Source organism: Xyrauchen texanus, chromosome 29, assembly GCF_025860055.1.
Source record: "Xyrauchen texanus isolate HMW12.3.18 chromosome 29, RBS_HiC_50CHRs, whole genome shotgun sequence".
Taxonomy (NCBI): Eukaryota; Metazoa; Chordata; class Actinopteri; order Cypriniformes; family Catostomidae; genus Xyrauchen; species Xyrauchen texanus.
In genome coordinates, this window is record NC_068304.1 from 12,971,335 (window position 1) to 13,259,692 (window position 288,358).

Consider the following 288,358-nt stretch of genomic DNA (forward strand, 5'->3'; position numbering starts at 1 on the left):
TCAATTACAATAGATTCCTCCTACGGAGGAATCTAATAATAATAATAATAATAATAATAATAATAATAAAACCGACAAATACAATAGATTCCTCCTTACGGAGGAATCTAATAATAATAATAATAAAACCATCAATTACAATAGATTCCTCCTATGGAGGAATCTAATAATAATAATAATAAACCATCAATTACAATAGATTCCTCCTACGGAGGAATCTAATAAAACCAACAAATACAATAGATTCCTCCTTACGGAGGAATCTAATAATAATAATAATAAAACCGATCAAATACAATAGATTCCTCCTTACGGAGGAATCTAATAATAATAATAATAATAATAATAATAATAATAATAATAATAAAACCGATCAAATACAATAGATTCCTCCTTACGGAGGAATCTAATAATAATAATAATAATAATAATAATAAACCGATCAAATACAATAGATTCCCTCCTTACGGAGGAATCTAATAATAATAATAATAATAATAATAAAACCATCAATTACAATAGATTCCCTCCTACGGAGGAATCTAATAATAATAATAATAATAATAATAATAATAATAATAAAACCATCAATTACAATAGATTCCCTCCTACGGAGGAATCTAAAAAGAATAATTCACGTTTTGGGTAGGCCTATGACTGGGGGCACTATATGTTGTAAAACAACACATCCAAGTATCTTCAAGTATTGTTTACCACAGAACTTCCATTATAAAAATCCATTAATAAATCGCTCTCAGCATATTGTCGATGTTTTCTTATCTATACATTATGGGTGTGTCTGTCTCTAAACAACCTTCCATTTCTGTGAGTGACTCTGGCAGCTAGCCTACATACTATGGAGTTAATTTTGTGCCATAATTAAACAAACAAATGCAGCATTTTGCAAACAAACTCAATCTGCTTTGCAAAGGAAAAACCGACTCGCAAACAAACGCGATCTGCTTTGCAAAGGAAAACTCGACTCGCAAACAAACAGAAAGCAATGTGCAAATACAAAGGTCAATTTGAGTGAAAATGAGCAGAGGAGTAACAAATATGTATAGTGTTTTACAAATATAAATAAACGAGCCAAGATCATATTTTACAAATAAATACAAACCATCCTACAAATTGCTTGTAACCTTTAAACAAATACCAAACCTATTGCATACAAATGCATACCTGTCTGTTACGACTGTGCAGATGGCTTTTTATGAGATCCCTCGGCTCGATTTTCTCACAAATGCATCCAGGCAGATTTTCTCACAAATGCATCCAGGCAGATTTTCTCACAAATGCGTCCAGGCAGATTTTCTCACAAATGCAGTAGATCCTCTTCCAAAACAGTAGATGGCGCTATGCGATTAATTTAGAGTTAGTCTCCCGGTATGGAAGCATATGGGTAGCAATATTCAATTTGACATTTAATATGCAAAATGACAATGCATTCTGTATTTAAATTTACATTTTACATTACCATTCTAGCAACGTTTGGTGCAAAATGAAAATGAAAATGAAATTACATAATTTACATTTGCCATTTCATACACTCGTTTTAATATGCATTATTGAAACGCTTTATAAGTTGCAAAATTAAAATGAAAATGTATTACAGAACTGATTAGATATGTGTAACATGTTCAAGCAAAAACTGTGGCAAAATGATCATTCAAATGTTATTTTTCTTAATTGCATTTACACTCACAGTCAAGACACTTGCGATTGCTTTTTCATTAAATGTCTCACTAATGAATGTAGCAAAATTCAATGTGCACATTGAAAATGCATTCGAGCCGATCACGCCCCTGCCCCGCCCTCTCCCGCCCTGTCAATCACTGCATCAAGACTGGGCTCGGCAACAGGTAAACATAACATGTTATGGCTATGTTACGTGTTTTGAGTTCACAGTCTATGGTTTTGAGGTGTTGGAAAAATGGCGGCGGCAGAGCTAATACGAGCGTTAAATTCACTAGCAGATGAAGTGGAGCGTGAACAGAGAAACGGTAGTATTTCCGAAGATTATTACGAGTATGTAGGTGATAGAACCAGTACGTTGTTGGAACGTCTGGGAGAATTTTCTGCCTTATGGCTTTGACCTCTTAAAGGTGGTGGAAGAACAATTGTATTCGGAGAGGCCAGGGGAGTGGGGAGACCAGCAGCTTTTAACTTTTAACCCATACATAAGATACCCCTCTATGGCCTCGCCAGGGATCTCCACGGCTGCTGGTCTCCCCACTCCCCTCCGAATACAATTGTTCTTCCACCACCTTTAAGAGGTCAAAGCCATAAGGCAGAAAATTCTCCCAGACGTTCCAACAACGTACTGGTTCTATCACATACATACTCATAATAATCTTCGGAAATACTACCGTTTCTCTGTTCACGCTCCACTTCATCTGCTAGTGAATTTAACGCCAGATAGCTCTGCCGCCATTTTTCCAACACCTCAAAACCATAGACTGTAAACTCAAAACACGTAACATAGCCATAACATGTTATGTTTACCTGTTGCCGAGCCCAGTCTTGATGCAGTGATTGACAGGGCGGAGAGGGCGGGCAGGGGCGTGATCGGCTCGAATGCATTTTCAATGTGCACATTGAATTTTGCTACATTCATTGCGGGACATTTAATGAAAAAGCAATCGCAAGTGTCTTGACTGTGAGTGTAAATGCAATTAAGAAAAATAACATTTGAATGATCATTTTGCCACAGTTTTTGCTTGAACATGTTACACATATCTAATCATTTCTGTAATACATTTTCATTTTAATTTTGCAACTTATAAAGCGTTTCAATAATGCATATTAAAACGAGTGTATGAAATGGCAAATGTAAATTATGTAATTTCATTTTCATTTTCATTTTGCACCAAACGTTGCTAGAATGGTAATGTAAAATTTAAATACAGAATGCATTGTCATTTTGCATATTAAATGTCAAATTGAATATTGCTACCCATATGCTTCCATACCGGGAGACTAACTCTAAATTAATCGCATAGCGCCATCTACTGCATTTGTGAGAAAATCTGCCTGGACGCATTTGTGAGAAAATCTGCCTGGATGCATTTGTGAGAAAATCTGCCTGGACGCATTTGTGAGAAAATCTGCCTGGATGCATTTGTGAGAAAATCGAGCCGAGGGATCTCATAAAAAGCCATCTGCACAGTCGTAACAGACAGGTATGCATTTGTATGCAATAGGTTTGGTATTTGTTTAAAGGTTACAAGCAATTTGTAGGATGGTTTGTATTTATTTGTAAAATATGATCTTGGCTCGTTTATTTACATTTGTAAAACACTATACATATTTGTTACTCCTCTGCTCATTTTCACTCAAATTGACCTTTGTATTTGCACATTGCTTTCTGTTTGTTTGCGAGTCGAGTTTTCCTTTGCAAAGCAGATTGAGTTTGTTTGCAAAATGCTGCATTTGTTTGTTTAATTATGGCACAAAATTAACTCCATAGGGGTAGTCGTTAACCGTCAGCTCGCGGCGGGATTATATAAAGTCAGAAGTGTTTTGAACGGCGAGATTAAAAAAAATTATGCTTTGCATAAAGAAATGAAACGTAAACCTATATTTAGTAATATTAAGATTTTTTATTTATTTTTTTTGCATTGCGGTTAAGCACATTTCCGGCAAAAATCTCTCATTACTCTGCCACGAACTGAAAAAAATCCCGTGTTCGTGTCAGGTTTTGTGTGAAGAAATTTGAACACTACAAACAAACCCTGACATATGTGACATCAAGTAGACCACGTCTTTAAGCCATGAAATCTTTCATGTGCACCTGCAGAGGACCTTCAGCGCACCGCGGTGGAAACCGCTGTGATAAACAACTGTGTAGGAATAACAATGTCCTCTAGAGAGCGTCATAGGCACACTAATAAATCATTGTACTCCGTTCTCTTCAAGTAGTTCCAGTTCCAGTATAAAGCAACGACTTCTTCAAGCACAAATTGGTTGGTTGCATTACAGACGAACATCGCCCCAAAAATAAGTAATACTAAAAACATTCGAATAAAACAAACCACCGTCAAAACGAAAAATGATTGAGTCATTAATATGCAACAACACAACTTCACGGCTACTTATGTAATTGAGATGCATCGTCCCCAGAACCAAGAGCTGAAATAAAACCAGAGTAATATTTTTAAAACTCGTCCTGTAGAGGGAGCGCAGTGGTAAATCGACAGGAGGGGCTATCTCACATCGGCCGACAGTTGTTTCTATAGGACAGAGAGGAGGAAAAAGCAACAGTATTCATAGGGAGTACAGTGTAGACCGACCTGTAGTCGCTTTAAACTGGAAAGAAATCGCAGAGGACCATCTATTATACATATATAATCATACCATTAGATAGATTTGTATTGAATACGTCCGCAAGGATACTCAATAATTGGGTTATTAACCCTGACAAGAAGAAAGCGCGCAGTGGTTGCGGGTGGACAGGAGCGCACAGCGGTGGAAGCGGGAAGCGCGCCCGGCTGTGGGGCTGATGCACGCGGCCTGTCGCTCAGCAGCGGCCCGCTATGGCGGAGACCAAGATCATCTATCACCTCGACGAGCAGGAGACTCCCTACCTCATCAAACTGCCCATCCCCGCGGAAAGCGTCACTCTTGCCGACTTCAAAAATGTCCTCAATAAACCCAACTACAAATTTTTCTTCAAATCTATGGACGATGATTTCGGGTAAGGCACAATATTAATGTTAACACAGAAAACCCTCTTTGTATTTGTATCGTCCGTTGTTCCTGTCAGTGAGTACCGTTACCTCAGACCGACCACTTTTAACGGCTTTATTTGGGTAACGTCATTTCGTTTGTTTTATGGCTACTCGCAAATGCCTCATCGGTTTCTCTCACACTGCCTCAGAAAACCAACTCAACTGTGTGTATTAATAGTGTTTCATGCTATTTTAAACGCTGTATGAATAAACAGGCAATACACGGTAGTTTGTAGCACATACACGCGTCTATTGTACACTCGGTGCCCATTCACACTGACATGATGTAGAAGACGTGGTCTTCTACATCATGTCAGTGTGAATGGGAGGAGGCTTTATTATGTGCTTTGACGTTCAAAGTCTGAGATTTGTTTTTCTTTAAAAGGAAGAGTCTTTTAGTGACAGACCAGGTGTGAACCACTGAGTTATAATTAGAGAATACAGTATTATTAAAATACAACATATTTAATGTTTATATAATGAAATACAATAGCATTAACAATGTGTAATTACAAGTCCTTGCTACTCATTCTTATTACTCAGCACTTGTTCATGTAATGACACTGTAACATGAACACTGTGATGTAAAATGTGATCGAAGAAGCATCTGCTGGGTTTAGGCATTCAGTAGTTGGGAATATGTCTTCTTTTAGGATTCCCACAGTCACAGAAAATTTAAGGACATTTACAAATTGTGATTTCCAGGTCTGGATAAGTAATGAAAATGACTAAAATCTTATTTTTTAAAGCTAGATATATAGTACTGTGCAAAAGTTGTAGGCACTTGTGAAAAATTATGCATTGTGAGAATATCTTCAAAAATAATGCCATAATGTCATTTATCACTCAATGTCATACAAAGTCCAGTAAACATAGAAAAGCTAAATATATTTGGTGTGACCACCTTTGCCTTTAAAACAGCACCAATTCTCCTAGTTACACCTGGACACAGTTTTTCTTGGTTGTTGGCAGATTGGATGTTTCAAACTATTGGATAATTCGCCACAGTTCTTCAATCTATTTCAGCTGTCTCAATTGATTCTGTCTCTTCATGTCTTCTCAGACTGACTCGATGTTCAGTGGGGGGCTTTATGGGGACATGACATCTGCTGCAGGACTCCCTGTTCTTCTATTCTAATCTTTTATATTTGCAAAAGTAATGTTTGGGAGTCTAAAATGTATTTTTCCTATTGACATACTAAAGCTGAAAATATAAATAACCATCTTAAGACAAATGTTTTTGTGAATAATCTTATGTGCCAAAGACTTTTGCACAGTACTGTATATTTTTTTTTTATAGTCCAGCTATAAAATATTTTGTTAGCTAGAATTTGTTCTTATATTAAAGGATTTCAAAAAAATATGTAAATAATGAAAATTCATTGAGAGAGAGAAAATAACCTTTCTGGTGTAAATGCTTTTATTGCCTCTGATGCAACCAAAAAATAATTAATTCATTCCTATATATCTCGCCTAACTCAAGACCAGTTATTTTTAACATGGTGCTGTTTCAATGCTACTGTGTTTATAAAAGTAGCTGGCTGCGTATTTAGATGGAGACATTTAAAATCACTTAGATTTGGGTACTAACCCCAATAATGCAGCAGTAGTATGTCCGAATCCTCATAAAAGAGTATGAGAGAAATACCCAGATGACCTGCTATTTCCGTGAGATTCTGAAGTGCAGATCAACTGGACACAATTCTATCCCATGTCTCCTCAGGAGCTGAGAAGACGTCACGGTCAAAACGGTAGATTTAAAAAACTACGGAGAACTGTGAGTCAGAATGCTCTTTTCAACTGTAAGTGATAGATACCAAGAAAGTTCTTCCATGTGCGATTATGTCCGCGGTTGTTGTTCTAATGTCATATATTTGTGTCACGAATCAATGCCCACATCCCCGTATGAAGTTTGTCCGGAGGCTATTCCTACTTCTCGCATGCATACCTAAAATAACGTACTGTTTTACTGGCTGAGAACTGCATCCTTTGTTAAATACAGTGCAGTATGACACTACGTGGTCTTGGATGCATAGATGGTCTCTGTTGTTTATGTGGGATAAAGTGAACTTTAGTGCTTTAATGCACAACCCAAATAAAGCGTCTGAGGTCTGGAATGCTGACTTGGAAACAGTGGATCACTCAGGAATCATGCTCGGCGATCCTCAGAGCAGATTTCCACAGTCACTGTGTCACCCACAAAGAACAGTGTCATGTTGCTAAATTCAAGTCCATGTGATCTGCTTTTTGTTTGCTTTTGTTGGCATGCTTGAGAGTTCTCCTTTAGAAGCCAAGCTACACAAACCTCCTCACACACCCACATACAGGACCCTCCTAATCATTTATTTAAATCCACGTTGCTTGTTTGTGTCAATGTACTATCCAAACCAGCTCGTCAAGGTGAATAGCCAGCCATTGTTCCTTGCCCTTGGCATAATCATTTCCAGACTTTCCTCCACCAGGGCATGATACAAAACAATCCTGCTTGTTTCATGCCTGTTACTGCGTGCGATTCCAAATCAAAGCATTGGCTGACTTCATCTCAGTGACCTGGAACAACAGGCAAACTAAGTGAAGCAAGATTAATGACAGTGATATTGATACCATCTAATCTGACAGTAATAAGTTGTTGTTAAAGCTTCTACATTACAACATGTGTGATCAGGATGTACCTAAATAATTGCCAAGTATGACTTGTTTCATTTTAGATTCTAAAAATCAGCTTATGAATTTATATATATATATTCAAGACTTCATAATTATTGATGGAATTCAGGATTTGTAAAATTTAAAAAACCTAAAATGTGACCAAAATGTTGGAAAAACTGATTATGAGAAAACATTTGTAAAATTAAGATTTTCCCCTATATAAATAATGGCATTAACTGAGAGATTATTATTGAAATATACCCATCGGAATCAAATCAAAATCAGAATTGATTTGAATCGCATTAAGAGCCTGTGAATCAGAATTCAATCTGGAAATCTGTATCAATACAAAGCCATTATGCATTACATAACCAACAAATTAATTTAAAAGATTTTCCGTGCGCAATCAAATTCCGCATTAGCTCAACTAATGACTGTTGTACTTGCAATACAAAACACTTGTTTACAAGTTCTGAAAAGAGTCGCACATGATCTGAAAGTGACAAGTGCCTCAAAATGACGTGGTTGCTTCAGCAATTTAGTTCTTATCTCACATTTGCTCTTTATGACACTATCTGTTAGGTTTAGGTGTAAGATTTAAGGTAGGAAGGTGGGATTTGTTCTTGTTTGGGAGAAAATGTTAAACACTTTTAGACACTCAGTGAACATTTCACCTCGGAATTGCCGTTGTATGTGTAAGAACCCACGTAATATAATTTTGTAAACATCACACAGTCAAGTAATTTTCATGAGATCAGGCTCGCCAAGAACAGTCAATTAAAATGTACAGGAACACCTTCAAAAAGTATGCTATTAAAAAGTACCTTTTTAATAGCGAGAAGACTGGGGTGTTGAGCTCTTCGTTTTAAAGCCATTGTTTGTGAAATTGCTGCATGGGGACAGGTGTCTGAGTTTCAATTGCTTTTATAGCTTATGCTGTAAAAAAGCAGATTTATTTGATTGAGTTTGAGTAAATGACATGCTGTATGTTTTTATCAGAGAGTCTGATTTCTTCCTTAATGTTGTTTTTATGTCTGTGAGTTCGGAATACACTAATGGCAGATGTAGTAAGAGTAGTATTGGGTAGTATGCCATTCTGAAATCAGCCTCTCTCTCAGAGACACACACACACGCCCATGGCTTCATGCTTCACTGAAAGTTGCAATTTATGAACACAGAATGCCAGCAGTAAACTTGATCCTTTCAAGCTACTATTTAACCCTCCATATAAACACACGCACACGCACACACACACACACACATATGCATACACAGACAACAACACACTCTCTCCAGTGCTGGATCTGTGTGACTTACATCATGTGTGACTTCATCTAGTGGCAGGAATGTGTCATGATGACGGGGCTTACCTCACATTGCATTACTTTTTGATGAAGTTAATCTCACTGCAGTCGTTACTTCACCAGTTCAATTAATTAATGTTCTATAAGAAACTGGCATTGGTGGGAAGATCTTGTCAAGTACAAAAAGGGCTAATAGGTTTTCCTCTAGGTAGATTTAGTGTTGGAATACATTGAGTGTGAAGTGGTTATACATTGCTACTGTTTGTGCACTGTGTTTGTGTCAGCTTCTCTCTTGGGTCTCTCTCATAACAGCTGCAGGGCCAGTAAGGTCATTAGCATCATGATTATCATTATAGTACACATGCACGCACGCATGCTCACACACACGCTACACACACACACACACACACACACACACACACACACACACACACACACACACATGCATGCACACAGTAATTTCACAACTAGATGCAGGATCCTGCCACTGAAAAGCTGGACACTGGTGAAACACTATGTTAGAAATGGAGATACACAGGGTATTGAGTTCATTATACGGCATTCATCAAATAATTAGTTGCAGCTATTTTCTGTTTGTATCTATTATCAGGGTGAATTATTATTTGAAAAGCAAATCTTTTTGAAAAGAAAATAAAGAGTTTGTTTGTGTACACACTTAAGCTAAATTCGGTTGTCAGTTCACCTTTTAGTGCTTAAACCTGTGACAACCACATTTTAAGAAATTCCATGTAGTGATTACGAAACCAAACTGAACAGCTACTGTAGTTGTTAATGATGTGATCAATAGTGTGTGAGAGATGTTTCCATCTTCTCCTGGTGTAAATCAATTAAACAGATGTATGTGTCTTCATTCACATATTCCTGTCTCTCTGCACTGTACTTCCTCTCACCAGCCATGCAGTCTCGGGGTAACCCATACATTTCAGCCCAGAGAAAGCACGTGCACTGTTAAACCACAGCCACTTAGATGTGCAGTTCATAAACAAAATATTCTGTCAACGGCAGCTTACTAAACATTGTCAGATGATAATACGTCTCAGGTGGATAATCGTTTTGCTAAAAAGTAGCGAGCACAAAACGGGTTAAGCTGGTGGCATTCATGGTGATCACTTGTCCATCATCACAATTGCAGGAGTCAGTCCTGTATTCCACACATACATGGAATAAAAATGTAGGGGATTCATTCCCGCATTTAAATGCGGTTGTCTCTCCCGAAATTTGTAGTGTTCACGTGGCCATATTGGAGCTCAGAGCTCCACCCAGACATTTATGGAAACTAAGCTGCAAAACGGGTGATTCAGTCATTGTCATGATGTCACATATTTTTTATGTCTCAGCACCTATTCAGAATTCACCAACTAAGTCCACCTTGATAAACAACAATGTGAACGCTGGTCCACAGAAATCAGCCAATCATAGAAATGTGCTTCATGTGCACGATTTGGAAACGAAAACCGGTTCTTATTCAGAAACAGTTCAGTAAAAAAACAACAACAAAAAAACCACCAGAACCGGCTGATTTTCATGACTTTAGGTTCCTATAACGGTTCTCAAATGTGCATTCTTCCATTGATGTGGATGCAACTTAGAGCTAAAAATCCTCTGGCAGTGTTTTCTGCAATACCACTCTCAGCATTTGTGGTGGACAGATTGTGCGTGTGACGTAGAGATAATGTGAGTGAAATTAAGCGCATGGTTTGTAATTTAAACACAGTATTTAATCACTTTTAATATAGAAGTTTGAGATTTTCATTATACAGTATGTCTTGAAAGAAGTGTGTGTGAGAGAGAGAGAGAGAGAGAGAGAGAGAGAGAGAGAGAAAGAGTGCTCTTAGAGTTGCCGGTCTGGCAAACCTGAGCAGCAGAGAGCTATTTTACTAACAGGCTGACTTGTTCTCTCTGATGGAAGTGATGCTTCTTTAAAGGAGACTGACCTACTTTCCCGGCTTTATTTTCCTGTCTTGTCCTCTCTCTGGTGCGTGTGAAGGAGTATGGTTCTTTAAGTGTGTTGGACGGTATTAGCATATTGTACATGCCTGTGATTTCCAGTTTATTACCATTGCGTGTGTGTGTTTTGGGTCTCTGTGGATCTCTTTGCATCTCTGGCTTATTGTCTGGTGGTCTCAGGCTTTGGCCTAACTCTGTCTCTCAAGAATGAAGATGGGGGGACCATTTGCAGACTGAGAGTGCTCACATCCCTCCCTTTTCACTCTCATCCACTGCCCTTTTCTCCTCTCTCTCCTCCTACATCCCTCTTGCTGTGGGAGCGAAGGCTTGTTTTCTGGACTAAATTTAATCAACTTGGGCTGTGAAAACGGAAGATCTCTTCATTAGAGATGATGAGCTCTGCTTACAAATCAATGGTTCCTGTCTGCACACATGAGCCATCTACACACACTGCACCAAATACACTAGGCTAGCTTGAAAAAGTGTTTGTGTGTATATATATATATATATATATATATATATATATATATATATTTTTTTGTGTGTGTGTGTAGAAGTATTTTTGTTTTGTGGCTGAAGTGCATGGAAAATAGATGGAGAGAAGATATTGTAACAAATGAAGGTGATGTTTGGTTGAAAAGGTTGGAAACCCCCTTGAAAAATTCTTACATTTAATGTCAGTTTATGTAATCGATCATGTTAGGCAGCTGCATTTGTCACCAGAGGTTTTTTGAATGTCATGTGTGGGAGGAGAGCAGAAAAAGAGTGCTGATCTGTAAAATATTAAATTGTCTCATCATTTGATTAGAGGCTGCTGAGGCCAGTAAATCCAATAAGAATTGAATTTCTCATTTTCAAAAATGTCTTCCACAAAAGTACTAAAAGAATTGTTAATGGAAGGGTTAAGGAACCAGAATCATTAGCCCTTCATTCCTTACAATTCCCATCCCTACTTTCATACATTGAAATTACAGGTGGGAATCTTCACTGACCTCACGATTTGATGAAGCGTAACTATTCAATCACAAAACGATTCTCGATGCATTGTGATGCATCTTGTACTCCAAATTTGTATTAATTTTATTAATCCAATTTTTTCTCTTCCAGCTTTTTATGTAACAGCTGTTTTCAAAAATCAGATCGAGTCACATTACATAAAAACACTATTAAATTAACTGATTATGTATATTGTTGTATATTTGAAGCATTGTTCATTATTTTTATTTAATAGAATTAAATTATTAATTTAGAATGAATTGATCACTAGCCTATAACTATAACCACAACAAAAGTTTGCTGGTCCAGGATGGCTACATGAGACACATTATCAGCAGGTATCTGAGTGCATATGTCAGCTTCTCCTTTCACACTACAGGTCATAGTAGAGTGACACAAATAGCAGGGATACTGCTTAAAAAAAAATTAATCAAGCATCTTGTATGCGCACTGTTCTGACGAGCGATAGACCGGCAATGAGTAACAATCAAAGAAATAAAGTGCGCAAGAGGAGAGAAAAGCATTGAAAAACAGAAGACAAAACAAAATAATTACTTGAAAATAAAAACATCACCCACATCTCCCGAACAACTGTCTCATCATTATTTTCAGCAGTTCTTCCCCTTTCTGTTCAAATCAATGCAATAACGGTGCAAGACTTCATGTTGTTTGTTGACGTGTTATTGCGAATAAACTCTCCCATTGCTATGTGTACAAAAGTGCCACTGTGCTGCTGCAGTTTAAATTAAACTCTTGAAATATAATTGAAATTAATACACTTAAGAAATGCAAGTATTGGCATTTTCCTCTTAAAATATTCTTAGTTCACTATATTTTAATTAATTTAGTAATGTTTAGTTTGAATTTGTGAATTGTTTAATTACTGTTAATGAAATATTTTTAGTAATAACTTGAATAAAATCTATATTTTGTTTACATATTTGAGTTCATTAAAACTTCACGTTGTGGATCATGGGATATTTCAGTCCTTTGGACATATTTTGTTATTTTAAATTAAATCACGACATGTTGCGAAAACATTGTAGCCTACATAACATTCAGTTTCTCTGGTGTTGGTGAGATGTCAGCTGAATATGCTTTCCCGGCGATCAATGACGTCATTGTTGGCTGGGATGAAAAAAAGGAGACCAGCAGATCAAAAGTGCTTGCTGTCATGTTGTACTTTTACACACTATCACAGGGTATGCAGAAAACATTGTTTATTTATAGAGAAATGCTCCTACGCTGATTTCATTGTGCCTCCTTCATCTTCTATCTGTGCTGTTCTCCTTCTGTCATGCGCACAAGACATGACATTCAGCGCAAGCTACACAGGCCCCCATGAACACTGCATTTTTTGGATGATGTGTCAAGTTAAAAGTAGTGGAAACTTTGAACATCACATCTCAAGATTTCGGTATTCTGTTGTGCTTTACCAACTTGTTGTGGTTCCTCCTCTGTGAGCGGTTCTCATTCTGTGGCTGTGCTACTTGTGAGGTTTGTTGTAGTATGCTGCCACCTATTGACGCGGCTCGGAAAACGGATGTCCTTCAAACTTGAATTGCTCGTAAGGCAGGAAAATCTGTACTTTTATTATGGAATTTATGTACAAGTCAGGGGGCATGATTAATTATGCAAATAATTTTTTTTGCGTTCATGTAAATATAAATCGCTGAAAATCCTCCCCGTACGTTATTGCTTTCAAATCTTATTTGTGCACGAGCATATTCAAACTTGGAGCATATCATATCAGTGACAACGATCTCATAACCAAACATGATGCACCAAGTCTGAATATGCAGAAGCATGAATGAGATTTTTCGATGGAAGTGGAATACAGCACACAATTTGTATGGACTACTTTTATGGGTTGTTTTACCTTTAACTTTTGTCCCTGGTGACAATATGCACACACTGTGTGGAAAGAGCAGCATCAAGACACTCTTAAAATGTCTCCTTTTGTGTTGCACTGATGAAAGAAATTCTCTTTTTTAGGTGAACTATTCCTTCAATTGAAAATATAACTCAGCTTTGAGCAGGAACATTTCAGAAGAGGCTGCTTCAGGAGATGTTGGACCTCATGCTGCCAAAGGAATGAAGAGAGCAGAGGAGAAGAACAGAATGAGAAAAGGAGGTGTAGAGCTGCTCTCCAAGCCTCTTATGTCACCATTCCTGCTGAGTTTTTATTGAATAGCCCAAGTAGGATTAGAGTCTGCACTCTAGAACAATGTGAAATCTGCTCACTAAAAGCAACAAAGTGCTCAGATTGGAATTCACAGCAAGCTGACAATCATTGTGCTTATACCAGACTCTAATCCGAGTCCTTCGTTTACATACTGTGGGATATAATCCGTTAATCATGCAAAAACACTCAGGCAAATAAAGACTTACACATACTGTATGTGTGGGCGGGTTTGGGTGGTTTTACAAGGTTTTTTAGGTTACAAACTGGTAATTACAAGGTATTATGCTATAAATATGGTTTATGAGGACAAATCAAATCGCTTAAAAACATACTAAACAAATTATTATTTTTTTTTTAAATTTACAAAGTTTTTTGTGAGGGTTAGGTTTAGGGGTAGGGGATAGAATCTAAAGTTCGTAAAGTATAAAAATGTCTACAAAGAGTCCTCATAAGGATAGCCGCACCAACATGTGTGTGTGTGTGTGTGTGTGTGTGTGTGTGTGTGTGTGTGTGTGTGTATATGTGCGTGTGGGACAATTGAGCTGTTCTCAGTTGGGCAGAACAATATGTTTTTGGAAAAATTGGACAAAAGTATTTAGATCATGACATTCACCCAACAGTTTGAGTTCAAAAACTCAACAATGTTACTTTCATCGTGTATGATATATATTATAGCACAACATGAATTGCACATAGGCACACACACACACATACACAAACATTGGAACACATGACAGAAACAGAATGAGATGGATGTTGGGCCTGAGAGGCTCTGACTCATCACTTGAACAGATGTGAATTCAGCAGATACAATACCTGCTGAATGATTTCATAAGATCCGCTTCATCTGACAGGAAAAGAGAGAGAGAAAGGATGTTTGACTCTGAATATATAAAGCTCTGAATATGGATGTAAAGAAGTTAAGCAGCAGATTAATTTGATTTTTACATTGAAATGAAAGAAGTGGTTCAGTGAATGGTGTTAGACTCATGTGCACTGATTAATAGCCCATTTGCCTTTAATTCACTGGAAAGTTCAGGGAGACATGACAGTAGAGGGAGAGTGAGATGGAGTGGGAATTGGGCACAGAAAAGACTCGATCTTCCATGCCCACCAGAATATGCACTACCCACTGTCACAGGAAAGGACAGTCTGGCAGACACGTGTAGTGACCAGCCACAGTCTAATCACAATATTTTTTTTATCTCATGTTTTTAAATGAATGTGTTTTTAACAAAATTCTTGAATATTTTTCAATGCTTTGATGGCATGAATCTCAAAAACTTTAGCAAAATCCAGCAACAAGTTCTTCCCTTAAGTGCTCATTGTAGCAGCCTGGGAACTTGTAAACACAACTTCCACCATCGGGCTGAACAGTTCTCGTTGTTGAACTGTGCTGTTCCGTACCGATCTGGGCTTGTTGGCATGGGTACGGTTTCTTTTTGTACTGTGGTGGATGCACACTTGCTCAGTCAGAATGTACTAATTGTGAGTCGCCACATCACTACAGGTGCTCCACCAGAACGGTTCTCTGTCCAGAGTATGGTTTACTAACCATGCTGTCATATCTGGGCCTGGAGCTTGTAAATATATATATTATTTAGTAAAATATCTATTAGTAAATGTTAGTTAGTAATTATTAAAATTTAATTGCAGTGGGATTGAGGTGTACCATTACTTTAGATATCATTTGAAATCAAGTTTTTTAATCACTTTCCATAAAATAAGTGTATCATGATATACTGTGTATCATAATTGACCAAAATACATTTTTGGTGACATTACTTAGCCCCATTGTGCAGTATGCATCAGATGTTCTGTGAGTGGTCTGTGGGCATGCCATCAAATGCAAAGATCTATGTGAAATTAAACATAGCATCATAGACCAAAATAAAGCATTCACATTGTGTACTGTTTTTTTAAACATAGATGCGTACAGGAAACAATGAGCATATCATCTTGTGTGCATTATTTCTGCTACTCTTAAGCGCAGCCTCACAGTTCTGTCACCACTGTAGTGATCACCACTGCCTTGGTGTTTGGTATGAGAGGTGTGATTAAAAATAGTTGAGTGGTTTTGATTTATATTGCATGAATCCAGTTATGATCGCTCAATAGATTTGTATTATTAATAGATCACATGGTCTATTTCTGAAAACCTCACATGCTTCCCCAGCCAGCTGTCTTCCTCCCTCTTCCTCTTTGACAAAGGTTTCCATGGTGACAGGAGTCAGTCAGGGTCAGCACCTTTTTATAAAGCAGCTGAGAAGGAGGAGGAGCTAGGGGGCATGTGCAATTAATTTTATTTTATGAGGGTCTAATTTAGCCTGTGTGTGGGGGACTATTGTAAACTAAGCTGATCTTTGTGGCGTACTTATTTAGTGGTATTCGCCAAAGCAAGTATCACTCAGGGTAATCTGGGCCCCCTGACTGTATATTGCTCGTGGCCCCTTTCTTATTAAATATATACAGTTTATAATTTGTTGTGGGGCTCCCTGTACCTTTGGGCCCCTAGAATCTTTACCACCTTTCACCCCTTTGCTACGGCCCTGCATCACTATTACTATTGCTCATTCTTTGGGCAAGGGATTTGAACACATCACTCGCAGAACCAGCTTGTGTTTCCACTGACTTGAAAGTTAAATGATGACATAACTGACTATTTTGCTACTTAACAAGCATATTCATGTACGATTCTCACTTCTAGTTTTGGTACCATATAGGCCTATTTACATCCAAAGAAATGTAATTTAGTTGGTTTATGCCATTGTAAGCTTTGATGCAGTGATTTGAAGTTATGTAAGTATTTGTGCTTTGTAAGTTTAAGTAATTTATTACAATTATTAATTGAAGTAATTACATGATAAGTAGATTAATTAATCAAATTAAAGGTATTTACATCAAAGATGTAAATTCTCTCATCATTTACTCACACTCATGATATCCCAGGTGTGTATGACTTTCTGTCTTCAGCAGAACACAAATAAAGAAAAATATCTCAGCTCAGTAGGTCCTTAAAATGCAAGTGGATGGTGATCAGACCTTTAAATCTCCAAAAATCTCAGACAGCATAAACGGCATCCATACAACTCCAGTGGATAAATTAATGTCTTCTAAAGTGATTTGATTGTTTTTGGTGTGAAAAAGATCAATATTTATGTACTTATTTAAAATGGCAAAAAAAATCACGGCTTGTATAGCTAATGAGCATTCTTGAGTTGATTGACAGGTGATGTCTGTATCTAAAAGGTGACTGGCTCTTTTACCTGTAAGGTGGGACTTCCTTTCTACATCCGTTGACAGTTGTGCGCTAGAGCTCCTTGGTTGGGCATTGCAATTTCTCCCATTCATTTTAATAGAAGTGTCCCGTCTCTGCAAAAATGTATATGGGCGAGAGCAGGGCTGCATTGACTGCCTCCTGCTGACTGTGAAATTCAAAAACAAAAGGGTGGTTCTAGAAGGTAGAAGGCTAATGTGAATTCCTCAGCGCTCCTGCACGAGATGCTGAATAAACCTAAAAAAATGTCTTTGCAATAATAACAAGGTGCTGTTTGGTTTACAGTGTATTCATTACACCCTCTTGTGGACTTAGGACATTTTAAATTTATATATTTGAAATAAGCATTCTTTCTTGAGAATCGTGATCTTTATTCTAAGCAAAAAAATCATGATTCTCAATTTATCCAGAATCGTGCAGCTCTAGTAAGGATTAAAATTCATAGCAATCAATTCACATGTGATATATGTAAATAAAATCATTTTATTTCAGACATTAAGGGAGAATAATTTGGCTGGAGAATTTTTGCATTGCAACAAAAATAGGAACAGGCTATCTGTCATCTGAAAGTGTGAATATGCACCTCTTTTGACAGGCTAGTAAGCAACATTTATAGCAGCCACCTAGAACACCTCAGCAAGAGCATAACAATGCCCTTGCAACCAAATACAACATCCTAGCATCATGGCGGTAAGTTTTGCATGGGCAAGCACCACTCACTCTTTAAAAAATAAATCTAGTTTCTTTAGGCATTCCTGCTTTAACGTTGATATCAAACAAAAGTCCATGTAATTGGTTTAACTGATCATGCAAAATCAATTTAAAGAGGTTATGTGCAAGAATGGACTACAGTGAATTCTTTATAGTCAGAGTGAAAGTCACTTTTAAACTCCAAAAACCCTCACTAATGGCAATGTTTTTGAATGGCCGTTTGTCCAGAAACCATGTACGTGCCCTTACTTAGTTGAAACGTCTCTCATCTCTTTGTGTCTCTACAGGGTGGTGAAGGAAGAAATATCTGATGACAACGCCAAACTACCATGTTTCAATGGACGTGTCGTGTCATGGGTTAGTGAGCATTCACACACACACAAACACATATATCTACAGACTCTCCTGCTACAGAATGTGACAGTCCCCTCTGTCACAGTGTTGGTGGTGAAGGTTTGATTAGTTTGGTGTGAATCTCTGAACACAGGGGAGGGGAGCTCCGGGATCAGTCAGTTGTGCGTGAGTCTGCGTTTGTATGTGTTAAATTGACCGCAAATGTTTAGTGATTAGCACACATCTGCCCCTTTTCTGTCCAAGAGACACTGGATATAATATTTGAAAGTATATATTTGTGTTGGGGCTAGGGCTGGGTGATTGGACAAAGTAATCGGCTAACGTCGATATTAGCAGGTAGGCTAATTTTGCTCATCTACCCGCCACTATGGCGGGCGATCTACAAGATGTCTCGGAGTGACACACGACAAGCAATGCTGTTAGCCAAATCATACGTGCTTGAAGAAACACACTTTATTATATTTTGAGGAGCAGATGACTGAAAAGCCGCCGATGCGTGTGTCTCGCTGTTGTGTTCAGAGTCATGCAGTGCAAGCATGTCTCTTGAAACACGGACATGTAAATAGTTCTCATTCTTTCTTGATTTATGTTGTCTGAAAACTGTTTGCAAGAATAGTGTCAAATGCTGCAAATGACCTCAGACCATCTCAAGAGGGGCACAAAGTTAAGTTCGCTTTATTTCCACGAAGCAGTTCGTGCTTAACATACCTTGTGAATGCAATTCTGCAGGTTCACTATATATATATATATATATATATATATATATATATATATATATATATATATATATATATATATTGACAGGGCGAGTATTTCACTCGCATTTGCCCCTAAAATAGATATGTGCGAACCAGAAAAATTATTTATGAGCACAGTGTGCAATTAAAGATTACAATATAATCTTATATATAGGTATAGGCTATAAGTTAACGTTCAGACATCACATTTTATTTTAAGCGAAAAAGAGACAAGGAGAAAGAGGAATCCGCCGAGGGGGATTCGCAAGGTTCAACTAATGAAGTCTCTTCACAAGTTTTACCTGAGACGGCTAACGTTAGGGATGCTGAGAACAACGTTAGTGAAGCTACTGTGACCCCAGCTGTCACTTCAACGTCCACTGTAGCCGGTGAAGGGAGAACATATAGATTCAAAGCGAATTAGCTCAAAATGTTCCCATGGCTAGAGTTCGAAAACAACGTCATGTTCTGCAAATATTGTAGAGGGCAGAAACAGGTGGGCAACTCGTTCTTCGTGTCAGGAAACCTGCATCTGAAATAGTGATGGTCATTTGCGAACGAGTCGGCTCATGTATGTGAACGTTGGGAGCCGGCTCGCATATCAGAATCTATTTATAAAAATATATATATAAAAAATAAAAATTATAGTAATATACGTAGGCCTAAATGCTAAAGCACACATATTCGTTCTAACTGTCTGCTCAGACTAAAAGCCTCACATGTTTTTCCTGTCAATCAGACACGCAGTGTCAACCAATGAACCAAAGATGTAGTTATACTTCAAATGCACATGTGAAATAGCATCCTTTTTTGTTTTGTTTTTTTCAATTTGTGGGATGCTGCAGTTTTGCAAATTGTTATTTATTTTTCTATGATATGGTGCAATATTCTATTATCAGTACCGCCACTACCTACATATATATACTACGCAGTTTGCATAGGGCACCAACTCACAAGGGGGGCACCATCTTACCCTAGGATGGCACCAGAATGTCCACCAGCTGCCCGAAAGCAGTTGCGGAACACAGACGATCGCTTCATGCTCATATCACGTTTAGGGTGTAGGGCATCAGTTTGGCCAGCAGTGGCCCTGTCTATTATGCTGTTCAGACTGTATTCATTTTGAATGGTTAGGTTTATATCTACTTTGTTTATATACAATAAAAAGTTAGACTTTAAATGCAAATATTTAATAGCATTCTTTTTCATAACAAATCATGAAGGATAAGGTAGAGTATAATTTCATTTAATTAAAATTGTTTTAACACCAATTATAGTCAAACTATCGCAAACTGTTTGACTTGAAAAATAAATAAATATGTGTATATATATATATTTTTTTTTGTTATTATTATTTTTTTTTTAAAGAGCCATTTGGGGGCCAAAAGAGCCGGCTCTTTTTGGTGAGCTGAGCCAAATGAGCCGGAATGCCCATCGCTTATCTGAAAAGAGGTAGCGTAGCGAAACATAACATCTCACGTAACATATCCAGTGCAGAGATCTGAACCTGTTGAGACAGGAGAAACTATCAGACATGGTGTCAGCAGCCTTGAGGAGGCAAGTGCTGCAGTCTGAGGAAGAGAAGAGGAGGCAGCAGAAAATAAAGATAAACATAGCATACTTCATTGTGAAAGAAGAAGAACCTTTCATCAAATTTGGGCCACCACAAAAACGGAGTTTACATTAATCCCACATACGACAATGATGTAAGATGTGCGGAGATGATCGGTCAAATTGCTGACATAATGAGAGATCGCTGGCTGACCTCTAATTATGACAGACGGTCAACATACAAAAGCAGCTGGACAACTGATATGGTAAATGTGTGATTTGGTTGGTATGTGCTGTTTCACAGATGTGTGTCCCTTAGTACACGCACACACACTCATACACGCAGTATAATTATGTATGTAATAAATTGTTTGTTAATAAACTTTGTATTACATTTTTCACTGTGCTCCTAAATTTCTTTGTGTGCTCCAACATTTTTTCATTTAGGAGCGTTTGTACTCCTTTGAAAAAAAGTTAGCGTAGAGCCCTGATTGATATGTATTCATTCATATGATTTATTCTGCCATTATTGTGACACAATCTAGGTGGCGCTCTTTTGTAATTTATGCCATGAAGCAACTTCAGTAAAAGTATGTAGTGGCCTTGACCTGCGTTATTGTTAAGAATATATAGATATTCTTTCATAGACCCAACAAATTGGTGATGAGGTGGTTTTATTTACGTTATCTTCATTGCGGAAAGAGAGTAGATGAACGTAAAACAAGTGTACTTTTGATAGACTACGAACGCTGAATACAGCAACCAAGCAGTGGATGAATCGAGGCAAACAGCCAAAAGAATGGAGGCTTTCGGGTATATTGATGCTTTTGATGAGAACGTAGAGCAATGGATAACGTATATTGAACAGTTTGATCACTTCACATATGCAGATGATATTGCAGAAGAAAAGTGAGTGTCAGTGCTGTTAAGTGTGATGGGAACTGGAGGCCTGGGTAGCTTAGTGAGGAAAGACACTGACTACCACCCCTGGAGTAGCAAGTTCAAATCCAGGATGTGCTGAGTGACTCCAGCCAGGTCACCTAAGCAACCAAATTGGCTCGGTTGCTAGGGAGGTTAGAGTCACATGGTGTAACCTCCTCGTGGTCACTATAATATGGATCTCGCTCTCGGTGAGTTGTGCGTGAAGCCTCCACGCATGCTATGTCTCTGCGGTAACTTGCTCAACAAGCCATATGATAAGATGCACGGATTGATGTCTCAGATGTGGGGGCAACTGAGATTTGACCACCCGGATTGAGAGGAGTCACTGCGCCACCACGAGAACCTAGAGCGCATTGGGAATTGGGCATTCCAAATTGGGGAGAAAACGTGAAAAAATAAAAAAGAAAGATTGAATTAACATTTTTCTCTGAAACCCCTCATAATAGCGGAGAGATTCTGTTTTCACCAAGAGGAGGGGTAGACTGTTGGACAATACGTGGCTGTTTTATAACAACTTTCTGAACACTGTAACTTTGGTACCCATCTGGAGGATGCCCTACGAGATCGGTTCGTCTGTGGACTTAACAATGAGGTGACATTGAAACTGGTTTCAAAGAGGCTGCTCTTAACTTTCACAAAGTGATAATGATCCAAGATGGCGGCGCGGTAACATGCAGCGGCCACTTTGGAACCAAAATGGTGCTATTTTTGTTACTTAGCCCGACTTTTACTCGTGGAACAACCAAGCTGCATGATGATCTGCAGGAGAAGCTACACGACCTTGGCTTGCTGCGGAGACCAGTCCTCCAGTCCTCTGCATCGCCTGATGCTGGTGGCCAGGGGAGAGGACATCGTAAGCGGTGTGCGGGGAAGCAGAAGTGCGGCAAGAGGCGGGGTTCCAGGCCACGGAGTTTAGAGACTGCAGCGTCTTTGTTTTCACGGAGACGTGGCTCAGTGACAGTGTTCCGGATGCCATTCAGCTAGACGGGCTTGCCTCGTTTTGTGCCAACAGAAATGCAGCTCTGTGCGGTAAGACTCACGGTGGTGGCTTGTGTATTTACATCAACACTGAATGGTGCAAGAACTCTATGCTAGTCTCTAGCTACTGCTCATCGCTGGTGGATCTTGTGACTGTTAGATGCAGAACTTTTTATTTACCACGTGAATTCACGACTGTCATTATAACTGGAGTTTACATTCCCCCCAGCTCTAATGCTAAGGAAGCGCTCTGGGAACTGTATGGGGCTATTAGCGAACTGCAGAACGCTCACCGTGACGGACTGTTCATTGTCCCAGGCGCGTACCGGACGGAGCCCCGCCCCCACATCAGCAACGCAGACCGCTCGTCAGGTGCACAAAACCGCTTCAGAATCAGGTGAAAACCTGGCCAGCAGGAGCTATCTCTGCTCTTCATCACTGTTTTGATTGTACTGACTAGCACATGTTCAGGGAGGCTGCAACATATGGCGACTTTACCAACTTGGAGGAATACACAGCATCAGTGATCTGCTGCACTTGCTGATGTAACTTTCTCCAAGACCATCACCACACGCCCCAACTATTAGCCATGGATGACTGCGGAGGTGCGTGCGCTGCTAAGGACCTGAGACTCCGCCTTCAGAGCAGGCGACAAGGCGTCCCCAAGAACAGCGAGGAAATCCACAGTCACTTCCAGGACAGCGTCAACATGCGTTGCATGTGGCAGGGCATCCAAGCCATCACCAACTACAGAACAACATCAGTTGCCAGTGACAAAGATGCCTCCCTTGAGATGCGCTGAACAACTTCTAAGCTCAGTTTGAGGCACAGAACAACATGGTGGCAAGGAAGACCACCCCTCCTCCCAACGACCAGGTGCTCTGTCTTACCACGGCTGATGTGAGGAAAACTCTATGTAGAGTCAACCCACCAAAGGCCGTATGGGGTGGGCTCTGTGATATCATGTTTAACCTGGTGGCGAGGAAAAGCCAATTGCTTTCGCGTCCAGGGCGCTTAGCAAAGAGGAACAACATTATGTTCAGATTGAGCGCTAGGTGCTGAGTATAATTTTTCCTTCGATAATTATATGGCAGAAGGTTTACCCTACTTACCGACAATCAACCCTGCTATTTTCAGCCCAGACAAAAGTGTCCCACCAATGGCAGCAGCCAGAATGCAGTGCTGGGCTCTGGTGTTAGCTGCCCATGACTATGTCATTGAGTGTAAGGAAGCCGCTCTTCATGCCAGTGCCAATGGACTGTCACAGTTACAACAACCATTACATCACAAAGAGAGAATGGACACAGTGGATGTGTTCTATGCTGCCCTGGTAGCCACTCAGCACTTCAGCAGTGCAGAAATAAGACGTGATTTATTTACTGACCCAATCTTGTCTACTGTGTCGGACATGGTTTCAACAGGAATATTCTCAAATATTAAAGATATTTGTAAAATGTTATCACCATTTGTGACACGCCTCAGTGAGCTCACTGTCATTCAAGGATGTATTATTATTGGGCAGTTGTGTCATCATACCTCCCAAACTCTGTTTCTGTGTGTTAGCTGACTTGCATGTGGGACGTCCAGGATTGGTAAGAATAAAAAATCTGGCCTGTAGCTACGTCTGGTGGCCAGGTATCGATGGTCAGATTCAGCTTCAGCCAAAGTCATGCCAGTCTTGCCAGCATATCCAAAATGCCCCATTTCCTGCACTACTTCACCCATGGATATGGCCAGCTTAACCTTTGGAAAGGATACATGTCGACTTTGCTGGTCCCTTTGAAGGCCATATGTATTTGATTGTGGTAGATGCACACACCAAATTGCCTGAAGTCTCTATCATGGACAATACTACCACTGGCAAAACCATTCAGGTCTTTGTCAGTGACAATTGCCCACAATTATGCGCTGATGAGTTCTCACTCGTTCTGAAGGGAAATGGGGTGCAAAATGTTTGGTCTGCATCCTACCACTATGTATTTACTAAATACTATGTATTTAGCAGCTTTTCAACTGTTTTCTCTCAAACAAGGAAAGGGGACCATCAAGCAATATACTGATCAGTTCTGCGGTCTCAATTGGGGAGATATTGAACTCAAGGACTGCTAACGGTTCTGACTTCATGAGCCTGTGAAATCCTGTCTGGCAGAAGACAGATGTGAGCTTTCCTTGGTGGACTTCATTGACTATGCTTTGAAGCTCACATTCTCCCTCTACACTGTAGCAGTAATCCCATGACGCTACCAACACCCATGCTTGCCACGGTCAATGAGCCAGCGTCCACGCCTGCCACGGTCAACAATCAAGCGTCCACACCTGCCACGGTCAACGCGCAAGCTCCCACACCTGCCACGGTCAAAAAGCAAACACCCACTCCTGCCATGGTCAACAAGCAAGCACTCACGCCTGCTACGGTCAACGAGCAAGCGCCCACGCCTACCACGGTCAACGAGCAAACACCCACACCTGCCACGGTCAACGAGCAAACACCCACGCCTGCCATGGTCAACGAGCCAGCGCCCACGCCTGCCCCGGTCATCAGGCCAGTTCCTAAAGCCTTTGTCGTCCCAGAGCTAGCGCCTGAAACCTCAACCATCCCAGAGCCAGTGCCTGAAGCCTCGACCGTCCCTGAGCCAGCACCTGAAGCCTCGACTGTCCCAGAGCCAGCGCATGAAGCCTCAACCATCCCAGAGCCAGAACCTGAAGTCACAATTCTCCCAGAACCAGCGCCTGAAGCCTTGGCTGCCCGGAAGAGGAGGTGGAGGATAGCCCCTGCTTGCCAGTCACTGCAAGCGCTCCCAACCACGGAGGTCGTTTCCCCATTGCTGCCAGCGCTCATGGCCACAGAAGCTGTTTTCCCACCGCTGCCAGTGACCACGGCCATGGAGGCCATTCCCCAGTCGCTGCCAGGACTCCAGGCCACGGAAGTTGTTTCCCCATTGCTGCCAGCGCTCATGGCTACAGAAGCCATTCCTCTGTCATTGATAGTGCTCACAGACATGGAGGCCATTCCCCTGTCACTGCCAGTGCTCACGGCCACAGAGGTCATTTTAGAGGCTGTCGACTAGCCTGTTCAGTTCCCTGAGGCTGTCGACGAGTTTGTCCAGTTTCCTGAGGCTGTCGACGAGCCTGTACAATTTCCTGTGGCTGTCGACAAGCCTGTCCAGTTTCCTTGTCCTGTCCAGTTGCCAGCACCTGTCAGACACAAACCACCAGACTGTTGCTCAGTTCAGTAACCAGCACCTGTCAGACACCAGTCTCCAGTCTGTTCAGTGCCCAGCGACCACCCACTTCCAGTATGACCCCTGTCCAGCGGTCGCTATCCTTTTTGTTTTGTTTTTATGTGTTAAGGAGCATCAGGAGCCCCTCCTTAGATGGGGGGGGGGGGCTCTGTAACACTTGGGACATTTTCCCTAGTGGCCACTAGATGTTGCTTGGAGGACTAAGATATTTTAGTTTTGGATTTTGGTTCTGTATCGGTTCTCTGTGTTCCCCATGATTAATCCCAGCTGTGTCTTGATACCCTTGTTAAGTCTTGTGTATATAATGCCCTCATGTTAGCTTTGTGTAAGTTCTTTTCCTTCATGTATATAACAGTTTGTTCTGTGGTCGTGTTTTTAATTTTTTATGATTATGGCCAGTTTTTATTAAAAAGCTTGCACATAGATCCTCCTTTTCTCGCCTCGTTCCTGCAAATGTTACAATAATTTGAAGCTAAATTCACTTGTAAGTAACACACTCTCACATTCCCCATTACTTTTATTCCATGGACAATCAGATGTATCTGATGTGTCTATGCAGGAATATACATCATCTCCCTCTGATTCACTCTTCTTACTCACACACACACACACACACACACACACACACACACACACCCTACTCTGATCAGCCAAGAAACACATAAAAACTGTTCCTTCACTTGGATTCAAGCTTACACACACAGAGAATGGATACATTTCCGGATTCCCAACTCTCAAATCCCCCATTCCACTGAGAAACACAAGGTGTGCTCTTTATCGCTGCTTTACTCCCTGCCATTTTCAGATGTGCTTTTCCAACGTGCTGGCCAGGAGAGGCAGAAACCTGGGGCTCTGGAAATATGTATGTCCTCTTACTGACCCCGTTTCAGAGTCACACCAGCAACTTTCCCATGCTGCACTGAGCCTGTGGAAGCTTTTAGATAGGGAAGAACTTTACTCTGCATGTCAAGAACTTGTTGGCGTTGAAACACAAATGCACAAATAACATAATGGTACAAATAACAATTAACTGAAAATGAGTTGCTTTATATAACAAAACAGATGTCATGTTCCACTATTTTTATAAATGTACCTATTTCTATTTTTACTCGTCTAACAAAATAATTCCGAATATTACAAGCCTATGAACAAAACTGAAGTGTCCAATACGCTCAACATTGACATTAAGCTTAAGTTAGATGTCCAAATATCAGTTGTAAAACTGATTGCTGCTTCGGGATCGGCTTGTAACAGGCTGCTTGTGTGACATGACACAAGATTTAACAACTCGGGGAACGCAACGTCGGGAAAGTACCACCTACTCTTTATTGTGTATTTTGGGCTGAGGAAATTTATCCGATTTCTGAAGCCTCTGTCCTCCACTATGGAGAACAGCTGGTCATCCAGAGCCACAAATTCCATAATGTTACGTTCCCGTGTTGTCTGCCCCGTGTTTTCTGTTTCACTCATCACTGATCACGCTCCATGTCACGTTGTCCTTGTTGTCCGCCCCGTGTTTCACTGTCCCTGTATAAACTACACTTCCCTTCATTCCCGATCCTCTTCACTGCCGCCTCTGTGTTATTTTGTCATTATCGTGTCTGTTTATTTAAACCCCGCTGTTTTCCCTTTCCTTTGTCGATCGTTGAATGTTGATATTTTGTTCATGTTCGCTCGAGGATCCCTTTTCGTTGTGGATGTTTTTGCCCCTCTATGTTCTCCCGTGTTTTAGTTTCCTTTTCCCATTCTGGACCCCTTTATTTTGTTCCTGTGTTTGTATAGTTATTATTTGTTTGTTAATAAAAGCCGCGATTGGATCCGCACCTCCCGTCTGCCTTCTCCTCCTTCCCACACACTCATAACACATAATTTTCCTCGTAATTGCTTTGGTCTTTTCGCTGCTCATACCAAGGAAAGATAGGAGATGCTCCTGACTTGTGGCTGGCTTTGAGCTCTGACTAGCTTTAGCCTCTTCCCCATTTTTAGCTTCTTCAAACTGGGCATGTTCAGCTGGGTGAGGGTGTTTTAAGTGTGCAATTAGGTTTGTTGTTCTGAACGTTATCGTGGTGTTTATCACACGGTTTACTTTAGCCTTACAATTATTACAAATTGCAAACTCTGTGTCTTCTTCACTCACAGTGAAGAACTTCCACGCCAACGACATTTTTACATGTTGGACAAAACGGACCGGCTCATAATCGGAAAGACGTGAAGCTGACCTGCCAGTCACCGGTTTGGGCCGAGCATGCGGAAAATCGGCTGATTCCGGTCCCTGGACGGTTGATCCGTGCATCTCTAGTGTTTATATTGTAGTATGTTGTCGATAATTATAAGAGTGTATATTTTTTCTTATGTGTTCGTGTGAGCAGCTGGGAGCAAAAATATTTTAATATCCCAAAAAGTCTGAAAAATATGCCACATCAAATGTGTCCAAAGTCAAATGTGTTGTGAGTGTCATTTCTTGTTGACCTTAACGAAAGAAGCATACACCTGCACGCACACTCTTACACAAGCTGAGACAAAGACTCAAAGGCACATTTTTAATACATTGGCTTTCCCCTGTATAATTTGTAACTAAATGCACATGTAAGTATCACACTATCTCATTCCCCATTACTTTTATTCCATAGACAATCAGATGTATAAAGTTGCTGTGTCTATGCAGGAAAACACATCACCTCCTTCTGATTCACACTTTCACTCTCGCCGGCCAGGAGAGTCAGAAACCTGGGGCTTGTCCTCTTACTGCCCCCATTTCAGATTCACACCAGCAACTTTCCCATGCAGCACTGAGTCTGTGGAAGCTTTTAGGTAGGGAAGGACTTGGCTCTGCCTGTCAAGAACTTGCTGGCGTTGAAACACAAATGCAAGGATCCCAAAGGGCCTAGTGGTCAAGACATTACTGCACCTTTTCAGCTGTCTCTATTAATGTATCAAGACTAAATATACATTAATTATACAGTGATGTACAATTCAGTTGAATTCAGAAGTTTAAATAAAAAATTTTAAACATTCCACAGATTTAATATTAGCAAACTATTGTTTTGGCAATTTGTTTAGGACATCGATTTTGTGCATGACATAAGTCATTTTTCCAACAATTGTTTACAGACAGATCGTTTCACTTTTACATTTATGCATTTGGCAGACGCTTTTATCCAAAGCGACTTACAGTGCACTTATTACAGGGACAATCACCCCGGAGCAACTTGGAGTTAAGTGCCTTGCTCAAGGACACAATGGTTTATCAGTTATGTGCTTTAGCCCACTACGCCACCACCACTCACAATTATCTATATCTCAATTCCACTGGGTCAGAAGTTTACTTTCACTAATTTAACTGTGCCTTTAAGCAGCTTGTAAAATTCCAGAAAATTATGTCAAGCCTTTAGACAATTAGGTAATGAGCTTCTGACAGGCTAATTGGCATCAATTGGAGGTGAACCGTCAAACTCAGTGGCTCTTTGCTTGACATCATTGGAAAATCAAACACCATGGGACAGCCATCATACCGCTCAGGAAGGATATGCATTCTGTCTCCTAGAGATGAACGTTGTTTGACCAAAAACTGCAAATCAATTCCAGAACAACAGCAAATGACCTTGTGAAGATGCTAGAGGAAACAGGTAGACAAGTATCTATATCAACAATAAAAAAAAGTCTATATTGACTATACCTGAAAGGCTGCTCAGCAAGGAAGAAGCCACTGCTCCAAAAGCACCATAAAATGCCAGACTTGCTGGGGACAAAGATCTTACAGATATCTCCAGATATCCTCTGGTCTGATGAAACAAAAATCGAACTGTTTGGCCAAAAATGACCATCGTTATGTTTGGAAGAAAAAGGGTGAGGCTTGCAAGTGGAAAAACACCAACCCAAGCATGAAGCATGGGGGTGGCAGCATCATGTTGTGGAGGTGTTTTGCTGCAGGAGGGACTGGTGCACTTTACAAAATAGATGGCATCATGAGGAAGGAAAATTATGTGGATGTATTGAAGCAACATTTCAAGACATCAGCTAGGAAGTTAAAGCTCGGTCACAAATGGGTCTCCCAAATGGAGAATGACCCCAAGCATACCTCCAGATTTGTGGCAAAAGTACAACAAAGTCAAGGTATTGGAGTGTCCATCACAAAGCCCTGACTTCAATCCGATTTGTGGGCAGCGTGTGCGAGCAAGGACACCTTCAAATCTGAATCAGTTACACCAGTTCTGTCTGGAGGAATGGGCCAAAATTCCAGCAACTTATTGTGAGAAGCTTGTGGAAGTCTACCCAAAAACTTAGCTTGTGGAAGGCTACCCAAGTACAAACAATTTAAAGGCAATGCAACCAAATGCTAACAAAGTGTATGTAAAATTCTGACCCACTGGGAATGTGATGAAAGAAATAAAAGCTGAAATAAATCATTCTCTCTACTATTATTCAGACATTTCACATTCTTTAAATAAAGTAGTGATCCTAACTAACGTAAGACAGGGAATGTTTTCTACGATTAAATGTCAGGAATTGTGAAAAACTTGAGTTTAAATGTATTTGACTAAGGTGTATGTAAACTTCTGACTTCAGCTGTACATATCTTTCTGTTAAAATCTCTGTCACAATATGGGCCTTGATTGCATTTTTATCTGTGCCCTCAGAGAACTGCAACTGCAACCTTTTCCACCCTGGCTCTGATTGCATTATCTAAGTGAAGTCACACGGTGTATGAAAAACAGTCCTTAAATATCGTGTCCATAATGAGAAGATTGAATCAGACAGATTTGGGTTGATGTTGGGACTGAAATACAGCACATTGTTGCCAGTGTCGCAGGACGTATCAGCATTGTCAATACTGTTTGTCCAGCAGATATCTAGATACTCTCTTTAAAAAAAAACTAATGATCATTACTATTGAGTTCTTTGCATTCTGATTCATTTGTTTAATTAAGCTATTACACACACCCTGTATGCTCAGGCTTGTGTTTTTTTAAAGATAGATGAAACAAAGTGGAAAGTAGACTTGTACCTTGTTCGGTTTTGTTGTAAAATTGTACAGGGTTCAGTATATGTTCAGCTCTATCGACAAATGTCTTTGGCATTCTGTTGATTACCACAGTGCTTTTGACTTGTTCCTCAGGTTGTAACAACTAACCAAAAATCCTGTTTACTGTACTACACTTACAATGGAAATCCATGGGACAAGGCATTGCACCAAGATAAACCTGTCCAAGATGCATTTGATAATTCAAATGCACGCTTAGTATAACATAGGGCTGGACGACAGGATGATGTAATCGGACATATATCCTGATGTCAATTGCATCACTTATTGACAGATGATGATCGACAACATCTGGAAATGACAAAATTATAGAGCTGGGAAGTACAGGGTATGAAATGAGCACCCCCCAAAAGCGGGTATATCATGCACATGGCAGGCAATTTTGCTCATCTACCCACAACTGTGACAATCAAATCTTAAGGGGTCTAAGAAAGACTCATGACAAGAAATGCTGTTAGACACAAAGACACGTTGAAGAAACACTTTAAAAAAAGAAAGAAAAAACCATTGATGCACGTTTCTACTGTGCTTTTTGTTTAGAGGCGTGCAGCGTGAGCGTTTTTTGTGGAACACACTCATGTAAAGAGTTCTCACTCTTTCTTTTCCTTTAAGTCGTCTGAAAACTGTTGGCAAGAATAGTGTCTTCTGTGAGAATGCTGCAAATGACCTCAGACCATCTTGGGAGGGGCTCGAAATTTAGCTCATTTTATTGCCACAGAGCAGTTGCGGGTTCACTTAATTTATAGCCTGTGTGAATAAATCATAAAATAATACAAAAACATTGATTTGATATATATTTCAATAATAATAATTGTTATCATTATTATTATGTTCACATTTGTAATTGTCTTTAGATTTGAATTTGTATTAGTAATTTTCCACTCGTTGTATACAGATACTTGTGTGATGGAAAATGGAAGGGCGGTTACGGTATAGGTGTTTTAACCAAAAATACATGCTTCTTTTTCAATAAAGTTGCTTTAACCTAGAAAACCCCTTAAAATTGTATGCTTATTCCATTAGTTCTCTGTCTCTCTCTCTCTGTTTTTGTACAGCTGGTGTCTGCAGACGGCTCTCATGGTTCTGACGGAGGCTCTGTATGCGCAGAAACTCAAGCCGAGCTGCTGCCCCCTCTGGAGAGGACAGGAGGCATCGGAGACTCCAGACCCCCTTCCTTCCAGTTAGTAACCCAACAGCTGTCCCTTACTGTCTGTGTGTTTTAAAATAAAAACTGGTATATTGTATTTTTATTGCACATTTCAACAGATTCAGATATGGCATTCAAAAAATTACTTCAATCAATAGAAATAGCAAGATTAATACGTTAGTCTATGTGATTCCAAACATAGTCCCCCTACAACTGTCTTCCATTGTTTGAACAAACCTGTAGTCCAGAGCGATGTTTTGAAAGCACCACAGTGTTAACTGTTAACTCATCAACATGACAACCTACAAATAGCTTACTTATTGTTGGTACTAGCCTACACATTGGGAAATGGGATAGGAGAAAGTATTTTACAATAAACAAAATCACACTTGTCATATTTATATAGCAAGGACATGGTTATGCTGGATATCCACTGTGATCTTGTTAGGTATAGAGCCAGTGGAGATGGTTAGAGACAGGAAGAGCTCAGTGTTGATTTGCACTCATTACCCTTCAGTCTCAATGGCACAAGTTTCCTTTAACATGAACTAATCAGAGCCCTTACACAGAGAGGGCTAGGATATCAATACCTTTAATGATACCGGCTTGAGTACAGGGTGTGTGTTAAGAAGAACTGTGCAAGATCGCTTAGTGTGTGTGTGTGTGTGTGTGTCACAATTATTCACCGTTCTGATCCAAGGACTCTTATTTTGATATAGTTTTTGTCCTCTGTCTTCAGTTTTCCCCAACTACATTTCCCATAGTGCACTGCCTGTATCACTGCCATCTGTTCCCAATCCTCCTCACCTGTTCTCCATTCCCTCATCTGCACCCGTTTGTATAAATAACCTCCTGTTTTGTTAATTCCTTGTCAGTTCATAAAGTTGTATTTAGTTGATTTTGAAATGTTGTGTTGTGTTGTGTTGTGTTGTGTTGCGTTGTTCCTCTCCAGCGTTTGTTCCACTCCAGCGTATTTCCTTGTTCGACTCATTGTAAGATATTAGTTCCACTCCAGCATCTACTATTAAAAGATTGGAAGTTACTCCTCTCTTCCACTCCACTAACCAAACGTTACAACCAATAGACCTCATTACTTGAAAATCTAATCAACCCTACCCATCATAAAAAGACATGCTCATTGATTTAGATCGATATTTTACCTACAAAGGCATTGATTGCTTTAAGTGCCCATTTTAATGGGAATGTGGAAGTGGTTAAGAGGGAGACAGACAGAAACCACTTAATTGGGGGAAGTCAAGCATTGTTATTATTAGGGCTGCACAATTCATTGAATTAAAATCGATATAGCATTATGGCGTTGTGTGATTTTTAAACTGCAAAAGCCTGTGATTTAATAATAAAAAATAGTTGGGACATGCAATGTGTGCTTCAATGAGAATATTTTTCCCACATGTTTGTGGGATTATTGTTTAGTGGGTCTCTTTATCTGCATGTGACTACATGTGTGTTCATAGTTGTTTGTGCTGCTGGTGTTTCCTGTCTGTGTGTGTGCTTCCTGTTCTGTCTGTTGGGCAGTGTGACTACCCTCTGTGTGAGTGTGTTTGTGTGAGCAGGTTAATTATTAAAATCATTGGAAATTAGGCCAAAAATGCCTAGGAAAAATACAGCTGCAATCTATGAGCTCCCTCTGCTGGTCAGTCCCGGATCAAGTGGACAAGAATCCTTCTCTCACCTACAGATGCAAATATAGAATACATTGTACTTTGCTCCCAGCACAGGGTCAGGATCAACTGAAATGTATGTTGCCTTGAAGTTAATTCAATCATCATGAGATGAGTGCATATGAATGGCACCATCATTTTTTAATTACTGGTGGGAAAATGGTGGCATTGGTCAAAATAACTGCATAAAAGTTGTAATTGTGAATTTTGACTGAACAATATATGATGATGATTAGGAATAGCGATAAAGCTTGCCAGAAAATATTGCTCATTTAGCCAGTTCATATCCCACCTAATTATAAAATCAGGGAATTAAAATGTTCCAAGGAACGAAAAGACGTAAAGCGAACAAAACCAAAACGGGAATGAAGTCCCTTTCAGTTCCCTTTCAACTTTCATTTCTTTGCTTTAATGCACGTTGCGGAGGTAGCCTTTGACACAACGAAGACCTTTTAGACAACTATATATAATTACTATGTGTACATGCACGGTGAATCCAGATACAATGGAAAAAAATCAAGGCAAAATGTTTATTAATCAGTTGTTTCCAAGTCTTCACTGAATTATTGATAGGTGTGATGCATTAATACTGTACATCATTTATGCTGCAAGTTCTGACTGAGAAGCAGTTCTGTAATTAAAAGAAATCATTGCGAGTAAATCATTATTTTGAACTGGTTCAAAAGACAGATTTGATTACAAATTGGACATCCCATATTGTCAGATTTGTGTGACGACTATCAGCCAGCTGTGTGTTGTGCATGTCAGTTTGTGTGTACAAATGGATTTTATTTCTAAACATGTTGATTTTTGCTTTCCTCTGAATACCTGTCCTTTTCTTCAACCTCTTGTCTTTCTCTGTCCAGTGCGAATGCCGCTGGGAGTCAGGATGACCTGGGCAATGACACAGAGCCTGAGGTGGGTACATCACTGCGGAGAGATCGAGACAGAGAGAAGGAGAGAGACAGAGAGAGGCCTCGGAGAAAAGACACACATAACCATGGTGAATTTGCCTAAAAGCCAGCTCAATAGCTATTTGATCTGTATTCTTGATCTATAGATAAAGGAGACAGAGAGAAGGCATATACTCACACAGTTACAGAGAAAAGTTTGTGAACCTTTGGATTTTGCCATGGATTTCAGAATTTTAATCCGATTTGAGATGTTTTAGCAGGACCTTAAGAGATCACCAGACTCCTAACAATATAGCTTTACTGAATCAGTTTTAAAAAGGGGAATGGTGCTAAATCTCTGCTAACCATTGTGAACAGTGATCCAATTATAGTGCAGGAAACGTTTGGTGGTTATTGCTGCCAAAGGAAGGTAAACCAGTTAAAGGTATAGTTCACCCAAAAATGAAAATTCTCTCATTATTTACTCACCCTCGTGTTATTCCAGGTGTGTATGACTTTCTTTTTTCATCAGAACACATTTGAAGAAAAATAGAAAAATATCTTAACTCAGTAGGTCCTTAAAATTCAAGTGAATGGAGATTTCTCTTTTGAAGCTCCAAAAATCACATCATACACGTCTTCCATACGACACCAGCTAGTAAATTAATGTCTTCTAAAGTGACACGATTGCTTTTGGTGTAAAAAGATACATAATTAAGTACTGTTTTAACTCTAAATCATGCTTCCAGTCATGAGTAGTATGCACATATGACATATTAGCATTGGCATTTGAAACACACGAGAACTGAGACAAGTGTGTCACAGCTGGAAGAGCAGCACTGTTTACAAGTGAGAAGGAGAAATGCTGTACAGTCTCTAGGTTGGTTTTGGTTTAGATATGTATTGACCTGTTTCTTTACTCACAATGCTGCCTTTGTGTGCTTATCTTAGATGTCTCAACCAAGTGGAGAATGTGAGATTATGTCGGTATTATGGCAACACAAATATGAGAGGCCGCTTGAACTTCACCCTCTTGTGAAGCTTACATTCTCATTGGATTATAGTTATATTTACATGTATTCATTTGGCAGACACTTTTATACAAAGCAACTTACAAAAGAGGAAAACATAAGCGAATCATCTTAAGGAGACAGTGGTACGAAAAGTGCCATATTACACATTTTCACTAGCATCAGAATAGTATTCATAACAGATTAAAAAGTACTTAAATATTGATATTTTTTTCACACCAAAAGTCTTCGCTTTAGAAGACATTTATGCTGACTGTCTGAGATTTTTGGATCTTCAGAAGATAAATCGTCATTCACTTACATTTTAAGGACATACTGAGCCAAGATATAGACACCTGGTATATCATGAGGGTGAGTAAATAATGAGAGAATTTTCATTTTTGGGTGAACAATCCAAGGGTTCATTTCATTTATTTCAACCTGCACTATACATTTTTGCATGGTGTTTTCAATAAACATAAATAATTGCCATTGTGTTATTTGTGTAAGCACACTGTGTTGGTCTATTATTAAGACTTAAAGTTGACATACATTTTTATGACCAATTTATGCAGAAATCCATGGTAAAATCTTAAAGTTCATATATTTTTTCCTGCAACTGGATACCTGTGCATCTGGACACATCAGGCCTGTTTATCTGGGCTTAAGTTTGATCTCTATGTTTGTTGCAGGAGGGAGGTTGAATGGTCACTCTCGGCCAGAGCACAGACCAAAGATTGCTGGCTATGAGAGCTCGTCCACCTTGATGAGCAGTGAGCTGGACACCACCAGCTTCTTTGACTCAGAGGAGGATGACACCACTAGCAGGTGAGGCTGAGGATGAAAGTCTATGGAATATAGGATCATAGTATAGCTGGTCTCATAGAAACACGTTACTATAAAGACATTTTTGCGACGTGGTTTTCACATGGCATATTGCGCCAGTATCCTGGTGAAATGACCACTAGAGGCGCTAAAACAATTCTAAACTTTTGTGTCCTTTCACTCAAATGAGGAGTAAAATGGCAGGTTATCAGTTCATAAGCACTTACTTTTTACCTTGTTTCTTACACAATGCCTCTAATGACATCTGAACACTTACTTTTGTTCAGAATACTATTCTATTTTCATTGATTAAAAATACTGGAATTTACCTTGGGATCTGGTAGGGGTGTGACGCTATGCTCTGACAGCTATTCGTGAAATCTGAAATTTGGTCAAGATTCATGGTTAAACTGTTTTATGGAAAAATAAAACATTTTATGGAGATACAAAAGCAGTATTAAACTAGTATATTGTAATCGGGGAAGAAGGCAACAACATTAAACTTACTTTGGTCAGACAGATGCAAACCGTTTTAAATAATGACACAGAAAGACAAACTTGGCCGCATCCATCCATCCATATTATCCTTCCATCTAATCTTATGTAGGTTTAAGAGAGTCTTAAAAACAGTCTGTTCAGTCCTAAGGGTGAAAAATGATCAAGTAAAACTAAATTGTTTTTGGTGGAGGAAACCTTGACTAATATTATAAGTGGACTGAAAAAAAATGTAATACTAGAAAAAATGTAGAATATGACCCTTTAAACACACTCGCTCTCACATATTGACAAAAATCTTCTCCCCATGGAGATGACTTTAAGCACACTCAAATCACATGCTCTGGAAAGTCAACACAATGCATGGTTTTCCCTTGTCTGATGAACTGCTACAGTACTACGGATGATTGGCTGTCATGCATCACATGACTGTCAGGACCAATCAGAGCTTAGAGGGCTGTAATGTGTACACAAAAGGCACTTTCTAGGCTTAATATGATGTTTTAAGGTTGCTACAGTACATCATCTGTGATGTCACTATAGGTTGAGCAGCTCTACGGAGCAGAGCACGTCGTCACTTCTCATGAGACGCCATCGCCGCCGCAGACGGAAACCCAAAGCACCCAGGATGGAGAGGGTGAGAGTCCTGTGACTGCTACATATCCACTGTCTATCACTGTCTCTTTAAGTGTGTCCTCATCTGTCTCTCTTTTTCTTTTCCTTTCTCTGGAATTCTTTAGTCATCATCGTTCAGCAGCATAACTGACTCCACCATGTCACTGAACATCATAACTGTCACATTAAACATGGGTGAGTATGTGCACATGTATATCTGTGTGTCTGCTTTTTGTGCCACTCTTTTACAGACAACGCAAAACAGCATTTGTAACAAATGTAACTCTGTAATGTGGCATATTTCCAGGAATTTTCAACAGGACATAATGTTAGACAGGATGTGATTTAATTCATTGGGATTTGATTGGATCTTGAAAAGTGAAATTAGTTAGGCTGATATGATCATTACTGCAAAAGAAACCCAAAAGAATGATCAGACTTTAATCACCCGGAAGAGGTTAAATTTGGGATTTTTACTGCATGACTACACATTGTGTTTAGTTTATATATGAATCATTGGTTTTTGATTAATCTTTTAAGCGAATGAATGAATTCACATTCACTTCCATTTTTTCAGTAATGAACGACTATGGCCCTGTCCCAAATGGCACCCATCACCCATGCGGTCCAGACTTGGTGATATAAGCGAGTGCTGACCAATGGTGCGCTAGTCAACAAGTCCATGAGGGTGCATGAGTTATAAAAGTGTGCATTTGGGACAGACTTCAAAACTTCAGTCAGATAACGGCATTTTCTTACATGATGTTTTTCATAAACATGCAGTTTTAAAAATTGATATTTAAAAAATCATGACTTTGATAAAGGAACACATTTGAACTCTTGTATATTTGTTTTTTATTATTGAAGAATTCCAAGCAACACACTGACAATAAAATATTAGAGAATTTAATTAAAAACCTAAAATTTTTAAAATTGCACATACAACAACAACAAAACCCCATCTTTTTACATGTTTAGAGAACAAATAAACTTGGATGGTTACTGGCAGGTGCTTAAAACAGTCTAATGTAAAGGAGAACACACGTCTCATACACCACAAAAGATTGCAGAAATCATTATAAAATACACAGCCACACTTCTGCAGGTATAAATATCACTGTTAGACTGAATGTTGCTATATTAATAAATATAGCTATTACAAGCTACAGCTATGTACAGGAATGTATACCCTCATGTTTTAATGTTATAGAGACTAAATAATGAAACAACAATAACAAAGGTTTAGTTTTAGGTTACTTACTTTTATGAACGTAAAACTTCCACATGAAAAACTGGTCAATAAAAACTGAATAGGAGTTATTACATATCTCTGGAAAACTGAATAAAACAAAGTTTTGAACCAGTTCTTCACATCAGACTAAAACGTGATACACTATACACAAGAAAAGCAAGTGATCAGCTGTTGACAATCAGTAAAAAAGGATTATTACAATTAATATTTAATCCGCAATTGAGGTTGCATCGTCTGCCATGATTTTTTTCTCCAGTCCGCTGTGGTTGGTCGAGAGTATTAGCACTAAGGACTGTTGGGTAGTAGTCCGCTGTGGTGTTTGCTCTGATGCGGGCTTAGCTGAAGGGCGCAGTGAGGGGAAAAGGGGGCACTCGTGAGCACCCTTTGGATTGCATAAAAAAAATATGGCCACATTATGCTGTAATATTCTAATAAAAAAAAAGTACTTCAGAGAGATTTGTGATAATTAATTATATGAAACTTTATGAAAGCTACGCTGCTTCTTTGGAATAATGTGCACTGATGAGTCATGCTAAAGATGACCACAGACTTCAAGTACAAAAAAACTAGGATCAATTCTGATTTTGTGTTGTGTTTGAAGTTTTACAGCACTCTCACACAACAGTAAATTTATGCTCTCTTTTGTCTTACCATGTGCACTCTGGACTTCTTTCCATTCTGTACCTCTCTCTGTCTCTTTTTCTATAGAGAAGTATAATTTTCTGGGCATTAGTATAGTGGGGCAGAGTAATGAGAGGGGTGATGGAGGGATCTATATTGGCTCCATCATGAAGGGCGGGGCAGTGGCTGCTGATGGACGCATTGAACCTGGAGACATGCTACTGCAGGTCAGTATTTGTCTTTGCTTTTTGAATAATAATAAGACTAAGATTTTAGGTCCTGAGCTATTGTTTGTCATGTGTTGCTTTTGTGTTGTAGGTGAACGATATAAACTTTGAGAACATGACTAATGATGATGCTGTGAGGGTGCTGCGAGAAATCGTCCATAAACCCGGGTAAGAGAAGGACGCTGTGATGTCCTGGTCAGACATTGTTTTAACTTTAAGTGGACTTGGGCAGTTTTGTGTCAGTACTGATTTGTGTGTTTATGTTTACAGCCTTATCACACTGACTGTGGCAAAATGTTGGGATCCAAACCCCCGTAGCTGTTTCACCCTCCCACGGAGTAAGTGTACACTGGGATATTTTTAGAATTAATAGAAACTGGAATAGAACTAGGATATGTCGCCAAGTTGAAAGTCAAGATGAAGTGTCATTCGCAACCTATTTCACTTCCATTCTGTGAAACAGGGTATTCAGTGAAGAAAATAATGTTGGTGGGGACATTAGTTAATCCATCAGGAATTGAAATTAATGTGAAAAGTGGGCATTCCAAAGTGTACAGTCACTTTTTGAGTACCTCATCCTGAAATGGTAGCCAAAAAGGAAAGCAGTTTCAGAGCTGAAGCAAGTTATTACATTTTGATTAAATATTATGAAGACAGTTCTTTGGAATAACTTATAGGGACAATACATAGGGACTATGCACCTGTAAATCAGACACAAAAAGACCAGGAACATTGTCTTAAAGGGAAAATGATCTCATCAGATAGTCACCCTCATGCGGTCTCAATCTCAGATTACTTTCTTTCCTCTGCGAAACACAAACGATACACAAAAATATATTTTGAAGGAACTATGATGTTTTTGTCCATACAATGTAAGTCAATGGGTTAAAAAAATAGCAGCATAAAAGATTTTTAGTGAATAAGGACTTACATTTTTTCTGTTTCTCACTCAAACCAATCGTATTGCTTCAGAAGACATGGATCAAACCACTTAAGTTGTCTGGGCTGCCTTTATGTCCTTTTTGGTGCTTGAAAGTTTTTGACCTCATTGATCCCAATAAAGAAAGTTATATTAGTTTGAGAGGAAATAAGGGTGAGTAAATAATTAGAGTGTGAACTATCAGGTGTAAACACTGATAATATCAGTGAACTATCACTTTTAGAAGTAAATAGGGTTCATTTTTATTTAAAATTGGCAAAGAGAAAAACAGTTTGCATATTTAAGCAATATGCCATAAAAGCCATGAGTTAAAGTGATTTTATCACAGTTAATGGGAATAACCATGGTAGAATCATTGTTACACATGCCCTCTGTGGATAAAAGTACAAATAAAAAATACTGTCACTTTGTTAACGGACACCAATGTTCAATAAATTAGATTTATTATTATACAAAATTGGAATAAACATTTGTTCCACTAGGTTATATACTGTAGCTCTATTTATAGTTATACAGATTGAACTAACTGTAGGTGATACAGAAATTGAGATTGCTGCCTCAGCAATACAGAATTCATCTTATAAGCAGTCACAGTTGTGAATAAATCAACTAATTTACAATGGTTTTAAATGTGCTTTAAGACAGATCTGTTTAATAAACATATTTTAATAATGTTTTGCAGTATGCTTATTTAACTGTTTTTGTCCTGTTTGGTAGCAATTAAAGTGATACGACATCCCCTTACTATTTACTCCTCCCTCATTTATGCAGGTGAGCCAATCCGTCCTATAGACCCTGCTGCCTGGGTGTCTCACACTGCTGCGATGACTGGGACGTTCCCAGTGTACGGTATGAGCCCTTCCATGAGCACAATCACCTCCACCAGCTCCTCTATCACAAGCTCCATTCCAGAGATCGAACGTAAGTGTTTTACCCACCAGTCCTTCCCATAATCCATCTCTGCTGTGCCCGCTGTCTTCCTGTAACCTGAGGATGACTTCATCTGCCAATCCACTGCTTTTTTCATAATAGCCCTTAACAATGAGTGTGTTTAGGGGAAGTAATCACAAAGATTCATTATTAATCCTTTAACCACAAGACTTGATATTAATAAGATAAACAAAAATGTTTATAGTGTATTAGATTGATTTGTCCTTATCTACCAAAGTAGTGTTTGCAAAGCTAGATACTCATCCGTGATTGGCTGCTAATGTCTATAATACCTTAATGTTTAGCAACACATTTATCCACATCTGCGGACTGCTCTGCACACTCACAGTCTGCATTACTTTGCAGGGTTCAACGAATTCCATCTGTCCATTCATAGTGACATGGCAACAGTAGCCAAAGCATTGGCATCGGCAGAGTCAGGACTGGAGGTGCGAGACAGAATGTGGCTAAAGATCACCATCCCCAACGCCTTCATAGGTAAAACAGCACCCTCACTCTCTGAAGAGTTAGGCTTCTGACTAAAATACATGCCTGCTGAAAAGACATTGCTGGTCACCAGTATATATTGTTGTTTAAATGTTGGTCAACAAAGCGGGATGCTGGTGTGTTCCAACTAGGAGTTCCTTGGTTAACCAGCAATACCAGTAAAACTAAAACCCAAATTGCGTGAGGAAAATCCCCCTCACACCATCTCTTAAAAAGTTATGCTGGTGAACAGTATAACTATGCTGGTCCACCAGAGAAACCAGCATAAACCTGTCAAGATCAGTATGGAATTTGCAAGCTAGTTAAGTTAGTCTTTTAAGTACAGTTACTTCAGAGTCACTGGCTTTTAAAATAAAACATTAAGAAATCAGACTACTTTTTAGTAGGGCTATCTATCGATTAACATTTGTATTAAAATTAATTACATGATGTGCCGTTTCATTAATCACAATTAATTGCATATATCAATATTTACAAGACCGCTGCCAAATAAAGATAATTTAGTATATAATAAATAGAAAAATTATTAATATACTGTATAATTAAGTATTTTGATTCATATCATTTAAATACATTACATTATACGCATATATACAGTAGTGACAATAGAGAAGTAAAGCAGTTTCTACAAAACAAAAAGTAGCTTAAAAGTCAAAATATTGTTTGTTATAGTTCCACGTTATAACATAACCCTATTATTGCCCTTCTTGTATCTGAGCTATTTTAAATTGTTAGTCTAAGTGCTGTGTTCCATTCAAAGTCAGATGTGGGATATTCTTACTTCCAACAGCCCTAGAGATGTGTTCTTGCAACCCAATTGATAAACAAGGCTGCCATGCTAGCATTTGTGCTACAGGTATACAATTATCAAAAGAGAGTATAATCAAAGTCTTTTTAGCAAGTCAGTTCACTCGGTGGCCTCTTTGGAACGCTCATGGGCAGCTATTTTCCTATGTAAACAAGTGGCATGCCAGTGCAGCTCCAATCTACTTGATGGGGAAAGACCGAAATCTCCAAGATGGTTGGTCAAGATTACGATCAAAGAAAATATTTCAAATCAGCCCTAAAATCTGACTACAATGGTATTATAAATTGTGCTTCCTTATCTCAGCTTATGCTAAAAAGTGTATTTTTCCTGTATAGCTAATGAGCATGCGTGTTCTCGAGTTGATTGACAGGCAATGTCTGTCTCTAAAAGGTGATTGGTTCTTTTACCTGAAGACGGGACTTCTTTTCTACATCCGTTGACTGTTGGGCATTCCAATTTCTCCCATTCAGTTTAATAGAAGGTACCCGTCTCTACTAAATAGTCTCTGGTATAATATACCATGTCTTATACACCTGTTTCTGCAGAGGTTTGTTAAACAAATGCCGACATGTTTGTGTGATGTCACGCACCTGCATCTCGGTGAAGTTGAAAATTTCCGCATGAGTTTCCCAGTTGGAATTCCGACTTCAAGTGAGGTTCCATTTGCACATTTCCTAGTATGAAGTTGGAATTTCCAACTTACCGAGTTGAATGGAACACAGCATTAGTACTCCGTCAGCATTAGTACTCATTGTTGTATTGCTCCAAAGCCATGTGACCTTCTTTCCTGTTGAACACAAAAGCAGATGTTAGGTAGAATGACATCCTCAGTCACCATTTCCTTTCATTGTGTGAAAAAGAAGATGCAATGAAAGTGAATGGTGAACATTTTGCCTAATATCACCTTTTGTGCTCCACGGAAAAAGAAGGTTAAATGCGCTAAATAGAAGGTTTGTCGCATTTGTGACCATATCACTTGCAGTCAGTAGCACTGACAAAGGTAAAACATTTGTAATTCTCTTCAGGTTCAGATGTAGTGGATTGGCTCTATCATCACGTCGAGGGCTTCACTGACCGGCGGGAAGCACGTAAATATGCCAGCAACCTGTTAAAAGCAGGCTACATCCGCCACACAGTCAACAAAATCACCTTCTCCGAACAGTGCTATTACATCTTTGGTGATCTCTGCGGTAGTGAGTTTCTCATCTTTTATGTTTTAATTTCTCCCCTCATTTCCACTCTTTCTCATAGAAGCATCAATTATTTACTCATTTGGAGTAAACTCTTTTTCCCTTTTGTTTTTGCCTTTGTCTCAGATATGGCCAATCTCACTTTGCATGACCATGACGGTTCTAGTGGGGCGTCTGACCAGGACACTCTCGCTCCGTTGCCCCTCTCTGGGGCAGCTCCCTGGCCACTACCATTCCCTTATCAGTATCCCATACCTCATCCATACAATCCCTACCCTGCGCATGATCCCACCTACAGCTTCGCTGCAGGGGGAGGCAGTGCTGGCAGCCCGCACAGCGAAGGTGAGACTGTTTGACTCTTTAGCCGTGTTTACACCTGATTTTTATATCTGATATTTGTCTCAGGTGATCAAATCACAAGATGTTTGCCATTTTCATCTGGTACTAATATGCATATTATTTACATTTTACTTTTATTCACATGGCTTGGGTGATCAGATCACATATGTTTTGGACACAGTTTACATGTGTTTAGCACTGTACCCACTTGTGATCGGTTGACTCGTATCAGATGATAATGCCATGTGTAAACGGGGTTATCTATCAAAATTGTTTGGGATGAATTTAGGGGGACAGTGAATAGGAGAGTTCCTTTTAGGGATTTGCTGATAAAATCATATAATAATGTATTGTGACAATGTAACTCACAAATATTTTATTAGATTTGTGTATTCATATGTCCATTATTTCAATTATAAAGAAGCAGTTCTCCTAAATAAGCGCAAATTCTGAGCTTTAAACCTCTTAAGAATTTTGTGCGGTGTCAATCGATATTCTGTTATGACATTGTGATGTTTTGCGATCAGTTTTGGGTAAGTTACTCAAAAAAGAAATACCATTATTCGCCGGTGGCTCATAAGATCCAGGAAGCGGTAGTAAAAGTGATTCCTTCTGCCTTCTTAAGCTGCATGTGCACAATAGTCTTTGTCTCTTCGTACATATTTCACAACACAACGTTAGTAAAGTGTGAGCGGCAGGGTCACTTACACTCCGGTTTTATTTCCTCTAACATGTTTAAAAAAAGGGACTCTCCACCACGTTAAGCGGCTGCATTTTTCTAACTATATACTTAGATATCCAATTTGTTAGCTTCTTAGCCTGTGGCGAATCAATTGATAATTTGATCCTTGGGTTCAAAGCTTTTGCAATCGTAGGTTGTACCTGCCTTTCGCTGCACATCCCTGCCATTCGCGATGATATCTGTTCATATGGGATATTAGATTGGTTGTGTTCCTGAAGTATGGCAATTCTGCATGTTTTGCACACTTTTTTTTAATTTATCCAGGTATATGCCAGCTCCATCAACCCAGAATCCAAAATGACAATAACTTAATATTAAGTACATTAAATGTTATATCACCCCCTTGTGGTTTCCCAAAATAATACGCCGGACTACATTAAACAGAAGTCTAATTGACAGTGAATTGGAAACCAAACAAACTAGGCTTCCAATTTAAAGGTCGCTAATGTTAATATATCGATGCCTCAAAAACCTATTGAGAAATGAATGTCGAAGCAATAAATTATGTAACAATATTTTATGACAATTCTTTTGGAAACACTAACGGTGACACACAGTTTTGAGACACAGTTTCACTTTTCCTTTCTCTTGTTATATTCACAGGAAGCCGTAGCAGTGGCTCAAATCGCAGTGGTAGCAAAAACGGCAAAAACGCAGCAGCTGGAACACAGGAGTCTGGAGGAAAATCCGGAGGCAGTGGTAGTGAGTCAGAGAAAAGAGAGAAGACTCCCAGTGAGTGTTCTGCAACGCCCCCTAGTGAACACAGTGTACATAGCTCACATACTATTCGTAGCATGCACAGTGTCTACTCTCACAGCCAGGTCTGTGAACCTCATGGCCTCCCTCCCCAGCCACAGATGCCCATAACAGCAGTACCAGGATCACCTCCTGGCCAAGACCTGTCATCTGTGCCCCCCGAACTCACTGCCTCGCGCCAGTCTTTCCGCATGGCTATGGGAAACCCCAGTGAGTTCTTTGTTGATGTCATGTGATGTGCTTCGGGTGACCCAGAGGGAACAGCACGCTCAAGTCACTGTGAAATGAATAAAGAAAGATGAGAGCAAAACTAATATAAAATTATCTAAAAGGTTAAATACATTTTAGTTGGGATGGTAATGGAGCAGGGTGAGTGTCCCTCCTGTTGTCCCACCTGTGTCCTGTGGCTTGTACTTTCTTCAGTGAAGAAGACTGGAAGAGATGGAAAGCTCATGTATCCCATGATGCTCTTTGAGACTAGAGGTGACTCTATGGGATGCCGTGTTGAAGTCAGTTGAAGATTTCTGTTTTTTTGTGTACTTTTTACGTACTTTACCTGCATTTTTATATTTCGTCCTCTTGACTTTTTTCTTAAACTCAAGCTAATCTATCAAAGACTAAAATAAGAGAAGATAACAAAGCAGCACAAGGTAAAGAAGTGACGTTATATTCTTGTGACTCACCTTTTGCATTTTAAATGATGAACCTAAATCATTTATAATGATAAAAAAGGACAAACACTATCAAAAGATCGAATCATAGACAATTATTTTATATTTATGTCATTTGTTTGAATATTTCTGCTAATAATCGTGGATAGTCAGAGAGAGAGAGAGAGTTTTAAGTTTACAGACAAGTCTGCCTTGACCTTTGGGTTAAAATGAATTATTGCGCGTGATGCATGGTATTTAAAATAAAGACAACATGAAATTGTATTTCCAATGCTTTTAAATTCTGTAATATGACATTGTTTTATAAAACAGAATATTAAACAGGATATAATGTACTGTATGCAGGGACATGATTATATGCATTGAGATTTGATTGGATTGTGAAAAGTTGGTTATTAATATTGGTTATTAAAGGGATAATTCACACAAAAATGAAAATTCTCTCATCATTTTCTCACCCTCATGCCATCCCAGATGTGTCTGACTGTCTTCTCAGCAGAACAAAAATGAAGAATTTTTGGAAGAATATTTCAGCTCTGTTGGTCCATACAATGCAAGTGAATGGGTGGCAACATTTTTGAAGCTCCAAAAAGCACATAAAGGCGTCATAAAAATAATCCATACTCTGGTGGATTAATTAATGTCTTCTGAAGCAAAACGCTAAGTGTGTGTGTTAAGAAAAATATCCATGTTTAAAACTTTTTTACTAAACATTTTCGCTTCCAGCCAGCTTGAGGTTTGTACGTTGACGAGGGTGGAATTCAAACTGTCTCTCGCATGATGTAAGCCTGTAAGCCTCCTCTGCATAGACATTCATTCGTAGATATCTTATTAGCAGCTGTTCCTATGGACCACAATACTGTTTCCACACAAAAGCAGTTTATGCAGAGGTCTGAGCTAGTGTTGTCACGGTACCAAAATTTCAGTAGTCGCTACCAATACCAGTGAAATTTCACTACTCGATACCATTTTCGGTACCAAAGCAAAACACAAAAACAGGTTACTGAACAAAACTCTTTTATTAACAAAGTCTACAAAACATTAGTAGCAGAAATAAAAACAGAAATATGCCATTGAGCAACACTTTAATTTAAATATATTATTTTTGAATTATAACAAAACTGAACAATGTATGCTTAAAGTATTTTTGAACACTTATATAAGATTTGCTTCAACTTTTGCAACTTTTAATTTAAATTTTTACCAAGTACTAAAAAAAAACTAAATAAACAAGCATAAAATAGAATGAATAAAAACAATTTCCAAACTAATGTGCAAAGTGATCTCGTATTAATAAAGCTGCATATTGCCATGTTTCTTCACAATAAGAAATGCACAGTGACCTATATTATGATTAAATAAGTCGCGAGCAATCACGTGCTGCACTCGCACTTCATCATTACAGTTTAATGGGATTTCATGTTAAGTTAAATGAGATCAGACGACTATTAGACAAAGAATTTCTTGACAATTTTTAATTTGAATAATGTCGACTAAACGTTTCAGCCCTAATGCAAATGATAATATGCTTTTAAACTCACCTGCTTTATTTGCTTGAATAAATCCAGGCGTCTGTCTTTCAGGTGCTTTATTAAGTTTGATGTGTTACTATTACTCTAAAATGACTTTGCCTTTCAGCTTACATCACCTTCCCCTTTTATTTCCCTCTAACCTGCTGTCATATAGAAACAATTTTGTTACGATCCAATCATTTCACTTGAAATATTTCACATTACGGATTGATTGTTGTGTTTACTTTAAAGAGCAGGTTTGTGTTGGGAGATATGATAAACCTCAGAGCCAGCATCACTGAAGAGGTTTGAAATGGATCTTTAACATTTTAAAATTCAAAAATGATCCAGTACACACAGTGAACCTGATGCAGTACAATGTCTTTGAGAGCAGATCTCGTCACTCTCTCACTCTGCCCTGAACAACACAGTATCAATATGTTCGTGTTATTTCATCATTAACTATCAGCAATCTGAATACTGTACTTTGCAGTCTGTTTCTTCGTTTCTCTGCAAACCTTACCTTATTTTCTCAGATGCTTTTATGGCGTTTTTAATTATTGGAAAAAGATCAGATGGTTAAATTTAATACATGTTTTTTGACAAAACAAAACAAATGATTTTATTTATAAATATAGTTTACTGCCTAAAATTGGGTCTTTGAATATTTCTGGTTTTGCATTTTAAAGCATTTCCATGAGAAAAAGAAAATCACTTTTCTGCAATTATGAAGAAAAACAAGGCCTTCTCTTTCACACAACATCAAGAAATGCAGCCTATTTTTAAAACACATGGTTCCTGCTTAGGATTTAATAGTAAATATAATAATTTCAGTTTTTTTACCAGAAATATACTGGCACTGCCTTTACAATGCCCACCTTAAAAACAGCTGGTTTAGGTCTATTATGAAGTCAATTCAAGTGTGTGTGTGTGATTCTCACGAAATCCAGATTTAGAAGGTGTCCAGCATCAGAATCTTTAAAATGCCCTTAAAGCCAATTTTCTTTTTGCACATATAAGATTAAGGTCTGAACTTACTATAACCATTATTTTTAGAAGATTAAAAAAAATATTTCCTATATAATTATTTAAATTTTTTAGATGACGTCCATAAAAAATTGTCATTACCGCAACATGACATTACATTAAATATATGGTTAAAAATGTGTATTTTTGGCTAATGTTAAAGTAGACTCTTATTACGCATGCTCAAAGCTATGTAAAACTCTGGAGAGATTACTTTTTCATATTTATTATTTTTTGAATTTCCTTATTTTCTCTTATTACCGAAACATACGTGATGATTTAAAATTTATTTTATTTAATTGTTTTACTAAAAGATAACATACACATTTGTTATGTAGCAGAGCTTAAATAAGTAGTGTTGTGTAATATGTATATACATTTTAAAACAAAATATGATTATCTAATTATTACTTAATTTGTAAAAAAGATACATGTTCCGGTAATGAAAATGCCATTTCGGAAATGAGATTTAGCTCACACATTCACTGTTGACAAAGGGGTTTGATGCCTAACCCTATTTTACATATTTAAAACGCATTCAATTTTTTAAAGAATATTTATTTCATAAACAGAGTTTCATTTTCTCATTTATCGTAATCATCACAGTACCATGCCTTGTGTTAACAAGTGTTGTGTATACAAGTTACAATCTTATGCTCATAAAGAATCATGTCATGTAGCCTACACTGTAGTACTAACAAATATACAACCATTAGTATAAATATTATCATTCTAGTATAACATATAATCATGTGTTCATGAGAACTTTTTCAATGTAACATATCATCATGTGGTCCTGAGAAACATTTCAATGTAACAGCATCATGCGCTCTTGTAAAAAGATTTTAGTTGAGCTAAAACACTTTGGTCCTGACATTCAACCACACAACCTTTTTCTGAGAATAATTTCATGTGAAGAACTTGAATAGCAGCAACTCGATTTATGAGTTGGTCAAACAAAAACAAACAACTGGAACGACTGCTTTGTACCAATAACGTTTTCCCCCAACTGTAACTCATTTATGAGTGTTTTTGTACCAAATTTGCAAATAATTTGTGTCTAGTTCCTGTCTGTTATTTTGTTCATTTGCAAAGGAATTTTCTGCCTCACTTAATGAAGATGCTGGGGTTAGATCTAGAAGTGCTTGCTCTTGCTTTTATTTTCTGTAATATTTTGCAGAATTTTGCTTCCATTTTATTTTTTTTCTCTCATGCTGTCTACTTGTGAGGTCCTGAGTAGTCTTCATTTGACCATTTTCTTTACGTTACCGATACCTGGAAAAATAAAAATGAACGAAAGGTGAAAAGCACGGACATAAATACAAACTTTGGGCTATGATCAAAATTGCACACAATTGTTCATTTAGGAATGGTAGGTGTGTGTGTGTTTGTGTGTGCATGGGTATGTGAGTGTAAGCATGCGCACACACATGGGCATGCATGTCTGTGTGTGATGTATGTGAAAGAGAGTGTGTGTGTATGTACAATATAGTGTATACTGTACAATTATGTCAGCCTTCACGTATGCATGTCAGCATCAATGTGTATGTACATGAGTGTGTGTGTGTGTGTGTGTGTGTGTGTGTCTACGCACACACATGGGCATGTCTGTATGTGATGTGTGTGAAAGAGAGTGTGTATGTATACAATATATACTGTACAATTATGTCAGCCTTCACGTTTTCGTGTGTGTGTGTGTGTGTGTGTGTGTGTGTGTATGCACATGCAGGTCTGTGTGTGTACTTATATTTCTGTGCACGTGCGTGTGTCTGTGTGAGAGTGAGTGCAAGTGCTGGTCAAAACAGTGAATCCAAGTTATATTTTTTCCCTATTATCACCCTGTCCCCTGACCTCTCTCTCTCCTTTCTTCTGTACTCCTCAAGTAACACTGGATTGCTGTATATATTTTACCCTATGCTTTGCCAGCCTGTCTTTTGCTGATGCCCTTTTCTTTTCAACTGATGCTTTCCTGTAACAAAATACACAATAGTTATCTTGAATGTAACATTTCATGAAAAAGACATTGAAATACATTGTTTCACAGTAAAAAATATTAAATAATATTACATTTATAGTAGGTGGCCTATACTGCATTCATACTGCTTTTTGTGGAAGCACTTCATAAAAATGAAAAATGAGTGACCCCTGCTGGGGGGGTTGTAATAGCTATTTTGTTAACGCAATCTGTTCAAGAAGTGTTTAAGGCAAATATCAAGTTATATTGAAATGAGCAAGAGTTATAGTGCATGTCCCTCCTTCATAAGTCTGTTTCTCATTACCGAAACATTGAGTATCTCCACCGCAACAGGCCTTCAATTGTTGCGGTGAATGATAATGGTGTTGCGGAGGATGAGCGACCTTAAACTTTCTTGCTAACTGTGGAACCTAAATGAGGGTTAGCTAAACTTTCCCTCTCTTTTTAGATTTAGTCCATAATGGGTTATATAGTAATCCAAAAATTAAAACGGCAACATTTTTTAAAACTTCACAAACTCATGTTTCAGTAATGAGAACTAAGAAGTTGTTTAGGTACTATGACAAACAAAATTGTAACTTTTATTTGGAGAGAAAAAATAAGAACTGCTTACCTGGTAGCCATCTTGAGTGTCACAGTCAATTATGTCCCTTCCAACAAAATTTCTTGAAAATGTTAGTTCCTTGAGGACTTAAACAATGATTGAAAATTGTTGCGGAGGATGAGAAAATTGGTCTTGGACACATTTATATTCCTAATTATTGTCACTACATTTACCAATGATCACCAAATACCACATGTTTCTTTACTGTAAATGTTTATAGTAGGCTATAACGTGCACTGAAGCTTTTTATTTTTTATATTTTTTAATTATAAATATTTCCATCTCAAAGAACACAAATCCAGTCATGGACACGTTGTGGTAATGAAACATTTCCCCTTAAATGTGGAAAAAAAAAAATTTGGGGTATTTATGCTGTCATTTGAAATCATGTGCAAAATAGTACATGAAGAGATGTTTATAACTGTATCCTTCATATTTTGATAGCATTTACTTTTATCATCAAAATGTTTCATGACACCTCTAATATCTAATTTCGCGAGAATCACCCGTGTGTGTGTGTGTGTGTGTGAGAGAGAGAGAGAGAGAGAGAGAGAGAGAGAGAGAGAGAGAGAGAGCGAATGAGCGAGCGGGCGACATCTTGGATTCATGAGTGAACGATGACCGCAGCCTGAAAAACGGTTCAAACCTGAAACACTCGATAACCCTGAGTTCCTGTCAGAACTGAACACATCTGTCTCTGTTGAATCAGTCCGGTCCAGAGAGGGACACACGGAGACAAACATTCACACACACAGAGGTGAGTGAAATCAATCTTTCAGTCGTGACAGAAACGAGTGGGCTGATTAGTTAGCATAATCAGCTAACAAGCCGGACGCGGGCTGTAGTGTAAAACATTCACGAATGGAAATCTTTAAAACAAATAACATGGATGCTTTTGGATCTGTTAATTAAAGCCAACGTCGTTAAATGCTTTGAACATCGTGACATTGGTCCGTTTGAATGGAAAGAGACGTTGAGTTGCGGCGGCATACATTTACATTGAATAGATCCGTTAATTCAGACTGATATTTGAAATAAAATATAAGTGAGTTTTCATTAATGTATGATAGGAAATGGAGTTTGAACTGCATGTATTTATGTTTATAAGGGTCTTGTTTTGTGTGATTTCGAGTAGAGACAGTGGACTGGTCTGAGTCTCCATCCGCAGACATGATGGAGGCTGCAGATTAAACATTTAAAAAATAAGACAAAACAGTAAATATTAATAAAATGGATAACATTGCTATTGCTATGTAATCTGTTTACTCTGTATATGAGCGAATATGATGAACGCTGCACTGCCAGAGGTATCAAATTATAATACAAATTATTCATAATATTCACATTAAGAGTAATAAATACTGGAACTGTTGTGTCCCAGAGAAAATCCCAACCTATGGAATAAATAAAACCACTGGATGAAATTCAGAATATGGTGTACTGTCACGTGGGTTGTGATATTGCGTAATAGAAAAGCAGTGTAGAATGCTTATTGATGTTTATTTCACTCATAAATCAGTGTGGCGGTTACACCATGCAGTGCATTCCGCTTCATTTCACAGTGTTTGGAATTACACTAGCTGTTTATTTGATTCTGTCATTTGTCCTCTTGGCTCAGAAGTCCTCCAGACAGAGCTGAGTGGATGAATCAGGGACTGGGTTATATTATTTTTATTATGTTTATATTCCTGATTCATTACCAGGCCCTCCTTTTGTTAAAAAAAGAAAAATAAATTCAGATTACAGTGTGGCACTACAATGGAAGTGAATGGGGACAATTTTTGAAGAAATTTGAAGCTTATAATTTTATGAAAGCACTTACATTTAAGTCTTCTGTAGAAACGTATGTGTTATTTGAGCTGTAAAGTTGTATCCATCGTTTACATTTTTTATTTTACATCATTTTTTAGGGTTTATTATCGTTATGGCAAAAAAGTTAGAACTCGATTTTATCACACTAAATCATATTAACATATTTTTTAGGCCTACGTCTTGTGGCTTTCTTTTGAAACAGTGAGTATTTTAACATTTACAGATTGGCCCTCATTCACTTTAATACAGTTCAATTTGAAATAATTTTTTGTGGTAATCAACATGATGCCACAAATTTTATCAATTGAGCTTAACTTGCATTGAACCCAGAATATCCCTTTAAGCATTAAACTGATCAAATATGATATACTCTTGCATTCAGTAGTTATGTGTTGTCACTAGCATATATAACATGCAAAACACAAACATGCAGAAATGTAATATAAAGGCCCAGGGTTCACAAGAGTCAAGGTCATCAGAGCTATATGAAGTGGATTGGGGTCTTGGAGCTTTAAAGTGATAGCTCACGCTTCTGAAAAATTCTGTCATTATTTATGCTCCATATTGATTGCTTTATTCATGCACCAAAAGGGAATTGGATGGGGGTTGTTGAGCTCCAAAAATCACAATAAATTAGTTCATACAAGTCTTCTTAAGCATTATATAGACTATTTCAAGCATGTAAACCATAACAAAGGTATTAGAACGCAACTATTCCTGAAGCACTTCCGGTATCATTAACTGATATTGTTTTTTTAATTTAAACATCATCATAAATTAAACCGTTTTACTCTCCATAATCGTATAGCAATATAGCCTTCATGGGCTGTCTTAAGTAATTAAACGTTTTACCCAAGTAAGCCTGTTTTAAAGCCTTTCTCTCATGAAACTAGCAGTCTTTATCCAGCACTCTCTGTCAGAAGCTCATTGCTCAAAAATGTGCCTTACTGCATCCGCTGACTGACAGCTTGTCTCTATCCTCTACATTTGGTTTTTCAGCATGGATTGTAATCACTGAACGAGATCACCACTATGATTGGAGGACTCTTCATCTACAACCACAAGGGCGAGGTGCTGATCTCCCGTGTCTACCGTGATGACATCGGGTAAGTGGGTCAGATGTGTGGGACTGAAGAGAGTGATGAGGTTGTGTTTCAGGTGTGTAGAGCTGAAATGAAGATGGCTAGGGATTGGTTCAACAGCAAGTAGTTCTAGATTTGCAGTCATAAGCAACAATGTCCAAATTATGAACAAATTGCCTTTAACAAGTTCTTAATGATCTCTTTGAACTGATTCACAAAGCTGAACTGAATCACTCAATTGTATCACTCAACTGTAAAGGAGATTAAGCGAGCTGTCCAAATGAACTGATTCGCTAAAATCAATCAGACTTCTCACTGTTGTACACGCACATCATCCATTTTCATCCGTTTCATTTCAAAGTTTCATTCTTAATCTTTAGCAGGGATTAAAAAGGGGAGAGAAATCAAATAAGGATGAGTTAAAGAACATAACCTTTGTTTGTATGTGACTTTGGATGCAAGAAAGTTGAGTGAAATGTCAGTTCTGGAAAATCCAGGTATCCTTTAAAACCACAGAGACTGTTCAGAGAAGGGTTGCTATGGATACAGTGGCTCTGTGCATCCATACCAGCTCGGATTGTGTGTGAGTGTGATCATGCACACATGCCTTGTAGTATGAGATAGAGAGATTATTAGATTAAGTCATAGTGTGTGTGCATGTCGAGTGTTCCTGGAGGAAAGGGACATCCTGAAGAGAGTAAGGCTGAAATAATGGGTAATATAGCGTAATAACGGATAGCAGAAATGAAGAGTGATGATGGTTATTTTGTAAACCTGGTTATACAAGCTTGTCATTTGAAACTCCAGTGTCGGTTCGCTAAACAGTATGAGGCCAGAACTGGGACACAATGTTATTGTCTTATCATACAAGTGATGAATCTACAGTACCAGCATTTATGTCATTCTTTTCCCAACTCTTTTCAAATGTAAATTACATGCTTGCATCTCTTGCAATAAAATTTGATAGTGCTGTTGGAATATTCAGCCATTTGCTATGTAGCAGATACTTGTTTTATTTTTTTTTTATCCAAGTTGATTTACGTCACAGATAATACAGGGACTGTTACACTCGAACAATCTGGGTTTTTAAAAAACTTCTGCATTTGGGTTACCAGACAAGTAATGTGATTTACAGAGTTTTGTTTCATTTTCTGCGTTGATTGTCAACGAAATCTGTTGGATTCTGTGAGATGGATTTACCGTAATTTGGGAAAATATGTTAAACAGAGCTGAGCGTACTAAACTACTATTGGTTGAGGAAATAATAATCAAACAAGCCAAAATATTTCATAAATGAAGGCGCAAGTTCGAAGGAAAGTGTAGAAGAGTAAATTACAGACATTTACATTCTACAATGTATTTGTGGGATTCTGCGAGTTCAGGTTCTGAGGCAGTACTGACCGTGACCAAAGGAAGCACCTTACTTTTCTGAATTATGTTGCATTTTTCTTTATCTGACTTAGTCCAAAGTGACTTGTATAACATTGATGTTCTCCAACACTGCACAACAAAATATTCATAAAACCAGATGAAAACCATAAAGATGGTAATCGCTGTTTTAAGGAGCCTATTCGGAGTAGTTTGCCTATGCCACCATTTTAATATTGTGCTAATAGACCCTAGACCGCTGTCAAACACAACTCCTCACATCCCCACAAAATCATGTTGTATTGCATCCCTAGGAAAAACACTCAGTTAGTGATCTGGACAATTATTGTATAGCAAATAAGGTTGAGAATTCCAAAAATATTCTTGATTGAGCATCATATTGTTTCACTCACAGATTAAATATTGAGTTTATTTATGTAAATATTGCATGTGTTATGAACCGATGTGGCCTATTTGTAGTGTTTTTTTGTTGTTTTTATTTTTAATGTTTATGAAAAATGGTTACACAGATCTTGAGAGAATGTTCATGGAGCGTGTCTTGACATGCTGAGCAGCAGAAAGGAAGTCCCTGTCTTCTAGATCCTATTGCCTGACACAAGCAACCTCTGTCAGGCTGTCAGTGCAACTTAAACAACAAATGTGTCTTTTTCTTTCTCAAAAATCAGTTTTGACCAGGTGTGACTGATTTAGCTGATTCTGTCACTAATTCCATCCTGATGGTCTTTCTGCAGGAGGAATGCGGTGGATGCATTCCGTGTGAACGTGATTCATGCACGGCAGCAGGTACGCTCACCTGTCAACAACATCGCCCGCACCAGCTTCTTCCACATCAAACGCTCCAACATCTGGCTGGCTGCCGTCACCAAGCAGAATGTCAATGCCGCCATGGTGTTTGAGTTTCTCTACAAGATGTGTGACGTCATGGCTGCGTATTTTGGCAAGATCAGTGAGGAGAACATCAAGAACAACTTTGTTTTGATCTACGAGCTTCTGGACGGTACAGTGATGCCTTTCTCTGTTTATTCTGAAAAATAACAAAACTTTATTACGACTGTAATGAGATATTTACACTTCTGCTTGTTGTACTGCAGATGAGTGTTTTCATTTTTGTTTCCCAGTTCCAGCTCTGAATTCTCCCACATCTGTTGTGCTGTTGTTTTTTTAGGTTTTGATTTTTATGACTGGTCGATGAGAAAATCAAAACTTAAAGAAAATACTGCACAGACAGCCAGATGTCTCCATCAGCAGAGATGGATTACACTGGTTTCAATTTGTAACATTGTAACAAAAACTATGTTGAATCCTTTGTGAGGCCTGATTTAAAGACCCCATTTAATAGTTTGACAAGCAATTTTCTAAACAGGAAATTTAAACATGAAAGTTGGGTGCGACATACCCACCTTTAAATAGCCTTTATGTAACATCACTGCCCGACAGAACCTCACATGATAGCTGTATCATGCACAAAAGCAATGAATAAATCTAAAAGACACCAGCAAACCATGATTTTAGCTATAGCTAGTTGGAGGCAGATTGTATTTAAAATTTAGGGGGAGGGAATGTTGTCATTCTAGAAAGCATTTTATGAAACAAAAATGTAGGGATGGGATGATATTTTACATTTCGAAATTTCGCAAACCAAAAAAATGCAGAACCATATTGAGGCAAAAGTTGTGTAAATCTGTAAATGCTGCCTGTTGCTTTATTTTTCACTGTTTAGACCAAACATGGGCAATAAACGGCCCGCGGCTCATTTATCGTAAAAGCGTTTTTTTTTTATTTATTTATTTATTTATTTTTTTTTCATTGGATATTTCAGTTAACTTGCATTGGGACCTGATGCAGCTCCACATGCGTTTAACATGCTCAGGGTTGCCAGATAAGAGAGCCCCCGTTTTGAGATTTATATTTACGCAAATTGGAAATATTCTGCCTAATGTTATACTTAGTTTGTGCAATCTGGCAACCATGTACGCGAATGCGCTATTTCTATCTGGCTTACCCCTTTGACCAAATTTAGCGATCTGTAATGCAATATTCTGCTCAAGGAAAAGTGTGATGTTTGGTGCTACTTTGCAGGTAAACCTTCTCAGTGATTAAATTAAATATAAATGTAGATCTCGGCATCATTGACATGCGAGCAAAAGCAAGCCAGAGATGAATATGTATAGGTATTTTTTATTTGTGCAATTTAGAAATGTTGAAGTCCCTCTGAAGCACCTGTATGTTAAACTAACTCTTGCAGTAATTATTTATCATAGTCATGCAGCCTGTGTTATTCAGTTGTGTGCTGAAAGTCAAACCATAGAGGAGACCCACATCATGACCCTTTTAGCATTTAAACGGGTAATGTTTTAGAAAATAAATAAGTAAACTTGCACGCTTTGCCCAAACATTAAAAGTTATATACATTTCAATTTAAAAATGTTTTCATTAAAACAGACCCCTGATGTAGAGATTGTTAAATTGAATAATAAATGAACAGGGAAGTAGAGATGGTTAAATACATTTATAAGCTCAGCCTTTATTTAGTTGTTTAATGCCTGATAGAAAAGTATCTATCTTTGTAGAGCAATATAATACTTTAGGCAGTTGCAGAATAGTCCAATTAGTCACAGATACACTTCAGAAAATTGAGTACACAAATTTTTCTGGGCTTAAAAGATACAAAACCAAATCAATGTAGAACATTGTATCTCAAAAGTAATCATTGTGCCCCCCCCCCATGCACTACTTAAAGCCGGTGTGGCCCCTTTACCAAAATAGTTGCCCACCCCTGGTTTAGACCATACAACAGTCGCAATCTCCATCTTGAGTGCAATAGTAGCTGTACTTCACCAAACGCGTTTCCATTATTTGAAAATGGCTGCAGACAGCAGCAACACGCCCGAAACAGAGAATGAGATTGCTTCGTCTACGCTGAAATCACCTGTGTGGCAGCACTTTGGTTTACCTGTAAAGTACGAAAACAAAACCTGGTAGTTGACAAGATGCAAACTATCTGTAAGTTATGTCAAGCCATAAAATTGTACACCACTGCATGTAATAGAGTATATATATTTTGGGGATGTTCCTTTTAGTTATATTGCTTGCACTGCACCTGTTCGGCCTGAATGTAGCTAACTATTCTTGAAGGTTTTATTGTTTGTGATCTTTTGTAATGTATATGAGAAACTGTACACCGATAACACTGCATCATAAACATCATGAATGTTGTGTATGTGTGTGTGTAGATGACAAAGCTGTGAAGCCTGCAGCTAATGCAGACTATATTTTAAAATAATAAAATCACAGCCTTTTGCGGTTTAATACACACATTAAGCCATATAGTGAACTACTAATCCTGAAGTGAGAAGCAGTCGTCAAAAACATACAAACTAAAAGTGCTTCTTTCGGTTTTCCGCCATATATATATATATATATAATTAAACTTCAAAAAAAGGATTTCAAAAAGAAAAACTGAAAACACGGAATTTGTGGAAAAATTAAACTTATTTTATAGAGTCCAACTCTTATTATTTGAACTTATAATTTGCATTTGCTTAACTTTTTTATATATTAAAAAAAACTAATATGTAATATGTTGTTATTTTAAACCGGATCATAAATGGAACCGAATCATAAGATAACCATATCGTCCCATCCCTACACAAATGTCTGTACCCCTGTGTGTAGAAGATGAGTCATCAGTTTTGTTTCTGCTCCATTTTCACAAATGACAAAGACTGTAAATATATATGCATATCTTATAAAAGTTTGTCATATTTTGGAGTGCACAAGAATATACAGTCGATAACCTCAAAGCTTAAAGGACTTTTTATTTAAAGCAGCGCTCTGTCCCTTTACTATAGAGATACTGGATTTTGGATACCCCCAGAACTCTGAGACTGGAGCCTTGAAGACCTTCATAACTCAACAGGGAGTTAAGAGCCAGGTAGCATATGGTTCTTTTTTAACCTGTCTTAATATTAAATATACAATATAAATTCTTTATGAAGAAGGATTAAGTTAATGTACATATAACTTGTTTTGAGTTGAAGTGTATAGTGTATGGATCAGTTTTTTTGAAAGCATATGGAACCTGAAATGTTTGTTGAAATATTTCTCGCACTTTCATCTTCACATCACCCCTCATCATGTGCCTGATGACCCTGTAACTCACTGCATCCAGCATCATGTAAGCACAGTTATCTTTCACTTTTTATATATTGAAGATGTATTCACAAAGCTTTGCATGAAAATGCGTCATGTGTAGTAAACAAAATATCTGGTTTCGGCTTGCTTTTTGACTCCGCTAACAATCGAATTCTTCTCAGACGAAAGAGGAGCAGTCTCAGATAACCAGTCAGGTCACTGGACAGATCGGCTGGAGACGTGAGGGCGTCAAATATCGGCGCAATGAAATCTACCTGGACGTACTGGAAAGTGTGAACTTGCTGATGTCACCACAAGGTGTGTGTTTCTGCCCTCTACTGGCCAAGTACTGTGATACATTTCATATATGGATCAGAGTTTTAGTATTTCATAGGGATTTTTAACAGTCCCACACATGACTCATCCCTCGTGTATATGTTTTTGCAGGTCAGGTGTTGAGTGCTCATGTCTCGGGGAGGGTGGTGATGAAGAGCTACCTGAGTGGAATGCCAGAGTGCAAGTTTGGCATGAATGACAAGATCGTTATCGACAAGCAGGGAAAAGGTGGCACTACCGATGACACGGGCAAGAGGTTAGTTAGCCGACACTCACAGAAGGAAATTTCAGGGCCATTTTATGGTTAAGCTATAGAATGTGATGAAGGTACATTGTTTTTGCTTATTGTTAGAATTTTTTTGAACAATTGTCATTTAGCTGATGCTTTTTATCCAAAGTGATTTAAAGGACACTTATTACAGACTCAGTCTCCCATGAGTAACCTGGGGTTAAGTGTGCTCCTCAAAGATACAATTGTGAAAGTTCATATATTTTTTCATGGATGTGTATGACTTTCTTTCCTCTTCAGAACACAAAAAAGATTTTTAGAAGAATATCTCAGTTCTGTAGGTCCTCACAATGCAACTGAATGGTGATCAGAATTTTTTAGCTCCAAAAAACACATAAAGGAAACATAAAAGTAATCCATAAGAATCCACTATCTTCAGAAGCAATATAACAGATGTGGGGGAGAAAAAGAACAATATTTAAGTCTAAACCTCCCCTTTAACTTCAAGTTACCCCAAACTTTGAAGGGCAGTGTATACTAATAACCAGATAATATATATATATATATATATATATATTTTTTTTTACTAAGACATGTATTTGGGTGATTGGACAATGCCCATGTTCCTGGATGAAATATGTCCGAGAATGTATTCGTCCTGCTCACCTGCCTTTTAAAGACATCCGAAAAGTACGTTCTCCAGTACATACTCTGTACGCAGATTTGTACGCCGCTATGTTATTCACAGGCAGTCTCACCTGGGGTTTGAGTTAATTCTCACTGATGCTTAGTGTAAAAATATATTGTGAGAGTCCTTTTTTGGTGGTAAGTATTTGTATCTTTGCAGAGGAATATTTAATCCTGAGGTGCCATTGGTTTAGTCCTTTTTATTTTCCATTTTTGTCTGTTGATTGGTGTGCCTCTCTCCTCTCTTTCCGCTGGACTTCAGTGAGTTGGGGGGCAGGTAAATCTCACTGCTGACCTCACCTGGTCTGTCACCTTCACTCTGTCTTGTCTTAGCCATGTGTCAGCTGTCTTTGTGTCATACCATCAAATGTCTCAAAGACATTTTTTTTGTGACAAACTTTGCATGGGATAACTGTCACTCCCTCCTCTTTTGTGAAGTGTGAGCTTTCAAATGAGGCATTTAGCAACTCTAGATTTGTCTAATCTCATATCGAGAGTCTTTCCCCTGTCTCATTTTACTGAAGAGATCTTTATCTGAATGAATTTATAACCACTTTCATTATAGTCTGTTGAAAAAATTTTGTGGCCCCTCAAATGCCTACCCCCTTGGCTCTGACCCCAACCACATAACCTGGTATCAATTTTCCCCTAAACAAAAAGTAGTGGTTTTGTTGTGGTCACAGTGTTAGAAGCTAGCATCCCTTCCAACATAATGGCAATATAGCATATACATAGACATATTGTTGTGCATTTTGGGTAATCCGGGTGGGCGGTATGACCAAAATCTTAAGTCAAAGTAATGGTATATTTCACAGTATCATTATTTTTGCTAGTAATGCAACAAGAAAATTGTCTATTTATAAGTCCCTCTCCATTCACTGGTTTAACCCCTAAAACGAATCTTTGTTAATCAAAATGACATATTTAAAAGTTGTTTTTTGTTCATGAAAATAATCCCTTCATACCTTAAATTGGCTTAGATATAACTACACTTTTGCCTAATTTCGTATCTATTAATATGCACATTAGCCCCCGCCTCCATCTCCACTCACCCCTTCACCGCTCGCCTGCAGCACAGGCTCGCTGTTTTCCCAGGATAAATTGATGGAACGAAGTTGGGCTTCAATATAAGTTTAGTTCTATTAAAGGTAAAATTTTCAAAACAGTTCTCTGGAAAATGACTACTGCAAACCTGAGTTTTCTCTGGAAGTTTTCTGGGACATTATGATTTTTCCAAATAAACTGCAACAATTTATTTAGGATTTTCAGATCCTTTGGTAATACATAAAGGCTCAACATTTGTCGTTTCACATCTTTGCATCCGAAAATAGAACATGTCTTGCAAAATACCGATACGTAGCTACACCTGGCTTCTGACACCCCTTGCTTTGCCATAGCGCATGCTAATGATATGGAAAGCCCCACCCCGCAAGTTGACGGGATTGGCTCCTTAGGTTTGTGACGTATGAAACCCTGGCTGTCTGAATCCGTGTTTTTGAAAAATGCTCAGCCATGGCGCTGATTTCATTCATGGTATATCTTCTAGCTTATGAAAAAAAAACACCACACTAACTAACCATCACTAACTGACAGTGAAATGATCAAGGGGGAACTCGTGTGGTGAAACGATCATCGTTGCCCCAGCTAAACTAACAACTCTCCCACCACCGAATCCTAGTACACAGGCCCTTATACAACACCCTGTATTTTCACAGCACTCCACGTTTCTTTGTTGCTTACATGTGTAAATCTAGTATAAGATGTAAAAAGTTGATGTATTTCTATTGATGCACTCTAAATACCGTCATACTACTCATTTCTATTGATGCACTCTAAATACCGTCATACTACTCATTTCTATTGATGCACTCTATATACCGTCATACCTCCCAGCCCTGATGGGTAGTGTGTGTGTGTGTGTGTGTGTGTGTGTGTGTGTGTGGTGTCTGTACTTATGCTTCATCATAGCATTCTCTTCTCTGTGTCCACTGCAGCAGTGGGAAACAGTCCATCGCGATCGATGACTGCACGTTCCACCAGTGTGTCCGTCTCAGCAAGTTTGACTCTGAGCGCAGTATTAGCTTCATTCCTCCCGATGGAGAATACGAGCTCATGAGGTAAGTCAAAAAGGATGTGTGTTTGTGTCTTTTTCACACAGCACACTAACAAAAGTCTTGGTGTGTCCTTTCCTCAGGTACCGCACCACTAAAGACATCATCCTTCCCTTCCGCGTCATTCCATTGGTCCGAGAGGTTGGTCGAACCAAGTTGGAGGTAAAGGTGGTGATAAAGTCCAACTTCAAGCCCTCACTGCTGGCACAGAAGATAGAGGTGAGCCAGACAATTGAATAACATACATCAGGGTATAAAAATTTCAGAAGGACATGTCATACTAGAGATCAATAATATTTACCGATATTTACATTTCCACGAAAGCAGTTGCGGTTATTTAATAAAGGGTTTACTGATAAAGTTTGACACATTAATTAAAAATTTAAGTTAGGGGGTTAACTGGTCAAATTAATTATTTGTAGATTGTGCGCAATATACGTTTTGTAAAGCAGTTCACCTTCAGAGGTTAGTGATGAATGAATGTCCCTAAAAGCAGAAGTTAAACGATAATTATAAATAAGTTATGCACATCGGTTATCAGACACTTAAACACAAAAATAATCAGTATTGCTCATTAAAAACAATATTGGTCTATCTCTGCAGATAAATGTTTAAGTATTAAACTTTTGTGCGTAATTTATCCCACTTTGTGTTACGGACATGAATGATACCCCAAATCGAGTGGCTTATTGATGAGAGGTGTCCTGTAAATTTAAGCAATTAAACTGATTTTCAACCTAGCATCGTAATGGTGATTTTTGCATCATCAAGCACCACTCACATTTTCTTCAGGCAATGTAAACATTATATTTGTTCATATTTCAGTGAAAGTAAATTGTGTATTTTTCTGCAGGTGCGCATTCCTACTCCACTCAACACCAGTGGGGTTCAGGTCATCTGCATGAAGGGGAAAGCCAAGTACAAGGCTAGCGAGAACGCCATAGTTTGGAAGTACGGCTTGCTTTTACTTTCAAGATTATTTTCATTTGCAATTTCTTTTGTTTTGGCCCAGAGCCGATTACGAGGTATTTGTTTAAATATCTTGAAATAAGTTATCAGATTAAAGTTATCACTACTTGTCAAGGTAAACTGGAATTGGGCTATTCTCCTCATCCTCAAAACCACTCTTCATTTTCAGCCTTCTTGTTATAGAGTAAGGATCAAATACAAACAAACTGCTGTCTTGTTTTCCTGTTGTGCTTGTGTGCACACTACATGACTGATTGCAGACTGGGTGGATCAACTACATGACCATTTGTCCCAGACTGAGGTCCTCTGTACACCTGGTATTAAAATGCGTTTTGGGTGATCTGATCACAAATGTACAAGCGAGACACATCACTGTTACTCCTGCTCGTCTCTTTTGACCACTTGTGTTCGGATTTCGAGAAGTGAGTGTCTGATTTCATGAGAACATACATTAATCATTATGTCTGTGTATTATTGAATGATGATAAAGCTCAAAAAAATAAAAGAGAAAGCACTAAAACAAATGGCGCATAGCTTCTCATAATTCTAGGCAAACATTATTTTTAGAGCAGAATTCTGAGTTGATATCAGACACATTAAAGAATTTCGTAAAGTTCTTGTTTATGCATTCGCTTTCTAAACGTTTTCAGAATGGTTATTTCCCTTTAAATCTGCACGTAACCAGCAAAGTTTAAACTCTTGTTTTATTAGGTAGCTGCTGCACTACAAGCCCAATGTCTGAATGTGTTTTAAGTGAACAAGTCTCAAAACAATTTGGACCTAGTGACCGCTGTTTTTAGGATTGTCATGTTTCAAACAGATTGGCCAAAACGCATCTTTTATGATAACGAAGTTAATTTAAAAACTTGCACACTTTATTCCTGATAACATGTCAACAGACATGAAAGAACTGCTCGTGCTCATTTTTGCTCTTGCACCATATGCATAGCATTTTTTTTTTTAAATGGCTGAAATTATAAAGAAAGTGGATAGAGAGATAAATGGTAAATGGTCTGCACTTTTATAGCGCCTCTTTAACCTTAACGGCTTTACACTGTGACACATTCACCCATTCATACACCAATGGCGGTAGAGCTGCCATGCAAGGCGCTAGCCTGCCATTGGGAGCAACTTGGGGTTCAGTGTCTTGCCCAAGGACACTTTGGCATGTGGAGTCGTGTGGGCCGGGATCCTGCGATTAGTGGCCAACCCGCTCTACCAACTGAGCAACACCCAGTCTTTCTCAACACTGTGGTGGAATTTTGGTCCACTATTTTTTGCAGAACTGATTAAGTTCAGCCACTGCCCATTTAATGTCCTGCCACAGCATCTCAATCGGTTTCAAGTCAGGACTTTGACTAGGCCACTCCAAAACTTTAATTTAGCTTATTTGAGCCATTCAGTGGTGGACTTACTCTTATGCTTTGGATCAGTGTCTTCCTGCATAATACAGCTTCAACTTCAAGATGTAATGGGGTGCCTGTTTTCCAAACAGTTCCTCTTTTGACTCATCAGTCCACAGAACATTCTCCCAAAGGTTTGAGGATCATCTAGGTGTGTTTTGGCAAAATTCAGATGAGCCTTAATGTTCTTCTGTGTTACCAGTGGGTTTTTGCCTTGCCACTTTTCCATGGATGGAATTTTTGGCCAATGTTTTTCTGTTAATGGAGTCGTGACCTTAATTGATGCAAGAGAGGCCTGCGGTTCCTTGGATGTTGTCTTTGGCTTTTTTGTGACTTCCCAGATGAGTCATCACTGTGCTCTTGGAGGAATTTTGGAAGGTCGGCCACTTCTGGGAAGGTTCGCTACTGTGCCAAGTTTTGTACATTTGGAGATAGTGACTCTCACTGTGATTCCTTAGAGTCCCAGATCTTTTGAAATAGCTTTGTAACCCTTCCCAGACTGATGTATTTCAATCACCTTTTTCCTCAACATTTCTGTAATTTCTTTAGACCTTGGCATAGTGTGTTACTGGGTGAGACCTTTTAGACAACTTCATGCTGCTGAAAAAGTTCTTATTTAGGTGTTGATTTGATGGAATTGTATTGGAAAACTTTTTTGCTTCAATAACTTATATTATCATTTAAAAAGTGTATTTTGAGTTTACTCAGATTGCCTTTGTTTCATGTAAGATTTTGTTTGAATTTAATCAATTTATTATGAGATTGCCATGAGATCCGAGACTTCACAATACAGACCAGTCGCCAACTCAAAACATTAAAGGAGATGAGCTTGAGTCCTGTAGTGTACATTAGGCTTTTAAGGACATATGCATCTATACAGGGTTCCCACAATCATGGAAAACCTATATTTTTCAGGAATTTTAAAATTGTAATTTCCGCGTTAACTCTCTCAACAAGCCACGTGATAAGATGCGTGAATTGATGGTCTCAGACGTGGAGGCAACTGAGATTTGTCCTCCACCACCCAGATTGAGGCAAGTCACTACGCCACCATGAGGACTTGGAGTGCATTGGGAACTGGGCATTCCAAATCGGGGAGGAAAAACAAAAAACATGGTTGGCAGTGATTAGACGATGCTGGCCATTACTTTAAATCAGAATTAATTAGGTTAATTTCTGTCCCCCAGCACTGGCTTTCACACAGAGAGGGAACATTGAGATTTTGTTTCCAAAGTACAAAAAACACTGTAACATGGAAGACAAATAATTTTTATTTAAGATTTTTTATTTGTGCTTTTCCCAATACACATTGATCCAAAGCAGCTTTATAGACAATCAGCTGTAATGACTGTAACATCTCAAATGAACGATTTGATAAAGACTTTCTATAGATTGGTGTTGTTTTGTTTGTTTGTTTTTTTTGTCCAACTTAGTATTGCTGTCCACATATGAGGACATACATTATTTTTTTTCTCCATTGTTTGTTAGGGGCTACTAGTTACAATTCAAAAAGGGAATTGGAAAATGCACAAAGCGGTCACGGGAGGATTTCCCCCCTTTTTTATTACTCTGAATAAAGGCTCAGAAAGCTGAATCCTTCATTGAACCACACTCAAATCTTTGGATTTATTTATTTCATCTTTTCAGAAGCATTTGTGCTGTAAAATGTATTAGTTAAAACTGTTAATTCCAAGGATTGGTGCCAGACATATAAATGTAAATACTTATCCAGTAATCTCGAAATACTGGAAGTACATTTAAATTCATTGGTCAAAAGGTGTGGGAACTGCTTATAGATATTCATGTCTAAATAAGATTTTGCTTTCAGAATGGCGTGACGTGCAGTCTTTAAATGGAACTGATTTTTGTTGATGTTTTGTTTTTTCTTCGGTAGGATCAAGCGAATGGCTGGTATGAAGGAGTCACAGATAAGCGCTGAGATCGAGCTGCTTCCCACTAATGACAAAAAGAAGTGGGCTCGTCCACCCATCTCCATGAACTTTGAGGTCAGACCCTCAACCCCTTTTCACACAGTCGTTTTTATTTTATTTAGTTTTTACAAACATCAGATACTGTTGATCTACAACAGCATGTTCTCCAAAACTTGCCCAATATTTTTTTTTTACTTCTGTTAAGTGGAATGTTTAGTAGGTATGTTACTAATAGTTTTATTGTGAGATTTTGTCATTAGATACATGATTTTGTTTATCCAGTCTATGCAGACTTCTATTTAATGAATTAATAATTTATTCTCTCTTCCTATCCAGGTACCCTTTGCTCCGTCAGGGCTGAAAGTGCGATACCTGAAGGTCTTTGAGTCAAAGCTGAACTACAGCGACCATGATGTCATCAAATGGGTGCGTTACATCGGCCGCAGCGGCATTTATGAGACGCGCTGCTAACAGCATCCCCTTCTCACGGAGAAAGTGGGAGAAACCGAGACAAATAGACGGAGGACGAGTTGAAAGTTATTCATTGTCTCACTCTCCTTTCCCTACCTCAACTTTTTAAACGAGGCTCTGTTCACACTGAAAATATCAACAAAGGGAAACAACAAGAGAATATCCTAAATTTCACAAATCAGTGTTGAAGCAAAATAGTCCCTCGGATAAAAACAAATAAAAAGTTTATCTGCAGTAGTACAAAAGTTATAAAAGATGTTTATTCTCATGAACTCCACCCTCCCTCTAGAAATTCTTCCCATGATGTAAACCCCTATTCATTTCTCTACTCAAATTCTTCCACTACATGCATTCCAGACTCCCAGTCCCCATTGAATCCCAGCTATTGTGGGGCTCCGGCAACTTTCCATCTCATAATTAGGGCTGAACCTGTGTTCCTGCTCACAGATGGTGTCAAGGTGGCCATTTCCCGATCCCATAGTTAGTCAGACTTGTTCCTATTTGCTTATGTGATCTCTAGTGTACCAAGAAACATTGTAACCTAACCTTTCATAATTCATTTTTATAGTGGTCCTTCCTAAAATTATTCGTTTTGTGTTGTCCACATCCTTTATTCTCAGTGAACTGGTGTAAATGTTAAGCCTTTTGCCCCACAATGTTTTGTAGCGTAAACAATGTCCATCCAAAAACATCTCTTGTATGTATAGGTTTTGAATTCTCTGCTTTCCATTTATATTTTGCCTTGGTGTAAAAGAGTTTCACAGTGTAACCAAAATAAAGTGTGAGGATACTTGAATTAAAGCAACAAAACATAATAATGCTAAAGTGAATCTATCTGTATGCATATACTCTACTATACACACTGTAAGTTGGTGTAAAAAAGGTAATAAAATCACAAATTTGATTTAGAGGAGTTTCAGCATTCTGCTGTTTTCATAGAGTGGAATCTTATATGGTGTGTGTGTGTGCGTGCGTGCGAAAGAACAAAGCCTCTGAATCAGAGGTCCCCAACATCTCTCTGGAATTAACGTTTGTGGCTTAACCTCCTTTTCATGGTCCCTTTAATTATCATTATCATTACCACTTTGTTTACTTGACAAATATTTTGGTTTTTATTTTTAGTGGGGCACCAATCGGGAAATTTGAGGCCAATACCGATCTCCGATATTATTATTTTTATTTAATTTTTTTTTAACACCGAGATCGGACGATACAAATATTGATTTATTTTTTAAAGTGCAACTTTGCCACACTTTTGCAAGTTATTTTGTGCTGTTATGTTTTTGCCCACAGTAAAATAAAAACATTATTTAACAACATTACTGTAGTTAACATAAACTAAGGACCTTAATGTTAGTTACTAAATTTTAAAATCAAAAGTTGTATTAGTTAATGCACATTAATTCACTATGAACTAACAATGAACAATTGTTTTTTTTTATTAACTAACATTGATTAATAAATGCTGTAAAAAAAAAATATATATTGTTCATTGTTTGTTTATGATACCTAATGTATTAATTAATGTTAAAGAAATTAAACCTTTTTAATAAGTGTTACCAAAACTACTATAATTGTGAATTGTTAACATATATTTGCATTGAAACGGTGATGAATAGTTCTGTTGTCAGTATTAAAAGGTCATTGTGACATACTGGTAAGCAGTAAAAACCATGAAAGCATCACACAGCAGAGATATGTTCAAAAATAAGAACAATATACACATTACAAGCTCTAAAAGTGCTCTAGTGAGAAATAATTAATATCAATGATTTGCTTTCTGTCTTTGGCATCTTATTGTAACACAAATGACAAATTATTATGCAAATGCATGAAGGCTATTGAAGTTTAAACCGTTACATCTGTTATTAGTGGTATTGTGACTAACATTAATCTGATTTAAATTGGGATCCTCACAGAATAGCGCTGAGATGAGTGATTGATGACATATTGAGAGCATGCATAACATCGGATTGACAACATTTATTAGAGGAGCAGTGTTTATGTGTGATTCATGCATGCATGCTGCAAAAAAGATCAGCCCTGATTCTAGGCACGATCTGCCGATCACAGACTTAAGAGGAATATCGGACGATTTAAGTGGTTGATCGATCGGTGCACCCCTAGTTTTTTTAAATGCACCGAGTCAGTCCTCGTGTCAGCAAAATATCTCCCTGCATGTCAACATTTCTTCTTAGACAAGTTTGTTGAGAAGTGTTGCCAGACCTGTTCTGTGAGACCCCTTAAAGGTGCACTCAGTCATTTTTTCCTCATTTAAAAAGTTTTACTTCTAAAGAAATGAATAGTAATATTGAAACGTATGTATAAAATAATGACCACTCGTGAGATGAAGAGTTCAGTCATATTAGTAACCTTATAAAAGCTCTTTTATTCTACATGGGGCAGGGGGCTGCCATTTTAGAATCACATGTCCAGCTGAATAGTATTTGCTTAATCTCAGTAACTGTCCTGTTTTTGGACACTTTCATTCATGGATTAAATTAATCCAGGCATACTGCACATAGTGAATTTCTACAGTGACATTTGTTACTGAAAATTACTTTGTTTGAATGATGCGGAATCCACACCACTAGGTGTCAATGTAAGCCATTTCCACATACGTCCAAAAATTACTGAGTGTTGCTTTAACTAAACGTTTTGAATATTTGCTTAATTGAACACCGGAATCTACTCATCAGAGACTCACAAAAATTTAAATATTTGGGATTAATTATAAAATGTTCATAAGAAGGTATCTTGCTATAAATATTGATGCAGCTAAGGGAGACTTCCAAAATATGTGTACTGTTGCAGGAGCTTCGAGGAACAGGGTTAGGAAATGCTTTTCTTGGAACAACTTATAGGAATGTTCCGGGTTCCATATTAAATCAACAGCATTTGTATGATTACCACAAAAAACATTTATTTCAGCTCGCCTCTTGATTATTAAAAAAAAAGCAAAAATCACAGGTACAGTGAGGCACTTGAATGGGCCTTTAAAATACACATCAAAAGTATAGCCTTGGTGTGTTAAAATAGTTTGCAGCATTGCATCGTCATGGTAACAGTTGTAATATTGGATATATCTTCACAATGAAGCTTAGTAAGCGATTGTATCACTTTAAAATCATGTTTGACACATTTTGACACTTTTTTTAATATATTTATAGTTTGGCCTCATTCAATTCCATTTGAAGTGATTTACTGTTACCGCAGTGTTTTTTTAAAAAACATTTTTAGAGAAGTTATTTTACAAGCGAGAAGTGAGTTACAGTTATTTTGTGGTAATCAACATAATACCACAAATGCTGTTGATTCAGTTTCACTTGTGTTGGTCTTTGCTGATTTCTTTTGATTTTCCCATGATGACAAGCAAAGGGGCACTGAGTTTGAAGGTAGGCCTTAATACATGCACAGGTACACCTCCAATTCAGTACACCACCTATCAGAAGCTAATTGTCTAAAGGTTTGACATAATTTTCTGGAATTTTCCAAGCTGGCAAATTAAAGGCACAGTTAACTGTGTGTAAACTTCTGACCAACTGGAATTGTGATATAGTCAATTAACTGTGAAACAATCTGTATGTAAACCATTATTAGAAAAATTACTTGTGTCATGCACAAAGTAGATGTCCTAAACGACTTGCCAAAACTATAGTTTGCTAATATTAAATCTATTGAGTGGTTAAAACATTAGTTTTAATGACATGTACACTTATGACTAACAACTGTATCTCAATATTTTTAAGCCTATTGACGCTATTTGATATATATTTTGATAATTATGTATTTGTTCTAAAATAGAGGTACGTTCTATGAAAATGTCCTTAAAACAAGCTATAGATGCATACTGCTCTTACTATTTTTCCAGTATAGTGTGTATAGGCCTACTGTGCACATTGTGCAACTTTTCTCTAAGCAAAGAATACTTGGGTGCCTTGCTGCATTTGCCAAAATGTTCAGTTTACAACAGAGCATATTTAGAAGGATAACCATGTACAATGCAAGTCAAATATAGAAAGCCAACGTAGATAAACAAATATGGCAACAAAAACAAGCAGCAACACTTTACATTAGTTCCATTTGTTAAGTGTTTATTAAGGGTTAATGTATGACTAATAAGCCATTTATAAATGCATTATAAATAATTGATATGTGGATATAAAAATATGAATAAAAAGGGTGACTTTCATGCAATACCTAGTGAGCATGCAATATGTGAAATACGATGATAAATAGATAGCATTTTAACTTGCATGTTATAAATGCTTTATAAAAGCTCTTTTTCATACATTAATCAAAAACTTAAAATGACCTAATTATTGATTTATGTCACACTGCACCAAAAAAAAATAAAATAAATAAAACAGACTAGTGAGATTAATTGGAGGGATTATGTAATTTTGCTTCAGTCTGCATTGTATTTATATTCATTACTGTTATGTTTTGAGTCACTTGTGTTGTCACTTTCCATGTCACATTAATGTCAAAAGAATGGTGCTACTCGTGGTGTCCTAACTGACCATGTCCTAGTTACCTAAAGTCCTCTGCAAAAACACTTTTCAGGTCTTAATGCTCATATACAGCATATTTCATATAATAAAGCCTGATGACCATTAAACCATTCTGAACTTTATGGAAAGGTTTCTAATGTTGGCAATTCCTTCATAAATGGTTGTGTGTCCACTTTATGTTAAGATATATTTTCATAGGTTATTAATGTTGATTAAGTGTTTTTAAAGCTGAAATGTGTAATTTCTGAGGCACTATTGCCACCGAGGAGAATTGCATTTTTTTGTTTTTGAAAACTTTGTTTTTAAAACAGCTTTCTGAATACGCACATTGGTCCCGCCCAAACTCACGCCATTTGTGGAGTAATGTTGTTGGGTGGGGTCTATGCGAGTCGCTCAAAACAAACACGGCGATTTATAGACATACCTGTCAACACTCCCGTTTTTCCCGGGTGTCTCCCGTATTTCACACCCATCTCCCACCCCCTCCCGTTTTGGTTTCTCTCGGGAAACTCTCGTAATTTGTATGGCCCAAACCTTGTTATATGATAATAATAATCATATCAATATATTATTCAAAGATTGTTTAGTTGCCAGATCTTGTATAAAACGCATCATACTCACCCAGTCGACACTTCATACAAATTTCAACCCATCTGTGACCTCAACTTGGCAACCTACAACTCAGTTGCGCTGTTCATATCTGCGCAGGTTGTAGACGCGGGAAGTTGAATCAAACATCACTGGTAGATGGAAGGTGGTGCTCAGGCGAAAATATACATGTAAATTTAACAACAGCTTGACGGAAGAATTTAATTGCCACGCCTTTTGCAAAGTGTGTCGCACTGATTTTAATATCGGACACGGTGGGAAAAATTACGTTAATGACGTCCCAAATGTTGACAGGTATGTTTATAGAGTGCCACTGAGACGTAGTGTTTATATTTTTCGAGAAAACATGAATGTTGCTGCATATTTAGCTGAAATTGAAGAAATAGAAGTCACCTTTTTATGCATTTCGTTATTACCACATATTATTTATTTATTTATGATGCACTTGTAAATAAAGTATTAGCCATCAATGAACCCCTTAACAAAGGAAACATTATTGTAAAGTGTTACTAAAACAATTGACGTATTAACATGTGATCGTAGAAGGGAAACGTAAACTGGAAACATTTATTTTTGCTTCTGAGCAACTATAATTGTTTTGTGTAGGTACTTGGAAAAAATTCCCTCCCTCCAAGATCAAGGATTTACACACCGGGGAAAAAAACCAACTTAATCTGAATCTGTCTTGTTTTTTGTTTAATTTTTTAAACAAACAATTGTAGAGGTTTTTTATGCTTATAAATAGTAAAAGAAAATACACTTCTGTTTGTAGTGCATTAGGAAACTAGGAAGAAATGTTAAGTATGAGGGAAAGGAGAAAAAGGTTAAATGCAAAATTTATCGTTTTACTGACTATGATGAAGATATTTTGATATGTCAAAAATCTTCAGAAGATTTTGCCCCCATATCAAGTTATTTGTTTAGTATTAGACTGACTTCCGGGTTTTGCTGAAAAAGAATATTCATGTATCGTGAAGTTGCATGCCAGTCACCATGCAACCAACAAACATCTCATTAGTAACCACCAAAAACATTCCAACCAACCAAAGCATGTATAAATCTCACCCACCGAAAAAATATCTAGTATGGTGATGTATGCATGTGCTGTATCTGATAAACCTGAATAACATGGAGCAAATCTGCTGAAGCTAGTACATACTTGCATCAAAAGACCTGCAGCTGTCATTATTGCTGAATGGGTGCTCTAAAAAAATACTAATATTAGTCTTTAGTTTTTGCTATTTCCAACAGTCCCATAATAAAATATTTTATTTTTATTTTAAAAGAGTTTTACTTTGAACTTGAACTTTTACAAATCACAGCAAACTATATTTCTATGTATGATTTGTATTTGTGGGGGAGGTCTGATGGTTGGAAGGCTGTGTTGCAGTATCATTTCAACCCTACAAACATTTGTTCCAACTTTTGTTGAAACATTATAGTGGGTTGGAAGAGGTTTTGAGCTGTTTTCCTGCGGCAGGGATGGGCAGGGGGTGTTTGTGTGGGAAGTCACTCATTAGTGTGAGTATTTAGGCTGATGTCATGGCCAATCATTAAGTGGGTGCAGGAGCCAGAGGACCTACTGATGGATCGATGGCCAATTAAACTCTCATCTCTCAGGGCCCCTGAAAGAGAATCTCCTGTCCTGCGATTCTTTTTCTCCTCTGTCTTTCCACCTCCCGCTCCCTTTCTTTTTCACTCTTTCCCAGAGTAAGTGACAGGGAAGGGTCAAGCAGCCCCCTGTTCCGCAGTCATCTGGAGCGCAGCCAAAGCTTGGGCCTCCAGCCAAATTCAAAACGACTCGCAAAAGATATGGGGCTGCCTTTTAGGTGCCCTTCACCAAATCCACATTTCTCTCAGAATTCCATATCTTGAAGCAAGGAGGTAACCGTAATGTAAAAATTAGAGAATCTGGAAAACCTATAATGGCTGACCACTAATCTGAGTACACAGGGGAACATGTCCCCCTCGATGTCTATGGTGGTTAGAGCTCTTTTATTTTTTTTATTATGGTGTTTTTATTCTGGTGATGTCACTGCAATTTTAATGATATTGTCTGAAAACCAACTTTCAACCTGTCTTCTGAGTTCAAAACAATAGTTTGGAGAGTTTACAGCAATATGGCTACATGAATACGATACATATGATCAAGTTAATTTACGGTTGCCAAACAACATAGCAACTCTTCACATTAATATAGAACATCCAGTCAGAGGCCTGTGTTTATGGTCAATTAAACGCAGCTCATCTAATTAAAGGAATTACATGTTTTAAATATTAGATTAGCAAGTTTTGTGGAATGAACCTCAATAGGACTTGATGGGTGACCAGTCATTGTTCAGTGCACAAACTTAACTTTTTAATATTCTTACCCCGCATTGAGATGTATACAAAAAAGCTGTCATGCATTTTGAATGTAAAGCCAAACAGCACAGAACAGCCTGTACTGTACAGTAAAGTACATTAACCCTGGAGGTCAAGGCAAAAATCCATCATTAGTTACTGACTTCCTCTCAACACATGACTGACTTCAAAATGATCTGTGAGTTAAAGTAAAGCAATGTGAAGAACCCCAGGCTGTTTCTGAACCCTTCAAAGGTCAACTAAACTAATGAGGTTAGAGCTAGAGACTGAGGGCCATTTGTCCATGAATGCCATGTGAAATGCCAGAATTCGCAATTGCCAAATTTTCACCTCATTCTACACAATGGATTTTTAATGAGCATAGCTTATGCATGCATAATTTGTGGCCTTTCAGAATGCTGCTGTCAGCTCCCTTGGTTAAAGGTGACTTGGGAGTCGAGTATGATATCATTGATATGATAGCAAACAGTAAGAATGAGGACAAAATAAGGGCTTTTTTTGTTTGTTAAGGAATATGGTGAGCTGAGTCTTCAGTTGCCATACTTTCTGTTCTGTACCTTTGCCCAGGATGCTCCATGTGAGAAACACACATTTGTTGTGACATCACTTAGGTAAAAGGGGTGTGGTTTAGTGTGGGTGAAACAAATTCAGGTTAGCATATTCCCCCATTGATTTCTATTAGGAAAATGAAGAAAAAAATCCTATAGATTTGCTTAATTTGAACGATTTGTCTGCACTTATAGTAAACCCAGAACTGATTCTATTTCACAAATTTCTTTCATAAAGATGCTGACAAAAAGACCGCAATGGATATAAGCAATTATACAACAGTTGGTTCAGGTCCTTGAATCTGACTGTAAGAGATGCATTCCAAGAGTGATGATATACAGTTCAACAGCACTGGGACGCTTAATTGTATCACTCCACTTTCTGTGTTTGTGGCTTTCCATGTAGTGGTGGGGATTTTGATTTGTTCATTTTTATTTTATTTACTGATTCATTCAGTGACCATTTCTGGATGTTGCATATTTACACCAGTAGGTGGCGACAAATGAGCGTCTTTTATGTTATGAGTGAGTCATTCAATCATTGACTCAACTGCCAAAATGCCAAAAATAGTATGCCAATGGCGTACTATGTCTGAATCCACAGTATTCATAAAAGAGTAAGTGAGAAATACCCGGATGAAACTAAACACCACTGGTTCAAAACAGAGTATTGAGATCAGTGCAGGGAGCAAGTTGTGCTCTTCTTTCTGAAATATTTCTGCTGGTGGAGAATAAATGCACAAAATGTTTTGTCTGCAACGTAAATTATTCAAAATGTTTTACTTGTTTGTTGCTTAAAGATGCACTCAGTAACTTGTGTAATCTTGGATTTACAGTGACACCTAGTGGTGTGGATGCAGCATCATTCAAAATCAACAGATTTCATTTACAGATTTCATTGTAAAAATTCACTATTCACAGTCAGCTATGATTAATTTAATCCAGGAGTGTAAGTGTCCAATAACAACACGTTACTGGGATTAAGTGAGCAGTGTTCAGCTGGTTGTGTGATTCTAAAATGGCATGAGGTGCCCCTGCCCCATGTAGAATAAAACAGCTTTTATAAGGTTACAGATATGCCTAGAGTCCTCATGATTTTATACATATGTTTCAAAATGACAATTCATTTCTTTAGGAGTAAAACTTTTGCACCTTTAATGCTTAATTTAAGGACAAGATGAAATGTGAAATCACTCATCTGAACACTTTAATGTTTCAACTGACTTTATTACACGATTATGTAGCAAAAGTCATTAAGCTGCAGTTTTTAAAAAGTGGAAAAACAGCAACTTTTAGGCATAATTTTCCGTCCAAAAATATAACTATTGATAATTACTGAAATCCATTGCTACCTGAAATACCTGTAAAATCAGGTAAGTGTGTTTTCTGTCATTTGTTGACAGTTTTGCGTGCGTGTTGTCACGGAGAAATCCCCAAGAAGCAATTGCGCGAACTATTCCTGCTATTTCGGACAACCACTCTGTTATTCTGAGAGGAAATACATCGACTGCTTGTATGGAGATTGAAGGGACTCCAGGGGAGGAGAGGAGGAGGTTACACATCAGATTGAAGCGGGGAGGCGCTTTTATACTCCTGCAGGATCCTTTCTGCGCCCCGGAGAGAATTAAAGTTCAGGCGAAGAAACAGAAGTGTAGTAAAGAAAGTGCACTGCACGTGTTAAACATGTTTACCAGAAGCGTTTGATCGTGGAGAAAAAGCCTTTTGCACAGAGACACGCTTGTCCAGCAAGAGTGCGCACAGATTTGGATGGATTTAGTCCAGTGGAAATACTTGAATTATCAAAAATGGATGACCAAATATGACTGAAGCACAGACACAAAGTGGAAGATAATCTGTCAAAGAAATAGTAAAAGTGAGGAAAGTTTCCATCTCAGGGCTTGCATGATTTAAAGATGCGCTGGATTTGTTCCTGTGTGCTGTTGCTGATGGTTTTGGAGAATGCTGTGCCTGTGGCCATGCCTGCGTGGAGTAAACACAAGGTAAGGAGATAATATAATGCCCCAGCTCACCTTAGTAATGTAAAGTATTCAATGTTTGAAAATGTAATCGTCACAAATGAAAGTAAGCAGCAGGTGGATAGACGAGCAGTGTCCTGACTTCTACACTTCATCTAAAACTAATTTAAAGCACATTTGTCTAATTCTTGCATTATTACAATGCATAGGCTAATTATACAAAGTGTATGACCATTTGATGATGTAAGAAACAAAATAGAATTTTTGTCCTTTTAAAATGACATTTGTCACACTGCATAACTATTTAAATGAACTGCATATGTGTTTGTTAATGGTTACCACAAAAAAAGAAGGAAAGAAAAAAAAATAAGAAATAACGACCATTTACAGCACCTCAAATATGAACCTAAAACATTAAAAGTCCCTGTCAACTACACATTAACACACTTCAAGACATTCTGTAGTGGATCTTATACATTTTCATCTGGTAAAAAGTTGTAAAAGCTTTGCAAATAGCAAAAGGAGGAGGAAAAAAAATGTTGAAGGTCAATGGGAGGGGGAGAGGGTGGTCTAGGCGGATCTGTTCACATGTGGGTGACAGATATTCCAAACCTTTTGCAGCATGGGAAGCTGATATGATGAGATGAGACCAGGTAGAACCAGCACTGAACTGAACAGCTGATTTGCTTTGGGCTATGAGCAGTTCATCCATTTATCACCATGCATCTGTCTGATACCATCTTTTGCCTAAACTTGTGTTGCTCAATATTGCTTCTGAGTGGAGATGTACTATGTATGTACCAAGCTGCAAAGTTTAATCTGAAACCAAACACCTTCATTTCGTTGACAGGATCTTTGGTTTCACTTGAAAATTGCTGGCAGGTTAAGTCAGGGTTGGTGCAACATTCTGCAGGAAGGTATGCAGAGAATGTGCAGAACTGAGCCCCTCTGAAATATGACTTACATTAGTCATGTGGATCAGAACCACAATTTGCCAGTTTACACTTAGCCTACAGGGAATCTGACTTGGTGATTTACCCCAGGAACACCGTAAACATGTCACATCTAGTACACAATAGTTTACAATATATAAACAGTATGTACAAAATGCAATACAAAATATGATATTCCATTTTCAGCAGAAAAATAAATGCAAAGGAAAAGCGTATCTATGCGTATCACACTTTCCACATTTGTTTTTCTTTATTTCATTCAGGTGGCTACTATTCAGTTGCATAAACCATGTGTGCAGACACCTCCAACTGTGCACATGCGATCACATGGAGGTCGGGGCCGGTCCAAGCGCTATGCCATCAACCCACTGGGCAACAAGTGGGAGCATTTCAACATCACCTACAAGTGAGAGAGATAGGAGATCACCAGGAAAGGAACACCATTTACTCACTATATCAACATAAATAGGAGAAAAAATTAATTTGATGACATAAGAAAAACTGTAGTTGACTTGGAGTGAATGGTCAAAAAATTGTCTTTCATTTGAAGATCATGATTGTTTTAGACATTCTGAAGTAAATATAGGTGAAGGAACTACAGATTGAATCCAGGAATGTTGGGTCATTGCCAAACACAGATTTAGAGCTTTTGTAAATGTGCATTTGAATTGTTAGCAGACATAGAGACTCTTTGAAAGTGTAATTCGCCATTCCTTTTTGTCTAGTGATAATTTACGTTCCTTTCTTAAAGGATCACAAAGTTCCCAAACACGCTAAATAAAGAGGATACACGCAAAGCTATCAGTATCGCCTTCACAAAGTGGAGTGATGTTTCTCCTCTGACTTTCACTGAAATCACCAACCCCAACAAAAGTGCTGACATCACAATAGGTAAGTCTGCAGGAACAGAGCCAAGACATCAAGCATATGAACTTGGTAGAGAATGCCATTCAGCTGAATCTCCCATTTTTGTGAAAGGCTAATCAGCTTTCCTTTTGGAGTTAGGCTTCTACACATACAATCATACAGATTGTTGGTGGTCTCCACTGCACCCATGTTTTGATGGTTTGAATGGTGAGTTGGCCCACGCCTTCCTTCCCCCACGTGGGGAGATCCATTTCGACAACCATGAATTCTGGATTCTGGGCAAATCTCGCTTCAGCTGGAAGCAAGGTACTGACCTACTACATTTATTGAAAATGGGTGGATGTGCTGGTCAGGAAGTGGATAAGAATATCAATCTAGGGGGCCTGTATAGCTCAGCGAGTATTGACACTGACTATCACCCCTGGAGTCACGAGTTTGAATCCAGGGTGTGCTGAGTGAATCCAGCCAGGTCTTCTAAGCAACCAAATTAGCCTGGTTGCTAGGGAGGGTAGAGTCACGGTCGCGATTAGTGATTCTCGCTCTCAAAATTTGTGTGTGAATCGCAGAGAATAGCATGAGCCTCCACAGTGTTACTTAAATGTTATGCAAGCGTGACGATTTCATGCACAGGCGGAAATTAGTTTTTTCTCAAATTAAAGTAAAAATAAAATAAAATTATACATGGCATTGTACATTGTGGCAATGATCCATGCAAAGTTCAACATAATTTTTGGCGTCTTCACCAGTAATCCCTTTCTGGATAATGGTTTCGAAAACCAAATATCAGTTTGGTGACTTTTGTGAAGCTTGGTCTGAAGATGATTTGCACCAATTTTGGTGAATATTGGACTAATGGTGTAGGAGTAGTAGTAGTAATAAAACAGTATGTCAATCCATTCAATATGGCAGGCTTTTGTTATTTTAAAATGTATTAAAGCATTACATAAAATTGGTTTGCAATATTAAAAGCATGTAAAAGTTTTACTGCCATGCTTTCAAGCTTATCGAACCCAAATTTGGTGGAATTTGGAAATATATATTTTTTCTTACATGATTCAAGATGGCAGAAAATCTAGTTGGGTGCATTTAGACTTTGGACTGTTGGTTCATTATTATACTGGTTTATCATTCTACTTTAGCTCATCCATTCTCCAGTTTGGTGTCCTATTGTTCTTGTCCTGTAAAGGTATATGGCTGAATGACCTGGTTCAGGTAGCTGCTCATGAAATTGGACATACCTTAGGACTCTGGCATTCACGGGACCCCAATGCTCTAATGCACCCTAATGCAACCTACACAGGTCAGCGAAATATTGCCCAAGATGATATCTGGGGCATCCAGCGCCTCTACGGTAAGCTAAAAACAGCTGCAGAAATATAAGTGCAGCAAGTGGTCGGTTTCTTATGTTTTTTTGCTCAGAAAACCATCATGTTCAACATCTCTCCACCATTTAAGCTTGTTGCTCTCATCTGTGCATGCATTTGTGTATCAGGGTGCATGGACAAAAAACGTGTATGTGATCCCTGGGCACAGTTGGGCTTTTGTGAGAGGAGGCGGAGCTTCATGAAGAAAAACTGCCCGCAGCGCTGCGACCTGTGCTACGGTGAGACACTGAAACTATTGAAAAGATCACACTCCTACATCTTCTGCCAGCATTACACTCCCATACCAACATTCTTTCACTTGTTCACAATATTCTTTTTTCATTGGAAATCCATTAGAATAAAAATGGACTTTACATGGGCTATTTTAGAACAGGAAAATATTTTTACACAATGAATGCGTTTACATGCACAGTCTTACACCAATTGTACTTAATAAACCAACAAAGTGTTTGGTCATGTAAATGCTTTAAGGTTTTCTTTTATTGGTGTATGTCATAAAGGGTTTAAGCAAAAGTAGATTTTTTGCAAATTACCCCAATTTCGCTCTGCATGTTTACACCTTTAGTCATGTTCTTACTGGCTTATCCAATGTGCGCAAGAGTTGTGCGCATTACGCTTTATCTGATGATTTCAAGTCACTTGTAAATGTGAGTTTCTTGTCGAATTTTTGGAATACGCTGATTTTTTATAGTCATTAGCATATTGGTGTGCATGTAAACACACTCATTTGGCCTTATTCACGTGAAACGTTTATTAACAATCTGCGTAAATGCTTACATAAATGTTATTGCTGCATCAGGTCAGAGTTTCTTTATTATAATAAGAGCAATTTGTTTTGATTTATCAATGCAACGCTTATGTCTGGTGTAGACATGGTGTATCAAACAAGTACATACTGTATGTTTGTGTACAACACACAGACATTTTAATGTCCTTTGCACCTCAGAGCCTCTGGATACTGTGTCCACCCCGACCCCTCCACCTGAAAATGTGAAGATCAAAATTGTGCCAAGAGGAAAAGTTGTGGGCTTCCGCTGTGGGACAAAAAATTCCCTAGTGCCTCCAAAAGTCAGGTAGAGCATTCTTTACTCCTAACACATAGATCAAGGAATGCATTAAGAGAATATGCAGTGTGTTATTTCTCCACCACTAGTGGCAACAAAGTGATTTGCAAAAAGTGTTCAAACATGTAGACTTGCCCTAAACTCAAACCATTGGCTGAGACAGCATTGCTATGTTAGGGCACTGAAACAAATGAATTGCAATTTATTTTGGTGCCAGAAATGTTACACTGCACCTCTATGATCAGAGCTTGTCTTAACCTGTCTATTACACATCAAGAGCACTGTTCTGTATGTCATTTTAACCATCGTGTCTTATTTAGCTGGTATAAGGACGGCGAGCAGCTACTGACATCCATTCCTGGCTATATTGTTATTAAAGATCGGGATCTGCGGCTCGTGGCCAATGAATTCAATGAAGGGACGTACACCTGTCGCATCCATCGCCGCGGTAACATAGTTTCTGCTAACTCCTGGGCCATCCGCTTGAAGCCAGAGCTGTCCTCCAACAACAGCTGATGAAGAGAGGATGGATTTATTGACCACTTGCTCTATCTCCAGGGCTTGATACCACTCTGACCACCACTGCAGTGAACCCATCTCTGATCAGTGATCAACTCCAGACTCTCTTAAAGAACAACCTGCAATGGTTTGTTTACAGGCAGATGTGCTTCTGTGAATCTCAGATAAGACAATGTGAATCTCTTGAAAACACATACAGATCACCATTGGGATTCTTTCAAGGTTCACACAGGCATGAATAATGAGTAAATACAGTCTCGTTGAATCTTAATGTAGTGATTTCCAGCCCAGGAAAAGTCATGGATTAATAATACAATTAATACATTTCTATAATGGTAAACATTTTCTAGTTAAGCTCTCTAAAATCTTAAATATTTAATAGACTAGTAATCACAAACTACTAAAAAAGTTATAGATAAATCATGACTATTCAGTGGTTCTTTGCATTGTAACCCCCCACCACCAATTTAATGCTGAAGAATTTGAGTTTTCAAATAATTGATGAATAAAATAATTCCCATTATTCTGAATGATTATACTCATTAAAGGAATAGTTCCCCCAAAAATGAAAATTCTCTTATAATTTACTAACCCTCATGCCGTCCCAGATGTGTATGACTGTCTATCTTCTGCTGAACACAAATGAAGATTTTTACAAGAAAATTTCAGCTCTGTAGGTCCATGCAATGCAAGTGAATGGTGGACAGAACTTTGAAGGTCTTAAAGGCAGCACATAAATTCGAGTGGTTAAATCCATGTCTTCAGAAGTGATATGATAAGTGTGGTGAGAAACAGTTGGCAATTTGCATCACCTAAAACAAAAGATTTATAGTAATATAGGACTTACTAGATCTGTTTCTCAACCACACGTATATTGCTTTTGAAGACGGATTTAACCACTAGAGTCCTATGGATTCATTTTATGCTGGCCAGAGTGGATAATTGGGGGAAATCGGGTGAATTCCCGGTGGGCCGGTTAAAAATTGGGCTGGCAGGTGTGCTTGTTTATTAATTAACTTTCATCATGTGTCACATAACAGTTGCAGACTGTCCGTTATTTTATTCAGTTTTTGTTCGTTCTGATATTTAAGGGATCAGAATTGCGTTCCGTATTATAGTGAATGCAATCTGTACTGTATTTTATCATCTCACACTCAAACAAATAAGAGTGTGAGCTGTGAGAGACCAAACACTCGCTGTTGCGCCATCACGGACACTTCACTGAACAAACTGCGCAGATTGCCTTCAGTACTGTATCATGTACAAAAAGCCTCTCAAACCGACAGTAACCATATTGCCATTGTCCATAACATTTACATTCAAAGGAAATTAAAAAAAAAAATGTCCACAATTATTATTGTTGCTAAATGGCACTTTTCTTAAATAGCATGTACATATTTAAAGACAATCACACAACCTTCATTGTTTCCTAAATATTTCATCAGATCTGTTGCTATGCTAATTATCTAAAATACAAAGTAGTGACAATTTGAATTGTGAGTCTGTACATCTTGAAATATTTATGTACAGTTAGTTCTTTAGTGTTATCATTTGCTAAGGTAGACTTAAAAATGAACTTGACTTTAAAGGGAAAGTTCACCCAATCATCAAGTTCACCTCATAATTATTCTCACTCTCATGCCATCCCAGATGTGTAACTTACTTTCTTCAACGGAACACAAATTAAGATTATTAGAAGAATATCACAGCCCTGTAGGTCCATAAAAGGCAAGTGAATGGTGGCTTGAACTTTGAAGCTCCAAAAAAGAACATAAAGGCAGCAAAAAAATATTCCATACGACTCCAGTGGTCTTCAAAGGCAATGTGGTAGTTATGGGTGAGAAACAAATTAATTTTTAAAATCTAAAAATTCTTCTCCCTGCCCAGTAGGTGGCAATATGCATGAAGAATGTAAATCACCAAAAATAACTCTTAAGTGGAGATATATAGTAAAAAAAGGACTTAAATGTTGATCTGCTTCCCATTCACTAGCATTGAAAGGATCAACAGAGTGAAAATATTTTTCTAACAATTTTTGTTTGTGTTCTGCAGAATTAAGTCATACACATCTGGGATGGCATGAGGGTGAGTAAAATTAGAAAAGGGTTTCATTTTTGGGGTGAATATTAATCCCACTTCGGCCCCGCTTTTGTGTTGCCTTTATGTGATTTTTGGATCTTAGTCACCATTCACTTACATTGTGAAGACCTACTGAACTACTGCCTCCAACAGTATAAACAGGGCTACTGGCTGTTTTAGCTGTTAGTTGTTATTCCCCAAAAATTGTATATTATTGGACATTAAAGGTGCTGTAATACATGCAGTAGTGATTGTCTTGTGGTCCCAGTGAAAACACAATGAACATAACACAAGAGAAATAGAGTGTATATCAAGTTATTTTACTCTCATTGGCCATAAATGGTTCAGTGAATGTTTGTTGTGATTGATGCCACTGGCGTTACTGGCAAAATGATCTTTTGATTCACAGTGATAATCTAAAACAAGATGTCCCCTTATAATGTGTCTGACAAAGAGTTTTTTCAGACACCACAAAAGCTGGTACACACATAATCCAACTGTAGTCTTTCTGTTTTATGTAAACAAACACAAGTCCTAGTACCCTTTTGTGTTAATGCTGTCCCCCGCTGGGATTCAGTAATGTAAACATTCAGCAGGCAAAACTTTTCCAAAAAGTCTGGGACCCATGCCACAGAATAGCACAGGGTGTAAATGCCAGGTCTAGTAAAAAGAGGCAGACACAGCTACTGCCAGGCCACCAAATTATTACTTCACATTAGAATCCGGGATGAGTTAGTGTCCATTTGAGGGAAAACGGCTAACAAAGTTCAGAATAAACATAAAACAATCAAAGACATGGAATGTGATCCACACAAATTATGACTGAAAACTAAAACCAGACACTATTTAACTGAGAAAAGAAGAAACATTCCACATCTATAAAAGAAAGTGAATGGATGGAGGACAACCAAGTCCTGGGATCCCTCCCCCATCCTGGAATTAGTCCCAAATTTGGCCCCTCTTCAAGTATGAAAAGATTTAGACAGTGAATGCAGATTAAAGTTAGTTTTATGCATAATTGAGAATGGAGATGTACTAGCAGATGCTGAAATGGCATAATGCAAAAAGGTTTAAGCCCTAAAAATGCATAATTATGCAAGGTCCAAGCCTAACACATGATTTATTCAAGGAATAGGCCAACAATATGTCACCTTTTGGTTTAGTGGTGTGTGGCAAATCTCTCTGGAGGGAGAGGGAGGTGTGTGGTAGAGATGTGGGACCAAAATCTTTAGAAAGGCTTGTATGAATTTGGTCACTATTGTGTTAAGGCCAGTTAAATACATTAAATACAAAGATAAACCTTACGCTGAAAATGCTGCTGTGAAAACAGCCATGAACCTCCTTTATTTTTATTCTCGGCTATTCATAATTACTTTTAAAAAAATCCAAACCGTTTGAGAGCAGGATTCAGTCAGCAGAGTTAAAGGAATAGTTCTGCCGAAAATGAAAATTCTCTCATCATTTACTCACTCACCCTCATATCATCCCAGATGTGTATGTCTTTCATCTGCTGAACACAAAGATTTTTAGAAGAATATTTCAGCTCTGTAGGTCCATACAATGCAAGTGAATGGTGACCAGAACTTTGAATCTCCAAAAAGCACATAAAGGCAGCATAAAATAATCCATAAGTCTCCAGCAGTTAAATCTATATCCTCAGAGGCAATTTGATATGCATGTGTGAAACAGATCAACATTTTAGTCCTTTTTTACTACAAATTCTCCTCCCTGCCCAGTAGGTGGCGATATGCATGAAGAATGTGAAAGTGGAGCTTTATAGTAAAAAATTACTTAAATATTGATCCGATTCTCACACACACCTATCATATCACTTCTAAAGAAATGGATTTAATCACTGGAGTCATATGGATTACTTTTATGCTACTTTATATGCTTTTTGAATCTTCAAAGTTCTGGTCACCATTCACTTGCATTTTATGGACCTGCAGAGCTGAAATACTCTTATAAAATCTTTGTTTGTGTTCTGCGAAGAAAGTCATACACAGCGTGAGTAAATGATGAGAGAATTTTCATTTTTGGGAGAACTACTCCTTTAAAGAATATAAAACATGATTAATGTGAAAAACAGTTGCTTGTGAGCAGGAAAAGGATGTCTCCTATTCATCCTCGTCCTTACTGAAGTGTGCGCTGCTGTGGTGAACAGGTGGAAAAGACAATGAAGAGGTTTTGGTGAAGAAGGGAAGACGGAAGGTGGGGGAAGGAGAGCGCTCCTCGCGTACAGGACTGCTGCTGGGGCTTTGTCTGGGACTGATGGCTTGTAACATCCGTCCTCTTCCTTCTTTCAGCATGTGCTTCTGTTAAGACAGGTAATAAATTATATTAAATCATGCATAGGGAAATAAGTGTATGAATGATTGTATCTGTTCAAACGTCATGTTTGCTAGCGTTCTGCTGCAGATGCCTTATATTTGGAAGTGAAAAAGTGGCAGACAGTTCTGGGAGGTTCTGCTTTGGATCCGGTATTTTAGAATGACCAGTTGAAACATCAATTAATCTCAAAGATGTTCTGACTCACCAGTGCCCCGTCCGGACCAAACATCTCCAGAAAGTTCCCGATGAACTCTCGTGACTTCTCCTCCCATTTCAGAATGAGGTCGATGCCCTTCTCCTCTACCTTCTGCACAAACTCTTTACTCTTCTCCTCCACGTCCCGCACTTTCTGCTTGACCTTATCTACATGCTCCTGCAGGTGGTACTTCTTCTCCTGGGAGGAAGAGGGCGCCAGAGTCACGGAGCTTAGCTGAGGTCCACAGAGCAGATCAATGAACTCGAACACTTTACTTCAAATATATTCCATTTCTTTACCCTCAATTATTAATCAAACTAAAATTATTAGTTTGACTGTCCTCCTAATAGGACTGCGGGCTTCCAGAAAGTCTTGTTAAAACATTTTTCACACACACTCATGAAAATTCCCACCAGTGTCATCTGTACCACACCTCAAATTTTGAATGGTGTTACAAAAGAATACTGGAAATGACATTTTTAAATGTTAAAAAAAAAAAAAAAAATGCTCTATTGGGTTGAGATCTGGTGACTGTGGGGGCCATTTTAGTACAGTGAACTCATTGTCATGTTCAAGAACCAATTTGAAATGATTCGAGCTTTGTGACATGGTGCATTATCCTGCTGGAAGTAGCCATCAGAGGATGGGTACATGGTGGCCATAAAGGGATGGACATGGTCAGAAACAATGCTCAGGTAGGCCGTGGCATTTAAACGATGCCCAATTGGCACTAAGGGGCCTAAAGTGTGCCAAGAAAACATCCATTACACCATTACACCACCACCACCAGCCTGCACAGTGGTAACAAGGCATGATGGATCCATGTTCTCATTCTGTTTACGCCAAATTCTGACTCTACCATCTGAATGTCTCAACAGAAATCGAGACTCATCAGACCAGGCAACATTTTTCCAGTCTTCAACTGTCCAATTGTGGTGAGCGCTTGCAAATTGTAGCCTCTTTTTCCTATTTGTAGTGCAGATGAGTGGTACCCGGTGGGGTCTTCTGCTGTTGTAGCCCATCCGCCTCAAGGTTGTGCGTGTTGTGGCTTCACAAATGCTTTGCTGCATACCTCGGTTGTAACGAGAGGTTATTTCAGGCAAAGTTGCTCTTCTATCAGCTTGAATCAGTCGGCCCATTCTCCTCTGACCTCTAGCATCAACAAGGCATTTTCGCCCACAGGACTGCCGCATACTGGATGTTTTTCCTTTTCACACCATTCTTTGTAAACCCTAGAAATGGTTGTGCGTGAAAATCCCAGTAACTGAGCAGATTGTGAAATACTCAGACCGGCCCGTCTGGCACCAACAACCATGCCACGCTCAAAATTGCTTAAATCACCTTTCTTTCCCATTCTGACATTCAGTTTGGAGTTCAGGAGATTGTCTTGACCAGGACCACACCCCTAAATGCATTGAAGCAACTGCCATGTGATTGGTTGATTAGATAATTGCATTAATGAGAAATTGAACAGGTGTTCCTAATAATCCTTTAGGTCAGTGTATATACATACACTCACACAGTACAGTGCAAAAGTCTTTGGCACATAATAAGTTTCACAAAACATTTGTCTTAAGATGGTTATTTATATTTGTAAGAGCCATTATGCTCACTTAATGTCTATTGTAGTTTCACTGGTGAACACTGGGTGGAGTATGGGTTTCATTTGGTATAAAGGTAGCCAATGAGTAAGAGACACCATGTGTAATGAATGAGGGAAGCAAACAATTTTTGACCGTGTCAAGAACAAGAGAGGACATGCTAACTGGTGATGGCAATCTGTTTGAGCAGCCGAGCTGAAACCCAATAAAGAATGTAAATGCAGTACTGGACTGAAGTGCGTTTGTTTTGGAGCCACGCATCAGATATCCCTACAAACACCTCTGAGTGACAAGAAGGTTAATGGTCGCTACAATATTTTCAACTTTAGTGTGTCAATAGGAAATATAAAATGTTAGACTCCCAAATATTACTTCTGCAAATAGAAGAACAGGGAGCCCTGCAACAGATGTCATGTCCCTCACTGAACATCATGTCAGTCTGAGAATACATGAAGAGAAAGAATCAATTGAGACTGTTGCGAATTCTCCAAGAAGCTTTGAACATCCAATCTGCCAACAACCAAGAAAAACTGTGTCCAGGTGTAACTAGGAGAATTGGTGGTGTTTTAAAGGCAAAGGTGGTCACACAGAATATTGATGTAGCTTTTTATGTTTACTGGACTTTGTATGAAATTAATTGATAATTGAAAACTATTTATGGCATTTTTATTTAAGATATCCTCACGATGCATCATTTTTCACAAGTGCCTGAAACTTTTGCACAGTACTGTGTGTGTGTGTGTGTGTGTATATATATATATATATAAATAAATTTAAATAAAAAGACTCCTTTGTTTTCCTAAGGCTAATTTCATAGCTTACATTTTATGTATCCTAAATATAAAAAATTCAATAATATTTTCACTCTTTTTGCATAATTTGGAAAAATTACAGCTAGATTGGTAATGACTCCCAATTAAAATGTCTCAAGATATTAAGATATTTACCTTGATTTTTGTTTTCTTCAGACATATTGTCTCATATTTCATCTTAAACATGCTCTTCACATTGGTCAACAAGTACAATAACATTTGAAAAAAACGTATTAGGGGCCAAATTGTTTGTTGTTGTGGAAATGACGACTGGGAAAGTCATAATAAAGAAATACTGAAAGTCTGGGACAAGGCTAAAACTTAAATTAAAACTTTAATTTGTACATAAAACACATTTGAGAAATACCAAAAATAAATTACGATGGCCTGGTGAAAAGTTTCCAAGTCAGTTTTAATATGACCTTCATTTAACAAAAAACACAAAAATTGAAATCTGTTCGTTTTAATAAAAATCAACCTCCAGGGCATGAAACTGCCCAAAGTTTAAGAAATACCCTTATAGAAGTATTAATATATATATATAAAAATAGTGGTAACATTAAGTTTCCATATGTTAACATTAGTAAATGCATTAGGTACCTTGAACTAACAATGGACAATACTGTATACACTCACCGAACACTTTATTAGGAACATTATGGGTCCTAATAATGTGCCCGACATAGTCTTCTGCTCTTTAAGCCCCTTCACCTGCAGGTTTGATGTGTTTTGCATTCAGAGTGGTTATCTGAGTTACCGCGCAGCCTTTCTGTCAGCCCCAAACAGTCTGGCCATTCTCCGTTGACCTCTCTCATCAACAAGGTATTTCGTCCACAAAACTGCTGCTTATTGTTTTTCGCACCATTCTCTTTACATTCTAGAGTTGTGTGTGAAAATCCCAAGAGATCAGCAGTTACAGAAATATTCAAACCAGCCCATCTGTCACCAACAATCATACCATGGTCCAAATCACTGAGATCACATTTCCCCCCTATTCTGATGGTTGATGTGAACATCTGAATGATTTTATGCATTGCACTGCTGCCACATGATTGGCTGATTAGATAATCACATGAATAAATAGGTGTACAGGTGTTCCTAATAAAATGCTCAGCGAGTGTATTTTTTACAGCATTTATTAATCTTAAAGTTAGTTTATAAAAATACAAATTGTTCATTGTTAGTTCATGTAAGTTCATAATGCATTAGCTAATGTTAAAAGGCACAACGTTTGTTTTGGAGTATGTTGAAATTAACAATTACAAAGTTCTGTAAAAGTATTGCTCATTGTTAGTTCATGTTAACTATTGCAGTTAACTAATGTTTACTAATGGAACCTTATAGTAAAGGTGTTACCAAAATAGTCCTAGATGGAAAGTGCAGTTAAAACATGGGTGTAGTACACTCACATTAATGAAGCTGACATTCAGCTCTTTGGCAGTGTAGCCTCTCTGCAGGTTTCGTCTCACATAAACGTCATAGTCACGCACGATGCGTGTGATTATGTCAGATGTGGAGATGCCCTCTGTTCTCTCAGTTGGCGCAAACATGCCTTGGGAGAAAAAAAAAAAAAAGAAAGGAGAGTCAAACATCAAACTGAATAGCAAATCTTGTACTTCTACCACAGGTCTGTTCCTTTGATAGAAATATAAAAATTTATTTTTTGACATGTGTGTAATTGTACGATGCACATGTTGTGCTAATACCAACCTGCCTCCTTTATATGTTTGTAAACATCATCACTTCCTGCTGAGAAGTATGGGATGTCGTCATGGGCGACAAAGTCTATCTGTGAAGGTCATCATATTTGGATATATTTATTTAAACGTTTTCCTATTTCAGTGAGATTAGAATTATATAAAATGATTATATACTTTGAATAGATGGAAATGCACTTTAAATTAAATGCATTTAAAATTCATGATATTTTTTTTTACCACTATAAAATATAATGTTGTTTGGACACTCACTCTGTGCTTGGCCAGAAATTCAGGTGTCAGTGTCCACGGAGCGTTCCTGACCACCTCATCAACATAACGACAGTGACTCACTGCATCGTAACGTTCGTCCTCGTTCATTACAGTGAAGCCCTTAAATTTATGTGTCAAATCATCACTGCATACTGGAAAAACAAGGATGGGAAAGAAAATGTCCATTTAAAACTATTTATAGGAATTGTTCACACAAAAATATTCAAAAAGAAAGATAATAAAATCAACAAAAATGATAGATTATTCTGATATACTAGTATTTATACATATTATTTAAATAATACCATTATTTACTATTTTCTAATACATAATAAATAACTGATTTCCAATATTATTACTGTAAAATTTTTTTTGTTAAAATAATTACTGAATTAAAGGGATAGTTCATCCAAAAATGAAAATTCTCTCATAATTTACTCACACTCATGCCATCCAAAATGTGTATGACTTTCTTCCTTCTGCGAAACAAAATAAAGATTTTTAGAAGAAAATCTCAGCTCTGTAGGTCCATACAATGCAAGTGAATGGTGACCAAAACTTTAAAGCTCCAAAAACACATAGAGTATGCATAAAAGTAATCCATAAGACTCCAGTGTTGTAATCCATGTCTTCAGAAGTGGCCCAATTAGTTTTGGGTGTGAACAGACCAAAATGGAACTTATTTTTCACTACAAATCTTTACATCAGCAGTCTCTTTGGATCATGATTTTTGTAATTGAGCTTGAAATCATGATCCTGCCTAAAGACCAAAATCATGCCTCACCCAAAATCTATTGGATTGCTTCAGAAGACGTTGATAAAAGTCTGTAGTCGTTTTGATTACTCTTATGCTGCCTTTATGTGCTTTTCAGACCTTCAAAGTTCTGGTCACCATTCACTTACATTGTATGGACCTACAGAGCTGAAATACTCTTATAAAAACCTTTAGTTGCGTTCTGCAGAAGAAAGAAAGTCACACACATATGGTATGGCATGAGGGTGAGTAAATGATAAAGAGAATTATTTTTTTTATTTTTTTTTAAATTCTATTCTCCAAAGTAGAAGTTTTCAATCTTGCTAAATAGGCTGCAGCTCAGTAGGCAAACTCACCACCTACGATAAGATGTGTGTTGGGGAAAAGGCACTTGGCCTGCATCAAAGCACGAGCGTGTCCTGAATGGAACATGTCAAAAATCCCATCTGCATAGACACGCACTGGACGGACCTCTAAAAAGACATGGGGAGTTACAGTTGAAGTCAGAAGTTTAATTACAATGTATTATTTTTTGTAATATTACATTGCCATTGAATTGTTTAACTTGGGTCAAATATTATAAGTAGCCTTCCACAAGCTTCTCCCAATAAGTTGCTGGAATTTTGGCCCATTCCTCCAGACAGAACTGGTGTAACGGAGTCAGGTTTGTAGGCCTCCTTGCTCGCACACACTTTTTCAGTTCTGCCCACAAAATTTATATCGGATTGAGTTTAGGGCTTTATAATGGTCACTCCAATCCCTTGACTTTGTTGTCTTCCAGATTTGTGGCAAAATGGCTTGAGGAATGCTTGGGGTCATTCTCCATTTGGGAGACCCATTTGAGACTGAGCTTTAACTTCCTGGCTGATGTCTTGAGATGTTGCTTTAAAATATCCACATAATTTTCCTTCCTCATGATGCAATCTATTTTGTGAAGTGCACCAGTCCCTCCTGCAGTAAAGCACCCCCACAAAATGATGCTACCACCCCCATGCTTTCGGCTTGCAAGCCTCACCCTTTTTTCTCCAATCAAAAGGATGGTCATTATGGCCAAACAGTAACATCTTTGTTTCATCAGAAAAGAGCACATTTCTCCAAAAAGTAAATCTTTGTCCCCATGTGCACTTGCAAACTGTAGGCTGGCTTTTTTATGGTGGTTTTGGAGCAGTGGCTTACTCCTTGCTGTGAGCAGCCTTTCAGGTTATGTCAATATAAGACTCGTTTTACTGTGGATATAGATACTTGTCTACCTGATTCCTCCAGCATCTTCACAAGGTCCTTTGCTGTTGTTCTGGGATTGATTTGCACTTTTCGCACCAAACTACGTTCATCTCTAGGAGACAGAATGTGTCTCCTTCCTGAGTGGTATGATGGCTGTGCAGTCCCATGGTGTTTATACTTCTGTACTATTGTTTATACAAATGAATGTGGTACCTTCATGCATTTGGAAATTGCTCCCAAGAATGAAGCAGACTTGTGGATGTCCTCAGTTTTTTTTTCTGAGCTCTTGGTTGATTTCTTTTAATTTTCCAATGATGTCAAGCAAAAAGGCACAGAGTTTGAAATTAGGCCTTAAAATACATCCACAGATACACCTCCAATTGACTAATTAGCCAATCAGAAGCTAAATTAGGCTTGACACCATTTTCTGGAATTTTCCAAGCTGCTTAAAAGGCACAGTTAACTTTCTGTATGTAAACTTCTGACCCACTGGAATTGTGATATAGTCAAATAAAAGTGAAACAATCTGTATGTAAACCATTGTTGGAAAAATGTCTTGTGTCATGCACAAAGTAGATGTCCTAAATGACTTGCCAAAACTATAGTTTGCTAATATGAAATATGAAAATATATTAAATAAAACATATTTTAATGACTGGCTTCAACTGTATATACAGATTATGCTGGTGCTACTTCTTTGTTGAGTGTAAGTGAACTTCAAACAAGACTGTGTGAAAAGAGGATAAATGTAGAGAACGGAGGCATTCAGACACCTGGAGTTCCACGCTGAGCCTCTTCCATGCTAACGCGAACATATGGTGTTTTTGCAGCCTCCACCTCATCAGTGAATGGTGCGGGATCTCTCAGTCCCTATAACCACAAACACAGACCTCAAGATCACACTTTTTTTTGACGTAACACGAGACGGCAGACAACTTCATATCATTTACCAAAGTCCTTTGTGGAATTTTGCGGACGCACTCTCCATCTTTTCTCTGTCCATTCAACTCCTCTCTCTTCCTCTTCCTGCTGAGGCCCGAACTGTGCACCTCCATCCCTGCATGACGAATATATTATCCAAACTTAGCTTTAAAAAAAGCTGCTAGAAACAAGTGAAGCATGACAGCGTTTAGAAATTAATTTCAACTTCAGTTTGTAAACCCATGCAAAAATCATGTATGAGGTAATGCTCTTAAAATTGAACTCTATGAGGCAAGGGATTCCAGAGGAGTTAATAGCAAAAATACAGTATACAGATCATATTTTTGTTGAAGTACTTTAATTCTTCCATACAAATATGTTATTTGAGCTGTAAAATTGTCTAAGACGTCCTTTAAGCAGCGGGACTACAGTTTTAGACTAAATAACCTCTATTTATGTATATTAGTATTAGTTTTTGTATAATAACAGGAAATGTACTGACCCTGACCTGACAGTTTCTCTTTTAAACACGACTTTATTTATCATGGGTTGAAGTGAACACACACAGGAGTTTATGATCACTGCCGGTGTCTGAACAGTCCAGTCCATCCAAATGAGTGTTATTTGAGCTGTAAAATGCCTCAAACATACTTTTGGCAGCAGGACTACCGTTTAGAGGAATTAACTTCTATTTATGCATTAAAGGAATAGTTCACCCAAAAATGAAATGTCTCATATCATTTACTCACCCTCATGCCATCCCAGATGTGTATGAATTTCTTTCTACTGTAGAACACAAAGATTTTTTGAAAAATATTTCACCTCTGTAGGTCCATACAATGCAAGTGAATGGTGACCAAAGCTTTGAAAGTCCAAAAAGCACCACAAATTAAAAAAGTAATCCATAAAACTCCAGTAGTTTAATCCATGTCTTCATAAGTGATATGATAGGCTTGGGTGAGAAACAGATAAATATTTAATTAATTTTTTACTATAAATATCCCCTTTCGACCAGCTTCCAGCTTCTATGTGTGTTCACGATAGGACCGAGTTCTTCTTATTTTGCTTTTTATTTTTTTTGGGCAATTTGCATTCTTGGTGTTTGTTGCAAAATACAGGGTAGGGAGGAGAAATAAAAAAGAAGGGAGGGATAAAATAAATGAAAATAATAAATAAATCATATTTGCACAACAGCCCTGTAGGTGGTGATTTGCACGAAGAATATGAATTGCCAAAAAACAGAAGAACTCTGTCCTCTCATGGACCCTTTTGACTATGATAAAGTGTTTCCACATTATTTAGCAGCGTAGATCTGGCAAACTTTTTTATATTTGCAATTTTTGAATCATTTTGTGTAAATTTATAACATTACACTTTGTATTATATAACCCAAGTTATATAACATAAACAGATGCAATGAGGTTTCTAATACAGCTGTTGAGAGAGTGACAATAAATTTGCCAGCTTCTCACTTTTGAATGCAGTAATTGTGGAAGTATTGTGGAAATGTAATTATGGTGGTTTTCTTTTGCTGTTGGAGCAAATGGGTAAGTGAGAATTATATTTGGCATGGTCTCGCATTCAATGCTATCGATCTTTACCCTGCAATCGTTTAGCCTACTTCTGATTCCAAAACCCCAAAAAAGGGTCCATAGGAGGGCTAGTCAAAAGTGGAGATTAATAGTAAAAAAGGACTTAAATATTGAGCTGTTTCTCACCCACACCTATCATATCACTTCTGAAGATATGGAATAAACCACTGAAGTCTTATGGATTACTTTATGTACTTTTAGGAGTTTCAAAATTCTTTCCACCATTCACTTGTATGTTATGGACCTACAGGGATTAAATATTCTTCTAAAAATCTTTGTTCGTGTTCTGCAGATGTCAGTCAGTCACATCTGGCATGGCCTGCAGTTGAGTAAATGAAGAGAGAATTTGAATTTTTGCGTGAACTAATCCTTTAACATTTCGCTGTGTGAACGGTCACGTTCTGGTATCCTTGCGTGAATCGTCGAACGTTGCCGCGCTCTTCGGCTTAAAACATGGTTATAGCAGGAGCTGAAATATTGGAAATAACTTTGCACAGTAAGTGCAATTAGTAAGAGATTTTATTACACTGATATCAAGTTCACGAGTTTAATGTTTAATTATAGTGTATAATTTGAAAACTGTGTGTATTTAACGTTTAGGATATTCCAATGAATGGTGCTCCCATAGACCACCGTTGTATGCATTTTACTCGTCACGAGTAAACGATTCGAGAATGGGTCGAAATTATTTAGTCACAGATGTTGTCGACAGAGATTGACTTGTACTGAACTCCAAACTTGGGGTACTCGAGTTTAGACTCAGTCTCGAATCTAAGTCACGAGTCCAGTTTTAATATACTTGGACTTGTCCCGGACTCGGATGCATTTTTACTCTGACTTGACACAAACTCAAGCCTTTGGATTTTTTTTCCAAGTCCAGCCGATTCCATTACATTTGAGATGCAATGAAATATACAAAATAAAATAAAATAAAATAAAATGACAAAACTGATATTAATGAACACATCTCTGTCTGCATGCAGCTGTATTAGCCATTGAAGTCATAGACATAGCCAGAGTTGTTTCACAGTGTTTAAGCAAACATGCACACACACATACACACGTGCACAGGCACACTCATCAGTCAACCAATACACTTCAATGTTACTACAGAGACTACATCGACTATAGAGGTGGCTGGCATGACAAAAACATAAAGACGGGTATGTATCCAATGTAATAGAAACTAAACAAGGCATTTTCACACGGCACGGGACCTGACAACCGGTAAAATTGCATTTGTGCAGCCATGACGGTGCTCTCATTGCGGTTTCATCGTGGTTAAAAACTTAAAATCTTAATTGAGTCAAGTCACCCACATCATGTCTCTCACAGTTTACTAAAAACAGCATATAGAATAAAAATACATTAAAATAGTATTAATATTGGATATTAAGGCGTAATGTATCACACATGAAGGCTTCTGTAGTCTCTTGTGGTCCACACCGTGATGTCAGCTTGAACTGGTCCATAATAGCTTGATGAATTAACTGTGTAACTTTTTAAATAATCGGGAAAAAGAGTTATTGCTAAAGCAGACAGCAACTCTAAACAGATAAACAGCACCTATTTATTATTGATTGAATATTTTCAAAGCATTGATGAGCTGCTTAAAATACATTCTTTTACAGCATTTGTCCACCATTCACAACATTCAATCACGCACAATAAAATATTAGGATATTTTGGGAAGTGAAATATTTTGATTATAGACTATAAAATAACTGTATTATCCGATGAAAGAGTTTGTGTATGAAGCTTCATGTTACGAGATTAAGTTAGTTGGTTATGACGTTTTACTTGACATTTTTATTGTAAACCACCGGGTAACTTATGTCTTTTTTTAGCCTGCATCTCTGACACTTTTGGCGCAAATATTAGCATTGGGATTTTCCAGTGTTTTTTGGATGTAGCATTTGCGGTCAAATCGTGAGACGTGACTTAGGAGTAGAAATAAAAACTAAATACAAATTTTAACCATAATAACGTTGGTTGTAATGACTAACACAGCTTTCACTTTCTTTAGTTTATGCTTGAGAGGAGGAAAAAGAAACAAATAATTGAAATGTCAACAGAATGCAATAAGAATTGTGTTGAAGGACAGTTTTGTCTTCACACACTTAAAGCATTTACTTTCATTCTGAAACCACTATGAAGTCTGTTCTACAGGATACCAATCATAAAATGTGCATTTGCAACAGAGGTGTTTTTGTTACATTTATATTGACAAACTTTTTTTCTTAGTTGTGCAGTTTAAAATAAGCTTAAAATATTGATGTTGGTTACAATTTTAACATCACCGTTAAGATGTCAAAAGCCCGCCACGCTGACCCACATTTAAAATCAATGTCGTATATTGTATGATGATGATGATGATGATGATGTAGGACAGCCAGATATATGGCACAGTTTCAAACAGAGAAGAGGGGCAACAAAGAGAGAAAAAACAATCGCTGTTTTCATTTCCCAATTTCTTTCTTTTCAATTGTTCACGATTTATTTGAGTGTTCTACAAAAGTAACAGTAAGCTAAACAAAAGCTAAACCCCATAAACATCATCAACTATAGACCTCAAACCTCTCTTACCTCCTCTCTCTTTTGGGTCATGTTAAAAGCAACCATTAGATAGCATAATCATGATATATTCAATAACTAAATACATAGCACAGACTATAAACTAACATATAAATTAATACAAATAAGTTAACACAATTTTACTGGAACACGAGTAGGCCTTATCGACTGCATGAAAATGAGCATTTCCTCCATGCAAAGGAGAACAAACGGAGCTAACATCACGCAATACATTTAGATGCTTCCTTTCAGTAACATACAGAATTTAAATGAGTATAATAACAGGAAATGTACTGACCCTGACCAGACAGTTTCTCCTTTAAACACGACTTTATTCTTTATCATGGGTTGAAGTGAACACACACGGGTGTTTGTGATCACTGCCGGTGTCTGAACAGCCCATTTCTGTTTTCAAAGAGTTTAGAGTCCATATGCTGCAGTTATGACAGCTCTCCATTCATAAGACTTCATCATCACAGCTCAGGAACAACACGCTTCCTTCCGCTCAGAAGACTCACTTCCTCTTTTAAATACCGACATCTAGCGATCACTGACAGCAATTACCAGACCCTTCTCAAAATGGAGTGTAGTCGAAAGTCACAATGTAAGGAAGATAAGGGTAAACCAGAGCCATATAGAGAGAGTTGCAACAACTCCATTGACTCCAATGGAACGTTTTTTTTTACAGCAATGGCGGCTCGTGGAGCCTCTCAATAGTTCCCGGAAGTAGCAGCAAACACCGTAGAGATGCATCAGAACAAACCGTTTGCGACGCACTTTTAAAAGGTGAGACGTTTAAAGAATATTATTATCTTATTCTGTATATTATCAGTACATCTAAATAAAAATAACTTGTAAATTAAAACCTTATAGTTGAGTATTACTCATTAAATTAGGAGATAAGGGATGTTATCGGATAACTAACAGATTAGGCAAGGATTGGAACTGGATAAAGTTAGTAACGAACACCCTATTAATTGTAAAATCTTTGCAAATACCTCACACATTTTTTTTGTTGTTGTAATTTTTATTTATATTTAGATTGCTCCTGCTGACTTGAGCCAACAATTTTTTTCTCCTCTCCATGTCAGTGGGGAAGCCATACATTCGCACACCTTTCTCTGAGCAGCACAGCAAACCATGGTGAAGACTATGCAACGACAACATGAAAGAAAGGACACATACAAAATACTTGGCATGCTATTTAATTTATTAGAAATGTATTCATGAATTGCTGTAAATAGTTATTGCATTTATTTGAATAAAAATACAAAAAAAGTAATATCGTAATGTATTATCCATCCATCCATCCATCCATCCATCGTCAACCGCTTATCCTGTGTACAGGGTCGCGGGGGTAATATATTATTACAATTTAAAATAACTGTTTTCTATTTTAATGTATTTTAAAATGTGATTTACTCCTGTGATGCCAAGCTGAATTTTCAGCCTCATTACTTTTGAACGGCAGTTTATATACGAGTATGTTTAAGTTGTTTTAAATCTGAATATATTGTGTATATGAATAAGTATTGTAAGAATTATACATTAGATATATAATATTTATAATACATAAATATTTGGGGGTTGTTTTGCAGAGACGGACTTATCTTCAAATGGAACCATTTATTTTTAAGTATTACGGCTGTATCTTAATGGCATCTTTTTATTAAAGGTGGGGTATGTGATTTTCTTTTTTGACCATTTTTTCAAAATAACTTGAAATCCTATTCCTAACCCACTTACTGGCTGTAAATTAGAAGCACTGAAATGAAAATTAAGCAATTTAATCATCTGTGGAACGGGCAGGACTCGAAAAACTCCAGCCGATCATTTTCAAGACCATCTAGAATCGTTGGACAGAAAATGTGTCAATCAAACGGTCGTACCGTGCCCCCCCTCCCCCCACCATCCTGGCGCGCGTGTCCCGTTCGTCATCAGCTGCTTTCAGATGGAGCGGCATTTACTACACAGAGCTGTAGTTCATCACTGACAAGCTGGGCAATTTACCCTTCATTATCACGGCCCAGCTTGTTAGTGAACTACGGCTCTGTGTAGTATACGCCGCTCCATCTGAAAGCAGCTGATGGCGATTTACTAATCAATGAATGCACTTTATGTTATGTGCTTTACTGACGAGATGCGCATAACAATCTCATCTGATAACGTTATATCGGTCAGCCCTATATTTAGCCATAAACTTCGGTGACAACCAGGACGTCCAATATATTTTTATATATTTTATATTTATACAGTATATATTTACATTTCAAAAACATCAATTTTCTAACAATACTAATGATTTATGTGACTGTTGAATGTTAATAATATCTGGTGCAACTTAACGCTGAATGTTGTGCCATGTTGACGGTCTTAGCAGGTAAATGGTGACGTCATGCAGAAACTCCAACCTATGCTAGCCTGGCTCGCTCTCGCGCATCTGAGTTTTCGCTCGTGCATGATTGCGCGTCCATGTTTTTCGAATGGGTGGAGTCAGGGCCAGCGTTGGAGGAGAGAAGGTAGGACCTTATGAGTTGTGTATTTTCAAAATCTGCCGGCCGTTTTGCAAATCACATACCCCACCTTTAATGAAGGCCAGTATCACTGATATTTTATTTAGTATACTAAATTTTAGGGTTATAAAATAGTCCGCAATGCATAAATTATAAATTAAATTCGATTAATCCTTATTAAAGCTACAAGCGTTCTTTAGTCAAAGAGTAGTTAGTAGTTTTCTCTGTTCCCTTTGTTCTTTGGTTAACTTTACTGACAGACAGAATTAGTGGCTACTGTCACTTTAAGATCTACAGCTGGTGACAGGATCTCACGCGTCTCATTCTCTCACTACTCTTTACTTCCATTTAAGATTTTATTTAACTCATTTAAAGTTAATAATGATTGATTCTTGTGAGGATACTCGACAAAACGGACATTTTGGCATAAATGTGTGTGTTATTGTTCGTTCAAGCGCGAAAGAGAATTCGATACTGGTTCGCGACTTTTTGTGCCTCGTGTGTGTGTGTGTGTGTGTGTGTGTGTGTAGGAGGACATTTACTGAAGTGCGTTCTCTTTTGTCTTGTCGCACATTAATGGTTTAAAGCATTTGGTGGACAAACTAATAACTAATAAGAGCTAAAGAATGACAAAGAACGGATGCAGCGTTAATTGTGTTAAATATTTTAAAACATTAAAGCTGGACAAAAAAAAAAGAAATCGCATACGTTAACGTTGACAGCACTAAAGGTGCGTACACACTGCAACGTTACTTGTCATACATTGCTGACAGAAAATAAAGCGGTTTAAAGTGGACTCGTTTTCATGGTAGGCCTACACATAATGTTTTTTTTAGTAAGCTACACAGAATGTTCTACATTAAATATTTAACTAACAGTCTGAATTTACCTAGCAGCAGTGTATGTTAATGTTAGCTCAGTCAACGTAAGGCTAACATCAAAAGGTGTAGACAGAAAATATGATTATGCTGACCTGAGCTAATTTACGAAATCAACCAACTCGCATCTCCTTTCTTTTCATCCATGATGACATTAAGTCACTTAATGTTGTTTCTGGAGTTCTGCGCTCCATGCTTTCACCGACGACGCTAACGTGAGGTATGGATCTCAATCACACTGTTGCCAGGACCCGCCCTGCTCTGCTTCTGATAGGCTTGTGACGTTAGTTAGAGCTGCGCTCCTCTCATATGATTGGTACGTGAAATCAATTGACTCGAAAATATTAAACCGCATTCAAGTTCCCAGTTTCAAATGCAGCCGCGCGGTATGCGCGCTCATAATGGAAGCGGCGCACTCGTTTTTTCCAAGCGCGTCCGCGCCGAAAGTGCGTCCGACTGTAATTTGCAGCCTGATTAATAAATTTTGCCTGCGCCGGAGGCCGGACCTGCCCTCAAGCCGGAAATCCGGCCCCCGGCCGGAATACTTTAAGCCCTGCTCCAGTTGTTTAATCCATGTATTCTGAAGAGATATGATAGATGTGGGTGAGAAACAGATAAATATTTATGTTCTTTTTTTCTTTTACAGTGTCACCACCTTTGACCAGCCCCATCTAGAAGGTGGTGATATGCATGCAAAATGTGAATCTCCAAAAAAAACAAAAGAAGTGTGGAAGTGAAAGTGGAGATTTATAGTAAAAAATGACTTAAATATTGATATGTTTCATGCATGGATTAAACTACTAGAATCGTATGGTTTACTTTTATGATGCATTTGTGTTTTTTGAAGCTTCAAAGTTTTGGCTACCATTCATTTGCATTATAAGGACCAGCAGAGCTGAAATATTCTTCTAATAATATTTAATTTGTGTTCAGCAAAAGAGTCATACACATCTGGGATGGCATGAGGGAGAAAATGAGAGAATAAAAATTTTTGGGGGGTGAATTACCCTTTTAAAGTCTTCCTGAGGACACAAGGGTGCTAATAACAGAATGGATTAAAAAACAGACATTTTACATATCACAATCTGTATTTAACAAGGATTTAATTGTACAGAGTCAGTCAGGATCTGATACAGAATTCATTCATTCACTGTTTCCATGTGTATTGGCGTCACCTTATTGTTGTGAGAATGACAGCTGTTTCATCATGCACAGCAGTACCATTACAGGGACAATGCTATTCATGCAACTTCAATTGCCCAGGTTCCAATATTCTGATATTCAAAAAAGCATTTTTGTCTGGACAGAAGCATCCTTAGTTTTCACTTTAATTAAAAGGAGATGAGATTATTAAAAACAAAATTGTAAAACTAGTGTAAGAAACCTAAAAACAACAGTTTATCTTTCTAGCTAACATTAGCTAAACATTCTCTTACAGCACGAAAGCATGATTTACCATTCTGTGTGAGTTTTCAAATGTCTAATGAAGTTCGATGTGTGCTAGCGTCTTTGATGTTCATCCCACATGTTTTACATACAGCATTCCATTAATTGCCATTATTTTGAAGGTTTTTGAAACCGCATGTTATGATGAAGGACGGTTATTTGATGCCATCGTGTTGAAGTGAAGATCTCAATGAATGAACGAATCGCTCCATTGAATCGGTTCATTTGAATCAGTCGAGTTTGAGTGAGGCTTAATTTGGAATCGCATACTAGCATACTATACTCATAGCCTACTATATCTACTAAATAAACCTATCTCAGAAATAGCCAGAGTAGTATGACAGTATGTAATTTTGAACTCAGCCTAAGCCTCTACGAATCACAGGCACCATGAGAAAGAACCGATCTGTGGGAATAAGTGAGACCGGGTCATAAAATGCTTATGGGAGTTTAAGTTGTTTACAGGCCAGATGCGAGTTAAGTAAACCTGGATATTAAGTAAATGGTAGCTAATACTTGAAGAAGAAATAAGAAAAGGAAACAAATGTATTTCTTGAAAATGGACAGCAAGCAAGCCTCTGACAGGTGTGCAACACTGTAGTGCATCCAGCTTCCCTTTGGATTAATTGATTGCTTCTCGAATGAAATGACTAGAAGATCATCACAAGATAAGTCTTGGCTATATAGTTATTTTTTGTTGTTCATTTATATAACAGCACTTATCCAATGAGTGATTAACAGAGCTATTCATCTTTAGATGCGTGCCATCAGATGCATGATACATGGTATTCACTGACTTGTTGTTAACATGGTGTGTTGTTTTTCTCTCTAATATCGTTCTACCTGTGCTTGGATTTTAATTTATCAGGGGCTTCAAAGTATGTATAGTAGGTATCTGAGTCAGTCGTATTAATTTTTTTTTGCGACTTAAGTGCGACTCAAGTCCATGTCGCAGACTTCAGTTTCCATCTCTGGTGTGTTACTTAAAGAGAGCAAACATAATGTACATATGCATACCTACATACAAACAAAGTCTTAATTCATGTCTTTTTATTTTTTCAGATCATTTTATTCACACATATAAACATATAATTATTTTATAATAATTTTTCATATTGTTGTTTGTCAAATTCCTTAATTTTATGTTGTGTGCTATATTGTCTCACAAGTTAGAGATAAAGAGTTTCAATTTAAAGGTCTTCAATGTTATGGCGCCACACCATGACACTGTTGAAGGTAAGTCTCTCGGTAAGCACGACCTGATCATCAGGTTCCGGAGAGGTGCCAGGAGGTTGAACCCTCCAAGGCCGTGACTCTTTCCCCTATGGGACCTCTCTGTAGTCCTTTTAGTTCTAGCCCCTATAGTCAGTCGAGTTAAAGGCCATCTCATTGAAGACCACCCTCCTGACCGTGCTGACATCCATCACGAGGGTCGGGGACCTGCAAGTGTTCTCTGTCAGCGAAGAGTGCCTAGAATTCGGTCCGGAAGACTCTCATGTGATCCTGAGATCCCGACCGGGCTATATGCCCAAGGTTCTCACAACCCCTTTTAGGGATCTGGTGGTGAGCCTGCAAGCACTGCTCCCAAAGGAGGCAGACCCAGCCTTATCGTTGCTGTGTCTGGTGCATACTTTGCACATCTACTTGGATCGTACGCAGAGCTTTAGATGCTCTGAGCAGCTCTTTGTGTGCTTCAGCGGACAGCAGAAAGGGAACGCTGTCTCCAAACAGAGGCTTGCCCACTGGATCGTGGACGCCATCGCTCTGGCTTACCGGAGCCATGCCGTGCCCGATCCCTTGCTGGTTCGAGCACACTCCACAAGGAGTGTGGCATCCTCGTGAGCACTGGCCAATGGCACCTCTCTAGTAGACATCTGTAGGGCAGCGGGCTGGGCAACACCCAATACCTTTGCGAGATTTTACAATCTCCGGGTTAAGCCTGTTTCTCCCTGTGTTCTTTCAGGTAAGAACTGGTAAGATTTATTACGTGGGGCAGCTGGCCTGGTGTACCGCTTGTGTATAGCGCCTTTTCCCTCAACAAGGTGAAGCTGTGCGCTCCTCTCTCCCATGCATTGTTCATGATCTGTGAACCCTTGATGTCCTTCCTCCTAGCCCCCTGGCTCACGAATTCAGCTGAGCAATTCGTAGTCAGACCCAGTACGTGTGCTAACGTGCCCTGTACACGGGGTAAGTGCTCCACAGGTCTAAGTTACCCCGGTAACCTCCTGCGATGTATCTTCTGCTGTACGGTCTCCCTTTCGGTAGACCCGCGTCTTCCTTGGCAGAGCCCTCTCTGCCCCGGTCACTGCGTTTGTAGATGTCCTCCCCTTCGAAGGGCAGGACCTTCCACCAGGCCTCTTCCATGTGCGGCCTCTGGCCCATATGACACATTTGCCACTTTTTACACTCCCCTTCAGGGCAGGGTGTGGTCTCCGCTGGGTCTTTTCCCCCTGAAAGAATGGGAAGGGAAAAGAACGCCTTCCCTGGCGCATATTATGAGCATTTAAAGGACCAGCCGAATGTAATATTCTGTGGAGAGAAAAACTTAAGGTGAAAATGCAGAGGCTGGCGCGGCCTGCTCCCATACTAGATACGGCAGTCTGTCAGTGAGTGACAGAAGGGGAGGGTCTCAGTTACTGTCGTAATCTCCGTCCCCTGATGGAGGGAACGAGACATTGTGTCCCTCTTGCCACAGGCTGTACTACACCGCTGTAATGGCCGGGACCTTGTCTCGGCTCCTCAGTGGAAAACCTGAATGAATCCGCATTCCAGCTCCCTTTTATGCCCATATGTCAGGGGTATAAAAGGAGTGGTATGCACATTTTACTCCCCAATTCTCATTGGCCTTTACTCAAAGATCTGAAGGTGTCTGGGGCTCTCAGGATCAACCCCTAGTGTCACTACATTGACACAATGTCTCGTTCCCTCCATCAGGGAACGGAGGTTATGACAGTAAACAAGACGTTTGCCTGTGTACATTACATGTCTGGTGGTGCATCAGTGGCTCTTTGAGTTTGAATTTGATTTTTGACAAATAGCCATTGCAGACTCATAGGCTATGTTATGATATATTATACTGTAGGCCCAGTCCACAATAATGCAGCCATTTTCTGATGATTTAAACAAGATTAGGAGATGGACAAATATTTTGTGATTGGGAGATGCTGAAATATGTTACAACATACTGTGTATTTTCTTTTTGCCATTTACAGTTTTTTTTTTATAAATTTTTAGTTTCAATCAGTCATTCTACATACATATGACTCATGAATATCTTATGTTATCAGTATTGGATGTCAGCTTTTCCAAACAAAAACTCCCCAAAATGGACGAAAAACAAAACCAATCAATACAAAAACAAAACAAAACACACACACAAACAAAACAGAAAGACAGTCATTTACAGCACTTAAGACATTGTACAGAAGCACATGTATTATGTCGATCATTGCTCCTGTCATAAACTTTTAATGCACTGAGCCCTTAATGTACAGGAAGAAATTATCCCAGACTTGCTAATTTCCCTTTTGTATTGTTCTAGATATCGAGTATTCAAAGGAAGCTGTTTCAGTCATAAATTTAACCCATTTAGTGAGTTCTGAATTTTTTGTGATCTTTTGTCTTACTACAATAATGAAGCCTGTCATTATTAATCCGTAATGTCCTTTGTTGACAGCCTGTGGTAGAAGTGTTTTATGACCAAGAACACATAACTGAGGGGAGTGTGGTAAGGTTTGTTATATTTGTTAAATCAAAGTTTTGCCAGCACTTCCTTCCAAAAGGGAAAAATCCTGGGGCATTCCCTTATATTGCATGTAAGGTGATACTGTGTCTTTTCACCATCTTGAGCACTTCTAGAAATGTTTGTGCTTGATGGCCTAATGCTTTCAAAGGTGTAAAACAGTTACAGCCTCTGATAGCTTGTTACTACCGCCAACCAATAGCTGGTAGTCCCTATGCTAAAATATCTTAATTTTCTAATAAAAAGAAGAAAAAAAGGATTAGAGTGAGCACTCAAATATTTGGCTGTGTCAAATAATGTGTCCGCATTCGTCCTCCACCACCCGGATTTAGGTGAGTCACTATGCCACCACGAGGACCTAGAGCGCATTGGGAATTGGTCATTCCAAAAAAAGGAAGGCAGATATCATGATAAACCACCAAACCTCAGAACAAAATCTAAATGAGACTAAATTAGACAAAAGCTAAATAGATAGAATACTATTAATTTAGTGTGGAGTAGTTGAAAAATCACATTGTGCTTTCAATTGATATATTGAATTAAATCTATCTTGGATTAAATTTGAACTGCATGCTATTACAACTAAAGTTACTGAATTGCTGTGATATGAAGAAGGGATGTAAGATGCGATGAAGCATGTTAAAACAATACTTTATTCAAAACAATGAAACAATGTTTGCACATCATAAATGTGTGTTTCAAAAAGTCCATCAACAGTTAAGAAAGCAGCAGGTATAAATGTGTGTTTGTGAGTGTGTACAGGTGTATGAATCAGAAATCAGATGTTACATAAATGAATGCATCGTTTTGTAGTAATACTGCATGGCAACCTGTTCCAGACCCTCAAACACCAATCCTCTGCTCACAATAGCACTGTGTAATGGGGCAGTAATTTAGTGCAAAAGAAAAGTTGCATACATTTTGTACTTGAGAGTGTATATGTTATTTCTGTTCACCACATTGGATAATTTTACTGCATACTCTCTGCCTCAGTATACGTTTTTGTATTGCATAAAAATAGGATATTTTTGTACCAAAAATTAGACTTCAAGACAAAACCAAGGGAGTCAAAGGAAAGGAAATCCAGACACAGACACAGAAAGCTCTTTATACAATGCTTGAGATTGTATAGAGAAATAAGAGCTGACAGTATATTTCAAAATGTTGGCAGAAAATGAAACATTAAAAAAGCCTTAGCTTGATGCTCAGTTCATGTTAAAAGAAAATGAACTTGAAGAGAGAAAAGACTAACAGATTCTCTTAATGAGGACCATTGCTTTTAACATTATTTAGCCTTTTTACAAGAACAAACAGACATTAAAGGGTTAGTTCAACCAAAAGTAAAAATTCTCATCCAACTTTTTTACTATCCTTCATCTGTTGAACTCAAATGAAGATTTTTTAGAAGAATTTCTCATCTTTTCTGTTCCATACAATGCAAATGAATGGGTGCCAAAATTGTGATGCTCCAAAAAGCACATAAAGGCATAATAAAAGTAATCTATACAACTTTTTTTAATCCATATCTTTTGGAGTGATATGATAGGTGTGGGTGAAAAACAGATAAAAAGTCCTTTTTTGCTAGAAATTCTCCTTCCTGCACAGTAGAAGGCGATATGCAAGAAGAATGTGAATCACAAATACACAAGAAGAGGAATGTGAAAGTTAAAGTTGAGATTGACTGAGCAGGGAGGAGAATTTATAGTTAAAAAATTACTTAAATATTGATCTGTTTCTCACCTACACTTATCATATTACTTCTGAAGACATAAACCACTGAGGTCTTATGGATTACTTTCATGCTGACTTATGTATGGACCTACAGAGCTGAAATTTTCTTCTAAAAATTTGTGTTCAGCAAAAGAAAGAAAGTCATACACATCTGGGATGGCATAAAGGTCAGACAATGAATTTTTGGTGAACTATCCCTTTAAGGACTACAGCTGACAGACTTTAATATATAGACAATGAGGCACAAACATGATACCTGAAACTTTAACACTGACATTTTTTACAACCCTGTACATGTATGTTTATGCTACTTAAAAAGGGTCATGCGTTCAGTACAACTGTGTTTTGTAAATTTGTATGCAAATTGATAAAAACAACAAACAATTTGATATGTGCAATTGTTTTTAGAGCTGTTTTAAAGCATGTCACTTTTTTCTTATGATACACATTGGATTTTTGCTAGCTATGGGCTTTCTATGCTATTACCTGCTGAACAACACAATTCAAAGACCTGTATACAATGATGGAAAACAAAATGAAATATTAAACCCAATTTTATCCAGTCAGAGAAGACAATCACATTATAACATCTACATAGCATTCAGTTGGCTTCTCACAAATGGAACTTACATTAACAGGGTGAGATAAATCAAATACCAGCATCCATTCAGCCTTCAGTGCAATCATCAGTGCTTGGAAACAATATTAAGTGAAACATGATATGCTGGTTAAACTGAAACAAATAAAAACACAAGTGTTTTACAAATAAATCAGTTCTGTGCTTGGAAGACTTTTGAGTGTAAATAAAAAAAACCTTGTTCAGAATAGCTGATTGACATGACACGGGTAAAGCACTACATGCATTGACACAAACACACACACGTGTACAAACAATATACACAACCAAACAAATTTGGTACTTTGGACTGTCCTTGAAATTAACTACATTTAATGCAAAATATAATACTGATGATTGATATTTTCCTCCAAATTAGAAAACCAACATATAATGAAGCTAACAAACCCTAGAAACCAGATCTGAGAATACAAAATCACTGCAAGTGAGTCGCTTCTCTTTATTTGGGACAGACCTTTGTGTCTCCTTTCAAATACCTTGTAGGCATGCTCAGATATGTCATGTGCGGCGTTCAAACTTGTTGTGGTCTACAAAGTGGCAAGACGAGAATCAAAAATTGCAATTCATTAACAGTATAAAAGAGCAAATCAACTTACAAAATTAACAGACGAAACATGCTCTTTAGAAAAAAGACCAACCTTGAGAAAGATTTTGGCATATTTCCATTCTTTACAGCGTGGGATTGTATAGAACTGATATTGAGATGTACAATATACAAAGAGAAACAGGTACACGCTCCTATGGGTCATCTTTTTCACACACATTAGAAAATAATCTTCATGAGCTACTTTAACATCTTTCTCTTTTATACTCCATTTGCCTCTCTTAATGGCTCTTTGTCCCAAATGGAGCTCCTGAATTATCCTATTCCTCAGTAGCCACTAGAGGGCGCTCCGACACGTGGCATTTCCATAGCAGAGACCAGAGCACCTCAGTACTGACTGAATCCATTCTCAGCTGGACAGTAAGACATTAAGGGAGTTCACAGTGACGCCTTTGTTTCCTGATCCCGTCAGAGCACTGACCCACGGTCCTGGTTTTGTGAAGTCCCGATTCCTGTCTCACTTGCAACACAACGCAAACTCAGAGGGTGATCAGGTGATGTGGAGTGCCTCATTTCTTCTTGCCCGTTTTTTTCTCAGGCTTATCACCCTTGTCTGAGCGCACTGATCCTCTGTCGGCTCTGTCCGATCTTTCACCTCTCTCCGACCCTCCTGCCCTGCTGCCATCCCTGCGCGTTCCCTCGTCAGTTGATGAGGTAGTTGGATGTGTCTGCCCCCGTTTGGCAATCTCTTCATGCTCATTTATACTGGTGGTTATACTCATGATCCAGCTCTTCAAATCATCCTGCAAGCCAAACAGACATTGGAGACTCAGGTCAGGTCCCTGGAATTGGCTGATTTCGTTAGTTATTATGAGAACATTAAAACTAACTGGGATAAAAGCGTCTCACCTCATCTTTAGCATGGAACAGAAACTCACTTCCATCTTTAGTTCTGAAATTATAAAGTTAAAAGAATTGTATGAAATGAGAACTGTACTAACCAGTAGGAATGCCGTGTGCATGTCAAAATTTGTGTGCTGATACCATATCAGAATATTTAGGGAACACTTTACAATAAGGTTCCATTTGTTACCATTAATTAACAACATTAGTTAACATGAACTAACAATAAACAATACTTTTAAAGCATTTGTTAATCTTAGTTAATATTCATTACAGCATATACTAATACATTTTTTTAAATCAAAAGAACAAATGAACTAACAATGAACAATTGTATTTATTATTAAAGGAATAGTTCACCCAAAAATGAAAATTGTCTCATCATTTACTCACCCCGATGTCATCCCAGATGTGTATGACTATCTTTCTTCAGCAGAACACAAATTAAGATTTTTAGAAGATAGAGTTCTGTCAGTTCCTTATAATGCAAGTGAATGTGTGCCATTCTAAAAGTCACATTTAGACAGTCACACATCTGGGATGGCATCAGGGTAAGTGAATAATGAGAGAATTTTCATTTTTGGGTGAACTATTCCATTAACATTAGCACATTAATAAACGCTGTAAAAAATATATTGTTCATTGTTCATGATACCTAATGCATTAACCCTAATCTTCTGTTGGGATGTTTTTGACCCCTTATGAAATTTCCTTCTATAAAAAATATGGTTCCCTTCATCTCAGTGGGATGATGTTTGGTAACTTTTCCTACATTTATTGTCTATACACACACAAAAACGGTGTTCGTGTCAAACTTGACCCTTTATTGGAAATGATGATGGTGAGATGATAGAACCATGCATTTTTAAAAGAAATTGTCAAATAAAATATATAAATCTGCCACAATGCAGAACACACACACAGAAATGAAAGGGTGATACTACAACACACCTACAATGCATAATGCACATGCTCTCACACACACACACACACACACACACACACACACACACACACACACACACACACACATGTTGTGTTTCCATGTTTTATGGGGACTTTCCATAGACATAATGGTTTTTATACTGTACAAACTTTATATTCTATCCCCTAAACCTAACCCTACCCCTAAACCTAACCCTCACAGAAAACGTTCTGCATTTTTACATTTTCAAAAAACATAATTTAGTATGATTTATAAGCTGTTTTCCTCATGGGGACTGACAAAATGTCCCCACAAGGTCAAAAATTTCGGGTTTTACTATCCTTATGGGGACATTTGGTCCCCACACAGTGATAAATACACGCTCACACACACACACACACACACACACACACAAACAGAAATGACAGGGTGAGATATTACACATCCACATTGACAACACACAGAGAAATTAAAGGGTGATACATTACACATTCACAATGAAGAACACACACTTTATTGCTGTTGGTTTTATTGACATTTTTATTAAATTATTCTACTGATTGTTTCAAATAAATTATAGGTAACTAAATTCTAATGTGTTATAACTGCAAAGTAATCTGCCCCCAATGCATAACAATATGTCCCTGAATAAAATTGTTACTATTAGTGTAAAATTCAATTTATAATTTTCTTATTTTATATAAAAATTAATGGTGCTGTTTAGTAATTTGGAAAGAAAAAAAATTATTATAATAATAATAGTTAACTTTAAAGTATTGAAGTTAGTGATATGACATTTGTTAAAAACGATTTGATAATTTTGGTACAAATTACACTCTTAAAGAGAGTGGGGGTCAAAAATGAACAGAATACAAGGTTTAACTAATGTTAATGAATAGAACTTTATTGTAAAGTGTTACCAATATTTATAACAACATCTGCCAATACCGATAGTTTGGTGGTTCTGCTTTTTTTTACGCTACCTTGTTTCAAACTTGAAAAAAATCATAATAACTTTATTCTATGTGTCTACATATTCTCATGTTTCAGAGTAAATGATCTCAGCTATAAACTAAACACTGAAACAAAAAGCATATTATTAACTTGCATTTACATTATTAACTCACAGTAACTGAATTCTGAATAGCCTCCTCTCAGGGTCACATTAAAGGTGCACTCAGTAATTATCCTCATTAAAAAAGTTCAACTCCTGAAGACATTAATTATAATTTTGCAATATATGTAGGAAATCATGACCACTCACATTAAAGTGACACCAGTCATATCAGTAAATGTATAAAAGCTTATTTATTCTACACAGAGAGGGTCCCCTCATGGGGGCTGTCATGTTAGGATCACATGACCAGCCGAATACTACTCGCTTAATCTCAGTAACCGCCCTTTTATTGGACACTTTCACCCAGGGATTTAATTAATCATGGCTGACTGTGAATACTACATTTCTACAATGGCATCTGAAACTGAAAACTATTGACATTAAATGATGCTGCATCCAAGCCGCTAGGTGTCAGTGTAAGTCCAAGATGACACAAAGACAAACATTACTGAGTGCACCTTTAAATTGACATGATTTTTTCATTTTCTGCATGTTCTTAACTCACAATAACTGAATTCTGAATGATGAAGCTTTTCCCATTTTAGCTGTAACAAACTCGTCATATTCCTTGCCATGTTTAGCTTTAAAGCGAGTAATTAAATTACCATAGTTGCTAAAAGTTTTAACGGTAGTTCCACCTCATGAAATTCTAGCTTTGCAAAGTTTACAAATGGCAACCATACAGTCATTTTTACCCAATTCATAGTAATTCCTCACAAGAGAAATTTTCATTCACAAACAGCAAGATGTGTAGGCTAACTGTCCGACTCGTTTTCTTGCCCTCTTTTGATTTAAAGTAAATAATCTGCTTTGGCTAATCATCTGATGTCCGATAGTACAGATAATTGCTGTTATCGGCCTAATCATCGGTAAATCACTTACAGTGCATATAAAAAGTCTACACACCCCTGTTAAAATGCCAGGTTCTTGTGATGTAAAAGAATGAGACAAAGATAAATCATGTCAGAACTTTTTCGACCTTTAATGTGACCTATAATGTGAACAATTCAATTGAAAAACAAAATGAAATCTTTGAGGAAAAAAAACTCACAATAACCTGGTTGCATAAGTGTGCACACCCTTAAACTAATACTATGTTGCCTGGTATTTGGAACTGTTCATAATTCCCTCCACCCTGACTAAGGTCTGAAGCTGAAGAAAAACAGCCCCAAAGCATGATGCTGCCACCACCATGCTTCACTGTGGGTATTGTGTTCTTTGAGTGATTTGAGTGATGTGCAGTGTTGTTTTTGCGCCAAATATACCTTTTGGAATTATGGCCAAAAAGTTCAATCTTGGATTCATCAGACCAGAACACATTTTCCCACGTGCATTTGGGAAACTGGATGTTTTTCTTTGTAAGAAAAGGCTTATGTCTTGCCACCCTACCCCATAGCCCATTCATATGAAGAATATGGGAGATTGTTGTCACATGTAGCACACAGCCAGTACTTGCCAGAAATTCCTGCAGTTCCTTTAATGTAGCTGTAGGCCTCTTGGAAGCCTCCCTGACCAGTTTTCTTGTCGTATTTTCATCAATTTTGGAGGGACGTCCAGTTCTTGGTAATGTCTCTGTTGTGCCATATTTTCTCCACTTGATGATGACTGTCTTCACTGTGTTCCATGGTATATCTAATGCTTTGGAAATTCTTTTGTACCCTTCTCCTGACTGATATCCTTCAACAATGAGATCCCTCTGATGCTTTGGAAGCTCTCTGCGGACCATGGCTTTTGCTCTGAGATGCAACTAAGAACATGTCAGGGAAATCCTACTAGAACAGCTGAACTTTATTTGTGATTAATCCGAGTCACTTTAAATGATGGCAGGCGTGTAATGATTTCTATTTATCATAAGTTTGAATGTGATAGAGGGTGTGCACACTTATGCAACCAGGTAATTGTAAGGTTTTTACCATTTTCAGTTTTCAGATTTCAGTTTTTCAATTGAATTGTTCACATTATAGGTCACATTAAAAGTGGACAAAGTTCTGACATGATTTATCTTTGTCTCATTATTTTACATCACAAAAACCTGGCATTTTAACAGGGGTGTGTAGACTTTTTATATCCACTGTATAATCAGTTATAGTGAGAGACAGTGCAGTGCATTCAGATAACCACATAAGGCTTGATGATATAGCTACGAAAGTTATACCTCAAAGTTTAAATCAGAAATGCTATTAAAACACTCATCTTAACACTCTAATACTCGCATGTTATTTTTGCATCACAAATTATAATAAAATTATGTGGTCTTTAGGAAACTTAATGGCCAAAAAAAAGAAGCACATTAAATTCACAGCAGTATTTACACTGTTGCTTAATTTTTTATCGTCAATAAAATCATATTTTCGTTATATCAGCCAGCCATACAGCCACGTACTTGAGTGTGAAGACATTCTTCTTCTTCTTATATCCATTGTTGATATCACAGGCACAACAGCTCAGGTTGATAAGTGGCTCATTGTTGTAAGGTGTGGTGGTGTTCTTCGCATCTTTATAGAAGCCTAGCTCACCTTTATTCAACACACAATACAGGTTCACCCAAGATCTGCTGTAATATGGGAGAGAAAACAGAAGATTTGTCCATTAGGGTCCAGATGACACCATTCTCTGACTTACTACTCACCAACTGAGTCTGGGATGACCAGCCCTTGAGACTGAGCAAGACCAAACTGCTAAAGTGATCATTCCAATACCTTTACAAAGAGATGGACAGTCCATGGCTTACCTTTGTAGAGAGTGAGAGTAACAGCCAATGGCAAAGAGAGCACAAGAAAGAAGAGAGATTTTGGTTAATAAGATATACAGTTGCATTAATATGGCTACAGTGGACAGGCAGTTACTAAGCAAATTGTGTGCAAATACATGCGATAACAGATATACAGCCATTCATTTGAGATACTTAAACTGCATGAATTGACTTGTGACTTGAGAAATGGGCTGCAGAGGTAGGCCATCTGGTCCCTTAATAAAATGGCTGAATAATGCTGAGCTGTGAATGGGGTGAAGGCTTCATACCTTGCTAGCCATGGCTTCAGAAACCCAGCATCTGTTGGTCTTCTGGCACGGCAACATCCATAAACCAGGCTGATTTTAGTGTTACCATGCAAGTGGCAAGCAGTGCTTACAGCTAGCTACTTTCTGTAATTTTGGGATATCAAACTTCTAATCAACAAATGGCAGCCAAACAGCTGCTTCTTTATTTAACTTCAGGAAACATTTTGAAGCTTGTAAAGCATTCAAGTGTTTTCCAGTTTGACAAGAAACTTGGTTAAAGAAGATAAGAGCTAGCTTTTGTATAAAAATGTTTGGTGCTCTTAAGCATCAGAACAATGCTAATAATAACATTAGCATAGCTTTGAATAGCCAATCATACTTCCAATCATACAACCTTTGATTGGGATATTTGGTTTGGCTGTTTCCATGCTAATTCCAAGCCAAGTGTCTATAATATTAAGACCACAAAGCCCCACCTGTTTGAACTCTTCTTCTGGCCTTCAATGTCTATTTTGCGGAAGAGGAAACCTTCTTGCTGGGCCGTGTGGGTAGGCGGCAGTGGCACCGGTGGGCTGCTCTGGGCCGGTGCAGACCTTGTGCCGCATGTTTCTCCAGCTGTTGTCTCCTTGGGTCGTGGTCTTCTTCTTGGTTTGGGTCTATCCCTGGCTCGAGGCCGGTCTGGTCTAGAAGTCTTTTCAGGAAGACCATTGGGTAGAAGTGGAATCTCTCCTCGGGCCTGAATTAAAAATATACAACATGTATGTGACCTTCATTTTGAAGTTTTGTTAGAAAACAAATAAAAGACATTAGATTGTCCACACACCTGTGCTGCTTCTCTTTCTTGCAGCTGCTCCACAATCTCAGCTAGCGTGGACCTTTTGTCCCTGCCAATATAAAGGTGTTATTTGAAACCTGCAAATCATGCTTTATTTCCACAAGTAAAGAATGTACTGTAACTTCAGGGTTTGAAAGTCAACATGAAACATTGTTTACAATCCATTATCTGTATTCTGTAATGCATTGTATTGCAGCACTTGATTTTATTAGGAATTTTTGGGATTGTGAAAAGTGGGTGTTTCATCCCATAATGGTGCAAGAACTGAATGTGAGTTTGTAGTCAATTGTATGAAGGAAGACAATTTTGTACCATGAATTAGGCTATATGTATTAGAGCTTCTACCTGCTGAGAACTTAGATGGTGACTGGGACAGGAAGGCTGAAGGTCAAGTTTATCCTGACATCCAATGGTAGCACTTCTTTTTCAGATCGAAATTTTTTTTTTTAACATAAATGTTTAAGATAATGAAATTACTGAGTTTACTAATGGCAATGCTTTTGAGAAGCTGCATTACGTAGCAACATTAGCCTTAAACCATGCCTAAATAGCTATTTGACTATTAGTGACAATTATTTACCCCCCCATGCAGGAAAAATAGGCGCTTCACCACCATCGGGCTGAGTGGTTCTCGTTGTGGAACCGCGCTGTTCCATACTAATTTGGGCTCGTTGGCTTGGTTATGGTTTCTTTTTCCACTGCGGTGCTGTGAAATCATTTGAATGCACTGACTGGGCAAGTGACCAATCACAAGTCACCATGTCACTACAGGTGTTTCACCAACATGGCTCTCTATCCTGAGCACAGTTAGCTAAATGGAACCATTCCTCACTGTGCTCAAGAACCAGTCTGCATAATGGTGGAAAAGTAAGCCAAAGTGGTCTTGTATGGAATTCACATTTTTTTGCCCCAGGAAAGCAACCATATGTACAAAACTATGGTTTGTTTCCAGTCACAAATGCGGTCACTCACCCGCCTCCGGAGCGTCTGTCTGACTGCTCCTTGGCCTCCTGCTCGCTGCTCTCCTGTCTCTCCAGTCTGTGTCTGTCCCTGCGTCGGACCTCATGTCCCTCCTGCTCACTAGACGTCTGTCTCTCCAACCTCCTCTCTGTCCTCTCAGATCTTTCCCTCCACACCTCCCGAGGAAGCTCATCCCTGCGTGCCTGAATCAGCTGTTCTGTGGATAGCTGCCTCTCCAATCTCGACTCCCTTGGTGGTGGATGTTGCTCCACCACAAGCTCGGAACGACTGCTCCCACTCCCTCCTGCCCCACTATTAAGGCGCTCCCTTCCTCCACCTGGTTCTTGAAGCACCACCTCCACCATTACATTCTCCTGATACTGCTCCCTCTCTCTCTCCAAAATGGGGCACACCACTTCATGCATGTGTTCGACCTTCTGCTGTGGGGCTTGAGCTTTGAATTCAGCCCGCATCTGGGTGACCTTGTGCTCCATAGCAGTCCCCAATCCTGCAGCCACACCAACAATCCCAGCATTCCTGGCTCCCTGAATGCGATACGTAGCAGCTACATTCATGATGGGTGTGTAACTGGCCACAGTGGAACCCAGTCTGCGGGCCACTGAAGAAGGAGATGGCTGAGGAGTGATGCGCTCCACCCGTGCATCACCCTGCTCATAGATGGTCTGTCTTACTAGAGAGGAAGGGCTACTATGGCCAGGGGAAGAGTCTTGAGGGTCCAAGAAAACCTTCCGTCCCAGCAAGGGAGTTGGAGGAAGCTTACTCTGCTCTGCCTTTATCTTCTCCACCTACATCAGTGATGAACAAAAAGTATAGTCTAGACTTTATAACAATATACAGCTTTTTCCAGCCAATTTTATATATGTACATATATACTGAATGTACTGTATGTTTTTTTGGCCACTGATTGTATGCATATTTGGCTTTAGAATTATTTAGAATTGACGTATAAAATTGTGTTTAGTTGGCTGGTGTTACCGTGGTGAGACGGCGTAGGGAGCTGAAGCGTTCTTCCCATGTGGCAGCAGCTTTGCGGAAGGCTTCATGTCTGCGAATGAGCTGCTCCACCTCATCCACACTGCCGCCCAGTTCTTTACTACTGATAAAGGGCTCTTGAGCAGTGAGCCAGGCCTCTGCTACCACTGCTTCCTGAGCAAACTGATGCACCTCCAACACTGAGAGGAAGAGACAGATAGTAAGATGTGGGAGTGCAGATTGCACACAATGTCATCATAAATTCTTTAAACTAATTAACATACAAACTTCATTTTAAAACCTAGTGAACTGCCTTGCTGCCAAAATAGGCAGCTAACCAAAGATGAAGGCTGTCAAATAAAAATTTGAAATTAAAATATTTGTCAAATTTAAGATACAAACGCACATTTGAATGCTAAAACTGTGCATTTGAATTATGTATGTGTTCCAAGCACTGACAATGACTTTAGATCAGTTGTGTTAAAAAAAGGCTAGATGCAGCACAACAAATACAGTTTTACAGAATGCAGGTGTCTCAAGACTTGTTTTGGCGAAACGGTCAAAAACGTCCATCTAGGACAGGGGTGCCCAATACGTCGATCGCGATCTACCAGTCGATCGTAAAGGCAATGCTGGTAGATCGCACAAAATTTAAATGTACTTTCGTTAAATTTTTATAAAAATAAATATAATGTCTTTCCTTCTTTTAGTTTCTGTCTGACTTGCACTTGACGAGTAAATATTGACCAGGTGAGATTTCTGTTTATTCAGTTGCCATGACAACTAGGTTTGAGCATACGCGTCTTCCAAGGGCTTCTGAGAACAGAGCGCGAAATTGCGATGCTAGCAGTGTTTGAGACCTGCTACCAGCAGCTACAGCCTGGATTATGCAAAACTGTCTGATTCCATTCAGTGCAAGTCATCAGAATAAGGTAAATGCCCTGGCTATTGTAATCTATTGTGCTGTAGGTGTTTTGGATTTAGTTTTAAACTGAATGATATCAACATTGAACATTATGATATATTTTTTTATTAAATAGAAGATGAATTCCATGTAGGGATACATGCAGTAGTCCCAACAAGCATTTTCTTTTTTTTAATGAAACTGTGTTTTTTTTAGTTGGTAGATCTTATTCAGTTGGTCATTTTATTTAGCATGTATCTTTTAAACCATTTGTCCAAGAAACAAAATAGTTCTTGTAATTAAGTTCCTCCTTATGAATGGACTGATTAAATTAAAACACTGCCATTTTTTAACTTTGCCCGATTTGCCTAAACATTGTCTCAAAATAGTCTCCAGACTGATCCGCACAGAATGAATGATTCCGAATTTGTTAACACAAATTGAACATGGTCAACATAAAACAGGATGTGAGGCTATATCTTGGCAATGGATTGTCATATTGAAACGAAACTTGGTATGCTTCATCAGGACCATGATCTCAAGAGACATGCAAAGTTTGGTGACAGACCCATCTATGAGTCAAGAAATTTAACTTTTGAACCGTATGTCCTAAAATCACGATTTTGATGAGGATTTCAAGGATTGAAAAAGTAATGAGATCTGTTAAGTGGCAGTTTTAAACTTTAAGGTAGTACTACTGTATACAGTACAGTACAAAAGTTTGGAAGAATGTACAGATTTTGCTGTTTCGGAAGGAAATTGGTACTTTAATTCACTAAATTGGCATTAGACTGATCACAAAGTATAGTCAGGACATTAACGATGTAAAAAACAGCACCATCACGATTTGAAAAAATAAATTTATAATATGCATATTTATGTCTTTTTCTTGAGCTCACAGTAAATAATTCTGTGATTGATGTATCGTGAAGGATAATGTGATTCCGCATTAGAATTCGGCATCAGGGTATCTTAGATGGCAGCATAACTTTGCTACTAGCTCATAAAATACTCTCCATGTAGGCAGTTCACTAGGTTAGGATATCTTTTCCTTTATTTTCTTCTTCTTTTCTTTTGTCTCCATTAATCTCAATTCACTCACTTTGCTGCAGCTCTTCCCAGTGTTTGTCCCATTTCTCAGTGAGCTCTATCTGCTTGGCCAAAACCTTCTCCAACTTGTCTTTGATCTGAAACAGTCAACCACAGGTTCACACAGCTCAGGTACAACACAGTAGAACTTAATATAAGCATAACTTAGGCTCATTTAAAATGTGGCAAGAGTTCTAGAACAGGATGTTAGTGGTTTTTCTTGGTCACCTCTTCTGATGCAGGGTTACGGGCAGCCAGTAAGGTCTTTCCCATCTCAATACAATGTATGATGCTCTTGTTGCGGGCCTCCACCTCACTCTTGAGGCTCTGGTGATAGTTCATCAGGACCTCCACAGATGACACATCCCTGCAAGCACCAGAGAGCCCATATTCCATTAAAGCTCTGTGGAAAGAGCTGACATTGAGAGGAGAGAGTTACTTGTGGAAGAATACATGGGCCAAGCCTACCTACAGAAGTAAACCACAACAGAAGGCCATTTTGGTATCATGTAGAGTTCTCGTAATGCCTTCTAAGCTTTTGCAATATTACAGGTTCTTAACACAGATTCTTTAGCTTTGTCAATACATAAACCATGTATAATGCTAAATATTTTGAACTGTTGCTCCAAACACACTATAGCTCTGTTCCAAAACCTGAGCTGCCTATCTAGTCAACATTATAGTGCATCATATTTACATAAATATATACCAAGTCTACCATGCACTTTGCGTAAAATCTGCTATATGTGTTGTGTGCCTACGTGAGTTTCTACCCAAGTAAAGTGTTCAAATCAGTCACTTATTAGGTTTCATTTCAGTTAGAATGATGCCTTAGGGCCCGTTCCAACTGAATGCATTCTTGTGCAAAAAAAAGCTAGATGCAGCGAAACAAATTCAACTTCAGAGGTGTCCCGAAACATGCTTTTAAAAGTTCACATTCTTTTAATTTGAAACTGGGATTAAATTTTAAATCGAACCATTGACTTCTAAAAATCTGGCATTCCGTGCGTGTTGCTGAAAAAAGGCAAGGCGCGGCGGCACAGAGATCAAAGATGTAAAAAAGTGTTTGGTGTGAACAGCCTCTTAATGTACATTTACTAGTTTTTGGAACAGATCTATGGTGTTCTTAACAGAATTCACGATAATACACATACAGAGCTATTAATAGCAGTATGATGTGTAATTCATAATTGTAGTTCATGCACTTACCGAGTTATCACATATTTGCGGTAACGGAATGCCTATTGTACACTCCAGTGGCCACAGTGGCTATTGTCCAGCTGATCTGACATAGACCTTCATGTAGAGTTGGGGTACTTGAGTTTGGACTCGGACTCGAGTCCGAGTCACGAGGCCAATTTTAAGGGATGCATTTTTACTCGGACTTGACTCGTACTCGAGCATTTGGGACTCTTTGGTATTTTGTCCCCAAATTTTGTCCAGCCGAGTCCATGACATTTGAGATGCAATGAAATAATACAAAAATAAATAAAAAACTTAATGAAATTAATGAACACATCTCTGTCTGCATGCAGCTGTATTAGCCATTGAAGTCATAGACATAGCCAGAGTTGTTTCACTGTGTTTAAGCAAACATGCACACACACATACACACGTGCACAGGCACACTCATCAGTCAACCAATACACTTCAATGTTACTACAGAGACTACATCGACTATAGAGGTGGCTGGCATGACAAAAACATAAAGACGGGTATGTATCCAATGTAATAGAAACTAAACAAGGCATTTTCACACGGCACGGGACCTGACAACCGGTAAAATTGCATTTGGCATTTGTGCAGCCAAGACGGTGCTCTTTTTGACTTAATTGAGTCAAGTCACCCACATCATGTCTCTCACAGTTTACTAAAAACAGCATATAGAATAAAAATACATTAAAATAGTATTAATATTGGATATTAAGGCGTAATGTATCACACATGAAGGCTTCTGTAGTCTCTTGTGGTCCACACCGTGATGTCAGCTTGAACTGGTCCATAATAGCTTGATGAATTAACTGTGTAACTTTTAAAATAATCGGGAAAAAGAGTTATTGCTAAAGCAGACAGCAACTCTAAACAGATAAACAGCACCTATTTATTATTGATTGAATATTTTCAAAGCATTGATGAGCTGCTTAAAATACATTCTTTTACAGCATTTGTCCACCATTCACAACATTCAATCACGCACAATAAAATATTAGGATATTTTGGGAAGTGAAATATTTTGATTATAGACTATAAAATAACTGTATTATCCGATGAAGCTCAATGAAATTTTCTTCGGTTGGTCAGACTAACGCGGCTGCCACTCAAGCAAATATCAATTATTATAATTTTTTTAATCTTCTGTGGCAGCTGCTGCGAGATGCACATGGACACATCAGAGATTTAGGTACACGAGCAGCATGCAGAACTGCCCTGCATTGTGCAGTGTCCCGCAAATTAACTAGAACATCATGTCTGTGATGACACGGCCCTAAAATTATCAGTGATTTTTTCCAGTGTTTTTGGATTTAGCATTTGCAGTCAAATCGTGAGACGTAACTTGTCAGCAAGTGCTAATTACTAATGTGTTGACTCATTTTTATGTACTGTATATTTCAGTCAAATCAGTCGTCAGACAGAGAAAAAAGATTCAGAAAGAAATCTCAGTATTGACTATTAGATAGGGATAGTTTTATATAAAATTTAATTAAATTGACAAATTGAAAATGAAGTAGAAATAAAAACTAAATAAAAATTTGAACCATAATAACGTTGGTTGTAATGACTAACACAGCTTTCACTTTCTTTAGTTTATGCTTGAGAGGAGGAAAAAGAAACAAATAATTGAAATGTCAACAGAATGCAATAAGAATTGTGTTGAAGGACAGTTTTGTCTTCATACACTTAAAGCATTTACTTTCATTCTGAAACCACTATGAAGTCTGTTCTACAGGATACCAATCATAAAATGTGCATTTGCAACAGCGGTGTTTTTGTTACATTTATATTGACAAACTGTTTTTCTTAGTTGTGCAGTTTAAAATAAGCTTAAAATATTGATGTTGAGTTTACAGTTACAATTTTGCTTTGTTTTAAAAAAAAAAAATTCCTCCCAAATTTGAAATGCCCAATTCCCAATGCGATCTAAGTCGTCGTGGTGATGTAGTGACACGACTCAATCCAGGTGGTGGAGTACGAATCTCAGTTGCCTCTGCATCTGAGACGTCAATCTGCGCATCTTATCACGTGGCTTGTTGAGCGTGTTACCACGGATGTTTCACGCTATTCTCCACGGCATCCACACACAACTCACCACGTGCCCCACCGAGAGCAAACCACACATTATAGCGACCACGAGGAGGTTATCCCATGTGACTCTACCCTCCATAGCAACTGGGCCAATTTGGTTGCTTAGGAGACCTGGTTGGAGTCACTTGAACTTGCAACTCCAGGGGTGGTAGTCAGCGTCAATACTCGCTGAGATACACAGGCCCCCTACAGTTACAATTTTATTTCAGCTTCATGAACAGATTAATTTGGACTCGGCCTGTTATGGACCCAGTCTTGAGTCCGACTCGGCCCCTTTTGGACTTGACGCGGACTCAATTTTTTAAAGACTCGGACTTGACTCAAACTCGAAGGTGGACTCGGACCCAAAACTACATTCATGCATGATAATGTTAAAGCATATTAATTATTTCCTATAAGGACAGAATAGGTGTCCCAGAACGTGTCCTACCTTGGTTTCTCCCCAGTTCCTATCTGACAGATGATGCTGTCCATCCACGTCAGCTGATCACGCACCATGCCAAAGAAATGCAACTTGTCAGTTGCTGTGGTGATCTGCATTCGGCAATCCTCACAGGATATAAGCAGCTCCTTCCATGCCTGCATCACGTCCTGTTCCTGCAAGGCAATGGCTTCTGCTTTCTCCCCAGCATAAACCGTTCTGAGCTGGGCCGCACTTTCCTGTAACCCTCTCACCTGAGGAAAATACACAAGGGGGGCCCAATATTAACTTTTTGCCACAACTGCCACATCTTTTCATGAAACTATTTAGCATTTTACAGTATAACACATAAAATTTGCATTATAAGACACAGGATTTTGTTCCATATATAATGTGTCACCACACTGAATAGGCACCAAGATCATCAGGTGGTAAATTGTGCACTGAGAAAAAGGTTTTGAGAAGACATGCAAGTCATGACATGCTTTTATATGGACTTTGATATGAATAGTGCTCTTCACTAACATCAGTGAGGTTTCAGATTAACATTCTTAAGATTTGATTTAAACCATGCATTATGTTGCAGTTCCTAATAAAGTTATCAGCCAACTGGCAAGTAACTCCAATTAGAAATTCTGAATCCAATTTCTATTTGGTGCTTGGTGAATTTTAATTTTGGAGACCGCATACAATTCTGTGACCTTTTGCATTGCTAGACTCAGCTGAGCTATAGGAAGTATGTGTTGACATGTTTCAATCTACACATAGATGTGCTGCATAAATTCACCTGTGCAACAAGTAGCTGAATATCATGTTCAAAATTCTGCATGAGTCTCTGTAGAGTGCTGGTGTTTGCTGTGCCTCCTTGACAGGCTCGAACCTCAGGTAACTTCTGCTGCTTATCCTCAATCTGTGCTAGAACCTGAAACACACACACACACACACACAGACTAGTGTTATTCTAAACATGCAAAAGCTTGGGAGCTTTGTTGTCTTCTCAAATTCTATACAGCATTAAAACAAAAGATCTGCACTGCACACACACACACACACACACACACACACACACATTCTTGTCTAACTTGCATCAAAACTATCAAACTATTGAGAATTCAAAAACTTTATTATAGGTGAGGGAAATCAATATTTAAAAGCATTGTTATATTGTACCTCTTAAAGGTGCTGTAAGCTATTTTAGCATTCTGAAGCTTTCATGTGTGTTACGTGCTCCGAGGATATGTTGTTCTTTTGTTGTTGTCTTTGCTTTCACTTTCTCTGCTATCATCTCTCAGGGCGGTGCTGTTGGCTGTCCGTCATCATTGTGACGCGCACCGGAATGGGCATCCTTGCTATAAGAGACTGACGTGGACCGGAAGAGAGAGAGAGAGAAGGAGGGAACTGTTCGTTTTCGTTTCGGGTCACGCTGTGATGTTGGCATGTCGTTTTCTTTTCGTTTTGTTACCTAAAGCTTATATTTTGAGTTAATAGTTTGTTAACATTTTTTTTGGATTACGTTGGAAACTTGAGTCTTTATGTTTCTTCAGGCAAGCATGTCACGTGACTTCCATTCATGCAACACCTAGGGAAGCACTCTGTTAATACAACAGGTAAGGAGCGGGTGCTACTTTTGTATGTTTTGAGTTTTTATGTAGAGTAGGTTAGCGAGGGCGTGTTGCAACGCCGTCGATGTTGTTTTGTTTCTTTCTTTGATGTCGTAGTTTAGTGGAAACGGGAATGTAGTTAGAACGTGGGTTTTGTTTTGATTATTTCTTTGCTTTAAGCACCGTTCAGATTCCTACTCCCTGGGTACGGTATTTGGATTCGTTTTGTCTCTCTCTCCTTTGTGCACGTGGTTGCAATGAATAAATATATTCATTTACTTGACTTAAACCTCCTTATGTCTTCGTGTCTTGTTGCTCCAGCATCTTAGTGGCGTTAACAGGGATAACTAATCTGGGAATATTAAAAAAAATTACTCTATGTTGTGTCCCCTCATTCCCTGAGCCGTTTTAGGGACGTAACATAAATTGGGGGCTCGTCCGTTCCTTAAAGCCTGGAGACGTTGTTGGGGTGCTGGTTCAAGTTGTTGAGTATACATTTGATTTAGGGATTTGGTGGGTGGCCTGTGGTTCGTTTGTAGATTTCATTATGACATCGCGACGCGCAGGATTTTATTGAGAATCCTTCGTTTGGGGCGTTTGAGAGATGTCGAAAAGATGAATTGATCGTTATAGCTGACCACTTCGAATTTCTGTTAGGCAACAATTGTTAAAAAGGAAATTAAAGATTTTTTATTGCATCGATTAGTGGAATTAGATATTTTGGTTTTATCTGAGGCGGAGGGAGAAGCAGATCAAATCGCCGATGATGCGCAAAGTATGAAGGCTGGGGAGGAAGTTGTGAAACTCGCTGGGACGGAGACCGAGGTCGAAAGCCGAGCAGCTTTTCCACTCTTCGAGCCGTTTTCCCCGGCCATGCCGGGATCGATAGGGGAGTCGAAATTGAAAGTTCGTCTCGCCCGACTCCGTATGGAAGCAGAGGAGAGAGCTCAAGCACGACAGGGCGAATTTGATCTGCGGCTCAAAATCCGTAGGTTGGAAATAGAGGCTGAGAAGGAAGTGAACTTGCGCATGTTAGAGATAGAGGGGAGGACGCTCGCCCCTGTTACTGCTGGTCCAATCACTTCTGACTTGGTGAATAAAGATACTACAGTTCGCGGTTCTACAGCCTCGGTGGTATTTGATGTGAGTAAAAATCTTCCCTTGGTGCCCTTGTTCAGAGAGTCGGAAGTGGATAGCTATTTTGGAGCTTTTGAACGGATAGCGTTTTCTTTAGGATGGCCAAAAGATGTTTGGGCTTTATTGTTGCAGTGCCGGTTGTCAGGGAAAGCTTTGGAAGTTTTTTTCTGCACTTTCGTTAGCGGAAAGTTTACAGTACGAGACCGTCAAAATAGCTATCCTTCGTTCGTTTGAGTTAGTCCCGGAGGCTTACCGGCAAAGGTTTAGATACCACAGGAAGAGTGGGAATCAGACGTTTGTGGAATTCGCGCGCGAGAAAGGGGTATTGTTTGATAAATGGTGTGTATCAAGTAAGGTAACTGATTTTGCATCCCTCCGAGAATTAATGTTGCTTGAGGATTTTAAGAAATGCTTGCCAGAACGCGTTGTTCTGTATTTGAATGAGCAAAAAGTCACTGATCTTGCCACGGCAGCCGTGCGCGCTGATGAGTTTGCGCTCACACATAAGAATGTGTTTTGTAGTGCGCGCCCCGGATAGAAATACGACTGTTGGTGTAGCTCAGCCTCAGTTGTTTCAGTGGAGATCTGCTAACGAACAGACGAAGATGGCGGGTGAACAATCGAAAGAGAGACGTGAGTGCTTTTATTGCCATAAGACTGGTCACGTTATTGCAGATTGTTTAGTGCTGAAACGCAAACCGCAGAATGGTTCACAGCAGAGGCCTGTTGCTTTTGTGAACACGGTTCCTGAGGATGCCACAGAAGTGTCACCTGATGGTATATACAAGCCTTTCTTATTGAAAGGGTTTGTATCGTTTAGTGGTAAACTTGAGGAGCAGGTGGAAATACAGATTTTAGCGTGATACAGGGGCTGCTTATTCGTTTATATGTGCTGATGCGTTGCCCTTTTCTGATCAGTCACATTTGGGATCTAGCATATTAGTTCAGGGATTCTGTATGGAAGTGGTGAAGGTGCCTTTGCATCGTATATATGTGAGGTCTGAATTAGTCACGGGATTTGTCAATGTGGGGGTACGTTCTGCGTTGCCAGTTCCAGGGGTGTCATTTATTTTAGGAAATGACTTGGCTGGAGGGAGAGTGTTACCTGCACTAGAAGTAGTTGACAGCCCTGTCTTGACTCCAGAATCAGAGGAATTAGCCCAGACATACCCTGATCTTTTTCCGGCATGTGTTCTCACTCGTGCGCAGGTTAAAAAAAAAAAATGAGGAGGTTGTGTTGGAGGATACCTTTTTGTGTGTGTCTGAGTCTGGTGAAGTTGTTGCACACAGTGATCCTGTTAGTAAAGATACAGAAGTTACAAAGGTCAGTAATGTTGTTCTGCCCTTATCAGTTACTCGTGAGGAAATTGTGGAAGCCCAGAAGATGGATGAAACTTTGTCGAAGTGTTTCGTTGCAGCAAGGGATGGGAAAGACAAGGGAGTCTCGTATATCATCGATGGTGGTTTGTTGTTGCGTAAATGGCAGCCGACTACCACTGCGAGTGAGGAGGGTGTATCAGTATATCAAGTGGTGATTCCTTCCACATACCGCCCTCCCGTACTTTCCTGGCGCATGATCACGTTTTTCTGGACATCTGGGGGTCACTAAAACGTATGACCGTGTTTTGCGACATTTTTTCTGGCCTGGACTTAAGAAAGATGTAGCAAATTTTTGTCGTACATGTCACACGTGTCAATATATGGGAAAGCCGAATCAAGTTATTCCCCCGGCTCCACTGGTGCCTATTCCAGCACTAGGTGAGCCGTTTGAGAATGTAATCGTGGATTGTGTGGGACCGCTTCCTAAGACGAAATCGGGTAATCAGTATGTTCTCACGATCATGTGTTCTGCTACTCGATATCCAGAGGCTATTCCGTTACGTACAATTACTGCTAAAGCTGTAATTAAGTCCCTTATTAAATTCTTTTCTACTTTTGGACTGCCGAAGTTCGTACAGACTGATCAGGGAACGAATTTCCTTTCCAGAGTGTTTAAGCAGGTGTTGAGCTCGCTCAATATAAACCATCGTGTGTCAAGTCTGTATCATCCTGAAAGCCAGGGAGCCCTGGAAAGATTTCACCAAACGCTGAAATCAATGTTGAAAAAGTACTGTGTGGACACAGGTAATGAATGGGACGAAGGACTTCCTTTCGTTTTATTCGCTATACGGGAGACTGTGCAGGAATCATTAAGGTTTAGTCCAGCTGACCTGGTCTTCGGACATTCTGATAGGGGACCTTTGAAGGTGCTTAAGGAACAAATGCTTGGTATTAGTAATGACTTGAGCCCGAAGGTTAATGTGTTGGATTATGTTTGCAGACTCCGGGAACGTGTGCACCTGTGACTTGGCGAAAGATTTTTTGTCTCACGCTCAGAGTGATATGAAGAAACGGTTTGATAAAAAAACAGTTCTTCGTTCATTTTCCGTTGGAGACCAAGTGTTGGTGTTGTTACCTATACCAGGGTCGGCCTTGTCAGCACGCTTTGCTGGACCATATGAGATCGTGGCTAAAAGAAGTGAAACTGACTATGTTGTTAGAACACCTGACAGGAAGCGACAGCGAAGAGTCTGTCATATTAACATGTTGAAGACGTACTATTCTAGAGATGATGTGTTAAAATCACCTACGAATGAGACTGCAGGGCCCGCTATCTCTCCGGTGGCTGTGAATTGTCATGTGGAAGCGTCATCTTCTGGAGTATCGATCGATGAGGATGGTTTGATGCTACGCAGTGATCCATTACCGCTCACGCGGTTGTCAAACTCCGAGGTATTGAGCGATCTGTCAAATTTCCTGGTGGGATTAACGGAGCACAGAAACAAGATGTGACCGCGCTCATTCATGGTTTTTCCGAAATTTGTGGTAATGTTCCTACACAAACACGGGTGCTGTACCATGACATCAATGTGAAGGATGCGCACCCTATTAAGCAGCATCCATATAGAATGAATGCCACTAAGAGATCTTTAATGAAAGATGAAGTTGACTATTTAGTAAGAGAAGGTCTTACTGAACCTAGTAGTAGCCTGTGGAGCTCACCGTGCCTACTTGTCCCGAAGTCAGATGGAAGTTATCGATTTTGCACGGATTACCGTAAGGTCAATGCTGTCACTGTGCCAGATTGCTTCCCTTTGCCTCGCATGGAGGATTGTATTGATAATTTAGGCTCAGCTCAGTTTGTTAGTAAACTAGATCTGCTGAAAGGGTATTGGCAGGTGCCTTTAACCCCTCGAGCTTCAGAGATTTCTGCTTTCGTGACACCTGATTCATTCATGCAGTACCGGGTTATGGCATTCGGGTTACTGAAATGCCCGGCCACTTTTCAAAGATTAGTAAATACTGTACTTGTTGGCGTTTCGAACTGCAGTGCCTACTTAGACGACTTGGTGGTGTATTCGACTAGTTGGTCTGAACATGTGTCCTTGTTGGGAACAGTGTTCCAACGCCTTGAAAAAGCTTCATTGACCTTGAATTTGGCCAAGTGTGAATTTGGCAAGGCCACTGTCAGATATTTGGGAAAGCAGGTAGGTCAAGGTCAAGTTCGTCCAGTGGAAGCTAAAATTCTAGCCATTCTTGAGTTTCCCGCACCTTCGACCAGACGTGAATTGTTTTCTCGGGATGGCAGGGTATTACAGAACTTTCTGTAAGAATTTTTCCACTGTGGCTCGTCCTTTAACGGATCTGCTCAGTCCTTTAAAGACCTTTAGCTGGTCTTTGGAAAGTCAACAAGCTTTTGAGAATATTCAGGCATTGTTGTGTAGTGCGCCGGTGTTGTCCGCGCCTAATTTCACGGTGCCGTTCAAGCTTGAGGTTGACGCGAGTGTGTATGGTGCGGGTGCAGTGCTTCTTCAGGAGAGTGCAGATGGAGTGGATCATCCCATTTGTTACTTTTCCAAGAAATTCAATAAGCACCAAATCAACTATTCAACCATTGAGAAGGACGCGTTAGCTTTGCTATTGGCACTCCAGAATTTTGAAGTGTATGTTGGATCTACGGCATATCCAGTGATTGTTTACACCGATCATAATCCCTAACCTTTTTGTGCCGAATGTATAACCAGAATCAAAGGTTAATGAGGTGGGCTTTAATTGTCCAAAATTACAACATCGAAATCCGGCATAAGAGGGGCTCGGAGAACGTAGTAGCTGATGCGCTTTCAAGAGTTTGAGGCGTTAATCAGGGTGTATGAATATTGTCCATTGTCTGAGTTTTTTTTTTGTTTTATCTGTCTTTCTCCCCTTGTGGAATTTGTGACAAACATAATGTTGTATCATGTTTGTTTTTTTTAGGGTGGGGATGTTACGTGCTCCGAGGATATGTTGTTCTTTTGTTGTTGTCTTTGCTTTCACTTTCTCTGCTATCATCTCTCAGGGCGGTGCTTTTGGCTGTCCGTCATCATTGTGACGCGCACCGGAATGGGCGTCCTTGCTATAAGAGACTGACGTGGACCGGAAGAGAGAGAGAGAAGGAGGGAACTGTTCGTTTTCGTTTCGGGTCACGCTGTGATGTTGGCATGTCGTTTTCTTTTCGTTTTGTTACCTAAAGCTTATATTTTGAGTTAATAGTTTGTTAACGTTTTTTTTTTGGATTACGTTGGAAACTTGAGTCTTTATGTTTCTTCTTTTTGTTTCTTTTGTATTGCTTTACAACCGGCCAGGGAGTAGTAATCAGGCAAGCATGTCACGTGACTTCCATTCATGCAACACCTAGGGAAGCACTCTGTTAATACAACAGGTAAGGAGCGGGTGCTACTTTTGTATGTTTTGAGTTTTTATGTAGAGTAGGTTAGCGAGGTGTGTTGCAACGCCGTCGATGTTGTTTTGTTTCTTTCTTTGATGTCGTAGTTTAGTGGGAACGGGAATGTAGTTAGAACGTGGGTTTTGTTTTGATTATTTCTTTGCTTTAAGCACCGTTCAGATTCCTACTCCCTGGGTACGGTATTTGGATTCGTTTTGTCTCTCTCTCCTTTGTGCACGTGGTTGCAATGAATAAATATATTCATTTACTTGACTTAAACCTCCTTATGTCTTAGTGTCTTGTTGCTCCAGCATCTTAGTGGCGTTAACAGGGATAACTAATCTGGGAATATTAAAAAAATTACTCTATGTTGTGTCCCCTCATTCCCTGAGCCGTTTTAGGGACGTAACAATGTGATTGAGCTGTTAAATTAGCCATGCCCCCTCATTCCAAAACCCCACCCTCCAAAGATAATTTTAAGACCAAAACCGAGCAAAAGAGCAGCATTTTTTTTTCCTGTGGCTGTCAAATTCAATAGTGGCACAATAACGCCCTCAACTGATAAACATTATGAATCATACCCCCCATTATCTGCTTCAAATACAACACTATGAGAACGATCAAAATTATTGACAGATGAAAAACCTCAATGTCCGCAGGCACATTTTTGTTTGCTGTTTGCAAAGTTTACAGCTGTCACAGAGACCGGTGAGATATCTCAGCACACATTTCAATAATATCTTTAAGGGAGTAGGATAGGTTGACCATACGTCTTCTTTTTCCCAGACATGACCTAAAAAAAGCATCTGGCCGGGTTTTCAAAATTGGCTATAAATGTCCGGGATTTGGCTTTCTTCATATTGACATGCAGTTAGGACTGTCGTACATTCTGTGTATTCGATACTCCGCACCAGATTTCGTGTTCACGTGTCCTTACGCCATTATTTTGACAGAGAGCGGAAGACTAAGGGTGCTTGGCTGCAGCCTCATTAGGCTGGATATATCGGCTGCCACATCATCAAGCACCATCGAAGGCCATCTCAATTTTGAGGACTCTTGGAAGGCAGTCTGGTTTCGCAGCCTTCTTTGCCATATTTTGGAGAATGCATCAGGTGTATCCTTTGTGGCCTTCGATCACCCACAATCCTTTGCACATGTCCCAATTAAAAAAATGGTGGTAAATGAGTTGGGTGACCACGGAAGTGGAAACCTTTATGACGCTGCTTAATTTAGTTTCTTTCTCTCCAAGTTTTTATTCTCATTTCTCCAAGACAAAAAGTAGAAAACTAAAAAATAAAAGTACAAAAACAAAAACATTAAGATCTACATACTTCAAATGTAAAAAAAAATGTATGTTACAATAAATGTAATTTCTTAAATATATGAAATACAATGCATCAAATAAACCCCCTCAACCCCCCTCCACAGTGTCCTTTTTTGGACAACCACAATATGGTATAATCCTAAGAGTATGATTTTTTTTGTTTTGCATCCTTTTCCATGAAAAAATAGCTTACAGCATCTTTAATATATATATATATATATATATATATATATATATATATATATATATCATATATATATATATCAATATTCTAATGGAAAGAATAACAAATTTTTGTTCTGTTTTTCACATTCATCATTTTGGGAAAAAGAGATCATATCCAAGATCCATTCTTATTCCCACCCTTATTGTTTAGCATGAAAAATACAAGCAATCACACAAGTGTGCACACATACAACGCATCATATTCTGAATCTATGCCAAAAAACGGCACCATATGTGCACAATCATCCTGTACAGATGCAAACATACAAACAAAGCACTTTTTTATTATTATTATTATTATTATTATTATTTAAAAAGGGACAATGTACATTAATCAACATTCAAATAAATGTAAATGTACCCGAGTTAGCCAAAAGGCTAATTTTCACCGTCAGTCCCTTTGCCTGATGTTATTAGGCTTCCAAAAGAAAAAAGAAAGCATATACAAAACAGATAAAAAGCATATACAACTCAGTTAAATACCACATATATATATAATACACTTAAATTATACAAATTAATTATTAATATAGTCTAGTTATAGAGAAAAGGAGACTACATCAGTGTCGACATTGTTCATTATCAAGGACCCATTTCTTGGAATTGTACTGAATGAATAATAAGATGGGGATTCTCTAATTGATTGTTGTATTGAATACCACTGATGTGATGCACTGAAGGAAAAAACAGCCTGACTAAATTAAGTTTCCCTACATGGCATTGTGCAGTCCCCCCTAACTGCACCTCTAGTTGCTCTGTTTACTGTAGATTTAAACTTGATAAAGCCAGCCAGAGGAGGAGGAGCTATACCATGCATAATCTTATATACTAAACAAACATTTTTGTACTTGATGAGATTTTCCCAGCTGAGCAGATTGTACTTATATAAAATGTTACAGTAATGAAAACATCTGGGTTACTGGTGTAACCCCTGTTCCCTGATGGAGGGAATGAGACATTGTGTAGATGTAGTGACACTAGGGGTTTGATCTTGAGAGCCCCAATCACCTTTGTTTAACTCTTTCCCCTCCAGCGTTTTAAAAAAAAAGTTGCCAGCCACCGCCAGGGTTTTTGACGATTTTCGCTAAACTTTAATGGCCCGCAGAATATTTTCTTCCATGAATATATGAAGATGCTATATATCAAAATAAAGATCTGGGCCTCTGCTTTTAGGCAAAAAAAAAAAAAGATTTTATTTTATCTTCATTTGTTCTTTTTTTATTGCGACTTGAACAGAGGCAGGTTTTGTCAAAAAACAACATTTCAGACAAAAAGCTGAGAAAAAGGCATGTTTATGTCTGATATTTTGAGCTTCTCATACTCCACTTCTTCATGTTTGAGATGATCGCAGTCTGTTTCTTTGATCAAAGAGTTGCGTACTCTTTCAAAACATGCGCAGGGGTCTTCCTTACCGTATAACACCTAAAACACGGAAACCCGGAAAATTCCGTGTTTGGCGGGGAAAGAGTTAAAATAGAAAAGGCCAATGAGAATTGGCAAGTGGAATTTGTAAGCCACACTCCACCCCAGACATACAGGTATAAAAGGAGATGGGGTACGTTACTCATTCTGATTTATGCTGAGGAGCCAATGGCCGGTTCAGCGCCGCGGCAGGAGGGACACAACGTCTCACACCCTTGAGGAACCTGTTGATCAGGTTGCGCTGTCGTGATGGTCTCCCATCCATCATGGTATGCTGCTATGGCAGCAATGTACACTTTCAAGGTAGAGCTCCAGCCATCTCTCCAGCCCATCCTGAAGGAAAAACAGCACAGACCCAATGGCACATCTCTGTGGGTCTTCCCCATGGGAAGAACACCAGTTTGCAAAGAGACGCCACTTCAAGGCATGCAGCCGCCTCATAGAGGGGGCTCTGGCCTGAGTGATTGTATTTACTACTGCGTAGTTTTACTGTATTTGCGTCCCATCCAGGAGCCTGGCATGGAGATTCCATATGTCTGGCAATGGGTGCTGGAGCGTCCCCTTTCCCTGAGTGAGAAGGTCCCACCTCAGGGGAATGCACCAGGGAGGTGCTACTGCCAGGATCATCAGATCTGAGAACAAAGCACAGATGGGTCAGTACGGCGAAACGAACAGGGCTTGCTGCTCGTCCTGCCTGACTGCACAGAGTGTAAGTGAGGCTCACTGGAGAAAACGCATACTTGCGTAGCCCTCGAGGCCAGCTTTGCGCCAAGGCATCCGTGCCAAGGACAGAGAGTGGCAAAGGGGGCAATGTCTCCTAAATCAGTTGGACAACATGGGGATGGAGTCTCCACTCCCCGCAGAGCGTTACCTGCCAAGGCCCCTGTGTACACACAATAGATCTTGCGAGTGAGCTAGGATTAGCCAGTCATTGAGATAATTGAGAATGCCTATGCCATTTTCCCTCAGCGGGCCAGGGCAGCCTCTGCGACCTTGGTAAAGACACGAGGGGACAGGGACAAGGACAGGGTCTGTGTTGAGGAAGGATGGATATGTGAAAATATGCATCCTTCAGGTCGATGGCCGTGAACCAATAGTGATGTCATGCTGATGCAAGGATGCACTTCTGCATTAACATCCTGAACGGAAGCCTGTGTAAGGCTTTGTTCAAGGCACGCAGATCCAAGATTGGGCGTGACCCTCCCCCTCTCTTTGGCATGATAAAATAAGGCCTGTAAAAGCTCTTGCGCAACTCGGCTACGGGGTTGGAGCACACTAACCAGGCCTCTTGCCTCTGCAACAGAGGCACCAAGTGTACAACTGGAATGACCGTGCCTGGACAGGGTGGTTCACAGCAAGGCTTGCTCTGCAAGCCCACAACTTTGGCTGGTGACTGGGGCAGGCATACTAACCTGTTTGCCGGCTGTCTCTCGACGGAGAACGAGAGAACGGGAGGTACTTGCATTCACCTGATAGACCGGAAAGACTTCCAGCGCCTGGTTGTCAAGATGTGCGCTGGCCCAGGGAATGAGGAACTGCTCTCCCAGAGGGCACTCGGCGATGAATACTCACAACACGCTGGCCAAGGGAGATGGTGAGGTTGGAGAGATCACCCAGGCCAGACCGGTCAGAAGCAGTTGCCTTATCCCTGGGCTGCCCATATCAGCACCGCCTCGAAGCCCATCTGGGGTTCTTGAGGGCCGGCTGATGGGCAGGTGGAGCTGACTTCCCGCGGGAGGATCTCTTTCTCTGAGGCCGGCATACGGGCTCCGATGGTACAGGAGCTGGGGCCGGCAACGCAGTGGAGCGGCTCTGGCGAGAAGCAGACAGGGCTCGGGACTTTGGAGGCCTGAAGGCAGCCGAGTCATGTAACGGCAGGATGCTGCCATCAAGAAAGCAGACTTTGCATCGAGAAAGCGAACTTTCTCTGTGTCGTGCATCTCCGCAAGGTTGAGCAACAGGTGCTGCTCTACCACAAGAATGGACATTGTCTGGGGCAGGGCGTGCGCTGTGACATTCGTTGCACATAAGGCGAGGTCGGTCGCAGTACGCTGTTCCTGCATCAGCCCTGGGTCCGTCCTAACCTCATGCAGATCTTTTAGCACCTTGGCCTGGTGGACCTGCAGGATGGCCATGGCATGCAGGTGAAAGCAGCCTGACCCGCGGCCTTGTAAGCCTTCGTCATTAAAGAGGAAGGGCCTGGGAAGGGAGCCGTGGTCGTTCACGCCAGGTGGCTGCACCCTGCGGGCATAAATGCACCACTATGGCACGTTTTACCTGGGGAAGCTTGACATATCACTTTCGAGGATAGTCAGAGTGGACGTGTGTACAGGCAGAAAAAGATAGCAGAAGCCCACCCTCCAATGCTGCAACCGTAAGCTCATCCTCGTCACGAGCGACACATTAAACATGCTCTGAAGCTGGCCCCCTGCATTGCTCGACAGCTCTTTCAGATAGAACGAGATAGAACGAGTGTGGGGATGGGAGGTCCGCGGGGGCTGAGCTGGCAGAAACCTTCCCATGTCCACATCCAGATCGCCCGTGGTGCTTGCTGACCCGACCGGCTGAGCTTCAGCCCAGGATGGACCAGGTTTGGGATCAGCCACGGTGGCTTCTTGCTTCATGAAGAAGGAAGTGAGCCGTGACCGCAACGTTCTCATGGGCATATTCTCGCAATGAGAACATGACCCTTACACAAAAGCTGCCTCAGCGTGCTGGCGTCCCAAGCACTCGAGACTTGGGGTGGAGGGGAGAGTTAACGGCCACATTCAGTAGCGCAAACATGGAAGGTAATCTTTAAAAAAATGCCAGGCATTTGCACAAGCTCTTTTAGAAGGAAATATACCCTTATGTATATAATCTTTTAGCACCTGCAAACTCTGCCGAAGCACCCAGGGGAAGCACAACACTCGACCGTGTGAGGGTGACTGCAGATATGCGGCATTCGGCTCCGAAGAATAAATGTCAATCTCACCCATGTCCGGGCGGAGAATTGCATGCAAATTCCACTCACCAGTTCTCATTGGCCTTTTATATTTTAAGCAAAGGTGATTGTGGCTCTCAAGATCGAACCCCTAGTGTCACTACATCGACACAACGTTGAGTGAGTGACGGACAGGGAACTAAAAGGTTTCTTATCTAGAATTTTAAGTGCTTGTTTGTACAATGATTCTACTGGTTTTAAGACTATAGAATGTGCATTAGACTAACTTATTGGACAATAGGCGATGTGGGAAAGAATTATCGAGTGAAAATATATATTTGCTGCCTATATATTTCTAATATACCTGAAATATACCTGAAATTTGCCAAACTAAGTTTTACAATATTACTGACCCTTTTTATGTGGGTTTTGAAGCTAAGGTTGGAATCTAAATGTACTCCGAGATATTTGTATTTTGAAACCACTTGTAGTCTCTCTCTCCTGAGATAAGAATATCTTGCTCTACATCAGTGCTGTATCATTTGGAGAAGAACATACAAACTGTTTTTGACACATTCAATTGGAGACAACATTGGTTAAGCCAGGATGTACCCTTTACCATAACATCTGTTAACTTGTTTGCAACCTCTTCTGCAGTTATACTGTGAGTAAAAATAACTGTATCAGCAGCATACATTAAGGTGTTACATTGTTCGCACACAGAAGGCAAGTCATTATTGTTCATGCTGAAAATGATTGGGCCCAGTATAGAACCCTGTGGGACACCAGTTGACACACATAGTGGGTTAGATTTATAATGATCAATTCTGACAAATTGGGAGCAAGAGGAGAGCTATGATTTGATAAGGTTTACAAACTTCTTGAGTTCATCATTGAGGCTAATGTTTGAAGAAGGTGGTCGATAAATGACTATAAGTGTGAAGGACATCTGAAGCGATAAAAGCCTATACATTCTAGATCATTAGGATTTTTCCATTGAATTTCATTACAACAGATAGTATCTCTCACATAAATCATAACTCCACCTCCTTTCGTTTCAGTTCGATCCCTCCTGTAAATATCATAACCCAGATCTTTTAGAGCAGTGGATGGAGAGTTATCATGAAGGCAAGTTTCTGATAAACAGATGAAATCTAAATTATACTCTAATAGTATATGATTTATCTGATCACTTTTTGATTTTAAACTTTGTATATGTAGGTGTCCACCAAATATACCATTTGGTTTTGCTTTTGTATCCCAAATAATTCTAGAATTTATACTGTTTGAAAAACTTTCCACCGGTTCTATCGGATTATCTGTTTACTACCCCAAACTTGTTTTTATTATACATATGTTTGTACAATGTATTCCTACAGTTTTTGTCACTCAGTTGAATGTTGTATAGACTTGTTGGAACCGTTGAAAATATTGTCGTTGTCGCAGCAGGTCTCCGAGAGAACAGTCTGAATCACCAGGTTAGTTCATCGACATTCCTGGTCGGCTGTCAAATCCTCCAGTGTGCTCAGAGGTGGGGACTCTAGCAGCAAGGACAGCTCTCCCCTCGGCGAGCTCTGCTGTAGATGCCCGCCTGGAACGATACTGGTGAACTGCGTTAGGCCGGCAACAAAATGCAGCTGAGCAGCAACCGGATCCCCCATGGAGCTCGGGGAGAGTTGAGTTTGCTGCCTAGTTTTGAAGCATGAGTAGCCTCTGAAAAAGCTACATACCTGATTAGAGGTAGAGATTTAGATGGAATTGTCAGTGGTGCTTGTTTCATCTGTTGCTCTGATGGATATCTCCCAACAGAAGCAAACAGATGGCTATTATCACAGCATCACCAATTTGTCATTTACACGTTGTTTTTGCTGTTTTCCTTCTTCGGTCATACTGGTGTGATAACAAGTTTATGGCCAGAGTGTGCTCTCCATACCCAGAGAAGCTATGAATCTTGTTTGTTTGTTTATGCCAATGAATCCCGTGAACGACTTGTTCATCGTATTCGGATATCTGTTATTGTGAGACTGTTGGAATAAATTGATATTTGCTGGTTGTACAAACTTCAAAATTAGAATTTAAATTAAAAGAACAGCTACCGTGCCTGACCGACCTACTGCTATGTTCTAGATTTGACTCTGCTCTCTTCAACTTAAGCTCTTTTTGAGATTTACACAAGGGTATCTCAATAGCTGTGCTCCATAGCTAGGCTTATGCACCTGCAGTGTAAGGACAAACAGAACTCAGCAAATATCACAATAAAATACATAAATGTATTGTCCTAGAATGTATTAGTAAAACACTTATAACTAGGACTGCTAAGGTCATCTAATTGGTTGTTAACGTGATGCTATGCGATTGCTATATCATGGCTGCCATATCACCCTGCGGCTATTGCCTGGTTGCCCACTAAAGCTAAGCAGGGTTGAGCCTGGCCAGTACCTGGATGGGAGACCTCCTGGGGAAAACCAAGGTTGCTGCTGGAAGTGGTAATAGGGAGGCCAGCAGGGGGTGCTCACCCTATGGTCTGTGTGGGTCCTAATGCCCCAATATAGTGAGGGGGACACTATACTGAAAAAAAAAAAAAAAAAAAAAGCACCGTCTTTCGGATGGGATGTTAACCGAGGTCTTGACTCTCTGTGGTCATTAAAAATCCCTAGGGGCACTTGTAAAGAGTAGGGGTTTAACCCCAGTGTCCTAGCCAAATTCCCCCATTGGCCCCTATCTATCATGGCCTCCTAATAATCTCCATCCCTGAATTGGCTACATCACTCTACCATCTCCTCTCCACCAAGCGCGCGTGTGTGTGTGTGTGGTGGGCGTTCTGGTGCACTATGGCTGCCGTCGCAGCATCCAGGTGGATGCTGCACACTGGTGGTGGTTGAGGAGATTCCCCCTATACTATGTAAATTGCTTTGAGTTTGAGAAAAGTGCTATATAAATGTAAGTTGTTGTTGTTGCTAAGTGTTCTGGGTGGTTGCATGCAAGGTGGTTACAGGCCCAAGTCCAAAGAGCCCAATGACAAGTCTCTATGATGTACTTGTTCCTAGAAATGGCTCAGGTCACTGCTTTAATGCAGGTCTTTAGAATTTTTTTGCACCTGTTTTATTGTCCACCAGGTCGAAAATTGTAAACCTGATTACTTTGACTAATTACTAGGGTACCACACCTCAATAAGCCGCATGATTTGTGGTGTCGTTTGTATCTGTAGCACAAACGGTGCTGGAGTAGTTACGTGCCTAAATTTAATTCCAAGTATAAGTAATAGTAATAGTGATGCTTGCCTTAGCAAGCACAGCTTATTACACACCCAAGAACATTTTTGACAGTTTAATTGAGCAGATGTTCTGAATTGCTTCACCTGTGAGCTACAAGTCACATTTAGGCCTTCTTCATACCTCTCGGCAGTCTGAGAAGAACTTGTGTAGCTGGTGTGAGGCAGCGAGCATTTGTCCCCGTGTCTCCATCAGCTCCAGCAGATCAGCCCAGGCCTCGTTCACGCCATCCTTCCACTCAGCGATGGTGGCAGCCTCTACGTGGCCATAGTCTATGAGCTCATCAACCATCTGGTTGACAGCTGTGACCCTCTCTTGCCCCAGGCTGCCCGTCTCTGTCGCAAACTCAGTAAATTTCTCCTGCAGAATCTGATGAGCATAAAATATGTTGGCATGATAGGAGAGATAGTTACGAAACATTAGGATCCAGAACTCAAGGATATATTGTTTATTTGCGACTAAGTGCCTCAAACAAAACTCTGGCACGAAGTGTTATCAAATTCAGTGACTAGCTCTTCCTCAGAAGCGCTATCCTAACTGTAGCAGCTCAGTACCAGAGACAGTTTGGCAGAAACGGACCACTTCTATTAAAATGAATGGGAGAAAGTGGAATGACCAACGGCCAATGGATGAGGAAAAGGATATCCCGCCTAACAGGTAAAAGAGCCAATCACCTTTTAGATACAGTACAGACATCACCTGTCAGTCAGCTTGAATAAGCACATGCATGTTAGCTGAACCAGTCTAAAACAAATCTTTTTCTGAGCTGTGATCTGAGCTGAAGAAGCACAATTTATGATACCATTGTTGTCAGATTTGACTGCTAATTTGAAATATGTTTTTTTGTTATAATCTTGACCAACTGTTTTTGTTTGAGGTTTTGGTCTTTCCCCATTCAAGTATATAGGAGCTGTACTTTTATGCCACTTGCTTACATTTAAATAGCTGCTCTGCCTGTCCGGGAGCATTACATAATGGCTGCTGAGTGAACTGACTTGCCTTGAAAGGGACTTTGTCTGTACCCAGCCAATCAGATTGGAACTTGCCATTTTCATGGCATTTTTGTGTGCAAATTGCTTTGGGCTGTAAATGAATGGAATGTGTGTGGCCTGGACTAATTGCAGAGTTGCTCATAAATAGCTTTGTCTTTTGCTATTAGGAGGTCTTTGTACATTTGTGGTTAGCATGTGTGTTTATGAAGTCTAACGGAACACTGACCGTAACATGCTCAAAGTCCTGTCCGAGCTCAGTGGAGCTGGCGATGACCTCTCTCTCTGCTATCCACTGCTCTAGTTCATCCACCTCCCTGTTGAGCTGATAAAGCCAGTACTGCTGCTCTAGTCGAGACTTCCTCTCCTCCACCAGATACTTCAGAGACACGTACAGCCTGTCGATCTGAGACTGACGCTTACTGATCTGCTCACTGAGAAACACACACAAACACACACACACACACACACACACACACTCAGATCTCATAAGAATTAAAAACATTGCTTGAGGATGCCATGTGAGGAGCGGATGTGTTAACGGCGAGTTTTGCGCACTTTGCTAGTTTTAAATTATTTTTATGTCATAAACCGATGAGATTTGACACAACCTGCTACATATCTGTTCTTTGAAGTCAACATGGCAAAGAAGTCAAAATACTCGGGCTCTGGAGATATTAAAATATATTTACATGCTCAACATGTCCAACATGTCTGTAATGCTGACTAAAGTTTTTGCTGACTTAGAGGATCTTGTTGTAATATGCCGATTGGTTACTGTGATGGAAATGAAATTCTCTGAATTGGTTACAAGATTGTCAGACGTTGAGTCATTGGAGAGGGAATTAGCTACTAATCCGCTAGCGACCAAGATAGATTTGGAACAAAAACTGGAGGATCTGGAGAACCGTAGAAAGCAAAATAACATCTAAATTGTTGGAATTCCTGAGCATGAGGAAGGCACAATATGGTAAATATGGTAAAATTCCTAGACCAGCTCTTCCAGAGTCTGCTCAACATAACAGGCCATATGCTGGAAATCGAGCGAGCTCACAGGATCCCAGCTCACAGGATCCCAGCTCAGAGATCCGCTGAGGGAGACAGGTCGCGATCATTTCTGAGATAATTTGATAAAGATCTTGTTTTACGTTAGGTGAGGTGCAAAGGAAAGCTTTCTTGGAAGAATCACAGCATTTACTTCTTCCCAAACTTTGTGAATTCAACAAGAGTGATCCGTGATCAGTTCAAGGAATACAAGAAACTCTTACATCAATGGAAGATCACTTTTGCTCTGATGTTCCAGGCCAAAAAAGGGCCATTTTCTTTCCTACGGGTTTGGGGCAGGTGCCGCGGGCGATGGAGGCGATTTGGGGATAATGACGGGCTACGTTCGCCGGGTAAATCCCCTTGAACCACCCGCCTCCCCGGCACGCTTGCTTACTTCCATCCGAGCTCGGGATGAGTGCACTCACACTTCCCTTGAGCTCCCGGAATTGGATGACGACATCGCCGCCGCATCGGAGAGCGTTACAGCGGCGTCTGATGCTGATGACTCGTCTGGGCCGGCACCTTCGTGTCTGAGCGCCCAGTCTGCACAGAGGTCCGCTATGCTTTCCCGGGTACCGCCCACACGGCTACTTGATTAGTTCCGAGGGCATGTGCGCCGCTCACAGCCGCGCCCCCCGGTTCCTTTCTTCCTGGACGTGCATGACGAGTTCAGTAAGCCGTAAAAGGGCACCTTTTACTTCCTCGCTCCTCCGCTCTCACTACCCTCGATGGTGCCCTGCATGCCACAGCCCCTCCTGCAACCAATACCAGGCCAAGGCACTTCAAACTTGCACTTGGGTAGTCCTGTTCTTGATGTGCTGCGGGAACTGCGCTCAATGACCGATCGCGCCCCCCAGGCCACAAAGGTCAGAAGTGCCGGCACTCGAACAGGCGATGGCCACTCCTGTGGTGCAGAAATGCAATCTATGGACTGGAACTGGTCAAAATACGGGCGCCTTCTCGAACGCCCCTGTCAACCAGCTCCGTTGACAGTTGACGACTCCGCCAGCAGTCCTCAGCGGTGAAGAAGCAGACGGAGGCCATTTCACACATCCTGCCCTGCCACAAACCTGCCGCCAGGGGCCATGCCCCGTCTGCTCGCCGAGGGTGTCCTCCTGCGGCTTAAAAAAACAAAAACATGCTGCTCCGCCTAAACCAAGAGTGGGCCCAGCTCTCAGCCCCAGCGTCGAGCACCCCGCAGGAAGTGCATGCCCCCCCGTCTCACGGACCCCTTCGAGGACCCGGAAGGCTCCCAAGCATTCCAGAGACGGAGGACCCAGAGATCGAGACGTTTGCTCCGGAGTTGGTAAACAGACCACTCCGTCCCCCGGTGGAGGGTCGGGAAGAGAACCTTCAGTTAAAGGTATTTTTTGCACGTTTTTCACTAACAGAGAAATTTCCGCTTTCTGGGTCACCTGGCCCGCAAATGCCGTTCTCAGGGCACTCTGCCGCCACACCTCAACAGTCCCGGCACGCTGGACGTGGACCCTCCGCCCTCAGCCCCACGACTATTCCTCGGCTGGCTGGTTCTGATGAGTCCAGAGGACGCCGCTACAGGACCTCCTCCTCAGTCACTAACCCGCCCCCTGCCGGGTGTGCGGAGCAAGGTAAGTGCTTTGAGTCTTTTCTCAGCACTAGAGTCTCAGGACGTGTCCTCACCTCCCGACGCCGTACTTCCTGCTCCGCCCCACTTCGAAGCCCCGCCGGGTACGTCAAAAGTTATCATCCCCTTAGTGCCCCTAGCACGGAGTTTGGATGCATGTCTTTCACTTCCCAATCCGTCACGCTGGCTGGCCAGGACCATCAAACTCAGTTATGCAATTTAGTTTGCAAAATCCCTGCATGTGGAAATCGTCTCTTAATCAAAGACGCGATAGAGCCTGTCCCTCCAACCGAGATGAAGAAAGGTCCCTACAGCACTTACTTCATCTTACCCAAGGAAGCGCAGCGGCATACGACCGATCTTGAACTTGTGAGTTCTTGAAACGGGCTTTGCACAAACTCCCGTTCAAAATGCTCACGCAAGTACACATTTGCATTCGGCATCTAGATTGGTTCGCAGCGGTAGACCTGAAGGACGCGTACTTTCATGTCTCAATTCTGCCTCGACACTGACCCTTCCCACGGCCCACGTTCGACGGCCAGGCGTATAAGTACGAAGTCCTCCCCTTCGTCATAGCTCTGTCTGTCCCCTCGCATCTTGATATGCGCTCACAGAGACCAGGTACTCAGGCACCTCAGCCATATGGGGCTTCAGGTCAACAGGGAAAAGAGCAAGCTCGCCCCGGTTCAGAGCATCTCTTTTCTCGGCATGGAGTTAGACTCAGTCTCAATGCCAGCCCATCTCGCCAACGAGTCAGTTTAGCAGTCAGTGCTAAAATGCCTCGCCGCCTTCAGGCCGGGCACGGCGGTCCCTTTAAAACCTTTACAAGCTCCTGGGGCATATGACATCCTACGGGTTGATACATATGAGACCACTTCAGCACTGGCCCCAGACTCGAGTCACGAGACAAGCATGGCGCCACGGCATGCACCGTGTGATCATCACCCCCGCCTGCCACCAAACTTCAAAACCCTGGACAGACCTCTGCTTTCTGCGGACAGGAGGCCCCTTGCAGCAGGTGTCCTGACGTGTCCTGGTCACGACCAACGCCTCCAAATTGGGTCCAGGCGCCGTGTGCAACGGGCACGCAGCCACGAGCCGTTGGAAAGGGGCCCCGCTGAACTCATAGTATTTCCTCGCCTTTATACCCATATGTCTGGGGCGGGGTATGCAAATACTCTCTGCCAACTTCTCATTGGCCTTTTTTCATAGATCAGGGGCATATTCGGCGCTCAAGAGAGACCCCTAGTGTCGCTTCTCCGACATAACGTCTCATTCAATCATCAGGGAACGGAGGTTACATCCGTAACCAAGACGTTATTTAATGTCTGACCACTGGGATGTATGTTGGGTGATGGGAAGGAAGGGAAGGGGGCCATATATTGATAAAAGTTGTCTGTTATTCATGTGTTGTCTGTTAATTTTAATTTTGGAATCAATAAAAATTGTTAATGAGAAAAAATTAAAATAAAACCATTGCTTGAAATCTGTTTTTCTCTTTTGAAAGGTGTATCACTGGAATTAAACAAAATGTTTCATTATAATTAATATTTGAGAATACAGGAATTGTCTGCTCTATTTACATTTATAATGCAGTGTTTTGTGATTTGGTCTGCCCCATTTATGCACAGTAGAGAGTGACAGGAGGTTATTGGGGTGAAAGTGAAGGGAAATGGGATGGGAAGACTTCACAGACTTAAACCTGTGTTAACCATGTGAATGTGCGAGGAGCGTGTTACACATTTTGGCCAGTTCCTTGACTGTAGAGTGACTTGTGAGATCTGCTGAATATTTACCTGTCTGGATGTCCGAGTTCCAGCAGCTGTCTGCACTGCTGAGAAAGCAGTCCGATAGTCTCAGCATAGTCCTCTATGGTCTGCTCCAGTGCCAGCTGTTTCTTCAGTAACTGCAGAGTACTGGCCTCGTCCTGAAAAAAGACAGAACAAAGCTCAGATATATACACTCACCTAAAGGATTATTAGGAACACCATACTAATACTGTGTTTGACCCCATTTCGCCTTCAGAACTGTCTTAATTCTACGTGGCATTGATTCAACAAGGTGCTGAAAGCATTCTTTAGAAATGTTGGCCCATATTGATAGGATAGCATCTTGCAGTTGATGGAGATTTGTGGGATGCACATCCAGGGCATGAAGCTCCCGTTCCACCACATCCCAAAGATGCTCTATTGGGTTGAGATCTGGTGACTGTGGGGGCCATTTTAGTACAGTGAACTCATTGTCATGTTCAAGAAACCAATTTGAAATGATTCGAGCTTTGTGACATGGTGCATTATCCTGCTGGAAGTAGCCATCATAGGATGGGTACATGGTGGCCATAAAGGGATGGACATGGTCAGAAACAATGCTCAGGTAGGCCGTGGCATTTAAACGATGCCCAATTGGCACTAAGGGGCCTAAACTGTGCCAAGAAAACATCCCCCACACCATTACACCACCACCACCAGCCTGCACAGTGGTAACAAGGCATGATGGATCCATGTTCTCATTCTGTTTACGCCAAATTCTGACTCTACCATCTGAATGTCTCAACAGAAATCGAGACTCATCAGACCAGGAAACATTTTTCCAGTCTTCAACTGTCCAATTGTGGTGAGCTCTTGCAAATTGTAGCCTCTTTTTCCTATTTGTAGTGGAGATGAGTGGTACCGGTGGGGTCTTCTGCTGTTGTAGCCCATCCGCCTCAAGGTTGTGCGTGTTGTGGCTTCACCGAATGCTTTGCTGCATACCTCGGTTGTAACGAGTGGTTATTTCAGGCAAAGTTGCTCTTCTATCAGCTTGAATCAGTCGGCCCATTCTCCTCTGACCTCTAGCATCAACAAGGCATTTTCAGCCCACAGGACTGCCGCATACTGGATGTTTTTCCCTTTTCACACCATTCTTTGTAAACCCTAGAAATGGTTGTGCGTGAAAATCCCAGTAACTGAGCAGATTGTGAAATACTCAGACTGGCCCGTCTGGGACCAACAACCATGCCACGCTCAAAATTGCTTAAATCAACTTTCTTTCCCATTCTGACATTCAGTTTGGAGTTCAGGAGATTGTCTTGACCAGGACCACACCCCTAAATGCATTGAAGCAACTGCCATGTGATTGGTTGATTAGATAATTGCATTAATGAGAAATTGAACAGGTGTTCCTAATAATCCTTTAGGTGAGTGTATAGTATCATATCAATTTAGGTAAAAGCTACTTGGACAACCTACTTTAAACCTACTTTAATCATGTTAGCCTATAATTGAGCACTATAGCTGAGGTTCTATTGAGATTTAATTTTTATGTATATATAACATATAGAGATTGACCAATATGTTTTTTTAAATGACTGATGCTGATATCTAGAAGGCAGGATGGCCGATATGCGATATATATACTGCATGATATTACACAATTGTATTTAATAATAAATGATATAAAAGTGCTAAAACTTAAATGGACTTTTATTTAACATTATATTTACTCTAAACATATGCGTTTTTGATGGTACAGTACAAAGCAGCTTCTCCTGGTTTCTGTTATATTATATAATAAAAAAAAATTAAGAAAATATGTGTATATTTTATCTTTGTTTCATTAGGGGCATCAGGAACATGAACAAAACATTGTGGTCTAGTGTTTACCACCCCCACATAAGCTCTCTACTATTCTCTTCCCTACCTTTCCCGTCTCTTCATTCATCATATGCAGTTCCTGCTCGCTGAGCCAGGCCTCCACTTCTCCTACATCGAAGTAGTACTGCTCTGCCTGGTACATGGCATCCATTGTGAGCTGTCGATGCTCTGTCTCTGCCCACAGTGCCTCCCACAGGTGATGGAGTTGCTCCATGCCTGCTCTCATGCTGTCTGCCTCTGGACTGTGAATGGATGCGATAACCCCTGCTCGCTCCAGAACGTCCTCCACACGTGAACGATGACCATGAAGCTCTCTCTGCAGATTCTGTGAGCAGATGACCATGAGTGGATAGAAATGGAAGATTAAAGAATAGTTGTATCAGTTGTCTTGAAAAGTCATGTAGCCTTTTGCACAATGTATTCTTGTTGATTCTAATTAATTCCCTGCTGTTTTGCTTTCTGGTATCTAGCATGGCATGAAGATGTGCTGGTATTCATACCAGGCTTGTTTAATCAGCAAGATTTTGTTTTAAGGGGTAATTTTTTTTAATCAGTTTTTACTTTATTATTTTCCTAGAGGTTCACTTATAGGAAAGTTTTTTCATAATATAGTATTAACTGATCTTTTTCCACCTGTTTCTGGCCCTCTTTCTGAAATGCTTGGTTTTAATTGCTGTCCCCTTTAAAACTTCAGTATACATGCCATTTTGTTATGATTGGCTAACAAAGTTATTTGCCCTGCCAACACTTGTGGAACTGTTTCTTCCAAGAATAAAAAAAATGAAAACTTGCAAGCGATTTACAAAATAGCTACTGTCTGATTGAAATAACAATAGAAGACTACTCAAAGTTGGCATTTGCCGATTTGGTGATAAAATAATGCTATATAAAGCTAAGAACAGAGAAAATAGTGTCAACCGAGGGAGGGGATTCCTCTAGACTGTTTCGCTGCTTAAATACAGGATAATGGGTGTCCCGATGCATTAATTTGGGCCAAAATATGTGACTTCCTGGCTAAGACGAGACAGGCACTAGCATATACTATTCCATTGTCTTTCACTGCACTTTGTGCTAGGCTTTCTTCTTACATAATACAAGAATTTAATCTCACATCAATATTTTTTGAGCAATTATGTATTTCTTTGGTAAGTAATCGTGTAATGAGTTGCAGTCTTGATTATGGTTTATTTTGCAATATAAAACAGCTGACTATACAATTCCTTACGCATAAAAACTATGTGTATATGTAATAATATAACAGTATTATTAAATATGCTACTTACCAGAAATACTGTAGTGTCGATATAGTTGTCACTGCTCTATCTTTAAAAAACTCTCAAAAAAATCTGGGGCCTGTGTAGCTAAGTGGAAAAGACGCTGACTACCACCCCTGGAGTTCACGAGTTTGAAACTCAGGGCATGCTGAGTGACTCCAGACAGGTCTCCTAAGCAACCAAATTGACCCAGTTGCTAGGGAGGGTAGAGTCATGTTGGGTTAACATCCTTGTGGTCGCTATAATGTGGTTCGCTCTCGGTGGGGCACGTGGTGAGTTGTGCATGGATGAGTGAAGCCTTCACACACGCTATGTCTCCGCAATAATGCATTCAACGAGCCACGTGATAAGATGCGCATGTTGACGGTCTCAGACACAGAGGCAACTGAGATTCGTCCTCTGCCAAGCGGATTGAGTCACTATGCCACCACGAGGACTTAGAGCGCATTGGGAATTGAGCTTTCCAAAAAGGGGATTTTAAAAAAAAAATAGTTCTAAAAAAAATCCTTAGAGAAATGTGCAGAAAAAACATATAATGCCACATTGAAGCATTCAGGAACAGGCCACTCATTCCTAATATTGGGGTCCTTTAATAGGCTATGCAGAGATGCAGTTTTTCCACTACCTGGAACACAATAAAGTCTGGGGACCTTACTTGACATCTTTTTTTCCATTGGTTAAAAGCAAACTACAGTAGTACCACTTTATCTGTTCTCTATCAGTTTACAGTGATGACTACATATAATGTGGAGGTGGGGGTATTCAAACAACGCTCACTGTGACGTCACAATGTAGCCGATTTCAAAACAAGTTGTTTTTGTGGGGTCCAGGGTGGAAACATTAAATGCTTTTTTCAGACTGGAGAGGACGTTTTGAGTTCTGAAACTTACACTATGTTTGGATAGTACAATAACCTCTTATACGATTCCTCATGACATGACACCTCTAATCAGCAAATTGTGCACCAGGCCAACAATAACCATCATATACCAGCTTGGACAATCATAGCATGAACTTTACAGTAGGGTAAAGAGTTGTGGACTTTGCCTTACTTGATTCTTCTTCATAAGTTGCTGTACAACTTGTAAACTTGTCCCATGTTCCTGAGAATTGACCATTGGAAGACGCTCTTGTATCCACAACTACGGACAAACACAAATGTTACAAGGTATTGTTGTAAGGTATTGTATGTCAACATAAATTTCGCAGCACAAGTTGAAATATTTAAGGCTTACGGTTTTAATAAGGTAATTAAACTCACAATTTCATCCTCAAGGTCACGGCCCACTTGGTGCACTTCTTTAGAGGCCAGCAGGATCCGACGTCTCTCTTTCAGAGGCTCAATCAGTTGTACAATTCGTGTTTCCACACTGGCCTGCTTCTCATACACCTTTTCTATGACCTCACCTTGCTGAGGAATGGAGGTCGCCTGGGCCTGCAACTCTCCCACCTCTTTATACCACTCTTCCATCTGACACTCCATCGTCTGCGATTACAGGAAGGAAGAGAGAGAAAGAGGTGGAGTGAGCCACGGGCCATCAAACAACCGAGATTGGTAGAGGAACAGTAAAGAAAGTCAGAGACAGTGGGATAGAGAAATACACAGGTACGGACAGTGGAGTACAGTTATAAATAATGGAGGAAAGATGACAGTAGAGTTAGAGGGAAAGAGGTAAGAAAGGACACCAGGTGGAAGTGAGTTATAACATCATCATAAGCTTTTCAAACTATAGAACAAAACTAGTTTGGTCAAAAACTTGTCCTTAAAAAGGCAGTTAAACTTACTCTAAATGGAAGAGTTGTACTACCCTTTTTTTTCTAATAGCAGAGGTGTAAATGAGTTTTTTCACACTGCCAATGGTACACATTAAAATGAATACATACACATGATGTAACCCATTAGGGTTAGATTATTATATAAAATCAGTTTATATAATTAAGACAGTGAGCTGAACCAGAGTAAATTACCAATCCAAACTCAAATATCAATGGCTAATTAAAGTAATGGGGTCTAAACCTATGAGTAGCAGTATGTCATTATTCTTTCATTCTGAAAGATTAATGCAATTAATGAACTCCAAGCACAGTTAGGTAACATCATTCTAAATGAGACTTCATGTGTGACATCATTCCTGTATAAAGTAAAAAGTAAAACAGTAATAAAAAATCTGTTCTGATGTTCTATAAATCTGAATACCCAGTAAATGGAAAGACATGGTTCATAGAGAGTTAACAGCATTTTAAAGCAGATCTATTTTTTTATTACTGAAAATGTTTCTGATAACTGCATGTTTCTTTAAAGACAATTTGAAATATGCTGATGTATAAAAGGAGAGGAAATATTACACAATAAATACCACACAAACACACCCATACACACACAGATGCTTCATAGGATTTGGTCAGGTCAGATTAACCTCAACCTATGATGCACATATGTAAAGTTATCTTTTGGAAAAATTGAGAATTTGTATTCTGTGATATATTTCATCACAGATTTAAGGAAGACAAATGACTGAGAAGGAAGAAAGAAAGATAGAAAGACAGTCAGACAGAAAGAAAGAAAAAGTAAGAAAGAAATATTGAAAGAAAAGAAAGGATTTTTTCCAAAGAATGAAAGAGAGAGAGAGAGAGAGATGTGGGCAAATAAGGCGAGTGAAATGAAGATGCTACAGTACCCCTGAAGGTGATGTGGGTGGAGTGATGTGAGGACAGATCTCAAACTGAACTCAGATCAGCTGAGAGTCGTGGCATCAATTACACACATTCGATGGACAGTGATGAAGCTCATATTACCAGTAAATGCAGCAGCAGAAAAGAAAAACAAAGTCTTCAGCCCAAGCGTTAGAAAGAAATAAAGAGCAAATTAAAGGCACATTGGAAATCAGTAATCTGAACAATAGAAATAAAAGCATAATCTGGAGGAAAAAGGTATGAACATCTTGAGGCACACATTTTCAAAGTTTTAAACTTATGAGAAAGATCTAAGGCCCTGTTTACACCTGATATTAACATGTGTGTCAAGTGATCAAATTCTACTAGTAAGGAGCGGTTACATTTACCATTGCATGGGGAAATGCTTTGGGCAAAGAAGGTGTTGGCGGATGTTGACATTGAAAGTAAAAACTGTGAGATTTAGCGCAACAGTCAAAGATGTCTGTCCAGAATGTTAACAGCATAGAGAAAAACAGTGCAAAAAATGTTTGAACAACCCTTAACTACAACATAAAACTGACCCAAACCTACCAGGAAATCCTGATGGTTTGTCAGAACTCGTCGGGTTTGGGTCAGGTTGAAGACCTCTATTGCACATGTGAATAACAACATGATTTTGGCATTCGAATAGTAGCACGTTGAATGGTAAATCGAGTGTCGACAATCCGTGCACATCCCTACTAAAAACAGGAGCAAACATTGCTTTGATGACTGTGGTAAAAAAGGCAACAGCTGACAAACCTCTGAATGCTGACATAGAGTTTAGTCACATCTTGTATGCGTATCAAACTAATTCCTAAATCTTGAGTATTGTAATGCTATCCATCTCTAATGCATCTTGAATGGCATTTACAATTGTTCTTTAAATGACTACATAGCTATCCAATCAGTAAAAACACAAAGTGACCAAGTATACATTCCCATCTCTGAATGTGGTTTGTGTGTTTTGGACAGTGTTTACACCTGAATTTAGCTCTGTTCAATTGTGATCACTCGAGACGGATGTTAATACCAGTTGTAAAAGCAGTAGATGTTCAGGAAAGAGTAAAGACCTGTAGTTTCTTGAGCTGCTTGTTGACAGTGGTCAGGTCCTGGCCATAATCCACATGTGCCAGCTGTCCTTCAAGCTGCTCGAGCCGTTGGTCCAGACTGGAATAGCTCTGTACCAGCAGGTCAGCTCGGTTAGCCTCAAACAGCTGCCGGGCTTTGGCTTGAGTGGTGCTCTCCAGATCCTGCCAGCACTCACGGATCTCCTCCAGTTTCTTCTTGACCAGCATGCTCATCTCTGGCTTCTCCTGCATTAACCGCTCGCCCTCCTTAAAGCACAAAGAGAGAAAATGGAGATAGTGAGAGGACAGTGAGAGCAGGATAGAAAGAGGGGCAGTGGAATTTTTCATCTTTTTTAAAAACCAGATAAAGTTTCATAATCTGTGAAGCCAATTTTGCTTTATAGATGATAAATGGCTCATTCTTTTATATTCGTTTTATACTACTATATTATTGATAAACTGATACATTATAATGGATAAACAAGTCCATTTGTACCAGTTTCAGGTGATCGCTATCAATTGATAATCGTGCCATCTTGGCCAGACACTGTTTAGACTAGAGACTTTTAAAAACAAGTTTTAAATTGAATGGGAGAAATTGGAACACCCAATATGGCAGATGTGGAAAAGGAAGTCCCACCTTACATATAAAAGAGTCAATAATTTTTCCATAATCCATAATGATCCATAATCAAGTATGCAGATGACACCACGGTGGTAGGCCTGATCAGCGGCGACGATGAGACGGCCTACAGGGAAGAGGTACAGCACCTGGCAGTGTGGTGTGCCAACAACAATCTAATACTCAACACCCAGAAGACCAAGGAGCTGTTTGTAGACTACCGGCAGACTACACACACACACACTCCCATCTACATTGATGGGGACGAAGTGGAGGGTGTGACTAGCTTCAAGTTCATGGTTGTCCATATCTCTGATGATCTTTCCTGGACCTACAACACTTCTTTCCCTCAGCTGTCAGCCTACTGAACTCTAAACTCAGCCGCTGAACACTATATCCCACTCAGGCTACATATTTTGTTTTTGCACATTCCCTTGCACATTTCTTTGCACATAATTTCTACCTCAAGATGCCGCTTGCACTGTTATGGTCACCGGCAATATATATATTCTGTCTATCTATCTAATCTATCTGATATAGACATCACCTGTCAGTCAACTTGTGAATGTGAATTTGCATTACCTGGACCAGATAAAAAAATATAATTTTTTTCCCCTTCATCTGAGCTGAAGAAGCACAATTTATGATACAATTGTTGTCAGATTTTACTGCTGATTTGAAGTGTGTTATTTTATCTTAATCTTTTTGGAGATTTTGGTCTTTCCCCTTTTAAGTAGATAGGAGCTGTACTTTTATGCCACTTGTATCTGTAAGTGCATCTGCCAAACAACAAGATCCATGATTAACTAGTCATTATCACTTCAGAGTGATCATCACAGCTCGATTTAGCTGTGTGCTGAGGACTATGTTTCACATGAGTACAGTTGGCCACGTCTGGACTCCAGACTACCTAAAACTACACTGCACCTGCCTCCTTCCACCTGCGTCACTTCTCAGATCAGCTGAGTACAGAGAGCGCTGAACTCACAAAGAGAGCAGATGCTCCATCACAGACACCGACAGATATAGAAAACTGCTGAGGTAGATTTGTTTTTAGATGCTCATCTGTGCCTCCAAATTTGGATTTGAAAAGTAGCGATACAAACAGTGCACAGTTTTAATGAAGGTACTCTGTATTCAGGTCTGTTTATTAGTGGTGTTTGCTAAGTTAAGCATCTCTGTAACTATTGCTCATATCTAGGGTTAAGAGTTTGAACGCCTAACCCTGAGTATCAGATTTGATTTGGGGTGATGGTACAGCGATACAGCAGGACCATGGAAATGATGGACCATTGACCATGAGCAGGGGAATCAGACCGCCCCTCTCTGCTTCCCACATGCACACACACACACATGCCGATGGCCAATCAATGACTTCTTTGGCAACCTGAAGTCTATGAACAGACAAAGATGGATGTAGCTTTACACAACTGAACTGTACAATTCCAGCTCAACAATCCTGTTATTATCTACTTTTACAAAAATTAACAAAGTTAACGATAGTTTCCGCAAAAACACCATTGTCAATATGCTTGTTACTACTGTAAATCCATAAAATCAAATGGACTCTTCCTCAAAGAGTGTAAGAAGCTTTCAGAATGTTTGTCATTTTCTTATATTTCTTCATTTGATGGTAGTAGGTGGTTAATACAAAGTTAACAGTTTTATTGAAGTAACAGTAACTGAAGCATATAGTATTTTGCTGGAATCAGGGATATGCCATTCAAATTTTATTTAGCTAAATAGTGTTGTATATGTACAGTTATTTGGGTAACATTTTTTATTTATTTTTTAACCCAGAGTTAAGGCCATAAGGCTCTTGGATAATTAATATTTCACACTCGTAATTTTGAAAGAGGGTTAGGACCTATATGTTTCATATCCCAAATGCTTCAACACCAAATTGTGGTACCAAAGGTACACAGTCTCTATAGTTTACTCCGAATGGTGCCAAAAACCAAAAAACATCCAGTGAGCGGCAGTTTTGTGGATGGAAATACCTTGTTGATGAGAGAGGTCAACGGAGAATGGCCAGACTGGTTCGAGCTGGCAGAAAGTCTGCGTTAACTCAGATAACAACTCAATTGTACAATTGTAATGAGCAGAATAACATCTCAGAATGCAAAACGCATCAAACCTTCAGGTGAATGGGCTAAAACAGCAGAAGACTACGTTGTGCATTTTATTAGGCCCATAGTGTTCCTAATAAAGTGCTCAGTGAGTGTAATTCCACACAATGTTATCAGCACATAAACAACATCTTCAGAGTCTGGGGTGATCACATATATGCTTAGTTTGAATGCTATGTAGATATATGTAACGATAGTGTCCACATTATAAGCCTCCCTCGGTGATGGCACATGTTTAATCAGAAGGGAGTCCGTCCTATTTGGGCATGTCACATTGCCACAGCTGCTGTACAGACACAGAAAGCTGAGAAATAGGTGATCTTGATCTATAAAGGATCTCTACAGGTTGCATCAGCTGACATTTTTCTGTATAGACCTTCTTTTTTTATAAATTGGTTCATAGACATCTGTGTTCTGTGTCTAAAGGTGAGAACAGAATGCAGAGGCTGAGAAAGGTCATCTTTATATGGGTGAATCTTAGAAAAACATGTCCAGGCCAAATTTCACCCCAAAATAAATAATAATATAATGGGGCTGGTTTTAGTGCCATTGAGTTTTTGCATTGTGACATTATTTTCATGACAATTAAGCACATTTCCCCCCAAATTGTCCTTACTGCTATGTGTTCAAACCTTTTTTTATTTGTTTTTATTTTATTCTCAGTTGTGATTCTCAATAGTTTCTAATTAGGTTAATGCTGTAGGTCTTTTTTTTATTTTTTATTACACATTAAATAACATATTTTCATCATATATAATAGGGGGAATAAAATGCATCAAATAGAATGTGACCCCAAAGTATAAATATAAAATATAAATTAGAATTTACTTTCTTTTGATTTTGGTAAACTATGACCCGGTCATGTTATTGACAGTTTTCCATTCTAGAGAAATAGGAGCACAGTTAGTCTAAAAATAAATGAGTTTCAGGTAACTGTGTGGTGTTGCAATTAGATGAGAATATTTAAAGAATCGTTCACCCAAAAATGAAAATTATCTTATTTACTCACCCTCATGCCATCCCAGATGTGTATGACTTTCTTCTACTGAACGCAATTTATGATTTTTAGAAGAATATTTCAGCTCTGTAGGTCCATGCGGTTCACGTTCTTCGTGCATATCATCACCTACTGGGCAGGGAGGATATTTATAGTAAAAATAGGACATATCATATCACTAGTAAAGATATAGATTTTACCACTGGAATCTTCTGGATTACTTTTATGATGCCTATATGTGCATTTCAAAATCCCATTCACTTGCATTGTATGGACCTAAAGAGCTGAAATATTCTTCTAAAAATCTTAACTTGTGTTCAGCAGAAGAAAGAAAGTCATACACATCTGGGATGGCATAAGTGTGATTAAATGATGAAAGAATGTATATTTTTAACTTCCCCTTTATTTGCCATGATAATCGCACCATTTTATCTGTTTGGAATGAAGAAAAACATACAGCAAATAGATCATAACAAATTAAATTAAGAAACATCTAAGAAAACCCTAAAATTATATAATAAACCTAAGAATAATCTTAAATAAAATTTAATTAAATATATTCTGCATCAAATAGAATGGGGCCTTAAAAAATAGGCCATGGAGTAAAATTAAATGACAAAATATAAATTCAGATTCTTAACAGGTTTCCATTATAAACCAATAAGAGCACAGAGGACAGAAGTCTAGAATATGTTTGGTATCTTTTGCAGGAAGTGAAACTTCCACAGATCCACCAGTTTTGGATGTTTTTTTTTAGAGTATTTGAAAGCAGCATGCACAATCAAGCTGGTTTTGTAGTGGGGCGGTCTGCTGTAGAACTGCTTTACATGGCAGAACTAAGCTAAACATTGCGCTGGGAGGAGCTTTATGTAATATCTCTATCCTGATGTCAAGCTCTCAGGTATCTAGCCTGAACTCTCTCAACATGCATTGCACACTCATAGTCACATCATTGACATTTATGTCAATGTACTGTGGCGACAGCAATAAACTAAAGAGTGCACACTTGGGAGAAGAGTGGGTGAGAGAGAGGCGGGTGGCAGATGAGGAATAAGACAGATAAGATCTGTCTAAATGTGTCTGAGTCACAGTGCAGGTCTCTTGAAGTTTAATGAAAGTGATTTTGCCATACTCTCTAAATGAATATGTTGTTCTATGAAGGTGGCAACAAACTAAGATCTGAATAATTATTGAAATCTTGGTAATTAATATGCAAAATACCAGCACATCACATTCTAAGGGAGTATGCAAATGAACCAATGAGATAATGGTGGAACAATATTGCACTGGGAATTAGTTTCCCCAAGCCTAGCTGTATGCACGATTCACAGTGGTGCAAACCATAACAAATATCCTCCAGGAAACTGTTTTGTTACAGTGTTTTGGCTGGAGATTGTATGCTAATATCAAAATGTCATTCAAGGAAGTAGTCATTTCAGGATAATTTTGGTACAAAAATCTTAAAACAATTGATCTGGTACCAAACAATAAAGAAAAATCATATCATTCAATCAAATTTCCTTTCATCTTTTGGGATAAAAGAGCTTGATATACAATGAAAACATATTGTAAATTTAGAACTCAAAACTTATTGCCTGCCTATTGTATCTTCTGAAACTTGGTCTGCCAGTCATGGTGAGGTAATAAGAAATAAGTAGAAAGCAGGACAGCTATATTCCAAAACACCAGACTGCTAATGATAATATGTGGGAAACCTTGTGCTGTCCCTGTCTGTATGTAGCACCTACAGCTTCTGAAGCATCTTAAAGGTATAGGTCATCCAAAAATGAAAATGCTCTCATCTCATTTTTAGAAGAATTTCTCAGCTCTTTTGGTCCATACAATACAAGTGATTAGGTGGCAAAATTTTTAAGCTGCAAAAATAACATATGTCATCATAAAAGTAATCTGTAAGACTACAGTGATTACATCTATATCTTCAGAAGCGATATGATAGGTGTGGGTGAGAAACAGATACATTTCACATTCTCCTTCTTGTGTTTTTGGTGATTCACATGTTTCATACATATTGCCCCCCACTGGGCAGGGAGAAGAATTTCTAGCAAAAAAGGACTTAAATATTGTTCTGTTTCTCACCCACACCTATCATATAACTTCTGAAGTTATTCATTTAAACACTGGAGTCTTATGGATTACTTTTATTCTGATTTACGTGATATTTGGAGCTTCAAAATGTTGGCACCCATTCACTTGCATTGTATGGAGCTACAGAGCTGAAATGTTCTTCTAAAAATCTTAATTTGTGTTCTGCAGAAGAAAGAAAGTCATACACATCTGGAATGGTATGAGGGTGAGTAAATAATAAGATATTTTTGGTTTGAACTATCCCTTTAATATTAAAAATGAGAGGCTGAAATTTACTCTTAACAAGATCCCTTATAATTTCAGCCTGATTTTAATGCGGTTGTTTTTTTTAACCTGTCACAATATAATGCAAGATTTGCAAAGAAATTATTAAAGAATGGGGCAGATTAAAACTATATTTGACAAGACAGCAATTCGCAAGCCTGCATCTGCAGGACAGCACTCAGCGCAGTTGTTCAATTTAAATGTAAAGGAGGAGTTTCTTACAGGTTATTATTAATAGGATATTATTATTATTAATAATTATAACCCTTATTAATTCTAATGGTCAGGCAGAGGTTGGAAAATAAAACACTACAATGTCTTTTTTGGCACAAAGATTGATGATGTAGGTCTCATATCTACTCTTTTTAACTTATCTGATGACATATCTGAAAACATGTGTTTTCTTTCATCGGAGGACCACTTATAATGTTAGTTACAAATAATTACATATATCCCACAATTTAATATTTTATCCCAATATCTCTTTGATCTGCAAAATAGTTATAACTGAATTAAATAAATGACATCCAATGGTGTTTTAGTCACAGTGACCTCTCTGAATATTCTAACTCAGAGGTTTTAACATGACTGACCATGAATTAGAAATGTATTTTTCAAAATGTCAAAGAGTGTCACAACCATGAAGATATGGTTTTTAAATACAACCATATCATAATTTTTGTAAATACGATTTGAACATAATATTTACTGCACTGTTTCTCAATTTTAGACCATTGTACTTAGCCTAAAAATCTATAATGAATATAGTATAATATATAAAAGCACAAAAAAAAAATATATATATATATATATATATTTTATAATTATTAAAAATAATATTTAATTATAAACTTTGTAACATATAAACTTTAATTGTAAATACAATAATCATGTAACCTGCCGTATATATAAACATTTGGACAGTGCAGTGTATCCTCAAGATATGCATCTAATTGTGCATATTTTAACATAAAATGTTTGCCCCCATTGTTGTAAATCCATTAGTAGGTCGATATACTGTATATTTTACCATTTTTGTCTATAAAGTGGTCTGTCTATGTTGTATTGCTTGCTATGTGTATTCAAATACATATGTTACATGGACAATTGAGCAATAAATAAAGAAAAATAGACTTTATGTTTGACATTGATAAAGGAGGAATTTGAAAATGATCTTGACGGCCTCTTAGTATAAAAAATGTAGTACTTCGCTCTTGACATATAGAGTAGTGTCAACTTATTCCACCTATCCAAATGTCTTTAAGCTTACAGTACACACATGGCATACATGTATACAAAGTTTTTATTAGTGTTTCGAACAAATGCTATGTTTTAGTCAAACATGAACAGCCATGAAATGTCAGAAAATTCCCATGTGTAAGGTGCAAGGCACTGAACATGGCCAGGGCAAAAACCCAATTCATTCACACATTAATGCTTCTAGTTTGAGGAACAATCAACTTTGGGATTACATACTGTAAAAAAAACTGTCCAAACATGAGTTTGATTTGATATCTGTGAGAAAACCTGTGACTACTCTGAATGTGTGAACCATTCAGATATCAGGTAAAGCAAAAAATTAGGCCAAATTCGTAGAAAATCACAGTCAAAGTATATGAATAATTACACAATTGAAACTTATAACATCACCTGATAGCGATCATTTGATCTCACTGTGATTATTTTAGATAACGGCAATTATTGAACTATTTAAATTCTAATAAAATGTAAAATATTTTAAGTGAATATGTGACATGAACAGCAAGTTTTTTTGTCTCCTGGAGGGAGTGCCATGTTACCTGTCCATTCATTTCAGAATCATAACGATAGATAGAAAATTGTAAAATCAGCCTAATTTCTTAACGCACGCTTACTGACCACAAAACACAGTTTACACACAAAACACATACACCCGTGCGCACAGACACACACATCCAATCTTGTCAAACTATATAGAAGAATAGTATGCAACAAAAAAAGCTGTTACTGCAGCTGACCACAGAAGACATTTTTATGGACTTTGTTTTTTGAGATGCCCATATCATTCAAGATGTAGGCTGAGGGCCCTGGCGGCAGAGGACAATCCAATCCATTCATAGGCAAGTCCATACAATAGTGCAACTGACATATTAAATGTTATCATTCTTTCAATAAGACATCAGAGTTCTCTAAGCACCAGCATTTTTACTCAGCAGATTGGGCCTTAGTTAAATGCTCTGCCTTCTCTGTTTCACATAATTTGTCAACTACAATGGAATATGAGTCAACAGAGAAAGACTTTCAGCTGAGTCCAGTTTTCATTTCAAGGTGCCCAACTGCAATTTTCAAGCCAAGCCAGGAATGGCACTGAGCATTTGGCACAGAAATGCTCATATGTCAATCATAAACAACATTATTTATATTAACAGTATTATGAGAAAAGGCAGAGATCACATGCATTACTTCGAGAGCTCAACTTACTTTCTCGATCTTGTCCAGCCACTCTTTGTTCTGAGCAAGTTCTGCCATGAAGGCTTGATGTTTCAGCCACTTCTTATGGAGTTTCTGAGTCTCGTCGTGGGAGATGTCACGTGCCATTAATATCTTTTCCGCCACCCAGTCACCAATCTGTGAAACACACACACACACACACGTGAGGAATCACACATCAAAATCTGGCAAATGTCAAACAATAAAATATATTTGGGTCAATGATATCTTTGTCCGGACCACTTAATTTATATATATATATATATATATATATATATATACATATATATTAAAAAAATTATAAAATAAATATTAAATTAAGAATGCACTTCATGCATAGACTAACTTGAATATACTTATAATATATATATATATATATATATATATATATATATATATATATATATATATATATATAATACAATTTATATTTGAGGAACTTTTGGATCATATTAACAGTTTGAAATTTGATAATATTTGGAAAAAATACTTTGTTAATGTAAAATGAACAAGAAATGTGTTTAAAAAACATTTTTGAAAATATTTATAATATAAGTACACTGACATGCATTCAACTCAATAAATCAAACCCTTACTTGAAAATGGTATGACGTTTTTGAAACCAATGACAAATGTATAAAAATAAAAACCAAACCCAAACATAGTTTTAAAAAAAGTTTATTAAAAACAGGCAGATGCTATTTACACCCCAGTGCAAATAGTGGCAGATATAATTTGCATCTCAACCCTGGTGCAAATAATGGTAGATACTATTTGCAGATTGACAGTACTAGTCGCTAGGACAACACTACTCATTAATTCATTCACCCCACACCCCACCACTGCAGTGACATTTGTTTGGTTAGTTTATTGTATATTTCTGTGGTCCACCAGACTATTTGGTGCAAATAGCTGCACTGTGTGGCAGATGCTATTTACACCAGGGTGCACATAGACACTCCGTTAAAAATAACCTGCAATAACTTTCCCACTCACAAACAACTTATCTACCAGTCAATTTTCACTTTCTCATTTCTATATTAGCTGACAATAAATGTCAAGCAGTGTCCGGTGGTGTGACATGCTATACAGTTATTCATCTAAAACTATTTTAAACAACATTTTTCTAATTTATGTAATATTATTATTCATGTGATTTCCATGACCTCATATTAATTGAGGGATATCGTGGAATATTTGTACTTTAAATAATTAATTTGTCACACCACTGGACTATTTAAGTGAACTGCAAATAAGTTAAAAGTTGAATTAACACTTACAATAAGTTTGTATTCATTAACATTAGTAAATGTAATATTTCACATGAACTAACAAAGAACAATACTTTTACAGTATTTATTAATATTAGTAAAACAAATGTTGATACCTAATGCATTTACTAATATTAACAAATACAACTTTATTTTAAAGTGTTACCAGTTTAACAAAAAATCTTGATGTTTGGAAAAATCAGACAAGTAATTTGTCAACGACCCACATATTATAAAATATCTTAAATTAATAACCACCTTATTTAAGTTGTGAAAACTCTGTCAGTCAAGTTCCCAAATCCACATTGTTCACCTGCAGTCCAGGTGAGCAGCAATACACACACAAGTACAGTCTGCACACAGCACTGATAAACTATTCAAGACATAGCACTGTGAAGAGAACTCCGCAAACACTATTTTTGGCTGTGCTAAATCCATTGAAAAAAAGTGGAGTGCATCCTAGTCAAAAATATTGAAATTCCCCCAAAAGCTTCAAAGACTTGAAATCTTCAGAGTCTGCACTGAGCCTATACAGCGGTCTGAAGGAGCGAGGAGAAAAATGAGCCCAGTAGGGGTGATTATTGATGTTACAAATGCTAGCTACAGTGAGAAAGAGAGGGAGAGAGGGAAAAAGTGAGAGAGAAAGAGAGAGAGTGAGAGAGAGAGAGATGGGGGGGGGGGGGGAGGGGGTGTTGGAGAGTCAGGAGGGAGGATATGGGGACCTATTTATTTTTTATTCTTCTCTGCTCTGAGCGATCCAGACATACCCTTCACCCCGTTTGTGCTGCGTCTTGAATCTCAAACAAATCCATATAGTCTTCTTTCAGTCCTGTGCTGCCCTCCTTTCACCACTCCTCCTGTTTTGCAATATAAGCTTGACTCAATACTCTCCCTGAGCTGAAAGACCCAGATTCACCCGCTGCAGCATCCAAACGCAAGCGAAAAACATGTGGACAGACAGATAGACTGAAAGCAAGGGAGCAATGGGGAGGGAGGGGGAGAGAGCCAGGAGAGGGAGAGAGAGCCTACGTAGATCCAGGCGTCACAAGGACAAAGACTCTTCAATCCAGGGAAACGAATAAGAATAGGCGAATGTAGCAGAGGGAGGGGAGAAACAGAACACCAAAAAACAGTACAACAATGGAACCTGTCTGTCAATCTGTCAGATCACAATATGGAGATCTACAGAGCCAGTTTAAAATCGTATACATTATGAAAAATTGCTTACATAATTCTACTTGGCACACCCTCATAAGGGACGCTGTGCTGTCCTCCATAAAGCCATTTAGGTCAATCATGGTATTTCTCAAAGGGTCCCCGGGGAAAGTGAGGCAATAGATCCAAGGAAGAGCTAATCACCAACCAGGGGCACGAGAATCAATTATCAAGTAGGCTGATGGTTTACTACACCGTTACGAGCAAACACCCAGTTAAGTGTCACATTGTAGTGTATGTTCAAAACAGCACACTACCATAATATCCTTACTACTTCTGAAACATTGACAGAACTCAAGGTTTTTAATACACATTTAAAGCAATGGCTGAAACTGAAACAACTCTGTGAACACTGACTGTATAGGATACAACACAATGCATACAAACATAATGTTGCATATGTTAGCACGAACAGACATATGCACACTTTTGTCTTCTTGTATTGTTAAATGTGTCTAAACTCTGTTTATAGTGATTTCTACATCCACTTAAGCCCATATCTTATTTCATGTATGGGATGTATTTATTGTATGTATTTTCATAGTTATAAATTTTAAACTCAATACTCTGTAATTTTTGTTTTAATTTTAAAAGCCTAACCTGGGACAGGGGTTGCAAATTAGTCATGGCTAGAAACCTGTATGCATGGCATCTACTTTGTATTCTTTATAAAGCAATGTTTTATGCATTTGTCCCTGTCAAATAAACATTAAATAAAAAAAAAGAAGAAAAAAAAGTGTACAATATGTACTAGATATGGGACGATATATCGAATTTCGATATATTGTGAACCAAAACAATTACTATACTTTTATAATTGTGAGATATTTTGAAATTTGCTAAATTGTAGGGGGCCTGGGTAGCTCAGTGGTAAAGAGGTTGGCAACCACCCCTGGAGTTCACAAGTTCAAATCTCAAGGCATGCGGAGTGACTCCAACCAGGTCTCCTAAGCAACCAAAATGGCCCGGTTGCTAGGGAGGGTAGAGTCACATGGGATAACCTCCTCGTGATCACTATAATGTGGTTCGCTCTAGTTGGGGCACATGGTGAGTTCTGTGTAGATGCCGCGTTGGATGGAGTGGGTCTCCATGTAACATGCTCAGCGAGCCATGTGATAAAGGCGAGTGCCTATTTATTTATTAAAATATTTTATATACAATTAACAGAGGAAAAAACATTAAAAGTGCTTGAGTAGGGTGATAACTGGGCACACATGTTGCTATGGTGGTGCAGACACAGAACAGGTTTCTTTCCAAGTGAATTGGGGTGCGAGAGAGGAGCGGAATATCTCATCTGGCCGTCGTAATAGCAGTCACACTATACGGCTATGATGCTAAATTTCCGACACTGCCTAAACTTTGTCAGAGGCTACAGATCATCACAAAGGCTATTAATTGGCCATCTGTGAACATGTCACACTGAACGTTGTAAGATTGCCGATTTTGCCCTGCGACGACAGAAATCCTTTAGGATTCCTGAAATTTGTCTCAAACGGCAGAATCATGGCCAAAATCAGTGTACCCGCCTTAAGATACTTAAGTTGATGGTTTCAGATGTGGAGACAGCTGAGATTCGTCCTCCGGCACCCGGATTGTGGTGAGTCACTACACCAACCCAAGGACATTCCAAATTGGGAGAAAAGGGAAAAAAAAAAAAAAACTGCCTGCTATTTTTTTTTTTATATTATGTAAAACAGTACGTAATGTAGTAAGCAATGATAAATGTTTCAGACAGTAGTATGCTAAATGTATACTATGTTACATGTTTAATTCAGCAAGTAGTGTCCATTTATAATTTCAGAAATAAATATGGTTTTGCATTCAGTATTGCATTTGTGCAAATATTGTATACATTACTGAACTTAATGTACACTGGTTGTATAGTACATTTTTTGGAAATTGCACATTTATGCATATTTTTGTCATTCAAGTGTTCCATCTGTACAGAACATTTGGATACTGTATACATACATATTGCATACTACTTTCAAAAATTGTAGGTTGTATGCCATTCTAAATACCACCTGCCTATGAAGAAAAACACACTATGCTGTTTATACACTATATGACAAAAAACTTTCCCCAAACATGGTGGTGTGCATGGGACAAGCTCTGATCCATTGAAGAGCTACAGCATGAGTAAGCACAGGACTGCATTCGTCATAAGCAGCAATTACAGGCATGTTCTCTTAGCACTCTGTTCTCAGTGTCCACACATGTTTGATAGCTTTTAGTGAAGGCAGAGATCTGTCCCTCAGCCCTGCAGTGAACACACAAACTGCTGAAGTTCTCTTTCTTGGCTGAATAAGTGATGCAGAGACCTGCTGAATTATTGAACATGAGAAGACAAGAACAGGCAAAGCCTAAATAAACCTGCAGGGTTAGGCCACACCGAGATCCTTCAACTGTACAGAACAAAAACTATGTCCACAACTACTTTAAAACAATGAATTTACCCACAAAGCTCAGATAGTTGATCATGTTTAATATTTAATATACAGAAGGTTTTGGGCAGGACTATCCAACCGTGATGCCACAGAAAGTGAAACCAAGTTGGTTTTAATGTTGTTATAAAGATTATTTTATCTTTAATTGCTTGGTGTTTTTTGTGAGTCGCAATTAGTTAGGTACTGTGGGAGAAGCCTACGTGTTTTTATTTAGTTCTTATTAGGGCTGTAAATTTAGTGTGATTAATTATATGAAAAATCACAAGTTAAAAAATTATACCACAATTTATCAAGCCTCCTACCTGTACTTAAATTCTGTAATAATTAATGTTCCTACCATAGGAGCAATTCAAGCTTGATGAACCACCTTGATGCAGTAGGTGGCACACCAGCTGTACATGCATCATGCCTTGTCAAACCAACGAGCAGGCAGCACAGCCTTCTACAGATGACGCGTTACTGCATTCAAAGACAGCTTGACCAAGCACAAAAAAATGCAGGGACCTCGAGATGAGTATTTCAAAGTTTAAACTATGTTTAACTTGACACAGCATCCTAAAAACACAGCATTTATGACTAGAGGCGCTAAAAACTAGCGTGTCATGACACAATCAAAGTGAGGTGCTCCTAAAGCGTTCATCTGATGCACGAGCACATACATAATCCTATGCATCATTTTTTTTTAAATAGAGCGGATGGATGTAGGCCAATACCGGTAATAGGGTTATGTTCAATGATATAGAAAAGCCACTTCTTGCATTGTCTTAATGCTTTATGATACAATATGATGTAATGCATTTGAATGATCTGAATTATAATATTTATTAGGTCTTATTTATTTTTAATAATCTTAATTATTAATCTATATTACTTTTATTTGGGGGCCTTTCTCAATAAATGTATGCAATTAATTGTGATTAATTCAGTTAATTATTTGGCACAACGTAAATAATTTGATAAAAAATGTGTAATCGATTGACAGCCCAAGTTCCCTATCTGTCACTCACTTTCCTAAGAAAGCAAGCCACCCCAGCGGCTCCCTCCCTCGGTCCTTCAACCTACAGGTATGAGGCCAGCGCAGCCAGCACTGGGGCGATTTGGGGACCTCAATGGGACAACCTCCGCCAGTTAAATCCCCGCAAACCTTTGCTCCGGTTAGGCATTCGGATGAGTGTGCAGGCTCGTCCCAGGGTGAGTTCGACCTCTTATTCGGTGCCCGTGAAGGCGATGAGCTCTCGAGCGCAGCATCGGAGAGCGGGCTCATCCTGTCTGACACGGAAACCTCCGCTGGGCTTCCTCCCTCGGGTGTGGTCGCCCAGTCACAGACGGCCGCTGAAATGACGGACATGCTTTCCTGGGCCACTGCGAGCATCGGGTTAGAGTGGAAACCTCCGCTCTCCCCTGAACCCTTGGGGCTATATGATTGGTATGTGGGCACGCGGCGCCGCTCACAGCCACGCCCCACCCCAGTGCCTTACTTCCCGGAAGTGCACGAGGAGCTCATGAGTTTGTGGGAGGCACCTTTCTCTGCCGGTCCTGATTTCTCGGTTCCCCTGCCCTCACTACCCTTGATGTAGGAGCGGCCAGGGGTTACTCTGCGATGCCCCCAGTGAATAAGGCACTTGCGGTGCACTTGTGCCCGCGAAGCGCTGCCACCTGGCACCCGATGCTCCTGTCCAAGGCCTGTAGGTTCACGTCTTCCCTGTTGGCTAGAGCCTACGGCACCTGTCGGTCGGACGATGTCCACACTGTTGGTCCAGGAGCACCATCTGTGGCTGAACCTGGTCGAGATGCGCAAGGCCGACAAGACACACGTCTTGAACACCCCCATTTCCCAGGCCAGCCTATTCGGCGACACCACCGGGGACTTTGCCCAGCAGTTCTTGACGGTGAAGCAGCAGATGGAGGCCATTCAACACATCCTGCCCCAGCACAGCTCAAGTTCCTGTACCCCGTCTGCACGTTGCCAAGGATATCTCCCTGCGGTGGCTGCACTGGCTCCGCCCCGGCCCGCCCCTGCGGCCCCGCCCAGGCGTCGATCGATTCTCGATTCTATCTCGATACACACCCTTAATGTGGTTAGCATTCGAGGGTCGGGCATACCAGTACAAAGGCCTCCCTTGTGGTCTGTCCTTGTCCCCTTGCCCCGTTAAAGGAAGTGGGGATCCACATTCTCGTTGTGTGCACACAGGGTCCTGGTGCTCGTGCACCTCATCCGGCAAGGGCTTTGTGTCAACTGAGAAAAGAGCAAACTCCTCCCGGTTCAGAGCATCTTTTTTCGGTCTGGAGATGGACTCTTGATGACAGCGCGCCTCACAAATGACTGCACCCAGTCGGTGCTGACCTATCTGAAGGCATTCAGACAGAAGACTGCGGTCCCACTGAAACTATTTCAGAGGCTCCTGGGGCATATGGCATCCACGGCAGTGGCCAGACCGCTCGGGTTGATGCATATGAGACCGCTTCAGCACTGGCTCCGGACTCGAGTCCTGAGAAGGACATGGCGCCACAGCACACATCACGTGGCCATCACGCTTATCTGTTGCCGCCTCTGCAGCCCTTGGAACGACCTCACATTTCTACGGGTAGGGGTTCCCCTAGAACAGGTCTCCAGGCACGTTGTGGTCACAACCAACGCCTCCAAGATAGGCTGGGGCGTTACATGCAACGGGCACACAGACCTGGATGTGCCCGAAGCTACATTGGCACATCAACTGCCTCGAGTTGTTGGCAATACTGCTCGCCCTGTGGAGGTTCCGGCCGTTGATTCAGGGCAAGCACGTGTTGGTCCGAACAGACAACATGGCAGCGGTGGCATATATCAACCGCCAAGGCGGGTTACACTCCCCTCGCATGTCACAACTCACCCACTGTCTCCTCCTCTGGAGTCAGCAGCACCTCAAATCGCTGCAAGCCACTCACATCCTGGGTGACCTCAACACCACGGTGGACGTGCTGCCATGACAGGTCACCCGCAAAGGAGAGTGGAGGCTCCACAATCAGGTGGTTCAGCTAATTTGGAGTCGATACAGGCAGGCACAGGTAGACCTGTTCGCCTCCCCGGAATCCTCCCATCCTGCCTGCTATGGTATGCCCTAACTGAGGCTCCCCTCAGCATACACACGTTGGCACACAGCTGGCCGCCTGGACTACGCAAGTATGCGTTCCCCTAGTGAGCCTACTTGCACAGACCCTGTGCAAGGTCAGGGAGGACGAGGAGCAGGTCACCCTAGTGGCTCCCTAATGGCCCACCTAGACTTGGTTCTCAGACCTTATGCTCCTCGTGTCAGCCCCTATCTGGCAAATTCCTTGAGGAAGGACCTTCTTTCTCAGGGACGGGGCACCATCTGGCACCCACGGCCAGAGCTCTGGAACCTCCATGTCTGGCCCCTGGACGGGACGTGTAAGACCTTAGTGGCCTACCACCTGCCGTGGTAGACACCATCACTCAGGCTAGGGCCCCTATACGTGGTGCCTGTATGCCTTGAAATTGTGTCTGTTCGCTAAGTGAACGACACGAAGACCCCCAGAGATGCGCAGTCGGCTAAGTGCTTTCCTTTCTGCAGGAGAGGTTGGAGGGGCTGTCCCCCTCCACCTTGAAGGTGCACGTACCTGCCATAGCTTCACACCACGACACAGTGGACGGCAAGTCTTTATTATGATTATCAGGTTCCTGAGAGGTGCAAGGAGGTTGAATCCCACCAGACCATGCCTCGTTCCCTCATGGGACCTCTTCGTAGTCAAGCCTTCGAGCCCTTAGAGTCAGTAGAGCTTAAGGCACTCTCCTTGAAGATTGCCCTCCTGACGGCACTCACCTACATCAAGACGGTAGGGGACCTGTAAGCGTTCTCTTTCAGCAAAACGTGCCTGGAGTTCGGTCCGGGCTACTCTCATGTGATCCTGAGACCCCGACCTGGCTATATGCCCAAGGTTCCCACGACCCCTTTCAGGGACCAAGTGGTGAACCTGCAAGCGCTGCCCCAAGAGGAGGCAGACCCAGCCTTAGCGTTGCTGTGTCCGGTGCGTGCTTTACACATCTATTTGGATCGCACGCAGAGCTTTAGGATCCCTGAGCAGCTCTTTGTCTGCTTTGGTGGACAACGGAAAGGAAGCGCTGTCTCCAAACGGAGGATTTCCCACTGGATCATCAACGCCATAGCTGTTGCCTACCAGGCTACGAGCCCATTCCACCAGGAGTGTGGTGGCCTCCTGGGCTCTGACCAGTGGTGCACCTAGATGATATTTGCAGAGCAGCGGGCTGGGCTACACCAACGCTTTTGCGAGATTCTACAATCTCCGGGTTGAGCTGGTCTCGTCCCGTGTCTTAGCAGGACTGAACGGGTAAGTCCGGGTCGACCGGCCTTGTATACCGCTTGCGCCTAGCACCTTTCAACTCCCTTAATCTGAAGATGTGCCTTGTTGATTCCCAGCAGTGTTCACAGATGTGTTCCCTGGTTGATTTCCTCCTAGCTCTGCGGAGAGTTTGCGGAGAAAATCACTGCCAGCCCAGTACTTGTGCTAACTACACCCCGTACTGGGATAGGTGCTCCGCATGTATTGGTTCCCCATAGGCAACCCCTTTTGACGTATATTCTGCTGAAAAACGTTTCCCTGTTCGCAAACTGCATCTTCCTTGGGCAGAGATCCCTCTGCCCTAGTCTCCATGCTCGTAGAGCCTCCTCCCCCATTGGGCAGGACCTACCATGGGACTTCTCCACATGACATACTTCAGACTAGACTCAGCAAGACCATGTGATGTATTTCAACTTAATACTCCCCACCCCTCTCTGGGTGGGGTGTGGTCTCCGCGGTGTCTTCCTCTGTGTCCACAGCAGTCTGCCCATCTCGCACTGCCGATCCACGTAACCCAGTTCAGCTAGTTGTGGCGTTTTTGTACGGGACCCTTAGTGTCACTACATCGACACAACATCTCGTTCCCTCCATCAGGGAATGGAGGTTACGGAAGTAACCAGGATGTTTTCATGATAGAAATACTTGTTGTACAATATTTTATAGTAGTTATGTATTTTATAATGTCCCCTTAAGTGCAAATCTGTTTAAAAAACATGCAGTTTGGAATATCACCAATAAACTGTAAAACTGACAGTAGAATCCACCTGCAAGCACCTCTTGGTTTAAAAATTATTTCTCACATACATTCTAAAATTAAATAAAATTAATATAATAAGTATGACACTGTTATTGTGTCTTAAGAAAGTGTAATAAAGTATCGTACTCAGTTTGTACAACTTACCTCATGGCAGTCTTGTTGAAACCTCTGGAGTTCCCACTGGTCATTCAGTTTCTGAAGCCACTGCTGACCAAGTTTTCGATTCTGGTTCCCTCTGTGAGGCACACACACATACAGTAACAATTAGAAAGCCTTTCATTTCTCAGAATTATTTTTAACTGTGTTTAATAGCAGGGCCTTAGTTTAAAACATAAGGTTGACTGGCCCGTAACAGACCGTAACAGACTCCATACATCCAAAACATCCTGCAGTTTTCGCTAACCTGATATTCAACTTTGCTCCCAAACTAGGGTCCCCTCAATTAATCTCTGCAATTTAAACTACTGGTTTTACCTATATTGGCCACCAGCACAATATATAATTTCAAAATGAAAATCACAATAATCCGTTTTTTGCAGATTTGTTTTTGTTTGTTTTATTGGGACAAACATATCAACTGTGTATAATGTGGGGATTGCAATGATATTTACTAGTTAAGGCAGTTATTAGACATTTTTGCTATTTCAACCTTCTGAATGTAACAGGTTTGGCACAAAACAAGTTTTCAAAAATAAATGTAATGGGTTATTAATATATATTATTTACAAAGCACATGATGCTATCAGAATTTATTTTTATCGATTAAAATTACAGGTGAACTGTGAGAATTTCAAGCTTACTGTTGAAATACTGTGGCGATTTAGGCTTAGTTACAATAATTAACTATTGGTACAATCTGTAAGGCTGTAATTGCAAACCACATATAAAGGTTTGGGGTTAGTAGTTAAAAAACGACTGTTCCCCTTACAGTCCTGGTACTGTACTTTTGGCCTAATGTGAGAAAATACGATTTCTCAAAGATTCTTGAAAATTTGGCAGTAACCTTTTCAAATAAAATTGTAAAAATAATAACACAAAATCCTGAAAGTTTCATGAGAATGATGAAGCTCTGTAAGGTATAAAAATCAATACAGATATTTTGATTCTGACCTGTTGGCGAGTAGGTCCACTCTCTCTCTGATCCGCTCTGAATAGATGTTGTTCTGGCTGATGAGGCTCTCTCCTGCCTCTATGACAGCTTTAATGCGGTGCAGGTTGAGTTCCATGGTGGTGGTAAAGTCCTTGTGTTTCTTAATAGCTGCCTCCACTGCCTCCACTGTGGTTGGGAGCTTCACATGGGCTAACGCTGACTCCTAAGGACAGGAGGGTGGGTAAGGACAGGGTGAAAAACAGAGAGTGCATCAAAAATTATGCTTGTGGATCAGTTACACTACAAGCATATATCCATAATGAATACAAGCCATTGTTGGTACTGCAATAACAAACAATCTGAAAAAACACCAATGCTCCATATACGTCTGTGGTGACTCCACACAAAATTGTCTAACACAAAGCTAACTGAACCTGTCCTGTCTTCTGTTTTTGTTTTGTGCAAACATCCAGTAATCTAATAATTTGCCAGCTATACAATGCTTTAACTAAACAGTATTGTGGCAAATTACAATGGTAGTAAATGATTACATCATAGGTATTTCACTGAATGCCATGGTATTTCAATGGTAAAAGTCACAAACATGATATTGCCATGGTACATGACCAAAATAGATATATGGAATTACCATGTTACATATCTATTAAATGGAATTACCAAAAAAAAAAAAACGTAATTACAAAACAATATGATATTTCCTTGTTAGATGTCCAAAGGAATAGCATTACCATGATACATGGCCAAAATTACCATGTTACATATTGATTACATGAAATAACAATGGTAAAAGTAAAAAACAACAGCAATATGATATTACCATTTCAGATGTCCAAAACATGGTATTATCATGGTACATTTTAAAACAGTAATAGTATTGCCATGGCACATGACCAAAACAACAACAACAAAGTTTTACCATGTTACATATACATTACATGTAACTTTAATAATACAAGTAAAAAAAAAAAAAAAAAGAAAAACCTGATATATGTCTATGGTATTATAATGGTACATGTCTAGATTTTCAGAATACATGTTCGAATTCCAAAGCTTTACCATGAAACCATGTCCAAAATTATGTTAATACCATGGTACTTGTTACTTTTTTGTGTGTGATGGAAGCAAAATAAACATTGGTAATGATTCTGTCCTTAAAAACCTAATCTTCAATTGTTCAGTTCTACTGACAATGTTCCCATGCAGAAGTGCTCAGTGCAAACCAGCTCACACTCAGTGGCATGTATTAAATGAGGATATAGAGGGTTCTTATTCTGTGCCTGCAGGCATCAGCCATAAGCCACTCCGGCTTTAAGCAAACCAGTACAGGCGCAGCTTATGACATACACCCAGACAGGGCTGATGAAATGCATGTCCTTTGACATTTAAACAGCATTTAAGATTCTTTTGCCCCGACATAAAGGCAGCAAATGTCTCAGAATAAAAACTGAGCAATGACCTATAACTGCCCTGATGCCAATGACATTAATAGATGTGACCCCAAGCCTTCACTCAGATGAACTCATCTGCTAATTCCCTGCTAAATCTGAACCCATAGGAAAGAAAAATAACAAATAAGATGTCTTTAGATTTTTTTTTCTTCTTTATTTTTGTGTAGCAGCATACACATCAGCACATGTTTCAAAACAAAAGTAGTTGTATTTTTCCTCTGACATCCAGTTTTTATATATATATATATATATATATATATATATATATATATATATATATATATAATATATAATAATCCAATATAATACCAAAATGAAAAAAAAAAAAAAAAAAAACACAACACATGGAAAGTGTGTACAAAATAGTCCATACTGAAGATTGGTACTTGAGGATTCTTAGTCTGTGGTAGCGACTGCGGGAGAGAGTGAGTACGTTCCCAATGCATGGTATTCCCCTAGGTGTGCAAGGGTAGCGAAAAAAGTATGCAGGCTCTCTGGCTATGTACAGAGTATGTACTTAAGGGCTAATACACAAACAACCAAGCAAATAGATACGTTTACCTTAAAGGGTAATTTGTTCAATACCTCCACAAAATCTGGTCGTAATTGACTTACATATTCGACCCACATGGTCCAGATTTTAATAAACACATTTTTCTGAAGACGAAGGGGAAAAGTAATCTTTTCCATAACATAAATGTAATTTACTATATCATCCACTCTCGTATTGTGGGGGGTTCAGGAAGCAATTAACGCCTTGTGAGCGCCTTTTTAACAGCCGTCGTTAAAATACAAAATAAATATTCATCAGGCCTTCTTGCCTGGAAATCAGCATTTCCTAAAAATAATGTGGAAAACTGTAAAGGCAGGACAGTGTTAAATATGCTTTCCAATGCTTTATGAAGCTCCGCCCAGAAAGGTTTTATCACTGGACACTCCCAGAATATATGCCAGTGGTTGGCTTCTCTAAATCCGCACTGTCTCCAACATTTAGTAACCCCCCAATAGGTGCTTTCTGTTTTGGTGTTATAAAAAATCGGATAAGGCACTTCCACCCGAACTCCCACCATATGTGACAATTAGTACATTTCCATGGGAGTTTACATACATCAAGCCACTCATCATTTGATATGAGAAAATTACCTTCTTTTTCCCATTTTTCTTTAGAGTGGGATTTTTTTTTATCCTAAGGGCTTTATAAAATGTAGATTATAACACCCTTATTTGGATCTTCTTGGTAGGCACCTATAAATATCCTCAATATTGGGTCATCAAGGTCTGTTTTATTTTTAATGTTATGTTCAAAATGATTACGTATTTGAAGATATCTATAAAAATCAGATTTCTTAAGGCAATATTCTTTCTTCAAGCTTTCAAAGACTTTTAAGTGTCCCTTTTTTGTAAGGGAGTAGAATGTTGTTATTCCTTATGTAATCCAGGATTTAAATCTATGATCGATTATATTAGGCTTGAATTCAGGATCATTGGCACACCACTGAATTATTTGTAGTTTATGAATCAGATTATATTCTTCTCTTATCGTATTCCAGATTTTAAATTGGGCTTTAATCCATGGGTTTTGCACCTTATCTATAAATATTCGCAAATTTGTATATGCTAATACTGCGTAAATTGGGGGATCATTCATTACTGAAAGTTCCATATCTTTCCACCTTGCATGATATGTTGGGTTACATATATCAATGAATGGTTTAGTTTGAGCTGCATAAAAATAATCCCTAAAATTAGGTAATGCCATTCCTCCTACTTCCGTTGGGAGCTGTAGAGTTTTGAATTTGACCCTGGGTTTTTTACCTTGCCAAATTAATCTGGAAATTATTTTGTTCAATTCGGACCATTGTTTTGAGGAAACTTCTACAGGGAGTGCTTGAAATAATTAGAGATATCGTGGAAGGATGTTTTCATCTTTACAGAGTCAATTCTATGACTGAGGCTAAGGAGAGAGAAGGAATTCCATCTATGTATGTCACTTTTCATATTTGTTATATCTTTCGATTTTTATCCTGAGAAAAAGACTGCCGTAATGTCATATGTTTCTTATAGTGTTTCAAAAAAAATAATGTCTCAAACTGTGTTGCTTAAGGTGTAGAAATTACATACACTTACCATTCTTCTAAATAAAACAAACACAAACATTTTACCATTTTGTATGATCCAAAAAATATATTTTTTAAATGTTATGCATCAGTTGTGCAATTGGCATTAGTGTGATGATAGGCTTCACCTGGTTATTGAGGAAGGCCTCGGCCTGCTTGACATCCCTCAGGAAGAGATGAAAGATATGAGCTTGCACCAGCACCTCTCTTCTGCTCTCCCACATCTCCAGCAACTTGTTCCAGCCCACGTCCAGCTTGTGCAGCCACTGCTGCAGGGCTCCATGAGGTAATGGGGCTTCCTCGGACTCCAAGAAGTCGTTCACAGCCTGAAGGCGCTCATAGTCCTCTTCATATCTTCCTATCTCCTCCTTGAGCATGGCGTGTTGGTTTATTAGCCGCTCTGCATCCTCTAAAACATTGGGAAGCTCATCTGAGGCAGCAGCAGTTTGGGTTTGCACTAGCCAGGTGAGGAACGAGTCCAAGTCTTGAATGAACTGTTGCAAGCGACCAGCGACAGTTAAGGAGTCCTCACAACCTTGCAACGTCTGTTTCAGTTCCTCCCACTCCACGCTGATGCCCTCGAAGGGAACCAGGATGTCCACTGTCTTGTCTGGATGTGATGTCACAAGTTGCTCTGCCTCCTCCTGGAGGTGAATGAGTTTGGGCTCGAGAACCGCAAGAGCACCCTCCATGGTGGAGAGCCGGCGCTGCAGGGCCAGCACACTTCCCAGGTCACTGCCCACATACTGTGTGGCATCTATGGCTTTCCGCTTTTCCTGAATCTGGGATTTAATCTCTGTGCATTCCAGTAAGTAGTTCTGAATTCGTAGGATCGAGTCCATGTGATCTTTCTTCTGCTCAACCAGCTCGACGATGCGGTTCCACCTGTGATATGTACAAATAAATAATTTTAGCAATTTTTTTTATTGTCTGTATTTCATTTGTCATTGTCTGTAGTGATTGAAATAAAATACAAATTGTAAAGACCAAAAATGTTTTGTCTTTAAGTCCATGTCTGTTAGATTTGAAATCATCTTTATGCTAGTGTACTCCAAAAAGTTGACGTACTTTTAGCAATTAAACACATTTTCAGTGGACTTTACAGAAATAGTTCTCCCAAAAATTATTTTATTCACGACACCATAATGAATTTTTAGCGCTGTTTACATTATTTTATCATTGATTTTTTTTTTTTTTTTTTAAATGAATTACCATTTAAAATTCAGTCTCTTCATCATACAAAGTTATCGCATGCCTTTAGAAGACTTGGGATACGTTGGATTATTTTTTCACACTTTTGGGTGCTTTTTTAAAGGTGCACTCAGTAACTCTTTGTTCATGTCATTTTGGACTTATAGTGACACCTAGTGGTGTGGATGCAGCTTCATTCAAAATCAGCAGTTCCCCTTCTGTCACTCACACAACTTTATGTCGTTTGCCCCCGTTTAGTTCCGAGATGAGACCAGCTCGCCTCATGGCCAGCTTAATGTCTCTTTCGGGGCTTGCGAGCAGGATGAGTTCTCGAATGCTGCATCAGAGAGCACATCCCGGAAGTGCACAACAAACTGACGAAGTCATGGAGGGCACCTTTTACTGCCTGATACCGACTTCCAGGTTCATCCGCTCTCACTACCCTCGACGGTGGGGCAGCCCAAAGGTACACGGAGGTCCCTCAGGAGGATAAGGCTGCTAGGGTGTACCTATGCCCCCTATGCGTGCTTTTCTCATCTATCTGTCTATCGCACGCAGAGCTTTAGATGCTCTGAGCAGCTCTTTGTCTGCTTTGGTGGACAGCGGAAAGGGAACACAAACAGAGGCTTGCCCACTGGATCATGGAAGCCATCGCATTGGCCTACCAGACCCAGGCTGTGCCCGCCCCTTGCGGGTTTGAGCACACTCTACAAGGAGTGTGGCAACCTCATGGGCACTGACCAATGGCACCTCTCTGGCAGGCATCTGCAGAGCAACGGGCTGGGAAACCCCCAATACTTTCGTGAGATTTTACAATCTCTGGATTGAGCCGTTTTCGTCCCATGTTCTTTCAGGTACCCCCCTCTCCTGAGGTGAAAACATGTGCTTTTAACACCAGTCGAGTTCAGGAAGTCATGGACCCTGGATGTCCTTCTTCCCTAGCTCTGTGGCTTGTGAATTCAGTGAAGGAGTTCGCAGCCACATGTTGACCTCCCCTTTTTGGCAGGATGTGGATTTTCCCCCTGAAAGAATAGGAAAGGAAAAGAACACGTTCCCTGATGCATATAATAGCGTTCGATGGCCCCAGCCGAATCTAATACTCCATGCAGAGAAAACATAGAGAGAAAAGGCAGTGGCTGGTGTGGCCTGCTCCCATGCTAGTTATGTTGCTCCCCCCCTCAGGGATGTGGGGAACTACATGACATCTTTTGGGCATTGGGGGAGGTTACGTGCAGTCTAATGCACCTGATACTACGCATGCAGCAGCTTGCTTGCGCCTGCATCTGCAGTTCAGTTAACATGGTTCAGCTGTTGTGGCGTATTTCTATAGAGACTCCTAGTGTCACTACATCGACACAACTTTGAGTGAGTGACAGAATACTAGCCATGATTTGTGTGTCAATAGATCAATTTGATTATTAATAGTAATAAAGGTATTTTGCAAAGCACATTTCCAAAGCTCAAGGATGCTTTACAGAAATTAAACATAAAACATTAAAAAGAGAAACAATTAACAAATATTTAATACAAAACAATGAACAATGTGAAAGAAGCAAGCTGGATGAGAGCCAACAGAGAGAGGCTGACAGAGAAAATACAACACATACATCATGATCTGGAGCAACGCAGGCAACAATACAGTCACAGAGCAGGGGATGAATTGCATACAGCCCTTTTACACTACCAAATTCTTATGAATAGGCTTTCTTCATTTATATCGACGATGCTTGACAGGAAATTAAGTATATAATAGGACTCAGATGGTGCAATAACCGGAGAAGAACCTCAGAATAAAACTGCATTTGACCCATTAGCGCTTTGCATACACATTTTGCCAACCCAGTTGCACATAGACTTTGTGCATGCTTGGACAAAAATATAAAAACTTCATGGGCATGCATACTGACTTTGCATTTATGACATATCTCTTAAAGTAGGGCCCTAAAAGTGAGTCACTATCAACTGCTATTGTATGGAAATCAGTGATTGCGACATTCTTTAAAATAACTACTTTTGTGTTCTGCAGAAGACAGAAAGTCATACAGGTTTGGAATGACGTGAGTGCGAGTAAATAATGACAGAATTTCCATTTTTGGGTGAATTGTCCCTTTAAAATAAATTGTCAAATTTGAAAATGTACAATAAAATTATATCTAGAATGAGAATGTCCAATCCACTACCCATTAATTATATGGTAAGTATATTTGCCTTCGAATAACAATGAAAAGTAGCAAATTATGGTTTTGCTGTGCTGTAAAATAAAGGCTATAAGCTATTTAAAAAAAAAAGAAGAAAAAGCCGATCAATACATTCTGCCAAACATCATGTTTCAAAATACTGTGTCAGAACAGACAAATAACATTTGTCAAACCATTTCACGGGGACTTCAAAGGATCTGTATCATATTCATTTATCATATTCATTTTACTTGCAAGATTTTTTCTAACCCTATACATCTTGCCCGTGTGTACGGATAGTCAAACTGACTCAGTTCCAAAAATATGACAGTCTGAATCATTCTCAATCCATGGAAAACATACATACATCAAGGACCCACCCACCCAAACAAACAAAAACAACATAATACAAAGTAAATACAGAGAAAACTCTTTTAAATAGACTGTGGTAATAAATATCAAATAATACTACAGCTTGAAGAAAACACAGAGTGCATGTGTTCGGGTACGCCCATAATGTGCTCTTTTGAGAGGGGCCAGGAGTGCACTGTATGTGGCAGCCACAGCAGATGGCAGCACACTGTTAGAGGCCATTTATGCCAGGGTCGGCCTAAAACAGATCACTGGAGTTTTCACACATTTATTACAGCTTGCTAGATTCAGTGAAAGCTTGTGACACCAGCAGCCCATTTCCTATAGACACCCATGTAGAGCCATGTATTGTGTGATAATCAAGAGCAGTATCAGGAATGTGCAGGGTTTTATGGATGAAACAATTTCAAAATTATAATAAAAAATATGTTAAATTGAAAACAACTACATATCAGTGCAGGAAACTTAGTTACACATACCGTACCGGGGTAAGAAACAAATAAAAACAGAAAAACTGGCCAGAGATATTTGAATACAGCTTTGTTAAATTTGTTAAAATTAATTGTCATTTTTTTGTTTTAAACTAACTATATTGTTAAATAGGTTGCTTGATCTGGTTGGTGTTACCTGCTGTTCAGGTGGTCTTGACATCCCCTGACTTCAGTGGAACTGGGGTGGCCGCTGTCTAAAAGCTGCTGGACGATCTGATTGACATCCAGTATTCTGCCCATCAGGCTGTTCATCTCCTGGTCCAAGCTCTCAAACCTAACATAAACAGATGTGTAAGTTATTTCCCACTATGTACTATATTATAATGGTAAATCACTATAAACAGTATAATTTTTCCTCCAGGAAGTTGGCTCTTCTTCAGGGGATTTTAGTGTTGCTGAGACATTGTGTAACCTACAAAAATCATGTTCCTTTTACAAAAATTGTTTGTCTTGTCTTCCAGTAAAAAAAAAAAATGATTATATTCTCAGAGAAATCTAGCATGTTTTTGCATGCAACAAGAAAAACAATGTTCCAATGGAGTAAGAAAAATCAACTTCTTTTCCCTTTGAATTGTGTTATTTTTTCACATCCTATTGACAAATTGTTTTTCTTGATTTAAGCATAAACCCCACTAAATGTATCTATTAAATATCTATTAAAATAAGACATAATATCTTATTTTTTACTTTTCTTGTCAAGTCTTGAACATTTCAAGTCAATAAAAATCGAGCGACTGTGTACAATCAGTGGATGTGCATGTCAAGAGTGAGAGTTTAAGGAGGTCAGGAGACACCTGCATTTGTATAACTCGAGTCTGAAGGACTATAAAGACATCTTTATAGGTCTAAAATCCTGAAGAAAATGCAGTCATAGCGTGCATGTGCCAAACTTCTGTGTCTGCATGCATAGTTGAATGGAGTATAATTTGAAAAGCTGACCATTCGACTGTACACATATGCTAAGCAAACCGAAATATACTTTTACGCAAATTATTCATCACAGTGAAAAAGGTCCATTATATGGCAAAAAGCTTTGTAAAGAATCTTAAAATTCCTTCAAAGGCATACAGGTTTGGAGCAATATTAAAGTGAGCAAGTTAAGACAGAATTTCTGCTTGAACCATCCCGTTAAGATTCCAAATAGATTTTTGGTGCCACAGAAGGCAAGAAACCAATGATCTCCTACCTGTGTGCCACCACCTCTACATCCTCTAGTCTCTCTGGAACATCCATTTTATTCAGCCACTGCTCCTTCTCATCGATCCACACCTCACAGGCGTTCACCTCACTAAACATGCTATACACAGCCAGCGCATCATGCAACCACTGCTGCCGCAACACGGCGACTTCAGCCACCTCTGTGTAGAGCTGCTCCGTTTCAGTCATTCGTGCTCGCACCTCATCTAGCTCCCGATAATGCAATGGCAGACCAACCATGTGTTTTCGAAGGCCCACTACTTGCACACGGTGTTTGTCAATACTCTCTCGCACACCTTTGTGCTTTTTAAGGAGTGACTGTGTAGAGTACTCGTCATGTCCAAAGTCCTCGCTAGAAACAAGTCGGTAGGCATCTTGAAGCCAAGCTAGCACATCGTCCGTCTCTGTGCTGAATTGAAAAAAATCTACTGCCTCCTGTAGGTTACATAGCCTCTGTGCAGCCTGGTCTTCCAGTCTCTTCCACTCCGCTTTGGTCTCCATCAGTCGCTCTTGTATTCCTGCTGTACCGAAGCTCTTCTGGGTGAGGATCTGCTTGCCCTTCTTCATGGTCTGCTGAAGCAGGGCTCGGCGGGCCAGCAGTTCTCCAGCCAAAGTTTTGTGCTTGTGCAGCAGTCGCAGGACGCTGCTCAGGTCTTTTCCGCAGCTCTGGTTGGCCAAAATGGAGGTCTTTTCCCGGATCCAGGCCTCTGATTCCTCCACCTCTTGGAAAAAGGCCCATAATTCACGTGAATCTTCCAGCTCTGAGCGTCGCTTTGCAGCCAGTTGCTTTAACTCTTCCAGGCAGGTGTTCACGTGGCTGACCCGGTTACAAATGACCTGAGGGTCACATGGCTGGTAACCTGAGCAAGACAAAGAGGAAAGATAAAATTGTACAGATCAACATCAAAAAGTATTCAAAATTGTTATTTGTAGTATATTTCTGTAAATGCCTAAGAATACGAGCAAAGGATTTGATGAACAGTAATTCTACCATGGGCCATAGAGCACTCGCATGGTGCAAAATAACAGAATTGGGCATTACTGACACCTCTGAAATTATGGTTTACAACTTGTGTTTTTACAGAAGAGTGTCTGGAATTATCGGCAAGTTGACATAGGCTTGTTTGAAACACATTATTTTCTATGCAGGGTGCAAATATTGTACAAAAGGTTCAGCATTTGTTTAGTAACAATTTTATATAGGCAGATGCTATTTGCACAGTGGTACGAATAATGGTATATGTTATTTACACCTAGTGCAAATAGTGGCAGATATTACTTGCACCCCAACCATTGCCAAATAATGGTAGATACTATTTGCACCCATATTTAAATACTAACATACAGTATTGGCATCACTGTAGTGTGTTTATTGTGTTTATTTCGAGTCCCAAAGACACACTACATTTTTGTGGCTCCACCAGACTATTGGGGTGCAAATAGCTGCACTGTGTGGCAGATGCTATTTAACAAATAGACACTCAGTTTCATGTATCATCAAGCCATACAGTGTGTTCATGTACCAAAATCAATACATTGCACTTAAAGCTCACAACACAATCCACTAATACACACAGGGCATATGAGTTCTGTTTTTTCAAATGAAGTTTTTAGATTAATGCACAAATAAATGCCGGACTGTTTGTATTTTGCATGTATTTCAGGCTCTGGCTCAGTAAATCTCACACTAGTTTTTGCTATTGGCTGACTGATAATGGTAATGTAATAAAAAATGTAAACATGTAATCCATAAAAAGTAAGAGTACTCTGACTACACATATTTCATAATCTTATTACAAGTACTTGATTTTCCTAATTTGATTTTACAATCCAGATTACAAGTTCCGTTCCTACCCAATTCTGCAAATACATATATATATATATATATATATATATATATATATATATATATATATATATATATATATATATATATATATATTTATTTATTTATTTTTATTTTTTTATTATACATACAGTGTATGTCACTTGTTCCGAAACCATACAACTTCCATAAGACAAAAGGATATGTTTAGCAGAATATTCATGCTGGTCTTTTCCATATAATAAAAGCATACAGCGACCAGAGGCAGGATGAAAAAGCACCATTAAACAACCAGAAATGTCATCCATACATCTTCCCCTTCTGTCACTCACTCGACGTTGTGTCGATGTAGTGACACTAGGAGCCTCTCTTGAGAGTGTCTAGGCAGAGAACACACTGAGGCAGCATTTGTGGATGGTTCACGTTCTTGCTGCGAGAACATGACCATGGCAACGTTGCAGTCACGGCTGTCCTTCCGGGGGAAAGGCGCTGTAGCCACCCCCCGCATCGCACCTTCTACCCATGGGTCCGAGATGAGACCGGCTTGACTTAGGGTCAATCTGATGTGTCTTTCAGATGCCCCGAGCGGGATGAGAGTTTCTCTGCTGCATTAGAATGCGTCTTGGCGGACTCCGACGCTGAGGACTCGACTGGGCTGGTCCCTTCGTGTGTTCCCGCCCAGTCTGAGGCTGACACTGAGCATTGGCGAGCATTGGGCTGGACTGGAACCCTCCTTCCTCCCCTCAGCCCTTGCGGCTAGGCGATAGTTTCCTGGGCACGGGGCGCCACTCACAGCCACACCCCCCAGTTCTTTTCTTCCTGGAGGTGCACGATGAGCTGACGAAGTCGCAGAGGGCACCTTTTACTGCCCAAAACCGACTTCATCACTCGTCCGCTCTCACCACCCTTGACGGCGGTCCACGGGTACACGGAACTACCTAAGGTGGATAAAGATGTTGTGGCCCGCAAAATGCCGCCACCTGGCAGGATCGACCATCACTTCCCTCCAAGGCCTGTAGGTTGACATCGTCTCTGGCAACCAAGGCCTACAGCACCACTGGACAGGCCAACTCCGTCCTGCACACCATGGCCCTCCTGCAAGTCCATCAGGCCAAGGCGCTAAGAGATCTGCACTTGGGAATTCCTGAACCTGATGTGCTGCAGGAACTGTGCTCGGCAACCAACCTCGCCTTCGGGGCCAAGAAGGTCACGGCACGTGCACTCGGACGGGCGATGGCCACTATCGTGGTCCAATGCCATCTGTGGCTGAATCTGGTCAAGATGTGGGACACCGACAAGGCTCGCTTTCTCTACGCCCCATCTCCCAGATCGTCCAATTCAGCGTCACCGTAGAGGACTTTGCCCTGCAGTTCTCTGCGGTGAAGAAGCAGACGGAGGTCATCCAGCATACCTTGCCCTGCCGCAGCTCAAGATCCCACACCCCATCTGCTCGCCGAGGGCGACCCCTGCAGCCGTGAAACCCCAGGCAGCTCCGCCCCAGCCCGGGCCCAGCTCTCAGCCCCAGCGTAGAGCTCCCCGCAGGAGCCGGATGGCCCCGTCTCACGAACCTCCTTCCGGACATGGAAGGCTCCCAAGCGGTCCTGATATGGGCAACCCAGGGAGAGAGACATCTACCATGGAGCTGGTGTCCAGACCACTCTATCCCCCATCTTTTGTTCCTTTTCTTTGTTTGCTGCACCCCCAAGGGGCTGCGATACCCACATTATAAAAAAGATCAGTTTCCTCACTCTCTGGGTAACTTAGCCGGTGCACACAACCACCGTTCTCACGGCGATCAGACACCGAGCATTCGCAGTCAGGCCCCCATGAACGAGGACCCTCCACCTTCACGTGCCCAACTGCACCACACTCGCACATCAAGATGGCAGGTGGTGACGAGTCTAGAAGTCATTGCACATACCTCAGCACAACCACCTCGGGACAAAGCGACGCTCCCCGACGTGGCGTCGCCTGCTCCCCCCCACCCTGAGGCCCCACCTCCAGGTATGTCACACTTGATTGTCCCCTTAGTGCCCCTCACCAGGAGCTTGGATGCGTGGCTTACACTTTCCATCCCGTCATAGTGGCTGGCCAGGACCATCCAACTCAGCTTCGCGATTCAGTTCGCCAGGCGCCCGCTCCGTTTCAGTGGCATCCGCTTTACCTCGGAGCAGGGCACAAACACCCTGCGTGCGGAGATTTCAACCCTTCTGCACAAGAGCCTGTCCCTCCAGCCGAGATGGAGAAGGGATTCTACAGCCCTTACTTCATCGTACCCAAGAAAGGCGATGGGTTGTGGCCAATCTTGGACCTGCGGGCCTTACGCAGACTCCCGTTCAAGATGCTGATAAAGAAACGTATTGCGTACGGCATCAAGATTGGTTCGTGGCGGTAGACCTGAAGGACGCATAGTTTCACGTCTCAAAATTACCCCATCACAGACCCTTTCTACGGTTCGCTTTCGACGGCCAGGCGTATCAGTACAAGGACCTCCCCTTCGGGCTGTCTCTGTCCCACTGAAACTATTTCAGAGACTCCTGGGGCATATGGCATCCTCAGTGACGGTCGCGCCACTCGGGTTGATGCATATGAGACAGCATCAGCAGTGGCTTCAGACTCGAGTCCCGAGATGGGCATGATGCCACGGCACATACCGTGTGACCCTCACCCCTTCCTGCCGTCACTTATTTAGCCCTTGGAAAGACTTCTTTTTCTACAGGCAGGAATCCCCCTACAAATGTTCAGACGTGTCGTAGTTACTACAGACGCCTCTCAGTTGGGCTGGGGCGCAATCTGCAATGGGTACGCAGCTGCTGGCTCCTGGGTGAGGCCCAGCTGTGTTGGCACATCAACTGCCTAAAGTTGCTGGCTGTATTTCTTGCCCAGCTCAGATTTCAGCCACTGATCTGCGGCAAGCACGTATTGATTCGCTCAGACAACACAGCGACAGTAGCGTATATTAATTGCCAGGGCGGCGTTCGCTCTCATCGCATGTCGCAACTCGCCCGCCATCTCCTCCTTTGGAGTCAGCAGCAGCTGAGGTCACTGCACGCCACACATTTCTCAGGCAACCTAAACACCACAGCGGACGTGCTGTCACAACAGGTAACACTCAGCGGAGACTCTACCCTCAGGTGGTCCAGCTGATTTGGGCTCGGTTCGGCACAGCACAGGTAGATCTGTTTGCCTCACGAGATTCCACCCACTGCCCGCTCTGGTACTCTCTGATGGAAGCCTCCCTCGGCACAGACGTGCTGGCACACAGCTGGCCCCGGTGGCTGCTCAAGTACGCATTTCCCCCCAGTGAGCCTATGTGCACAAGTCCTGTGCAAGGTCAGGGAGTATGAGGAACAAGTCATTCTCGTGGCCCCCTACTGGCCCACTCGGACTTGGTTCTCTGATCGCATCCTCCTTGCAACAGCACCTCCCTGGCAAATTCCCCTGAGGAAGGGCCTTCTTTCTCAGGGATGGGGCACCCTCTGGCATCCGCGCCCAGACCTCTGGAACCTCTATGTCTGGCCCTTGGATGTGATGTGGAATATCTAAACGGTCTACCACCTGCCATTGTAGTAGACACAATCACTCAATATAGAGCTTCCTCTACCAGGCAGCTTTACGCCCTAAAGTGGCACTTATTTGCAAATTGGTGTTGCAAATTGTCCCAATCTGAAGACCCACAGAGGTGCGCAGTTGGGTCTGTGCGCTCTTTCCTGCAGGAGAGGCTGGAGGGGGGGATGTCCCCCTCCACCTTGAAGGTTTATGTAGCCGCCATATCGGCTCACCACGATGCAGTGGACGGTAAGTCATTTGGGAAGAACGACCTGATCATCAGGTACCTTAGAGGCACACGTAGGCTGAACCCTCATAGGCCATGTCTGTTCCACTCATGGGATCTCTCCGTTGTCCTCTCGGGCCTTTAGGGAGCCTTGAAGACGGCCCCTCTGATCACGATCTCCGAACACGTAGAATTCGGTAATATGGTACAGCTGGCCGGGTATATCGATTGCGCATAGCGCCTTTCCCCTCCACTGAGGTGAAGATGTGCATTCTACTCCCCCAGTTAAGTCCACAAGTTATGGACCCTGGGTGTCCTTCCTCCCTAGCCCTCTGCCTCCGAATTCAGCAGAGGAGGTTTGCAGCCATGACCCACCGCAGGCACCGACTTGACAAAAGGGGAATGGGCTCTCAAGAGAGTCCCCTAGTGTCACTACATCGACACAAAGTCTCGTTCCCTCAATCAGGGAATTGAAGATACAACAGTAACCGAGACGTTTGGTGTAATCCAATACGATAGATTCATGTGTGGAAAAGACTGTTGAAAAGTAATGGTTATTCACTGAAAGTCTTGCTTGTTGTCAAATCTCATAGGCATTTGCGTTTTTTCAAACTTGGTGCATTGAAATAAGCTACAAGACTTGCAAAAATCTTGATGTTTAGCACCATTGGAATCAGTTTCCTCACACAAAACTACCATTTTGCTTCAGAAGTCTTGAAATACAGCACAAGAGTTGTACGGACTACTTGTATTGTATTTTAATAGCGCTTTTTTTTTGTCCATTTTGGAGGTTGACAGCCCCAGTCAGTGGACGCTTTCATTGCATGGAAAACAGCAGCATGAACATTCAGCTTTTACTTTTGCACATTTTCCTTTTATGTGTTGCAGAAGAAAGTCATACAGGTTTGAAGTGACATAAGGGTGAGTATATGACAATTTCAATTTTTTGGTGAACTATTCCATTTAGCCGAGTGTACACCAAAAGAGTGCAAATCTATTCTGGCCCTCTTGTGGCACATTTTGAAATGTGTATTTTTGGCACACTGTATGTAACCTGCAGAGGTCTCCGGACATCACATTGGAAGAAACACACCCAGTAATGTCCATAATCTAACATCATGTCTTGACCCCAGACAGTGTCCCTCATCTTACCTTCAATTGTGGTGAATTTGAGAGCTGCAGTGTTGAGTGTTTGAACTCTATCAGCCTGTATTGTGATGTCTGCCTCCTGTAAACATTGTTTCTGGAGCATGTCCTCCACCTCAAGAAGATGTTTACCATAGTCCTTAGAGAGAAGCTTAACCTGGAGTGAGAATATGGCACTTTCATCAAGAAGTTTGTTTGATCTATTCTTCTTGATATTGAACACACAAACAATGAATGCTATAAAGAAAAGGCTATTGTTAATATCTAAAATATCTTATGTCATTTTGCTTCCCTAGTAAATGTTTCTTATTTTTTTTAATTATTTGATATTTTTACTAGTAAACAAGACAAAATACTAAGTAAGAACATACTTGTTTTAAGTGCACTGTATTATTCTGTGTATTTGTGCAATGATGACAAAGCATATTGAGATCATAAACCACTAAAAACCAGCCAGCCGACCTGCATTTCCTCCATCCAATCGATCATGTAGACCATCTCTTGGAAGGTCTTCTGTAGGGCCAGGTTCTTCTCCAGACGGGCTTTGCGTCCCACCACCAGCTCCTTCAGAAGACTCCACTGGCCGAGGATGTTCTCTTTACGTTCTGAGATACGACGGATGTCATAGTAGCCCTCAGACTCCATCTCACAAGCCAGCTCCACCACCACAGTGATGCGCTCCTCATACGACAAGATATCTGCTTCAATCGCCTCATGTTTCTTCATGGCAGCTTCTACTGCTGGCAGGTCATAGCCGAAGTTATCCTGAGAAAAAGCACAGGTTTAAAGTACTTGAAACAATACAAATCACACTAAACATAACTGAAAGTATGAGTTGTATTGAGGATTGTTTTAAAGCTTTATAAGGACAGAATGTGTCTTAAACTTGCAGTGATTTGCAAAGGTTTGTTGATCCTCAGTGTTTTGATGCAAAGTACTCAGTGGACCCTAAATATAATGCATAAGTTTCATTTGTCCTGTCCTACTTGCCTGTGAGACGAGACGTTGGTTTTCATTTAGCCAGGCCTGTCTCATGTTGGTCTTATGGTCAAATCGTTGAGCAAGAAGTTCAAGCTTTTCCTGACGAATTAGCTCTTTTCTAAGAGCCACACCCCTCTCGTGCTCCGCCTTTTCTAATCTCTCCCATGCCTTTCATGAGACAAACCAAAAAATCGTATTCAAGTTTATTACTGTCGTTCATTAATACAGATACAAATAAATTATTAAAAATATTAAGAGATTTTTAAAATAAAGTCTTTCTAAAGTAATTAGTTGGGTGCATATATAATTTTTTTATTTAACATCAAATTTAAAATGTTATTTAACATACATATATAGCATAAAAATTAAAGCCTGTTTTAAGACTTGAGATGATTCTCATTATTGTAATATAGTGATGACAACCATCTTGTCCTGATTTATTGCCAATTAAAAGCAGCAAAATTAAAAGCATTATTTAGATAAAATGCAGCTTTGTCTGACTGTGAATCCAGTTGAAAGACACATTAACTAAGCTGTACTACCTTATTGATGTCTGAGATCAGTTTCCCGTCATGAGGCACATATGGCTTCTGATTGTTAGCTCTGAGCTTACTTTGGATGGTGAAAAGCAGCACCTCCAGATTTCCTTTCTCCTGGAACCTGGAAAAACACAGAACATGCATCAATGTCAAAAATAAGCACAACAAAATATCTGTATTTATCTTAAAAATCCCATTAAAACAGCCCAACAACACATACACTTACTTTTTTCAGACCCAACCACATAACAAACTGTATGTGAGTAGGTCAGTAGTTGTTGCAGTGGAAGTAACAGTTGTCTCATGTCAAAGTTTCAGCACATTCCTTGATTATTTGATGAACAAAATGGTATTAACAAGTTTTGATGCCAAATGGACTAAAGTAATTAACAGGTCACTCAGATCTTTACAAATAGCAAGACATACAAGGTAAAAGAGTCCAATAGACATCGGCACATCAGGCTGAAAGAGGTTCCAATTCAATGTGAAAAGTTCTGTTCTGCTTCTGTCACTGTAGGAGCACAAAAACACCGTAAAATCTTTGAGTAAAGGCCAATGGGACTTGGCGAATGGAATTTGCATGCCACTCCCCCAGACATACAGGTATAAAAGGAGAAGGAATGCCCACTCTCATTCAGATTTGTTGTGTACCAGCGAGCTGAATGCTACTGCTGTTCCATTCACCTCTGAAAGAAGCGTATGCTGTTGGATATACGGCGCATTCCAGTGGCTTTCTTTACTAAAAGAGTATATATTTTTTTAAAGAGTATATTTTCCTCTATTAGAGCAACACACTGACTTGAACGTAATTTTAAAGATGCATTTTTTTAAAGATGCCTTTCCGCCTTTGTGTGATTCCTGGATGTGGTCGTTATCTCTTTGCCACGGGCGCTGCCTCACGTGTCTGACCACGATCACACTGAGACAGCGTTCGTGGATGGTTCGTGTTTTCATTACGAGGACATGACCATAGAAACGTTATGATCGAGGCTTTCCTTCTTCCTTCTTCCGAGGGACTTCAGCACCCCCACGCTGTGCCTTCTACCCTACAAGGCTGGCCCGGCTGGTGCTGGAGGCGATTTGGGGAGTTCAATGGTCTCAGTCTCAGTCAGGGTAAATCCCCGCGGACCTCCCGTTCCCCTGCACGCTCATTTGCCATTGATCCCTGGATGGGATGCGGAAGACTTAAGGGGTCTACCGCCCGCAATGGTAAGCACGATCACTCGGGCCAGGTCTCCTTCTATAATGCAGCTATATTCCCTGAAGTGCTGTGTATTCGCTAAGTGGTGTTCTTCCTGTAGCGAAGATCCCCAGAGATGCGCAGTCAGGTCAGTGCTTCCTTCCTGCAGGAGTAGCTGGAGGGGCGGCTGTCCCCCTCCACCTTGAAGGTGTACATAAATGTACGCAGTTGAATGTAAGTCCCTTGGTAAGCACAACCTGATCATCAGGTTCCTGAGAGGCACCAGAAGGCTGAACCCTCCTAAGCCATGCCTCTTTCCCTAATGGGACCTCCCTGTGGTCCTGCTGGGCCTTCGGAGTGCCCCGTTCGAGCCCCTAGAGTCAGTTGAGTTAAAGGCCATCTCATTAAAGACCACCCTCCTGACTGCGCTCACTTCCAACAAGAGGGACGGGGACCTGAAAATGTTCTCTGTCAGAGAAACATGCCTGGATTTCGATCCGGAAGACTCTTATGTGATCCCGACAGGGCTATGTGCCCAAGGTTCCCACGAGTTACGTTGCTTCCCCCCCAGGGAGGTGGGGAACTACATGACATCTTTTTGGGCTTAGGGAAGTTACATGCAGTCTGATGCACCTGCTATTACGCATATAGTAGCTTGCTTGCACCTGCATCGGCAGTTTACGTAACACTGTTCAGCTCTTGTGCCGTTTTCTATAGGGACCCCTAGTGTCACTACATTGACACAACGTTGAGTGAGTGACAGAAGGGGACGTCCCAGTTACTGTCGTAGCCTCCGTTCACTGATGGAGGGAACGAGACTTTGTGTCCCTCTTGCCACAATGCTGTACTAGCCGCTGAAATGGACGGGACCTTGTCTCGGCTCCTCAGCACAAAACCTGAATGAGAGCGGGCATTTTTTCTCCTTTTATTCCTGTATGTCCAGGGGAGTGGCATTCAAATTCCATTCGCCAATTCCATTGGCCTTTTCTCAAAGATTTGAAGGTGTTTTGGGGCTCCCTAGAGCGACCCCTAGTGTCACTGCATTGACACAACTTCTCGTTCCCTGGAGGTTACGACAGTAACTGAGACGTTTCATTTATTCTCTCTTACTTGATGGGCTTCTCGATGGTGCAGTAGGTGGTAAATGCTTGAAGTTGTTGCTGAACGCCAGATAGCGATTTAGCAAACTTCTGGTTACTAATGATGCTTATGGTTCTCTCAATCCACTCCAACAGGTCAGATGCTAAAGCCTCATAACGCCGAATTATTTTGTCAGCTTCAATAGCATTGTCCAGCACCTAGAGAGAAGGGCAGAGATGAAAAGTTTACATACCAAAGCCATGCTTGACTTTGACCAGAATATGATGACTATGACTAAAAACAGTGCATTAATAACTATTAGTGTTTAACTGGTATACATTTTCCAATAGCCCAGCTGGCCAAGGTAACATCAGTGGAAAAGGAAAGTTGTTTCAGAGTTGTTTGCAAGTTTTTACATTTATATACAAAGATAACAAGGACAAAATTTTTAGTTAGAATAATATGAGCTTATGAATCATAAGACCAGGAGCACACAGAAAATAAACACATTTTGATTTCAGGTTGGTCTGCAAAAAAACAAAACTCTCACCTTGCCAATCCTCTTCCCTTCTACAATAAGTGCCTTCATTTTTGAGAAGTAATGGTAGTAGGACACTACATATGTGATGATGGACTTCTCATCCGGATTTTCTGTGTTCACATCTGTGTTGGGACAAAATGGTTATTTTTTTCAAGTCATCACACCACATAAAATTATTAGCTATCATTGTATATTGTTACAGTTTTTTGTTTTCATAGTTCCAGTCTTTGGCTAAATATGTCCTTTAAATATTTTTCTTCATTGTGTCAGTTTTACTCAGACTACAATGGCATAACATTTTTGTCAACTAAAATTACATGATGCTTATGTGCAAAATGAAAAAAATCATGTCAAATTGTAAAAGATTCAACTTTAATCAAATAAACGAAAACAATTTTAAACATGTATTAAACATCTAAAAGATACAACAAAATACAATTGTCCATGTTTTAGCCAGTTAAGGATATTGCATTGTGTTTTGTGGGTTTTTACGGAAACAGCATATTCACAACACAAGTTACGCATTCTGACTAGCATGTAACAGTTCAAGTTCACCTGCTCAATTGCTTCATTGTCTGTGCAGATGTAAGTTGCAATATTACATATATGTTGTGGATATAGTGATTAATCTCATGTATAAAAAGAATGAGTTTGAGTTAACCTGTTTGTACAGCAATTAATGTTGCCATTGTTCATTTCAAGTGGGGAAATAACCTATACTGGATTATTGTGTTAGATTAACAAATTCTTTCTAAATGTTTCTTCTTCTAAAAAAAATTGTTTTTCCATCTGTTTTGCACAGTTAATATCTTGCAATATAATTTTTTCTTGCTCGTTAAGCACCTTTTTATCTTGTCATCACATATAATTAAAACAACCTTTTCGTTATTAATTTCATTAACAAAATTAACACTGTTGGATATTTAGATATCAAGAAATATCATGCAGTACGGTGGCCCTTGGATGCACAACCCAACAAAATTAGCAAAGCAAATAAAAGCTGAAAACAAAATTAAATGAAGCCACAATACAACAAAATTATCCGAAAATTAAATATCGTGTTTTGGCTTATTTACATTTTGCTGTGGCTTTTCGTCTGTATTGTGGCTTAATTACATTGTTTGTAGCTTAATTTTGTTGTGTTGTGGTGTAATTTGTTGTAAGTGATTAATGGAAAGGAGGTGTGAATATAAATATATTGACAATATAAATAATAGTTTTAATATGAAACTGAAACAAAAAGACAAACACATAAAGGTGTCGGACAGCTGTCCGTAAATCTCTCTCTCTCTGTCACACTGCAGCTTCCAGTCGGCCTTTATCCCTCTCTGAGGCCTGATTAGGGGCCGAGTGTGCAGAATCACAACCAGGCCCCATCCTCCGCCTTGCCACATTTCTGTTGTGCTGTGGCTTAATTTTGTTGCATTGTGGTGTTATTTGTGTTGTGACTTCATTTAGTTGTGTTGTGGTTTAATTTGGTCAAGTTGTGGCTTCATTTAGTTATGTTGTGGCTTAAATTTGTTGTGTTGTGGCTTAATTTTGTTGGGTTGTGGCTTAATTTTGTTGTGTTGTGGCTTAATTTTGTTGCGTTGTGGCTTAATTTTGTTGTGTTGGGGTTTCATTTAGTTGTGTTGTAGTTTCATTTTGTTGTGTTGTGGTTTAATGTTATTGTGATGTGACTTTTTGTTGTGTTGCGGTTAAATTCCATTACGCTGTTGTTCATTTCCATTGTATTTTGAGCTTTTCATATTTTGTTTTGCTGTGTGTACCCCTGGGCCACCGTAAAATATGAGCTTACCTTTAAGGTTCTCATTGCAATCAACTAAATTTTGTTTGTTACCTTCAGGATCTAGAAGTTTAGTGAGTCCAAGACACTGTTCAGCGATGTTGAAGGCTTGTTGGAGGTTGTGTGTTGCATTGGATCTGGTCAACTTGTGGAATTCAATTAAATCAGGCCTGTAAAACATGCAAAAGCTATCAGCTCAGAGAATAGTTATGTGAAATGGCAAGTAAGAAAGCAAACTGTATGGTGTATCAGGTGAGTGTGTGTTAACTTGTATAGCATGTCTTTGCGTGTGTGTCTGAGCTCTAACCTGTGCCGGTGAATGAGAGCATTGAAAGCCAGGCCATCCCTCCAGCAGGTGGTGAAGTTGTGAATGTTAACTTCAGGGTACCTGAGGCGAGGCACAGTGTAAAACAACCAAAGAATCACATAAAACGTCTCAAGCATAAAGAGAAGGAACATTTGTGGACATTTAGTGCATTTCCACACAAGAATATGGTGAGAAATATGTAAATATGCAACTCTTGTCCTTATGATTGCTGTGACTACTGACCATAACCGTAATTCGAACCACTAAAAACTAGAAGTGTTGTTGAATGTATGGGCTAACACATTGAGCTCCAGTTTCCGTGTGAAATATCCACTTAGGGGCACAAAAAGCAAGCTATACTTGTAGTTTTCAATGTTGTAATACAATCAACAGGAACGCATATTTTATTAACTCTATGTGGCAGGGCGGAGGGCGGGGCCGGGTCATGATCATACACACCCGGCCCCGTATTAGGCTAATCAAGCCTCCGAGGTATAAAGGTCGACTGCAGGGTGTCGTGCGGGAGAGAGAGATCGTTAGTGGACAAGTCCGTCATGTGTGTGTTTGTGTCTTGTTTTAAGTTGCTCATTAAAACCATCATTTAAGACCGTTTAAGGGTTTAAGACCGTCGACCGTGTTTCAGCGGCCGGTAGGCGACTCCTCCGCCCCTGGCAGCGGCCCTGACCGCTCCAGGCGGTCGGCTAGGAGCCCCTTCTCCCCTCGCGGTCGGCGGCCATCGTCCTCGTTCAGGCGGCTGGGCTCCTCGTCCCCTGGCAGATGGCCGCGGCTGCTCCATTGGGGTGGATGGTTGGCGAGAACTCTACTACGGCGTATCCCTCCTCCTTCCCGGGTTTCGGCACCAGTGTAAAGGGATCAATGGAAAGGAGGAGGCGAGAACCGGCTTGATAATATAATTGATGGTTTTAATGAGCAACTTAAAACAAGACACAAAAACACACATGACGGACATGTCCACTAACGATCTCTCTCTCCCGCACGACACCCTGCAGTCGACCTTTATACCTCAGAGGCTTGATTAGCCTAATACGGGACCGGGTGTGTATGATCACTCTACTGCCTAACCCAAACTGAACCTAAACCTAACTGACAGTGGAGTTTTACAGCGGAAATGCAACCTCCAAATCGTGGAATCCTCCTGGTGGCGAATGGACCTATGTAGCGTTAGATGGGGATGACGCTTGTCAGAAATTCAGCAGAATGGGGTCGATTTCAGCGTACATAATCATTCAGAAACAACTTGTCGATTTCTTGTGTGATCATGTTGGTTTGCATGGTGGTAATGGAGTCTTACCCTGCTGTTTTCATCTGACACCAAAGTAGTAGGGCATCTTTTGCCGAACGTGTTTCTCTGTTGTCCTCAGTCTCAATCTTAATCACCTGGATCTGTTAGGGGTGAGAAACAGAAATATATCTGTTACTACAAAAATGCTTCTAAGACTTTCTTTAAAGTTAATCTGCTCTTCTGCCATTGGTTGATACAACAAGTCCCACCCCAAATTCATGACATGATTCAAAACTCTTGATGGAGTGCAAATCAGAACTAAGGGATCTCAAGATGTGTTCTAAATATTAAACTATATTTAACTTTATACAGTGTCCTAAAAATGTTTATGACGCAACGCACCCGAGACGCTACACAAGCATGTCTGACACAGGTGTACATTGACGGGTCCTTAAACAAGCCCTCATAATAAATCTCAAACTGATTGACAAATTCACTTGTGTAATGGATTGCTGTGAACTGTTTGCCAATGATTGACTTATGATCAATAATATAGTAAACAATACATTGTATTTCTAAAGCCACTTTTTGTATTGTCTTATTAATGATTAACTCTTCTGCCACAAGAATGTAATGCATTTTAATTATCTGAATATTTTTATTATATATATATATATATATATATATATATATATATATATATATATATATTTAAAGATAACATGTATAATTATTTAATCATTATATATTGAATTATTGTTATATGAGGGGCTTTTTCAGCAAATATTTGTATATGTGATTAAATGCGATTAATTCCAATGAATTAATCAGGACACCATGTAACCAAGAAATTTAGCTTCTGAATTTGTGGTCCTTGGTCTGTAAACCTAACCCTAAGCTAGCCTTATTAATAAATGTGAAACATACAACTGAGTCTACGCTCTCTCTCTCTCTCTCTCTCTCTCTCACACACACACACACACACACATATCCTCAACAACTTTGTGTAAGCACATAGCGAAACTACAGTGTCTCCTGAGTGTCCCAAGATCATTCGTCATATTGAATTTCTCACATCATGCAATCAATAAATGATCAATATTTACTCTCTCAAAACACTAAGCATGAACATTCAAGGGTATTTTAATTCTGGGAAATTCTTATGAAAATAAAAATGGAAGGAAATGTAAACACAATCAAACAATCGGCCAGCAAAAGAAAGTAAATGTGAAAATATCACTTTATCAAACCATAAAGTGTAGGTTGTGAAGAATCTTTCAACATTTGCATGCTCATAACATTTCTGGTCCTCAGGCAGTTTTGTAACTCTAGTTTGCATTCAAAATAGACTGATAATCAGTTTAACTGATATTTTACAGATATTTACTTTTTTTTTTTACTAAGTTATTGACTTTTTACTACTTTTTTTTATTTTTTTTATCAGTTATCGATTCTAAAATATTAGGTTTAACAATATTATCTGGGTTTCCCAAAGCACTAAATAGGACATTAGTAGCATTGTTATCAAAATAGTTTAAAAAAGTAAATTAACAAGAGCTAGAGGTCGACCGATTAATCGTCTGGCCGATTAATCGGCCGATTTTTTTGCATTTTTTACATAATCGGCATCGGCCAATATCCACGCATATCAAGCCGATTATTAGGCAGGCGCATCTGTGGGCAGCCTAGTGTTGTTGTGGAACACGTGTTTGACGCACGCTGCCCCTAGAGTCATTTTCCAGCAGAGTGAGCAGACCTCATCCAGTGCCTAAGGAAGGAGCTATGTTCCTTGGAGAAAACAGTAAGGGTTAAATTTGTATAACTTCTTTAGATTTAATTAAAAACTTTTGATATGTTACTGCCAACTTCAAGAAAAAACGTGACAACACGGTAGTTGACATGACGTTCGGCTACTTTGGATATTGATAGCGTAGTTGAATTTGCATTATCACAGCAGAAGGGTTGCTATCATGTCACAATAAGTAAGCAAGAATTTTGCAATTACAGACAGTGAATCTGAGACTTTTATTTGTTCTGTTTGTGTGTCTTATATTTGAGAGGGTTGTTACTCAATGCAGATAAATAAGTAATAAAAAAAGATACCAACGCGCTATAGGCTATTGAAGGACTGGCTTTGGTAAGCTCGGACGTTATCGGTTCTGCTGTCGGTACTGGAGAAATTAAGAAAATACATTCTTTATTGCTATAAAGAGAAAGTTATTTTATCTCGCCAGCCATTTCTATGTATAATAATATGAAACCATTTGTCTGTGATGCAATTTAGCTATTCGCAGTCAGAGAGAGAGACAGAGAGAGATCTCTCGCTGATGCGGTGCCACAGCGAGCACAACACGAGCCCTGCATAATGAGTGATAGAACTAAACATTCAAACGTAGCCTGGTTTAGATCTGTGATATTAGTCTGATTTTATTTTAGATTTCGCCTTCCAAAGATTATAAAAAGAATATTTATACATAAGCCGCATTCTGTCTAGCACAACTTCCTTCCCTTCACAGCGGTGCACTGACATTTCTCCCTAAAACTCAAACTTAACGTCAGAATCAGCACGTTCGGTGATTGTTGTAAAATGGTACTGTTGCTAAATTGCGGGACGAGTTTAATAATAAAAAGAGCGCAAGAGAGACCGTTCCCAAGGCAGCGCACGCTGCAACGAGACAAGCAAAGTATAGGCTACTTTGAGTTTCATGTGCGCGTCTAAACGATCAACTATACACAAAAATATGTCAACTTAAACACAGTTTATGTCTTAAATGGACGTAGTTATGGAAATAGTTGGGGAGAAAATATGCTGCATCAGGAGCCTATTAGATCTGAACTCGGTCTTAAAGGGGAAGCTGTCTATTAAACATGTGAGGATTGAGCCATTACTGCGAATCAAACAACAAAAGGCAAAGAGAAAATCACTTACAGCTCTTGAATGAATAACTTCTGCATTAATGAGCCTTAATCTATCTATGATAAACTATGCAGTGTTATTTTACAATTAATTACTTTATTTGATTTCTTTTTAGACCACACCTGAACAGTAATGTTAGTATACCTTCCTGAAATTAAATCACTGTGCCTAATATAACGTTTATATTTGTGTAATATATATATATATATAAACAAAAAGAACCGTTAAGAATACCATTGAAGTACCGGATCGATAAGCAGTATCGGTAAGAGTAGTAATACCATTAAAACCTTAACGATACCCATCCCTAGTTATGCCTGTGCTTCTCTTGGATGCTCTGAATATTGGATTACGTGTCTGGATTGCCCCTTAATTAAAGCTGCATTTGGATCTCAACCTTCGTGTCTAGGAGCAGTTCGTAACACCTGCTTTGTTTATTTAATATATTTGTTATACATTATTTATACAATATGTTTTTACATTATACATTTTTAATTTAAGTCTACAAGTGCAGATTGGTCAAGTGTTCAATAAATGTATTTGTTGAGAAATGTTGTCTATCTTAAGTAATTATTTGTGTTACATTTTATCTTTCAAATAAAAGGTTCAAATAAGAGGTTAAAAACAAGCACATATCGGCCAAATAAATCGGCAGCATTAATCGGCCATCGGCCGACCCGGATTTCAAAAGATCGGCATCGGCCTGAAAAAAACAATATCGGTCGACCTCTAACAAGAGCTTTGAACCACTCTTAAGTCCATTAAGTGCAAATTAAACATATCTTTCTGGCATGTTTCACAGTTTATCAAAGACAAAGGGACATTTAATAAATTGTATTAATATATTTTGATCTTTGGAAAGCCATTGTAAACTATTTCAGAGGATAAAATTATCCATGGGGCAGCTGTGGCTCAGGTGGTAGAGTGTGTTGGCCACTAATCGCAGGGTTGGCGGTTCAATTCTTTTCCCACATGACTCCACATGCCGAAGTGTCCTTGGGCAAGACACTGAACCCCAAGTTGCTCCCAATGGAAGGCTAGCACCTTGCATGTGTCATTGGTGTGTGAGTGTGTGTGTGTGTGAATGAGTGAATGATTTCACAGTGTAAAGCGTTTTGAAAACAGCTAAGGTTAAATAAGCGCTATATATATATGCAGACCATTTACCATAAAATAAATATTGAAAAAATCTCTATGAAATCAATAGGCAGGCTCTGCAGTCTGAACATGCGACGTGATAGGTCTAAATTTACAAGACATGTAATACAGTATCACATTATATTAGCCTTCTTTGATAAGCATGATTGTAATGGCAATAGAAAGACGATATCTTCTTATTAAACAGATTATTTAAGAACACATATGTGAGTAATGTGACCGTGCAATTTAAAACTTAAAAAAAATATGCTTTAATAAATAAATAAAATATGGTTAAAAGAGGAGATTAGAGTGAGAGTGTGCAATGAGAGATTCCCTCTCTCTTTCTCTTTTCATTCTCCTCCTCTTCTTTCTTCCTCCAATTGCTGGTTCAAACTGGCTCACCTATAGTCTTTTTACAAGGCAGTAACAAACTGCATGATGCATAATGGCAGTAAGGCTACAAGTACACAGTACATTCAACTAACCAGATGATCTATTAATATTTAGACAGGTCTATGAGTAGTTCAACACTGATGACCGTCATTTTAATCCTGTTCTGTGTGCATTAGTTTCCATCCAAAGGAACAAAATTTTAGGCTATATGAGAGCCCCTTATGTTCACATTACATGCAATTATTGCATCACTTTCATTGATCTCTGCAGTATGACTGAGCATCAATACATCTGAAACTCTGTCTTACTAAAGCCATAATTATTTCTTTAAATAAATTCTGTAATACTGTAGTTAGGTAATACATTTCAGTTACAAACTACTTCCACGTTTGTCAGTATTTCCACCTTAATTTCATTTTGAGAAGACAAACACCTGAACATGTTTGCCAAAGTGATCAGCACCTTTGGACTGGACAGCTCCCATAACGAAGCTCTTAAGTTCTTTATAATAAGTGATCTACATGCTGGTATATCGTCGTAAAATAACGAGCAACGTTAGTTAAGATGATCGTTAAAGTTTAAGTTGCAATGCTATCAGGAGACCTAGCCAAAGTTTGAAATAGCCCAAAACAAAGATGAACAGTGGAAGACATTTGTGCAAAGACTTCCAAAAGACCTAAAATTTTAAGGTGCACCAATGAAAAGTGAAGAGGTTATTTATTTGTTGACTGTGTGCAATATTAGCATTATAATTGAATTTAAGTTGAATTATTTCTTTGTAGGATTATCCATGCACAATAATTGCAGCAATATGGTTTTAATCTAGAAAAACCCAAACTTTTAAATCCTAGAATTCCTCAACATCATAAATTAAAAGACCAGGCACCAACAATCTGAGTGAAGGCCTGCCTTTGGACAATAAAATTGTCAAAGACACTGAAATTATTCATTCACAGCAAAAAAGGGTCATTGGTCAGAGAGGCCACTCAGCATGAACTTCTGAACTTCCCCACCGAGCTAAACCAGGCTTTTCTTTGAAAGGTTTCCTTGCAAAGACCATCACATTTGCACGACTCTAAAACTAGAACATTTAATCTTAATCCAGGAGCATTTCACACAAAGTCACAGTACTTTAAGAAATTAACCTTCTAATATGTACAGAATGCATTTAAATCCACAATTTACACACACTTTTAGCCTTGCTAGGTAATTATGAAAATTGCTTTGAACTGTGGTAACTTTTATAACTGACAAATGAATGATTATAGCCTGATGTACCTTTTTAAATATGTGTAGTGATTTGTAATGACGAATCTGTGATTATACTCTTTAATCTTGTATGATTCATCTCATTCGACTAACGCTTAAGTTGATAATATACCCTGACAATCAGGTTTTTCATAATGTGTAATGTTTTATCCATGTTGTAAAACCAATTAATTAACCAGTTTGATTTGTAATCAGGGATTTCATGTTTTGTTACTTACATGTATAATATTCATGAAAGAATGTCATATTTAATGTGTAAATGCTTGCATATGTGGGGAGAGAAAGCTGATGACAACAAATGTCATGTCTCTTGTACCATTTTCAAGATATAAAAGTTAATGATTAAACATGCACTATTTCTGAGCAGGAGTTTTGTAAGAATCCAAAACAAAGGACCATAAAATCAACTGTTGAAAAAGGACAGCCCAGTTGACCATGTGACTCAGAAAAGCCACATCTGATTGGCGCAAGTCACCTTCTGGGGTGCGGCCAACTTCAGTTAAAATGTCTCCAAACAATTCTCTTCTCTCTTCACTCATGCTCCTCTCTCTTCCCTTATGCTCCTCTCTCTTCTCTGGCTTCTCTCTTCTGAACTCTTCTGCTGAAGCTTCACTTGCTTCTTCCAGATCCTCCATGCCATGTAGAGTCAAAGGAAAACTCGGGACACACAAATTCCAGAGGAAGCCTCTCACTCTGCTCTACAGTTCATACACCCAACGGGAGTCAGGAGTCCTCCTTGCAGAAGGCCTTACTTAATCCAGTCCAAAACATCGACGGAATGAACTTTCTTCAAATGCCAAAGAATGCAATGCAAGGAAACACAACAACACGCAAGTATATCTCCAGACCTTTGCTCAAAGTACTGGTGTATTAGTTGAAAACTTTGGGGAATCCAATTGCAAATCGATTTAGACTCAAAGAAGGATAAATGGTTCTTAAGGCATTGTCAACAAACTCCATGAAATTCATTTTCTCTGTATCTATCATTTATTTCACATTCTGTCACTCTTCATGTTTCATGTTGTATGTGTTAGATTCATTTTATGTTTAGAAAAGCAATAAAGTTTGTCTGTATTCTAAGTTCCCCTTCTGTCGCTCTCTCCACGTTGTGTCGGAGAAGCGACACTAGGGGTCTCTCTTGAGCGCCGATATTCACCTCTGATCTATTGAAAAGGGCCAATGGGAGTTGGCAGTCAGTATTTGCATACCCGCCCCGGACATACGGGTATTTAAGCGGGGCAAATCACGGAGTTCATTCAGAAAATTTCTTCGAGCCGATGGTCTGTCTGCAGTTGCTGCGAGTTTACACACCACTATAAAACGTTCCTGTTTCCTCTGACGATCTGCATGCTGTTGGATCTTGACGGCGCACAACAGCGGCTTTCTCCTTCACTTTGCACGGCGTGCATTGTTGCCCCTGTGCGCTTCGACAGCACAGACACACATACACACTGTGTATATTAAAAGAGTTATTTTCCTTAAAAGAGTAAATCGCTCGAAACCCCCCGCCCCCCCTGCACGCTTGCTTGCTCCCCTCACGAGCTCGGGATAAGCGCGGTCCGCCTAACGGCCGGCCGCCCGGTCCCTGGAGCTCCCGGACATTGGATGACGACATCACCGCTGCATCGGAGAGCGTCACAGCGGCATCGGATGCGGATAACTCGCCTGGGCCGCCACCTACAGGTCTGCTTGCCCAGTCTGAACCTGATGCACGGAGATCTGCTATGCTTCCCCTTGATGATTCACGGGCTGGTGCGCCGCCCAGAGCCGCACCCCCCCGTTCCTTCCTGGACGTGCACGACGAGCTGAGCGAGCCAAGCTTCCTCACTCCTCCGCTCTCACTACCCTCGGCGGTAGAACGGTCCCAGACCGCTCCCCCCCTACATGCCATGGCCCCTCCCTGCAAGTCCACCGGGCCAAGGCACTTCAAGATTTGCACTTGGGTAGTCCTGTTCTTGACGTGCTGCAGGAACTGCACTCGGACAGGCGATGTCCACCCTCGTGGTCCAGAAACAAAACAAATGGACTGGATCTGGTCGTAGTACAGGAGGTAGACAAAGCACGCTTTCTCAAAACTCTCCAGTCTCCCAGCTCCATTCGGCGACACCACCTGACGTCTCCACCCAGCAGTCCTCAGTGGTGAAGAAACAGACGGAGGCCAGGTCACACGTCCTGCCCGCCGCCAAACCTGCCGCCAGGGGCCATGCCCTGTCTGCTCGCCGAGGGCATCCTCCTGCGGTTTTCAAGGAAGAAAGGAAGTGGTGCTCCGCCTCCAGCGAGCGACAGCGGGCCTAGCCCTCAGCCCAGCGTTGAGCTCCCCGCAGAAAGGGGCGCTCCCTCGTCTCACGGACCCCTCGAGGACCCGGAAGGCTCCCAGGAGCTCCTGAGGCGACCGACCCAGAGACCGAGGCGTTAGCTCGGAGGTGGTAAGACCTCTCCGTTCCCCAGTGGAGGGACGGGAGGAGAATCCTTTGTTTTTACATTTTCCACATTCTCAATAATAGAGCTATTTCCTTTGCCTCTGGGTCACCTGGCCGCAAATGCCGTTCTCACGGCAATCTGCTTTCAGATTACGACAGTCCGGTACACGGACGCGGCCTTCCGCCTGCCCACGACTGTCCCCGGCCGGCCGGTTCAGACAAGTCCAGAGGGCGCCAGCATCAGACCTCCTCCTCAGTCACGAACCCGCCCCTGCGGGTCGCGTGAGCAAGGTAAGTGCTTTGAGTCTGTTCTCAGCACCTCAGCCTCAGGCTGCAACGAAGCCACCCGATGCTGCATTACCTGTTCCGCCCGCTCGCGAGGCCCGCCGGTGTCGTCCAAAATACTGCGTCCCTTTGGTGCCCCTAAGCGTAGAGCTGGGAAGCGTGGCTTTCAGCTTCCCAACGCATCACGCTGGCTGCACCGGACCATTCGACTTCGGTTACGCCAATTCAGTTTGCCCGGCTCCTGCCCCCTTCAGGAGCGTCCGCTGAAATCACGACCCTCTTAGCCAAGGAGCGCGGTAGAGCCCGTCCCTCCAACCGAAATGAGGAAGGGTTTCTACAGCCCTTACTTCATTGTACCCAAGAAAGGCGGCAGCTTACGACCAATCCTGGACTTGCGAGTTTTCAATCGGGCCTTGTTAAAACTCCCGTTCAAAATGCTCATGCAGAGAAATATTCTGGCTGGCGTTCAGCATCTAGATTGGTTAGCAGCGGTAGACCTGAAGGGCAGCGTACTTCCACGTCTCAATTCTGCCACGACACCGACCCTTCTTACGGTTCGCGTTCGACGACCAGGCGTTCCAGTACAAAATCCTCCCCTTCGGCCTGTCTCTGTCCCTCGCGTCTTTATGAAAGTCGCAGAAGCGCCCTGCCCGCTCACGGTAGCCGGCATCCGCATTCTCAACTACCTCGACGACTGGCTCATCCTAGCACACTCTCGAGAGTTACTATGCACACACAGAGACCAGGTGCTCCGGCACTTCAGCCGTTTGGGGCTTCAGGTCAACTGGGAAAAGAGCAAGCTCACTCCGGTTCAGAGCATCTCTTTTCTCGGGTTGGAGTTAGACTCAGTCTCAATGACAGCACGTCTCACGGCGGCGTGCTCAGTCGGTGCTGGACTGCCTCGCTTCCCTCAAGCCAGGCACAGTGGTCCCTCTAAAACTTTTCCAGAGGCTCCTGGGGCATATGGCGTCCTCCTGGCGGTCGCGCCGCTGGGGTTGATGCATGTGAGACCACTCCAGCACTGGCTCCAGACTTCGAGTCCCGAGACAAGCATGGCACCACGGCACGCATCGGGTAAGGATCACCCCGCCTGCCTCAAAACACTCCGACCCTGGACAGACCTCTGCTTTCTACGGGCAGGAGTGCCCCTGCAGCAGGTGTCCCGGCGTCCTGGTCACAACGGCGCCTCCGGTCGGGTGGGGTGCCGTGTGCAGCGGGCGCGCAGCAGCGGGCCGTTGGAAAGGGGCCCTGCTGCGTTGGCACATCAATTGCCTGGAGTTGTTGACCGTCCTTCTTTCTCTCAGGAAGTTCCTCCCGTTAGTTCGGGACAAACATGTCCTCGTGAGATCGGACAGCACCACAGTGGGGGCATACATAAATCGGCAAGGCGTGCGGCGCCCACCACATGTCACAACTTCGCCCGCCGTCTCCTCCTATGGAGCCAGCAGCGACTCAAGTCGCTGCGCGCCACTCACATCCCGGCAAGCTCAGCGTCGTAGCGGACGCGCTATCACAACAACGCCTGCCCGGTGGGGAGTGGAGGCTTCACCCCTGTCGGTCCAGCTGATTTGGGAGCGGTTCGGCAAGGCCCAGGTAGACCTGTTTGCCTCCCAGGAAACCTCCCACTGCCCGCTCTGGTGCGCCCTAACAGAGGCTCCCCTCGGGACAGATCGCTGGCACACAGCTGGCCCTCGGGGCTGCGCAAGTACGCATTTCCCCCAGTGAGCCTTCTTGCACCGGTGCTGTGCAAGGTCAGGGAGGACGAGGAGCAAGTCACGTTAGTGGCCCCCTACTGGCCCACTCGGACTTGGTTCTCGGAAATCATGCTTCTCGCGACAGCTCCTCCCTGGCGAATTCCCCTGAGAAAGGACCTCCTCTCTCAGGGATGGGGCACGCTCTGGCACCCACGCCCAGACCTCTGGAACCTCCACGTCTGGTCCCTGGACAGGACGCGGAAGAGCTAGCCGGCTTACCGGCGACCGTTGTGAATGCAATCAACCAGGCCAGAGCCCCTTCTACCAGGCACCTTCACGCCCTAAAGTGACGCTTGTTCGCAGATTGGTGTTCTTCCCGAACTGAAGACCCGCAGAGATGCGCTATCAAGTCAGTGCTCATGTTCCTACAGGAGAGGCTGGACAGGAGGCTGTCCCCGTCCACCCTCAAGGTTTATGTTGCCGCCATTGCCGCCCACCACGATCCTGTAGACGGCAAGTCTTTGGGCAAGCACGACCTGATCCTCAGGTTCCTGAGAGGCGCCCGGAGGTTGAATCCCTCCCGGCCAGGCCTAGTTCCCTCCTGGGATCTCTCGGTAGTCTTGGGGACTCCAGAGACCTCCCTTCGAGCCGCTTGAATCAATTGGACTCAGGGCCCTCTCTCTTAAGATGGCCCTGCTGATCGCGCTCCCTCCATCAAGAGGGTCGGGGACCTGCAAGCGTTCTCTGTCAGCGACACTTGCCTGGAGTTCGGTCCAGCAGATACGTCTTTGATCCTAAGACCGCGACCGGGCTATGTGCACAAGGTTCCTACCACACCATTCCGAGATCAGGTAGTGAACCTGCAAGCGCTGCCCCGGGAGGAGGCAGACGCAGCCCTTTCATTGCTGTGTTCAGTGCGCGCCCTGCGCATTTACCTGGACCGCACACAGAGCACCAGACGCTCTGAGCAGCTCTTCGTCTCCTTTGGGGGACGGCAGAAAGGGAATGCCGTCTCCAAACAGAGGCTCGCCCACTGGGTTGTCGATGCCATCACACTGGCTTATCACACCCAGGCCGTGCCCCTACCCTTGCGGGTCCGAGCTCACTCAACAAGGGGTGTTGCGTCCTCGTGGGCACTGGCCAAGGGCACCTCCCTAGCAGACATCTGTAGAGCCGCTGGTTGGGCAAAACCCAACACATTCGCGGTTTTACAACCTCCGCGTTGAGTCGGTTGCGTCTCGTGTTTTCTCAGGTCTGAGCCCGTAGAACTCAGTAACACGTAGACCGACCGGCCGGGTGGATCGCTTGCGCCCAGCGCCCTTTACCTGACGTCAAGGTAAAGCAGTGCGCCTTCTTCCCAGGGCGCCCCACACTGAGCCGGGACCCTGGTCGATTCCTCCCCAGCCCTCCGGGTCCGCGGTTCAGCGGAGGAACTCGCCGACCCAAGCCACTGCGGGTACCCTGGTGGCCACCCTGTACTGGTATAGGGGCTCCACAGGTAAAATAAGAAGGCCTCCTGTTCGGACTCCCCCTGTGTGTAATTCCACGGTTCTGTCCCCTTACGAGCGGACCCCGTGTCTCCCTTAGGCAGTTACAGCTGCCCGGTCGCCGTGCTGTAGCAACTCCCCCCTTTCGAGGCTGGATCTACCACCGTGCCATACTTTCCACACAAGCCCTAAGACGGCTGTGTGACATGTCTACCACTTTTCCTCCCCAAGAAAAAGGGCAGGTGTGGTCTCCGCAGGGTCTGGGTAAGACCCCCTTCCCTATATGCGTGTAAGGGCCCTGGCCGTGATTGCTCTATGCGAGAAACATAGAGAGAAAAGAGGCCCAGCCAGGCTGGCCCGTTCCCATGTTGGCAAACATCGCCTTGTTCCCCTCCCAGGGTAACTAGAAGGATCCCGATGTTCTTATGGGGCATTGGGGAAGGGTACGTGCAGCCAGGTACAGACGATGCGCGACACTGAATGAAATCCCTGCCCGCCTCTGCATCGGCGGTTCACGTACACGGTTCAGGGCATGGCAAGACTGGAATGGGTCCCCTAGTGTCGCTTCTCCGACACAACGTGGAGAGAGCGACAGAAGGGGAATGTTTGGTTACGTATGTAACCTCCGTTACCCGAGGGAGGGAACGACACGTTGTGTCTTTCCTCCGCCATGTCGCTGAACCGAGCCACTGTTGTGGCCGGACCATTTCCAGCTCCTCAGAAAAATCCTGAATGAACTCCCGTATTTGCCCCGCTTAAATACCCATATGTCCGGGGGCGGGGTATGCAAATACTGACTGCCAACTCCCATTGGCCCTTTTCAATAGATCAGAGGTGAATATCGGCACTCAAGAGAGACCCCTAGTGTCGCTTCTCCGTTCCCTCGGGGAACGGAGGTTACATACGTAACCAAAAGATAATTTGACTGAGGTATTTTTTGATAAACAATCTCATCCCTGTTTCTAAAAGATTTTGCTTCAAAGCTGTACCTAAATATGTGTAATATTATTTTCAATAAGCCATGAGAATAATATCACTCCAATAAGTGAATTAATCATAATTCCCTTTTTAAAGCTAATTCCTTACAGTAGGAATTGTGAGCGGATACAACAAGACATTGTATTACGATTTTAATGGTGGAGAATTTTATTCAACAAACAATCTAGTTATTTGTCATTTATCTAATTTATAATGGTTGCCAAACTCAACTAATTCTATTATAAATTTCCTTATGTAATAATGTAGAATAAGGACAGTTTCATTTAGTTCCTAGCTCACACAAACTGTTTCCTTACATATCATGGTGTAGAGTTCCGGCACTTTAATCCGTTCCGTATACATCTACATCAACCAAAAATCCTACAAATATACTGAACCCATCTACCTTTATATACTTATACATTTCCTACATCTTTATCCTTGTGTCTAAAACAAACAATGATTAACAATTGGTCGAGCATAACTGTTATTGGACACTTAAACATAGAAAAACATTAAAAGTATTGGTTTCAATAATGAAAAACAATATCGGTCAATCTCTATTTAGCATCTTTTGCCTTAATGCTCTTCCCATCTCCCCTCTACCTAATTGCTCTCCCTCTGTTTCACTCTCTCTGTTCGGCTGCTGCAGTGGTTAGGCCTTACCTGCTGACTGGGCAGAGTGCACACCAACAGATATTAGGATGGGGAGGGCAGAAATCGAGAGGAAGAGAGGGAGTGGAGAGATGTTCCAGCACACATGAACACGGCATATAAAGTGGAATCTTTAAGAGTTTGGAACAAACGATAGAGCAAAGCTGGAGAGAGGATTACCAAGAAAAGGAAAAGGACAGAAAGAGGAAGAAGACACGAAGTGAGCGCGAATGACGGTGGAGCTCCACCCCGTGATCTGCCCACCACACATGGTGGATCGAGTGTCACTCCACCTCTAACAGTCCCTGAAACTTTCCCTGTCGAGCCAGCGCAGTGCTATTTACTGGAATTTATGATACATTTATTATGCTTTTCTGTTCTTTTTGGAGCCTATAGAGCCACACATTGTCAGTTGCGCACTCACACTCAACAGGGGACATATACGACCACCCTGTATTTATGCATGCACAGAGGTTTTTCTTCAGCAAAATTAAATTAAATTACATGAAAAATATGAACAAGATCTTAAAGTTGAATTCTTTGCTAGGGTTGCAGCGGTATACCGGTTTGAAAATCGACGGTTATCATACCATTTACATCGGTATTGAGAGAAAAATGCAACCGGACGGAGAATCTCACATGCGCTTGCACATGTCCTTTCCTCCTTGTCTGCCTGACTCGTCAACTTGCGTCACACACACACACACACAAATGCAGCGGAGAAATTGTCAGAAAGAAGCGAGGCGAGGGGGTCTGACATGAGTGTGTGTGTGAGTTTGTAAAGGGATCAATGGAAAAGGAGGAGGCGAGAACCAGCTTTTCAATATAAATAATAGTTTTAATGATAAACTCAAAAGACCACATAAACACACACGACGGACATGTCCATAAACGATCTCTCTCTCCCGCACGATACTCTGCCGTCGACCTTTAAACCTCGGAGGCTTGATTAGCCTAATACGGGACTGGGTGTGTATGATCACGACCCGGCCCCACCCTCTGTCCTGCCACAGAGTTAAAGCAGTGTTTATCAACTGGTTTATTCGGACTGGGTCGCGGACATCAGGGAAAGAACAATGCCATGGTTCTCCCATTGAAGATATTTCGGCAGCCGCCCAAGTGATTATTTATGACTGCCGAGGCAGATTTAATGATAATCTCGCAAACAGCTAAAGCAGACATGGGCCATTTACGGCCCGCGGGCTGGATCAGGCACTCCACGTGGTTTAATGTGGCATGTGGCTCATTTATCGTAAAAGTGTTTTTATTTTTCATTGGATAATTCAGTTAACTTGCATTGGGACATAACACATCTCTACAAGTGTTTAACATGGTTAAAGGAGAAAGCGAGACGTGCATGGTTGCCAGATATGAGATGAACGAAACACCCCCAGTTTGAGATTTATACTTACTCAAATTGGAAATATTCCGCCAAATGTTATACTTATTTTGTGAAATCTGGCAACCATGCACGTCTCGCTTTCTCCTTTGAACAAATTTAGCGATCTGTTGTGCAATATTCTGCTCAAGGAAAAGTGTTATACGGCTACTCTGTGTCCATTCTTGAGGCTGCTTGTGATGTTTGGTGCGACTAATTTTGCAGGTAAACCTTCTCAGTGATTAAATTAAATATAAAAGTAGATCTTGGCATCATTGACACACGGAGGGGTAATCATTGACATGCGAGCAAAAGCAATCCAGTGACATATAGTATATGTATTTATTATTTGTGCAATTTAGAAATGTTGAAGTCCCTTCGCGCCTGTATGTTAATCTAACTCTTGCAGTATTAATTTATCATAGTCATGCAGTCTGTGTTATTCAGTTGTATGCTGAAAGTCAAACGTTGACAACAACAACAAAAATAATGTCACTTGATGCATGTCCTTGTACTGGAAAACCATTAACAAACTATGCCACATAAACGGAAATGCAACCAAGGATACATTAAATACAGGTTATGTTTAATCTATGGCAGGTCACCACTTGATTTCCAATGTAAAATCTGTCATGAAGCAAAACCAGTTGAGAACCACTGAGATGAAGCTACAGACATGAGCAAGTCTGGCCTCACTGTCGCGCACCTACTCTATATGTTAACTGTTAATAATCATAGGACATTACTTTAAAATCTCACACAGCTGATGTTATTTTTCATTTAGTAGTTAATTTAACATGTAAACTAACATGCTTTAGTTATATAACATGTTGTAGTTACATGCTATTTTTATCATGTTTATAATTCGATTTATTATTATAATTCTGTTAGCTTTCTTATTTTTTCTATTTATTTTATTTTCAAAAGGAAGACTTTTATTACACATACTTAAATAAAAGTATGTTTTCACTGATAATAGTAATTGTGTAATACCGTATACCGTGATATTTTCTGAGACGGTTATCATACCGTGGAAATCTCATACCGTTGCAAACCTATTCTTTGCTTATGTTTAGTCTTGGACTTTATGCTGAAACATATCTGCATGTATGCAGTGCCACACATCAGTTGCCGATGCCACTGAAGAAACACCTTGCTGTCAACACTGATTCATTTATTTCTCAACAGAAAATATCACATAAAAGGGGGTTTCCTGATATCAAGTGAGTTTGGCCATTCGTGTGATCTCAACATGGCACCACCGAGGGGGACCCACCTAATGTCTTCATCAAAGAGTCTTCATCAAAGCCTCTTAATGCACTTACAAAAAATCCAAAGTGGCATGTAGAATCCCAAGGAGCTCTTACCTGGAAGCGAAGGATGATGGTCCACATGAGTCCGAGAGTGAGTCTGTGGTTTCCATCAACGATATCATGAGAACCAACATTTTCGAGGTGAACCCGTTGTTCTTTGAGGAACTGAAGAGCCTTATCCACATTCTCTAGACAGTGAATCCGCATCCTACCTCTCGTGGGTCGAGGCTTAGAACAAGAACATATTGAACACATGAGCATTAAAAAGCATTAGTATTGCATTTATCTCTAAACTGACATTTAAAAAGCCTGAAGCAAATCTAAATCTCTCTTATTATAAGAATATCAAGAAATAGCAAGGAATACATTAAGTTTGCTTTAAACAGGGTTCCCACTCTTTTCTTGAAATGATTTTCCAGGCTTTTCCAGGACATTTTCAAGACTTTTTCAGCTGCTACAGTGCGAATCAAGTTATCACAACTAAGGCTGGGCGATATACCGATATTATCATATCGAGATATATTTTGAAACAGATGTGATATTGTACCTATACCGTTATATCTGTATTATAGTTGTGCAAAGATTGTTGTCTTTCACAATGCCACCTGCTTTCCTCTACTTGCAATGCCACACTAATAAAACAGAAGTTATTCTCTACTTTAGTTCATACACTGCTATTTTACTTGCTGATATCAGTTTAAAAGTCCAAACTCTCACAGTCAAGCTGTATTCGCAATCAGTCACTAACGTTAGAAAATATTAACTACCGGTATTATCGGACTTCTAAATTAATTGCATCTGCTCGCACCAAGGCACATTACGCATCTGGTATACATAATGGCATAAACTGATGAGTTATGTGTTTTTGACTCTAAATTATTTTGATTTATCAAATCTTTGTAACCGTTTTTGTCAATATTGCTGAAATGGATAGACCTTTTGTAAAGCTAAATGTGTTTAAATGCAAAATCCATTTAGCCTACTGGTGTATGTAATGGATCTGAAGTAAACTATTCTGACAAACTAGGGTAAAATACCGGTATATATAATATATCATATATAGATTGCTTAAATGTTTATTCATCTCAATCTTTCTCTCTTGTACTTTCTCCACAAAATATTTTATGTTCAATAAATCACCAAAACAATTTCCTTTACTTTATCTGTTTACTGTTTTCTTACAGTTGACTTAGTGCATCTGACACCTGCATTGTTCAAGTAAAAAAAATAAATCCAAACTATGAATATCAAACTCAAATCCTATCCTGCAGTGCAAAAAGGTCAATATAAAACAAAGCAATGTCATTTCAATTAAAATGTTCCTCTAAAATAAATCTGTTATTGTAGCTTCTTGACGCTCTCCTGCAGGTCTTCCAGTGTTTTTGCTAGGGCTTGCAGCTCTTCCTTTTTCTCGGCCACACTTTTGCGATAAGCATTGGATTTGGACAGTAATGTGAAGTCCTGTTTTTTTTCTGCTTTCATTGCCATTTTTTCATCCTCAAGGTATTGCATATACCTCATTCTTGCTCCTTTGCAGTGTTGGATTAGGTGTTTTGGCAGGGCTTCATCAACTGCACGCTCAGCCATTGCATCCTGGACCAGGCGCAATGCTATCAGACTCCTCTCCTTCAAGTTTTCCACTAGCATGTCCTTGTTCACGGAGTACCCTTGTTCAGGATAGGATTTGAGTTTGATATTCATATTTTGGATTTATTTAGTCACATATCGAGTTATCTGCACAACTACAAGGGTAAGTATTTTAATCTAATGTGGTGTGCCGGCAGATAGCAGCTAAGCTAGTTCGCCACGTGTTCATTTTTTATGTAAGGTTAGTATAGAAGCTTGTTTTTTCTTAGTTTTAAAGCAGACTGTTTGTTCATTTTTGTGATAATTGTAATATAAATTATATTAACTTGCTCTCCTCTCAGTTTCTAATAAAGATCAGGGCACAGGTGAAGTCACTGTCAGGGCATTGTGCTACAGGTCCATGAGGAAAACAGATAAACCTCACAGTTTGAGTGTATGGTGAAGCTAGAATTGATAAGACCGCAGTTACAGGCTTGTTACTTTAATAGCCCGATGTTCCTGGGGACTCGGCTAAGGTTATTCATGATTAATGTAACTCAAATGAAAACAGTTATTGTAGGCAGGTAAGTTTCCCTAACTGGTCCCCTCTGTGTAAAATGCGTTCTTATTCAAGTTTTCAACTCAGTCATTCGTTTAAGATGCAATCTTGTGTTATAAGTATTAGGCTATCATGATTATACAGTGAGCAAGCTATATAAATAAGTATTTAATATAATAAAAGTGTAGAGCAACAACCGAGGGTGTAAGGTAAAGGCTGAATATTGTAGATTTATTACAATATGTTGCAAGTTTGAATTAAAATACCTGTGGATATGCAGGAGCACACACTCTACAAAGGCCTGACTGGAGATTTGCCTGATCTATCCGTCCTTCAGGTGAGTAGGGATATAACAATAGCAAATTTCACTGTACAGAATGATATATCAACCAAAATCTGTATACCAGTATTTCATTATTTTCTTTTTCCTCCCCTTTTACAAACAAATATTCTGCTTCAAAGAAAAAAAATTAAATTGATGTTATCATAAGGGTTCTTCATTATGAACTTGTATGCCATGCATAACATACTGTGGATAGAAATTACAGGGAAAGTTACTGGTATGATAATTGTGGTTATATTATATTACTATTATATTTAGTGTATTGCTAATCAATATATTGTTACTTCCCAGGTGACAGCGGCTCACTTCAAGAGCAGGTGAAGCAAGTTGGGACAATGTTGAAGACATTTGCTTGCACTGGGCAATCGGGTACAACTTGCAAACAACACCTGTGGTTGTTGGTTTAATTCCCACTGGGGCCACCTGTACATGTAGTAGACCTAGATATAAATGTCATAGTTTAGTAGTTGAAGGACCAGGACTGACTACTTTATTCTTTTATTCTGGGAACCCCTGTAGGTGCAGATCAAACCCTAATGCTGCGACGTCTTGGAGTTTGGCAATGTTGTGCGTAGCATGGACAACAAAATGCTATGCTGCAACATTTCAGTGCCAATGTGTCTGTTGGAGAGTTATCCCTGCCAGGGGATCTGTTACTCCCCCCTAGACACCCAGGAAGATTTGGCGTTGCTTGACAACAGTTTGAGGCAGGATAAAGAGCTCCAGCAACGATTTGTAAGTGTGCCGATTTCGTTTATAACGCCATAGGGTAATCTAAAAAGTAAAATTAAGATCGTACACTGCATATTCTACAGTCTGAATCCACAGCCTGTCACATTTTAAATTTATGAGAAGCTTCAGAGAAATGTAATTTGTAACAAGTTTTTTTGTATTTTCAGCTTCGGTTTTTGGCAATCAAATGTGGGAGGGACCTAAAGACAACCGTGTGGCGAATGCTTCAGAGTATCTTCTCTAATCACCTTTCCATCAATACAACCTGGACTGGTGTAAGGGATAAAGCATGTTTTAGAGACATGTTCCTGAAGACCATTGTTCAAAGTAAGTTGGATATTTTTTTATATTTAAGTAGATGTGTATGACCTTATGCCATTCAAATGGAATGACAGATCTTTATTTTCTACAGGAGCCATCCGGAAGAACCCGGCAACCCAGGATGCCACTGATGAGGCGATCCAGGTTAACGCTACGCGTTACCTGAAAGGAGCATCTGAACATGAAGGTGGAAAAAGGCGCCACACAGCTGAGAGGGACCCACAGCCGACCCCTTAAACCTAGGCTGACTACTGACACCCCAGCATCACTGACAACTGGAACCCTTTCTTTATCCTGCAGTCAGTAACATCAAGACCCCTAAAAAAGCCTGCTAAAAGTGTCAGACTACACTCACCCAATCCACACTGTTCACTGTGGAAATTGTTTTTTTTTTTTTTTTTCTTCTTCTTTTCTCTCGTGACCCTGCTTTGAGGGCAGCTCCTTGGATGAATATGGGATGGTTTGTCCTTTTATACAGGTGCACGAGGAATCACTGAAGATATGCCAATTTGCACTGCCTCATTCTGGAGGTCGGGGAAAACCGGTGATTCTTAGCCCACTACGCCACGCAGTCCCCAACCTCTCCAGACATTCTGAATGGCTGTGTTCTCTACAGCCAGATTTTCTGCTGTTAATTATATTTCCCACTTGTTGTCATGTGTAAGTTGAATGTCAAAATGTATATTATACCTGTTATCCTGCACATTCCTTGATACCAAAGATCTCAATTATTTCATATACAATTTGCTGCTTATTTCATTGTTACAGTGCTTAACTATTCTATTTTTTAATATAGCTTGTAAATCCTAGATTATACATCTAATACTTGATATTTGCACATTATCTGGTATCAAATATTCTACTTACCGTGACTTTAGTATTGGCTTATTTCATTCCGTCAGTGCTTAACGATTCTATTATAGTTTGTAAATCCTATTTCATGCCTGATATTTGATATTGCACATTAACTAGTACCAAAAATTCTACTTTCATTCCGTCACAGTGCTTAACTGTTATTCTATTGTTAAATATAGCTTGTAAATCCTTGTGCCACAGGTCAGCATTGCAGTTATAATGGTATATTCTACTCCAGAGCTTTACTCTAAATTATTACCACTTAACCTATGTTAGAAATGACTTGTAAATATGATGTTATACCTCAATTTATTTGGTATCCTTCACTTTATTTGGTACCAAATATCCTCATTGCTTATGTTTACTGGTAATTCTTTTCATCCCAGAGCTGACCTCTTTATATTATTAACAATTATTGTAAGTGTTACAATAGTGTTTTTTAAAAACCTGCCTGTTCTTTAGTGTGTGTGTGTGTATATAATGTTTGTATTTTTCTGTTATTTATATTTCAGTGATCTGACATCTTGTTTCAATGACAGTTACTGTACTTTGAAATGTGGAATTAAAACGCCAAATGGAAATATGTCTGGTTTTATCAATCATTATTCTTGATAAACTGCATGCTATAAATATATATATATATATATATATATATATATATATATATATATATATATATGTATATATATACAATAAGCGGCGGCAGATCGTTCGAAAAAAGCGTTTGCCTCCGACGGTCCGCCTTCGATATAACGGCGGCGGAACGGCGGATAGCCAGCGGGCCGGCCGCGGAACGAAGGTGGTAGGAAGGCGGCTGCCGCTTTTAAAAAGCGGCTGCCGCCGGCGGTGCGCCGTCAAACGTGTTTGCGATATCGCCATTCTGCCGCTTCTACTGCCGCCGGAGCACCGCCAGCGGCCCGCCGACTTATTGCTATCTGGGGTGCTGGCTACATGCAGAAATGAAAGCAGACAAGTGCTTCGAAGGCAGCTGAAAACAGACATTCATGCGTAAAATGTTTAACCCGTTTACGTTCAACCACAAGGAGGGAAAATTATTTTCCAGGACATCGCAAACATTTCCAGGACATTTTACTTTTTTTTCCCATTTTCCAGGTTTTTTCCAGGTTTTCCAGGACGCGTGGGAACCCTGTTTAAAACACGAACAGTGGCAAGCTTTGGGTGGCAACTGGCAACAACTTCAAAACTATATGACTGTTGTCCTTTAATTGAATTTTAGGAAATGATATATAAAAAAAACAAAGCCATCAATCGATTAAATTTTTTATCAAATGAATTACATTTGCCGATTAATTAATCTAATTAATCACAATTAATCATATTTATAAATATTTGCAGAGAAAGGCCCTTAAATAACAACAATTCAATATATAATTATTAGGCCTGTCGATTTAACACATTAATTCAGTGCAATTAATTCTATGAAATAATAACGTGTTAAAAAAATTAACACAATTAATGATGTCCTTGTACCATAATAAGGACTTTTCCTATCATTGGAGCAATTCAAGCTTGAATTAGAGGAGGTTGACAAATTTTCTCCAGGGACAAATTTTGTTCCTAGTCCACCCATGGCTTGAAGTACCACCTGTTTTCTCTGGGGGGCAGTAAGCAAAACTCCAGTTGTTTAAGCAATATGCATCTTGTTCAGAGAACAAACCACACTTACCAATAGCAGACAGCACAAGATAAGTCTTGCGTTCAAACACAGCTTGATCCAAATACAGGGATCTGAACACCTGTTTTTCGAAGTAGCAAACTATGTTTATCTTGACACTGTGACTAAAAACTGTATGTTTATGATGCGAAGCAACCAAAGTGAGATGCCAGAAAAGCGTCTGTATGACACTTGTGTACATTGACGCGTCCTTAGACAAGTCTTTATTATAAATCTATCTCTGATTGACAAATTCAGTTGCAAAATGTATTGCTGTGATCTGTATGCCAATGATTGGCTTTTGTTCAATAGTAAAGAAATGAACAAGAAACTGCCTTCTAAAGCAATTTTTTTTAATGTTTCATTGCTTTACTCATCTGCCACAATAATGTAATCATACCTGTCAACACTCCTGTTTTTCCCAGGAGTCTCCCGAATTTCACACCCATCACCCGACCCCCTCCCGTTTTGTTATTTCTCCCGGGAAACTCCCATAATTTGTATGGCCCAAACCTCGTTATATGAATAATCACATCAATATATTATTCAAATGTTCTCCAGTTGCCAGATCTTGTATGAATCGCATCCTACTCACACAATCGACACATCATACAAATTTCAATTTGTGACCTCAACCTGGCAACCTACAACCCAGTTGCGCTGTTGATATCTGCAAAGGTAGTAGATGCGAGGAAGTTGAATCAAGCATCACTGGTATATGGGAGGCAAGGCTGCACCGGTAATCGAATTGATTGACAGCCCTAATAACTATAAATAATTATATTTCAATAATTACAAATATAATGTATATTATACTGTAAGTATAATAATTCAGGTCATTTAAATGCAATACATTATATGTTTATGTCTGTTGTCATTTATTAACAATACAAAAACATATTTTGTTTATTTCCATATTATTGAACATAACCCTATTATTAGTCTACAGCCCACCAAACCAAGCGTTTTTTCCTACACTAAAATTACATCAGAATGCAGAGCCACAACAGTCTGTTATCATTTAATGTAATTTCTTTACTCACTGAAAGCTGCATATGGACATGCGTGTTCTTTGGTGAGTCTTGATGGGATAAATACACAGTCAAGCACTTTCACAGGGTAAAGTAATTTGATGAAAAGCTTTCTAAAAGGGTGTTTTCACACCTGGCTCGTTTGGAGCATTTGTTTCGGAACCTGATACATTTTCTCCCTTGGTTCAGATTGCATAGTCAGATTGTTTTAGTGCAGATCCAAGTGTGATTGCTGTGTTCATATATGCCTATACTATCTAATAATACCACCTATTTTAATCTGTACAATGATGCCAGCAACATTTAGTACGTTTATATTGAATGGAGAGCAAAATATTGAGTCAGAAGAATGATTTTCTGAATCAACTAATCTGCCGCCGGTCATTCATATCGGCTGTAAAATGGAAGATGGCCACCTGTTAACACGAAAACCAGTTGAACTGTAACATCGGCAAGTATGTCATACCTCAGAGGGAAGAGAGCAAGATCTCAGCAAAATAGTCGGCAAGTGTGATGCCCTCAGCCAAAATCAAGCTGTGTGGAGTCTGCTAGTGTGGCACTGGCTTTAAACGTAGTTTGAACCTTAGAAAATATTATTATCTTGTGCTGTTGCTGGTGTCAAGCGAGCATGAGTGTGGTTTGTTGTCTTTACAGGTGGTACATCAAACTTGAATAGGAATATTCCTTATTACGGTCCGGGGACATGATTAATTGCATTCATTTTGCAATGCACTAGTTTTTAAATAATTAATCACACTGAATGTATGTGTTAATTCAACAGCCCTAATAAAAACAATATGTAAAAAAACTTTTCCTAATTTTAGGATATTTTTATGAGGTAGCACTCACACCATTGCAAAAACTTTGTTCCCTTTACAAAAAGCTTCACTACGATGTTGCGCTGCTAAGCGCTACAGGGAACAGCTTTAGCTGTGAGCCGAGCTGAATAATGTGTGGAACACGTCAATGAACATTGATCGGAATTTATAGCCTCGGCTGATGTAATCATTAGATGCACCTGAGGCCAGGCTATAAATGGATACGTCACCAGGTGTCGTCAGAAACTCTTTTTTCAGAGCGATTCTGTTTCTGTGTGTTTCACACACCCTGTCAAAACTTTCTTTCCTCTGTTAGGAGATAGAATCAGTTAGGCAGTGTGCAGTAAACGTTGTTCTATTTTTCTCTTCTGTTTAGAAAATATTATATATATATATTTAAAAAAAAAAAGAGAGAATGACTGAAAGCCGCAAACGGTGCGTGTTCCCCTCTTCTCGCTCTATAGCTGAAGACGGCACACATCAGTTTTTGCTGTTTGTTTGGGGGTAAGAGCACGCTGCTCTCGCGTTGCAGCAGGGCGGGTGCGAGCACTGTGATTTGCTTTAACAGGCAGAGTGTGTCGTGCTCGCCTCGCTTGCTTCCGGGAGTCAGCACTCATGAAAAGATCGTTCGTGGGGCTCGTGCATGGGTTTGGCTGAGGAGCAAGAGACGGGTTGACCCCTTTCTCTCACTCTCTCCCCAAACCCAGCTGGTCCTTCACATGATCTCGGCTGCTCCGACGCTTCTTCGGATCATGAGGTGGATCGCGATTCTCTTCCCGCCTCTGAGCTTTCCGTCCGCAATAAAAAATCTACGGAGGAATTGCTCGATGTTGTTACTCGTGCGGTTGCCAGATTGGACTGGCCACGCGAAAAAGAGACCCCCAAACGCTCCAAACGCCCAAATTAGGGGATAGATTTTATCTTCCAGTCTAAGAAAAAGAACGCCTCATGGGTCCCTTCCCTTTCTTTGATAACCTCCATGAAGAGCTTTCTCGCTCATGGAGAACCCCTAAAAAAAAAAATATATATATATATATATATATATATATATATATATATATATATATATATATATATAATATAAAAATATATATATATTTTTTCTTCCCGTGTTCACATACCCTCGACGTCATTATATTCGACTATCGTGGGTGCTGAGGCACGGGGGTATTCAGTGGTCGAAGAGACGCTTGTGGGCTATCTCTCGCCGGGCTCGGCATCGTCACTTAAGAAGCCCTCTCTCCCCTCAAAGCCTTGTAGGACAACCTCCACTTTAGTGGGAAGGGCTTATCAAGCAGCAGGTCAGGCTGGTGCTGCTCTGCACACTATGCTGTTTTTCAGGCGTACCAGGCTGACCTCCTGGAGGACCTGAGTGTGGGTTCTGCGCTTGACGAGCAAACCTCAGACCCACCTCGGTCCTGACTGAAGGGAGGCTCAAAAGCAAAGCGTGGCGAGTCGTGCTCCTCCTCCCAGGGATTGGGGACAGTCTCGCCGCCCTCACCAGCCCCCGAAGCAAGACCTCAGGATAAATTCTAGTAAGAGAAAACCCTGACGGTCTTGCGCCTAGATTTGAGGGTAGATCCCCTCGGGACGGGGCGCGTGTTTCACTTCACCCCTCCCGGTACCCCCTCGAAGCCCCCCATTCCCGCCACCTCTTGGTGTTTCGGGTTGCAGAGGCTTCCATCAAAATTGGGTGTTTTCGCTGTTCCTGCATCTTATTCAGGACGCGAAACACCCGACAACCCCTCAACAGGAAGTGTTAAAATATAATACCCATCTCAGAGATCCTGGCAGCGTGGAAACTCCTGCCGGATATATTCTTTTCTGTGGGTCTTATAAGGGCGTCAGGATTTAATTCACTCGCCGCTTTTCCGTGTTTCAACGGCGTGTTCTCACTACCGTAAACCGGATTTCTTTTTTGTAAAAACAAAAACTCATTCTCCTGGTTAAAGGGGCCATGGTATGTGTTCCCCTTCCAGAGAAAGAGTTAGGTTATAACACTAAATACTTCCCGTTACCCATGGAGGGTGAGGGGTGGCGTCTGGCTTAGATCTTAAAGCTTGAACTACCCGTGGGTGTTCAAGTCCAAGATGATGCCTGTCAAGATGGTCATGACTCAAGCCCTACAACTCGTTTGGCTGGTCAACATCGATCTTATGACGCACTTCTATACTTCATTTAGAAGTTCTGCCACAACATGGAAAGTTCCTGAGGTTCACTTCCAGGGGCGAAGTCTTCCAGGGTCAGGTTCTTTCACTCAGCCTAGCCCTTTTTACCCGCACATTCACAATGCATGATGTAGCGCTGGCTCCTTGCGACTCCGGGGCATCTGCATTCTGAATTATGTAGACGACTGGCTGATCCTAGCGCAGTTCCAGGAACTGGCAGTTCAGCACAGGGACATCGTCTTAGCTCATCTGTTTCTCTGGGTTTGAGGCTCAACGCCAAGAAAAGCGTCCTCTCTCCCACTCAGAACACTGTCTATCGGGGCATCGTATGGAGTTCAATCTCAATGCGGGCACAACTGTCTCCCGCTAGGATTGAGTCCATTTAGATCACCCTGAGCAAAGTCAGGCTAGGTCAAGGTTGCACTGTTATCAGTATCAATGATTTCCAGGTCTCAGGGCGAATGCGTCCACAGTGATCCCTCTGGACCTTCTGCTCATGAGACCGTTTTTGTTGTGGCCAAAAGCCAGGGGCTTCTTCCAAGGGCCAAAACCCCTAGGCTAAATAGGGTTACGCGCCTCAGGCTTCGTTCCCTTTCTATGTGGTTCAGACCCCGGTTTTCTGCCTTGGGTCCCACTCTAGGTGCGTCTTGTTGTCGCAGGCTGCTAACGACAGACGCCTCCCTGATGGGCGGGGTAGCGGCCTTAAGTGGTCGTCCAGCTTAAGGGGATAGGAGGGTCATCAGCTTGGTTGTCACAGTCACTTTCTCGGGTTGATGGCTGTATTTCTGGCCCTGAAATACCTCCTCCTGAGGCTGCCATGTCTTGGTGCGGGTGGACAATGCAGCGGTAGCCTCTTACATAAATCATCAAGGAGACCCACGTTCTTGTCTGCTGTATTTCTGACACGTTGGGTTCTCCTTAGGGCCCAGGGCAAGCTCCTGTCACTCAGGTCAGTTATATCCCTGGATGCCCGTATATGGGAGCAGATTTACGGTCCAGACAGAAAATACCAACGGGGGAGTTAAGAACTCCACCCTAAGGTAGTAGTTGCCCAGAGTTCGCCAGCAAGGGTTTTTGCCTCTCACTGATAGCACCGCGCTGGCCGAACAGGGCTTGGTTCTCGGAGCTAATCTCTTCCCTCGACGGCTCGCCTTTGGTGATGCCGAACAGGAAGGATCTTCTGTCTCAGGCACAGGGCAATATTTCATCCCTGCCCCAAATTGTGGAATCTTTCATGTTTGGCCCCTAAGGGTACCAACTGAGGAACACAGGGCTCTCTCCTGAGGTTATCGAGACCTTTTTAAATGCCGGGCTTTTTCCACTTGGAACAAGTTTGGGTGAAATCTTAGGGCAGAAGAGGACCTCTTCGCCTCTATGAATAGCGCAATGTCTCCTCTACTTCTCCCTGAAATCACCCAGCCCCCTTGGGTCTAGACGTTAAGACACATACATGACCCAGAATGCGTCTGTATGCGTTTCTTTCCCGGTTTCTCTGCTCCCGGAGTCTTGGCAATGTTCACCAGCAAGGGTCTTGCCTCCTATTAATGGCGCTGCGCTGGCTGAACAGGATATGGTTCTCGGAGTTAATATCTCTCCTCGACGGCTCACCTTGGGCGATTCCGAACAGGTAGGACCTTCTTTCTCAGGCTCGGGGGACATATTCATCCCCGGCCCGAATTGTGAAACCTTTCATGCTTGGCCCCTGTAGGGTACCAACTGAGGTTCACAGGGCTTTCTCCTGAAGTTATCGAGACCATTGCAAGTGCTAGGGCTCCCTCCCTTGGAACTGATCTGGGTAGATTTTACAGGGCAGAAGAGGACCTCTTCGCCTCTGTTGATAGCGCAATGTCTCCTCTACTTCTCCCCGAGTCCCTCCCCTCGGGGGTGCTGATCGTGGTGGCGCATACATGACACAAATGCGCCTGCATGCGTTTCCTTCTAATAAGTTCAATTACAGAACCAGCTAACTGCCAGTTTGCTTCAGTTCTGGATTTCCGGTGGAAAGAACTGTCAGCGGGCACTTGCCTCGCCACTGCCAGGTTCTATGTGGCTTCCACTTCGGTTTGCCACGCCTTGGTGGGCGGGGTGCCCTCTAAGAGGCATCCTTGCTAGGACCTCTTCATAGGGTAAGACCCCGCCTTTTTAAAACCTCTAGAGTCAGCGTTTGGTAGACTTCTGACTCTCAAGATGGTTTTTCTTATGGCAATTACGTCTCTGAGGAGACTTGGGTACCTACAGGCTCTGTCTCTCTTGCCGGCCTGTTTTGAGTTGCCCCAGGTAGGACCAAAAGCATTCTTTGCACCCTCACCCTGACTACCTGCCCAAGGTGCCTTTCGCGACCCTTGGCCGGTTATTCTCTAAGCCTTCTGCTCCCTGCCGTTTGTAACGCCGGAGCAGCTAAGACTTCTCAGACTTTGTCCAGTCTGTACCCGTCAGACTTATGTCCACCGCATTTGCTAGTGGCGTAAAATCAGGGCAGCAATTCTTCATTTGGAAGCCGTGACTGGGTGGCGGTCACGTCCTGACAGACTATGTCACTTTGGGTGAGGGACATTACTACCCGGGCCTACGAGGCGCGCGATCAAGCTTCGCCAGTAGGTTTTAGGGCGCACTCTCCAAGAGGGCTCTCCTTCTCTAAAGCCTTGGCTAGAGGTCCCCCTCTGCAGCAAGTTTGTGGTGCGGCAGGTTGGTCCTCTCCGCTCACATTCATCAGTTTTTATGACAAGTTTGTGTTGCGATAGGGTTCTCTTCGCACACATTCATCAAACTTTATGGGTTAGATGCTTTGCTACTCTGGGCTCTTATGCCCTTGAGTCGGCATCTCAGCTCATGCCTGAACAAGTTTGTGATGCGGCAGGCTGGTCCTCTCCGCTCACATTCATCAGTTTTTATGACAAGTTTGTGTTGCGATAGGGTTCTCTTCGCACACATTCATCGAACTTTATGGGTTAGATGCTTTGCTACTCCGGGCTCTTATGCCCTTGAGTCGACATCTCAGCTCATGCCTGAACAAGTTTGTGATGTGGCAGGCTGGTCCTCTCCGCTCACATTCATCAGTTTTTATGACAAGTTTGTGTTGCGATAGGGTTCTCTTCGCACACATTCATCGAACTTTATGGGTTAGATGCTTTGCTACTCCGGGCTCTTATGCCCTTGAGTCGACATCTGAAGCTCATGTCTGAGACCTCTCGCGTTTTTGTGAGTACACTGCACAACCGTAGGGGTCCGGACAGCCCCAAGTGTGGCGGCGTGGGTATTGCGTTCCCCGTAGCGCTTAGCAGCGCAACATCGTAGTGAAGCTTTTTGTAAAGGGAACGTCTCGGGTTACATGTGTAACCCTTGTTCCCTGAAAAAAGCGGAACGAGATGTTGCGCTGCTTTGCCGCACTGGGACATCCCAGGACTGCTCTTCAAAAAGAAGTATCTGACGACACCTGGTGATGTATCCATTTATAGCCTGGCCTCAGGTGCATCTAATGATTACATCAGCCGAGGCTATAAATTCCGGTCAATGTTCATTGACGTGTTCCACACATTATTCAGCTCGGCTCACAGCTAAAGCTGTTCCCCGTAGCGCTTAGCAGCGCAACATCTCGTTCCGCTTTTTTCAGGGAACAAGGGTTACACATGTAACCCGAGACGTTTTCATCTGTAAAATATCTGTTCAAAGGTCATTAAAACGATGCACTTAAAACATTTTCCTCTAAAATTATTAGGAACTTTTATCATCATCATAAGAATGTTCTATTAAAATGATTTCATGATGTTAATCTTTCTTTTGTTCCTAACATTTACACAACCCTTATATATCATTAGCTACAGTTTTTAGAAAATTCCCTTTTAGGGGGGAGATCTTTCTGGACTAAGCTAAGATCTTACCAGCAGCTCTCCTGACAGGACCTCCAGAAGTCTGATGAGCATGTAGCCGTCTCTTAGGTCATTATACAGGTCAGAGATCCGGCAGGACACGCGGACCAAGTGAGAGTTCACCCATTTAGTGAAGGTCTTTTTCTGTACTGCGTCTCTCTCATCTGATAGGAAGACAGAAAGACACAAACAGACATGCTTATACACATAAATGCACCTCAACACATCTAGCAATAACTAGAGATACCGACACAAACTGATACAGACAAAAACTAAAACACAGACAGAGTCCTGTTGTGAAAAGCATATAAACTTTGTGTTTCATCAGAGAGAAAAAGAGTGAAAATAGAAAGTCCACTTTGGACAAAAGTTCTCTCTGCATTGTACGATGACCTGGATAAATAAGAAAAATCATAGAAAATCACTGCTTCAAAGACCAGCTTCGTCCAACAAGCATTTTCATGCTGGTATGGGCTATTATATGCTGGTCTGGTACTGGTCTAGCTGGTGGACCAGCCAAGCCAAGATGTTTGACCAGCACTGGCACAGTTTTCTATCTTTTCACTGAAGCTGGTTGATCTTGCTTATTAAGCTTGTTAACAAGCCTGATGGGATACCAGCACACCAGGATGCAGCACACCAAAACACAAGATATTTAAGTGATCATCTTTGTTGGGGGGAGTTTCAGCAGGGTAGTGATACATTAGAACCAATGGTTTGTTTATTTTTGGTGTATGTTTATGTCTGTAATGTGTTTTTTCTGCTCACCTGCTAGTGCTTTAATGCGAGAGCACTCAAATAGTTTAGCACTGGTTGTCTCTGATTCCCAGAATCCTGTGCTTGCAGGCCTGTTGTTGTTGTTGAGTTGTCTCTGGGCCTCAGCATTGTCCAGGTCTGTTGAGGCATTGGCCATTGCACCTGCTTCCTCAAACAGCCCTGCAAATTGTAGAGAAACAAGTCACCCCCCAACACAGACTTAAGGTTCAGCTACTGTAGGCTATACAGTAGATTTAAAGGAACAGTTCCCCCCAAATATATGTCATAATTTACTCAACACCATGTCCTTCCAAACTTGTACGATGTCCTTTCTCATGTGGAATACACACACAAAATAAAATAATAATAATATATTATTTTAAGTATACCAGTCTGTCTTTTCAATGCAATGGCAATATGACAGGGCAGAGGGCGGGGACGCATGTGTAAAAGTTTACATACCCGGTCCCTTATCAGGCTAATCAAGTCTCCGATAGGGATAAAGGCCAACTGCGGACTGTGGTGCAACAGAGAACATTTATGGGCAGCTGTCCGTCCTATGTGTGTGTGTTTGTGTCGTTTGGTTTATTTCTTCATTAAACTATTATTTATATTGTCAAGCCGGTTCTCGCCTCCTCCTTGCCCATTAACCGCTTTACTGCTTAAAAGTGATAGTTCAACCAAAAATTTTAATTTTCTCATTATTTACTCACCCTCATAATATCCCAGGTGTGTATGACTTTCTTTCTTCACCAGAACACATTTGAAGAAAATTAGAAAAATATCTTTGTTCAGTAGGTACTTAAAATGCAAGTGAATAGTGATCTGACTTTTGGACGTCATCCATGTGCCTCCAGCGCTGTTAAGTGATTAGGAGGAATGCTATACAGAAACTTCATTGGTTTTGGTTTAGATATGTTTTTATCTTTCTCTTTGCTCACAATGGTGTGTTTGTGTGATTATACTGGATGTCTCAACCAAGAGGAGAACGTGAGAATTACGTCTGTATCATGTCAACAGTAATACGTCATTGGAGAGACCACTTGAACTCCACCCTATCGTGAAGCTTAACCTATGCGATGATTTAGAGTTAAATAGTACTTAAATATTGATCTTTTATCGTACCAAAATGTATTGTATCGGTTTAATTTAACATTAATTTAACCGATAGAGTTGTATCAATGATGTTTATCCTGACTGTCTGTGATTTTTTCTGTGAAAATCGGATCACCATCCACTTTTCTAATTTCCTTAAAATGTGTTCTGGTGAAGAAATACATAGACCTGGGCATTCATGAGGGTGAGTAAATAATGAGAACATTTTCATTTTTGGGTGAACTATCCCTTTAAAAATGATGATATGTTAATTCAGTCATTTAATTTTGTAATCCATATAAGAAACAAGTCATACAGTTTTGAAACAACATATGGGTGAGTATTTTTGGATGAACTATCCCTATGAAATACACATTTAGTTACACATACAAATACTCAAATTCAAAGTTTCACCACATTCTGCCTGTACAGCAGGCATATTTTCTAGATCAAAATTTCCCATATTTTTTAGATCACCATTATTCTCTATTCTCTTCTTACCTTTATATTTCGCTTTTATAATGTCAAATTAAACAAATTTGTCACAAGTCATTCTTTTGAAAGTAGATTTAGTGCCTCTCGTGCAATCTAAGGTCAATAGTTGACCTCTATAGGTGTGTTGCGTCATAGCTGTAAGGCCCCGGCACTCTCACGATGAAGTGCTTCTTCGTTCTTCACTCAGAGCCATAAAGAGGTTTGAAAAAGCTGCGCAATGACATACGGTCTAAGAACATTCAGACACCAACCACTCTGCTGTGGCAGGTGTTGAGAGGAGCATATAAACATGAGGACACTCAAGACTAAATGTAAAACATTAAAATGTTTTATCAATGACTTAATGCCTCATTCTTTGAGTAGAATTAACAAAAGATCAATAAAAGAAGCCGTATTAACCACTCATTATACAGAAGTAATATACTGTATAGTAAAATATGCTTTTTGTAACTACTTGATGATACAGTAGATAATGTGTCATTTTTAATGTTTACCTTTTGCTTTCACTAACATGCTATATGCAGCCAAAATATGTCAAGTCAAGTGGTTTTTATTGTCGTTCAACCATATTCAGTTAGTACAGTTTGTTACAGTACACAGTGAAAGGAGACAATGTTCCTCCAGGACCATGGTGCTACATAAAACAACATAGGACAAACACAGAACCACATGAGACTACACAGACTAAATAACATACCTATATAAAGTGCACGTGCAAACGTGAATAATAAATTACTAAAAGGAACAGGACAATAGGCACAGTAAGAGACAGTGCAGCGCCGACCAGTACACAATTATAATCGAGTAGTGTAAAAAGATGACACTTTCTAAAATGCTAAATGTAAACATAACATACTATGAAATAGTGTTCTATGGACATAGCCTTTATTGAGGTAGCAGCCAGGTATAAAGTGACAATAATTAAAGTGCAACTTTGGACATGTGCAAAAATTTGATGGTGTATGTGTGTGTGTGTGTGTGTGTGTGTGTGTGTGTGTGTGTGTGTGTGTGTGTGTGTGAGCGTGTATTTATCAATTTTTTGGGACCAAATGTCCCCATAAGGATAGTAAAACCTGAAATTTTTGACCTTGTGGGGACATTTTGTCGGTCCCCATGAGGAAAACAGCTTATAAATCATACTAAATTATGTTTTTTGAAAATGTAAAAATGCAGAAAGTTTTCTGTGAGTTTTATGGGTAGGGTTAGGTTTAGGGGATAGAATATAAAGTTTGTACAGTGTAAAAACCATTATGTCTATGGAAAGTCCCCAAAAAACATGGAAACACAACATGTGTGTGTGTGTGTCAGTCCAGTCCAGTCTCTGAGTATTAAGGAGTCTGATGGCTTGGGGGAAGAAGCTGTTACACAGTCTGGCTGTGAGGGCCCGAATGCTTCAGTACCTCTTACCAGATGGCAGCAGGGTGAAGAGTTTGTGTGAGGGGTGTGAGGGGTGTGTGGGGTCATCAACAATGCTGGTTGCTTTGCGGATGCAGCGTTTTATGTAAATGTCTTTGATGGAGTGAAGAGAGACCCCGATGATCTTCTCAGCTGTTCTCACTATCCTCTGCAGGGCTTTGTGGTCCAAAACGGTGCAAGTCCCAAATCAGGCAGTAAAGCAGCTGCTCAGGATGCTCTCAATAGTCCCTCTATAGAATGTAGTGAGGATGGGGGTTGGGAGATGTGCTTTCCTCAGCCTTCGAAGAAAGTAGAGATGCTGCTGGGCTTTCTTGGTAATAGAGCTGGTGTTGAGGGACCAGGTGAGGTTCTCCGCCAGGTGAACACCAAGGAATTTGGTGCTCTTGACGATCTCCAAAGAGGAGCCAACGATGTTCAGCGGAGAGTGTTCACTATGTGCTCTCCTGAAGTCAACAACCATCTCTTTTGTTTTGTCCACATTCAGAGACAGGTTGTTGGCTCTACACCAGTCCGTTAGTCGCTGCACCTCCTCTTTGTATGCTGACTCGTCTTTCTTGCTGATGAGACCCACCACGGTCGACGGTGTGGTTCGAGCTGTGCATTGCTGCACAGTCGTGAGTCAGCAGAGTGAACAGCAGTGGTCTGAGCACACAGCCCTGGGGGGCCCCAATGCTCAGTGTGGTGGTGGAGATGCTGTGATATGTGGCGATAACATTCTGTTATTGTAATTTATGATGACACTGATACTACTACAAAGATGGGTATATAAAAGAGTGTTAATGGGTAGAATAAAAACAAAAGAATGATGATAGGCAGATGGGTGAATGGCTTTCGCTGCCGATGGCACATGAGTGAAGCAACATATCAAACAACAGAGTGAATGGGCACTTAAAAGAGTTTTTGAATAGATTTGAATCCTTTTGAAGAGTAATACAAAAAAAATGCATGACATGTTCTTGGAAAATCTCTCTACGTGAACGATCGTATAGATGTACTGTAGGTAAATTTGCACCAGCCTGTCTGAATGGGAATTCCTCCCTTAAAGTAGGTGCTCCTCCAATGGCGATGAAGTAGACCAATGGCAGTGAGAAGGTGTTTAGCAGCCGTTATGAAGATTTCCTGAGAGTTCACACTGGTGAGTTGTTACAAACCACCAAAACGAACTCAAAAACATCTTCATTTTGGCAAAAAACAAATCTAAATGACATCACATCCATTCATTCTTCGATTTTGTATGAAGTGTGCAGAGGCCTTTAGCCTGCTATACCATGTATTTTAGCACTGAAAGGACACTGTATTGACCAATAAGCATCAAGGACAGAACTATCCATTGTATGAGTCAGATATTCCTGTGAAACCAAAACAAATAAATGTCCCATTTCCATCAAGATGACGTACGGTAGTTTTTTGAGAGAGTGATGGCAAGTGACCTTTTTTCACACAAAAACCGAACAACTGGGTCATTTCACTGCGCTGCCAAGATGAGCGAGCAGCCACTTTTTCTCTTGCATCTTGATAAGTGAATTTAGTATGAATTAAATTCTAATAGATTCAAAAAGCTAATCCTTCACCCCAGGGGTCGGCTCCAGCCAAACTGTTAAAAACTGTATATTGTTCACATCTGTTTATTCTGCTCAATAGACACAATATGTGCATATATTACTGTGTACAATGAATAAATCAGATGAAAATGTAACTATTTGCTTTGACCAAAGCCTCCTGGTACATGCGATAAAGGCATTACGCAAGGCGCTCCGTCTGCATACATTAGACATGCAGCAAATTTGAACAGTTTAGTTCTCCATTCTGGTCGCTCCTCTCATGAAAAAGGAATTTGTGATCTTGTCGATTACGTTTTAATGGCTTCATGTGCTTTATTTACCTCCCGATCTCACTTCGCCTGCTATCCGTTTACATCACTGAAACAGGAGAAGCGGTCTGCACACGGAAAAAGCGAGAAAAAAAAACATACTTTTTTCAAACGGTGCCGTTTTCAGGGTGCATCGTCAAGTGTCAACGTACACAAAACATGAGCTCATTGATGTCATTAAATGATTCTACTTTTTTATTCCAACCAATATTCCTGGTCGGAGGCTTCCGTAAATATTCAAAGATTTATACTGGGGCACTTGTCCCAGTAAAAGGGGTCTAGGGACGCCCCTGGTTATGAGACTGGTGGATCGAATTCCTTTCTTTTTTTGGAGTTTGTGTGTTTTGCATTTCCAGTCCGCGAAACGCAGCCTCCGTCTGTAAAATTTTAGTCGCGTTACAGTAGCTATAGTTATGTTAAAGTGAACGTGTGCCCCCCTAGAAATTTCAAATGCCCCCCTATGAAATTCATCCTGGCGCAGACACTGCTTCACCCCATCCCCCTTCCAGCACCCTTTCCATTGCCTGCTAGAGAACAAATCAACCATTGTTTGTGTGCTGTTCATCACAAGTGCTCATTAATTTCTATCAGTACAGTCACTGCTCTTGTGGTTATAAACAAACAGACTCTTCTTTGAAAGTGTGAGCAGCAGTCTGCTCTTTTTACTCACACTTTCATTGAGATGTCAGTCATTATTGTCTTGAGAGAATGCAGCACACAGATACAGACTGCTCCCCTCCCCCAGTTTTCATAAACCCCAACTATATCTGACTCCTTCCCCCACAATAACACACTCACACACACACACACACACACACACACAAACACGCGCACGCACACACACACACACACTTTCTTTTGTTCTTTCTTTCTTAAAGGGACAGTTTAGAACAACATGAATGTTAGAAGAGTAAATTATGACATAATTTAAATTTTTGGGAGAGCTATACCTTTAACATGTTTCAAATGCAGAATTTAAATACATAAATAACAAAAACTCAAATCTATCCTATATTCCTTTTTTCATCTTTTTCTATTATATTGCTTCTGTCTTTCAAATACAAGTTAAACATGTCAATACCTATAATGCAAATCCACTACTTGCATATTTATGCATATATGTATGCGCTTATTATGACATGTTATTAAATATCAAAACATCATGGTTACTGTTATAACCTCCGTTCCCCGATGGAAGGAACAAGACGTTGTGTCGACTGTAGTAACACAAGGGGTCTCTTCTGGGAGCCTCGCATACCTCTGAACTTGAGAAAAGCCCAATGTCAAATTGGCAGAAAGAATTTGCATATCCCGCCCCCGGACATAAAGGGGAGAGGGGTATAAAGGAGAGCGGGCGAGTGTCTGTCAGACAGGCTTGGGACACCCAAGCCTCGGGACGCGTGTTTGCCTCCAGACGCACTATTACCAACCCCCCCGCCACGAGGCCCCACCCGGTACATCCAAAATGATCGTCCCGTTAGTGCCCCTCGCACGGAGCTCAGATGCATGGCTTGAGCTTCCCAGCCCGTCGCGATGGCTGGCCAGGACCATATGACTCGGCTACGCGATTCAATTCGCCAGGCTCCCGCCTCGATTCAGCGGTATTCACTCCACTCCGAGGTGTGACGAAAACACCAGCACCTTACGAGCAGAGATTGCCACTCTGCTACTCAAGGACGCGATAGAGCCTGTCCCTCCAGCTGAGATGAAGAAGGGTTTCTACAGCCCTTTCTTCATCGTACCTAAAAAAGGTGGTGGGTTGCGGTCAATCTTAGACCTGCAAGTTCTCAACCGGACTTTACACAAACTCTCATTCAAAATGTTGTCGCTGACTTCGAAAGCCTACAGCGCCACCAGACAGGCCGCCTCTGCCCTGCATGCCATGGCTCTCCTGCTGGTCAACCAAGCCAAGGCACTCAAAGAACTGCACCTGGGTAGTCCCGACCCCGATGTGATGCAGGAACTGCGCTCTGCCACTGACCTCGCTCTCAGTGCCACGAAAGTCACAGCTTGAGCACTCGGGCGGGCAATGGCCACCCTCGTGGTCCTGGAACGCCACCTCTGGCTGAACATAATCGAGATGTGCGACGTAGAAAAGGAACGCTTTCTCAATGCCACCGTCTCCCAGCTTGGCCTCTTCAATGACACCGTCGATGACTTCGCCCAGCAGTTTTCGGCGGTGAAAAGGCAGATGGAGGCTATCTCACACATCATGCTGCGGTGACGCCCCAACGCACCCCGCCTGCCTGCTGAGGGTGTCCCCCTGTGGCCAAACAACAGGCAACTCCTCGACAACCCAGGCAGTCAGATGTTCCAAGCTGGTACCAAGACCACTCCGTTCCCCGGTGGAAGGCCAGGAGGAGAATCCTTGTTTTCCTTATTTTACTTTGCCGTACCCCCCTCGGGCTGCGGTACCCACATTCTCAATAAACGAGCAATTTCTTCACTCCCTGGGTCATCCAGCTGGTGCGTGCCTTTCTCACGGCGCCCGGCTCCAAAATCCTTCAATCCCGCCTCACCTCGCCTCCGGACCCGCGACTGCTCAGCCCCGGCAGGCCAGCGCAGACGAGTTCCGAACACACCTTCCCAGAACCTCTTCCTCAGTCTCTAACCCGCCCCCTGCCGGGTGCGTGGAGAAAGGTAAGTGCTTTGAGTCTTTTCTCAGCACCCAAGCCTCGGGACGCACTTTTGCCTCCCAACGTTCTATTACCTGCTCCCCCCCACCTCGAAGCCCCAACCGGTACGGATTCTACAAGACAGATTCTAACCTGCGTTCGACAGCTAGATTGTTTCATGGTGGTAGACCTGAAGGATGCGTCCACGTCTCCATCTTGCCTCGACACCGATCCTTCCTACGGTTCACGTTCGACGGCCAGGCATATCAGTACAAGGTTCTCCCCTTCGGCCCTCTGTCATCTCGCATCTTCACCAAGGTCGCAGAGGCAGCCCTTGTCCCGCTACGGGAAGTGGGCATCTGCATACTCAATTACCTCGACGACTGGCTCATCCTAGCTCACGCTCGATAGTTACTATGCGCGCACAGGGACCAGGTGCTCAGGCACCTCAGCCGTCTAGGGCTCCAGGTCAATGGGAAAAGAGCAAGTTCGTCCCGGTTCAGAGCATCTCTTCTCTCGGCATGGAGTTAGACTCAGTCTCAATGACAGTATGCCTCACGAACGAGCGTGCGCAGTCAGTGCTCAGGTGCCTCGCTCTCTTCGAGTCTAAAACAATTTCAGAGGCTCCTGGGGCATATGGCTCGTGCTGCTCGGGTTGATGCATATGAGACCGCTTCAGCACTGGCATCAGACTCGAGTCCTGAGATGGGCATGGCACCATGGAACATACCATGTGGTCACCATGGTATCACCCCCTCCTGCTGTCAGACTTTCAACCCTGACAGACCTCTGTTTTCTGTGGACCGGAGTCCCCCTACAGCAGGTGTCCAGATGTGTCGTGGTACACCTCTCAACAGGGTTGGGGCACCATGTGCAACGGACACGCTGCCGCTGGCTCCTGGACAGTGCCTAGAGTTGCTGGCTGTATTCCTTGCCCTGCGGAGGTTTCTCCTGCTCATCTGGGGCAAGCACATCTTGATCTATTCAGACAGCACCGTGTGCAAAGGCGGCATGCGCTCTTGTCATATGTCACAACTCACCCACCATCTCCTCCTTTGGAGTCAGCAGCGACTCCTGACAGAAGGCCCTCTCGGGACAGATGCGTTGGCACACAGCTGGCCCCGGGGGCTGCGCAAGTATGCATTTCCCCCAGTGAGCCTTCTTGCAATGGTGCTGTGCAAGATCAGGGAGGACGAGGAACAAGTCACCTTGGTGGCTCCTTATTGGCCCACCCGGACTTGGTTCTCAGATCTCACGCTCCTCACGACAGCACCTCCCTGGAAAATTCCCCTGAGGAAGGATTTTCTTTCTCAGGGAAGGGGCACCCTCTGGCATCAGCACCCAGACCACTGGAACCTCCACATCTGGCCTCTGGACGGGATGCGGAAGATCTGAGTGACCTACCATTTGCAGTCCATCTGAGGACCATCCTGCTGCATTGTAAGGACACACCATTCGTCTGTGCCCATGAGGAGACCATGCCTGTAGTTGAGTGTGCTTTCACACCAATTGGGCAAGTCTTACCCTGCAACTCATAAGCCAGGGTAGTTGCATCAACAATCCAGTGAGACAGCCTTTGCTTGGAGACTCACATTCCTTTTGTGCGTCCTCAATAGCATATAAAGAGCTGGTCAGACATTTGCATGTAGTGCCTGCACAGGGCATAACAACGCAAGGATTGTTCCTCATCTGAATTAAAAGGAGGAGGGACAAAGGCCTGAAGGTAAACCACCTGCGCTTTGATGGGCGTGGTTAGGACCTTGGGTACATATCCTTTCCTGGATTTGACAGTGGCTCTTGAAAGACCGGGGACAAAATCCAGACATAAATTGTCGACTGATAGTAAATGCAGGTCACAGACCCGTTTTACTGAGATCCGTTTTACTGAGGCCAGAGCCAGCAGAAGAGCCTTAACGGAGAGCATGCACAGTTCAAAAGAGTCCAAAGGCTCGAAGGGGTCCCTGCGAGATCTTTTAGGACTAGAGTTATGTACCAAGTTGGGACTGTATCTGGCCGAGTTGGGCTTAATTGTCTTGCTCCTTTAAGGAAATTTATGATTAAATCAGGCTTGCCTATAGAGGCGCCGGCTTCAAGTGCAGATATAGTTGCCACATAGGTGCCATCACGCAGGTGAGTTCTGCGTCTAATCCCTCTAAAAGAAATATTAGAATTTCATGTATGGGGCAGTTTACTGGGTCCTTGCCATGTAAGACACACCAATAAATGAACACTTTCCATTTTAGTGCGTAGAGGTGTCTCATGGATGGTGCTCTAGCTTGTAAAACTGTGTTCATGACTGAACGCGTCAGTTCTGATGTGTGTAGTGCACCCCCTTCAGGGGCCACAAATGCAGGTTCCACAGCTGGGGCTGGGAATGCCAGATTGTGCCTTGCACCTGAGAGGAAATCCCTCCTCAGTGGTATTTCCCATGGTGAGCAAGCTGTACAGAATCTCCGTCATTTCCGGAAACCATGGCTGGTTTGGCCATTTCGGCGCAACTAATAGAACTGTTTCCTTGTCCTCTTGCACTTTGCATATGACAGAGTGAATAAGGCATACTGGGGAAATTAATATTTGCATTTCGCCGGCCATTTGTGTGCCATTGCATCCATTCCCATTGGGGCTTGGGACTTCCAATAACAAAGGGGACAATGAGCATTCTCCACTGAGGCAAATAGATCGATTTCTGCTTTGCCGAATATTTCTCAAATCCTCAGTACAGTCTGAGGATGAAGTCTCCATTTGCCCGGTCTCACCCCTTAGTGTGACAGTAGGCCAGCGCAGTAATTCAGGCGGCATGGGACATATGTCACTCTCAGGGAGAGAGGATGCTCACTCCATAGGAGGCGACGTGTCAGTCTCAACAGTGGCGATAAATGAATTCTGCCTTGGCTGTTTATATATGCCACAACTGTCATATTGTCTGAGCAAACCAGAACATGACAGCTCACTATTTCTGACTGAAAGCATTTAAGGCTAGAATTACAGCCAATAACTCTAAGTGGTTGATGTGCCACATCCTCCTAGCACCTGTCCAGGTGCCGAAAGTCAGGCATCCATTGCACACCGCCCTTCAACCTGTGTTGGAAGCATCCGTGGTCACCACTTTCCACCTGACAACTTGGAACTTCGAGTACCAGAGGGGAGAGTGGGTATTCTCCACTGAGGCAAATAGATTGATTTCAGCTTTGCCAGATATTTCCCAAATCCTCAATACAGTTTGAGGGTGAAGTCTCCTGAATTCCGTCTTGGTGGTTTATATATGCCACAACTGTTGACAGTTTGTGACTGAAAGCCTTTAAGGATGTTGCCGCAACAAATCCCAATGCAAATCCCAGTTTGAACTGAGATGGACACTGTAAAATGGCTGAAGCAGTAAGTTTGTGCTGGCATAGCAAAGCCTCTGATTGCAGCAGTAACAGACAATCGTCGAGGTAGTTCAAGATGTGTACGCCGCTCAGTCTCAGAGGGGCAAGAACTGCATCGATGCACTTTGTGAATGAGCGAGGAGCCAGAGACAGTCCAAAGGGCAGGACTTTGAATTGGTATGCCGTTCCCTCGAACGTGAATCTCAAAAACATCCTGTGACGTCGTACAATTGGATATGAAAGTACACATCCTTCAGATCTATCAACGTAAACTAATCGTTTGAGCGTACATGCGATAAGATCCGTTTCTGAGTAATCATTCTGAATGGGTGCTTTATAAGTGCGTGATTTATATGTCTCAGATCCAGGATTGGCTAAAGTCTGCCGTTTTTCTTTGGAACAAGAAAATAATAACTGTAAATCCCTTTTTGTGCTTGACATCGAGTTTTTCACGATGACACTGTGTATTTCGGCACGTAACACTGCCATGTCTTCGGCTAACAAACGCCAATGAAACAGGGTGGCCGATGTACAAAATTGGATCGTATAACCATGTTCGATCGTTTTTGCACCCATTCTGAAATACCCATTAGGGCTCACCATGCATCCGCGTAATGGGACAGAGGGCAATTTGGTTTGCTCACTGTATGATATGATGCGACGCTCACTATAGGGAAGCGTTGTGCATAATGTGTGTGCTTTGAAGAGGAAAAAGGGGTTATTTATTGAGAATGTGTGAGTATCTTGTGCATTTCCAACGAATGCTGTATTCTTTTTTGCACTTATTGCATTTGTATTGCATTTATTTGAGTGCAAGACACAGAAAAAACATTTTGAACAATATTGTGAATGACAATATTCCTTTCCCGACAAACAATAGTGGGGAGATGGGGAACAATGTTTTGTGTCTCCAATCAAGCCTTTTTTGGAGCAGACTCGGAGGGAACCGCGGGCTCTGCTTTCCACTTCAAAGGGTTGTACCCGTCAGCGCCATTCTGCGCATGCTGATATGCAGGTCCCGGTGAGGCAGCAGCTATGGGGCTTTTAGTCGGGCGCTGGCTCAAAACAGAGCGAGGGCGAACCGACTGTGATATACTCTGTGTGGGCATAAAGTGTCTCATAGCCTGTGTCTGCTGCTGAATCGCGACATAACGCTCAGCAAACGTATTCACATAGCAACCAAAAAGGCCGGCTGGAGACACTGGAAAATCCAAAAAAGTGGCTTTTTCCTTATCGCTCATTTCTTTGAGGGTCAGCCATATATGTTGATCCAGAACTGCCAGGTTGACCACGGACTTGCCGATGGCCTGCACAGTGACTTTTGTGGTATGCAGCGCTAAATCCCTTTGAATATCTCTGGACTGAAGCTGTGTCTTCCATTTGCCTGAAGAGCTTGCCTTGAAATTCCTGGAGCACCGCCATTGTGTGGAATGCTGATCCAGCTTGTTCTACCGCTCAGTAAGCTTTTCCCACCAGTGCAAACTTTTGTCAACACAGTTTGGAAGGATGTACCTGTTACTTACTGGGCACAGGTGATTCACAGGGGGAAAATAGGCATAACCATTTTCTTCCCCATGATCCACATTAAAGAGGATGACGTCACTGCGTGAGCATGCCATATAAGGTTTCGCACCAGGACTTGGATAATTTGTTATGAACTTCGGGGATGAACTGGGAAGATTTGCAGGGTGCTACCATTTGACTGTGTCCAGACTGCTGGAACCATTCATAGAGGCGAGACTGTTCAGGTTACTCTGGGGGAGACCACTCAGAGTGAAGCTCTTTGACCGCCCTTGAAAGAATGCGGAGCATCTCCATGTCAGTGGCGCACGCTCGTCCTCGCTGGGGGGAGAACCGCTGCACGAGACGAGGCCACCCACTCTTTCAGAAGGTCGGAGCTTGTCTCTTTCATAGCGTATCGGAAAACATGCACTTTGGAGAGATTGAGGGGCGCATGTGCCACCACAAGGACCATCTCAAAGTCATCCTGCTTGACCTCGCGGCCCCACCGTGCCTCCTTGTGTGAATCCTCGGGTATCACAGAAGAGGCAGGTGGGAGGGCTTGTGAGGCTGAATAATCCCTCAGAACAAGAGTGATTCACAAGCGAAGCGTCTTGGGACTCATGCCGTCACAGTGAGGGCAGTCTTTCTCCATGAGAGCTGACTCTGCGTGGGTTCGGCCCAGACAGTAAATGCAGCTCTCATGCTGATCTGAGGGTGGGATTTGCCTCTCATACAAGGAACACTTACGGAACGACATCTTTAAAAAGATGCAACCACGTAAGTAACTCTTTTAGATATATAAATATATAAATTAATATATATTTATATTTATATCACACAGTAAACAATACACAATATACAATAGCTTTGTAAGGATACACAAACCCTGCCGAAGCACTGCGGGGAATCAAGATGCTGAGGCCCGTTCACCAGCAAAGAGTCAATCGGCGAGGCCGATTGTGATGTTCGCTGGAACACTGCATGGGAGCGTAATGTTTTCCCATGAAAATTCTGCCCGCTGACACATGTATATAGATGGTGAAGGTAGAGGACTTGTAGACAAGAGATGATCGCAGTTTTGAAGGAAGAAATTCTGAGGAAATGGTGTCTGTGCACCTGTTTTTATAGCCGACAGTTTTGCACCAAAACAGGCGGGGCTCAAACACCACAGCCAATATTAGAATATTGGCATTATTGTAGAGAGGTTTCAACTAGGTTGTGTATGTAGGCACTCCCATATGCGTAGCTACGCAATGCCAAGTGCACTGAGTCCTAAGGGAACCACACAAACAATTTTATGTATTAAGAAAACAAATTTTCAATCTATCTTTACACAACCTCTATATAATCAGATAACATTCGGAGTAGGTACATTGTACCCAGAAATTACCATTTCTCTGATCCCAATAGTATGACCTTATGTCAGACTGTCTTTTGCCCTTACAGCTCCCATCTGGGCTTTATTCCCCCCCCAGCACCTGTTTCTATGGATATGACAGTACTCTGAATGCAGGATCTTACTGAAATGTGACAGACACAGCTGTGTGAGTAGCACTGGACTTCAGGCATTCACACATATAGAATTAACTCCACTCCTCACAACCAGTCTTAAGAATCACACAAACCACATGCACACTTATGAGAAGACAAGCATATTCAAAAAACAGGAAACGAGTACATATGATTCAGAGTGTTTATCTTCTGGGTTTAAGGAAAAATCAGTGGTTCAAGTTGATGGACTGCAGATTTAAAAATCTGGTGTAAAGACAGGTGTGTTTGTCTTCGGAGGTGTGCACATCATAAGGAGAAGTTTGCAATGAAGCCTATGTTCTACTGTTGTTCTTTGCAATGTACTACTCATAAAGGGCTTTGGCTGTGCTCTGGGCCTTCCTCACAGTTGTGGCCAGTCAATACATTTCACCCTCAATTAAAGTGACAAGTGAGACAAGTAAACAGCCTTCCACCTTATGACCACAAGCCATACACAATTAAATACATCAAAATAATAACAAATGTATTTTTGTTTCATAAAAAAGCGATTGATCTGTTAGAGTATGTGCAATTGATTAATTGGGATAATGATGTGATCAAAACTGGACATAATGTGGCATATGCCCATGTCTCCTCTTCATCCTATGCAGTAAGTCATGATCAGGCACACACCGGAGAAAGCTCTGCAGATGTCCGTAGAACTGGAATGGTTGATATTCACAAAGTTTTGCGTATTTCCCTCCACTTGCATGTTTGTTTATTAACTGAATAATTCACCATATAAAAGTGGCAACAAATGCAAATCACCAAAAAACAGAAGAAGAACTCAGACCTCTCGTGAATGAGCACACAAGGCAGTTTGAAAATGAAGATTTATAGCAAAAAAAGGACTTAAATATTGTTCTGTTTCTCACCCACACATATCATATGGCTTCTGAATACATGGATTAAACCACTGGAGTCGTATGGATTACTTTTATGCTGCCTTTATGTGATTTTATTGGTGCTTTAAAGTTTTGGTCACCATTCAATTGCATTGAACCTGCAGAGCTGAAATATTCTAATAAAAATCTTGTGTTCAGCAGAAGAAAGAAAGTCAAACACATCTGAGATGGTATGGGGTTGAGTAAATGATGACAGAATTTTCATTTTGGAGTGACCTATCTCTTTAAATATTTTGGCTAATCCGATTATGTTTTAAGATAGCAATAAGAGTGTACTGTCTGCTCATAAAAAAAAAATTGACATGTTTAAATACACAATTTAATAAATACACAGAAGGTAGACAGCAAGCAGAGAGCGAGAGAGAGAGAAAATCTGACAGAACGATCTACCTGGACAGTTGAACTGTTTCTGTTTTGCCTTTCGGAAAGGAAAATCAACATTGTTTTAAACTCAGATAGGTCAGATACTATAGATCAGGCACCAGTCCTCCTTCTCAGGCTCTAAGGTTGCTTTCAGGGGGATTAAAAAAAAGTGATCCAATGCTTAGAGGGAAGAAGAGGACCTCAGGGAAACCATGCCATGCTGCATTATCATGACAGCTATCAGTCCACTGGCAAAGGAACCCCCTCTCTCTCTCTCTCTCTCTCTCACTCTCACTCTCTCTGCTTGCTGTCTACCTTCTTACATTTCTGGATTAAATTAAGTATATATAGACATCATAATGACATAATTCCAGCAAAATCTTCCTGTGGATCAATGTCATTAAATATCAATGACAAAAATAATAATAGCAAAACAATAAAGGATGCAGTGAAGAAACGTCCTCAATAAATAAGTACACACATTGGACATGTACTTGACAGTGACTGAAAATACTGTACCTCATATCAATAGGCCATTCACATCAAAAGCATATTGTGGGTCTGTTTTTATAGTATTTCTGCATAAACATTAGGGATGGGAATTGCCACAGACCTCCTGATTTGATATTACAATGACATTTCCTAGTCGATTTGATATGTATTTTGATATTGCAATTCTGGAATATTGCGATTTGATGGTTTGATAAAAAAATACAAATATATATATAAAATACCTTGTTAACTCCTTTTTCTCAGAAAGAAATGTCTATTGCAGAACAAGTGTGTCTGAAATAACATTTGTTTTTACTCAAAAGTAGATTGATAGCAAAACTAACAATCTATTTCACTGCCCCCTTCGGCATATCGCGGTGCCTTTTTGTAGCCCGTACTGCATAACGCGGCGGCTCATTTCAGTTTAGTCCTGGTTCTCCCCATTGCCAGTCTGCCCCTGATTGGCCGCAAAGTGTGTTGGCCCACCGGGAAAATGCCCAGTATGCCAGATTACCAATCCAGCCCTGGCTGTTAGATTATAAAGATTGCGGGGGCGCGACATGTAGTTCACGGAATCCAGCAGTTTGATGATCCTTTTATTATTTATTAATAAACAATTTATTAAAGCAGTGTCAGACAGAATCTGCAGAATGACTCCTGACAAATACTCTCCACAATACCTCTCAAATAAACTTTTGGATTATGCATAATAACAGGAACATTGATCACAGCAGAGAATTTTGTCATCCGACAGAACAAATGGCACTTTGATGGCTGTAGCAGTGGTGCATTAAAGGACTAATGGTAAAGAATTAAAGATAAAACTTATCAGAGAGAAAACCTTGTTAATGTGGAACTCTGCACAAATATAGCGTCAGACATGCATCTATTAATCATTTGTAAACACTGTGTCTCTGTGGAACTACAAAAATCCCTCTGTTTCGAGCGACCTTTTCAGCCTGAAACAGCAACATAAACTCAACCAATGGCAAGAGTTGGGGCCGGGGCCGCTGTCAATGGCAGGCAGGGGTGTATTCGGAAAGCTGTTTGAAAACAAAGTTTATTTTTGCAACGTTTGGTGGCGACAGTGGCTCAGAAATGACAAACTTCAGCTTTAAAAATAACTTTTTTCCTAGCGGTAAAACATGTTCAGTCCGAATGGTTAGCCCCTAAGTCTTTAACTTAGTATTCATTTTGACTAGAAAATGTCTCAGAGGCCCAATTTTATTCATATTTAATTCCTGATTTGTTTAACCTTCCTATTGTCTTAATAAACTGCACCCTTCTTTTGTCCTTCGGGTCTTTTTTGACCCATCTTGAAATCTATTAAAAATGCATTATCTCTTGATTACTGTCCAACACCACTAAAGACCCACCTTAACGAAAATCTATTTTAGTGTGGTCCCAAAGTGTAGCATTGTCATGTAACTTCATGTCACCTATCAGATGTTTTGTTCCATTAACTCTACTTTAGGTGTTTCACAGGCCTGTTCCCTTCCAATGAACAGTTACTGGAATATGCAACTTTCCTCAATGTATTGCAATGGGCAGTTTAATTGGAATATGCTGCAAATACCTACTGTGCATGTTTAAGGATCATAATTTTGCCTAGGCCTTTCATAAACATAAAACAAGCGCTGAGAATTTGTATTTTGCCTGGTGCCCGGTGACATTTAAAACAAGCACTCCAGCAAAGACATGCTACATCGAAATACCACTCCAAGACACGGCCCAGACATGACTGCAGTATCAATGTGGCCAATACAGGCCGGCTGCTGCATTTTCCAAAGCAAATGAATCAACGGAGATCGAATGTAGTATGAATCACTGTTGTCCAATACAGACCTGAGTAATTAATTGAGTCCTTACCTGTACACCCACTCCTAAGGATGAATGTTTATACCACAGACCAAATGCAGTATGCTAAATGATTGTCGCGCGATGTATCAATAATCCCGCTGAGGACCCGTTCCGCTTTCTCTGTTCTCGAGCATAGTTGAGTCAGGTATACGCCGCTCAGATGCAATAACCAGGAGATGTATGGCGCAAAACGCCACTCGGTACGTTCGATGACACCGGTCAGAATGCTGTCTTCGAGGATGATATCACTAGAGTGACATTAAATACGTGTCTGAGGCCAGATTTGCTTGCTCGGTCAGATCGCCGGTGTACTCGGATATCCCGTGCACCGGATACGCGCGCGCTCTCCCTCTCTCTGCGCTCTCAATAACGCGGAGGAGATTACAGTAGCAGTATGGTGGGGACGCCACAGACACAACCCCACAGGAACACACACACACACACACACACACACACACACACACACACACACACACACACACACACACACACACACACTGGTGAGAACCTCCAATATACTTCTATACTTCATAAAGGAAGCTGTATATAATTAGGCTTCTAGACACTAACCATACCCCTTATAAAATAAAAAAATGTAATGATAAATAATTATTATTTAAATTTTAATTGCAAGAATTGTCAGAAATTTGGCCTTTGCATATTGTGAAGCAAAATGTTACGGAGGCTGTTTGCACGTTCTCATAGCAAACATAATTACAATGTTCAAATATCATTACAATCTTAGAATGCTTAAAGGAGAATGTATTTTGGGACTGGTTGTGTTCCAATGAACGAAAACCAAAAACTAACAAAAATGTTTGCAGAACCTAACCGAAAACAGGAACGAAGCCCCTTTCAATTGCTCCACAGTGAAAACGTAATTTTTAAGTGTTGGTTAATAACCGGTTGATTTCATTCTGATAATGTTTTTCATGAAACCAAAATCAAAATGGTTTATCACAGTCAATTTTCAGAACTACACCTCTCTGTGGCAAGGAGAAGTGCGGGGCTGATCCGTAATGAAGCATGTGCGGCCCCTAAAAAGGCTAATCAAGCCGACCGGGATTAAGGCCACAAGAGGCGGCAGTTTGGGAGAGCTACGGGCAGCTGCTCTGTATGTGTTTATGTTTTGTCTTTATGTTTTAATTTATCATTAAATTATTATTTATATTGTCAAGCCGGTTCTCGGCTCTTCCTTGCCCTTTACCCTGTTACACTCTCGTTGACCCAAAAATTAGACTTCTCTCTTTATAGTTGAACATGATAAGCATGTGCTCTGATTCTGCTGGAAACGGATGCATTACACATTTCTTTGCCTTAATGCATGTTGTGGATGTAGTTTTCTGTGACATGCTGGATACGTTTTAGGAAACTGCTCTGTATACATGCATGGTTTATCCAAATACAAGGAAAGATATGATTCTTCAATGAATTATTGTTAGATATGATGCATTAATACAGATTTGATGCTGCAGGTTTCTGACCAAGAAGCAGATCTGTTTTTAAAAACAAATAATTAAAATAAAATAATTATTAAATAATTTGGCCTGCATAATGAGACATTTAGTCCAAACATGCCCAGGCAGTGAGTGAAGGCATGCAGGAAAGAGATATTTTGGCTGATATTGTTCTACCATATCAAACGCCTTTTCGGCATTAAGTGAGATGGCAGCGACTGGAGACTGATCATTTGGCACTGACCACATGATATTGATGAAAAGCCTAATGTTATCAGAAGAGCCAGACCGGATCTATATGTATAAGAGATGTCATAACTTTACTTAATCTGAATATTTTATAATATTTTATCATCTAGCTGGATCAGGGAAATTGGACAGTAACTCTTACACTCTCTTTGTCCTTTTTAAGAATCAGACTGATCCGGGCTCGTGTCATGGTTGGAGGAAGCTTTCCATTCTTTAATGATTCAGTATAATCTCCTAGTAAAAGTGGAACCAGTTCTGTAGCATAAGATCTAAACAAATTCAGTTTCAAAGCCATCTGGCCCCAGAGCCTTGCCTGTAGACAAGGCATTAATTACCTCGCCAAGTTCCTCCAAGTTTATCTTAGAATCAAGATAATTTTTTTGCTCAGACTTCAGTTTAGGAAGTTCTAATGGTTCCACAAAGTTTCTAATATCTTCATCAGTAGACAAAGATGTGGAGTTATAGAGATCAAGAGATAATTCTTTAAAAGCATTATTAATATCAATGGCCAAAGTAAAAATTTCACCACCAACATATTTCACTGAGGGAATGGTTGAAAAAGACTCTCTCTGTTTTATATATCTAGCCAGAAGCTTTCCTGCTTTGTCCCCCGACTCAAAGTATGACTGTCTTGGCCTGAATAACCAAAACTCCACCTTCTACAACAAAATAGTATTATATCTGTATTTCAGTCGAGTCTGTTCTCTTAGACCATTAGACGACATTTGGCTCTTCAGCTCTGCCTCTGCACTTTTAATATTCCCTCCCAATTTCACATATTCTTGTGCTTTGGAATTTTTGGTGAATGAGGCATACTGTATGATCCAGTCTCTAATAACCGCCTTAAGTGCCTCCAAAGCCACGCCCACAGAGGATACTGAGGACCATATAAACATTGATTTAAGCATTTGTTGGTATTCAGGACTTTGCAAAAGGGATACATTAAAACGGCAACTATATGATTTATTTTTCTCCGTATGTGGCAACATCTCTTAACTCACCAGGGTGTGATCTGAGAATAAGATGTTTCCAATTGAGCAATCAACAACAGATGAGGGACTTATAAAAATAAATTAAAATTAATCTATTTCAGAGTAAATCTTATGGATTGACGAAAAAATGTATAGTCCCTACCAGATGGGTTCAAAAGTGTCTGTAAAACCAAGATTTGGGGGCTTACATACTTTTGCTTCACTATGATCAAGGATTCAGTCCATAAAAAAATTCAAGTCTCCTCCCAGTATTATATCATGAGGGGTGCCAGCAGCTTGCAGCATCCCTTCAAGATCTATAAAAAAGCCCTGATCATCAGAATTAGGTGCATAAATATTAGCAAAAATAAGACTATACACATTTTATGAGACAGAATAACACAGCAAATGATAATTACTTACTCCATTGACTTTATGAAAGAGATTGCTTGCTATGGGCATGTGAATGTTTTATGACCCTCCTTAGTATAGGAATATCAGTGCAAAAGCAACCTTCCGTTTATGTTAAAGTTTCTTGCATTCCTTGACACATTTCTCTCTGGTCAAGTCTGGGAATAAGAAAATTATGTGGTTTTTCCAAGAAAGACTTCCTTTACTCCTCGCCTCGCGTAACACAATATTTTTATCAGATGATCTCAGAAATTTGCGAGAATCTCTGCGCCAGAACCTTGTGAGCTCGCTCAGTTTCCAGTTTATGACCTGTTATGTCGGAAGGAGACCATCCAGGAATTTCCCCATATCCCAACCCTGTTCGGCCTCAGGAATTCTGATGATATGGACGTTATTTCACTGGCTACGATTCTCCATGTCCTCCATCTTCTTCCAGACACATTCCAACATGCTCACGGCCCTCTCGGGGGTATCAGCTTGAGCATGTAAGTGTCTCCAGAGCCTGAGGATTTTCAATTCTTTGACATATTGTCCTCTTAGAACAGTTATGAAACTGAGTGTATCGAATCTCACCAGTTTATATCATTAAAAGTGTTAAAACTAGCAAAGTGCACACATCCGATCTTTGCCGATCCATTACAACACATGACTCCATATTGAAGTTTATTAATTATTTTATATAGGCTACTGTATACTTTGCTTTTTACTATTTCTAAATGGATAATTCCCCCACAAGAGAAAAAATGTAAATGCAAATTTTCACTTATTTTGGTTGAGGCGAGTCTCTTATTTTGTGCTGAGACCAGGTCCCTCATTTTTCTGGCAACACTGCACTGCATCCGTTCTAATGTTTTATTTTGTTTAATTAAAATTGTTTAATTTTCTTAATGTTACCAAAATTTCTTCGACTTCGAACAAAAAATTATTTCGACTTGTTCCTTCTGGGACAATGTATTACAGTGAAGCACAAACATATAAGAGGTCGTAGTACTATAAAAACTTACTGTAAGTTTCAGAACTAAAAGAAAAATGCTTTATAGAAATCAATATTCCTAAACGACTCGTTTTCTCCTCATCTCTGTTACGTAATAGAGATGAATACATCAGCACAATTCTGGCTCTGCATAAACAGGTCAACGCCTACTTCTTCATCAACACATCTTTGGCCAACCCACAGGTTTGCGGTTAGAACAATGATGAGAGTTGGCACGAAAGGGAGAAACACAGGGATTATTGGTGCAACAAGTAGTTCGACATGCATGCAAATTTGTACAAATTTTGTGCAGTGCCAGGTTGTGGAAAAATAGACTCTTTGCATTTGACTCCTAATGATCCTAACATGAGGAAAGAGTGGCTGACATTTATTTTGAATGAAGTCCTGGATCGCATCAGTAAGACAATATTTGTTTGCTTCATTTTACTGTGGATTCTTTTTCAAACAAGACACAGTTTGATGCAGGCTTTGCAGAGAGACTTAAATGAAAAGCTGATGCAGTGCCAACTATATTGGACACGACAGTAATGCCGCAACAGACAGGTGTGAGTATCCATGTTAATTGTATTGCTTCATATTAGGCCTGAAACAATTAGTCAATCTTATCGACAACGTCAACAATAAAAAATTGTCGACAAACATTTTTGTTGTTGAATAGTCATTTGATCTCATTCAACGTAACATGACATCATATGAAACTTCAATGATGATGTGCGAGAGCAGCACTGCAGCGCGCGCCTGATTGAGGAGAGGAAGAATTACACAGCTCACAGTCCAGATGCACACTAAACTTTCCTAACAGCTTCAGGTGATGTAGATTGCAAAGCATGATGGAATTATAATGCAAAAATACTAAATAAGTAAATACAGAAGCACTCTCGTTGTGGAATAAGTGGAGCTGGAGCTCCGCTGAAGCAAAACGCGCCATGTCGAGTTTCTTTAAAGGAAACACTCCAATGTTATATCTTAAATGCAGTTATATTTATAGATTTATTAAAGTTCAAATAATACAGAAGTAGATCATGTAATTAACTACAAACTCAGACACTGTCATTTCTCTATGTGGTCGGTGAATCTTATGAGTTGTGCGAATATCCCGATCTGATTGAACCTGTATCCGGCTGATGCACACTTTGTCACGGGGACACTCATCCCTCGAGCGTGCATGTTTGCTGCAGCTAGATTATAATGTATTGGCTCATGACTTATTGAATAATAATATGTCACTGTGCATTTCTTATCATGTAGAAAATTGGCAAAAGGCAGCTTTATTAATATGAGAGAGTTTGTCTTTTTATGAGTTAAAGATGGATTGAAGTGAACAGAAAGGTGAGAGAGGGTAGACTTCACCCCATTATACACTGCAACAAAATAAGTTTTTGATTTGTTTTTGTTTTGACTTGTTTTCCAATATAAATATCTTAAAATCCATTTAAAAAAAACATACATTTGACACTATCATTGACACATAAATACAAATTTAAATTAAAATAAATATTATAATTGAACAATATAATGTAAAAAAACATCCAATGCATGACACCTTTAAGTGAATGGGGCCAAAAGTATAGCCACAAGAGGTAAAAAATACACGTTTTTATCATGATTTAAGTGTGATAGTAATTTATTAACATTTTCTGTGCAAAGTTATATTTTAACTTTGTTATAAACTTCACATATCCACCTTTAAACCCTCCAATTCACTTCCATTGTTTCTTTCACCCACCCGTTTTCTGTTATACCCCGCCCTTGACCTGATCATTCTTTGTTCTGGTTGGTTAGTGTTATTTAAACGCAGTCTACGATTGGACAGTTGAGAAGTCATTCAAAAAACCGCAGCAACCAACGCAAACATTGGGAGCGGAATTTAACATTCGCTTATTTCCTGAAAGAGGTGTGACTCACGTGACAGCATTGAATTAATTGTTCAATATCAGAATAGAAGGCAGACGTACTACAGAGCGTTGAATTTCAATATAGAGTCTCTATTTACAGGTGGAATTTCACAAGAGCCCTTCGACACGCAGAAATGTGTGATGCCATAAAAAATGTGGCAATATTCGGCAGCACGGGGATGACTGGGTCAGCGACCTTGCCTATTGCAGTGGCCGCTGGTAAATAGTTACGCAATGCTTTTTGGGATAGTGCTGTAATATTTTTTTTTTAGTCTCTTAGGTTCACAATATTAATTGCAAAGGTGGACGTTGGCCTAGCCTAGATGTGACTTTGCTGTCGTCATGATGTGTAAACAGTGCAGAACACATGAGTTGGTGCTGCAGATTAATGTCAAGTTCTTAGCCGAAATCGAAGTTGCACTTTAGAAAGGTTGTTAAATGCTTACTTTAAAAACTTGTAATAAGTGCTAATGCTTAAATCATTTAATCTATAATGCATTCAGATCACGAGACATTTGCGAAACTTCTTAGTCATGCAAAAGCTCTATTCTGCTGAGTCACAAGGCACGATGCATTTTAAAGATAAGCATGAATCTTATCATGACGCAGCAGATAGGGCATTCTTGATCAGTTTGGATGCATTTGAGCTGAATTCATTGTACTTTTTGTTAAAAGTCGTTTTTATGTAGGTACTACTACACATTATTACTACCTAACATTTTAATATTTGCGTGTCAGTTTACAAGACCTTCCATTGCAAGATGATGGAAATTGAAAATCCTTAGTGGTTGCTTTTTTTAGGAGGAACATGTCAGTTCTTGTCTTGTCACTGTTCTAGGTTACAATGTGACTGTGCTGGTAAGAGACCCTGCAAGGCTTCCTCCAGACCACAAGGCCTTCCGTGTGGTGGCGGGAGATGTGCTGAACAAAGATGATGTTAAGAAGACACTGGAGGGTCAGGACGCAGTCATCATTATTTTGGGGACAAACAATGATCTCAATGAGTTGATTTAAATTCAAAAAAGAAAATTCTCATCATTTTCTTTCCTCTGCTGAACAGAAATTAAGATTTTTAGAAGAATATCTCAGCTCTGTAGGTCTATACAATGCAAGTGAATGATGATGATCAGAACTTTGAAGCTCCAAAAAGCACATAAAGGCAGCATAAAAGTAATCTTTATGATACCAGTGGATAAATCCATATGTTCAGAAGCGATATGATAGGTGAGTGAGAAACAGATCAAGATTTAAGTCCTTACATTGGGGGAATCACTGAGCTTTATGTGAGAGGGCAATTACAATATTGCAGTGTAATAGAAAGTGAAGAGAAAAAAAACAGCAACAACTCTGGTACATCTGGAAATAATGCAAAGCAATGGAGAATAAACTAGCCAAGTCTTCGTCAATGCCATGTTTGTTATGTACTCAAGCATCGCCAGGAAATTATGTTGCTGTGGAGAAAGCTGTTTACTGGCCATGCCACATGTATACAAGAGTAAAGAGTACACTGCTTATACAGTGAATGTAAATGAGAACGCAGTAAGCTGCTTTCTGGTGTCCATGTAAACACAGTTAATGTTAAAACATGTTTTATGTTTTTGAAATTGAAAATGAGTCCTCTATCACTGTGAATTTAGTGCAACATATTAACTTCTTTTAAAAAATTTTTTTTAATGCTGGTCCCACAACGATGATGTCTGAGGGAACACGGAACATTCTGGAGGTCATGAAAGCCCAAGGAATCCGCAAAGTTGTTGCATGCATGTCAGGTATGAATGCTTTCATGATTCAGCCATTCACAGCTATTTATACTACATACATGTGTATATGTGTGAATACTGATATACTGTGTGTGTGTGTGTGTGTGTGTGTGTGTATATATATATATATATATATATATATGCGCACACAAACTACCGTTCAAAAGGTTGGGGTCACTTGCCTGAAATGTTTCTCATGATCTTAAAAACCTTTTGATCTGAAGGCATATAATGTTTGAAATGAGTTTTGTTGACAAAATTTAATTGTGCCAAAATATTAATTTATTTCATTACAAAACTTAAATAAAATTAAAATAAAAAGTTTTTGAAATGGATGACTTGGACCGAATAATTAAGAAAAGCAGCCACTAGGTGCCCAGCATATAGATGGGAACTCCTTCAAAACTGTTTAAAAAGCATCCCAGGGTGATTCCTCAAGAAGTTGGTTGAGAAAATGTCAAGAGTACATGTCTGCAAAATCTATACAAAGTGTGGCCACTTTAAAGATGCTGAAATATTACACAGTTTTGATTTATTTTAGATTTTTTTTTATCTTAGAAAATCTTCATAATTCCCATATTTCCATTTCTATTATTCCATAGTTGTGATGACTGTTATTTTAAAATGTGGAGAAAAAAAATTAAAAAGTAAAGAATAAGTAACCCTAAACGTTTGAACGGTCATGTATATAAAATTGGAAACTGGTACTTTATTTCACCAAAGTCATTTTTGATCAACTCTACAGTAGACAGGCTCCATTTCCAGCAGCCATCAGTCCAACACCTTATCCTTGATTATTTATGCGAAATTTATTATACACATTAAATACATACACATTTTTGTCTCTGGCTCACATGTCAATGATTACCCCTCCGTGTGTCAATGATGCCGAGATCTACTTTTATATTTAATTTAATCACTGAGAAGGTTTTCCTGCAAAATTAGTAGCACCAAACATCACAAGCAGCCTCAAGAATGGACACAGAGTAGCCGTATAACACTTTTCCTTGAGCAGAATATTGCACTACAGATCGCAAAATTTGTTCAAAGGAGAAAGCGAGACGTGCATGGTTGCCAGATTGCACAAAATAAGTATAACATTTGGCATAAACAGAATATTTCCAATTTGAGCAAGTATAAATCTCAATCTGGGGGTGTTTCGTTCGTCTCTTATCTGGCAACCATGAGCATGTTAAACGCTTGTAGAGATGCGTTATGTCCCAATGCAAGTTAACTGAATTATCCAATGAAAAATAAAAACGTTTTTACGATAAATGAGCCGCGGGCCACATTAAACCATGTGGTGCGCCTGATCCAGCCCGCGGGCCGTAAATTGCCCATGTCTGCTTTAGCTGTTTTTATCTTTTAGCTGTTTGAGATTATCATTAAATCTGCCTTGGCAGTCCTAAATAGTCGATCGCTTGGGCGGCCGCCGAAATATCTTCAATGGGAGAACCATGGCATTGTTCTTTCCCTGCTGTCCGCGATCCAGTCCGAATAGACCAGTTGAGAAACACTGCTTTAACTCACACACACACACACACACACACACACACACTCATGTCAGACCCCCTCGCCTCTCTCTGACATTTTCTCTGCTGCATGTTTGTGTGTGACACAAGTTGACGAATCTGACAGGCAGACAAAGAGAAAAGGAGATGCACAAGCGCATGTGAGATTCTCCGTACGGTTGTATTTTTTCCTCAATACTGTAGATAAGCAAATGTACAGGGTAGGATAACCGTCAATTTTCAAACCGTGGTATACCGTGAAACCGGTATACCGCTGCATCCCTAGCGACGCGTCAGCGCTTCTCTCAAATCGCGTCTTTGATAATTTATACATTGCGATCTTCGCTCACGGGAGCGAGCTCCGATATGCCTATGATTTGAGGTTTTTGTCGGCGATCTCCACAAAACTGTCGGAGAGTGAAAATCGGGCTTAAAATTGTGTAGTGTAAACTTTGTATTACATGTACAACATGATACAAAATGATGAGAAATCTTTTAAGTAGTTTAAGAAGTTCTGACACTTTTTTTTTTTTTCAAATTGTAATAGTAATTTTTCACATTATTAATGTCCTGACTATACATTGTGATCAGTTGAATGCCACTTTGGTGAATAAAAGTACCAATTTCTTTCCATAAGAGCAAAATCTGTACATTATTCCAAACTTTTGGCTGCTTGTATATACACACACACACTGTTATTTACTAGTAATCGTCAGTTGTGAAGAATTTGCCATATAACTCTGTCTTTTATAGCGTTCCTATTGTGGGATCGTGCCAAAGTTCCTCCTCGCCTGGTGCCAGTCACTGAAGATCATGACAGAATGTACAATGTCCTGAAGGAATCAGGACTGGACTATACAGCTGCAATGCCTCCTCACATTGCTGGTAATGAGCACTAAATGCATACACATTGACCGCATGCCTAAAATAAATATTTACTTAAATTATGTTTAGTCTGAAGTACCTTTATTCATGCATGTTATCTTTTCAGGTGACAAGCCTCTGACTGAAAAATACATTGCGACTGAGAACATGTTAAAAGGAAGAGTTATCTCCAAATTTGACCTAGGCCATTTCTTTGTCAAGTGCCTCTCCACTTCTGAATGGGATGGAAAGACAGTTGGAGTTTGTGGAGAATATAGCTAATCTATCAAGGCCGCCTTATTTTTTTTTTTAACATCAGAAAATATGCAGGCCAGCATTAAATGTACTATAGATAATCAAAGTAATAATTTTTTCAAACATTTGGTGTTTTATAGATATTTGCATAGTGACACATACTTTTTTGTCTATTCGATCAAAATAAGCACAAGCATTTACAGAAACATTGTTTATTGGACAAAATAACTGGCAACCTTTTGTGTTTGTTTTTCCTTAAAGCAGTGGTTCTCCATTTTTTTGGTCACCCCCTTTGAAACAAGAAAAGGTTATATACTTTATATAGTATATACTTTCAATACATACAAATTGATACTGCTGCAGGACAAACTGTTGAAGACATTTTACACTGGATAGAATAGTTTTAATAAAAATGGACTTGAGACCAACGGGAGTTTTCCCAGTGGGCTACTAGGTAATTTGCGCTGGCCAACTGCTATGCAAGTACCAAACCGTCCTACAGGCAAAATAGGCACCTGCCCTAGGTTCTATAATGCCCGTGTGAACCTCATTACAGAGTGAAAATTCAGTTAAATCCATAAGGCTTTTATGGCTTTTGGCTTTTTTTATTGACACAATTTTATTTTGAAATAATTAAACAACTTTTATTTTTAAATTACTTTCACATTGTAGTGCATTTCCATTTGAAGGAATTAACTCTGTACCTCCTGTGGACCAAATTTTTTTGACATACAAATCACAACAATGGTGACAACCAAAGACAATATATCAAGTATAAGTTGAGCTCTAAATAATCACAAAATGACAAATAACTGCAAGTTAAAACAAATACAATATCAGCAGCATATACAAAATCTGCAAACAGTAGAGCTATGGGCAGTACATAGTCATTTTATAATTTATTCATAATGCAAAGCATTTCTGAGAGCTGAAGTGCAGCTTGCTGAATATTGCTTACGCCTGATAAAAATGCAGAAAATAAGATTACTTTGTGGCAATTTGAGTCTTTGAGGCTTACTTTGTTTAAAGGACTATAGAAACAGCACTTGTAAAGGCATAGGCTTTTCACTTTTTCTCAAGAATAATCTGGAAGGAAATAAACACTGCAGATATAAAGATGCAACAAACTCACATTGAGAGAAAATATGAGCAATTCATCTGCAAAGATCTACACTTTAAGAGGTATGTTTATTATTTTGGCATATCTTTATATTTGTTTATATTTATATGTGTACATATTCTGGCTAACTTTGTTTTCATTGATTTTTTAAAAATAAACATTTACACATAGTTAAGTGGGTAATTGACATGAAATTTGAAGCAGTGTCATCAGTGTCCTGCTGTATGATGCATAATTTTATGATCTTTTATAACTGTTTATACATGTATAATAAATTATTATTATACTTGTTTCCACAACCTCAAATTAACTAGGACAATAGTTTATTTGTACATTTAGAAAACAGTTGAAAGGTGATTAAGATCTTTAAGAAATGCTGACTTGTTACTGCACATTAAATACACTTAAATACATTTTCCCTTGAATTTTCAAGTACATTTTTACCTAACCATTTTAGTATGTTGGGAAAAACGTTTTCGGACATGTTATTTGTCTGAGCTATAAAGTGCTTATTTTGAATGCTTTCTCTAAAAGAAAAAAAAAAAATCCAGTTTCAAATGTTTTAAAGTTATGACAATTTTTGCACTGGTGGGGCCCGATGTCATGATTGGCAGTCAATAGAAATATTTTAGTTTGGGTTTTTTTTACACAAAAATTTAGCCAGAAAATGAAATAAATGAGCTGGTGTGTTACGGGCTGGGTTTGGTGCGCCGCTCTGGGCCAGAAAGTCCAGGGCCACTTTTTAGTCCCATTCTGCCCCTGGCTCCTACAATGCCTCAGCACCCTACTTATGGGGCACACCCCACACTTTGAGAACCACTGCCTTAAAGAAAGACTGAATCTTTGTTATTGGCCAAGGAATGTCAATGTATTTTGTTTTATGGTTTTAAATAAAAGCATTATTATTTTAATAGTTTTTGCTTTGTGTAGGTAAGTGGGACATAAATTGGCATTAAAAACGCCTTTTTGTGCCCACCACAGGGACTGTAGTATATTAACACGACTACAATACCCATAATTCCGTTACAGACAGTTGTGTTTGACGTGGTTGAATCACTGGCGGGACGAAAAAAATTCCAGCAAACGAATTTGGCCACTGAAGTCTCAACATCGTTATAATTTATAATGGTCAGATGAATCTCTACATTTACGGACACTTCACCCATTTTTGAAGATAGTTTATAAACTTGACAGGTGAGTAAAAATGTTTCATCCAGACTGTAAATCTTTAAACTGCGTGGCTGGTTAATTTGCTTAGCTAACGCATTGATTTCAAGTTGTGCGCAAAGTTTCCGGAAACGAAAACAGGACATGTTTAATGAATGTGTTGATTAGTAATGTGATTCTCATACTTCAGTATTTAATTATTGTTCTGGAAATACATTTTTATTCGCTCTGTTTAACGTACGTCTGATGAACGCAGACCTGGTTTTGTGGACTACAATGTATAAACTATACGTTTTAAAATGTTTGTCAAGATAAACATTTGTTACAGTTATTGATTTTATATATATATATATATGTGTGTGTGTGTGTGTGTGTGTGTGTAAAGCATTGCTGATTAAAAAAAAAAACAAAACAACAATATAAGGAAAACAAGGCAAGTAATTCATTTTTTTATTTATTTTTGCCAATGAAATATTTACAATTTTAATACAGGTAAGCTTTATCGACCGCGTTTGTAGCATAATGTTGGCTATCACAACAAATATTTTCGCCATTATAATATATATACGTAAATATTATACAAATTAGTATTATTTTAGTGTGATAAATCTCGGTTCTATATAATTTTAGTTTGATAAAATCTCTTTTAGTGTTTAAACTGATATCCCACGAGGCTGAATCCAACTTCTTATTCGCCGGAATAACCGTTCCAGTTTAAAAAATGGTGGGTGGCATATAGGACCTCCCACTTATTTTCATTGGCTGGATTGTTTAAAGGTACAGCTGCACTGAAAAACCTGGCTGCGGTCGAATAGGCGGTGGTGTCACGTGGTACCTGTTACTTTTGGCAGCGCTGTTCAGAATGGGCCAATCACAATCAAAAAATATATTTTTAAAGATACTGCTGTTGCGGATTTAACAAGTATGAATTCTTGCAACTATTAGTTTTAATTGTGAATTAATTATATGAGATGTAAAACGTTTTGAATTATTTGAATGCAGATGAATGGAGGATTCGGTTTTGTGAGCCGTCTAGCGCCACCTTGTGTAAAGAAAGCTTTGTGTCTCACTAAGTAGGTTATTTCTGACAACATTTGGGTCAATATCAAATTATGTTGACAAAGTCATGTCCCTTGTCTTTTTTAGTCACGAAAAAGCTTTCAAATAGCGAAATTAATTAATTATAACCTAACCTTTAATTATATGAAATGGCTTGAGACTGTTTTGCAAATATTCTAGAAAATACATTTGAAATTGTTAATTGCCTGAAAAAAAAATCCTTGTTCCCTTCAACTTGTACACCACTTCTATGACATGTAGTTATTTGTGCATTTATTTTGTACTTATCTTTAATAAAAGCCTTAGTGCAAGGCCAAACAAGTGTGCAAAAAATCTAAAGAAAATAATTTAAAAAGAATGTTTGACCCTTGATTTCATTGCATTGCTGTTATCAATGTTTTAATGACATCTCGAGCATAGTCCTTGAAAACAAATAAAAATGTGCTTAAAAAGTCCTTGAATTTAACTTTGAAGCATCTGTACTAACCCTGTGTGCAGCATCCACCTGGATGAAGCAACGGCAGCCATAGTGTGCTCACCACACCACACACTAGCTACTGGTGGAGAGGAGAGAGTGGAGTGATAGAGCCAATCAATGGATGGTGATTTATTAGGAAGCCATGATTGATAAGGGCCAATGGGGGGAATTTGGCCACTGAGAGTCAGGACCTCGGTTTAACGTATTATCTGAAGGATGGTGCCTTTTTATAGTATAGTGGCCCCATCACTATACTGGGGCATTAGGACCTACGCAGTTCTCAGGGTGAGCACCCCCTGCTGGTCTACCTAATAACCTCTTCCAGCAGCAACATTAGCAACATTAGACCAGGCTCAACCCAGCTTAGCTTCAGTATATAAGACCCATCCATCCCATATTTTATGTTAATGTGAAAGTCTGTGTAAAGATGACATTAGACAAAGTTTGCTATTGAGATTAGATTTTTTTTATCACTTATTATGAATCATCTAACATGTCATGTGTTACAACACTCCGACTTTTCCACACTATTTTTAAAGGCTTTATTAAATATGGCTCCATGCTGTGATGTAGAAAAGTTGATAAAGGTAGATAATATTAACATTACACTTGCTTGTAGATGTCTTTAGTTATGAACCCAAGAGCATCATATACATTTTGGCCAGCGCCTATATCGTAGGCTTTCTTTTATCATAAGATATCAACTACAGAGCAATACAATTTAATTACAATATACTCCTAACGCCAAAATTCATATGCTCTAAAGTAAAAAATACTAATGTTCTTGACAATCTGGGAGTGTAATGGGACAGTGAAAATAATAGACTTACAAAATTACAAGATATCATCATTTGTGTATTTCTATATATACTTATATTTTCTAATCGCTTTTTATTTTTTATTATATTTAATTTGTGTGTTTTTTATCTTTGTCTTGTTGTCGTATTTTTTGTGCGCTAGAAGCTTCTGTCACCAAGAAAACTTCCCTGTATGTGTAAGCGTACTTAGCAATAAAACTCAATATGATTGTGACATTTTCTAGATATATGAATCCAAGAACATAATATAAAGTAGGTCAAGTATATTGCCTCTCCAGTATTGTACATCCAAAGCCCATAACTATAAAATACAAATAATAATATTCTCAAAAGAAGATGGTGGGTTTGCTTACTAATGAAATTAAAAATTACAGTATGGTGGGATGTCCCAAACATTCGGAAGGGAGAAAATTACTTTGCACCAGTCTTCTGCTGTCCAATCCTTGTACTTCCTGCAGAATTTCAGTCTGTCCTTGATATTTTTCTTGGAGAGAAGTGGCTTCTTTGCTGCCCTTCTTGACACCAGGCCATTGTCCAAAAGTCTTCGCTTCACTGTGCGTGCGGATGCACTCACACCAACCTGCTGCCAATATTGAGCAAGCTCTGCACTCTGTAATTTTGTACCAGGGCCAAAAAACTGTGAAATTTGAGTTTTTGTGATAAAGTTCATTTTTTTGGCCAATGAAGCTTTTTGCAATTATTTAAAATGCATCTGATCACTCTGCACAATAATCTAGAAACAATGTCAATCAACACCACAACAACTGAAGCAGAAAACTTTATAAAATATATGTCAATGTCAATACTTTTAGCCACGGCTGTAATGTTTAATTTCATTAGTCAATCATGTACTCAAACCCACCATCTTCTTTTGAGAATATTATTATTTGTATTTTATAGTTATGGGCTTTGGATGTACAATACTGGAGAGGCAATATACTTGACCTACTTTATATTATGTTCTTGGATTCATATATCTAGAAAATGTCACAATCATATTGAGTTTTATTGCTAAGTACGCTTACACATACAGGGAAGTTTTCTTGGTGACAGAAGCTTCTAGCGCACAAAAAATACGACAACAAGACAAAGATAAAAAACACACAAATTAAATATAATAAAAATAAAAAGCGATTAGAAAATATAAGTATATACAGAAATACACAAATGATGATATCTTGTAATTTTGTACGTCTATTATTTTCACTGTCCCATTACACTCCCAGATTGTCAAGAACATTAGTATTTTTTACTTTAGAGCATATGAATTTTGGCGTTAGGAGTATATTGTAATTAAATTGTATTGCTCTGTAGTTGATATCTTATGATAAAAGAAAGCCTACAATATAGGCGCTGGCCAAAATGTATATGATGCTCTTGGGTTCATAACTAAAGACATCTACAAGCAAGTGTAATGTTAATATTATCTACCTTTATCAACTTTTCTACATCACAGCATGGAGCCATATTTAATAAAGCCTTTAAAAATAGTGTGGAAAAGTCGGAGTGTTGTAACACATGACATGTTAGATGATTCATAATAAGTGATAAAAAAAAATCTAATCTCAATAGCAAACTTTGTCTAATGTCATCTTTACACAGACTTTCACATTAACATAAAATATGGGATGGATGGGTCTTACATAAGGTGCAGGCTTCCTTAGCTTCAACATGGACACAGGCACCTTTTATAGAAAAGTTGAATTAAAAATTATGCTGTGAAAATAATTTTACAAATGTCGATCAGTGACGAACCGTGCATTTTAAGTCTAGGCCTTCAGTGTGATTCATGTCATTAAGAAAACACAGTTTCACGACACCCTATGCCTTTTGGGCATCATACATCGTCACAGCTAACTAGTAATACCAATTGACATTTTACAAACACCTCCATGCACGAAAGCCAGAACTTGAAACGACACCTAATGCAAGACTAATTTTAACTGCAGCATGACTGTTTGTGAAATGAATGTCTCCCGAACAGACACTCAAAAATCATAATTTTTCATATGAATCTAACAAGGAGGCCTATAATACCTGGAAAAATCTATCTAATAATATTTGCGATTTAACTGTTGCTTGCAATAAATTTAGTTTCGTCAGGATACATGATTATGTTGCATTCCATTCCAGTTGGATGTGGGAAATTCTTACTCCATAAATGCATTCCTTTCCCCGATATTCGGAACTGCAACACTCCCATTAGATTAGCAGGGGTTTGACTCTCATTGGAGATGTCTCCTAGCAACACAACTGATAAACAAGCCAGCGCTAACGTTTGTGCTTCAGGTGTACGATTATCAAAAGAGATTATAATGTTTTATACACCTGTTTCTGCAGGCGTTTGTTAAACAAGCTTTAATATCATGTAATGTGGAAACAAACTCATTTATCGATATTAGTTAATAAAGTGAATGTTTATCACTTTGTATATCTCTGAGTGTGGAGATGATTGTGTGATATCATGCACCTGCATCTCAGCGAAATCGGATTTGAGAATTTCTGCACGAGCCTACAAGTTGTAATTCTGGCTTAAAGATGCATTACATTGCACTTTTTCTAGTAGGAAGTTGGAAAATCGGACTTTTCCGAGCTGAATGGAACGCAGCACTACTTTTCAAAACTTCAAGCAGCCTAATTTACACTTAGAAAACTCCTGATGTTGCTATAACATTTATAAAACATTTACCAATCTGCTTGAAGTGAAAATCAGTCCTCCATTTATGATTAATAAATTAAGCAATCACACGGTTATGCAAATCATCTCATGTTTTTAAATCCATAAAGATCTCTTTCTCAACGGCAATACCAGCAGTGATGACAGCCGACTCGTCAGCAAGATCTCGCGCTCTTCGCTTTCTAATTACATCACTTAAAGCGTGATTGCGTCACACAAGGCCAGCTAGAAGGCCTCTACAGGGACATATCCTAAAGATCACACCCACCAAGAACAAATAAATCAATCTAACTGGCTGAGGAATCTGACAATCTGACTTTAGATTTTATATTTAGACATTCATGTGCACCGTTGAGTGATTGTAAAGATATTCTGATGACCTGACGGGGTGAAGCTCAGACTCACGAGCTGCTTCAGCCACGTGATTTGTGAAACAGTTGTCACACTTCACTTGTAAGCATCAAGGAATAAATTCTGACTGGATAAACTTTTAGTTTTTCTCTATTTGTTTGTAGATTAATTAAGAGTGGATAGCGATTAAAAATACATTGTTGATTGAGAATGAAAGGATGAAAATTATTTATTTATTTGGCCAGCAGAAAAGGCTTTTGGTGGCCCTGAGAATTCTCCACTGATGTCGATAGTCTATTCAAATACCTGCCGACCTCAGTTTCAGTTTTTCAGAGCAGCTGTACCTTTAAACAATACAGCCAATTAAATTAAGTGAGAGGTCCTATGTGCCACCTTCCATTTTTTAAGGTGGAATGGTTATTTCGGCGAATAAGGAGCTGGATTCAGCCTTGTTATTATCCTTATGTTTAGGTAGCGCTAGGAACCAAATAAAAAAAGGACCGGTAATCGATTCCGAGGCATTGGGAATTGAGAATGGATTCGAAACGTTGGAATTGAATCCAAAGCTGGAGTCGATTCCTTTCGGGGAAACCGGTTGATATTTTCGGACTGTTTATTTCCTCGACCACTGAACTACTACACATTTCAGAAGCCTAACAGCACTAAAAAAATATTATGAATCTTAATGTTCATCAACTTGACTGAGTCAAATTGGTCATCTGTATTCGCAATCACACAAGCCCTTCAACACATCTTTTTTACAGTCCGCCGGTATTTTACTTTGGATTAAAATAATAATCAAGAAACATGCCAAATTTGTCACAGAAAATTGGCAAACAATAACAACTTCCCTGATGTTACAACATAAGTCTGCAACAAGGAGATCACAGAGTTGAGCTTGCTTCCCAGATCACATCATTAAATCTGTATGTTAAAGTTTAAATGATCAATGAGTTACACTTATAAAAGTGAGAATGTATGCTTCTCTACTCGTTCTGGACATTTTTAGTGTTTAAAACCTTTTGCATATATTTATTTTATTTAGCCTACACTTCACACAATTTTACATTTTTAATTATGTTATGAAATCAAATAAAACATTTTTTAAATAGGGCTACACGTTATAATATATATATATATATATATATATATATATATATATATATATATGTACACTCACCTAAAGGATTATTAGGAACACCATACTAATACTGTGTTTGACCCCCTTTCGCCTTCAGAACTGCCTTAATTCTACGTGGCATTGATTCAACAAGGTGCTGAAAGCATTCTTTAGAAATGTTGGCCCATATTGATAGGATAGCATCTGGGAGATTGGAGATGGAGATTTGTGGGATGCACATCCAGGGCACGAAGCTCCCGTTCCACCACATCCCAAAGATGCTCTATTGGGTTGAGATCTGGTGACTGTGGGGGCCATTTTAGTACAGTGAACTCACTGTCATGTTCAAGAAACCAGTTTGAAATGATTCGAGCTTTGTGACATGGTGCATTATCCTGCTGGAAGAAGCCATCAGAGGATGGGTACATGGTGGCCATAAAGGGATGGACATGGTCAGAAACAATGCTCAGGTAGACCGTGGCATTTAAACGATGCCCAATTGGCACTAAGGGGCCTAAAGTGTGCCAAGAAAACATCCCCCACACCATTACACCACCACCACCAGCCTGCACAGTGGTAACAAGGCATGATGGATCCATGTTCTCATTCTGTTTACGCCAAATTCTGACTCTACCATCTGAATGTCTCAACAGAAATCGAGACTCATCAGACCAGGCAACATTTTTCCAGTCTTCAACTGTCCAATTTTGGTGAGCTCTTGCAAATTGTAGCCTCTTTTTCCTATTTGTAGTGGAGATGAGTGGTACCCGGTGGGGTCTTCTGCTGTTGTAGCCCATCCGCCTCAAGGTTGTGCGTGTTGTGGCTTCACAAATGCTTTGCTGCATACCTCGGTTGTAACGAGTGGTTATTTCAGGCAAAGTTGCTCTTCTATCAGCTTGAATCAGTCGGCTCCTCTGACCTCTAGCATCAACAAGGCATTTTCGCCCACAGGACTGCCGCATACTGGATATTTTTCCCTTTTCACACCATTCTTTGTAAACCCTAGAAATGGTTGTGCGTGAAAATCCCAGTAACTGAGCAGTTTGTGAAATACTCAGACCGGCCCGTCTGGCACCAACAACCATGCCACGCTCAAAATTGCTTAAATCATCTTTCTTTCCCATTCTGACATTCAGTTTGGAGTTCAGGAGATTGTCTTGACCAGGACCACACCCCTAAATGCATTGAAGCAACTGCCATGTGATTGGTTGATTAGATAATTGCATTAATGAGAAATTGAACAGGTGTTCCTAATAATCCTTTAGGTGAGTGTGTGTATATATATATATATATATATATATATATATATATATATATATATATATATTTATTTATTTATTTTTTTTTTTATTTTATTTTTTATGAAATTAACTAGTTCAACAACCTGGATTTTAAATAAAACTGAAGTGTATATTTTGGACATTTTATTTACTGTACAAATGGTTATGGACAATTACTGTACATTCTAATATAAACCTCTTTCTAAACAAGAACTCATGAGTGGAAATTGACAATTGCAATGTAATGGTGGTTTTAAGATTATTTTCAGAAGTCCTTTGAAATACAGTCGCATCTACTCAAACTTATCTCATGATTGAAGAATTGCACTTTGGTATGTGCATATAGGCCCTGATTTAATTTTGGAATGGACCTATTAATAGTAAAATTAGTCTGTAATCGACTCTTGGAACCGATTCCAAAACTAGGAGTTGGAGTTAGGGTTGCAGTGGTATACCGGTTTCACGGTATACCACGGTTTGAAAATTGACAGTTATCATACCCTTTACATTTGCTTATCTACAGTATTGAGAAAAAAATGCAACCGGACGGAGAATCTCACATGCACGTGCGCATCTCCTTTCCTCCTTGTCTGCCTGTCAGACTCGTCAACTTGGACTGCCAAGGCAGATTTAATGATAATCTCGCAAACAGCTAAAACTTCTCATCTGCACTTTCGCGAGTGTAACGTGTTCGCGCTAGTGATCTGCTCTTCTCACTGGCGCGCGCGTTCAACAACTGGGCTTCCCTCGATATTGCGGAGCGCAGACTTAGATTTTGTAGTTAATTTAATATGCTATGCTGACATGTAAACTAACATGCTTTAGTTATATAACATGTTATAGTTACATGCTATTTTTATCATGTTTATAATTCTGTTTATTATAATTCTGTTAGCTTTCTTATTTTTTCTATTTATTTTATTTTCAGAAGGGAGACTTTTTTACACATACTTCAATAAAATAAATGGTTTCAAGTTTCAATTATAATAAAGTGTTTGCTCAAAAATAAATAAATAACCCTTCTGTTTTCACTGTTTTCATAATAGTAATTGTGTAATACCGTATACTGTGAAACCATGATATTTTCTGAGACTGATATCATACCAGCTGGGATAGGCTCCAGCCCCCCGCGACCTTGTACACAGGATAAGCGGTTGACGATGGATGGATGGATGGATGGATATCATACCGTGAAAATCGCATACTGTTGCAACACTAGTTGGAGTCCATTCCCAAATTTCTGGAATCGAACAGCCCTATGTTTAGTGGTAGATGTAGTGGTGGGCTTTAGGGATAAGAACCAATCAGGTAGCGTGCAGTCAGATATCGGCACAACACATGGTACAACACAAGTTGTAATATTGGATAATATAAAACTGATATGGTTATTAAGCAATTTTATCACACAAAGATCATTTTAACACATACTGTTTATATCTGGTGTTGTGGCTACACTTTTGAAGTAGTGGGCATTATAAAATGTATGGATTGGCCCAGTTCAGTTCTGTTATAAGTGCCTTTTGTAACTGCATTTGTTCTTTAAATTTTTTTTTTAATGAGGGGGTGAGTCAATGACCTTATGCAGGTCTTCAGCTGTGCAATTGTATGGGGCCTAAGTTGCCATAGTTTGTGTTTCATAATGCACCACACATTCTCAATTGGAGACATGTCAGGACTGCAGGCAGGCCAACAAAGCACCCGCACTCTCTGCTTACACAGCCATGCACTTGTAATCTGGCCAGTATGTGGTTTGAAGTCATCCTGCTGGAAAATACATGGATGTCCCTGGAAGCGTCTGGATGGGAGTATATGTTGCTCCAAATACATATACGTCTACATATATTTCTGTATTAATAGTGCCTCACATATGTGCAAGTTACCCATGTCATGGGCATTAACACCTCCCCATACTTTGACAGACACTGGCTTTTGGACCTGACGCCGATAACAGCTTGGATGTGCCTTTTCCTCTTTGGCCTGGAGAACACGATGGCTTTTTTTAAATATGGATTGATCGAATCACAAAACATGATTCCACAGTTGTACTTTCCAACTCAGATGAGACTGAGGACAGAGAAGTCAGTGGTGCTTCTGAACAGTGTTGATGCATGGATTCTGCTTTGCATAGTAAAGCCTTAACTTGCGTCTGTGGATGCAGCGTTGAATGGTGTTGATTTACAAAGGTTTACTGAATTATTCCCGAACACATGTGAAATTCATTACAGACACGTGACTGTTTTTAATACGTCTGAGGGTTTGGAGGGTTTGAAGATTGTGTGCATTCAGTAGTGGATTTCCTGCAGTACAAGGCCAAACCACATACTGCCCAGATAACAAATTCATGGCTATGTAAGCATCAGGCCTGACCTGTCACCAGTAGAGAATGTATGGCGTATTATGAAGTACACAATACAGCAATGAAGGCCCCGTACAGTCATGCAGCTGAAGACCAAAATAATGAATGAATGGGGGGAGATTCCATTTGCTAAACTTTACAAACTTGTGTCTTCAGTGCCCAAACACTTAAGTGTTATTCGAAAAAATTATGTTACACAGTGGTAAACACTTGACTGTCACCAATTGTTTCATATTTGGGGTTTTTGTGTTGCTCGCACCTCAGATTTTGTAGCTGGTGTATAATGTTTTGGTTAGTCCGTGAACTTCAACTTTTGACTCTTATTTTCCAGAGAGAAATGGTGGCCAGGGGACAGAAGCGTAAGCGCCAGGACGAGGGTGGTGGGTCTTCGTGGGAAAGTCAGCTGCAGTCAGTATTGGATATCTCCATGGATAAGTTCCATCGTGACCAGACTCTCGTGGAGCCCAGCTTATTACGCTCTGTTCTTATCAACAACACACTGCGGCAAGTTCAGTCTGAAGTTAGAGTGCAGGTACAGTCACTGTCTGCTGTTAAGTTTCCCACAAAATCACAGACTCAAACAGGGTTGCCGCTGGAACCTGTTCTCTACCAAGGGTCCCCCCTAACTGGGCATAATGCACCTCTGTACTCCTCAAGCGCTGACGATTTCATATCCTATTCTTTAGAGGAGGATTTCTCTTTATCTGCAGCCATCTCTGCGATTCTCAAAGATCTAGATGCAGTCATAGATGGTGGTCAAGGGCCATGTTTATCTCAGCGGGCTCCTCTTGGCTCCATAGAGAATGTCACAGGAGATGGAAGGTTCACGCAGTATCCACTATCAAGTTTGAGAACATCTGAAATAGCATCATCCAGCAAAACTGAGGTGATGTATACTAGTTGTCCTCAGGATGTGGCTTTAGATAAACTGCTCCTGGACTTTGACACATCTGTGTTTGAACCAGAGGTGAACCTTCTCGGAGTGCAAAGTTTCTCTGTTACAAACAATGATCTGGTCAAGTATCTGCCATCTCTGTCCAAATCCTCCACCTCGTCAGCATCCTCTTCCTCATCTTCAATCTCTCATGGTCAGGCCACATGGGAAGTCCATGAGATTGAGCATGTTATGGACATCCTGATGCAAACTTACCCACAGAGTTGATTTTTATGGTATCATGTTCATGACATTGAGATTATAGATTAATTTTGATAACAAATGTTTAGCTGGAGTTATTCAATATAAAAAAGTTTGTATGGGGTGTACTTAAGAAATTTCCACTTAATTGCACAAGATTGTGTTCTCTACATGTTTTTGACTTGATACCTCCTGTCTACCAACTTGTGTGCAAAATATTTGACCTCATTGTTAGTTTATGATGAAGAGCAGTCTTTAGTCTTCTTGATGGAATATACAGTATATTTACTTAACTTGCCCCTATATATTTATTTCGTGAAGATTCATCCTTATATTTCAACTGGGATGTCAATTAAGGTTGTTCTGAGAAAAGTCCATATTACTCTGTCATACATGATTGCTTTGAGATAGAGTCCAGCAAGTCTGTTCAAATGTAATTTTGTTTATTTTTGTTACAGTAAGTTGTTCTCAAAGATGTAATGCACTTTTCAGTGAGTTGATCCCAAAAAAATGAATGGATGATTTGAGTAATGTAGATTGCAGGTTGCCATCAAGAGTGTATCCAACTGGAAACAGGATTTAGGTGGACAAACGTCATTAAAATGTAAGATTTTTTGTTTAATGCTTCTATAATGTGCAGTAAATATGTTACATGATCATTATGAATATACTGATGTTTTTTTCAACAGACAAACATGAGGTTACCTATGCAAAATATTTACTGTTACTTTAGATTTACATTGACACTATGAATTTGTCATTTCAATACAAGTCTTTCACTATATTCTATTGTTATACTTAAAATTAAAGTTGTACTTGGTGAAACCTCGTGGCTTGATGCGGAAGCCTATTTGTGAAATAGGAAAGTAACACCACACACCCCAAATCACATGACCATGAAATAAAAAAGTGATGAGCTACTTTGGGAATAATGTCATCCTTTTAGTTTACTTGAACTAGACAAAATATGAAATGATAAATTACTAATAGAAACTTTTCTTTGGCATGATATATTGGAAGTGTTTTCAATTGGGAAGTGTTCATACTTCCCACAGGATAGGGTTTCCACACCCAAATGAATTTGACTTTTCCAGTCATTTGTGATTATTGGAAAGGTCTCAGGAATTTACAATTTATAGCTAATTAAATATTTTAGAGTTGAGCATAACTAGAAAATGTGACATTCTCTAAAGATATTTCCTTGACATACATATATATATATAGCAAAGATCAAAGCTGTTAAACAACATTATTGACACTAAATAATAGTTTAATAGACTTTTGACTATGCTATATGACACAATCTAATAGAATTGTTACCCAACATAAAATTTTGATGTCACGATGGAACTTATCCATGGAGATATTGACAGGTGATCTCTGTATAAAATCTGATTGGCTCAATTAACAATGAGGCGGGACTTCCTTTTCAACACCGTTAGCAGTTTCAATTTCTCCCAATCAATTAAACAGAATGTTTTAAAATAAAGTTTTTATTTAATTTTTTTTATCAAAACTTCAGAAATAGACTTTTCTAACGGCTTTTCTCCTAGGCAAAAACTTTACAGCCTCAACACATTGCCCCATGCAAGCAACATATATCAAAAAGACCACCAGGATGTATTGTGACCTAGAGAAAGATTCATATAGGTTTATTCACTCATCCCTTTTATTTTATTAACCATTTTATATGCATCATGTGCTTGCAAAAGAGCAGTGTCAACATTAGAGGGAATTCACAACTAATAGGTTACTTAATTCTTGAACAATGTCTTTAAAAACAAAAACATTCTTGAACTTAAATGTCAAAGAAAATAAATGCTCAAAACCTCTCTCTATTATTAGTACTCAAATGTAAGATTACAAAGGCTACATGAGTAATGAGAAAGCGTTCTGTTTAACAATTTTGAGACATGAGGGAATTTCTTGTTGTTGTAGATTGAGTGGGTTTTTGTGCAGAGCTAAGTACACATCACCATTGTAAAATTCACCTAGAGACATGGTTATTTTTTTATTGTATTTATAGAGGTTTAAAAAAGACCCAGGGAAAGATAAGACAGATGTGTAAAGAGGAACTTCTCTATAACTCAGCCTCACAGACAGCAATAGACAGCATCAGACCTGCCCAAGCAGAAGCAACTCTCCAAACCTCCACCATTGAATATAAAATTGCAATGACATGAAGACTATTTACCAAAAAAGATTGTGTCCAGCATAACAATTCTTGGCTGTGCAATGATTAAATAAACTCATATAAAAAGCCAATTTTAAAGTGCATTTTAGTTTCTCTGCATTTCTCAGGACAACTAACAGTGGACACAGTGATTCTCAGTACATGGTACAATTTACACTCATTAATGAATAATACAGTATTGACGGGAGGTAAGAAGCAGCATCCTCGTGTTTTCTTGTTTACAGAGGTGTCTTAGTCCATGCCAAGACTGAGGTGGCCATCAGTCACAAAGCAGTATGACTTAACTTTCTTCAGTGAAACACAAAAGGAGATGTTAGGCAGAACCATATAGACTGACAGCCTCCGTTTCCATTCACTTTCTTTGTATGGGAAAAATCAGAGTGGAAAATATTCTTTACAATTGATTGTCTTGACTTAGGAGATGCAGTGACAAGCTGCTGAAATGCAACATGTATCCATTATATGTTGAAACACAATTTACAATTGCAGGACACTGTGAATATATGTAACCTTTTGAAATGTGTCGATCGTGATGTGAATACTATAATAATACAGGATTATGGGGAAAACTTATTTGATCTGTTTATGGAGTTGTAGGACTCTGAGTATTTGGATCCACAGGCTTAAATGAGGCCTTCTCTGGCTCAGATGATTCTTCATCAGGCTCCTGTTCTATTTATTATTGGCTCTTTGTCCTCATCTTCCTCCTCGCAGCTCTGCAGCTGAAAAAAAGCAGTCCACCCATGCACGTCAGCAAGCTTGTGGAATGTACGAAGCAGCAGGAACATGACCATTAAGCCCACAAACAGGTACACTGTAGAGAAATGAAAAATGAATGATTGAGAACTCTGGTAACCAGATATAGTATAGTAAAGGTAACTATTTAGCACACCACGGTCCAGATCGTGTCCCAAGACTGGTTCCATCCAGACCATGAATAATGCACCACTGTACTCCTCAAGCACTGAAAATAAAGAGGATGATTTCGTGTCCTATTCTTCTGAAAACATTGAAATTTTAACTATAAACAAGCCTGAAACACACCAGGGACTCTAAAACATGTATTCTATCAGCCTCTCCTCAGCAGTTCCCTGTCACTTTTAACTTTCATGTCTAATGAGAAGGCAAATATTAATAAAAATTCTATGATATACTGTCTGTAAATATTCAGATATCTTTTAAACATATGTAATTCACAAACCTCACAAAAATCCAGCGTTTTCTTCCTGTTGAGTGCTCAACTAGTATCTTCCTCTGATGCACGTATTCTATCAGCCAGAATCAAAACTTCAGGATCAAAAGTTCCTGATTCGCAAATCATGACGGTCAGTCTGTGAAAATCCAAGTAGCGGTTTAAACTGTCAGGAGATTGCTGCTCATGCTGGATCTGCACGAGTGCATGAGTGTAACTTCACGTGCACTATGAGTAAATGTCTCATTCACTACATGTACCATTTGTTTGATTTAGTATTCTCTGAGTAAATGTGATTGCTAACTTGGACATGCCATCCATGGTTGCTGGACTACTGTGTGTACTGTTATTTCCTCCTCCCTAATATATTAATTTCTTCATGGGCAAATAAATTACAGAAATTTGATGACTAAACAGAAATCAGAAGAAACTGCTGTACCATTTAAAATACAATATTTATTTTAGATTTTAAATTTTTTACCAAGTTAAAGTTTTGTGTAAAATTGAGTAAATACAGTTATAAGTAACTTGTAACTTGAGTTTATAATTTGTTTTTAGCAATTTTATGTTATTTACTATATTCAATTGTGTTATATTTCTGCATTATGTCGGCCACTCTGTAATCTGGATATCAGCATCGCCTAAATAATGGATGATCAGTATTTAAAACACTTGACCAACAAATCAAAATAATAAAATATCACTGCAGTGAGGATAAAAGTATGTGTGAATATTGTCAGTGATGAAAGATTGCAACAAGAGGCTGTTATAATGTAGAACCAAGCTGTTCTAACTGCAGAATCCTTTATGGCCACAGAGGAACAAAGAGGAGTAAAAAAAAAAAAGAAAAGAAATGCATAGACTTTTTCCAATATCTGATAGTTTAAAAAGCAACTATCAGTAAAACTGATATATCGGTCCACCTCTAATTTATACGGATGCTTAGACCATGGCGAATAACTTCTTTTCATGTAACTATGAAGCAGTTTTTGTTACATAACTGTAAAAACAGGGCAGCACATGACTGTTTTGTCAAAAGACCTTATATTTTTCAGTTTTAATCCTCTAAAGAGATGGAAAGTATAGGTCATTCTTACTCCAGACCTAAATAGCTTGAGGAACAAACCCTCTAACGGAGATGATTAAGCACAGAATACAACATGGTCATAACCCACAGTTAATTTAGCAGTAAATTATTTTAAATCTCTGTATAAAGTTCATTAAAAGTCAAATAAAAATTGTGACTTGTAGATGTCACATGACATTTCTTGATGCCCACCTCTCAAAACTTCACACCTCAATCAGCAAATATTTAATTTTGCTGAGGGTATGTTAAAAAGCATAGCCTAAGTCAGTGTTCTCCTCTATAGATTAATGGTGTTGATAAGAGAACTCCATAAGCTTTTAAAAAAGTAAATAAATTAATATAATTTTTATATTAAACTATTCTAAAAAGTTGAATGAGTTGTAAAAAGATGTAAAAAGAATTGTACATCTTTTAGGCAAGTTGTTTTATTTTTTTATTAAAACATGAATATCACTTCAATTTGCACAGGGAAATGATTCCGGGAAGTAAAAAAGAATATGCAATAATGATGTTTATGATGCATGTCTGCTTATTATCAATGACGTTGCATTAGTTGATTGTAGCGTATAACTGTCAAAATGCATTAAACTCGAACTCGTCTTAAATACTAATAATAAAAAAAAAAGTCTGAAGCCTCAAAACTTCACAAATAACACCTTCCAATTTTGCCCAGTCTCTTCAAAATAAATGTTAACTCTATAGTTCAGTTATAGTTTAATGACAGCCAGTGTCATAATCAGACACACAGCCCTGTCTTAAACAAACTCCAAATACACTGCACCAATTCAAACAGATTACAAGAAGATATTTCAGGATGACGCAAAAGGAAATACGCCAGTGTGAACAGATTAAGGAAACACTGTTCAGTGAACAAATACAACTTTAAAACTCAATAGACAGTGCTGAACAACAAATATTCCAACCAGACTAAGTAAATATCTGTATCTATATATTTAACAACTTCATTTGAAATGCTAATACGTTCAGTTTGTCACCTCTCTTAACTGGTTTTGCTTTAAGACTCTTTATAATTTTACAATGGACATCAAGTGGCAACCCCAATCCTTTATTGTACAAATGCCTGCAGAATTAAACACTGATATTTACTCATATTACCATGAACAGTTTTATGGCAGCCAATAATTCACTGCACAAAACACATTGTGGTCAGCCCAAATCATGACTATACTTTTTGAACACGTTTTTAATAACGTCTGGGTTTTTAACCTTATTTAGTTTTCAAAGATGAGCGGCTGCCAAGCAACCTGTCCATACTGGCATCTGTCTAATTTGGCAAGCTTCTATCAAGTGACAAGATAAAGTTGGGAGTTTGTTTGGACGCATGGCCTTTGATATCAACAAAAAAAGACATGGGAACAGTTTTTTTCCTCCCTTGTAAAAGTTGATTAACTTGTTTTTTTTGCTGTCCTAACTATGCACAATTATATGATGAATTGCCTTTTTTTTTTGTATTTTGTATTTAGCACTGTTTTACCCTGCTGTCTGAGACCCTATTAGAACAGACCTGAGAACCATTTATGTGTCACGACTTACCTGTTGAGATCCACTGCTCTTTTCATTTATTAGGGATAGTTCACCCAAATATGAAAATTCTCATGGTTTACTCATCCTCCTGCCATCCCAGATGCATCTTTGTTCTAAAGAACACAAATTAAGATTTTTAGAAGAACATCTCAGCTCTGTAGGTCCTCACAATACGTGAATGAGTGCCTAAATGTTTATGCTCCAAAAAGGCAACATAAAAGTTATCCATATGACTCCAGTGGTTAAATCCATGTGTTCAGACATGATGCTTACCTACAAGGCTTTGCATGGTTTGGCCCCTCAATACATGTCTGAACTTTTAACACCCTACACTCCAATGCACGATCTCTGCTCCTCCGAATTGTTCTATTAGTGACAGGGCGTTCTCTTCTTTTGCTCCAAAACTGTGGAACTCTCTTCCCTCTGAGGTTAGACATGCTGAATCTTTTAGTATTTTTTAATCTTCTCTTAAAACTCACTTTTTTAGGGTTGCTTTTCTGTGATTATTGTTGGATTATTTTTAAATATTTCTAATTGCATGTTTTCTTGTATTAATGTATTTTCATTTTTCTCTTCTGAAGTGCTTTGAGATGCAACTTTTAAAGGTGCTATAGAACATTTACATTTATTCATTTGGCAGACGCTTTTATCCAAAGCGACTTACAGTGCACTTATTACAGGGACAATCCTGCAACCTGGAGTTCAGTGCCTTGCTCAAGGACACAATGGTGGTGGATGTGGGGATTGAACCAGCAACCTTCTGATTAACAGTTTAGTGCTTTAGACCACTACACCACCAACACTCCAATGGAGAAAGCTCTATAGAAAATAAAGTTGTATTATTATTATTATTATTATTATAGAAGCAGATTAATATTAAAGACATTTTTTGTCATAAATTCTCCTCCCTGCCCAGTAGGGGGCGATATGCATGAAGACTTTGAATCACCAAAAACAGAAGAAGAAAGTGAAAGTTAAGAAAAAAGACACCAGGGTCATCTGGAGGATATTTATGTTGACCTTATGTGGATTTTGGAGCTTCCAAATTTTGGCACCCATTCACTTACATGTATGGACCTACTAATCGGAGACATTCTTCTAAAAATATTTGTTTGCGTTCAGCAGATGAAAGAAAGTCATACACATCTGGGATGGTATGAGGGTGACTAAATCATGAGAGAATTTTCATTTTTGGGTGAACTAACCCTTAAATAACGCTAAATGTCTCAGAATGGATCCCAGCGTAGCCAAAACTCTAGACTTACCCATGACTGATATCTTGTAGAGAGCCCTGAGCCTTTGTCCTGGCTTCTCCCCTGGCACAAAGTCTCCCAGTCCTATTGTGCAAAGGGAGATGAAACAGAAATAAAAGGCATCTAAGAAAGACCAGGATTCTTCTATGGTGCTGAACACCACTGCAGGCACCACAATGAAGATGAGCACCACTATGACCAACAGCACAATAAAGTGCACAACACTGGCAGTGCGCAGGTGCAGGCCTGCCCGCTGCTGGCACATGGAGATAGGCCTGTAGGTTAGTGGGTGCATGAGTTGCTGGACACAGGCTGAGAGCACTAGCATGGTGAAAGGGACTCCGATCAGAGCGTACACAATGGAGAAAGCTTTCCCAGTATCAGAGAGCGCTGTAGTGTGGCCATATCCTGGAAGAGGGAAAGAAAATGAAAGAGCACTTTTTAAACTATACTTGGTTACTTATGAGAAACATTTCCAACTGCAACCAAATGATTGACATAATAATTGGACTATATTTGAAGTACAGGTCTCTACAGAACAATAATGGGTGTTTCCCAATCTGTGGGCATTTTCAAACCAGGATCGGAATTTCTGAACTAATGAAAGTAGGAAATCTAAATGAAGTAGGCATTATTTTCCCCCCACCTGTATTCCGGCAACTCCCGCGATTGATATATTTAGATGTCAAATGTTTGGACGAAAGTTGTCTATATGTCACCAGCTTGACAACACCTTCTGATTGGAAGGTTCTCAATTCTATAACTTTTGACACTTTGTCGTTCTGACAGTAGAAAAACGATTTGTACTTTTCTTTTTATTAAAAGTAAATGGCTAAATAAATGTACTGGAAAGAATACTGTTAGTAATATGTGACATATCACTTTGTCCTGAAGAATAATGTGTGATATGAATGTGATATGTATGGTCTAAATCCCAACACGCCCTCTATGGTAGAGGCAGAGCCGGAGGATGATGGGGGATCAGATTCTATTTCCATGGGGGAGGTCACTGAGGTAGTCAAACAACTCCGCAGTGGCAAAGCCCCGGGGATTGATGAGATCCGACCAGAAATGCTGAAAGCTCTGGATGTGGAGGGGGTGTCATGGATGACACGCCTCTTCAACATTGCATGGAAATCTGGGACAGTGCCTAAGGAGTGGCAGAACGGGGTGGTGGTTCCCCTCTTCAAAAAGGGGGATCAGAGAGTGTGTGCCAACTACAGGGGTATCACACTTCTCAGCCTCCCTGGTAAAGTTTACTCCAAGGTGCTGGAGAGGAGGGTTCGGCCGATTGTCGAACCTCAGATTGAAGAGGAACAATGCGGTTTTCGGTCCTGGCCGTGGAGCGACGGACCAGATCTTTACTCGCCAAGGATCCTGGAGGGGGCCTGGGAGTATGCCCATCCGGTCTACATGTGTTTTGTGGATCTGGAGAAGGCGTATGACCGGGTCCCCGGGAGAGACTGTGGGAGGTGCTGCTGGAGTGCGGGGTGGGGGGGTCCCTTCTTAGGGCGATCCAATCCCTGTACGTCCAAAGCGAGGGCTGTGTCCGGGTCCTTGGCACAAAGTCGAGTTCATTCCATGTGGGGGTTGGTCTCCGCCAAGGCTGCGCTTTGTCACCAATCCTGTTTGTGATATTCTTGGACAGGATATCGAGGCGTAGTCGGGGTGGGGAAGGTGTGCGGTTCGGTGGGCTGGGGATCTCATCGCTGCTTTTTGCAGATGATGTTGTCTTCATGTCATCATCGGTCCGTGACCTTCAGCTCTCACTGGATCGCTTGGCAGTCGAGTGTGAAGCAGCTGGGATGAGGATTAGCACCTCTAAATCTGAGGCCATGGTTCTCAGCAGGAAACCGATGGAGTGCGTACTCCAGGTAGGGAATGAGGTTTTGCCCCAAGTGAAGGAGTTCAAGTACCTCGGGGTCTTGTTCACGAGTGAGGGACAATGGAGCGGGAGGTTGGCCGGAGAATCGGGGCAGCAGGGGCGGTATTGCACTCACTCTATCGCACCGTTGTCACGCGAAAGAGAGCTGAGCCGAAGGCAAAGCTCTCGATCTACCGGTCAATTTTTGTTCCTACCCTCACCTATGGTCATGAAGGTTGGGTCATGACCGAAAGAACTAGGTCGCGAGTACAAGCGGCCGAAATGGGCTTCCTCAGAAGGGTGGCGGGCTTCTCCCTTAGAGATAGGGTGAGGAGCTCAGTCATCCGTGAGGAGCTCGGAGTAGAGCCGCTGCTCCTTTGCATTGAAAGGAGTCAGTTGAGGTGGTTTGGGCATCTGGTAAGGATGCCCCCTGGCCGCCTCCCTAGGGAGGTGTTTCAGGCATGTCCAGCTGGGAGGAGGCCTCGGGGAAGACCCAGGACTAGGTGGAGAGATTACATCTCCACACTGGCCTGGGAACGCCTCGGGGTCGCCCAGTCAGAGCTGGTTAATGTGGCTCGGGATAGGGAAGTTTGGGGCCCCCTGCTGGAGCAGCTGCCCCCGCGACCCGACTTCGGATAAGCGGTTGAAGATGGATGGATGGATGGATGGATGTATGGTCTCACTGTCTGCCAAATATAAGAATATAAAATATCAAGGTAACCACCAATTCCCATGAGAGCATATGCATTTTTTGTTATGACTTTTCAGAATGCTGTGAAAAAAAAAAAAACATTATTTCTTAGATGGAATGTGAAGAAACAAAATTTTTCATTCACAGTTGACAGTGTATCTCACTTTTCAGTATCTCACTAAAAAATATGAATTAATTATTTCTTACCATATTTCGAGAAACAGAAATATTTTAGTTCTTTTTTTCTACCGTAAATCTACACGTTCACTTTAGTAAAAAAGAACATGCATATGAATCTGTTTCTCACCCACACTTATCATATCACTTCTGAAGACATGGATTGAAACACTGGAGTCTTATGGATTACTTTTATTTTTATGCTGCCTTTGTGCATTTTGGACCTTCTGAGTTTTAAACAACATTCACTTGCATTGTATGGACCTAAAGAGCGGAGATATATTCTTCTAAACAAAATCTTCATTTGTATGCTGTGGAAGAAGCCATACACACCTGGGATGGCATGAGGGTGAGTAAATGATGAGAGTTTTCATTTTTGGGTGAACTATCCCTTTGTTCTAATTGTTAATTTGAAATAATATTATTTTAAAGCTACACTATGTAACTTTTTGTAAAAAAAAGAACAAAATGTTATTAATGAGAGAGTGCAACAAATTCATCTTACAAACCATGTCTTTACCCAAATACTCTTTGATAAACCTATAACAATGATTTTTAATTTAGAGCTGTCAGGACAGATTTTGTGGGAAATTGCATGGGTCATTCGCCCGCACGTGTTGACGTCATATCCGTAAACGGATAAAATAAGCTCTGGCTACTGTAGCGCATGTGTGAGAGTAGCGTGAAGCTGAAAGTTTGTTTTTACACAACAAATGAGAACAATTTACCATGGATCATTAAAAATGGCAAACCTCTGGGGAATCATCGGTTTTAAACCAAGAAACCCTGAACAAAGCAGAGTCTACAAGCAAAAATGGAAAGTGACAGAGTCCGTAATAGAACCCGAATAATCATCAGCTTGGTGTTTCAGCGGTGGCTACAACTCCGAAATCTGAAAGAATTTAATAGCGACCCAGAGATGGCTTTTTTTCTTACTCAGCAGGTTAGATATTTTATTGATATGGTTTGCATAGTTCTCTGTGTGTGTGTGTGTGTGTGTGTGTGGTGAAACACAATAATTATACTGTAAATAGTGCAAAAGTGTTTACTTGCTGGCACATGTGTATTTTTCTTTATAACGGCAATAGTTGATATAAGTAAATCCTTTAGTCCTAGGCTTGCCAAGGACATGTGAGTCTTAAAATTATGCTGACCACGGGGATTCTCGGAGCTGCTAATGGAGTAGGACGTGAAGTTGGAGGCTCCTGCTGTTTTTGATTAAAATTGTAATTTACTTGCGCTTTTCAGTCATACATTTGAGCTTGATTTACTTTAATCTGTTTTTGTTTTCATATTTAACCTTTAATTACGTTAAAATGTCTGGAAAAAATGTGAAAACTCTGAATACTATTCAGACACAATTGAGGCCTAGTGCACGCGCTACGACCACACCCGATTGAATCGCCTCCTCCCGCTGAGGCCGAATTGCCTCGGCCTGACCCTGACATCGCCTCTCTTAAGCTCGAGTTGTTGGCTTCGCTGAGGAAAGACATCGCCGATATTTTTAAAAAGGAACTCCAGGAGATGCTCGGGGATGTCCTGTCAACGATCAAGCTTGATCTGCAAGCCGTGAAAACACAGCTGGTTAAAGATAAAGCTGCTACCGATGTTACTATACTGTCACTGAAAGGTACTGTCGGGGAAATGGAGCATGCTCTCTCAGGTTGTACCGATGACATAGCTCAGATGAAAAATACCATTGAGTGTCTCACTGCTACCGTAGATAAGTTGGAGAATAAATGTGAGGATTTGGAGTCTAGGTCAAGGCGTAACAACATTAGGATAGTGGGAGTTCCAGAGGGGCCTGACACCTGTACCACTGTTGCTGTGGCCGCCTTACTAAAGGGAGCGTTTGGTCTGGAGAAGGAGCCGGTTTTGGACCGGTCCCACCGGACCCTTCAGCCTAAGCCCAAGCCCGGTGAACTACCTCGAGCTATTGTGTGTAGACTTCACTATCATAGTGATTGTGTTGACATTTTACGCCGTGCGAGAGAGCTCCAACGGATTAAAGTGGGGGACTTGTCCATTTCAGTCTTTCCGGACCACACTGCCAAGATAGCCCGGGCTCGGGCCGCATTCAACGAGGTCAGTCGTCAACTTCGGGGCATTGAGGGCGCTCGCTATGGAATACTTCACCCAGCGCGGCTTCGCATTACATACAATGGTGTTCAGAAGGACTTCGTTTCGGCGGAGGAAGCAGGGGATTATGTCAAATGTTTGACATCTGGGTGAGCTGTAACACCTATGACAGTGCCGTATTTTTCGCTTTATCTTTTTATTTTAATTTTTTTGCACTCAGGCTTCTAATTAGATTTAGTGAACTACCTCGTCAATCTACCATTGTAATAACGTGTTTTTCTGTTTGATTCTCTGTCTAGTTTAACGTTGTTTATATTTATGTTAGAGTATTTTTTATTTTATTTTTTCTCTCAGCCTTACGTACTATATTATTGTATTACTTGCTTTTCATCCATCTGCTCTTTGCAATCATTTGATTTATGCTACTGGGGCGCTTACCAATGTCTTGCTGTAATGCTCCCCTTCAGTTGACATAATAGTTTGTAACACAAAGCTTTAAAATATTTTATATTGTATTTGTTATTGCGCGCAGACTGTTTATCAGACTTAAAATCAGTAGGAGTCTTTTCTATTACCTCTTCTTTTTTTTATTTTCTTTGTTAGTTCTGCTTAATCTCAGAGTTGTTTTCTCATTGTGGACAACTTTTGGGTATTGTCGGTAACACTGCTGTCTCCTTTGTTCTTTTGTTATAGGGAGACATTGGGTGTGTGTGTGTGTGTGTGTTCAGGGGTTTGTTTGGGTGGGTGGGTGGGTGGGAGGGTTCTTCTTCGGCTCTGGATGGCTATCTGTATATCTGTTGTTTATTTTATTTAAATGGTTAATAGTAATATGGATCCCAGCGCTGCTGGGTTAGGCATGCCCCTAAGATTTATTAGTTGGAACGTCAGAGGTATGGGGAACCCTGTCAAGAGATCTAAGGTTTTTACACATTTGAAACGTTTAAACTCTGATATAGTATTTTTACAGGAGACTCACCTTCATATTAAAGATCAACATAGGCTTCACTGCCCTTGGGTGAGACAGGTCTTCCACTCAAACTTTAATTCAAAAGGCAAGAGGAGTTGCTATTTTAATTAGCAAAAAGTCAGAATTTTCCTCTTCTAATGTTATTGCTGATGTGAATGGCAGATACCTTATAGTTGCTGGTACCCTAATGCAAAAACAGGTTTTGTTGGTAACTGTATATGCTCCAAATTTTGATGATGTGGCATTTGCAAACAGATTATTGAGCAACCTCCCCTTTTTAAATACTCACCTGTTGATTTTTGGAGGGGATTTAAATTGTGTTTTTGACCCAAATTTGGATCGTTCTAATCCCCTTAACCTGACTCAATCCGCTATGTCTAAAACATTTTCCGATTTCATGTGGCAGAACGGTCTCGTTGATCCTTGGAGATCCCGTAACCCCTCTCTATAGTTTTAGTTAAATAGTTTTTTCTGACTATTTGGGTATTGTAATTTCTGACCATGCACCTTTACAATTAGATATTCAACTTTCTATTTATAAACGTAACCCTCCACTTTGGAGATTTAATTCTCTTCTTTTGGCGAACAAAGAATTTTGCGAGTTCATTTCAACTTCTATTGATGATTTTCTTTCCTTCAATCAGAATGACTCCACGTCTTATTCATTGTTATGGGAGACACTTAAAGCATATCTTAGAGGGCAGATTATTTCTTATTCTGCTCTCTCTAATAAAAGGCGCAATGCTAGGCTTAATGAACTCACATCTGAGATCAGTAACCTCGATCTAAGATGTTCGACGGGGCCTTCTCCGGAACTACTTAAACAGTGTCTTGACTTAAAAGCAGAATTTGATCTTATTTCGACTAAAGAAGCAGAGCGCTTGTAACTGCGTACTCGTGGTTCATATTATGAACACGGCGACAAGCCACTTTCTCGGCTGATACCCAGTATTAAAAACACTAATAATGTTATAACTACAGATCCCATGGAAATTAATGCTACTTTTAAATAATTTTATTCTTCACTTTATAAATCTGAATTTCCTCCAGACAATACTAAATTAGAGGAATTTCTTCAGAACATGTGTAACCCTGTTATTGATTCTAACACTGTCGAACAACTGGACTCACCACTCTCTCTTGAAGAAATTTTAAATTCAATTAAAACCATGCAATCTAATAAAGCCCCTGGTCCGGACGGGTTTCCAATTGAATTTTTTAAAATGTTTATTGGAAAATTGGCACCATTGCTTTTATCTGTGTTCAATGAATCCTTAGAATGTGGTTCTTTGCCATCAACTCTGACACAAGCCACTATAGCCCTCCTTCTTAAGGAGGGTAAAGATCCGACTTCCTGTGGTTCATATAGACCACTTTCTCTGCTTAATGCAGATGCAAAAGTTTTGGCCAAAGTAATTGCATCTCGTTTAGAGAACGTGCTCCCTTACATTATATCTGAAGAGCAGAGTGGTTTTATAAAGGGACGTCAGTTGTATTTTAATACCGTACACTTTTTAATATAATTTATTCAAAGCATTCGACTGAACTTCCTGAGATTGTAATTTCTTTAGATGCTGAAAAAGCATTTGACAGGGTTGAATGGGAGTACTTGTTCGCAGTTTTGAGGAACTTTGGATTTGGGGATACATTTATTTCTTGGATTCGTCTCCTTTATTCATCACCTAAAGCCAATGTTCATACTAATGACACTTATTCTGATTATTTTGCTCTCGGACGTGGATGTCGCCAAGGCTGTCCCCTATCGCCTTTGCGGTTGCTATCGAGCCTTTGTCTATTGTATTAAGATCTTCCCATTTATTTAAAGGAATAGTTCGACATGGTGTTGAATACAAATTGTCGCTATATGCGGATGACTTGTTACTTTATGTAAACGATCCTATCGCTTCTATGCCTGCAGTTTTGGGTGTTCTGGAGATCTTCAGTTCCATCTCGGGTTATAAATTAAATTTGGAGAAAAGCGACTGTTAATACTGCAGCACTTCATCTCCAACAGTCAGTTCTACCTTCCCAGTTTAGCCAGTCAGGGTTTAAATACCTTGGTATAAACGTGACACGTTCTTTGTCTGGTCTTGCATCGGCCAATTTCACTCCCCTTATCTCAAAGGTTAAATCCAATATTCAAAGTTGGGGTAGCCTCCCCCTTTCTCTAATTGGTAGGATCAATGTTGTCAAAATGAATATATTACCGAAATTTCTTTTCTTATTTCAGTCAATTCCTCTTTTTCTGCCAAAACAATTCTTTGATTCATTGGATAAAATAATTAGTCATTTTATTTGGGGGGGGAAGTCACCGAGGGTTCGTAAAACTTTATTGCAGGGATGTAGACTTAGTGGGGGACTTGCATTACCCAATTTTCAATCTTATTACTGGGCTGCGAACATCCATAAACTCTGTTACTGGGTTGAGTCTCCTGGCTCTTCTTGGTGTAAATTGGAATTATCATCTTGTAGGGAATCCTCTATACCTGCTTTACTTTATTAGTATATAAAGAAAGTTTAGTAGGTAACGAAGAATAATCAAGTTGTCCTTAACACACTTAAGATCTGGTATCAATTTAGACGGCGCTTTAAATTTATAGATGCATCCTTTTTGGGTCCATTATGCAATAACCACTTATTTCCTCCGTGTTTGGACTCATCATTTTCAGTGTGGTATGACAAGGGCATTAAACAATTCAAAGATTTGTATGTTGATGGTGTCTTTGATAGTTTTGCCAACCTGTCATCTACTTATGACCTGCCTGCTACACATCTGTTTCGCTATTTTCAAATTCGAAATTTTGTATCTAGATGTTTCCCTAATTTCCCCTCTGCACCTCCAGAACAGCCTTGGGAGAGCTTGCTCTCATATAATCCTCATCAGAGAGGAATGATTTCAAAAATATTACGTTATTCTGGCCTTAAGCAGTCAGTCGAGTACCAATATTAAGAATGCTTGGGAAATGGAATTAGGAGTACAAATAAGTGAAGAGTTTTGGGAACGTGCTATAGATAGGATACAGTCTACCACTTCTTGTGCTCGTATTGGACTCATCCAATTCAAAGTCTTGCATAGGGTCCATTGAGACCAGGCATCAACTTTGAAATGAGCTCATTTAGTGGATAAATTGTAAAATTTCTCAGTTTAAACATTTGTTCTGTTATTTATGTTCTATTGTGAATAACATATTGGCTCATGTGATTTGAAAGTCTTTTAGTTTTCATTTTATTCAAATTTAGAAAATGTCTCAACTTTTCTGAAATTCGGGTTGTATTTAAATACATGTGATAGTTTTGTCTTGTCTAATGTTAACCATATAAAATTCACACTGAACTTGGAACTTAGTGGCTGTTTTTCTGCAACTTATACGATATGATGTCCCTCGGTTTACTATTGTTACCAAGGCTATATGAACAACTTCTCACCTGCCCAATCGCAGACCGCTTGTAAGTAACTCCTAGTAGCTAATCTGAACGCAGGAGGTGGGACCTACCAGAATACGGGTGGGAAGAAACCCTGCATGTAGTAGGAAATTCCTGTAAACCGTTGAAAAATGCCCATCCCAGTTTGAAAACGGCCACTGATTGGAAAATGCCCATTATTGTTCTGAAGAGACACAAGTCACCTATATTTGGCCATATTTGAAAATATTAATCACAAACCATGTCCACACGGCTGATTAACTGAAGAGGTCATCATTACGACTAGCGTCAGTTAGCAAATTTACAGATAACTTTAATAATGCCTATTAAATGATTTCTGTTTACATTTTTTATTAAATATTTTGTTAAACATTCCTGTCTTTTCAAGATTTTGTGTATATCATTTGCCATCGTTAAGTTGTATTATATGAATACATCAGCCATCCTGTTCTCTGGATCTTGATATCAGCATTGGCCATTGAAACCCCTGATCAATCAACCAATAACCTGTACGATCACAAACATCTTGATAAAACACTTCTTGGGAGATGCTACAACTACATCCTTCATTTGCTAATAATACAATGCATGTGATTGCCAGACAACATAATCCTTAAGTATAAAGTAATACAGATTAGAGGTCAGCTGTACAGGTTAACATTCGTAATGAAAAGAAAGTTTACAGGTCAAAGCCCTTTTTAGGTTTTAGCCCAAATGAGAAGGCCAGTTAAAATGAACAAAGCTTACACTATGTCCAATCTCAAATGACTGAAACATATGTGGATTCAAATAACCAAAAATACACTCAAGAATAACATGGATACATGAAGCCAACTTTGGAGGACTTAATATGCTACAAAACACACCTTGAACCAGTTGTTTTCAACCTTTACGGACTCTCAGTAAACCAACAATATATTAAAGTAAGATTTTTATCATTAAAAAATTTTACTGAAAGGAAGTTAGAAATTTCATACATTTTCTAGTTCATTCCATGTTTGATATATTTTCTCTACAGACCCCATGCAGAACATTGGTTGAAAACTCTGGAACTAGGTTTGCTTAGGTCTGTCAGAACTGTAATATAACAGTGGTATCAAATGGGTTTCTCGTGCAGTACAAATTGTAATGTTGGCGTGTACATTTGCCAGCCATGCAAAATATCTCTTGTCTTTAAATAACTTATGATTTTACTTTCCCCATTTATGTCAAGGTAAAACTAACTTGGCTTTCAAAAATTGTTATTACCTTAGGTACCATTTAACAGGTATTTGTTCACACCAAAGCTGTGGTGCAGATGAACTGATCAATCTTTTATAGATGACAGATACAAATAAAGTATTTTTAACTAGTAATGCCACTTAAGTGCATGAAGAATTAAACAACATATTAAAATATTATATTAATTAAAATAATTAAATCAGTAATATTTCAAATAATCCAGTGGTGTTAATGAACATACAAATTACCCTTTTAATTGGGGGGTTGTCATGGCACTACCAATGGACAAATTCAGCTGTGTAAGAGCTATGTGCGCCATTTAATTAATATGAAACCCAAATTATTTTGAATTTAATTATGTTCCATTTAAAGTCTCGCTCCAGGGTCATTCTTACTATTCTGTGCCATTTATGTCCCCAGTACAAGTTTTGGAAGCCAATTTATACATTAATGAACACCAATTACCATTTCAACCAGCTAGTTAAAACCAATAAATACAATTTATAATGTTGCATATTGCTGTGAGCCTATAAGTCAAATTTGAAATAATTAGAAAAAGTGCAAAAAGAATACTGGGTTTATTGAAGTGTTTTTTATTTTTTAATACTAGTCAAATGTGGTCAAGCACACCATGTCCATTTTGCTATGGGAATATATAGGGGAAATGCATGTCATTTTAAAATATATCCATCCATCCATCCATCCATCTTCAACCGCTTATCCGAATTCGGGTCGCGGGGGCAGCTGCTCCAGCAGGGGGCCCCAAACTTCCCTATCCCGAGCCACATTAACCAGCTTTGACTGGGCGACCCCGAGGCGTTCCCAGGCCAGTGTGGAGATGTAATCTCTCCACCTAGTCCTGGGTCTTCCCGAGGCCTCCTCCCAGCTGGGCGTGCCTGAAACACCTCCCTAGGGAGGCGGCCAGGGGCATCCTTACCAGATGCCCAAACCACCTCAACTGACTCCTTTCAGCGCCAAAGGAGCAGCGGCTCTACTCCGAGCTCCTCACGGATGACTGAGCTCCTCACCCTATCTCTAAGGGAGAAGCCTGCCACCCTTCTGAGGAAGCCCATTTCGGCCGCTTGTACTCGCTGACCTAGTTCTTTCGGTCATGACCCAACCTTCATGACCATAGGTGAGGGTAGGAACAAAAATTGACCGGTAGATCGAGAGCTTTGCCTTTCGGCTCAGCTCTCTTTTACGTGACAACGGTGCGATAGAGCGAGTGCAATACCGCCCCTGCTGCCCCGACTCTCCGGCCAACCTCCGCTCCATTGTCCCTCACTCGTGAACAAGACCCCGAGGTACTTGAGCTCCTTCACTTGGGGCAAAACCTCATTCCCTACCTGGAGTACGCACTCCATCGGTTTCCTGCTGAGAACCATGGCCTCAGATTTAGAGGTGCTAATCCTCATCCCAGCTGCTTCACACTTTCGACTGCCAAGCGATCCAGTGAGAGCTGAAGGTCCGCGGACCGATGTTGACATGAAGACAACATCATCTGCAAAAAGCAGCGATGAGATCCCCAGCCCACCGAACCGCACACCATCCCCACCCCGACTACACCTCGATATCCTGTCCATGAATATCACAAACAGGATTGGTGACAAAGCGCAGCCTTGGCGGAGACCAACCCCACATGGAATGAACTCGACTTTGTGCCGAGGACCGGACACAGCCCTCGCTTTGGGCGTACAGGGATTGGATCAGCCCTAAGAAGGGACCCCCACCCCGTACTCC

At 40.1% G+C, this 288,358-nt stretch overlaps 7 protein-coding genes and 1 pseudogene across 11 annotated transcripts; 5 read left to right on the top strand and 3 right to left on the bottom strand.

Annotated features, from left to right (window-relative positions):
• The first annotated feature begins 4,252 nt into the window (after positions 1-4,252).
• On the top strand, positions 4,253-46,731 carry LOC127623090 (segment polarity protein dishevelled homolog DVL-3-like). Of its 2 annotated transcripts, none has more exons than XM_052097336.1 (15): positions 4,253-4,696; positions 18,108-18,177; positions 31,721-31,845; positions 34,361-34,497; positions 36,090-36,225; positions 37,261-37,354; positions 37,458-37,527; positions 39,293-39,432; positions 39,524-39,600; positions 39,703-39,770; positions 41,144-41,293; positions 41,669-41,800; positions 43,643-43,810; positions 43,934-44,149; positions 45,492-46,731. In XM_052097336.1, the coding sequence occupies exons 1-15, from the start codon at positions 4,536-4,538 to the stop codon at positions 45,878-45,880; spliced, it is 2,133 nt and encodes a 710-aa protein (XP_051953296.1). In that variant the 5' UTR covers positions 4,253-4,535; the 3' UTR covers positions 45,881-46,731. The 2 variants fall into 2 exon arrangements, with proteins under 2 accessions (XP_051953296.1, XP_051953297.1); XM_052097337.1 differs by having other exon boundaries at positions 43,643-43,807.
• A 5,279-nt stretch (positions 46,732-52,010) lies between these two features.
• Positions 52,011-69,288, top strand: LOC127623197 (AP-2 complex subunit mu-A-like). The gene is made up of 13 exons (XM_052097518.1): positions 52,011-52,188; positions 54,243-54,349; positions 56,446-56,711; positions 59,566-59,648; positions 59,886-59,891; positions 60,031-60,166; positions 60,296-60,440; positions 61,363-61,377; positions 63,095-63,217; positions 63,295-63,430; positions 64,065-64,162; positions 67,478-67,589; positions 67,851-69,288. Exons 2-13 carry the CDS (start codon positions 54,276-54,278, stop codon positions 67,983-67,985), a joined length of 1,329 nt encoding a protein of 442 aa, XP_051953478.1. The 5' UTR covers positions 52,011-52,188; positions 54,243-54,275; the 3' UTR covers positions 67,986-69,288.
• An 8,345-nt stretch (positions 69,289-77,633) lies between these two features.
• LOC127622887 (matrix metalloproteinase-23-like) lies at positions 77,634-83,239 on the top strand. Its single transcript, XM_052097020.1, has 8 exons — positions 77,634-78,020; positions 79,213-79,355; positions 79,701-79,840; positions 79,955-80,122; positions 81,003-81,167; positions 81,309-81,419; positions 82,148-82,274; positions 82,586-83,239. The coding sequence occupies exons 1-8, from the start codon at positions 77,934-77,936 to the stop codon at positions 82,779-82,781; spliced, it is 1,137 nt and encodes a 378-aa protein (XP_051952980.1). The 5' UTR covers positions 77,634-77,933; the 3' UTR covers positions 82,782-83,239.
• A 3,552-nt stretch (positions 83,240-86,791) lies between these two features.
• LOC127622888 (choline-phosphate cytidylyltransferase A-like) lies at positions 86,792-99,329 on the bottom strand. 2 transcript variants are annotated; one of them, XM_052097021.1, is made up of 9 exons: positions 99,134-99,329; positions 94,699-94,805; positions 94,522-94,618; positions 92,884-93,000; positions 91,774-91,925; positions 91,514-91,592; positions 91,213-91,355; positions 87,400-87,624; positions 86,792-87,178 (listed from the first exon to the last, which is right to left on the bottom strand). In XM_052097021.1, the coding sequence occupies exons 2-9, from the start codon at positions 94,801-94,803 to the stop codon at positions 86,981-86,983; spliced, it is 1,116 nt and encodes a 371-aa protein (XP_051952981.1). In that variant the 5' UTR covers positions 94,804-94,805; positions 99,134-99,329; the 3' UTR covers positions 86,792-86,980. The 2 variants fall into 2 exon arrangements, with proteins under 2 accessions (XP_051952981.1, XP_051952982.1); XM_052097022.1 differs by having other exon boundaries at positions 86,793-87,178; positions 87,400-87,588.
• Positions 99,330-108,055: 8,726 nt separating this feature from the next.
• Positions 108,056-227,642, bottom strand: LOC127622886 (spectrin beta chain, non-erythrocytic 4-like). 3 transcript variants are annotated; one of them, XM_052097019.1, is made up of 36 exons: positions 227,498-227,642; positions 226,742-226,893; positions 212,850-213,023; positions 196,937-197,028; positions 195,625-195,705; positions 195,372-195,487; positions 193,541-193,653; positions 193,021-193,208; positions 190,734-190,851; positions 190,201-190,359; positions 189,673-189,975; positions 189,217-189,367; positions 182,454-183,324; positions 181,404-181,541; positions 177,165-177,921; positions 173,471-173,673; positions 172,505-172,595; positions 162,309-162,455; positions 153,734-153,997; positions 151,228-151,452; positions 151,019-151,108; positions 148,739-149,017; positions 146,857-146,987; positions 142,640-142,844; positions 141,545-141,790; positions 125,564-125,698; positions 124,786-125,030; positions 121,281-121,455; positions 121,066-121,150; positions 119,063-119,259; positions 118,079-118,872; positions 117,095-117,155; positions 116,748-117,007; positions 115,655-115,825; positions 111,236-111,278; positions 108,056-111,129 (listed from the first exon to the last, which is right to left on the bottom strand). In XM_052097019.1, the coding sequence occupies exons 1-36, from the start codon at positions 227,640-227,642 to the stop codon at positions 110,896-110,898; spliced, it is 7,839 nt and encodes a 2,612-aa protein (XP_051952979.1). In that variant the 3' UTR covers positions 108,056-110,895. The 3 variants fall into 3 exon arrangements, with proteins under 3 accessions (XP_051952979.1, XP_051952978.1, XP_051952977.1); XM_052097018.1 differs by having other exon boundaries at positions 117,095-117,146; positions 121,281-121,467; XM_052097017.1 differs by having other exon boundaries at positions 121,281-121,467.
• Positions 227,643-251,010: 23,368 nt separating this feature from the next.
• On the top strand, positions 251,011-257,363 carry LOC127623114 (flavin reductase (NADPH)-like). Its single transcript, XM_052097372.1, has 5 exons — positions 251,011-251,193; positions 251,813-251,972; positions 252,652-252,743; positions 254,999-255,130; positions 255,237-257,363. Exons 1-5 carry the CDS (start codon positions 251,109-251,111, stop codon positions 255,389-255,391), a joined length of 624 nt encoding a protein of 207 aa, XP_051953332.1. The 5' UTR covers positions 251,011-251,108; the 3' UTR covers positions 255,392-257,363.
• Positions 257,364-257,407: 44 nt separating this feature from the next.
• On the top strand, positions 257,408-269,764 carry LOC127623113 (cell division cycle-associated protein 4-like). Its single transcript, XM_052097371.1, has 2 exons — positions 257,408-257,678; positions 268,122-269,764. Exon 2 carries the CDS (start codon positions 268,128-268,130, stop codon positions 268,950-268,952), a length of 825 nt encoding a protein of 274 aa, XP_051953331.1. The 5' UTR covers positions 257,408-257,678; positions 268,122-268,127; the 3' UTR covers positions 268,953-269,764.
• A 1,912-nt stretch (positions 269,765-271,676) lies between these two features.
• LOC127622995 (potassium channel subfamily K member 6-like) overlaps positions 271,677-288,358 on the bottom strand; it is a 19,966-nt pseudogene continuing 3,284 nt past the window's right edge.

Excerpts from the sequence above, each read along its gene's own strand:
- LOC127622886 (XM_052097017.1), bottom strand. The coding sequence starts at position 227,642 with ATGGCCAATGCCTCAACAGACCTGGACAATGCTGAGGCCCAGAGACAA. Across the intron at positions 141,791-142,639 it reads AGGACTTTGAGCATGTTACG|ATTCTGCAGGAGAAATTTAC; the intron begins GTCAGTGTTCCG and ends TATGCTCATCAG. Across the intron at positions 125,699-141,544 it reads TCTTCTCAGACTGCCGAGAG|GTTCTAGCACAGATTGAGGA; the intron begins GTATGAAGAAGG and ends TGTGTGTTTCAG.
- LOC127623114 (XM_052097372.1), top strand. The coding sequence starts at position 251,109 with ATGTGTGATGCCATAAAAAATGTGGCAATATTCGGCAGCACGGGGATG. Across the intron at positions 251,194-251,812 it reads GCCTATTGCAGTGGCCGCTG|GTTACAATGTGACTGTGCTG; the intron begins GTAAATAGTTAC and ends TCACTGTTCTAG. Across the intron at positions 251,973-252,651 it reads TTGGGGACAAACAATGATCT|TGGTCCCACAACGATGATGT; the intron begins CAATGAGTTGAT and ends TTTTTTTAATGC.
- LOC127623113 (XM_052097371.1), top strand. The coding sequence starts at position 268,128 with ATGGTGGCCAGGGGACAGAAGCGTAAGCGCCAGGACGAGGGTGGTGGG.
- LOC127622887 (XM_052097020.1), top strand. The coding sequence starts at position 77,934 with ATGCGCTGGATTTGTTCCTGTGTGCTGTTGCTGATGGTTTTGGAGAAT. Across the intron at positions 80,123-81,002 it reads TCGCTTCAGCTGGAAGCAAG|GTATATGGCTGAATGACCTG; the intron begins GTACTGACCTAC and ends TGTCCTGTAAAG. Across the intron at positions 81,420-82,147 it reads GCGCTGCGACCTGTGCTACG|AGCCTCTGGATACTGTGTCC; the intron begins GTGAGACACTGA and ends TTTGCACCTCAG.
- LOC127623090 (XM_052097336.1), top strand. The coding sequence starts at position 4,536 with ATGGCGGAGACCAAGATCATCTATCACCTCGACGAGCAGGAGACTCCC. Across the intron at positions 31,846-34,360 it reads TCCAGACCCCCTTCCTTCCA|TGCGAATGCCGCTGGGAGTC; the intron begins GTTAGTAACCCA and ends TTCTCTGTCCAG. Across the intron at positions 37,355-37,457 it reads AAGCACCCAGGATGGAGAGG|TCATCATCGTTCAGCAGCAT; the intron begins GTGAGAGTCCTG and ends GGAATTCTTTAG.
- LOC127622888 (XM_052097021.1), bottom strand. The coding sequence starts at position 94,803 with ATGGAGGTGCACAGTTCGGGCCTCAGCAGGAAGAGGAAGAGAGAGGAG. Across the intron at positions 94,619-94,698 it reads AAATTCCACAAAGGACTTTG|GGACTGAGAGATCCCGCACC; the intron begins GTAAATGATATG and ends TTGTGGTTATAG. Across the intron at positions 93,001-94,521 it reads GGCTCAGCGTGGAACTCCAG|AGGTCCGTCCAGTGCGTGTC; the intron begins GTGTCTGAATGC and ends ATGTCTTTTTAG.
- LOC127623197 (XM_052097518.1), top strand. The coding sequence starts at position 54,276 with ATGATTGGAGGACTCTTCATCTACAACCACAAGGGCGAGGTGCTGATC. Across the intron at positions 56,712-59,565 it reads GATCTACGAGCTTCTGGACG|AGATACTGGATTTTGGATAC; the intron begins GTACAGTGATGC and ends CCTTTACTATAG. Across the intron at positions 60,167-60,295 it reads CTTGCTGATGTCACCACAAG|GTCAGGTGTTGAGTGCTCAT; the intron begins GTGTGTGTTTCT and ends ATGTTTTTGCAG.